The 288,358-nt window shown below is 31.3% G+C and overlaps 29 protein-coding genes, 1 long non-coding RNA gene, 1 other non-coding gene and 1 pseudogene across 41 annotated transcripts in view; 18 read left to right on the top strand and 14 right to left on the bottom strand.

The window, feature by feature from the left end:
* LOC137831911 (ethylene-responsive transcription factor ERF023) overlaps positions 1–162 on the top strand; it is a 741-nt gene extending 579 nt beyond the window's left edge. The window contains exon 1 of the mRNA XM_068639814.2: positions 1–162. This exon is cut by the window's left edge and continues 579 nt beyond it. Coding sequence (XP_068495915.1) covers positions 1–16 — 16 coding nt within the window. The 3' untranslated portion in view covers positions 17–162.
* Positions 163–12,474: 12,312 nt separating this feature from the next.
* On the top strand, positions 12,475–16,068 carry LOC137831912 (exportin-2). Its single transcript, XM_068639815.2, has one exon. It carries the CDS (start codon positions 12,576–12,578, stop codon positions 15,471–15,473), a length of 2,898 nt encoding a protein of 965 aa, XP_068495916.2. The 5' UTR covers positions 12,475–12,575; the 3' UTR covers positions 15,474–16,068.
* A 3,372-nt stretch (positions 16,069–19,440) lies between these two features.
* LOC137833523 (uncharacterized) lies at positions 19,441–22,128 on the bottom strand. Its single transcript, XM_068641866.1, has 4 exons — positions 22,096–22,128; positions 21,336–21,432; positions 20,253–21,108; positions 19,441–20,179 (listed from the first exon to the last, which is right to left on the bottom strand). The coding sequence occupies exons 1-4, from the start codon at positions 22,126–22,128 to the stop codon at positions 19,441–19,443; spliced, it is 1,725 nt and encodes a 574-aa protein (XP_068497967.1).
* A 4,942-nt stretch (positions 22,129–27,070) lies between these two features.
* Positions 27,071–32,282, top strand: LOC137831914 (cellular apoptosis susceptibility protein, putative / importin-alpha re-exporter). 2 transcript variants are annotated; one of them, XM_068639817.1, is made up of 2 exons: positions 27,071–30,045; positions 31,393–31,736. In XM_068639817.1, the coding sequence occupies exon 1, from the start codon at positions 27,154–27,156 to the stop codon at positions 30,043–30,045; it is 2,892 nt and encodes a 963-aa protein (XP_068495918.1). In that variant the 5' UTR covers positions 27,071–27,153; the 3' UTR covers positions 31,393–31,736. The 2 variants fall into 2 exon arrangements, with proteins under 2 accessions (XP_068495918.1, XP_068495919.1); XM_068639818.2 differs by lacking the exon at positions 31,393–31,736 and adding an exon at positions 31,974–32,282 and having other exon boundaries at positions 27,075–30,045.
* A 15,011-nt stretch (positions 32,283–47,293) lies between these two features.
* LOC137831920 (auxin response factor 18) lies at positions 47,294–52,253 on the top strand. Its single transcript, XM_068639826.2, has 15 exons — positions 47,294–47,781; positions 47,874–47,974; positions 48,307–48,422; positions 48,498–48,605; positions 48,686–48,742; positions 49,013–49,165; positions 49,259–49,343; positions 49,514–49,604; positions 49,700–49,864; positions 49,967–50,077; positions 50,183–50,255; positions 50,335–50,482; positions 50,743–51,377; positions 51,597–51,784; positions 51,876–52,253. Exons 2-15 carry the CDS (start codon positions 47,920–47,922, stop codon positions 52,042–52,044), a joined length of 2,154 nt encoding a protein of 717 aa, XP_068495927.1. The 5' UTR covers positions 47,294–47,781; positions 47,874–47,919; the 3' UTR covers positions 52,045–52,253.
* A 12,063-nt stretch (positions 52,254–64,316) lies between these two features.
* Positions 64,317–65,739, top strand: LOC137831915 (uncharacterized). Its single transcript, XM_068639819.2, has 2 exons — positions 64,317–64,981; positions 65,286–65,739. The coding sequence occupies exons 1-2, from the start codon at positions 64,472–64,474 to the stop codon at positions 65,373–65,375; spliced, it is 600 nt and encodes a 199-aa protein (XP_068495920.1). The 5' UTR covers positions 64,317–64,471; the 3' UTR covers positions 65,376–65,739.
* Positions 65,740–67,246: 1,507 nt separating this feature from the next.
* Positions 67,247–69,687, bottom strand: LOC137831916 (fiber). Its single transcript, XM_068639820.2, has 3 exons — positions 69,471–69,687; positions 68,416–68,498; positions 67,247–67,586 (listed from the first exon to the last, which is right to left on the bottom strand). Exons 1-3 carry the CDS (start codon positions 69,547–69,549, stop codon positions 67,557–67,559), a joined length of 192 nt encoding a protein of 63 aa, XP_068495921.1. The 5' UTR covers positions 69,550–69,687; the 3' UTR covers positions 67,247–67,556.
* A 1,485-nt stretch (positions 69,688–71,172) lies between these two features.
* LOC137831917 (uncharacterized) lies at positions 71,173–74,578 on the bottom strand. Its single transcript, XM_068639822.1, has 3 exons — positions 74,158–74,578; positions 72,046–72,805; positions 71,173–71,879 (listed from the first exon to the last, which is right to left on the bottom strand). The coding sequence occupies exons 2-3, from the start codon at positions 72,777–72,779 to the stop codon at positions 71,408–71,410; spliced, it is 1,206 nt and encodes a 401-aa protein (XP_068495923.1). The 5' UTR covers positions 72,780–72,805; positions 74,158–74,578; the 3' UTR covers positions 71,173–71,407.
* A 4,632-nt stretch (positions 74,579–79,210) lies between these two features.
* Positions 79,211–80,325, bottom strand: LOC137831918 (LOB domain-containing protein 1). 2 transcript variants are annotated; one of them, XM_090303472.1, is made up of 3 exons: positions 80,262–80,325; positions 79,955–80,142; positions 79,211–79,610 (listed from the first exon to the last, which is right to left on the bottom strand). In XM_090303472.1, exons 2-3 carry the CDS (start codon positions 80,138–80,140, stop codon positions 79,281–79,283), a joined length of 516 nt encoding a protein of 171 aa, XP_090159598.1. In that variant the 5' UTR covers positions 80,141–80,142; positions 80,262–80,325; the 3' UTR covers positions 79,211–79,280. The 2 variants fall into 2 exon arrangements, with proteins under 2 accessions (XP_090159598.1, XP_068495924.1); XM_068639823.2 differs by lacking the exon at positions 80,262–80,325 and having other exon boundaries at positions 79,955–80,234.
* A 9,330-nt stretch (positions 80,326–89,655) lies between these two features.
* LOC137831919 (transcription factor MYB123) lies at positions 89,656–91,280 on the bottom strand. Its single transcript, XM_068639824.2, has 2 exons — positions 91,022–91,280; positions 89,656–90,431 (listed from the first exon to the last, which is right to left on the bottom strand). The coding sequence occupies exons 1-2, from the start codon at positions 91,152–91,154 to the stop codon at positions 89,719–89,721; spliced, it is 846 nt and encodes a 281-aa protein (XP_068495925.1). The 5' UTR covers positions 91,155–91,280; the 3' UTR covers positions 89,656–89,718.
* A 16,393-nt stretch (positions 91,281–107,673) lies between these two features.
* LOC137831922 (dof zinc finger protein DOF3.7) lies at positions 107,674–109,683 on the top strand. Of its 4 annotated transcripts, XM_090303201.1 has the most exons (3): positions 107,821–107,868; positions 108,105–108,190; positions 108,446–109,683. In XM_090303201.1, exon 3 carries the CDS (start codon positions 108,468–108,470, stop codon positions 109,230–109,232), a length of 765 nt encoding a protein of 254 aa, XP_090159327.1. In that variant the 5' UTR covers positions 107,821–107,868; positions 108,105–108,190; positions 108,446–108,467; the 3' UTR covers positions 109,233–109,683. The 4 variants fall into 4 exon arrangements, with proteins under 4 accessions (XP_068495929.1, XP_090159327.1, XP_090159328.1 ...); XM_068639828.2 differs by lacking the exon at positions 108,105–108,190 and having other exon boundaries at positions 107,674–107,868; XM_090303202.1 differs by lacking the exon at positions 108,105–108,190 and having other exon boundaries at positions 107,835–107,868; positions 108,405–109,683.
* A 4,429-nt stretch (positions 109,684–114,112) lies between these two features.
* Positions 114,113–117,930, bottom strand: LOC137831921 (protein LEAD-SENSITIVE 1). The gene is made up of 3 exons (XM_068639827.1): positions 117,751–117,930; positions 117,392–117,616; positions 114,113–115,164 (listed from the first exon to the last, which is right to left on the bottom strand). Exons 2-3 carry the CDS (start codon positions 117,483–117,485, stop codon positions 114,482–114,484), a joined length of 777 nt encoding a protein of 258 aa, XP_068495928.1. The 5' UTR covers positions 117,486–117,616; positions 117,751–117,930; the 3' UTR covers positions 114,113–114,481.
* A 3,175-nt stretch (positions 117,931–121,105) lies between these two features.
* Positions 121,106–127,089, bottom strand: FKGP (L-fucokinase/GDP-L-fucose pyrophosphorylase). Its single transcript, XM_068639832.2, has 6 exons — positions 126,416–127,089; positions 125,799–126,163; positions 124,671–124,797; positions 123,586–124,584; positions 122,080–122,813; positions 121,106–121,705 (listed from the first exon to the last, which is right to left on the bottom strand). Exons 1-6 carry the CDS (start codon positions 126,975–126,977, stop codon positions 121,313–121,315), a joined length of 3,180 nt encoding a protein of 1,059 aa, XP_068495933.2. The 5' UTR covers positions 126,978–127,089; the 3' UTR covers positions 121,106–121,312.
* Positions 127,090–130,328: 3,239 nt separating this feature from the next.
* LOC137831924 (calcium-binding protein KIC) lies at positions 130,329–131,041 on the top strand. The gene has a single exon (XM_068639833.2). It carries the CDS (start codon positions 130,521–130,523, stop codon positions 130,896–130,898), a length of 378 nt encoding a protein of 125 aa, XP_068495934.1. The 5' UTR covers positions 130,329–130,520; the 3' UTR covers positions 130,899–131,041.
* Positions 131,042–135,241: 4,200 nt separating this feature from the next.
* TRNAE-CUC (transfer RNA glutamic acid (anticodon CUC)) lies at positions 135,242–135,314 on the top strand. The gene has a single exon. It is a non-coding gene; the product is annotated as a tRNA-Glu (tRNA).
* Positions 135,315–135,573: 259 nt separating this feature from the next.
* On the bottom strand, positions 135,574–136,460 carry LOC137831925 (ATPase, F1 complex, OSCP/delta subunit protein). The gene has a single exon (XM_068639834.2). It carries the CDS (start codon positions 136,321–136,323, stop codon positions 135,676–135,678), a length of 648 nt encoding a protein of 215 aa, XP_068495935.1. The 5' UTR covers positions 136,324–136,460; the 3' UTR covers positions 135,574–135,675.
* A 2,950-nt stretch (positions 136,461–139,410) lies between these two features.
* RABA3 (RAB GTPase homolog A3) lies at positions 139,411–141,715 on the top strand. Its single transcript, XM_068639835.2, has 2 exons — positions 139,411–140,164; positions 140,900–141,715. Exons 1-2 carry the CDS (start codon positions 139,911–139,913, stop codon positions 141,354–141,356), a joined length of 711 nt encoding a protein of 236 aa, XP_068495936.1. The 5' UTR covers positions 139,411–139,910; the 3' UTR covers positions 141,357–141,715.
* A 6,417-nt stretch (positions 141,716–148,132) lies between these two features.
* LOC137831927 (AAA-ATPase At2g46620) lies at positions 148,133–150,104 on the bottom strand. The gene has a single exon (XM_068639836.2). It carries the CDS (start codon positions 149,910–149,912, stop codon positions 148,476–148,478), a length of 1,437 nt encoding a protein of 478 aa, XP_068495937.1. The 5' UTR covers positions 149,913–150,104; the 3' UTR covers positions 148,133–148,475.
* A 9,720-nt stretch (positions 150,105–159,824) lies between these two features.
* LOC137831929 (uncharacterized) lies at positions 159,825–161,676 on the top strand. The gene is made up of 4 exons (XM_068639837.1): positions 159,825–160,232; positions 160,309–160,572; positions 160,857–161,016; positions 161,238–161,676. The coding sequence occupies exons 1-4, from the start codon at positions 160,005–160,007 to the stop codon at positions 161,414–161,416; spliced, it is 831 nt and encodes a 276-aa protein (XP_068495938.1). The 5' UTR covers positions 159,825–160,004; the 3' UTR covers positions 161,417–161,676.
* Positions 161,677–165,863: 4,187 nt separating this feature from the next.
* On the top strand, positions 165,864–167,531 carry LOC137833524 (uncharacterized). Its single transcript, XM_068641867.2, has one exon. The coding sequence runs from the start codon at positions 166,046–166,048 to the stop codon at positions 167,081–167,083; it is 1,038 nt and encodes a 345-aa protein (XP_068497968.2). The 5' UTR covers positions 165,864–166,045; the 3' UTR covers positions 167,084–167,531.
* Positions 167,532–170,069: 2,538 nt separating this feature from the next.
* On the top strand, positions 170,070–174,854 carry LOC137831930 (cytochrome b5). 2 transcript variants are annotated; one of them, XM_068639838.2, is made up of 4 exons: positions 170,070–170,221; positions 170,389–170,483; positions 174,098–174,164; positions 174,292–174,854. In XM_068639838.2, the coding sequence occupies exons 2-4, from the start codon at positions 170,397–170,399 to the stop codon at positions 174,567–174,569; spliced, it is 432 nt and encodes a 143-aa protein (XP_068495939.1). In that variant the 5' UTR covers positions 170,070–170,221; positions 170,389–170,396; the 3' UTR covers positions 174,570–174,854. The 2 variants fall into 2 exon arrangements, with proteins under 2 accessions (XP_068495939.1, XP_068495940.1); XM_068639839.2 differs by having other exon boundaries at positions 170,171–170,283.
* A 3,156-nt stretch (positions 174,855–178,010) lies between these two features.
* LOC137831931 (homeobox-leucine zipper protein ATHB-12) lies at positions 178,011–179,320 on the bottom strand. Its single transcript, XM_068639842.2, has 2 exons — positions 178,844–179,320; positions 178,011–178,533 (listed from the first exon to the last, which is right to left on the bottom strand). The coding sequence occupies exons 1-2, from the start codon at positions 179,171–179,173 to the stop codon at positions 178,159–178,161; spliced, it is 705 nt and encodes a 234-aa protein (XP_068495943.1). The 5' UTR covers positions 179,174–179,320; the 3' UTR covers positions 178,011–178,158.
* Positions 179,321–183,673: 4,353 nt separating this feature from the next.
* Positions 183,674–184,308, top strand: LOC150027330 (auxin-responsive protein SAUR32 pseudogene; annotated as a pseudogene). Its single transcript, XR_016521685.1, has one exon. The product of XR_016521685.1 is annotated as an auxin-responsive protein SAUR32 pseudogene (transcript).
* A 9,278-nt stretch (positions 184,309–193,586) lies between these two features.
* Positions 193,587–195,644, bottom strand: LOC150027331 (uncharacterized). Its single transcript, XM_090303935.1, has one exon. The coding sequence runs from the start codon at positions 195,642–195,644 to the stop codon at positions 193,587–193,589; it is 2,058 nt and encodes a 685-aa protein (XP_090160061.1).
* Positions 195,645–202,598: 6,954 nt separating this feature from the next.
* On the top strand, positions 202,599–203,428 carry LOC137833526 (auxin-responsive protein SAUR32). Its single transcript, XM_068641870.2, has one exon. It carries the CDS (start codon positions 202,821–202,823, stop codon positions 203,136–203,138), a length of 318 nt encoding a protein of 105 aa, XP_068497971.1. The 5' UTR covers positions 202,599–202,820; the 3' UTR covers positions 203,139–203,428.
* A 2,497-nt stretch (positions 203,429–205,925) lies between these two features.
* LOC137833527 (uncharacterized) lies at positions 205,926–206,432 on the top strand. The gene has a single exon (XM_068641871.2). The coding sequence runs from the start codon at positions 205,926–205,928 to the stop codon at positions 206,430–206,432; it is 507 nt and encodes a 168-aa protein (XP_068497972.2).
* Positions 206,433–222,880: 16,448 nt separating this feature from the next.
* Positions 222,881–227,457, top strand: LOC137833012 (rho GTPase-activating protein 3). 2 transcript variants are annotated; one of them, XM_068641409.1, is made up of 5 exons: positions 222,881–224,365; positions 225,273–225,393; positions 225,655–225,774; positions 226,256–226,486; positions 226,720–227,457. In XM_068641409.1, exons 1-5 carry the CDS (start codon positions 223,884–223,886, stop codon positions 227,272–227,274), a joined length of 1,509 nt encoding a protein of 502 aa, XP_068497510.1. In that variant the 5' UTR covers positions 222,881–223,883; the 3' UTR covers positions 227,275–227,457. The 2 variants fall into 2 exon arrangements, with proteins under 2 accessions (XP_068497510.1, XP_090159379.1); XM_090303253.1 differs by having other exon boundaries at positions 223,775–224,365; positions 224,722–225,393.
* A 3,276-nt stretch (positions 227,458–230,733) lies between these two features.
* Positions 230,734–234,591, top strand: LOC137833013 (DHHC-type zinc finger family protein). 3 transcript variants are annotated; one of them, XM_068641410.2, is made up of 6 exons: positions 230,734–231,400; positions 231,482–231,573; positions 231,958–232,084; positions 232,189–232,274; positions 232,832–232,897; positions 234,139–234,591. In XM_068641410.2, the coding sequence occupies exons 1-6, from the start codon at positions 231,007–231,009 to the stop codon at positions 234,253–234,255; spliced, it is 882 nt and encodes a 293-aa protein (XP_068497511.1). In that variant the 5' UTR covers positions 230,734–231,006; the 3' UTR covers positions 234,256–234,591. The 3 variants fall into 3 exon arrangements, 2 of the variants coding, with proteins under 2 accessions (XP_068497511.1, XP_090159380.1); XR_016521430.1 differs by having other exon boundaries at positions 230,775–231,400; positions 232,170–232,274; XM_090303254.1 differs by lacking the exons at positions 230,734–231,400; positions 231,482–231,573 and having other exon boundaries at positions 231,959–232,084; positions 232,170–232,274.
* A 12,012-nt stretch (positions 234,592–246,603) lies between these two features.
* LOC150027332 (uncharacterized) lies at positions 246,604–247,144 on the top strand. Its single transcript, XM_090303255.1, has one exon. The coding sequence runs from the start codon at positions 246,679–246,681 to the stop codon at positions 246,967–246,969; it is 291 nt and encodes a 96-aa protein (XP_090159381.1). The 5' UTR covers positions 246,604–246,678; the 3' UTR covers positions 246,970–247,144.
* A 7,552-nt stretch (positions 247,145–254,696) lies between these two features.
* LOC150027333 (uncharacterized) lies at positions 254,697–255,779 on the bottom strand. Its single transcript, XM_090303936.1, has one exon. The coding sequence runs from the start codon at positions 255,777–255,779 to the stop codon at positions 254,697–254,699; it is 1,083 nt and encodes a 360-aa protein (XP_090160062.1).
* A 446-nt stretch (positions 255,780–256,225) lies between these two features.
* Positions 256,226–256,659, bottom strand: LOC150027334 (uncharacterized). Its single transcript, XR_016521311.1, has 2 exons — positions 256,588–256,659; positions 256,226–256,492 (listed from the first exon to the last, which is right to left on the bottom strand). It is a non-coding gene; the product is annotated as an uncharacterized LOC150027334 (long non-coding RNA).
* A 15,402-nt stretch (positions 256,660–272,061) lies between these two features.
* LOC150027335 (uncharacterized) lies at positions 272,062–272,718 on the bottom strand. The gene has a single exon (XM_090303256.1). It carries the CDS (start codon positions 272,684–272,686, stop codon positions 272,246–272,248), a length of 441 nt encoding a protein of 146 aa, XP_090159382.1. The 5' UTR covers positions 272,687–272,718; the 3' UTR covers positions 272,062–272,245.
* Positions 272,719–288,358: the final 15,640 nt, after the last annotated feature.

The following is a 288,358-nucleotide window of genomic DNA, read 5'->3' on the forward strand; positions in this document are numbered from 1 at the left end:
CCTGGCGTGTCTATAATCTGTATCCGTATTAATGGTGTTCAGGGTTTGGTATGTTTCTAATATATAAATATATAAATATGTTACTATTAGTATTACTTATGCAACTGTTCCTGTCGTCAAATAATAATAATATTATTATCAGTAGTAATATTTTGATGGAAACTTGTGTTTTCTTACCGTTAACTCCTTCATTGCATATGGATTGGTACATAATTGGTAAAACAAGAGCTTTGGGTTTTTCTCGAATAAGTTTTAACGGGAAAGGTTGTTTTTCTTGAATAAGTTTTAACGGGAAAGTTTAAGTTGTTCAAGATTCTGGACTTTTTAATGAGTTGAGATTTCCAATAACAAAGCTCTAGGGAGAAAGAAAAAGAAAAACTCAACCAGCATTAACTAATCATGTGAATACATAAACTATGTGTTATAAAATCGGTATTAAAGCTTCTGAGTTGTTTTCAAATTTCCAATTTTTCATAGCAGAATTTCTAAGGGAAATGAGTTGTGACAAGATGGATCGGTTCATATTTGAAAATGTACTCACGAGAAGATATTAATAAATGATAACGTAACCCTGCATATAATACATTGCTCCCGACCGTACACAAGGTTGTACGTTTACGGGGTGTATTTCCTGTTATATTCTTTTACTAATTTTTAGTACACTACTTTTGATACTATTTGTTGATTATAACTATAATTATTTATCAAAACAATGTAAACTTTGGGAAATCGTGATTCTATCCAATGTCGACATCACGCGCAATGATTTATTTTAAAAGTACTCCCTAATTGTATATAATGCCAATGGTGGTTGTATATCGCAATAAACAAGTCCTGCTATAACTCACGTACTATATATATACACCTCACATCAAGCATTTATAAGAAAATTATCATTTTCTCAAATTCTTTTATGATACATTCTCTCTTTTTTTCTCTCCTTTGCATCTCTTTATTATAAATCCCATCTTATTTTATAGTTTTCTGTCTTGGTTATAAGACGCTATAAAGAAGGTGTACAAATATAATTCAATGCATACGCCAAACTAATTAATATAATTCAAGTTCTTGAGAATGTTGTTTCTATGCTGATATCAAGAACACTCTTAGGTGGTTCAGTTCGAAGTAATAATGAATATAACGCTATGGAGGAATAGAAATAAGCATTTATGATTTCAAGCTAACTAGTGGCGTTTTATAAGTTATACCAATCTGAAATGAAAATGAAATTTTAGGTCTAAATGAAATTCATACATCTCAAGGTTGTATTCACATCAACTAGTCCTTAACATTTATGATTGAAGTTCGAAACATCTCCCCTATTTTATCCATCTTTATTTTTGGGGCTATCCTTGCAGAAGATATGCATTTAGGATTTAAGCATTTGCAGAAAAAAAAATATGCAAGACAAAATGAGGACAACGACAAATATTCTGAAAATTGGAAATATATGATCCGTGCTTCTTCTTCTTTTTGATTTTTTTTGTCGGAGTAAGCATGCATGACAAAATAATATTTATGTACGTTAAAGATAGTCCAAAAGAAGCTAGAGGGAGGGTTGTGTACATCTCCCCGTAACCGATTGAACACTTTTTTACATGAATTTGAACAAATTGTTAGAACTTAGAAAACATAACATTTTAGACATGTTTGACTGCTAGATAGACATCTAGCTACGATTCAATGATGATTCTAGTATACTTGTCTTTTGATACACTTAAACATCTTACACTGCCTTATGAATATTTATAATTTTTTTTCTTTAACGACATTTTTTATAGATAAAATTATGACCAAATCACCAAATTTCAAAGAAAATAATGTATTGATAACAATATTAGAATAATAAATTGAAATATTGTCTGGGTTTGAAAAATGAAAAGTGATTATAAAAGTTAACCTATAAAAGTAATCAGGATAATGTTTAAAAAATAACATATAAAAGTGGTCAATGATTAAAAATACCCCCTATCATAAAAAATATTTATTATGTCAATGCAATTAATATTCACACAGTAAAATTTTGCATAATTACTACAACATCACAACTTTCATTAAATATAAAGAGAGTGAATTAAAGATATAATAAATTGTTATTAAATATTAATTTATCATCGGTAATAATTTTATATTTTTAAAAAAAAAATGTAAATCACTCTTAAAATTTGAATTGATTCTAATAATAGAGGTATTTCATGGTATTTCAACACTTATACCAACAAGTCATTCTCAAACTCCTTATATAAATCACGTATAAATAGACGAAGTTCTAAACCAGACTAAAGTAGTGTAAACATAGCAACCTAAGACTCCTTACACCCAAAAGTAAAAACAACAAAAAAACTAAACCAAACCAACTGCAAATATCTATCAACATATACCTTGCAACTCATCAAAACTTGCCCCACCACCTAATGCTTTTTGATAGGTTTCATGTATACCAGTGACTCAAGGCACCAGTCAAAATACGAAAAGCTTGCAAGTCTAACCTTGGAAGTCACCCATGACCAAACCTTCAATTTTGCCATTGTGAAAATCTTAATATGGTCTACCCTACCATTTTTAAATATTTTCTTATTCCTATACTTTCACAGTTTATCTACAACTGTTATCCATACACAAGCCCAAATTTGATTATCATGGTATACGTCGTCAACACTGTCTCTTATGTTTAGCAACTCTGTTTCTTGTATATCATTTTTTGTTTTGTATTTGTTTTTGAAAAAAGTGACAAAAATATATTTTTACTTGTTTTTCTTTCCATATAACTTTTTTAACAAGATAAGGACGAAAAAAATTTAAACTAATTTTTAAATCAAAGTGCATGAATTAATTTATCTATTTTTTTATTTATACGTAAGCTTATTTGAGTTTACGTAAGTTAAATTATTTTTAAAATGAGTTAAGCTCATCGAATATTCTTAATTATGATACCACGAAAACTCCATTTACCTATCTGGGTATGAAAGTAGGGGAAATCATAAGAGAATGTGTTTTTGGGAATGTGTGCTTGAAAAGATTGGGAAGAGATTAAGGCGATCGAAAGGAAAATTTATGTCAATGACAGGGAGAGTATGCCTAATTAAAGTTGTCCTTACTTCAATCCCCTTTTCTATATCCTGTGCTTTTATATGAAGAATTTCGAAGGAACTGGAAAAAAGGCAGAAAAAACTTCTTGTAGGGATTGGAATCGGAGGAGTGAAAAATAACTTAGGTGTCTTGGGATAGGATTTGTGCGTGCAGGGAGGATGGTGGCCTAGGGGTAAGAGATCTAAGATCATTTTATATTGCCTTACTAAGTAAATGGATATGGCGTCTCAAAACAAATAATAGTGGTATGTGGAAAGAAATACTGAAATCTAAATACCTTGGTTGAAATTGGTTAAAGAGTACAAATACAAACAATAAGGAATCTATCTGGTGGAGAGACTTGAAAAGGGTTTGGAAGTCAAAGGAACGTGGATGACTTTGAAGATAAGGTTATGTGAGCAATTGGGGACAGGAAGAAAATCACGTTTTGGGAACACAAGTGGGTAGAAAATATAACATTAATGCATAAATTCCATAGACTGTATTCAATTGCAATAAATTATGGTAATACTCTAACACATGCAGGCAAGTGGAATAATAGTAGGTGGGAGTGGGAGATAGGTGCAGGAGAAACTTGTTTGTGTGAGGACAAAATCAGGTTGCTCAATTGATGTTATTGTTGGAAAATAAAAAGATAGTTGAGGAAGGGGATAGTGTAGTGTTGCAAAATAGTATAGCAACAAAGGATAATCTGATGAGACGATGAGTAACCTTGGTAAGTAGCTTGTGTGGTGAGGAGAGGAGACTATAAGTTGCATATTTTTTAAGTGTAAGGTTGTGTGGAGAATATAATGTTTGTGTTTGTCTTGGTTGGGTTGTTTGTCGGTAAATCACTATGATGTTAAGGTACATTTCATGATGTTCTGTCCTTTAAATGTGAAAGGTCCGTTGTCCAAACTCTGGGGAGGTGTATGGATTGCAATTGTAGGTGAAATTTGGAAATATCGGAATAGGCGTGTTTTTAAGAATGGGAGAGTCGACTATATAGAAGTTTTTGCGGTGGCACAAAGAAAAGTATGAGCATGGATTACTAGTAAAGAAAAACATGCAGAGTTCACTTATTCTGAATGGTGCATGGAACCATTGGTTTGCATGAAATGTATTAAATATAAGTGTCTAATTTGTATTGGTTTTGTATAGTTAATTCCTTGTTTTAGGAAGAAATAAGTTGTGTTTTACAGGTTGGGAAGTAAGCAATTTGTCACTAGAGTAGAGACATGGGTTGTTTTGTACGAGGAGTAAATGTTACCTACATTAGAACAAAGAGGATTTGAGGAGGAGTAGGGTCTAAAGCTGTGGTGGTTATGATGTAGAGTCTGCAACTGGTAAGAATATTGTGATAAAGAGGTACTTGTATATTATTGAGTATATATGTGGTGTATTGATATTCATTTATGTAAAGGGGTCTTTTATAGATTTTTTGTGTGTGTGTTTTTTATGGTTCTTTAGGTTTTTTTGAATTTGATCTGTATTTTCTCTTTGGCTTATGTTAAGGATGAGTCAAATTGACAATTCTGTTTTTGGATTAAAGGGCTCTAAGTGTTTGGGTTGTTGGTCTTTTAGGGATATAACATGTTGCATTTGTTGCATATTTGTGTTAAATAGGAGTTATGAGGTCTACTTCTTTTTCTTTTTCTTAAGGGTTGAGTTATTCCTCAAGTGATTCATATTTATTTATTATTTTTTGTTAAAAAATATAAATAGTGAATAAATATAAGGTTTTGGAATTTATAACAATGAGGTGAAGTGTGGATTTGATTTTGTTTGGCAATAAAATAAATCCTTAGTGAAGAATGTTATATGTTTGGGTGGTAATTTCCAGAATTTTAGGTTTATATCGTAATGGAGAGGAATTTTTGTTTGAGGGAAGTGTAATATAATTGGTAAAAGATAAAAAGTGTGGCGAGTGTGCATGATAAGATTAAGTCAATGAAGTGCCAAGAAGCGTACAAAAGAAATAAAAGTTTTTTGTCCACTAACCCTACCATGTATGCATAGGTCAGGAATCCTTTCACTTTCTTTATTATTTCTTGCCCTTCTCATTAAATACGTCATTAAAATCGAGAATAATGTATATTACACAGAGAGAAAATCTGTAATTTATTTTATTTTTAAATTTTCAAATGCTATAAAACTTATAGTATAATTACTATTATTTAGTGAATATATTACTGTTTTTTCATACATTATGTTTTTTTTTTCAGGCATAACGTGCTAGTAATAATTATAATTACGTTATCTATTATAGTCTCACTAAATTTAATAATTTTTTATATCCATAAAGAATAAAAGAATTTGAAAGTAAATTATAGTAATTACTCCGAAAATTTTAGGACATTACATAAACACTATTGGTCAGTGAATAATTCTGAAAATTCGGGAAATTGTACTAAATATTTATTTTTTAATTGTTTAAAAAATTTAGTGACACCTGCCTTATTGCATTGACATCCTTTTAAGTTTTTGAAAAATATTGCAACATATACTAAGGAGATTTTTAAGTATTAAAAAAGCTAGGAATAATAATGTAATTTTACGGGATCTTGGAATAATTATTGTTTTTTAATTTAAATTTAAACATGTTTTTAATCCTTAACATGTTTGTTTATTATGTTATATTTTGATTATTGTAATTTTTACACTTATAGATAATTTTATGTCTAATCTTTCAACGCCCATTGTTTTCAAAAACATGTTTATTATGTTATATTTTGATTATTGTAATTTTTACACTTATAGTTAATTTTATGTGTAATCTTTCGACGCCCATTGTTTTGAAAAACATGATTTCAATACTTTTGAAGAAAGAATAAAAAATACATGTTTTATATTACTGAATAGGTTTTATACTATTATAAAATCATTAAGACTATTTTTTCTCACTTTTCCATATTTAATTTTTTTATTCGGATAAAATATTTCAATCATCATTAAATATAAATTTATTGTTGTATTCCTATATGCATCCATAGCATTTTATTACTATAGACTTGAATTAAAAAATTGTCAATTAATTTCTTTCAAATTTCTCTATCCAAACAACTCATAAAATATTTTGATTTTTTTTTATTAAAAATTGCCTTATGAAATTTTTTCGCCCAGTGTAGGTAATAATAATATTAACTTATTTTCATAAAAAAAAATTCATTTGGATTAAATATATATCTAGTTATGTAGTTTATTTTGTCCTTGTAACTTAAAAAAAATATTTTAATTATTATGGTCACTCACTGTTACATAAATAGTGACGACAATATAATCGAATATCATGTAAATAAATTTCTATTGTGTGTAGAATTATACAGCTGATGAGATAAGGATGATGACATATTATTTTTATAACAAAGAGTAGAAATAAATATTAAAAAGAAAGTTTTTAAAATTGCAAAAAGTAATGTAGAGAAACCAAAATTATATTTAACCTTTTAATTATTTTAAATGTTGTGTTAGTCAAAATATTTTCTAAACGTGTTACTATCACTTCTTTAGTTCTTAAAACAAAACAAACTTACACACAAAACTACCAAAAGAAACGTACATGACTTATTGTCTGAGTTTTGACCTGTCAGTTAGCATAAAACTGGGAGCTAACGATAAGAAGTAAGAACAGCAATGGATGATGACATGACAAAGACACAGTAACTATGGTGGCTCATTTCAGCACCACAAAATTCTAAACCAAAGTCAAACTTATAGTACATGGAAATGTAACTATGTAACCAACAAAGTGCTATCATTGTTTTTCACTGCCTTAAAAGCATGCACGTGATTGTGTTACTTGCACAAATACTACCTAGTTATTCTTTTGATGAGCTCTGGTTCTTTATATATGTCATCATTCACTCATCCTGATTTCAAAAACCTTGTATTCCTCCTTAAAAATAGTGTGAAAGATAAAACAAATCTTCTGAAAACTAATGGAGCTGACTCATAATTTTAGGAAACTCCTTCAATAATAAAGCCAACAAAATAGCAAGCAATACAGTGAAGAAAATGGCATCTGGTAAAGTGTTTTTGCTGTGGTAATTCTAATAGCCCATAGTAATCACGTTACGATGGTGATAACATGGTATGTAATTGTGATTGATAACTGTACGAAAGAGATTGACAATAATATACTTATAGTTGGTGGCTATTACAGACATATGCCATAGTGGTGTCTATAACAATCTCTTAATGATCATTATTGTAGACTTGTATAGTTATAGGATCATTATCTGAACTTATTTGATAACAAAATACTAAAATTTAGACTATTTGATACTAAAAAAGTTAAAGATATGTTGAAATTCAATTAAAATTAGTTTTTTTATTTAACAAAATTAATATTTGAAAACCAACCCAATACTGAAGTCTAAGCAATAATCTTGTGAATAAGTAGCAATACTGAAGTCTTAACAAAATTAAGTTGCTGCAAGGGGTGAAGATGGATGTGGGAGGGGTGGATAGCTGGATCTGGAAGGCTGAGGGGTCTCAAAGTTTTACTGTTAACTCAGCTTATAGCAAGGTAAGGAGGGTTAGTGATGGGGAGTCCTCTCCGACCTACTGTAGGTTGTGGAGGTGTAAAGCCTTGCCTTCTGCGGTATTCTTGGCCTGGAGAGTTTTGGAAAATAGGATTGCAACTAGGGTTAATTTGGTAAGGCGCGGGATGGTGGTTGAAAATCCTGTATGTTGCTTGTGTGGGAAGGTCGATGAGTCGTCGAGTCACTTGTTCGCCGTTTGTGACTTTGCTTGGAGGGTATGGTGCCTTTGCTTTGAGTGGCTTAGAGTGTCGTTCGTAATCCATTCGAATCCAATGCAAAATTTTATTCAATTCAGGTTGAGTCAGGCATCTGTTTCGGTTAATGATGTTTGGGGGGCAATTTGGGTTGGAATTGTGAGTGAAATTTGGAAGCATAGGAACTCGGTCGTCTTTAATGGAGGAGTGGCAGATGCATTAGAAGTTTTTGCCTCAGCACAAGTAAAGGTGTGGTCTTGGATTGCTGCAAAGTCCCGCGAAGTTTATTTTTCCTATCCCTGTTGGGTTCTGGATCCTTTGGCCTGTATACAGCTGATTCGGTAAAGCTAGTTAGCGCTTGGTTTGGTTGGTCTTTTGACCGACGGTTTTGGGTATCGAGTTAGGAGTTAAATTGTATGTGTGTTTGTAAAAGGGTTGAACCACCCCTAAAGTGGTTCTCATTTATTGATTTTTTATTGCTGATAAAAAAAAAGTAGCTAAATTTTATGAAAGAAGGAATAACTAATTTTCTCTGTCAAATTGTAGCATATAATTATAATGTGACGAGTACTTGCTTAAAAAGCAACATAATGAGTACTTTGGTAATGCCTTTAGGCATCATTGAAAGAAACATAACATAAAAAAAAATAGTCATATAAAACAAGTCAATATTACAATTTTGTTGTTCTAACTTAATTATTGATTTTGAGTTTAAGTTTATATATATATATATATATATATATATACGATTATCTTCCAAGAAATTAATATGCGAGTGATAAAATTCAAAATTACAATTGCGTTAATAATATTCTTAATTATCAATTTTTAAATTTTAATAATAATGTGTCCCAAATATTCGGGATGTTTCCAGTTTGATTTAGTTGAAATTTTATATAAAAATTGAACAACTAAAATAATACCACGTATATAAGTCGATGATAGAGTATCAAATTTAAACAAATCAATATATATAGCTTTTTGTTGTTTATTTGGGATCAAATTTATTTTTTAAAAATTAATAAAACAGATTGATATACTGAAAATTTTCACAACCGCTTAATTTTCATAGTTTTTGAAATGATACTTACTAAAGGTGTGTTGCTTAAGCTCTGGGAATAATAATGTTTTATGTATAGAGACTATATATAGCGGGAGATTTGATATAAATACATTAAAAACGTGGTTTATTTCAATTTAATTTTAACAAAATAATAGATAATAATCAAACCATTTCTTTTTGCTTTTTTAAACTAATACAATAATTTAAAATAATTTTGTTCAATTTTACACATTCTTTCAATTACAGTAATTGACATATTCATAATTATTATTATTTTTATTAACAATAATATAACATAATTCTAAACCCTAGTCAAAGTCCCAATAGTGGAAGTGTGAAGATGCACGTGATTGTCCCTCTACTTGCGAGGGGTTATTAATTGGGCAATGGTCCCTTATTATACGTCATGGTTCACTCATCATGACTTCAAAACTGCAGGGACTATATTCACTACACAAAACGTTGATTTTTGTTTCCTGTCGCTGTTTACAAAAATGTACGTGATTTGTATACCTTTCAAAAATTTAAGATTTAGATTTTCACTTTATATGATATTAGATTATTTAAAGTTTATTATAACAAAAATTTGATATATATAACTAGTATTTTGACAGTTTAGGGACTAGTTCTTGATTTTTTGAGCTTTTGTTGTAATCTGGTGATGAATATTATTTACTGGTGTTCTATATTTTTATATTTTTTGGTGACCAGATGGTCTTTAAGTTTGTTTACATCTAACTAATTATTTTGTATAAGTATTGGAGAATCTTTTAAATACTTTAAATCTATTTATTTATTTATTGTTGAAAAAAAATTATTGACAGTTAATCTAATAAGATTTTTTTTAAAACATACTCTTATTGTCCCAAGAGGCGAAAACATATGTGGAGCCAAAAGAAGCTTAGAGTGGATAGTTCTAGAAGTGAAGTGTTAGGATGCTGATTTTGGCCCCCACAAAATTTCAAACCTGAGTCAAACTTGTGAGAGTGCACATGATTGTTACTTCTACATTGCTACCCTCTAATTGCTCTTTTGTAGGACCCTTCTTCCTTCTATACGTCATTCTTCACTTATAATGACTTCAAAAATATTCTACTTTTTTTTTTAGTTTGGCAACTAAAAAATGTTGTAGTTAGTCCTTAAGATTGTGGAAATAGATCGTTGAAAATATCATGCGGATTGGATATTATTCTCTGAATATAAAAACATAGGAGCTGGTTTTTTCTATTATAAATATGATTTTTTGAGTAAATAAACAATAAAAAGTTTATGAATATGTCTATAACTAATTTATTACTTGTTTCATATAAACATCATTTCCATGTAAATATAATTTTTCTATATTTTTTTCAACAAATTTTGGTGGTTTATTCTTCTGTTTTAAAAATAAATATATTAATAAGGAAATCGTAATGGATAAAATAAGATAGGATAATCAAAATCGTCCATTTTTTTCTTTTCTTTAACATGGAGATGATTATAATGATATAGTTTGATCAAGAGGTGTTGGTGTTGTATGACCGAAGCTTTTGAAGTTTCATCAACTCATTTTTTGAAGTTGGTCTAACTCGGAGTTGTGTTGGAACGTATTATTAATTTGCATTTATGTTGAATTTATATTAAATTGATTTATATAAAGTACACTCTTTAAAAAATATACTATACTAATTAAGATTGCATCCACAAATTATGTGTTATTTTTTTTATAAAAAATGTTTTTTTTCTAGTACCCATAATTACAACAATGATAATATATATATATATATATATATATATATATATATATATATATATGACTCGAAATGCAATGTAATATAAGATACACTTAAATAACAAAATTTACATCATCAAATGATTTCAAATCTAAACTCTTTAAATTTACAATTAAAGTTACGTATATACAAATTATAACTTAAACTTTCATCTATAATTACTAAAATTAAAACAACCAATTTATATTTTTGTGTGTGCACTCCTACATTTTAAACTTTAATAAAAGGTATGTGAGTATAAAATTAACTTTCCTTACCTTTTAATTTAGTTTCTTGTATATCAAGAAAATTATAGTTTCAAGAGATACATTCAATAAGAGAGGTCTTCCCAAATTACCAAAGACACACCTCTTTTTCCTAAGTCCACCATTTAGTCTATTTATTTTCCTTTCAATACTTAACTACTCTTGTTCCAAACCATTTAACAGCTCAAAACCCAAACTCTCCTTACTAACTACACCACCTACTCAAATGCATACATTATACAAAACATATAATCACATAAGTTAAGATTCGCCATAATTAAAATGTAATTATAACTTTTTTTTACAGAACTATAGTAACACACAAAAATTTGTTACAAATTATACGTTCTATTTTGTTATATAATTTATTAATTTCTATTTATATACATTTTAACAAACGAATTAGAAAATAAAACCTTTTTCGATTGTCACATGAATTTGTTAACTATGCCACGCCCTGTAATTATGGTGATTGATTATGTTTCCATTTATACGTGTTATTATGTTGATTGAGATTTTCGTTTTGTGGACACATTCCGAACTGGACCTGGATCTACATGGGTATGACGGTTTCTTACTGTATCTTTATATGTTTTTTTCTTATTTTCATAAATTTTATATTTTAAAAAATGTTCTTATGTAATATTTCAGTTCAATAATTAGTTTCAAATTACATAATTTCTAAGTATTTTTTCAGATCCATTAGTTTTTAGATTATACAATCTATAAATCTTTCTAACTTCTGCATTATTTAATTTATAAACATATTTTTAAATACGTGTCCGGATTACATAACCCAGAAGGTATTATCAAATACAGATTTCTGGATTATATAATGAGACTATTTTGGATTATATAATCTGAAATATGGGAGTGGAGGAAGAAGGATAAAATATATTTTCATGTTTTGCAAGAAGTTTCAGAAAAGAAAAACATATAGAGGTGCAGGAAGAAATAGTCGTTGGGTATTCATTAGTCATACGGTCCATCACAAGGAAATGCCCAAAAGCCAGGTTTGGAGATTTCGTTTAATATTACTGTTTAGGATTGGGCTGGTTTTGATTTATAACTTTTGTTTTGGGTTTTTTACGTTCACACCGTCATTCATAAATACATTCTTTTATGACTGAAATTTCGTGCTTACAAACAAACAAAAACTTCAAATAAAAAAGATAAAAAAATTTATTTATTTTAGATTTTTATTTAAGTAGAAAATAAATTATTTTAGGATTTTAAGCAACTTAAATTTTAAATAAAATATTATATTTAAAAATTTTAATTATTTCAGATTTTTATTTAAATAGTAGTTTAAATACGGATTACCTGATCCGAACCTAACACTCAATTTAAAAATAAGTATCCCTCAAATACGTTACGATGTTGCTAAAGATCAACCTTACCTCCACCACCACGTTCAGCCAGCAAAAGCCAACACGCTGCCATGGACCTTCTACGTTTGAAATAAAACTCGTAAGAATAATTTTGGAATTCAAAAAACAATGGGTGTGGAGGTTCGAATTGATGCGGTGCAAGAAGAAAAAACCATGTATTGGTAACGTTTGGTTTTTGGACTTTTAGTAGTGCAGCAAATGAAAAATGAAAATTTTTAAGCGTGTTCAAAACTTGAAAAATCTCACTTTCCCTCTCCAAATAGAAACACTCAAAACCTCTCACAAAGTGTTGTGGCAATGGAGTGGAACCCTCAGACACTGCAATTTCTATCGGAATGCTTCCTCCAAACGCTTGCTCCGGCACCCGAGCCCCGCCGCCGCGCCGAAACGTCCCTCGCCGACGCCGCCGACCGCCCCAACTACGGCCTCGTGGTCCTCCGCCTGGTCGCAGAGCCCTCCGTGGACGACCAGATCAGGCAAGCTGCCGCCGTGAACTTCAAGAACCACCTCCGCACGCGATGGTCCTCCGAGGCTCCCATAGACCCATCGGAGAAGGAGCACATAAAGTCCCTGATCGTTCCACTCATGCTCTCCGCTACCGCTACCCGTAAGATTCAGAGTCAGCTCAGCGAAGCCCTCGCCGTTATCGGTAAGCACGATTTCCCCAAGGCGTGGCCTGCGCTTCTTCCCGAACTCGTTTCCAATCTAAAAAACGCGTCACAGGAGTCCGATTATGCTTCCGTTAACGGCATTCTCGGCACCGCCGATTCCATTTTTAACAAATTCCGTTTCGTTTATAAAACCAATGATCTTCTCCTCGATTTGAAGTATTGCCTCGATAATTTTGCTGCGCCTTTGCTTGAGGTTTTCCTCAAAACGGCGTCGTTGATCGACGCCAGTGTCAATTCCGGCGCGAACCTGCGCCCGCTCTTCGAGTCACAGAGTCTGTGCTGTAGCATTTTTTACTCGTTGAATTTTCAGGAGCTCCCTGAGTTCTTTGAGGATCACATGAAGGAGTGGATGGGTGAGTTTCGGAAATATCTCACCACCACTTATCCTGCTCTCGAGGGAAGTGGTGGCGATGGTCTTGCTGTTGTCGATGAGCTTAGGGCCAAGGTCTGTGAGAATATTAATCTGTACATGGAAAAGAATGAAGAGGAATTTCAGGGTTATTTGAATGATTTTGCTCTTGCTGTGTGGACTTTGCTGGGGAATGTGTCTCAGTCTTCTAACCGGGATCAGCTGGCCATTACCGCGATCAAGTTTTTGACCACGGTCAGTACTAGTGTTCACCATAACTTGTTTGCGAGTGAAGGGGTTGTGCCCCAGATATGTCAGGGAATTGTGATTCCCAATGTGAAGTTGAGGGAAGACGATGAGGAGCTTTTTGAGATGAATTATATAGAGTTTATTAGAAGGGATATGGAAGGTAGTGATCTTGATACTAGGAGGAGGATTGCCTGTGAGCTTCTCAAGGGAATTGCTGCGCATTATGGGGATGTTGTAAGGAACATTGTCTCTTCGCAGATACAGAGTTTGTTGAGTTCATTTGCTGCCAATCCTGTGATTAATTGGAAGGACAAGGATTGTGCCATACACTTGGTTGTTTCTCTCGCTATCAAGAAGGCTGGAACTAGTTACGTCTCCACTGAGCTTGTTGACGTTCAGAGCTTTTTTGAATCCGTCATTGTCCCTGAGCTGCAGAGTCCCGATGTGAATGGGCATCCCATGCTTAAGGCAGGTGCACTCAAGTTTTTTACTATGTTCCGGAGTCAAATATCGAAGTCCGTGGCATTGAAGTTTTTCCCAGATTTGGTTCGGTTCCTTGCTTCGGAATCAAATGTTGTACATTCTTACGCTGCAAGTTGTATTGAGAAATTGTTGTTGATAAAGGATGAGGTGAGTGGGCCACGCTATACTTCAGCAGACATCAATCCGATCTTCCCGGTGCTGATGAACAATCTTTTCAGCGCCTTAAAGCACCAAGAGTCTGAGGAGAATCAATATGTGATGAAATGCATTATGAGGGTTCTTGGGGTTGCTGATCTTTCTGCAGATGTTGCTCGAGTTTGCATTGAGGGGTTGACCTTTATTCTTGGCGAAGTTTGCCGAAATCCTAAAAATCCCGTTTTCAACCATTATCTCTTTGAGTCTGTCGCTATTCTTGTGAAGCGGGGCTGTGAGAAGGGTTTGTCTGTATCTGTTTTTGAGGCAAGCCTTTTCCCTAAGCTGGAAATAATTTTGACCAATGATGTAACCGAGTTTTTTCCATACACATTTCAGTTGCTTGCTCAGCTTGTTGAGCTAAACAAGTCACCCATTCCGCCCATTTATTTGCATATATTTGTGATTCTTTTGTCGCCTGATTCTTGGAAAAGAGCGGCAAATGTCCCTGCACTTGTGCGTCTACTCCAGGCCTTCCTTCAAAAGGCACCGAATGAGATCAACCAAGGGGATAGACTGACCAAGGTGCTTGGCATATTTGACACACTTATACAATCTTCTAGCACATCTGATCAAGGATTTTATGTACTCAACACCGTCATTGAGAGTCTTGACTACGGTGTTATTAAACCTTATATTTCTCATATCTGGGCTGCTCTTTTCAGGGAGCTCCAAAGAAGACGAACAGTAAAACTCATAAAGTCTCTTCTGATATTTATTTCACTTTTTCTGATTAAACACGGGTGTTCAAACCTTGTTGATACTATGAACGGTGTGCAGCCAGATATTTTTAATGTGATTTTGAATCAATTTTGGATACCTAATCTTAAGCTGATTACGGGAGCCATCGAGCTTAAGTTGGCTGCTGTTGCCTCAACCAGACTCATCTGTGAAACTCCAATTCTTTTGGATCCTGCTTCTGCTGAATCCTGGGGTAAGATGGTGGACAGCATTGTCACTCTTCTTTCACGGCCAGAACAGGAAAGGGCTGACGAGGAACCTGACGTGCCAGATATTTCAGAAAATGTTGGTTACACTGCTGCATTTGTTCTTCTTTACAATGCTGGGAGGAAAGAAGAAGATCCACTAAAAGATATAAGAGATCCGAAAGAATTTTTTGTTGCTTCGTTGTCTCGGCTGTCGACACTTTCTCCTGGAAGATACCCGAAGGTTATCAATGAAATGGTAGATCCGGAAAATCAAGCTGCATTACTCCAGCTCTGCAATAGCTTAAATCTCACAATTGTTTAAGTACTTGACACACCATCTTGCTTGCTTGGTTTGCTCTCGATGAGGTTTCCTTTCGGTTAGAATTTGAAATATTGAAAGCCAATGACATATTGAAGTTTGCAAATATTTGTGTGACTATGTATGAAAGTGGTATACTTTTGCTATGGTTTCTTTATTTTGGGTGGAGTTTTGGTAGTCAGCTACTGTTGTAAGAATGCATGTGTTTTTTGCTGAATGGTGCGGGGAGCAATTTTTTCCGTTGCAAATTGCCCTTTCATTGTTCTAACTTGCTAGGCGTTGAAATTTGTTTCAACGGGACATGTATTTTGGGTGGAGTTTTGGTAGTCAGCTACTGTTGTAAGAATGCATGTGTTTTTTGCTGACTGGTGCGGGGAGCAATTTTTTCCGTTGCAAATTGCCCTTTCATTGTTCTAACTGGCTAGGCGTTGAAATTTGTTTCAACGGGACATGTATATGCTTTGTGTGTGTTGTCAGAGGTGAAACATATTTTTAAGTTTTAATTTACTTTCATGCTACATGAATGGTGGCTGGTATTGTCTGTATCTTGTAAGCGAGCCGCACCATTCACTAAATTTTCAGTCCTATTCATTTTGGACGTCAAGTTTCGTATTTTTCTGGCGACGTTTATGGGTTATACCAAGTTATCAATGCATTCATTCGGCCCATGATGGTCAAAAAATGTGGCTTCCTTGTACAGTTCCAGCCTGAATTCATGAGTTCTAAAGAGTGTTTCTAAGTGCAATGCAATGTTGTTAAACTTGTAGCTCGAAAGAGGATAGGGTATGAAAACTTGTAATCTGAGGATCATAACTCAACTTGAAAGACTTGCTATTCGAATTTTTACAACATAATTAAAATAATTATAAATAGATTTATAATTCATAAAATGGTCCAATTACATAAAATAATTAAATATAGATTATAATTCATAAAATTGTCTAAATACATAGCATAATTAAAAAAAGTAAATTCAAGATAATGTTTAATACAGATAAACTATTTAGTTGTCATGAGAAATGGAGTAGTGGCGGAGGCAGTGCAAGCGTGATGGTGCGAGCAGTGGCGTGAGTGGCAGTGCAATCGGAGACATGAGTGGTGGTGAAAACAGAGTTGCGAGTTGCATAGGGGTGCTGAAATTTGGATGTTCAAATTAGGAAATTAGGGTTTCTGATTTTATTTAAATTGGCGACAGCTTCTTCCTGCACCTTCTCCCACCCTCATACTAAAAGTACATTTACTAATATACCCCTCAGTAAAAATATTAAAAAATTAAAAATAATAGTTTAATATACTTTTAACCTACCTAATCTTTACTTTCACTTGTGCGTTTTCTCTCTGCAGCGGCGCCGCTCCACACCTCCATTCTCAGATTTTTTCTCTTCATCTCTCCACACCTCCATTGGAAGATTTTTTCTCTTCATCTCTCTTCATCTCTCTAAACTCCACATTCTCTAGCACTCACACATCCAAAGTGTCCTCTTCACAGGTTAGTAAGTTGAATTTTCCAGATTTTTCATTGCTTTTGAACCTGTTGCTGCTGTGTAATCCGTTTGTAGTGTAATCCGGTACGCTAGGCACCGAATTATGTAATCCGGTACGCTAGGCACCGGATTATGTAATCCGGTATAGTTGTTTATGTAAAGTAATATCGGATTACATAATCCGGTATAGGTTATTTTAGTAATCCGGTACTGTGTGCATTTTTCATAATAGGCACCGGATTATGTAATAATCCGGTATAGTTGTGAATGGAAAGTAATACCGGATTACTTAATCCGGTTTAGTTTATTTTAGTAATTCCGAATTAGGTAATCCGGTTTAGGTGTTTTAGTAATTCTGGATTACCTAATCCGGTTTAGGTTTAATTGTGTGTGTTTCGGATTATGTAATTCGGTTTAGGTTTACATTGTGTGTGTTTCGGATTATGTAATCCGGTAATATTCTTACAAAGTTTGCATTTTTGTGTTTTTGTTATATATTTAGTTTACAACCCACTTGTTAAAAACTATTTTTAAATTTTATATTATGTACACAAATTCATGATTATATTATTTATTATTTGTAAATAATTGAAATTTAAATTGTGTTGTGGATAGATATGGCTAAAACTAGAGGTGGTGGATCTCAAGATCATGATCGCAGAAGACCGACGACATCCGTCCGTAGAAGAGACCGAGGTGGTGTCGAGGAAAGGATTGATGATGATGTTCATATTGATAATGACAATGAACAAGAATTACAGAATGATGACCAAGTAGAGCACGGAGAAGGGTTTCCTGGAGGACCTTCTGATATGTCTTTACTGGTCAATTTTGCTGACCATGTTGTTGTTAAGCTTTGGGAGGGTGAGGTAAGAACGAAAAAACCTTCAATTAAATTATCTTTATTAATTATTGTTTAAATTTATTTAATTATATTTAATATATACAACATTTATATTAGGATCGGGGAGAACTTAAATTGGTATCTCACGGTAGGAAATTACGTAAATTTGGGATGCCTCATGCTAATATTGAGCTACTTGTACAAAATTCCGGATTGTTTAGTTTGTGCAATATAAGTTATGAAGTGGGTGACAAGGGATTGATTTCAGCCTTTGTCGAAAGGTGGCATCGGGAGACAAACTCCTTCCACCTTCCCGTAGGTGAGATGACCATCACACTTGATGATGTGTCATCTCTTTTACACCTCCCCATTTTGGGTCAATTCCCAACATATGTGCCCTTAGAGTACAACGGAGCTGCAACAATTTTAGCTGAGTTACTAGGGGTGGATGAGACTCGGGGGAAGGCTGAGATGAGGCAGTGTCGAGGCGTCCACGTACGATTGAGTTGGCTTCGAGATATATATGAGGAATGTTGCGCTCAAGAGGCTTGGGAGTGTGCTGCCAGGGCTTACTTGTTGCATCTGCTTGGATGCACTATTTTTGCAGATAAAAGTGCCACCTCTGTATCTATATCGTACTTATTGTTATTCAACAATCTACATATGTGTCATGGATATGCATGGGGAGCAGCAACACTTACATATCTATATGAGCAGTTGGGGGATGCATCTTATTTTAACACAAAGCAGTTGGCCAGTTATGCGACACTGATTCAGGTATGAAACCATACAAATAATTAACAATCACATGTTACATTCCATAATGTTTTGTATTAAATATTTTATAATTAATATGATTGAATTACGTAGGCATGGATTTATGAGCACTTCTCGGGCATGGGAAGAAGGGATATTAATCCCTCATATGACGATGTACACCCGCGGGCAGCACGGTATATTGTTGCCCATCAGATTTGCGCAGTTGGTGATGTGCGGGCGCAGTTGGATGGGGTCACACACGATGACATCATCTGGACTCCGTATGAGGACCATAGATTGAGCAGACCATTTGAGACCATCTATTTATTCTCAGGTCACTTGCGATTGGGCAGCTTATCACATAAACATATGCCCGAGCGTGTTTTGCGCCAATTTGGGTACGAGCAGAGCATTCCATCATCACCGATGGCGGCTGAGGCTCCTAGTGCACATGTCATTGATCAAAGGTGGTTGCAGTTTGATCACCACGTGGTGACAGGTTTGAGAGTTGCTTCTAGTCCATCTGCATGTGTTCCTGAGTACATGTCTTGGTTTAGGACGGTATCACACCCATACATTCGCAGAGGTGAACTTGGAGATCGACCCAGTGTTGTACCACGTCGTCGCCTTCGTAGTCCAAATGTTGAGCATGCAGGTCATCCACTAGTAAGGACCTCTTGATATCTTCTACTCGTTGATGACCACCTAACAATGTTGCGTATTCTTCACGCCACTGAGATATTTCTTTGAATAAATCCATTCTGATGAGTGGCCATGACTCTTCACCCATCCCCAACAATGAGGCAATAGCACGAAACCCACAATGTCCATCAGCTTTAACATCTATTATATCCAAAATATAAGGGTGACATTTCGGATGAAATTAATCAAGCATGGGAATTGCATTGGTGTTGGTCATCACCTTAACCTTTCCCTTACAAGTCTTCAAAGATGATGAACTATCATTTACAAAATGGATGCGATCTACATGCTCAAAATATGAAGGGGTGCGTTTTGTAGACCTCTGAAATTTATTTCCTTGACTCTTTTGAGATCCTTTTGTCTTAACTACATTAAGTGGTGCGCATAATGTTGTCATGTCCGGATAGGCAATTTCACGCAACTTGTTTTTGATTGTCACTTTGCCACAAATATCAACCTCGTTGAACCGGGATAGAATCACATCCCATTCATGTTGAATTGACAACCGAGATGATGAATCACATTCAGATAAACCTGAAAAACTCAGTCTCGTCCACATAACATGAACTTCATTAAGAGGAATCACACCCATAGCATACCTGGCTAACTGACAAGCACATGGTAATCCGTGAGTCTGTCTGAGTACACATCCACATCGTTCACTATCAAACCCCACATCATTGACCCGATCAAACTCTTCAGCAATGAGAATTAAAGCATGTTTAGATATAGAGCCAACCAACATTTTATACAATTGCACATTGAATGTGTGTCCTATCACATGTAGACTCATTTGAAATGATGCCTTAATCTCGTTATGTTGAAGTATAATAACATGTTTGATAGCATCCCAACACGAGCACAGGTCTCCCATGCTATTTTGTAATATTCGTTTCAAAGACCAATGAGCTGATTCAACCCTGTATAGTATAAAACATAATAAAACAATTACACATTATACACGTTCTAAACAAAGTAAAAGTATTCATATACCTGTTTGATGTTGTATTTCCCAAATGCATTAACAAATTTGTCCAACACTTGACAAACTTTTCTTTGTGCGGAATAATCCAAGTGTTCTTCACATATTCAAAAAGTAATGGCCACGGTGAACAAATAGTTTCAAAATTTTTCACAAACTCATCAAATTTACCAATCTCTGTACAGTCAATGATAGTCTTCCATGAATCCATCACAACTTCCCAAGCCTCGACAGAATCTACCAACATTTTACACTTTGATTTAACATTCTTATTGATGTGAAACCGACAAAGAAGATTTCTTGTTTTAGGAAACACAATATTGATGGTATTCATCAAAGCAAGATCTCTATCACAAACAATGACTTCAGGCCCCACATGCGATGTCAAAAGTGACCCTCTAAATTTTTGTAATGCCCATATGAAGTTCTTTTCTTTCTCGCTAGATAAGAATGCAAAACCAGCAGAAAAGGACAAACTTGTACAAGTTACACCAACAATCTCAAGCAAAGGCAGTCGATATTTGTTTGTTTTGTAAGTTGTATCCATTAAGAATACAATGTTAAATGCATTCAAGAGTTTCACAGCATCAGGATGAGTCCAAAAAATATCACTAACAATATTTGAAGACTCATGACACGTACTCCAGTGAAGATAGTTGTCACGGTCTAACAACATCATTAACTGTTGTAATTCAGTTCTTGGTCCTCTAACTGATCTCTTGTACGAGTATCTTGCATTGTATATTTGCTTTATTGTTGTCATATTATCCTCATTATTCTCCTTCAAAGTACGTAGAATGTTACCTGGCTTAACCATGCTTTTAGTCATATCAACAAGCATTGAATGTTCATTCGTTTTTAATCTGCCTGCATATGGATGACCAACTAAGGTATCATACAAATCATGATTATGAGTACCACATATTACCTTAAGTACCCAACCTTGACCCTTTCCAACAGGTTTACCTCGCAATTTAAAGGGACATTCACATTTTCGAGTACCAGTTACACTAACCTCCAAACCATCTTTATACTTTTTGTAACTACCCCCCTTTCACAGCCTAACAAGACATATGTCTTTCTCCCTTGCTTACCATTTGCTATGTCAGACCTAATAATGACAATAACAAAACCAAGTCCATAACCAACCCTACGGACCCATTCAAGTAAGTCTTCTCGCGAAGGAAACACCTACACAAAGTTATTCTAACAATATTACAAAATCACTTCTTCAAATTATAATGCAATAAACATAAATGAAATGAAATTTTATTCACCTCATCTGTTGTAAAATGGATACCATAGTCCCCTTCAAACAATCCATGTTGATGCACACAATTCATTAATTCTTCCATACTTACACCTTCATTCATAAAACATAAATTTTAATTTTATTATAATTTGCATAAATTCCCATATGCAAAACAAAAATAGTAATTGACAACGTGACTTCCGGATTGTATAATCCATAAGTCAAATTTTAACAACATAATGAATTCCAGATTACGTAATCCATAAGTCATTTCAGGTGACTTCCGGATTGTGTAATCCATAAGTCAAAATTTTCACAGCAAAATGACTACCGGATTGTATAATTCGTAAGTCATGTTTGAGTACCGGACTACGTAAGTCATGTTCTAAAATCACTTCCAGATTGTGTAATCCATAGTTCATTTGGTACCGGATTACACAATCCGGAAATATGAATTTGGCAGGTTCTGGATCCGGTATGCACAAAAGTTATCTAATCCAGAACGCTTTACTTAAGCACCGGATTATGTGATCCGTGGATCCACCGGATTAACTAATGCGAAAATATTTATTTAAGGCAGAAGAATGAGAATGAGAATGTACCTCACCGGTGCCAATGCCAACACCACCTACCATCGCTGCTACCTACCACCGTGCACCACCTACCACCGCTGCTACCTATCACTGTGCACCACCTCAACCACCTTCTCAAGCACCACCTCCAACACCACTTCAAGCACCACCTCCAGATGCACCCCACCACACGAAGTAACTTCCTTTCTCATTTTTATCTTTTTACTGAAGGATAATTTTGGTATTTTTAAATTTTATGGAGGTGCCCGAAGAAATCATGGAGGTGCAGGAAGAAGCTGTCTAAATTGGGTTTTCAGCTTTTTTATTGGGTTGAGTCATGGATCGGAGAGGCCCAAAGATCCTCTGATCCGATCCATGAATTGCTGGATTGCTCTGATCTAGACAGATTCCGATCCACTCTATGATCCGACTTTTTTTTCTTCCCAAAAGATTGTGATCTTTACGACACTGGTGCAATGTGAGTTGTTGGTAGTTTAGTATATAATTATTTGGTTCTCTCTTTTATTATTTTGAACCGCAAGTAAATTGTAATGTTTTGACCAATTTTGTTTAAAGCTGCATTGTTCTGATTTGAATTCCGGAGGCATTGTTCACAAGAACTCAATTCTTAACCCTAGTCTCTCTTGCATTCATTGCAAAATAATGAAAACGAGAATTTTCATTCCAGGGATAACTATGTGAGTTCTTAATTTAAATTTTGTGGACTTGTCATTTCATTTCTAAGATTTTATTTTACAATTTTTACTTCAATGTATGTATTATAAAATTTCTACTCTAATTAATATTTTATTTAGTTGTTTGTAGAAATATATATTTTCAAGATATAAAAAGTAATTTTTATTTTTATCTCATCAACAAAATATATTTTTAAAAGTAAAATAAATAAAAGAATAGTTTTAACTTACATATAACATATAAATATATTAAAAAGTTGAGTTTCTTATTATGACTCAAGATCGTTACACTTTTTTTCCACCTAACAAGGATAGACCTATAGTTGAAATAATGATTTATTAATGAATGAATTTCTATTCCTCCACCTAACAAATCTTGAAAGTATTTTCTTACAAGTTTTTATTTCACTTTAAATAAGTTTCGGCATGCCATTTAAAAGTGTTTTATTATGTCATACCGGGACTAAATAACTCATGGTATATTTTTCCAAAAATTGCTTAAAATATAGATCTTACAAGTAATCTATGGCTATGTAATTTTTATTTGTGCTTCAGTATTTGATAACTTGAAATTTGAATTTAATTCTTATAATTAAATATTAATTTAATGTAGATAAATGTTTTTTTTCTTCTAAACATGATAAACATTATTTTAACATGGATACAAAATTAAAAATAAAACCCATACAATTATTTAGTGAGTACAAAATATTAAATATTAAAAATAAATATATTATATAATAATAACAAATATATAATGAAAAATTATTTAAAACAATTATAAAAATAATTTATGTTACTCTTATGTATAAATCATTTTCAAATATATTTCGTCAAGTCGTTTTCAAAGTGTTAGTGTAACAGTTTGTTATAGATATTTGTTCTCTTATATAAGTATATTGTACTAAAATTAAGATGATGATTATTAGATACATTGATAGTTGAGACGTGTTATTTTCATTATTATCATATTCACTATGAATGCATATAACTCTGTTCAACTAATGGTCTAGGTTTATCAATTATCTCCACAAAATTCAACAAGTTTTTCACTCTCTTAATGCATATAATCAGTGAAACTTAACGTTGTAAAATATGTACCCTCCATTTGGAATAGTAACTTAGGGTCTTAATTGTTAAGCCTATAGATATAAGCAAATTGTATATAACCACAAACTCCAATTCATTACCTAATTAATGTTAAAAGAATATTATGGATAAATAATTCATACCACCACGTATTTATTGAGTAAATATTTCATTTTATACATATTTAATTCTTTTGGATCACATTTATTGAATTGTGTTCGAAGTTTCACATCAATTATAAATAAATATAAACTTTTATTACTAGATCATTTATATTTATAATTTCACGTACGTTGGAGAATTTAGAAGAGTATGTTAAAAAATATCTTAATTTTTAATTTTTATTAAATGCATAATCTTCAACAATTACTTAACTTAATGAGTTATTTATAATTGAGTTGTTAAACAAAGACTCACTCACCCCTCAAGATTGGATAGATGATATTTCAAACTACAATTTTACTTTGTATTTTTTATTATTTTTTTTAAAAGTCCTACTTTGTAGCATGATTTTGTATTTTTTTATAAAAATTGTTTTATATCACCATTTTTTTCCTTTTAAAGTTATGCTCAGTAGCACGTTTGTAGTATCTTTGTGTTGTTTTTATTATTATTTAAGATTATTACAAGCTTTTAAAAAATATAGTGTAATGGTGTTTTTTAATAGATTAGATTTTTTAAGTTTGTATTTTTTTAGTTTAAAAGTATTTTACTTAGTTTTTTGTGTGAATTTTTGTTGTGGCTGGGTGTGGTCCAAACTTACAATGCCAGCATATTCCCAACTGATTTTCCTCATTACCAATCAACACCAAATTTTTTTCAAACTAATCAGTGGCAGTTTTGGAGATCAACCATACTCAACACTAACACAATGAAATATTATTAAAACTCACAAATTTAAAAACAAATTACAAACATTAAAAAAACGTAATTTACTAAAAACTTGCATCAAAGCATAAAAGAAAATCAGAACAAAGTGCTTTTAATTTCTCTTAAAAAATAAAACAAAAAATAACACAAAAAAGCGTGTTGTCAAAAAAAAAAAAAAATGCCACAAAGTATGATTTCTTACAAAATAAAAAGGTTTAAAAAACGTGTTAAAAGCATGGCTAGAATAAATGAGAAATAAATATTTATAAAAGCAAAATCATATGTAAAAAGTATGACTAAAATACGAATAAAAGATATATTTATAAAAGTAAAATATTGTTTTAAAGTATATATATATTTTTTAAATTGTTGTCAAACACAATTTATTTATATCAATAATCTTTTAAAATTTGGCCATTGGAGTAATGTACTATTTTTTAAAATCTGTCGAGTTGGAGCAATTTTTTATTGACCTTAGTTTTTTTAACTCTTTGCTTTAATTAAACCAATGTCACTTTTACTTGACCTTAAATTTTTTAAAGATTATTTCCACTCGAACTAGTAAGGCTTTTATATGACCTTAGTTTTTCTAAGGTTATTTTCTAACGGAATTGGAGTTAATTTTTTTAGTTGAGCTAGTGTTGATTTTTCTTTTAACTAAGTTAGGTTATAGGTTTTCTGACAATGTAGATTTCACCGATAGATGTTGGGTTTTAGATTTTTTCCAGTTGTATTGGATTGTAATTTCGTTCAGTTGTGCTAAGTTGTAGATATTGCTAAGACATGTTAGGTTGTAGATTTTTTTCCGAGTCAGATTGCAAGGTAGATTTTCATTCCAAACAAAATTAATCTCACTGTTCTTCCACTTTGTAGGCTTTACTCAACCCTATTATTAGCTTTTTTTAGAAGAGAAACAATTGAAACTTTGATCTTGCACTGCATCTTAAACAAAAAGAACTTCATCTCTCTTAAAAGCCATTCCAAAAGAGGTTCCCAAAAAGAGGTTCCCAAGAAAACAAAGGAAAAAGATCTGTCATTGTTTACTATGAGGTTAAAAAAGTAGCTATTCTCACTAATCACTTACACGATTAGATTAGGTTCTTTAATAAAAAGAAAGATCTTTCATTCCATTCTAGGGTGAATACCAATGTTTTAATTTTACGTTAAATATAGTCTCACAATGTTTAGGAATTGAGATCAATGACAATTTATATGTTCATTCCTTTTATAACTCGTTAAGGTGTCTTTAAGGACAAAATCGTGATAAAGCTTTTAACTCCAAAACGGATAATACATTTGATGCGATAATTGACTATAATAATATCATCTCAATAAACTTGAAGTTGAAACATTGACACAGAATAAAAATTTATAATAAAATATATATTTTATAAACTATAATTTATTTTTGTTTTAACCTTCTGATTTTAACTAATATTAAGTGAATTAAGTGATTTATCTTTAAAATTAAGTGAATTCAAATACCACAAGTATATATACATGTGACTTTTACTTAATATTTTGAATAATTTAATCAAATCTTATCTATTTAGTGATTAACACATCCTATAAATTACTTATAATAGAAAATCAAGCTAATTAATCATACACAATCCCCAATCTTTAGTGTAAATAGAAAAGCTTTCAAAGAAAAAGTATTATTTAAATTTATGTTCAATCATACATGAGACCTATATTCCTTAGAATAAAGTTTGTGTATCCTTTCCAAAATTCATGTTTATATCTATCAAATATAAAATTTATGTTCTATTAGTTAAATACTTATAAAATATTATATTATTAAAAATATAATATCAAAATAATACATTATTTTTTCTTTAAATAATAACCAATACAAATAAATTATAATAATATAAATTTAAAATAAAATATTTGAAATAAATTAAAATATTTAAGTAATTTAAAATGAGAGATATCGTCCACATATCTGATTCAAAAAATTGGATATGAACCATATCTATACTAATATCCAGTTAATATAAATGATTCAAAGAGTATTACACAAATTTATTTGTTATCTGTCTTAAAGAATCAATTAAACATTAAAATAATTTGTAATAATATTTATTATTAGAAACCCTGTCACAGTCATTAATATATATAGAAATATATATAATTTAAATAATTATTATTCTTCATTTTATTCTTAAACTTAAACTTACGTTTATTGTATAGCAGAAAATGTTTAATCCTTACTCAAACAAATTATTTAAAAAAAAAATGAATTTGTGTCAAACTGGATCATAGGTGTCGTAATTGGGCCTAAACTGGAGTATCTAGCCTATTATTACAAGTCTACACGTGTCTTCTTAGGTTATTTAAGTGCGCAGCGGGGCTCGCAACAAAATTTTGGTGTTCAAACTTCAAATTGAAATTCTTTTTCACTCAAAACCTCTCACAAAGTGTTGTGGTGATGGAGTGGAACCCTCAGACTCTTCAATTCCTATCGGAATGCTTCCTCCATACGCTGTCTCCGGCGCCCGAGCCCCGCCGCCGCGCCGAAACATCCCTCGCCGACGCTGCTGACCGTCCCAACTACGGCCTCGTGGTCCTCCGCCTGGTCGCAGAGCCCTCCGTGGACGACCAGATCAGGCAAGCCGCCGCCGTGAACTTCAAGAACCACCTCCGCACGCGGTGGTCCTCCGAGGCTCCCATACTGCCCCCGGAGAAGGAGCAGATAAAGTCCCTGATCGTTCCACTCATGCTCTCCGCTACCCGTAAGATTCAGAGTCAGCTCAGCGAAGCCCTCGCCGTTATCGGTAAGCACGATTTCCCCAAGGAGTGGCCGGCGCTTCTTCCCGAACTCGTTTCCAATCTGAAAAACGCGTCACAGGCGTCCGATTATGCCTCCGTTAACGGCATTCTCGGCACCGCCGATTCCATTTTTAACAAATTCCGTTTCGTTTTTAAAACCAATGATCTTCTTCTCGATTTGAAGTATTGCCTCGATAATTTTGCTGCGCCTTTGCTTGAGGTTTTCCTCAAAACGGCGTCGTTGATCGACGCCAGTGTCAATTCCGGCGCGAACCTGCGCCCGCTCTTCGAGTCACAGAGTCTGTGCTGTAGCATTTTTTACTCGTTGAATTTTCAGGAGCTCCCTGAGTTCTTTGAGGATCACATGAAGGAGTGGATGGGTGAGTTTCGGAAATATCTCACCACCACTTATCCTGCTCTCGAGGGAAGTGGTGGCGATGGTCTTGCTGTTGTCGATGAGCTTAGGGCCAAGGTCTGTGAGAATATTAATCTGTACATGGAAAAGAATGAAGAGGAATTTCAGGGTTATTTGAATGATTTTGCTCTTGCTGTGTGGACTTTGCTGGGGAATGTGTCTCAGTCTTCTAACCGGGATCAGCTGGCCATTACCGCGATCAAGTTTTTGACCACGGTCAGTACTAGTGTTCACCATAACTTGTTTGCGAGTGAAGGGGTTGTGCCCCAGATATGTCAGGGAATTGTGATTCCCAATGTGAAGTTGAGGGAAGACGATGAGGAGCTTTTTGAGATGAATTATATAGAGTTTATTAGAAGGGATATGGAAGGTAGTGATCTTGATACTAGGAGGAGGATTGCCTGTGAGCTTCTCAAGGGAATTGCTACGCATTATGGGGATGTTGTAAGGAACATTGTCTCTTCGCAGATACAGAGTTTGTTAAGTTCATTTGCTGCCAACCCTGTGGCTAATTGGAAGGACAAGGACTGTGCTATATACTTGGTTGTTTCTCTCGCTATCAAGAAGGCTGGAACTAGTTACGTCTCCACTGAGCTTGTTGACGTTCAGAGCTTTTTTGAATCCGTCATTGTCCCTGAGCTGCAGAGTCCCGATGTGAATGGGCATCCCATGCTTAAGGCAGGTGCACTCAAGTTTTTTACTATGTTCCGGAATCAAATATCGAAGGCCGTCGCATTGAAGTTTTTCCCAGATTTGGTTCGGTTCCTAGCTTCGGAATCAAATGTTGTACATTCTTACGCTGCAAGTTGTATTGAGAAACTGTTGTTGGTAAAGGATGAGGTGGGTGGGCCACGCTATACTTCAGCAGACATCACTCCGATCTTCCCCGTGCTGATGAACAATCTTTTCAGTGCCTTAAAACACCAAGAGTCTGAGGAGAATCAGTATGTCATGAAATGCATTATGAGGGTTCTTGGAGTGGCTGATCTTTCTGCAGATGTTGCTCGAGTTTGCATTGAGGGGTTGACCTTTATTCTTGGCGAAGTTTGCCGAAATCCTAAAAATCCCGTTTTCAATCATTATCTCTTTGAGTCTGTTGCTATTCTTGTGAAACGGGGCTGTGAGAAGGGCTTGTCTGTATCTGTTTTCGAGGCAAGCCTTTTCCCCAAGTTGGAAATAATTTTGACCAATGATGTAACCGAGTTTTTTCCATACACATTTCAGTTGCTTGCTCAGCTTGTTGAGCTAAACAGATCACCCATTCCCCCCATTTATATGCAGATATTTGTTATTCTTTTGTCGCCTGATTCTTGGAAGAGAGCCCCAAATGTCCCTGCACTTGTGCGTCTACTCCAGGCCTTCCTTCAAAAGGCACCGAATGAGATCAACCAAGGGGATAGACTGACTAAGGTGCTTGGCATATTTGACACACTTATACAATCTTCTAGCACATCTGATCAAGGATTTTATGTACTCAACACCGTCATTGAGAGTCTTGAGTACGGTGTTATTAAACCTTATATTTCTCATATCTGGGCTGCTCTTTTCAGGGAGCTCCAAAGAAGACGAACAGTAAAACTCATAAAGTCTCTTCTGATATTTATTTCACTTTTTCTGATTAAACACGGGTGTTCAAACCTTGTTGATACTATGAACGGTGTGCAGCCAGATATTTTTAATGTGATTTTGAATCAGTTTTGGATACCTAATCTTAAGCTGATTACGGGAGCCATCGAGCTTAAGTTGGCTGCTGTTGCCTCAACCAGACTCATCTGTGAATCTCCAATTCTTTTGGATCCTGCTGCTGCTGAATCCTGGGGTAAGATGGTGGACAGCATTGTCACTCTTCTTTCGCGGCCAGAACAGGAAAGGGCTGACGAGGAACTTGATGTGCCAGATATTTCAGAAAATGTTGGTTATACTGCTACTTTTGTTCGTCTTTACAATGCTGGGAAGAAAGAAGAAGATCCACTAAAAGATATAAGAGATCCCAAAGAATTTTTCGTTGCCTCATTGTCTCGGCTGTCAACACTTTCCCCTGGGAGATACCCGAAGGTCATCAATGAAGTGGTAGATCCGGCAAATCAAGCTGCATTACTTCAGCTTTGCAACAGCTATAATCTCACAATTGTTTGAGTAAGTACTTGAGACACGTTAATTTTTACCAATCTTGATTGGTAGGTTTGCTTTGTTGATGTTTCCTGCCGTTAGAATTTAAAATGTTGGACACAATTTTGAAGTTTGCAAATATTTCTGTGTATGAAACCAGCTTATGTGTTCTGTTGTGGACTCTTTAGTTTGTGTGTGATTTTTGTAGTCAACGACTGTTGTGATAATGCATCGGTTTTTTCTGGGCAGTGTGGAGGACTACTTTGTCTGTTACAAACTACTGTTTCGTTGCTCTAACTTGCTAGGTGTTGAAATTTGTTTCAATGGGACAGTTTGTGTAGGGTGTATATCCTACAAAATAAAAACAAAATGGTATACATATAGTTCACAAAGGTTATAATGGCAAGACAGTTGCTCATTTTGGTTTTCTCAACACCACTTTTTCTTCTATCAGTGGTTTAGTACCAACTGAGGTAACGTTTACAAGTCTAAAGTAGCCATATTTTAGTAGGTAATAAAGTTAGAATATGGAATCAGATTGATCATTAAAATCAAGTGTCTTGGCTGTTGGAGTTTAAAATATTGGACACCAATGACATTTTCAAGTTTGCAAATATGTGAGATTAGGTATGAAAGTTGCTTATATCTTCTATGGTGAACTGGAATGATTGGATTGGATTTTCGTAGTGAATGACTGTTACAGTGTATAAGTTTTTGCTGGCCAGTGGGATGCATTAGATTGAGTTACGAATTACAGTTCCATTATTGTTACCAGGTATTGATGTTTGTTTGAATGAGTTTGAGTTACAAAATCACCGGTCCCAATCTTGCCAATACACTTGTTCATTTAGGAATTCACATAGCCACTTTAACACCTACTAGTTGTTTCGTAGCATTTGAGGTAACATTTACAAATTGTAATACTATGTACAAAATTGTGGTACCTTGTTGAAGTAGGCATATTTTAGTAGGTAAAAAGTTGGAACATGGAAACCGGGTTGATTGTAACAATGTGTTGGATGCAACCTTTATAATTTTGTAGAGGTTGAAAAATCATTTTGACGCTTGAACTTACTTTCATGTTATACGAAGAGTGTCTGGGATTAGTGTGTATCCTGCTAGTCAATTGCATCATTCTCTCAACTTTCAGCTGTTCCATATTGTTTTTAACAAAACAGGAATTAATTTTCAATCCTGTTATTTTTACTGGCATCATCATTTATGTATCTGTTATACAAACATAATATTCTACTACTTGTTATCTTATACGTGCCTAAATATAATGTGGAATTACTATTAGTGAAAGCCTACTACTGCATTTAAGAAATAGCCATGGGGTTTCAATGAACAATCTATCGTTTATTTTTGCTGCAGTGAATGTGATGAATGTACTGTTGGGCTTTCGAAGTACGGTTCAGTCTGAATCCCTGAGCACTAAAGCATATTTTTCAAGTGCTATGTGATCTGTTGGTATTTTAGTGTATAATTATTTAATGCTCCCTTTTTTTTTTTTCATTTTACGCTGATATTGTTTTTCAGCCGCTCTGGAGCAAATTGTAATGAATATTTCCGTCAATTTTGTTTAAACTTGCATATGTTTAAGTACAAAATTTATGTAGGTTTTTCGCGATATCTGCGTCAGAACACATTGCATTTCTCTTTTCAGGGGGTGCAACTGATATTGAATCAAAGATGAGGATGAAATTGTAGCATTTGAATTAACTTTACAAAAATAATCCCAAAGTCGTTATTTGCAACACTGTTAGGACTAGGGAAATTAACCAAGCTTAAAATTCATCGCTTGTTGCTTTTGAGTACCATGCATTTTCTGGTAGTATAAACCCGAAGGTTGATTTTTGGTGACCTCCTGTTGCTTGGCTTTATTTGTGTCATTACTCATGTATTGTAAGTCAATTTAGTTGCATTCTGATGTTAGCGGCGGTCTGATGGTGTAGGTTTATGTTAGAGTTTATGTGCGATTGGAGCTGCTGATGGTATAGGTTTGAGGTGATATATTACGTGTTTGGTCCTTCATCAACGTGATTTCACATCCAGCTGGAAGCTTCCAGTTCTTGGTTTCACGTTTTTTCAGTCAATGGACGTAAGTTGTTTGCCTCTAAACATGTGAAAAAGTGATTCTGATATGTATGAACCTGTTGAGTAGTTAAGATTCAGTATTTTTACGAGTGGACCAAAAAGGCAAATCGACCACACCAAAATAATTAGAACTCAACAAATAAAAAAATAATTCATGATTTACTCCATATGTTCACTGGATTTTTTAGTAACCATTAGATATCATGATAAAAATGATATTCATCGTTGTTTTATTAAGCTTAATGAAGTTTTTCATCCCCGACGCGCAAGGGATTTTTGGTTTTGGTTTCTTATTTTTTCTTTGACTTTTGTCCTTGAAAAAAAGCTTGCTATTTATAGAATCGTAAACGTAGTGCTATTGATGTCATGATATTTTCAAATAGTACGTAAAAATTGTCAAAATACTATAATGAGTTTGTTTAATAATATAAGATAAGTTATATAAAAAGTGACTGATTTAATCAACTTTGAAAAGAGTGATTATAGATATAGTACGATTGTCTAATAATCAATCAATTTTGAAATAAATAAAGTAATAAAGATTTTTTAAACACGAACGTGATTGTAAACGAATATATAAACCATTTGGATTTACAGGCCAAATGAGCTAAATAAAAAAAATGCCTAGTTTAACTTAAACTACCCTTTTTTTTATCTATATGTTTATTAGTTTTTAGAGTTACCTATTAGATCAAATTCATTTTGAAACTTCGAATTATATTATTATTCTTAGTTATTTATTTTAAATGTAGTTAAATTAATCATTTTTAACACCAATGCAATTTTTTTTATTTCGTTGAACTATCATAATATTTATTATTCTTGGAAAATCATATCTTATAAAACTTATTTATTACTTTAGTATTTCTAAATGAATTACTTATGTGTACTGTCTTGACTGATATCTTTCTATCCCCATAAATAAATTATTTTTAATTTTAGTTCTTTTTATAAATTAGAAATAATTATTCACAGATTTTTTATTTAAAAGTTGACTATTCGTGTTTAGTAAAGTCCTTTTTTTCATTTATGAATTTTCCATTTACCGCTCAAACATAAAATTATTTTTAGAGACGCTTTTTCCACTACCACTAATGTATTAATAATTTGAAGTGTAGTGAATCAGAATCATTGATAGAAATTGTTATGGGTAGTCTCAGTAACATTCATTGCAACTTCATAAAAACCGGGCTCCCACCACTAAACAGGATCTTACTAAATGCAAAATGAGTACACAAAATGCCAACAAACAGATGAAGTTAGTATATAACAAAAGGATCTAGTCTATGGCCTAAGCACCTTTCTTAATCACTTGGCTCCACTAATTACATATTTAAGTGCTTCACTGCCTAACGAGCTTCCACTAAATCATTCTTTAATATTTTATTCTCACATTCATAATTTAATCATAGTAATATTCATGCTTCATCAATATATTATCTACTAATTGCTCGAAAAACAATCATGTTAGTTTTTATCATAGAATACGATTAAAAATAATAATAAATTTATGATATGATAAGTTCAACAAACTCTTGTTAGATATTTTTGATATTATTTTAATAAGTGAATTTTAAATCTAATGTTCTACGTAGGAATAACCTAGCCCTAGAACATCAATCAATAGGTTAGGGTAAGTGTATCCTATACCGGTGTGTAAAAGATAGATCCTCCTGCTGACGTTTCTTCTTACATATATTGACACATCACGTGTAATGTAAGTTGATTATGTTTTTACTGAGTCATTATGTGTGATTAAGTCTAATGAATAAAAGATGACGCACGTTTCATGTTAAAGATATGATTTCGATTCTCATATTATACGTCGGCCCAGACCCATTACTCTACAACTTCAAATAAGTTGAGGTATGCATCCACTTTCATAAGATGAGATATGCATATACTTATATATTTTGAAAAAAAAAATTATTAAACCATTTTTTTCTTAATTGAGAATGACAAGGTTAAATTAAAGAATAATAATTGTTAAAGGAATAATATGATAAATGAATTATTAGCCCTAGTTTTGCATAGGGCAATCTAATTTTAGATTAGTGGAGTGTTGTGGTAAAGACCCTTTTGACAGGACTGGGAAAGGGTGATGAGGATGACTATGGGGATCCAATAGGTTTGACTTATAAGGAATCTTCATTCTTCACAATTGGATCAAACAACTTCAAAGTTGACAAAGAAAGCATCATAACTCAAAAGTGTCCAATAGTGTTGTACGGAAAATGTTCAGTTTTGAATCGGTTTTTAACTTTGAAGGGTTGTTCCTCCCCTACAAGAGTTAGATAACTGTAGAATACATTATTCTAAAGTGCTTCCAAAACTTCTAACCCATCCATGGAACATGAAAATGCTCATGTTACTTCAATCCTTCTGGTTCTCTTCACATATTTTAACATTCATTTCAACATCAATTGTTTGAGCTTTCCCTAAATAAAGCCTTTAAGGCTATTATTTTTTATTTCTTTTTATAGGGTATGCACACATCGACTGCACTAAAACCCAGATGAATCCAACTTCAATTAGTACAAAATAATTAATAAATAAATCAAAAGTAAAGCAAAGGTTGTTAACAAAAAATAAAGTGAACAAACCTAACATAATCCTCACTCGCAAAGGTTTCTACACGGCGCGTGCATTCAACTCATTAAGTTCGTATGAAGTTATGTTTAAAAAGATTTTTTTTTTATTCTTGTTTACTAATCTGAACGAGTAAGACTTTTTTAAACTTATTTTTCTATTTTTATCCATGTAAACAGTTTTTTTTTCTTTTTTTTATTCCAATGTTTGCATTATTTTCCCATTTTACTTATAATCCAAACATATAATAAGTGATTTACCTTAAAAAGTACTCGAGTGTTTATATATCAAATTGGTCAGTCGCAAATATGGTCCATACAATTTTGTAGGTATGAATATGGTGCCATCAACTTTTCTTATGCCAGTATACTATATTTACCATGTTTTATAAGAATAATTTACTTTTATTATAATAGTTCTGTTTGGAAAAAAAATATATCTATAATGTCTTGTAAATAGGGATTGGTTTTTGCAATATACTCTTCAATCAGATTACATATTTAACTTTGAATGTTTAGGTGAAGAAGCACCGCATTTAAATTTTAGGTAAGTTACTTTTTAAATTAATAATTAATGTATATGGAACAATGTGAGTAATCATTTAGGGAAACACAAAGCAAACCCAACATTTGTATATGACAAAACCATCATTCATATACATGCCTTAACATAGAAACACAAAGCAAATAAAAAAGAGATTCATACATGTTGAAGATGTGAAGATAACAAAGGAAGACACCAAATAATACCAAGAAAAGGAAAAAGAAAAGAAGGAGAAATTAAAGTAATTTATTTTTTCTAAATCCTAGATAAAACTTATTATGTCAGTTGTTAATAAAACTAACATAACAAGCACTTGTTATATTACAAATGAAATGAGAATTCCTATAATAAATACATACTATATTTGTTATATCAAGAATTGATGTAATAAATATTATTTATTAAAACTAAAATTATACTACCGTCTGATTAACTATATTAGATGAATTATAACTATAATAATATGTTATTATTAAATGTAATTTTTGCACAAATAAATAATAATTTGGTAATATACTTATTAAAAGAATCGTTAACAAGTGTTATAAGAAACCAAATTTTAACTATTATTTTTTTTATAGAGATTAAAACAAAAATTTTGTCAATGTTAACAAGTTACACCCACTTTATATAGAAATTAAAACGCACTCAGATATAGCATTATGTAGATAATAAATAAAAGTTGTCTTAATATAAAAATCTGTAAATGTGATTGTTATTTTAAAAAACAATATAGTATAGGATGCAGTATTTTTTAGATAATAAAAAAAATACATTTACACAAACTTTTGTAAACGTGGTCATAAGAGATAATTCAATTAAAATTTATTCGCTCTTAAAAATGGTCATTATATATATAGTTATTTTTTTTAATAACATGCAAAAATACTTACCATCTGATCTTAGATTTGCAGATAATCTTTGGATTAGGTGTTAGTCTTTGGTAGAAGCATACTTAATGAGTATTTTGGAAGACGATGGATTCATATGTAGTCGGTAAGATTGAAATGAAATTCAATTATTGTAATTGAAAATAGATCCATGTATGGTCTATATGAACGATGAAATTGGTATTAAAATTTTATATGTCAACATTTAAAAGAATGTATATAAATGATTAGTTTGATTCATTTTTTTTTGCATGAATTAAATATGTTATAAAATTTATTTTTATTAGCTTATCCTTACTTTTTTTTTTTGTGTTGTGAATTGCGATGACATACGAACATATGATCATACAGGTGTCAGAGGGGGTTGGATTTGGATGGTTTTGGGATGTAGTTTTGAACGTTATATGTATTTCTATAAGTAATAATCTTGTTATATAAATATTTTGAAAAACTCAAAATCTGTATAAAAATCGGTAAAACTTGTATTATAATAGTTAGATGTATTTTTTAGGTATTTCATAATAAATAAATGAATACAATTTTTTTGTAAATGTGACTCTCAAATACAGATTTTGTGATAAATCAATTAAAATTTATTTATTATTCAAAATTACTGTTATATATATATATATATATAAAATATGAAAATACGAATAATGCAATTCTTTCTTTATCATTGTTTAATTTTAGCAAAATGTATCATAAATAATCAAAATTATCACTGTAACAAAATCATTATTAAATAAAAACTAATTTTAAAAATAAAAAATAATTAATTACTATATTAATTAAGTTAAATATTATTTTATAAATTAAAAAAATATTAATATTTAAAATAAATTTTGTTATCAAAATTAACTATTTACTATATTTTAATTCTAAACTATTTTTTTACAATAATTAGAATCTAAAATATTTTATAACTAAAACTTTAATAATTAATGTTAGATATTAATTTATAAATTATTATTAATAATATAAATTATTTTATATATTACTAATTTTTTACTTTGTAAAATATTTTTTAATTTAGTTAATATAATAATTAATTTTTTTTTTATCTTTTATTAGTTGCTGTATAGTGATTTTCAAATATAATTAGATGTAATTTGATGATTTAGGAAGGAAAATAATTTTGGAGGAAGTTATTGTGCTCCATCTTTCTCGTGTTGAATTTAAGTGCTTCCAAAAATAAGGAACTTGTAGATATTCTTAATTTTGAAAATAATAAATTTGAGCTTGATAATGATATTGATGTTTTGAGGGTATGTTAAAATGGTAGTGAAGGAATGTTGATGTATTATATTTGTTATGGTTCAAATAAAATATGACAATAATAGATTTGGGGTCAACGGAAAAGGAGAGGCGACGTAATTGACCACAATTAAAGAAGTTGTTTTCTTGCCTTAACTTAACCAAACATATCAGCATAAAAGTGCGTTTTGAGGCTTCAACATAGTTAAGAATATGATTTGGATCCCACTCAACCACTTCACTTTTATTAACTTATGTAAATATTAATCTACATTTATATTCTCATTCGTGTGCTTCTTTTATTTATTATTTATTTATATATATATAACAACAATTATAATTATAATTTTAATAATAATAGAATATTATTTTGTTCCAGATTCACGGGGTGGTCGTAAAGAACGGTCCTCTTTAAGCCTCGTAATATTTTAAGCAAAGTAGATGATCAAACATTGATATGGTAACGTAATGCTGTTCACTCATTTCTCCCTTTAGTCAAATAACAACAATTCATTTACCACAAATAATAACTCTATGGTTGAAATTTTCTTTAGAGATATAATTTTAAATAAACTTTTTATAAATAGATTATGAATGTTTATTTTTAATTTTATTCAATAAATTATTTTTTAAAATTGTTTTTAAATTCTATCTAAGATTTTGATTACTTCTTTTAGTGATTATATTAGGGAGGAGTAACTATTGACTGAAGACAATCTGGACAATTTTTTTATCAAAGTAAGTTTTTAAATTTTCTATTATTTTTTGGAAAAGTAAAAAATATAATAAGATTGGTAAAGTGACTTTAATCATTCATGTTTGAAAATGAGAGTTTAAAAATCTTAATATATGGAACTATCATTCAAGCATTAAATAGATACATTACTAGTATAATGAATCTCCATGCAATAGTGCATGAAATGAAAGTTATGACTTGAATTAGACATAATAATTCTTTTTCTACTGTACATTACTAGTATTATGAGTTTCCATGCAATAGTGCATCAAATGTCTTGAGTTAGGGATAATATTTTTTTTTTACTATCACAAGCTATGATTTGACTACAAGCTAAGAAATAATAAAATATTAAAAATGTTCGTGAAAATAATTGCAATTACCATGGTTACATGAATTTTGAATTAAATACGTCTATATCTATCTCGACAAAGAACAAATTTAGAGAATAAAATCTCAAAGTGATTAAGATTTATAACTTACCATGATCACCGATTAAGATTTAAAACTTACCATGCTCACATTAAAACGTGCTTGGTTAGGGATACGCATTTCAAGTTGTACATACAATACTTTTTTCTAAAATAGGTTTACATTCACTTTTAGTATCCATAGTTTTACGAATATACAACTTTGGTTTTTATGAAGTTTTAATTGTAGAATTAACTTTTTAATTTTACATAATTAAACAATTTTGATTTATCATTAATATGTCCTTCAATATTTGTTAAACTTTTATTTAAAATAATTGTTGGAATTTATAGTAATTATAATTACGTTTTAATAATGACTGCATTTTAAGACGATGATTGCACTTCAACTGTCTTAGAGGTGATTAAATGTAAAGTAATGCTCAGTCTTTAAGATAATTAATTTTGTACTTAAAATTTAATTTTTTATTTTTTAAATTAATAATCGGTTATGTTAAATGTATAATCAATTATTTCAAACACTACTAAATTATTATTATGATCATAGATGATTTTTATAAGTTTCACAAACAATCAGTTATTTTAAAAATTAATTAATTATATTATGTAATTGAAAAGGTATACTTTCATAAATACTTGATTATGTTTTTTAATAATTAATTATATTGATATAAAATATTTTTTATTATTTTCAAAATTAACCACTCTTTTCAAATACTTATCAAAGTTTAGTTACTTTTTTTAAACAAGAGTTTAGTTACTTATCAAAATTAACCACTCTTTTCAAATACTTTTTTTATAAATCAGTGAAACAATCCAGTTAAGTTAAGATTGTTTGGACTTGCAGAATCAAATTTGTATAAAAATACTTGTGTTTTATTTTAACTATATTATCTTGACTTTTTTATATTTAATCATAACTATTGTTATTACTTATTGTTATGATCTCCATCAATGTTTTAAGAAAAAAAAAATATTAAAAAAATCTTTTATTCCACCAATCACCTCCTCTTAATTATTTGCTTATTTTTCTGAACCTTGAGTCTTTGTCTTACTATAATTAAATGGCATATGAGGCATACATACAAATTACTTCATTTAAAAAAAAAATTAAACACTAAATTTGTAAGTACAATTACAAAGAGATAAAAATTATATAATCACATCTAAAAGATAAAAAAAATATCATTGGAAAATGAAAATTTATAATAAGAGAAAATTTATTTCGTTGGAATAAAATTGACCCATTACATCAATTAGTGAATAGTCACAGAATATCCTCCATAGAAAGTATTTGTCATAATTATTAACTTTTGACCTTTAGAGATGCTGATATTAACACCATTAATTTACCATTTAGGTTCTTTTTCAGTTTATCAATTTTGAAATATTTGGTTTTCTAGCCATATCTTATATGTACGTGTTACATAGCAGGTCATAGAAAATATAGGAAGATCTTTTATGTCTAATTACAGTGAGAGTACACAAATAAATGGAAGTGTATTAGATTATGTGTTAATTTTTAGGCTTTTATTTTTAGTCCCAAAAATTTTGTGAATAAGTAATTCTATTTTTTCATAAAAATTTAAAATTGCAGATGTAATCCATTAATTCTTTAAAATTAAACAATTGTAGTTGTTCTAGCCAACTCGAGGTCCGTCGACATCTGGATGAGCTTCTGGTGGTGGTCTCCCTTCAAGTGATTCAATCTTTGGGAAACGAGAGGAGTTCCTCCTGCGATGACACTTTGACGCTCAAGTCAGTAAGAGCATAAATATAATGAGTATAATATGAAATAGGAGTTGAGAGTACTCCCTGTGTTGTTTATTAGATGATGATTAGATCATATATTAGATGATCTTTACTGTAGAGCGTAATATGGCATATATAGATCGAATTGTAACATCTCCACCTTTAGTCATGATTATACATTTTTTTTTATCAGCAATCATGATTATACCTTAATTGAGTGATTAAAGTTAATTGATTGAGATCCCTTGAATTGTGCTCCCTCATAATGTTAGATACATAGATCGGAAAACGATCCATAAATGACCAAACATCGGGTCAGACCCTTTACCTAATAGTAATCCATCATTAATATATAATATAATTGTTAATATAAAATTAAACATATTTATTTCGATAGTATTGGTTAAACTTTGTTGTTAGATTTTATTATTAACATTAGTAATATTTGATATTGTTATCGTTGAAGAATATGTAGTGTTTTTTTTTTGTTAGTGATTAATTGAATATCAATGTATAGTAAATAAAAAATTGTTTAATTTTGAAAAAATTGATAATAAAATTTGCAATTACATTTTTATAAATGTCAAATTGACACATTAGGAAAACCATGGAGAACAAAGGTAGATTGAAGCTTAGGATTTAAAGAAGAAAAAACAAATGACTTTAGTATTTCAACTTCTTGTTATTCACAATTGATCTCTTCTTTAAATATGTGAAGTTAAAGAAGAAAATTGTTTACATTATTACTTGATCATATTTATAATTGAAAAGAGTCCCTTCCAGAAATAAAATGTTTTAAAACACTTACACTCTTTCATGAATAGCATCTTTTTTTTTTTTTTGTCTATCTTAATGATATAAATTAAACTCGGAGTCTAAATGAAGAGTTGTATATGTCAATAAATTTATTTTCACAAATCTACTTTAATAGAATCAAAATCTTACAGATAATATATACTATATGACTTACTATGCAAAATATCTAACAACTGTGAGTTGCCAGACTCTGTTTTTCAAGGGGAAGATACTAACTAGGAGCATATTAAAATAAACTTATTAATAATGAGTTTTTTGGTAAAAGAAGTGAAAAATGTACATGAGTTAATTTTAATTTCCAAATAAGTTTATGTCATTTTTTGTTTTTTAATTTTTTTATAAAGAGATTTTTGTTATGTAATTTGAAGTAATTAGTGGGAGATTTTGAAACAATAATAACCTTGTTGAAGAAGGGTAATATCGAGTAGTATCTCTTGCGTGGCATCTACTTTATGAGAAGATTGAATGAATAGTAATTAATTATAGTAAGAAATAAGATATTCCATGAGATAAAAAGGTTCTTACAAGTACCTTAAGAAGATAAGAGCAGCATTAGGAAAAAAATAATATATTTTGCCGCCCATAGCGACGAAGATCCTTTTGTTTTTACAGTTTCATTCTCTCCCTCTGATGGCAACGCCAATGTTTGAAGGAAAAGTGAAAGAAATAATGCATGATTGTGGTGTGTGGTCCATTGCAGAATTTAGATCTCTATTTTCATCCTTTAAATCAATTCCAAGATGTTAACTCTATTGCTTTTCAGCCTAAGAAAAGGGCCAGAAAATAGTTAGGTTAATGAAAAGAAGATCCTTTCTGTCCGATGCACTGGGAGTTTTATGATACCAACATTTTATCTTCTCCTTTTTTATACAAACAAAAATCAACCTCAAAGTGTCACCACCAATTTCTTTTTACACTCAATCAGATATCACCCCAACAATATATACTAACTTTCATTATTTTTATCTACTTTTGCTTCTTTATACCTTGACGTGTAATATATTCTGTTTTAAGTGGAAGACTAAAACACATGAGATTGGCTTTCGTGGACTTGTCGCACCGCAAATCTTACAATTTCACTGCATTATGTGTGAATAAGAGATTCATAAATAATTCTATCTATACTTAATATGTAAGAAAAAAAAAATATGAATTATATTAGAGATTAACCCGAAAGCTAAAAGAGTCACATGCAAAGTTTATTCATAGACAAATCTAACAAATTTAAAATTTGACTCTTAGACAAAAATAAAAATGAACTTATTTTATTAAAGATTTTGATCGGACAATCTTGTAGTATTCAGGGTCAAGGGTCTGATGGCGGACTGACTCCAATCGACAAACTTATGAGCGAGGATATCAGAATTTAAAAAAAAATATAAATAAAAATAAAAAATGAGTTGTTTCAGAGATGATGGTTCTTTCAAAATGAAACCTGAATTTCTATTTATATACTCTTTTAAATTTAATAATAAAATATTTATGTGTCATTTTAATTGTACTACTTTTACTCTATAACTATTTTTTTGGGATTTACAATTTTAGATACTAATAATTTTTCTACTATTTAAAATAATATTTAATTTAATTAATATAATAATTAATTACTTTTTATTTAAAAATAATTTATATTTAATAATTGTTTTTTATAATGAATCAACTTGTCCTAACTTAAAAGTCTGTATCGATTAATTTTTTAAAAATATTTGTACTTTATTATAAGTCACACACACAAAATGCAATGAAAACTCTCTGTATGTAAACAAGCCATTAAATTAAGCACCTAATTTTTTTACTATATATTATATTTGAGAAAATAAGTATAAAATTATTTATTTATGTAAAGATATCCTGCACAAGCAATAGATATCAACATCCTCATTTGAAATCCTAAACTTAAAACAAACACATTTATACCCGAAGAAATAAAATAATAAAATCAGATAAATACTCATCTTATATTTTTTAAACATAAATAGAAAAGCCCATCTAAAAAATTAGTTCTATTAACTTGTGCAACCTTTCATAACAAAAAACTTGTAAAGCCCTCTCAACTTAATCTTCCATTAACAAAAATGCATCAATAATTACCTTTTTTTATAAATAATAATATTATTAATCATCAAAAACTGCAGCATGCTGCATCCCACACAGATAATAAACCGAGTTCTGAACTTCACTAACAAATAATACATTGATTAGCTTACCAAATTCGACAATTGATGCCGTCATATCTTACCTTTTTTTATCATTTTTTTTAAATTTTCTATTAACTAAATGCTGAACCAAAATTTTGATTTTTTTTATTAAATTTTTTTTTATGTTAGTCATCGTTACGTAACTTGACATCTTACCTAGTCTGACACCTCAAGTAACAATCATAGTCATCTGTCATCACATGAAAATAATATTATTATTAAAAAAAATACAAAAAATATAAAAAGATTAGACCAAAACACATGTTAACAAAAAAGATACATATGTAGACTATATCTATTCATAAACAATTTTAAGAATAGACTAAATGGAAGACTATTGTACCAATAAAATGATTCTCTTTGAATAAATTCTAAATTAGTCAACTTATCATTCCTTTCACGAAAAATATAAATAACCCGAAACTTAATTTTTCCACAGTATTAAAACAATTATTCCATCGATTATAAAACATCTATGAAACATTAGTATTAACAGTAAACGCAACACAAATCAATACAGAATCACATTCAAGTTAGACATTAGTAAGTCTCATCTTTTATGTTTCCTCTTTAACATGTATAATTCCATAAACCTGCAGAAACCAGTTTTTTTATCTTTTAAAACACAACAATATGATTATTTACGCATAGAAGTTAAGTCCGTTTGATTTATATATTTTCAATGCGTGTGTGTTATAAATTGTTGAGTCTATCATTAACAAAAAGGATTAAAATAAATATAATAAATATATAATTAATAAAAAATTAGGTCTGTTTTTATGTAATATATGTATTTTTTTAATTAACAGTAGGAATTAATTTACGAATAAGCTTAAGTGTAATGACTGAAATGGAAATATTTTCTATAGAGACTAAAACAAAAACCCACAGAAGATATAACTTAGTGCAAAAGGATGTTATTTTACTTCATAATAACGACATTGGTTCGTTTTAACTTTTATTATATTTAAAATAAGTTGATTGTTAATTCGGCCGTGTACGACTAAATTATACTAATAATTTTTTAAGGGAAATTATAGTAATAGATTAGGTATTATTGGTTCACATCAAAGTGTAACAACTAACACCCACTAATGATAATAATAAATAAAATTCAATGCTCTTATAAAAGTTAGTAGGAGATTTAGCCCCTCTGCTTCTCACTATTCACGTCATTTGAAAATTACATTAATTTTTACCTGATTTTCTAAACTAATTTTTAGAGATATATAAATTTTAGTGGATAAATAATAAAAATTTATAAATGGATATAATGCTTTTATTTTTTATTTCATAAAAAATATCTCTTTTAAAACTTTTTTTTCTCTATATATTTTCTCTACAAAATTAAATTATCGAGTTATTTAATGCAACTTGTGTAAATCTCCTATCTATCGAATTTAGGAATAAATCATTTATACAGACCGTGAATTTAAATATTCTTAATTTTCTAAGAATATATAGATAAATAATATCTATAAAATAATAATACCTCAGTTATCTAATAAATAATACACCTCAAATAAAAATAAATAAAAAGGCACCATTTTATAGATATCCTCTTAATCTTAAAAAAACACATTTACCTCTCTCTCTCTCTCTCTCTCTCTCTCTCTATATATATATATATATATATATATATATATATATATATATATATTCAATTAGTATAATATGTTTTCCTGACGTCACGGAAAATATTTTATCTTGCTGCAATGTGGGTTTCCACCACAATTTTTGCTCCAAACAAACACACAATTAATTCGTGAGCCCATATAGCTTATTTCAAGTTGTGTAAGGAAGTAATAGAAAATCTGAAATAAATTTGGTACAAAAAATTTCATACTTACCTAATCGACCTTTTTTAATGTAATAAGCCATTACTAGATCAACACATTTTTATATTTTTTTTTAGCAAATATTGCAGGGTTATCTGATGATGCTAACATTCTGGATATCGTCTTAGTTTTAGACAGGTTATGATTGAAACATTCCCTTATCTTTACAATAGATGTCTCATTTTTTTAATCATATCATGGTTAAGAAGGAACAAAATATTTCTAATTGGATTCTAGATGAGTTTGGACATTTTACTCTTAAATGTGGGTAGGATTTTTTTTCTTGAAATCAGGAGTTCCATGTAGTTGGTATAAATTTATTTGATCTTTTTCTATTTCGCCTTTCAAAACTCTAGTACTTAAAGTTTTTTATGGGCGGCTTCCTACATATTAACATATTCAGAATAAAGGTTTGCATATATGTTCTATGTGTACACTCTGTGAAAAGCATGAACAATCTATTCAATATTTATTTTTTTAATGTTCTAATGCTTTGCATATTTGAAGTTGGGTTTGACAAATTTTTTTTACTTCTCATTTCTTTAATAAAGATGGTCTTCTTTATTGTATTAAGAGTGATGGTAGTCCTTTGGTTAAATTGAGTAAGTTTGTTGTGATAACTTTTTCTATTTGGATGATATGGCGTATGAGGAATTATGCTAGATTTCAGGATAAAATCAAGGTTATAAGGTTATTTCGGTAGTTAAAGACTTAATTTGTCTAGTGGGAAGTTTGTTTAAAGCTTTAATGAAGAATGATAAGTTGGATTTCAACGTTATTAAGTTGTTTGATATTAATACTCGTAATGGTAAATTTTTTTGTCATTTTCTTGTTAGATGAGAGTTTCCTTCACCAGGCTGGGTTAAAATTAACATCGATGGGGTTGTTAGGGGTATCCTGGTCTTGCTACTTGTGAATGTATTTTCCGTGGAAGTATGAGGGAGTTTATTGGTGTTTTCTTTCTCTGTGTTTCTTGAAGTTCAGACTACTATGGTTGCTGAGTTTTATGGAGTTATACATGCTATGGAGGAAGCTCAAAAGATTGGGGGGTTTACTAATGTCTAACTCGAATGTGATTTTGACTTGCTTTGTGTTGCACTTACTGCTAAAACTAATGTTCCGTGGATGCTTCGTAATCAATGAATACTTGTCTTAATTACGGTGGAAAAATCAAGTGTAGGAGTACTCATATTTTTCGTGAAGGAAATGCATGTGCTGATAAGTTGGCTAATTTAGAATTTATTCATAGATAATTATTTCATTAATATAATACGTTTCTATCTAGTCTAGTCTGTTTTATATATAATCTATCTATGTATCATTTTTGTTAGCATATACGTTTTGCTATATATAAATGTATCAATGTACCGACTCACTCTTTGGTGTAAATAGACTGAAGTACATTTTGTCATTCTAAAAAAAGTAAATCAATAACACAAACACACCTAACTTTTTAATCATAAAATATTCTGGTTAAAATTTATAGATGTAATAGTTAACTTGGAACTTTTATCATATAGGTTTGGAGTGATTCTCTACAAATCTCAACTATTTATATTTTAACTTTGGCACTCTAAATTCATGTTTAATTAATTTTTAACTTATTCGTTCTTTTAATAATTTAGATATTGTTATCATGTTTTAATGCTTAGCGTTATTTGACGAAAATACACAAAATGAAACTATTCGAGCTTACATTTATAATGCTTTTCTTTTCAATTAAACATATAATTTTACTTTAATAACTTGTAATTAAAGATTGGCACTAAAAGTTAAAGTAAATTAATAAAACGGAACATGGATTTTAATTTGAGGACAATTACATAAATGCATAAGAAAAGTAATAATTATGACTAGTGATCGTTTGGTTGAAACAAAATAATGAACATGTCTAGGTCTACCGTAGGGATAAAAGGAATTGGTGTTGACAGAGAAGAATTAAGATATGAATTTTTTTCTCTTAAAAAATATGCCCACATGTTCTAAAGTACAACCATACACACTCAAACAGCACTACGTAGGATATAAACATAAATACTAAATTCGCATGATAAAAAGTGGAGGAGAAATGTATTTTCATAAATAAACTTTGCAGCAGTTAAAAAAAAGAAAAGAACGATATGAGTATTTTGTAACATAATTGAAAATAGAAACAAAAACACGTTTGTTGTTTAATAATGAAGTGTGGTTTCCACCAAAATGATGGCCAATGAGTTTCATTTGAGGAGAACAAATTACAGTAGGCTAAGCTGACTCTGTAGACTAGAGGACCATTCTTTATAATCAATCTATAATAGATAGACAAAGAAGACAAGGGAGAGAGAAGAAGAAGAAGAAACAGAACCACACCAATTCTCTATAATTTGGTAACGACGATTCAGCTGTCTCCGGAGCAAAATAATCATCATCGGCGACACCAGAAGAAAAGCTTTCGTCATTCTAAAGGATTTTTGGAGCGAGAGGGAACAAAAGAAAGAGAAAGAAAAACCGGCCTTGTGTTCTGTAACTGAAGCAGTGAGAGGGAGTTAGCAGCACATGAGATAAATTCTGCGGCAGGATCGTTACGAGAAGCAAAAAGGAGGAAACTTGTTAACTCTTCATCATTACTCACTCACTCGCGTATAACTGTCTTGTCTCGCCATCTATTTCTCTCTCCTTTCTATTCATGGGGTAATCTCATCTGTTATTTCTCACTCTGCACCTGCTTTCAGCTTTTGCCTCTCTTTCTCTTCTTCTCTCTGTACGACGTCGTTTTGAATGGCACATCTGGAAGCTGCTGTCAGAAGTGTGCCCAGTTCTCAGCCAGAAACAGGTCAATGGCTTATGCTTCGTTGGGATTTTATGGACCTTGCTCTGCTTGGTTGCTTAGAAAGTTTAACAAATAAAACCAAGTGGTTGTCTTTTTTTTTTAATGTTTGAAGCAGTTTCTAAGGTTCTCAACGAGGTTTTTTTGTGGTTTTGAGGAACTTGGGTCTGCACGGTTTTGGTTCAATTGTTGATGTGCTGTGTCTTCCTTACCGGGGTTGTGTTGGAAGGAGAGTGAAGGGGAGAAGTTGTTTACTTTCTGAGAAACCACGCAGAGCATTGGCTTTCATTTGCGAAAACGAGGATCTTACTTAATTGTTTTGATTTGTGTTCGGTTAGGTGTGGAAGACGGTGATCTGTACACGCAGCTATGGAAGCTATGTGCGGGGCCTTTGGTGGATGTTCCTTGCGAAGGGGAGAGAGTTTTCTACTTTCCGCAGGGTCACATGGAACAAGTATGTTTTCTTTAGTAGCTTTCGGGATTTTATTTGCTTTGAAATTTACTTGAGTTTTGGTCTTTTTTTTGGCAGTTGCAAGCTTCGACTAATCAGGGACTGAACCAGGAGCTGAACCAGCAAATTCCTCATTTCAATCTCCCGTCCAAGATTCTCTGTCGTGTTGTTCACATTCAGTTGTTGGTAATGTTTCTTATACCTTTCATTGCATGTTTATTATTGTGATTCATGTACTTATCATAAGATTTTATGTTAATTTGTAGGCGGAACAAGAAACAGATGAAGTTTATGCTCGTATCACTTTGCTTCCGGAGTCAAATGTGAGATTATACGTGTTTCACATCCTTTTTTTTTTTGCTTCGGTCTTGCGGATCCGTTTAGTCATTCTGAGAGAATCCGAATGGGTTTTTGAACCCAATTCTCTCGTTATTACTCTACCTTGAATGTGTTTGCTTTGTATTTTGCTTGCTTTACGATTTCCTCTGCGACTGTGAAATACATAACGCTAAAGGAAAATAGTTTTTCAGGTTGGAAGTTGAGAGTATTTTTTCTGGGGAGTTATCTCTGTTTATTTTTGTGGTTTTATTCAGCAAGAAGAGCCAACGACTCCAGACCCAAGTGTACCCGAGACCCAGAAACAGAGTTTTCACTCTTTCAGTAAGATATTAACTGCTTCTGATACTAGTACTCATGGAGGATTTTCAGTTCTGCGGAGGCATGCTACCGAGTGTCTGCCTCAATTGGTATTTACCTCAGTTTCCTTTAGCCTCTATATATTTAATGAAAACCCAACTTTCCTTATTTTCACGCTTGCTACTTTTGTGTATATATTGTAGGACATGACCCAAACTATCCCCACTCAGGAATTGGCAGCAAAGGATCTTCATGGGTTTGAGTGGAAGTTTAAGCATATATTCAGAGGTAATTTTGCTTTAATATTCATAAGTCTTCTTTGGGGATTTACATCTACTATTTTTCTTGTGCTAACACCATAATTGGTATGAAATAAAATGAAGGCCACTGAGCGTAAATTTTACATCTACTATTTTTCTTGTGGCCAATTTGCTTCTCCATTCTGTAAACATGATCAGGTCAACCAAGGAGGCACTTGCTCACAACTGGCTGGAGTACATTTGTCACATCCAAGAGACTTGTTGCTGGAGATGCTTTTGTGTTTCTAAGGTTTTTAATTCAGGAGCCTTATTGTATTATTTGTTTCTGATGTTGTTTCATCTGTTGTGATGGTGTGCACTTTGGTCTTGACATGATTGTTGCAGGGGAGAGAATGGCGAACTGAGAGTTGGTGTTAGGCGTGTAGCACGACAGCAAAGTCCCATGCCTTCTTCTGTGATATCAAGCCAGAGTATGCATCTTGGAGTGCTTGCCACTGCCTCTCATGCATTTTTGACCAGTACCATGTTTGTGGTATATTACAAACCTAGGTGGGTAAACAAGTTGAAATTTGTTTTTGGTGCTATAAAGCTTATAATTAAAATGTAACAGAATGCCTAACCCTTGGTCCACATGCCTTTTGATACATTCAGGACTAGCCAGTTTATTATAGGACTAAACAAATATCTGGAGTCAGTCAACAAGTTTTCAGTTGGCATGCGTTTCAAGATGAGATTTGAGGTGGAGGACTCACCTGAGAGAAGGTATCTATTTTAGCACACACGAAATTTTCATAAGCACTTTGTGTTCCCTTCAGTTCTAGTTGGTCCTTTATTGTTATATCATATTACTTTAATTTTTTTGGTCAGGTTTTCTGGTACTATTGTTGGGGTTGGGGATGTATCTCCAGGATGGCGGAACTCTCAGTGGCGTTCATTGAAGGTTGAACTTAGACCTACATTTTTCCATCTAAATTCTTATTCAGTTTCGGTTTAGCATTTATAATCTTTTTGCCTTTCAGGCTCAATGGGATGAACCAGCAATAATTCCAAGGCCAGAGAGGGTTTCTTCGTGGGAGATAGAGCCTTTCGTTGCTTCCACTGCTTTGAATGTCACTCAACAAGTGGTCAAGAGCAAAAGGTCCAGGCCACCTGAGGTTTCGTCTTCTGGTACTAGTTGTTTTACCTAACTTTTCTTAATTAGACTAAACATATTGTAGGAGGATATAATAAGATATAGTAAGTTAAAATTAGTTTTTGGAAAAATTAGATGAGATACTTTCTATGAAAGTTGAAGTGTATAAAAAAGCTTCATTTATTTTATGTTATTAGGTTCTTGATTTTTTGAAAAAAAAGGGTATCTAAACATGTCCATGGTTGTTTATGGATTAAATGAGCATTGACTTAAATTATGTGATGGTTGGATGCAGAAATTGGCCCCAATTCCCCTGCTACGGCTTTGTGGTATCATGGACCATCCTTATCCCATGACCCTACTGCATTGGGTGGCACTTCAGAGGTCCAAAGCAATGAAAGCCCAGTTATATGGTCTACAAGGATGAAAGAAATTAATGTGAATCCTATGAATGGTAACAAGAGCAGCTCCAGCAGAGTCCGTGTGGAAGGAATGTGGCCTTCTTCCCCACATTTGAGTGTCTCTTCCAACCTTTTTCCGGACCCCAAAAACAGCAAAGCTGTCACAGCACAATCAAATGTCTCTGGGTATGCCCCTGTTTCATGTAGGCCGAATGATGATTTGGCACATGATCCCGTGGAATGTGGTAAAAGAAGTGAGAATCCCATGGACTGTTGGGTATTTGGAGTTAATTTGACTAACAATTTTACTAATGTTGCCCTCCCGGATAAAGAACTGGGATGTCCAGCTATAATAATTCCTAGTGGTCCCAAAGATTCTATTCCTGTTGCTGCATGTGAAACTCAGGCTGGTCAGAATCACAATTATTCACTGTCCAATAAGGTGCAGAAGCAAATTATTTCTGATGGATCACCCAGTGAGAGACACGCCAAGCAGGCCACAGTACCATCCACCAGGACTCGGACCAAGGTACCTATATCTTCCACCCTAAGACTACTGTTCTAAAGATTCCTTTTCCTATTTTCTATTGTGTCAAACAAATAAAATTAAAACCTATGCTTAGCGCTAGGAAATTGGTCTGCCTTTAAGTAGGTCAATGTTAGGGTAGGAATATATTGAACGTAACATTTTTTTTTAAAATTTTTATTCTTTTTGCATAATTTCTATCACATGTTGTTGTTTGAGAAGGTGCAAATGCAAGGTGTTGCTGTTGGTCGTGCAGTTGACCTCACTGTCATAAAAGATTATGAGGCTCTCATAGACGAGCTTGAGAAAATTTTTGATATTAAGGGGGAGCTTCGAATGCAAACCAAATGGGCTATTACTTTCACTGATGATGAAAATGACATGATGCTCGCTGGTGATGATCCATGGCCGTAAGTAATTATGAGTTTTACCTTCAACTTTATCTGATTCACAAAAACTGGACTTTAATTGTCTTCTTTTTCATCCTCCCCTTGATTGCAGTGAGTTCTGTTGTATGGCGAAGAGGATTTTCATTTGTTCAAGGGAAGATGTGAACAAGTTGAAAAACAAGCATTCGGCGTGTTCATCAGAGGCTGAGGAGACTTTGTTGAGCCAAGATTCACAGAATAGGGAAGAAACTCAGCAAGTCTCTTGTGATTTGACAGCTTAATATTTTTAGTTTTTTGGTTTGGGAGGGGTTTAGGGTGCTTGATGGTTTGAATTGCTTAATTTTATGCGACTTTAAATTGTAGAGTAGTGAACGTGTGTAAGTGGACTAATATAATATAACTAAATTTAGGTACTTTATATTTGTGAATACTTTTTTTGGGGTGGTACCATCTGCATAAACAAGCATGCCTCTTCTTTTTCTCCCTTTTAGTTATTTGCCTTTAATGGGTTAGGCATGTCCTGATTGATTGATTGAATAAATATTGTTGGGAAATGACATTACCAACGACAATGTCACGAATTGATACGAAATTTACGTGGTTAGAACTAATTTGTCTACATTTTCGAATCACCACTGATATTATTTGGTACCAGGTAACATTATTAGATTGGCGCTTTTCGTTACTGATGTTACAATTCATACCGAAACAAATAACAATGCCCATTCTTGTGTTATCAAAATATTTGGCATAACATTTAAATGTTTCCGTGTTGGGTAACGACCCAACACTTAACTTTGTTTGGAATTTTTTTGGTATATACATAATTTTACCGTTATAATCATTATACTGTATATTCACGCTTTGCTTGATAGCAGTATGAAAGTATGGTTGTTCTGTTCACATAATTGTTTTATTTTTTAAATATTTTTCAGATATTATAGCATTTCACAATAAAGTTTTAAGTGTTGGTGGAAAATTTCTTCAGTTGTATTCAACGTTGGTTAAAGTGATCATGCTTCCACTTCAAAATTTAATATGGAGGTTTGTTTTATTGTAATAAGATTGTGTTTTTGATGGGTAACTCTAATCTAAATAAAAAGTACCGACGATAAATAAAAGAAAAGTGATTATGATAGAGTTTTTTCATTATGAGTTGTTATTGTCTTTCATTTAACGTCTTTTCTAAAGCTGTTAAATAAAATTAAAGCATATTCAATGATGATACGTAACGAGAAATTTATTCCATGTGCGCCGGAGAATGTCACTTTTCCAGATGTTACACATTTATAGACAGGCGATACAAATGTTTGTGCGAATATAGAATTGTGTTTCTTGCATTGTCTACCTGGTAAGTTGCCTAAATATTAGAGGCTAAGATTGTTTCCAACAATATCCTCAATTTTTTTTCATAAAAATAGGGAAGAATGCTTTTGAAATTGGCATAGTCAAAGGAAGTGTTCTCATAAGAGGTCAAAAGGAAGTGTGTTGTTTTAAGTGCAATAATCAGACAGCCACTGTCTCTTCCGCTAGATGCATCTGCTTTGGGTTTCACCTTCTTTTTCCCTTTCAAAATTGGGTCTCACAGGAGCACTACAACACTTTGCCCTTTGCCTTTTCTTTTTCTATCTATTATCTTTATGTTAATATGTCTTAAAATCCTCTAATTATATTTTTTGTTCTCATTCTACACTCTTTTTTATTGGTTTAGTCAAATTTAGTAAGGTTGTTTAGTCAAAATTTTGTAAATTTATATCCCTGTTGATGGTTTAAATGTCTTATTCTCTTAACAAAACCGTCACATCTATTATGGTATACTTTTTTTGGTCCTTTATTACCGTGTGGTGTTAGATCACCGTTTGTCCATATTAGTTTTTATACTACATATGATTAAATATTATTCATTACTTTATTTTAAATTTAAAAATTTAAATGCGCAGTACTCAAATTTTTAGAATCACATACTAATTTCTTCTACTTGAAATAAGTCCGCGTGCAATTTAACGTATACTTGGATAACTTTCTTTTATAAATATTCATTTTTCAATGTTAAGGGAAATGAATTAATTTGTTGCTTTTGTAAAACAGAAAGAAGTATAACTACCACTACATGTGTGGAATCTTAAATCATGTCTTTTCTAGGGTTGATGACAGTTACGCTTAACATTTCCTTTGGAATAATTATACCACTCAAGTTTAAATTCATGAATATATGTGGGTAGATATCCCAAAATTTAATTTTAGGATTAAACCTAACTTTGTCCTCATAAAATGAATATGCTTTGATTTTAGCTTTTACAAAAATGATTTTTTTTTATTCTTTAAATTATAAATTATTATTTTTAGTCCTCTTAATATAAGTGAAATTTATTTTTAGACGTTGCAAACAAATATTTGATTTTAATCTTTTCATAACTTGAAATTTTTAAGGAGATAGAAAAAAACAAATAAAAGTGGTATAATTAAAATGATATATGAATATTTTATATTAAGATGAAAAAAATTATATATTTAGAAAAAAAATAGTTATTACGTTTTTATTTTTAATAAACACTATCTTTTTAGGAAAAATTTGTTTTTTTCTTCTCTATCTTCTTTTTAAATTTATAATCACATTTTTCATCAGACTAGGATTAAATGTCACTTTTAAACTCCTGATAATGAATAATGAATAGGGTAGAGTTGTTTGATCAAAATTTTGTTTAGAGTAAGTTTTTTTTTGCTTATTTTTTCTTTGAATTAATTTTGAATTTTCTATTCATGTGGATAGACATGTTTTGCCTGTAGTGACTTTGACTTTAGGATTAGTCTTTGTTAGTTCAAAATCCTAGTATTGTGTTCATATCATTGATCAAGACTTTGTGGTGCAGGCTAGGCTACTCCTACTTTCTATAGGAGTTGGATTGTGAGTGTTCATCACTCTAATCAGGTAAGAGAAGCTAGTGTTATATTTTGATATAACTCTATATTATAAGATCTAGATATGAAGGTGAAGTGGTCACAAGTTTCAAATTTTTTTTGCAAGATTTGGTTTGTTGATTGAAATATATGTTATTTGGTGAAAAGAGTTGGACGTTTAAACAATTGGATAAATGGTTGATGATTTATATTGATTGTGATGTATATTTTGAAGTTAAGTCTTTGTTTTTACATGTAAATTGTGATTTTAAAAGAGTTATACTTTTTTTTTTATCTCAAATCCACTCACTACAATTCTCTTTCTAAAACAAATTGAATTACACTTTTTGAGGTGCTCTCGATTTCAAATTCGCTTAGCACAATTTCCTTGCACTCAAGCGAATTGAACTGCAGGTTTTGGGATATTGTCTGCCTCAAATCTACTTAGTGCCAACACTCTGCACTTAGCATCAACACCCTGTACTCAGCGTCAACATCCTGCGCTTAATGCAAGCAATGTAAGCTCAAGCCCCAACTTCGTGGACTCAAGCTATTTTCACAACATTTTTCATTTTCGTTTAGCTATCTTTTTTTTTTCTATATAGGTCATGAAATTGAAAGGGACAATCCTCACTCTACTAGTATATTAGAATCATATAGATGAAGATTCTTAGGTGGTGAGAGACAATCATATGAGCGAGTTTGAGATTTGAAAAATAATTGATCAAAACATATCATATGGATTAACTTTGTTATATTGGATGGATGGATTCATATGTACATGTGGTTATGTGGAGAGATTCCCCAACAGAAATAGTATGATAGGTCTATGAGTCTAATTTCAATACATGAGTCTTCAAAAAATAGAGTCAAATGTTTATGTGTGGATATGAGTGAATTTTTTGCATGAGTGATGTTGAACATGAGATATTTGTAGACACTTAGATGTTTAGTACATGGGAATGAATGAAATGTTATGATTCATATATTCATGATTGTATTCATTGAATTAGATGAATTATGAAAAATCATAAGTTTGTGATTATTTATTGAAATCTAAAGTTATATTAAAAGCCTAAAAAATACTAGTTTACCCTGTGTTTTTGTCAATGTTGTAATTATAAAAATTTGTTATGATCATATTTTATACGGAGTATATATTATAGGTGATGAATCTCAACATAAGAAAACGAGGTGTTAGCATAGAAATCTGGATAAATCTTTTTATCTTATATATTTGACAATTCTTATAAAAAGGATAATATTTTGTAATATAATATTATGAATATATAAATTATATATATATATTAAATTGTATAATAATTATTAAGTAAAGTAAATGAGAATATTAAGTTATTATTTTTAATATCTATTTAAAATATGATTATTTTTAAAACTTATTTAAATAATACTTGTCATACTAATGCTATTTTTTTTAAAATATCACATGTTGAACCTTTTATTTAACCCGTGATTACATAACATGTATGGCAATACTATGGATAAAAAATAGTTATTTTCAATTTGTGAGGGAAAAACAACTTTTATTTTATAGAAATCAAAAAAGTTTTTTTTTTTACTTTATAAAAAATTAAAAAAAATATCGAAACAATAGAAAAAATAGGATTTGATATTAAAAGTGGAGGCAATGGCCAACATGTTTTGATGAAGATGGTGAAAATTGAATCCATATTAAATTAGTGAAAACAACACAATCTAAGTGGGACCTTTGTATGATTTCCCAATAAATGTAGAGCTAAATATAGGTGATATATAACATAAGATGAATCAAAAGGTAAACACAAGTAATCGATGTGGAATCATCTTCAGTTTTTCTTGCGTCACAACACCATGACCTTTTCTTTGCATGCTTAAAAGGTGTTACTTCTATAATCTTTTTCAAACATAATGCCTTTATTCATTTTTCTAATGAATTTATCTTTGCGTTGACTATTTTATTCCTAAAATTTTCAAATAAATATAATTTTTTTCTCAAATTCTTAAAAGTATATTTCACTCTATTAAATTTTAAAAAATGCAATTTCATTTTTACAAACTCAACAGAAACTAAAAATCGACTTTTAAAAAACATTTTTAACCTTTCAAATTCATGACTTAAGTACTACAAAAAAATTATTTATTTTAGGATTGATTTTAAAAGAAAATCAAGACACCAAAATATATTTATTTCAAATTTCAGAAACTGAAAATATAATCAACTCTAAAATTTTCACCACTTTCTTTTAAAGTTACATAAAAGAAATAGAATCTTTACTTAAAAAAAGTTAATACAAGTATACAACTAAACAAAGAAAAAACCCGGGTAGCGTCGGGTACTCTCTAAAAATTATTATGGTTTAAACGTACATTAATATGCTTCTCATGTATTGTTTTGATATTTTAATTTGAAAATTGTAAAAATAAAAATAAGAGGTTAAAATTAAAATATATAAATTTTATTGATATAATACGTCAAATTTAAAATTAAAAAATTCAAATGAACATATAATGTTAAAGTTTACCTTATTTTTAAAATAATGCAAAAAAAATGTTTATCATTGTGTTTCTAAATAATGGAAAATATGTTACATTTAGTAACATCCTTCGTGCTACAATAAATAATAAATTAAAATTTAATCCTAACTTAAAATAGCATCACTGGTTAATTAACAAAGAAATTTTACGAGTATTGAAAAATATTGTAAAAAATATAATATCATGTTAGTTATATTACAATTCCCATTTAGATGCTGTCGTAGCAATAATAGTAATAATAATAATATATCATGTTAGGTATGGGAGATTATTTCAAAATAAACGAAATTCTCATAAATAAAAATGTTATTATATAAAAAATGTAAATTAATTTATGGTACCACCTATGAATTGTGTTTTGCCTAGGCTCAGCCTCCACTTGAACCCACTGGACAAGAAGGAGTTTTTTTTTCTTTTCAAAATTCACATTTTAACGGGCCTTTTTAAGAACTTTTATAGTCAATTAATTACTCGATTTAGGTGAAATGACAAAAATATTTTTAAATAAAAAAGGATGTAAATAAAAAATATTTTTAATTATTTTTTAGAATATATTTTTGAATTAGAATTTTTGGAATACTTTTCTAAATTTTTAAAATATATTTTCAGATTTTCTTTTTTAAAATATATTTTTTTCATTCTGAAAATTTTCAGGAATAAAATTTTAATTTTTGAATTCTATTCCAAAATTTTATTTCTACAACACAATCATATTTCAAATTTACTTTTTCTGAATTTATCTTTTGAATTTTAAATTCCAAAATTAGAATAATTTTAGAAATTTGAAAAGAGAATTAGGTGATGTATTTTTAATTTATCAGGGTTTCATTGAAGCCATGTAAAATAATCAGTAAATCATTTCAAGAATAAAAAACGAGTTCATAGGGTCTCTATTTTTTTTTTCTTTTACAAAGCATTATATAAACCACTCATAAAATCAAAAGTAATATATTTTAAAATTAAATATACTAATAAATGATACACAAATAATGTAGAGATACTAGAACCGTATAATTTAAATTTTTAGAAAATAAAAAGTAATATATTTTAGAAGAAATTTTTTATTTTTTTTATATTTTATATACCTCCAATTTGGATCATTTTGTAACTTGGCCCAAACTCTTATCCTACTTAAACCCAATTTCAGTTTCAATTTCATTAGGTGTTTTCTTCGTGCCCCTTCATAGTTTCTTCCTAAACCTCCATAAGGCAAATGCTCCCTGCATCCAACACTTTTGAACCTGCACTCAATATAATTTCAAAAATTCCAAAAATACCCTTTATTCCGGAAATAAAAATCCAGAATTGAAAATAATGCATTCCCCAAAAAAAAAATCCGGAAGAGGTTTTTGTATTTTGGATATAAAAATCCGGAAAAAAAAATCAAAATTACATTCCGGATAAAAAAAATTCAGAACTAAAAATAATACATTCCGGAAAAAATTATCCGAAAGAGATTATTGTGTTCTGGAAAAGGGGGTCCAGAATGTAATTTTATATACACCCCATTTTCTTAAGGGTATTTTCGGTATTTCCCCTGTGATTGGGTGCAATGATATGGTGCATGAAGCAATTGCCCCTCCATAATTCTTTTAATTTTAAAACTATCCTTCGGGAAAAATTGTTTATTTTTATATTATATAATCCATATATCATTTAAATTAGACAATTTAAAAATAATTTATATTTTAAATTTTACAATTCAGAAAGAATTTTCTAAATTATCAAATACGTTTTGAATGGTAAAGTTTGAAATATACATTTGTATTTTGAATAATAAAATTATAAAATATTTGAGAATAAAAAATATATTTTAAATTATAAAATTTTAAATATAATTTTATATTTTAAACGGTAGAATTTTGACAAATTTTTTTAAAATTTTAAATATCTTTTGAATTTTACAATTTAAAATATAAAATTATATTTTAAATTGTATAATTTAAAAATATTAAAAATTATTAAAAATATCAAATTAATAAAATTTTACTAAAGATAAACTGGACATTTCATAAAAAAAAATATGGAGGTGTATAAAGAGAACACCCATTGACTAACCTTTTAGGGACCAATATATTTAGACTAAAGGCGACCAAATGGACCGACCCAATGTGCAAAAACAACCCGTTAAAGGGACCAAATTGACTTTTGAATTTTGACTGCTTCTTTATGCACCTCCATATCTCCTTCTCTCATCTCCATAAATTTTCATATTTTCAAAAATATTCCTTTGTAATATTCTGGATCACTCATAAGTTTTTTTTCAAAATCGTAATTAGTTTCTGGATTATGTAATCCGGAAATCTTTTTTCAAATGCGTATTTGAATTATATAATTCAGAAGCTACTATAGGAAGGTGACACAAAAAAGATAAAAATGTATTTTCATGTTTTGTATGGGATATCAGAAAAATATATAGAGATACGGGAAGAACAATCTAGAATTTTAGGTAAAACAAAAACAAAAAATGTTCAATCAAATTTACCCTAACTAAAAAAGTTATCATATTTTAAATCATTATAGGTGGTAAATAAGTCCAAATTGGGGAGTATAAAAAATCTGGCGGAAATTTTGGTTTACGAAATTGGTGGAAACATTGTGAATACAAATCAGAACGATTATTTTAAATTTGTTTGGTCGCAGATTCTGTTGATTTGAATTGTTATAGATATAGAAGTGTGAAATCAGTTAATTTACTTAAGATGAAGCATATTATCAACATTGGGAGTATTAAGAAATCTGATGGTTACAACTAATTTCAGTTTGTATTTGATGGTAACATGATGCTTTTAATATAAAGAGAAAAGACTGAAAACAATTTTTTTGGTATTATTTTGACGAAGAAAGTATTGAAGTTTCTTATTTTATTATTGCTTAAAATCGGAGTAAACAACAGAAAACATGAGAAAGTTTTTCTTTCAATAATGTAAACATTTATTGCTTAACCGAGTTAATATTGAAAGGTATAAGAGAATTGTACACAGGACAATAACCTACAATCTTAAGATAGCCACCTCTTGACAAAAAAATACCTTGTTCAAACCTTTATACGTTATTCATAAAATAATATTTGTATTCTTTCCAAATCTTAGGGATGAGCTATCTTAACTAACAATTATCATCAAGAGATATAAAATTTGTCAAATAATCTACAAAAATTTGAGTAAAAAATTTACCACATAAAAAATTAAAAAGAATTGGACTATTTTTTTTTCTTTGACTCCGGACAGTTGCACTTTTGGATTAAACCTTGGGCCGGCCTTCCGTATAACTAAGTCTCACACTATAAATTATATAAAAATATTATTATATGGACATATAAATATTCATTATTTAAGAATTATTACATATTATTTTTTATGTACTTTTATTTGAAAGACATATTCTAACTTATTGTTAAGTGAGTTTTTCAAGAAGTCTACTTCGTTGATAATTAATCTGATGTTTTACCATTTTATAATTTATTTTGTATTTTGCAATGGCTTTGTGGTGTTGTTTATTTGTTTATTTTAAATTTGATAATATTTTTAAACAACATGGCATTCATTGCGTTATAGAAGATCTTTTCTAATATTTATATAACAATATCTAAATACTTTAAATAAAAAGGTATTTATCAAATACCTGCTTAAAATTTGATTTTCTCTGGTGCAAAATGAGAGAAAACTTCTCCAGGGTGTGTTTTTCTTCCTCTCTTATTTATTCCCTTTATTTCTTTTGGCCCAAGGAAAGTGGTTTTAATTAAGGTTTTGATACATATTTGCACTGTTATTATAACTTGTTATGAGAAAAAAGAAGTTATTATTCTGCATTATTACTCAAGGACTGTCTGCAAGTGTCGGTGGTGTCTGTCCATAAGTTGATGACTGACTTTGTTTTGTCTTCTATAGACAAAAATCTAAGTGTAGCTGCAGCTAATGAAGAAAGGTGGATCACATTTCTGTATAAAATATTCAAAAATGTTATATATCAATCATTCATAAAGCAATATATTATTTGCATATTTTGTATTGTTTAGTATATGTTATAATAAAAAACAACAACACATAGAGTCATAGTATGTAGATTGTATGAACATTTTAAAAAAATTGACACCAGCTTTTACGTTTTAAAAGAATAAAATAGACAAGTCATGTTTTACCCTACACATAACTTCTCAATTAAAGAACAAATTTCTTCTTATATTGTAAATTTTGAGCTTATAACAAATCATTTAATTAAATTAATAAACTGTCAGTTTTGTTACCTACCTTTTTCTCTGTGAGAATGGCATTTTGTAAACGTTAAGTCACCTTATAATTATACTATATTGATGTAATTTTGGTTTTTATATCAACAGCCAAAAAAACTATCACCGAACCATATGTCTTTATTTTATCATATGGCCATATTTTATTTCTGTCTCTAATTTTTTTTTTCTTTACTTTTAATTACAGTTATTTTAACTTTTGATTTTTGTTATTTTATTTTAGTCCCTCTAAAATATTTTTTATTCCTGTAATATGTAATAATAGCTTTTTTAGTCCATATCAACTATTTTTAAAAGAACTAATTCAAAATATAAAAACCATTATAAGAACTAAAATAATAATAAATAAATATTTTACAGAAATGAAAACAAAATAACAAATAATTTTATTGTCTAATTCCTTAACTTAAATTTCTTTATGAATTTGGGCATATTTGAGCTATTTACAGAGATAAAAACTTCCTTCTGACTATTAAGTTTAGACTGTTTAATAGATTTTTTACAGTTTCCCATTAAAATGTCTATTCTTACTAAAAATAGCAGAAATAACAATTAAGACCAACGTAAAATTAATTAGACAAATTCCAATTAAAATATTGAATTTATTTATATTTATAGTAAAAAAATTAATAATTAAAACTTTTAAGTATGAATAAAAATATATTTAAAATTAAAATTGAAAGAATATTAAAGGTAATTAAAAAAACTATATGAAAAAATGGTTAAATCACGTGAGTGTGTTATTTATATTCTGTTTTACTTTATATAGTTGTTGACTTTGAAGTTGTGAGGACGGTGGGCATAATGATGAATTTTGGCTTGGCTTATTTGACGAAAAAAGAGACTAAAGAGTGATTCTTTTGCTTGTCTTTTCAGTGTACAATTTCTAAGCTATATTTTCCTTTTCTTCTTCCCTCACTCCACTCGATCGAGTGTGAAAAAAACTCTTCTTGAAAATTACTGTTTCAGTCATTAGTTAATTTTAATATTTGATAAATTAAATGCATAAAGCATAAAACAAATGCATGATCAATTAGATTAGTAAGTTAAAACAAACTTGTATTTTTAACAAGATTTAAAATGATTTAAACATACAATGATCTTGCAAAATCAAATTGGTTAAATTAATTTTGTTGTGAAGTGATTTATATTTTCTAAATGAAGGTATCTATAAAATTTATTATAATTTTTTTATTGAATATAAAATTTATTTAAAATTATTTTTAAAATATGGATTAGGTAAAGAAAATTTAATCTACCTTAAATTAATAAAAAAAACTAAATAGTTAATTTTATTTAAAATAAAAAATTATATTTTCTTTAAAAAAAATCCTCATTTTATACTTTTTTTTAAATCCAGTAAATTTAAGGAAAGGAATTCATGTTGGACAGACAAGTATATCATGGAGTCAACGCTAAACATGTTACACGATCTCCAAATTACTAAATAATTGGATAAATTTGATGAAGCTGAAGTTCGATATGGAAAATGCATATGTCAGGATATCTAACAAACAGTTAGAGCTCAAAATGCTGATAAGAAGAAAAGATATAAATAATTGATACGATCAAATAATGTGATGGGAAAAGAAAAGTAAAGGTGTTTATAGTTTTGGTTGTCTAAAAAAATGAAGAGTCTTTGAATCTTGTTCGCACATTATTAACCTTGATTCATAAGATTTATGTTTGACACATATAAAATGGACATGTTTGAATCGACAATGTCACGTTACCAATCTCACTCCAACCTGTACATGCTCTGTTCATGTAATGTATCCCAATTTGGTATTCGAAGCGTGTGATAAACCATATTCACTATGGACAAACACTAGCAAAATAATCTCTATGCATAAAGAGGAACACAAACAACACAGTCTTTTCTTAAAGACAAATTAGCGTAAGGGGTTCTCGTGACGGTGTAATGATAATAAGGGCTTTCATGAACGTGTATCCATGGGAGACATATTCACAAAATTTGTGCTACTCAAATAATGGTTAAACTATACTACTGCAAGAGAGAACACAGCAATAGGGTTAAGCGAGTATTAACTGCAACATTAATCTTGTTTAGTTTATCCAAGAGGTTAGTAACAAATTACATTAACTCCTTTGCTACAAGATAAATAAACAGTGTGGAGAGAAGATAAACTGATAGAAAATAAAAACATTGATATATAAAAAAATGAAATACTTGTGTTAATTACTATGAAAAAATCAGATTTAAGGTTACTCATATTTTTCGTGAAGGGAATGCGTGTGCTGATAAGTTGGCTAATTTAGGATTTATTCATAGAGAATCATTTCATTGGTATAATAGACTTCCATCTAGTCTGTTCTTAAATTTTTTTATTAATAGGTATAGTCTATCTATGTATCGTTTTTATCAACATATGAGTTTTGGTTTAATCTCCCATGTTTTTGTATTTTTTTAATAATATTTTTTTTATCTGATGGTAAATGATTGTTGTTATTTGAGGTGTTAGTTTAGCTTAGATCAAGTAACATAATGATTAGCTTAGATCAAGTAAGATAGTGATGTCCGAAAGTTTTTTATAAAAAAAAAAGAAAAATAATTTAAAGTCATAGGATTTCATTTACTTTATTATTATTATTTTTGTTTGGGTGGTGATATGTCGAGAGTATTTATAATAATAAATATACACTTGATAAATAAATAAATAAATATTTTTTTAATTAAAAATATTATTATATTATTATAATGGTTTATCAAGTATATGTATATTATTTTTGGTGTCGACAAAAGCTTTTCCTTTTAGGCTCAAGTGTCATTCCAAAGTAATACCCTGTATATTTGGACAAACTCTATACAAATATATTTTTAAAAATTAAAATTAAGATATAAGTCATGCAAAAGGTTTACTACTTTTCTAAAACTAATGTCATTGCGTTTGATAGCGTTTTTTAAGGAGATATTCTCCCTTTGAGTTTTGTATATAAGATCTGACATAGAAAGGTTTGGTATGAGGATGAAATATTAGAAGGAGAGAGAAGAATAGTTGTGAAGAATGGGTTTTGAGGAGCAGAAGAAGATAGGAAAGTTAGCCTTGTTCACTATCCCACGAATGGAGTCCCCAGAGAGATCAGGAATGGCGACTCCGCCACTTCACACCTCTGCAGCTGTCCCTTTTCGTTGGGAAGAAGAGCCAGGAAAGCCAAGGCCATGCAGTGCCCTCATCCCTTTCTCCAACCCCATCGATTTCGTACCCAAGTGCTTGGAACTCCCTCCGAGGTTGCTCATACCCTCTCCCTATGTCTCCACCGTCAACACCTTTCGCTCTCCATCCTTCACAACCACTTCCAACTGCTATGGTTCTGATACCAAGGTGCTTGGAGCCATGGTTCTCGCCAAAGCCGGGGGCTTCAAGGACTCTCTCTGGTTTGCTTCTTGGAAAAAAAAGCCCTTCAAACTCAAAAAAAGAGAGGTCACTGGGGCCAGTCATGTCTTTCCTTCTTCTTCTTCCACTGATATTAAGGACACTGACACCATCCCAAGCATCAAACGTTCTGGCGTCTGGGTAAGCTTTTACTCTTCCTACTTTCATCCAATGTTCTTTCCCACTTCTGTTTGGAAAATACTGCTACATGCACATCCTACTTGTACAGTGCTTCACTTGGGACTTCGATTCTTAGCTTGTACTATTAGGGGTTTCACTTGAAAAAAATTTACTTTTTACCCAAAAACAAAATTGCTACTTTGAATGGAGTAAAAGTTGAAGGGTTATGTGCGTGACGAAAGTCATTTTGTGTTAGTGTTTATGTCAGATCTGTGATTAAAAAGGGAAGGGTTTCTAATTTTGCAATGTCTAAAATTGTTTGCAGACAAGTATTTGTGAACGGTTGAAGCTGGCTGTTGGAGGGAGGAGTAAGAAAGTGAAGAAAGATGGGAGTGGCGGTGGCCTTAACCCATAGGGTCATATTATTTTACTTTATGAGATGAGTGTGACATGTAGAAGGGTTGCTGACAGAAAAGGTGTTTGGTTTGCTGCTATGCTAGAAAACTTGATGCTTGTAACATGGAAAGTTGTACAGTGTTTAGTTCACATGTTTAGTTGATAAGAATTGTTGTTAACTGAAGGAGGCATTGTGTTAAAGTCTCCATCTTATCTTATGGCCATGGCCCAGGAGAAAATGATATGGACACCCATCACACTTCACCAAGTTCTTCATCTTTTGTCGGTACAATATCACCCATCTTAAGTCAGGTCATTTGGCCATAATTAACAAGTTAAATATTTTACACCATTATGCAATTTCTTTTAATATTTTTCTTTCACGTCTTAGTCTTTCTCTTTCTTCGCTCACTAAACTTCAAAACCATGCTATCAACTTTCTCTATTGCTTTCTTACGAATATTTCTTATACGTGTTATATTTCTAAAGGAAAAAATGTTCTTTCACTATCATCTAATTTTGTAAATCGCCATAATCCAACTTTTGTTATTTTTAATACTCTTCACACAAATGTACTTTTTTGCTTTATAATTATATTTAATTTCATTTTTTTAATATACTTATTTTAAATGTATTTTAGTTCATATATCATTTGAAACTGTAAAACATATTTCGTCGTCAAAAAAAAAAAAACTGTTCACCTAATGTTATTGAACTTTTTTATGTGCAAAATGTAGCAGTCACGTTTAATTTTCTATATCTTTTTTTATTTGGTGGGTTCTTCACCTATTCGGAAGAATATAGGAAAGAAATTTTTTTTACAAATAATGATATTTTCTTTTATTTGGTAGAAGAGAAAAAAAAGGGAAAAATATTTGGAAATAAAACAATAAATAAATAAATTTAAATTTAAGATTAAGATTAAAGGGAAAAATGTATTGATATAAGATTTATCTCTCTCTCTCTCTATATATATATATCCTTTATTTTTAATTTAATAAAAACATCATTTATATTTTTTTTCTGGATTAAGTAGATAATTTATTTATTTATTTTATCCATTTATATTTTATTTCCTTTTTGCTATGAAGAAAATAAAAGCTCAAAATTTTTATTTTTTAATTATACAAATTTCAAAACATGCAAATAGAACATAATAATAATAATGGTAATTAATTGTAATTATATGGTAATTTTTTTCAAGTAATATTTTTTTAAATTATACAAATAATTTCTCCCAAGTTTTATTTACACAAATAAAGAGTTTATTTGAGAAGAAAAAAATCCATTAACACAAATTCTCAAAGTGTGAGCGAAAAAAGTTTTTCCTTTTCTGAGAATCACGGGGCTTTATCCCAATAAAAAAAATTAAATTCACACAAGGCCTAATTGGTTTTGGTTTTCTTGTCTGTAGCCTGTATGTAGCCTGTAGGTAACATAAATATCATTTTAATAAAAATTATAAACGTGTCTTCTACAATCTAACTAATTACTTTCCTTTTATAACAAACAATTAAAAAATTGTATATATCATTACAAAAAAAAACATCAAGTACCCTTCCAATTATCAGCATATCAGTTCGAATTTCAAATAAAATTAGATTATAATTTTATGATTTGAGATATTGCGAATGAAAAGCAAATTGTAATTAAAAAAAATCTTTTACATCAATACATGATAAATATAATTCTATTGGATGAGTTAAAATATGCTTATTCATGTGTAATTTTTGTTAGCAAGCACGTTGCTAGAATGTTTTCACTTGCTTAGGGTGCTAGGTGATACTTAAATTCTCAGTATTCAAGAGAACTGCCTAGACCTCGTGAAGATGTTGTAATGTTTCAGCATTTAAATATCAACCAGCTAAAATACTAAATAACATCCATGAGTTTACGTATCAAAAAAATCCTTCACAAAATAATCCTGCACATCGATCCATGGAAACAGTTTAAAGAAATCATATTTTCTTGTACAGCAGAATTAATCAAACTCGGCAGAAAAAAACTGATATTTTAACCCAACTCATAACTAAAATTAATATGAAATGAAACCACTGACTGATTCCGGAACACATAAGATCGTCAGACAGGGAAGCTAATCCAATATTCCGTACTCTTATTTCTCTCACGTGGAGAATTAAAATAAGTTCAAACAAGGAAGTCAGCAAATTTTCCCTCACATCTCTCAAGTAAATCACATTTACTTTTTACCAGTCATACCTGCAACCACCTGCAATGAACAAGACACCTCAATATCAGGAAACCATTAATGTGGAATTGTGGGTGACAGAAAGCACATAGAGCATCTCATTTGGGTTCGCTCTTTTATGTCACGGGATCTTAGTACTTATGTTAAAGCTCATTGCTTAAAAAGTTAACACGAAAGAAATTATCTTATACATAAATTAATTTTAATGTATAATGAAACTTATTTATTTATTTTAGCAGTGTTCATAGAAAAATTGTCTAAAAATTACTCTGTATAAGGTGCGATTTTAAATCAGAATTGTCACATCAATTGTTTCAAAGGTAATAATAATAATACATAGGAACTGGTTCTTAAGTTTAAGAGCTACCCCTTATGCAACTCCCATTAGCAACCTTTACAAATGTTCTAATACCCTTCAAAACGAGCAATTCTTGCTAATAACGGCATGTTAAGATCCAATAAGGAGGGCACTAAAAAATCATGAAGGTTTGTCTAATGTTGAATGAGAGTTGATGAAACGAAAGTGAGGGATGGTTTTCAAAACCCAGACCATACATTCTGATGCTAAAACTCGTTTGTTTCAAAACAACCTTTTATTAATTATACGTTATTCAAAAGAGGGGGACGGAGTATTCTCTCCACCGACATTGGAAGCAACTGAAGCTTATCCTGGGGTCAGGAAATTTAAATTTTAGGAGATAGCACAACCAAAAATAATTTTAGTATGAATAATATTACTCTTTTTTTTATCAGCATTACCAGCGATGAAACAAAAAATATTATCTATATTTATACAACTGCTTGGATTTGAAAACAGTCTTACAAAGTTAGTTTCAAAAGCAACACTCACATCACTTAAAGCAGGTTGAGGAGGTTGCTTGGTTGCCTGATATGAATCCAACATGGGCCTGACGAAAGCTGGAAGAAATAGACCTGAGGGGGATAACGCAGCGTGATAAGTAATTGGCCTGTGAGTAGAACATAACTACAACCACGATATGTAGAATTTAAACTAAATCTAATTTTGAGTAGACTCGTAACAGAGCATAGACTGGTTATAGATAAAATTAAGTAATCAAAAGAACTCTCACTGGCATTCTGCCCTTCCAGACACACCAAAAGGAGAGCTAAGAGAAAGGAACTAAGAACCACAAAAATAGAACTCGGTGCTTTTATTTTCGGCCCTAATTTTTTAAAAGGATATTTAAAGAGCAATTTGAATTCATCCCTATTAGTCAAGCAGTTTTATCAAATAAAAGCAGAAAAGATTCACGCAATTGGGCGCACAAACTTCAGGCTAGAACAATTTCCTCAATGTGATTCAAATTATGCATGCCAAGCTTCAGGTAGTCTCATCAAATAAAAGCATAACATATTCAAGCAAATTAGAGGCTAGAACGACAAGAATTATTTGAATGATTGTGATCCAAATGGTATGTGCCAATTTGAATTAGCATGATTAAAGGAGGACTATGACCCACGATTACAATTTTCTGAATAGCAAAAGTAGCAAAGTCAAAACCTAACATCACAGGCACCCAATGCTCACTGAAGCCACCCGAAAACAAACAAAAAACAAGTAAAAAAATATTGATAAAATGAAAAATTTCACGAGCGCATGAAATAATCTGCTAGGCGTAGAAGATACTCATCTATTTAACAATGGACAAGCAAATGTCCAGGGTATTCTGACAAATACCAAATCTACATCATAACCGTTGAAATACTAGCATTAAAAATTTCTATAATTCTCCAAAAATCAAGTGCAGCATTTATAAATATCACAAGAATGAATCCCAATAAGTACTTGTAGATGGAAGGCTAAATCAATGACCACCAAAGGAGTTTTTGACATGAAATTATTGGCGAAAGGGAGAGAGTTAAGATTAGGGTTTTTGAGAATACCGAAGCCAGCGATGAGACAGGAAGCGGTGACAACAGGCTCTTGAACGACGAACATCTTCAACTTCTCCATCACTGCCATTTTCGATTTCGTTTTTCCTTTCTCGCTTCCAATTTCTTTGCTTCAATTTTGTATCTTCTACTTTCTTCTCGTGTGTTTTTATTCTTATTTTTGTTCCTTCTCAATTTTACATTGTTGGATCTACAACTCCGACCCATCTATGCTTCTAATGGAGCATTGGACCGCTAGTGGGCTGCTAATGGTGCCAATACAATGAGCCCGCAATGCCCGACCCAAACTGACAGACGAAGCCCACTTTCTGGAGTTGTATTGTATTTTGTATGCGTAGGTAGGACGATTTGGAAGGAAATACAGTATTGGTGAGGAGAAGAAAACTGTTTACCATTTTTTAGTTTACCTCTGCATGTGACGTCTAGGACGTCTTTGATTATAATCTTTGGACAAATTAAATATAATTAACAAATATTATGTCAAATAGGTTATGCTTAAGAATCCAAATGATAAAGACTTTATCATAATTTCAGTTCTTTTAATCAGGGATGTACCTTTTTAAAAAACAATATTAGTAGCACTCTCTTTAACATATTTCTAACACACTCTATTATTTTGTTAACATTTAATAAGAATTGTAAACTAATAAAATGCTCATAAAATAATTAGTAAAACTCAATTTTTGTAAATTCCAATAAATTTTAACAAGTAATAGATAGTATCTATTAAAGATTGTATTGCTAGTATATCTGTCCTTTTAAATTAGATCGTTTCAGATTTTGATCCTCAAATCATTTGGACCAATTATGTTAATCTATTTTTAAAATTATGCAAGTGTAGCGTTGCTATTCCTCTTTTTTTTCAACAATCCTCAAATTATTACTTCCTATTCAAATATTTGAGTGCTTACAATGTATCTGTGGTAAGAAAATAATTTAGAACTTTGACAATCATAAAGTTTGCGAAGATGTAAATACAAGAAAGTTTGAGATTTTTTTTTCATATTAGATAAAATTTGATGTTTAGCTTAGTAAACTTTGAATAGAGAGTTATTAAAATAATTTAATCGATTTAATTCATATAAATTGAGTAGAAAATAAATACTTGAGTTCTGAGTAGAACATAATCAACTACAGAACCAAAATCACTATTTAAAAAAAATGCTGAAGTAGCTAAAAAAACTTTAAAAGATTGAAATTAAACAATACTTTTTTTTTTCTCTTCTGATTCAAACAGCTTGTATTTTTCACTAGAAACAATCTAAGTCAAATATAATGAATCCATAAGGTCAAAAATGAATTATAAATAATGCAAACTAAAAAAACTAAACTAGTATTGATAGAAAATTTATAGTGACAATTATTTGTTAATCTAAAGTAATAAAATTTTTGGAGCCGTCCATTATTGACTAGACTTGGTCAGAATAAGTTAATTTAATACAGGTAGGATCCGTGAAAATAAGAATACTTGCATAAAACCAAGATATCGTCTTATAAATTAAGAGATTGGATACAGGATACAACAAACTAAACTACTACAACAGTGTCCTTCAAGATGTTTAACCTTTCTCCTCAACAAAGAGTCATCCCCAACATTTGTATTGGAGTAGTTAGTCACCAAATAAAGATTTTGGCAGTTAGTGGCTACAAAATAGCTCAAATAAAGAATCTACTTCCCGTGGAGGGAGGTATCTAAAGAAAAATAGCTGTTTCACATTATCTACATAAAGATTTATGTACATCATCTCATTAACACAACAGAATCAATACAAAAGCACAACTTAGAATTTACAATAGAAGAAGCCATAACAAATCTACAAAATTACATGCAAATCCGATAAAATAATTGTAACCACCTTCCCTGTTAACCCATTCCCTTTGTTCATCAATCTATATGACAAGCAGGACTACGATCAAATCTCACAGAACTATGAACGAGGCAACATCCAACCCATCGTCCATCCCAAAAGCAAGCCAGCTCCCACAAGACTCAATCCTAAAGCAAAGGCAACAGCATATGTTGTAATATCACATTTTGCATTGGCTTGCCTTTCTTGTTTGGCATTGGATATTTTTTGTTTCCTCTTCCGTGAGATTCTACCATCATAGGACATCCATGGAAGAGTCACTGGAAAGAGAGTAGAGATTGGCTGATCCTTGTTGTTAAGTGTTTCCAGCTGCAGCAGTTGTAACCATTGCTTATAGGCAAAAAGTTGTGAGGCCTGTTTAAAAATGAGAGTAACAATATGCTCTTTCTCTGCGTAGGCCTTTTTTGCTGCTTCCTCTGCTTCCCTTGCACGTGTTTGAGAGTGACACAATGCTTCCATTAGTTGAGCTTTGCTGGGGTTTTCATCGAAAATTTGTTGACTCCTTTTGACATCCTCATGCTTGGGGGTATCACTGCAACAATGTTGCAGGGCCAAACAAATATTATGCAAATAAAAAGCACAAAATGAGCATGAATTGTCTTGAATAGAACAAAAATAAAATACCAGCAGAATAAAATCTATAGTAGAATATATCATTGCGTTATTAAGGCAGTAAAATGAAATTAACAGCAAAATACCTTGAACATTTGTCAGAAGCAAAATATAAAAGCCCTTCACAGGCAGAAGGTCCCTGGTTCTTATGCATCAATCCTGAATCTAAACTTCCCGTCTTTGTTTTGTAATTATTCATGCGAGCACATGGGTATCCTCTAAGATGCTTCTTCTGTGGTGGGGGAAGATCACAGTTTTCAATGTGGTTGAGTGATTTCTGTGAAACAAATGAAGCTAATTCATCTCTATCTGAAGTTCGCCACCATGGTTCGGCCTTATCACTTTCAATCCAAGAATAATCTGATTCCAATGAAAAATCATTACTTTTCTTGGAGGATTCTGAGCAGCCAACACACTCAATGTCCACTGTCTCATGTTTAGCCATCACATTCATTAATTCCTGAAATTCTTGAGAATTCTTACTTACATCACTTGCCGTCAAAGTTTCTACCTCTTCCTCTAATATATTTAGTTGTTCATATGTTGAACCCTTTTGATACCCATAATTAGGCTGCAAATGCAACCACCACCTACAGTCCGGTGATAGATTAGAAACTGATGATTTCCTGTTAAAATGGATGACATTAACTGCGGTATGATCAGATTCATCTGATGGACTTGCAGGCTCAGTATCAACCAATTTTGATGTTGCACATGAAGATTGGCAACAAGCCAACTTGGGAGCTCTTTTTGCATCTTCTTGGACAAAGCAACGATTAGCAGTTCTCTGCCACAGAGCCCTTGCTTCTGCTCCTGCCATCACTTTCTACTCTTTCTTCATACTTACTGAACAAAATAGAATTATAAGTACCTTTTTTTTTTTATAAAGTTTTCGTGTTAGGAATTATAAGTACTTAAAAAGCCTACTTATACCACATTTACACAAAAGAAAAAGATATTAAGTTTTAGTACAAAGCATTCAAGAAGGAATTCATATAATGGTAGATTAGAAGTCCAAACATACTCTAGTGTGTTTTAGCAACATGCTGAAAGCTTATGAGTTCCAAGGTGAGGCAAGGGCCCACTCAATTTTGTTTTTATAGCATTGAATATGTACACTCTAATTATAAAAAAAAATCTAAATATTTACAAATATAATTATATATGCTAAAGTTTGTTCATTATTAACTCCTTCCCTACCTTGTTTCTGCCTATGTCCCTGATCTCGTAACCAAGGCTATATTGGAATATACCTTCATCTTTCAAATACCGTCTTTGTCATAAACAAATACATTTCCATTTCCCACCTATTCAACCATCCAAAACCTACAACAAATCCACAGTATATTGATATTGTTTAAGCCAAGTAAGGAGCAAGGCTTTTCTCGCAAGAACAAATCTGACTCTTCTTTCTTCATGGAAAGATAACCTAACATTTAGAATTTTGTTATTGTTAGGAAACACACCTAGTGGGAAAACTCATAAGACTCGTTTGTTGTGGCTGTTATCGTGCTTTCAGGGCACATGCTATTTAATGAATAAGGTTTATTAGTTTCCATCAAATAGTTCCTGTGTTTGATTTCTTTTAATCTATACCCTAAGGGATTACAATAACAAAACCCAAATACTTATGCCACAGTAGCCAGAAATTATTGATAGAACATGCTTCAAGTGTATGTGTATGTAAATCACCAAACCTGTGATGCAAATGACTAAAAAACCTGGAAAACGATGGAGACCACAATTTGAAATGGCAATGTAAACGTGCGCTGTATAAAAGAGGGAGGCCTCAACCTCAATTTCCGCAGAACCCGTTACAGAGTTTTGGGTTTCCCACACACACTCACCAAATCATATAAATAGTTCAAAAGGGCAGGGAAGAGATAATACAGAAACTGAAAACCCTCTTGCACGGTAGTGCTTCTCCGAGGCTTCAAGCTAAAAACTTACCAAAACATACCAAAATGGTCAAACCCAACCATATTCATAACAAGCATATATAAATCAGTCAACACCAAAATGAAATCTGAAGCAATTGCAGGAAATAAACACAAATTTGAGCCACCAAAAACACGACAATTGCTAAAATAAGTACAGACATACATATTACAAAACAACACTAATCACACAATACATGCAAACATATGAACAAATTGAGATTTAAACGGAGAAAAGAGAAAAGGATTGAGTGAACAAACCAAGAAAGAAACCGGCAGATCACGGATGAAGGTGAAGGAAGGGAAGGATGGATCGAACTGAATGAGAGAGTGAAAAAGAAGACGGAGATGACACTCTTTGTTTTATCGTTTTCGTTATCATTCTACTGCTCTATGCTGTCGGTTTTCTCGCACCCTTTTTCTGCTCCGTTATGGAGAAGACAACAACCCAAGTTTAGGACCACAGCGACGCCGTTTTAGGCGTTATCTCTTATTACTTACGCAGTCTTTGTCAAATGGTTGGTGTGTGCTTGGCAATGGTGGCCCCACGGGAAATCAATCTAAAGAGGTTTTTATGTACGCTGTTGATAGTGACACGTGGCAGTGAGCGCCAAAATCAAAGCCATGATACGATAAGAATTAAGTAAACACTCTTATCTTTCTTAGATTACAAAGGGTGAGCTTTCACTTTCCTTCTTCTTTTCTTATTTATAATGAAAGTGCACAACCGCATAGCAAAATCCCAAACCTCTACGTATGCCAAACAACATTTCGTATACAAGTCATAAATGCTAATTTTTGTGGTCTAGTTATAAAATTTGTTGAACTGCAACTTTTTATCCAACTCCTTTAGTTGGTTTTTATAATTTTGGTACTTAATATTTCTATGGAGTAATAATTAATTATTGTTGATGGAGGTGACGGGACATTATGACAAGAATTGCATTAATTAGATGGGTTTACAAAACAATGTGCTTGCGTGGGCTTAGTTTTATTTTATTTTATGGTGGACAAATAATAGTAGTAAATAGCAATGACGGAAAGAGTGGGGAACAAATGGAAACTATATTCAATGAATAATGAGCACAATACGATCCATGTTATATTTTTCTTTCTTTTTACTTTTTCTTAGAGGGAAAGATGGCAAGATTCGTACACTACACATGACAGTAGGTGAACGAGAATCTCCACAGTCACCTTCAAATGTATTTTGTTTCATACTAAGAAATACATTCTAATCTAAAAATAACTTTCAGTTCTACTACTTTTACACGGCTTCTGCCTTCAATACAAAATTACATACCAATTTCCTTCAAATTTATCTTTTTAAACATATGATAAATTTAATTCATTTTAAGTTTATTAAGATAACTTCTTTACAGGATAATTTAATATTTCTCAAAAATGGTGTAATAAACCAATTTCAACATAGAAGTTACAATATATATATATATATATATATATATATATATCAAATTACTTTACAAATAACTATTAGTAAACAACTAGATAAAGTAATTTTATATATTAAATGAATATTATTATAGAAAAAACTAATTCTACAATTTTAATAAAGTTCTAAACAAAATTTATAGTTCATCAAATGAATTTAGCATAAAATGTAATTTATGAGCATGAGTAAATACGGATTATTAGATTATGTCACTACAAAAGTTTTACTGATATAAAATTTTCCGTACATAGTTATTAAGATAACATCTAATTTAGTTGTCAAATTAAAACTAACAAAATTATTAAATATAGTAATTTTATCTTTACTCTTAAAATAAGCCATGTGAGTTTGATTAAAATGGCCGGAATTTATGAATTTGTTAACAATTGGTTTGTAAAATGAAATTTGAATCCATTTTATATATCATGTATGTGGAGAGTGTTGGAAAATAAACTAGCTACTAAGGTTAACTTGGAAAAGCGTGAGATTGTGGTTGAAAGCCCTTTATGTAGTCTTTGTAGGGTGGAGGTGGAATCAAATAACCATTTGTTTTTCAAGTGCAGATTTGTTTGACTAGTGTGGGGTCGTTGTTTTGCATGGCTTGGAGTGCAATTTGTGTCCCATAATGATCCATTGCTAAATTTTTCTCAGTTTAGATTGTGTAATGTGTTTGCTTTAGCAAATGAGATGTGGGGAGTGATTTGGATTGCAGTGGTAAGTGAATTGTGAAAGCATAGAAACAATGTAATTTTTAATGGGGGAGTTGTCTAGTTGTCGATTGTTTAGAAGTGGTTGCCTTGGTTCAAGTGAAGACTTGGTCTTGGATTATGTCCAAGCTTTTCTCTGGTTTGTTCTCCTTTTTCGAGTGGTGTCTCGAACATTTGGTTTGTATGATGATGGTTTCTTGAATTATCTTTTAGCTCAGATTTTATGGATTGAGTTATGATTGTTTTGTAATTCTAGGCATCTGGCAGTGTGAGTGTTGAGATGAAGTGTCTTAGATATTTTATGTTTATATAAGGATTGAACGACCCTATTCACATTTATTTATTTTTTATTGCTGACAAAAATAAATAAATAAATTTTTAACTATTTTACCTCTAGTGAGTGAATGTGATCTCTTTAACCTTTTATACTGCACTTTTACCACACAAAAATTTAAACCGACTTATATACTATGAGATTAGTTTTTAACTATCTTCAACATCTTTAGGAGGTGATGCAAGTTGTTTTCCTCCTTGCATTTATTAGATAATTAACGTGCCTCCTTTGCGTCAACCATTACTATTTGTCATATATTAGAATTTCAGAACCCTGTCTCTGTTCTCACAACTGTGTCGGTATAGCAAACAAAATGTTAGGCGTTCATGAATCCCAATATTATTCTCTTCAGCTTGGGTGGGTTAAGGTTATGGGTTCCGTTTTCTAATTTTTTAAACTTTTTTATTTATTCCAAACTCAAAGTGGCTTATCTTTTAATAGTTATTAAAGTCAAAAGTTCAGATTTTAATTAAATAATAATGTAAAAAACTAATACAAAAGGTTTAAAAAATTAATTCATAATTTGACTAAATAATAGTGAAACTTGATGTCATTAAAGAAAAAATAGTTTTAACGGGAATTTATTTTTACATTATTTAGGGTTATTATTAAGTCATTTACGCATGATTTTTTCGTAATTTTAGTAAAAAATCACAATTCAACCACACTATCTTTATTATATATAAAGAGAAGAAACACTAAATAAGACACTATTTTCTTACTCCAACTTGGGTCACAAACCATTAATACCTAACTTGACAACAACTGATGTTTATCACTACTTTATATATCCTAAATAATTGTATTATCTATCAGATGTGGGCTTCAAAATCATGTGTTCTTTGCTAAAGATTGCAAGGACATATTGTGAGGAGAAATTAACTTTATTACTTTTCACTTTCACAATGAATTCATTATTAGATACATTTTAAAATAAAGGTCTTAATTTACAATATTTCAAAATTATGAGAATTAAATATTAACGATTATAACTAAAACTAAAATTGCACATAAAATATACTTATATCAAATAAAACAAAATAAGTCACGTTTTTTGAAGTATGAATTCTTAATAAGAAAAATTAGAAGTTATATAAACCAAATACCATAAATCATAAAAAATATGTAAATATTGTTAAAATATTTATTATCCAATGTTATTTTGTTAAGTTTTTAAAATAAATTTTTTAAACTTTAGAAAACTTATTTGTAATGAACACTTTCAAAATTTTAGAGAATTTAATTATAAAATATATTAAAAAAATTTAGTTTTTAAATTTATAAATGAATTTAATTATATTTATTTAATGAAGTTTGAAAAACTAGAATGTTTTATTGAGGTTCTACAATAAATTTTTGAAATTTAACTAAAGTTAAATTTTTTTCTGTTATTTTGTTAAGATTTTAGAATAAATCTTTAAAATTTAACAAAGGTTAAAAAAAACTCCGTTATTTTACCAAGATTTTAGAATAAACCTTTCAGATTTAACTATGGTTAAACAAACTTTGTTATTTTACTGAAATTTTAAAATAAATATTTAAAATTTAATAAAAATTAAAATAACCTTCATTATTTTGCTGAAGTTTTAAAATAAACCTTTAAAATATAAGGAAGGTTAAAAACCCTTAATTATTTTACCTAGATTTTAAAATAAACTTTTTAAAATTTAAAAAAAGTTAAAAAATCTTTCGTTATTTTGCTGAGATTTTATAATAATTTTTTTAAATTAATAAAAGTAAGAAAAATCTCTATTAATTAAATTAATTTTTAAGATTATATTAAACTTCGTTAATTTTTTTTCTTGTAATGAGAAAAATATAAGTTAACATAATCTTATATTTAAAAGTTAAGACATAAAAATAAAGAGCAACGAAGTGGGAATGGTAGATTTAAGTAATATTTTTCACGTAAGAAAAAACGATGTACGAGATAATCCATTGATTTAAATGTTGTAAATAAAAAATTAAAGATTTATCTATCTATTTGTTTAAGTTAATTACATTTATATAATATTTTATAGTTAAAATTAATATGAAAAAATATTTACTGTTTTGTTTTATACATAACAAATTTTGAGTTTAATAATGTAGATTATTGGTATAACTTTTTACATTATTAAAAATATATAGTATAACTTTCTACATACTATTTCAGCTAAGAAGTAGCATAGGTACCTATTTTGTATAGCTAAACACTGTCATCACTAATAATAGCTTGAAGAAGTAGCATAGGTAGCTATTTAGAGATGAATAACATACCCCAATTTATTCTTTTTTTATTTATTTTTTATGTAAAAATTTAGTTTGACTTATAAGAGTGGAGACATCTATAAAATACTTTGTTTTAATTTATTTTATTTATAAAAAAATAGAAACTTGAGTGTTAATTATTATTATTTGTTGAATATGTTTTTTTATGCATACATCATAATATTTATAGAGTAAGAGGATTGGAATATTCTTAAAATATTTTATATTTATTTTATTTTTTCTGATAAATAATTTTTTATTTACTGAAGTAATCGTAAATAATATGATTTGTTTATTCCACATTATCGAGTGGACGCTGCCAATCCTGTTACAATCTATTTTATCTGAGTAATTCCCATTCGGATAAATTTGAAGAGAGAAAAAAATGGAAAGAATTCTTTTATTTATATATGCAAACAAACTTGTATAATTTTTATTATATAACTCTTTTAGATGTTTATTGTTTTAAATATGTGTATAAAGTAGAGAAATTTATTCATTTGCCATAGGTACACAGAAAAGTTTTTTAAAACATGTCTTTTGCTAATATTCATTAATTAGTGATCATAGTTTAGAAAAGAAAGTAAAATTGTTAAAATATAAGCACAGACGTGTACAATATACTGAAGCATCCAGTGTTCTAGCAGGAGGGTGCTGGGATATTGGTGTATACCCAACCACCTTCCAAAGGAAATTCAAATGGATCTGAGGCCATAGGAGAATCAAACATAGGGTCATTGACGCCAAATAAAGGATTGTAATTGCCACTAATACTCAACAACTGCTCCTTTTGTTCTTGCATCTCTGACACCCGCGTTTTTATCGAATCCAGCTGTGCCTTCACTTCCTCAATCATCTTTTGTAACTCGTAAATAGATCCAGCACTCCCATAAACTGGATCTCTAAGCCTTGCTGTGGCCTCATACACCATGGATTTAACTGCATCCTCTCTCTTTGTTTCCTCAACCATCTACAACAACAAGCATTACACATATTTAAGAAAGTTCAACGTTTTCTGTCTCTTTCATCTTGGTTCATGTCAGTAAGAAGAAACGAGACACAAAAGTTCATATATTTATCAGTTGATTGGTGTAAGTTAGTTAAAAAAATTATTTCCTAAAGAAGAGATGGGATTTGATTCTACAACATAGACGGTGCCATCATGCCACAACAGATTTTACTAGTATATATCAATTGGTATAGATTTATCAGTTCTCAATCACGGCAAATAGTAAACATTGGACAAAAAAAGCCGTCTAATAAGATAAATCTTTTGTTACGACCAAAATGGATGTATCATTATATATATCCCACCTGAATCATTCTGACAACGTTGCTAGCACCGAACACTCTATGCACTACAGCAAAATTCTCAACCTCGTTGGTTGGGAAATATGGAGCAAGTACGCACTTACTGTCACATCTGCGGCGTAACATCCTGCAAGCTGCGCAAGGTTGATGTTGCATACTCGGCTTTGCCTCATCAGCACGGAAACCCATATCTTCAGATACGCAAAAAAATGTTATTAGTGTCTTAACTCGGTATGATCAAGGTTATATATAAAGAAGATGAAGTTGTTATAATAGGAAAGGCAGAAAAGTTCTTGGTTGTGTATGCAACCTTTTCAAAGGTTAAGTGCAAGTAAGATGCAGAGGCGGCCACAAAAGACAGATTTTGGATGACGGTAATCTTAAAAAGTATAATAAAAACAAAAACTTGGAAACATTCTGTGACTTTTGTATGTCTCACTGTTGGGACAGTGTACCTAACACACGGTATAATCCATTTAGGGTTTCCCTAGTTGTTTTTTTTTTATTTATTTATTTTTATAAAAAGTTTTTTTATTAGGTATCACTATGCAACTTGACATCTTAGCAAGACTGACACTTCAAGTAACAACAATCATCTGTCATCACATGAAAAAAATATTATTAAAACAAAAAAAAAGAAAGAAAATACAAAAATGTGGGGGACTATACCTATTTATAAAGAATTATAAGAACAGATTAGATGAAAATCTATTATACTAATGAAATGATTCTCTATGAATAAATCCTAAATTAGCCAACTTATCAACACATGCATTCCCTTCACGAAAAATATGAGTAATCCTAAACCTGATTTCCCACAGAAATTAAGACAAGTATTTCATCGATTACGAAGCATCCAAGGAACATTAGTCCTAGCAGTAAATGCACCACAAACCAAGGCAGAATCACATTCAAGCCAAACACTAGCAAGCCCCATTTTTTGTGCTTCCTCCATAGCATGTATAACTCCATAAAACTCACCAACCAAAGCAGTCTGAACTTCAAGAAACGCTGAAAAAAGCACCAATAAATTCTCTCATACTCCCATGAAAAATACCTCCACAAGTAGCAAGACCAGGATACCCCTAGCAGCCCCATCAGTATTAATTGTATTAATTTTAACCCAACCTAGTGAAGGAAATTTCTATCTAACAGAAAAAGGACGAAGAACTTTACCACTACGAGTCTTAATACCAAAAAACTTAATCACGTTGAAATCTAACATATCATTTTTCATTGAAACTTTAGACGAATTTTCCACTATAGAGATGAAAAATAAGACCAAACACTGATTCAGCAAATTAATACAATCTCCCATGTGGCTAGACCCAAATCCAACTACGTTGGAAGGAGCTAGTTCTTTTTTAAAATCATTACATAAAAATCAGAAGAAACACATTAGGATCCACCGTGAAAAGTTGAAATGTTGTATAAAAGTCTAAGTATAAACATCATTGTTATACCCTAAAATAATATGGAAATTTTATACATACTATCTTTTGAATTTTGGACACGCATAGGGGTGGATTCAAAGTGGGAAGTGTAAAATGTCTTACCATGCATATTGCGATATTAATTAATTTCTTTAGTGTTCCTTTCAGTGGCTTCTTTCCTTGAAAATTGAAAAGAAAAAACAAAACGTTAGCTAGCTTTGGTTGACAGATAGCATTTAATTATACATATCTTACGTGTTTATGAAATTGACGATCGTATCATATGAAATCAGAGGCAGACTTTGACTGCAATGGACCGCAACTGCAAAATATATACGAAATCTTCAAAATAAAGTGGAATTAATTAAACCTTTGTTGTCGGTGCTCGCGAGCTAGGTGCCACTCTTGCTAGATCAACTTATCTAAGAAGTTACGTGCATACACTACAAGAAACATACATTAATGTTGGCAAAAAAAAAACATGCAGATTGCGAAAAGCTGACCCTAAATAAAAAATAGTGTTGAATGTGCCCCGAAGAAAGTGGGAAGTGGGTTTAGGGATGCATTGCTCATGGGGGATGTGAGAGTGCACTCCTTATTTGCATCAAGAGATATATATGAGGAAGAAGGAGTGTGGAAAGAAAAAAAAATAAAAATTTATGCTTTGCATTATTGAAGAGAAACATTAGTGAAAGAAAAAAAAAAACACATAAGCACTTATAAATTTACGTTTTTATCCTTAATATTAATAAAAAAATAGTTTAGATTACTTAATTTTATTTAATTTCATTCCAAATAAACTGTACATATCCAAAAATATTTAATATATTCATAATAAAAATAAAAAAAATATTAAAAAAGTATTTGTAATAAAATAAAAATACCTATATACCTAAAAATATAAATATATTTATAATAAAAAAGTATTAATATTAATAATATAAATATTAAAATAATAATATTTCATATTAATTTATAAAATAATAATAAAAATACAAATAATAATTTTAAGATTTTTCACTGTGATTATATCTTAAAAAATAGTTGTTAATTGATTAAGCATATAACATAATTGATTCACCTCTATTTTTTTTTTAGGATAATCGATTGTGTGGTGTGTGTTGAAATAAACATATTCGATTATGCTATTAAGATATTCAACATAATCGATCAAGCTCCTAAAAATCGTGGGTAATCAATTAGACTCTTAAACATAATCGGTTATACTATTTTTTTTCCAAATTTTCCAAATTTTGTTTTTTATGATTTTTCCTTTGATTTTTTAGGTGTTTTTTTTCATTTTTTTTCTAATTTAATATTATGTTGTATTTATTTTTAGAAATATTTAAAAAATATTTTCTTATTAACCAGAATTAGTAAAATACATTATTTGAAATTATAGGTTATTATTTTAATAACTTTATTTATATTATATTATTCAGAATTTAATTATCACTACAATCATGAAATATAAACTAATTTTAGAGAAAAAAATAATTAGTTACTATAATGACTAAATTAGAGAACATTTTAGAGAATAATTAGTTTCTATTAGTGTTAAATAGTTTTTTATTCTATATTTTCTTTTGTTCATAATTTTTATTTTATTTTTTATACGTGTTGTGTTACTATCAGCACAATAAATTTAAATCAACAACCAAAAAAAAAAAAAAATCAGTTTGTGAATTATAATTACTATAAATTCAGGTTTTCAAACTATAAAGCAAGATTATCTATACAACATTTGAAAATACAATCTCTGTCCAACAAAATACAATGACTACAAATTATAATTTCATGCTCCAAACAAAGAATTACCAGTAGGACATTTTAAGCTATAATCTTTCGAGTTTTACTCGGTACAAGATAGAAACAAAAATTCTTATAAGCAAACTATATTATATTTATTAACTATAAATAACTTAAAAAAAATATTAAACAACAGTTAATTTTATTAAAAAAATAATAATTTAATTAAGTTAGATATTATTTTATAAACTAAATAATTATAATAAGTAAAGAATTTTTATTATTAATAAAAAAATTATAGAATAATTTGAAACAATTTCTAACATTAGTTATTAAGATTTTAGCTATTAATTATTTTATATTTTAAATTAATTAAAGCATTAATTTATAATTAAAAATAATTGTTAGACACTATGAGATTATGATAGTGACCCTTATAATAATTTTCTTCACACATTAGAGATTGTCTTAAAGAGGTTTGTAGAAGAAGATGAATGTATACAGGTATAACAAGTAATGATAGTTGCAAAGTGCAGTGGGAGTAAACAGATATTAAATAATTTAGATTAGATGGGAAGGGGCACTTATTTGTGTGAAAGGAATATTAGATACCCTGAATCCAATATCAAAGAACACTTATTTTCCAGTTTAAAATACACAGTTTATTGGCCTGTAACTCTTTCTCTTTGATTGTTTCTTTTGTATGTTATGAAATGTTCTTCCCAAAAACAGAAATTTAATCAATCAATATCATTCCCCCCAACGAATAACTTCATCAAGTTAATGAATATTCAACCCGTCAAACAAAAATGGTCTTTATATGAATGTCTAGCAACAATTTTTTTTGAAAGAAGACAACAACAACAAAATTTAATGCAAACAAAAACGGAAACCAATTGAAAATCGATTGATCTACGCATTGAGGATTCTAGGTTATCACAACACAAAAACTTCTCTTCCCCACAAAATCTCCACTAATTGTCTCGAGAATTGTCCCTCTTGAGAAGCCAAACATTGGTGGATGGTGACAGGAGTGGCAGAGAAGAGTAGAAGAATCAGGAAGAACATAGAATTGTAGAAGAACATAGGTATACCATAACCACTGAAAGCGCATTTCCTTCTCCTTATTGGTGTTTAATGACAAGTTGACAGTCCAGCCAGCCAATATTATTTAAAATCGCTAAATGGTTAGGTTCTGAGAAATTGAAAGGTTCTCAAGAACTTTCATATTTATCGAACCATTAGATTTTTGACAAATGGCTACCAGATTACAAGTAAATTTAGTTAGAAGAACGTAGATCTAAAATCTCGCAAACAGAGTTAAAATAATTTGACAAGATCCAGTATACAAATCACACCAAAATAAAGTAAGATATGAGATATAAACTTAGTAAATAAAAGTATAAATAGCAAAAGTTCAATTAGCCTAATGAAGCTCAATATTTCTTATATAAATAGGTAATTCGATCAGGTAAGTATATATTTTTTAGAGATAAAATTACTTAATTAAATTTGTTCTGACTTTATTATTGTAACATCTTATAAGTACACATCATATGTGCGATACACCGAGAAGTTGAGAAAGAAGAAGGAAGAAGATCACAAATAACATACTTTCAATTGGTTTTTGATGAGAGAGGAAGATCCATCTACAAAACCGAACTTTCAACTACGAGAAAAAGGGATGTCTACCTTCAAAAGACTCTCCGATGCTTAATTTAGTAAGAATACAAAGATGATGATAAATTCTTAACAAAAAATTAAGAATAAAAGTATAGATTAAAGTTTAATGTGTCATCGAGTCAACATCTATTTATAAGTCTTGTTGAACTCAGACCATTAACAAAAACATTGAATGATTATCATGAGTAATAAATGGATTTTATAACAGTAACCTATAATCGCTAATAATTTATAATCGATTTATAATCTGATTTATATGTCTTAAATATAATATTAAACAGATAGTTATTGTCTTATTTATATGTTTTAAATATTATATTAAATGAGTGGTAATTAGTCTGAATGTACTAATAGTAATTGGGGTATTAAAAAAAAAAGTATGAATATAGATGAAACACAAAAATCCCAATGTTCAATTTCATACTTAGACTGCAGAATTTAAGTACATAAGATCGATTTCTTTGTATCCAGAAAATCACAACTAGGTACAAGGGGATCAGAAGCAGGGAAAGGTTGAATCAGACTGAGGGGGGTACTATAAGCGCATTGCAATTTAAAGGTGGAGTGGTTGATCACACTGAAATTTTCTCTCTAACACAGATTAAGGTTTGGTCATGGATCTCATCAAAGATACCGTCAGCTAATTTCTCATTCTCTGATTGGTGTCTTGAACCCTTGGTATGTATGTATTCTGTTTAGTTTTTATGTAAAAGGTTGTTTCTTGGGTTTCTTTTATTATTGATTGAGATGGGAAAGAGAGTAGGAGGTCTTTTGGTTGATATGTAGATGGAAAGGCTCTTTGAGAAAATCTGTTTTGTTGTATAAGGGTTGGACCACCCCTGAAGTGGTCTTATTTAATTTCATTGCTATTTGCTGATAAAAAAAAAAAACTATAAGCGCATTGCAAGAGACATATAACCATAGAACTGAACCCAAGTTAAAATGTATGAAAAATGAACTAACTAAATGGGGGCAGAGTGGAACAAAACTGATAGCAGAAAATATAGTCAACTAAATTGCTGAGGACTAGCTTAGTTTGCAGTAAGTACAGTCTAAGCAAATCGGGTATTGATAAGACAATATTTTCTGTGAACTAAAACTCAAATTTGCATGGAATTAGTTGGTCTAATTAATACTGTTATGAAATTGATTGACATTGGTAGGAGTATTGGTATTGAGGTACATTCTTATTTTCTTAGTCACAGTACTTATATCCTGATCATGGTGTTTTATTAGGATGAATATTAGGAGTGGAGTGAGTGTAGGAGTAAGCTGTATGGGAGTGGAAACAGTGAGTGTATACTGTTGTTTGGTGCACAGCACTGAACTTATGTTAGATGTATGAAAAATGAGGTACAAGGGAGCAGAGTTAAACAAAACTGTTTATAACCTTGTACCTATCAGAAGTTTTAGGGTGCCAAAATTGACATCGTAGCTATCAGTTTATAACCTTAAACAAACATTTTTTTTATTACTAAAGCGATGTCAGAAAATATAGGAGAGCCTTGAACTTGGTCTTGGGTAGGGCGATTGTTGCCACAGAACAATTCTCAAGTTTGCTCAGTCTACTAAAATTATAAATCCAAAATTGAAATTAGAAAATTAAAATTTAATTACAAATTGAGCTAAAAGTAATATAAATATTAATTTGAATGGCCTGCCTTATCGTACTTTTTTTTGTCAATTTGCTTGAGACAACTGACCTATTTCAGTAACCTTATATATGGTAACTTGTCTATCTATTTATAATTCATATTTGATTGCGTTCTCTTTTCAAAATCTTAATAAATAGTATCTGGTTGGAGGAAGAGGGCTTCATCCATTAAATTAACATAAGTTTATTACCTAATTAATTATAGGTATGTTTGGACAGCTTAGTTCACAAAACATAATACTATATACGTTTTAAATTAAAAGTAATATTAGTTCTCATATGCATTTACAATAAATGATACATGTTCAAACGTGTTGTTTATCTTCATTTTATTAATTTCGTACTACCAAATTCACTTCAATATTAATATTATGTTAATGTAATTATTTAATTTTACGAAGTTTATAATTAACTTATATATATTTGAAGTATTTTTTTCTCCATTTTTTACAATATAAAAAATTTTAAGCAATAGTTGCCTATACAAATAACTATGTTTTCACATCATGTACTTCAATTATAAATTTTATTAAACAATATTGTTTAAATTATCATAAATATTCTTCTTGAAATTGTTCCAAAGAAAAATTAACTCTCACAAACTTATGTCTTTATATAAATTATACTAAACCAATTATTTGAAGAACAATTCTTTCAATACTTTCAAAATGAATTATACTAAAGTTAGAGAATAAAATGTAAGAAAGTCATAAGAACCTGAGTTAGTAGTTCGTGCCAAACCTTGCTTTGGTTGGTATGAAACTATAATGACAACTTGGTCAGATAAAGTAAAGCCAGTAGTTTGATTTGAACCTAAATAAAAATAAGATCCTCTTTTTGGAGGTAGGTGCCATGATATGATTTATTAAAAATATTTTTTTTTTATCGTATAATGATTAGTTATTACATCAATTCATTTCTTTCTAAATTTGTCCTTTTTTAACAAAATAATTTTGTTACAGAGGCGATAACTAAATCCAATAAGAAAATGTGTATAAAATAGTTAGGATGTATTATTGATGCTCGTATGCCATTTTAATATTCGCAGATCTTAATTTTCATACATACATATACATACATACTTATACATGACACACACCTGAAATTGTCACTTAAAAAAACAACTACTAATTCACTCAACTTATCTCACACGCATCTATTAAACACATCACTTCCTCTTGCATAAATTTCGGCGACTTTAGGGCAAACGTGTTGTCAGTAAGTTGAAAATAGAAGAAATAATATACGCAGATATCATTAGAATAAATATATTTTTTATATTCTGTATTTTTTATTCTACTACTTTACTATTTAAATTACCAAAAAAACTTAAATATTATAGTAAGATTGTTAAATAGTTTATATAAAATAAGGATATTTATCTTGGTTTGTATTAGAACAGAAACTCCATGCTTCTCACTGAGGACTGGATTCTTCCATGGGTTTTAAAATAACAAATCTCAACAATTGATAATCATTATTCAAAATTGGGAGTTGCTTTAATTTATAATATATAAATATACCATTTTTACTTCATACACAAACTAGTTGCACCTTTTTTATTACATGCGTTGAAATTCGTATGAACTTTAAAACATAGTATTTTCTATTAATATTATAAATTTATATATATATATATATATATATTCTGAGTCTTGTAATATTATTTTTTCAAGAGATTAGTATTATTTTAGTATTATGCTATATCTCCATATTTTTTCAATGAGACAATTCTCATTAATTATTACGTATGATTATTAGTTTAATAAATATTTTTTAAATTATGTTTTCATTTTCTTATATTTAAATGTTACTCTGTATTTTATAAAAATTATGAAAATACAACAAAAATTGTGAAAATAAAAAATATATTTAAAACTAAATAAGTCTGTCATTATTTTTGTCGGGAACTCAAAATATCAAAGAAATCTCTATCAATTGTTAAAGCTAATCCTATTATTTTAAGTATTTTCGAATTCCTAAATGTTTGCTAATATTAATTTTTTTACGTGCAGACTCGTAAGATTAACTAAGAGTTGAATATGAGTGTTGATGTATCTCTAACGATGACGGGCTAGAAGGTAAGCACGTGAGAAGCTAAGTTTCAAACATCTCACTTCGCTGGAAGGAGGTTTATCTCACTTTCTAACACAGTAAGATATCTTAGTTCACATTTTTAACTTGAACCTAATTCGCTCCTAGCTTATAGCCAAAATAGCCATCTCCACTTGTGTTTCTGTTACTCCTCACAAACAATAAGCTATTAGTTAAATGGGCAATTTTGTTTGGGATGGTCATTCATTAGAAATAAAGTTAAATGATTTTTGTTTGGGATTGTTATTCATTAGAAATAATGTTAATTTATAATATGAAATGTATGTAAATCTTATTTTATAAATTAGTTTTGTAAAATTGAGACACATTTAAAGTTCAATTCAATTATTGTTGAACCTATTATATTTTTTTTAGTTTGATATATTGTTTGCAGTAACGATTTTTTATTTTTATAAAGATTGAAACACATCTAAATTGCTTCTTCTAATTTTATTATTTTTTGTTGAATTTTTTTTAACCTATTATGTTATTTACTATTAAAGATCATGTATAAATATCTGAAAAAAATATATATTAGAGTACTCGTATCAACTAAAATAACAAAGAAAAAAAAAACATCTAACAAAACATGATCTATAAGAGAAAATAAAGATTAATGAGAAAATTGTGTGTTGTATATTTAAGATGAGTGATACATTCTATTTAAAAATCACACACTTTATGTAAAAAGATAAAATTCACACTTTATGTAAAATAAGATTGAATTCACACTTTATGTAAAGCAAAAAAAATTGGTTGATCGTATGTTCTCCATTTTCCTGAACTAGATCATGTACTAAATAAATATTACAATTATAATACCTATATGTTAACTTCACAAAAATTTATGGAAAACAATTTTATAGTTATTATTAAATGAATGAAAACCTCTCCACTAACATAACATTATGGAGAGTGACCAAACTAATGTTCACGGGTCATTAAAAAAGGCTCTAATTATTAATTCCATCAATAACTAAAAACTACTCTTTATAATTAAAATAATAATTTTCCTAATTGTTAATTAATAACTTAGAAGGTTATTCTAATTACTTAATCAACAGTGATGAAGGAATAATACAATGGTCACATGCTAGCTAGAGCAAACTTTATTTTATTAGTTCCAACCATATATTTTACCATTATTTCTACATCTACACCAATAAAGATTGAGCAAAAGAATCTAATTCATCTGCAGGTTTCTCTTCATCCTTCAAGAGCTGCAGGTACTCTTCATAGAGCTTTTCAAGCGTACCATGATCAGTGTGAACATTATCAGAATGAGATTCCACGTAAGAGGAGCTGTAGACCAGGTCATGGTCTTCACCAAAGAATATTCCAACCTCGCCATTGTCTCCATCGCTGCCTACCCCCCAAACCATGTTTACCTCTCTTGCTTCTTCTTCGGGGCTCTGAACTTTCTCCTGGCTCGTTGATGCACTACCTGAATTCGAATCCAGGGTGAAGGTGCTCTCCGTTCGAGGCACACATGACAGAGCCTTAACCCTTACGGCTTTTGGTAGATAAACTAAGGTTTTCTCTGAGCTCCCTTTCTTAGTCTCATTCTTTTGCTTGTTCTTCTTTTTGCCCTTCTTCTTCTCTGGCGGTACAGTTAACTTGTGGTGTGTCTTAGGATCTGTTCCTTGATTTCTCAGCTTCTTACTAAGATGGGTATTCCAGTAATTCTTTATCTCATTATCTGTTCGTCCTGGTAATCTTCCTGCAATGAGGGACCATCGATTTCCTAAAAGTGAATGCATTCTAATTATGAGATCATCTTCTTCTGGACTTATGTTTCCTCTCTTTATATCAGGTCTCAGATAGTTCATCCATCTCAGTCTGCAACTTTTTCCGCATCTAAGAAGACCTGCATCAACCACCAACCATCATTATCTAACTCAAAACAAAACTAAAAGACAGTGTGGCTACAGTAAACTTACCATGTTCATATGTGTTGTGGTACAATAAACCTCACTTAATTAACTCAGGTGATTGAAGGTGGGGGACAACTTGAATTAAGATGTTACCAAGAAAATATAATTTTTGACAGCTATCACCGCACACCTTGTCCCCACCAATATTTCAAAAAAAGAAAAATATATGACATAAATTTTATTTAACCTTCATTTATAATTACTCTAAATATAACTTTCTAAGAGTTATTCTAAAAATTAATTATTTTATTATTTATGACAGTACGATTAGATGATGCGTTGAAATAATGGAAGAGAAGCGTAAAATTAATCCGACTAAAAAATGAAAGTTAATAGAATAAAGACAATCAGAGATGTACAATGGTATAAGAAAGAAAGAACGAAAGATGCCATTTACACATAGTGGTAACAAACATATTATACAGCGAAAGTTTGACGATGATAACAGGATCAAGAAAAGCAATTGTAAAGAAAGGAGATGATGATTACGAAGGGAGAAGCAAATGAAGAAGATTGAGATTACCAGCTCTTTTTGGCAGTGATCTCCACTGGCCTTCTCCATGAGCTTGAATATACTTAGTGAGCAATGCATCTTCTCGTGGAGTCCATGGACCTCTGTGCAACCCTACTTTGGAGCAACAAGGAGCTCTTCCCATCTTCACCAAACCAAACTAAAATCACCTTCAAGTGGTGAATGGAGAGAGATCCAGAAGGTTCTCTACCTAGTAATAAGGAAGCATATCAGCTTCTCAGGTTCCCAACACCTTACCCTCCTTTTAAATACCACGTTTCTTCTCTTTTATAATAATATATATATTTGTTTTATTCCATGGACCACGACAAATCTGATTCATGGTTGTTGAATTTTAAATTGATTAATTAATTGAAACTTGAAAGCCAGCCAGCATTACCTCAGATTTGTTCATAATTCTCTATCACAAGTTACATGTTTTTAAAATATTAAATTTTATATCTATGCTTTTAATAAAACCATTTCTTAATTAAATACTTTTGCCACAAAATGGCTATGCGTTTTATTTGGAAGGTTGTGATATTATTATATATGTATAAATAGAGTAATGTTATTCTAATTTATTTATTTGTAAATATAGATCCGTGCACGAAACTCAACGACCTTTCTTCTATCTGTCTTTCTACCGCATGCTTTCTCTTAATGCTTTTACATGCATTCGTATTCTTATTCTTGGGACTTGACGTCAGCCTATTGAACATGTCCATCCAAGATATTGCAACTGAAAAATATGTCTCGTAAACTTCTTTTATTAAGAGATTGTGCTCGTCAAATGCCTTCAACTATTTTGCCCTAACCATATTTTTTTTAAAATATTCCAAGATGCTAGAAAAATAATTCATTATTTTTAAAATAAATTAAACCAAACACTTTATGATCCTGACCATCTATTTCTGTCCTACTTTTTATATGTTAGGATAAATTTTAAGTCTAATTCAATATTGATAAGTTCAAGAAACATTTAAGATAAGTTCAAAAGTGACTTTGATATTGTATTAAAAGATGAACTTTAAGTCTAACTCAATCTAATAAAATCAATTTATAAAATGAGGTTTACGCTCATTTATAAATTATGAAATGTTCTAATATCTAGTCGATGTGAATCTTCAATAGCTCTTACATTAAAATTCATCACTTTTTTATATAAAAATTAAAAATAATCATTAAATAAAAATTAAGAAACAAAAAATAATTAATTACTATATGAAATAAATTATATATTATTTTATAAACTAAAAAATTATTTATATATAAAATAATGTTTATTATTAATAAAAAATTATAAACTAATTTTTAAATTGATATATGATTAACTATCGAGATTTTGACTAGTGAATAATTACATACCAAGTTAAAAACTAGTTTATATATTTTCATTAAAAAATTTAAACTACTTTAAATATTAATAAATGTAAAATAGTATTTAATTTAGTGAATTAATATAGTAATTAATTTTCTTTTGTTTCTAAAATTTATTTTTATTTAATATAAAATCTAATTGCATTTAATTTCAAAACAATAGTTTTCACACTTGCATTTCCGTTAAAGAAATATGTCGAAATGTATGGTTATTAATATTTAATAAATAAGTAGTGTAAAAATAATATACTATTGCCGTATTAATATTGTACAACTTAATTTATGCGGAGAGTAGTCCATTTGTTTGTTTATTTGAAGTTCTTTTTTATATTTATAAAAACTTTCATGATATTATTATGTAATTTGACATCTCAGTTAGGTTGATATCTCAAATAACAACAATTATCTATCATCACATGAAAAAAATATTATTAAAAAAGAAAAAAGAAAGAAAATATAAAAATATAGGGGAAGTATATCAAAATTCATATGCTAACAAAAACGATACATAGGTAAACTATACATTTTTATAAAGAATTCTCAATTAAATGGTTCTCTATAAATAAATTCTAAATTGATCTTATCCGCACATGCATTTTCTTCACGAAAAAATATGAGTAACCTCAAACCTGATTTTCCCACATAATTAAAACAAGTATTTTATCGATTACGAAGCATCCACGAAACATTAGTTCTAACAATAAAGTTAGTACAAACCAAGACAAAATCATTTTCAAGTCAGACATTAGTAAGTCTCATTTTTTGAGTTTCTTGCATAACATGTATAATTCTATAAAACTCAATAAACATAACAGTCTGAACGTCAAGAAATACTTCTATTTTATTCTATTTTTTCCTCCTCATGGTGTCTTTACATTTTTTTTAGATAAGATTATTTTTTTCGCAACTAGTGATATATTCAAAATCAATTCTAGTAAGTACATAAAATTTGTTTTTTTGTTTCGGGAAAGAAATTTTTATGGAAAAAGCACTTGGATGTTTCAACCTTATACAAAATTATACTTGTGAAATAAAATTTGTAAGGTCACCTTATATGCTGTTGTTAGTATTTATAACAATTGAAAATCAAATTAAATAAATATACAAACACAAAAAGTTATAGTTATAGTCCCCTGTTTGACTCAGTTGTATATAATATTTAACATTATTGGAAGGAGTCTATTTGTTAGCTGACTAGTGAATTAACGAATAATATTTTAAAAACATAGTTGGAAAAAATCCATTTTGTTATTTTCTTTTACTGAGTACTATAGCAGAGTAGAATGGAATCAGTCATTGATCGAATAAAGAAATAAAATCTGAATTATTTGTTATCGATTATACAACTAAGATAAGTAGTAACAGCTGCAAACATATGAAAGAATCCAATAATGAACTTAAATATATTCGTTTTATTTGCTAGCTATGTTGAACTGGATCGTGTCTTCTTTCCCCTTATAACAGGTTATTAATATATTAGTTGCTATAAGAATCAGTGTAAGGATTCCATCTCAAACCAACTATAAAGCCTAAAGTCCATCACCAATAACAAAAAGAACAATGAATCAAATTCTAGCATTAAAAACAATTAATCAAATTATAGAATTAAAATAAATTGGGTCACTCTTCTTGTAAATTATTCATAATTTTCAAAACTAAACATTTGTTAATTTTTAAAGAAACTATTACCAATTTTTCTTTATCTCTTTTATTTCTTATAGAAGTTCTTATAAAAACTTGTCCAATGTTTAATCATTTAACTCATCTAAATCAACTAAGGCTGAAATTTTGGCATCAAAAAGCGCCTCAAATCCAAACTAATAAGTACAATGATGCCGTTCAACAAAAAAAAAGTACAACAATAATTCAAAATAGAAAATAAATACTTTGAAGTATTCCTATAAGTACTTGAGACATACTATTTTACAATGATATACATTTTTTTGAAGTTTAATCATCTTTATTTACTTTTAAGCTTTAGCTCTAATAAAATGGCAACCTTGATATTTCTCTCTCTATTATGTTATATTATATTTATTTAGCATCATGTTTTAAAATTTTCTTTGGTTTTTGTCTGAAAAATATTTTAACAAGAGATTTAAAATCAAACTTGGTTTTAAATGAATTTTAATTATTATCCTTTAAAAAAAGATAAATATAAATTACTTGAAATAGAATTTGAGCTATCTTCTTATGTTTTGGTAACGTTTTTTAAATGTTCGATTAAGTGTCAGATAATGAAAATTATTTAAGACTAAGAAACTTAAAGTTTAATAGTCATTGATGTGTATATATAGTTTCTATGTGAATTTATGATTTTTAAGACTTTTGAAGTGTATGATCTAAAGATTTATAAGGTAATATTTTCTAAACATAATTTATTATATAATAAAAAATATTAAATAATAAATAATTTTAGAAATAAATAAATAAATAGTTTCTATATCAATTATTAATTAAGTTAGATACTATTTCTAAATTATAAAAATATTAATTTTTATAAAAAAACTACAAAATAATTTTTAAATTAGTATATAACATTAATTATTAAGATTTTACTAACTATTATATATTCTAAATTTATAATAATTAATTTAGAATTTAGAGTAGTTAGTAACTAAAATTTTAGTAGTTAATGTTAAATATCAATTTAAAAATTAATTTAATTTTTTTTATCAATATTAGAATAACTAGTTATTTTTTATTTTTAAAATTAGTTATTGTTTTATTAGTTATTGTGTAGAAAAAATAATTATGCAAGTTTTTACTACCAAATTAGAATCTAAATAATCGGTAGTTAAAACTTTAATAACTAATTATATATCAATTTAAAATTTATTTATAGAAATCATAATTTATTTATTTAATTCTAAAATAGTTAAAATTTAGTCAATATAACAATTAATTATTTTTTTCTCTAAAATTAATTTTTTTTAATGAATAGCATATTTGAAAAAAAAAATATATATATATATAATTAAAGAAATTGAAAACACGACTAAGTATTAGTATTTAACACAAACCGTTCAAATATGAAAACTAAGTTTTCTGTTTGTTGAAAATAAACAACACCTGAGGTGGTAAAAAAATAAACGAAAAGAGAAGCAATAGATAATGTTATGCTTACGTTGCTGATTGAAACAAAATAAAAGTTTGATGTAACTTACTGAAACAAAAATGTTATATTCTTTAGTTACTTGTGAAATAATAAAATTAATTAGATACAAGATTTTAAGCATTTTTCCACTGAAACCTTCAAAGGAGTTAAAAATGAGGAATTCTACGTGAGGGGATCTGTGTATGTGGAACACTTGTCGGTATACAACCGTGGAAACGTGGAACGTTAAATTTCAAAATTAGATAACCAAGAAGTGTGTTTCAAACAAGTAATATTCAACTCATTCATTCCCGTAGACGAAGTAAGGCACCGTGGTGAGTTGTGATTAGGTTTCACATAGGTGCATCAAAGACAAGGTTAAAAACAGCTTCACACGAAATACTGTCGTGTGATGAAAATGAAGCCACTAATTCGATCAGAAAGTGTTGAGTGACACAATAGTTGTTCATGTCAGAGTTGACAAAACTAGTTTCGAGTACACACCTGTTACGAAGTCAAGAGGTGCTTCGATGACCACGTAGTTTTGTTTAAGGTTATACATATCAATGCATGCTTGTACACATGGCTATTTTGAAAACGTTTCCCATTGATTGAAAAAATGAAAGAAATAAGTCATTGAATTAATGCAGATGTTGTTGACAATATAGACCAAATCCAAAGATGAAGTGAATTTGCTGATATGAACTCGCTTCTTACTTTGAGAAATGTAGCCGCAACCAGGGTTAAACGGATCTTAATTTCCTCATTTTGAATCTTACCAATTAATTAGTGTACTTTTTTGCCATGTATATCAATGTGTTTTAGTTTCAATAATCAAGACTTAATTTCCATATTAATGCTTGCTTTATAAGATTTATGTACTTTCCATATTTAGCTACCTGCTTTGCGTAAACGGTGTTGATTAGCAGTATAGTGTCTTAAACATTAACGCATTAACAAGTACTATTTATTTTTATTTCCTAAGTTTAACCATAAATTTCACGCATTATAATTAAATTAAGTATCCAAAATCCTGGCTGGAAAGTATTTTGTTTTTTTAAGTGTTATTTTTTAATTTATTTTATTCTTTTATCGATAAAAAAAATAAAAAGTGTTATGCACATGTGATCGTAATAAGTATCATGGTAATTATATTATTTATTAATTATGTCATTACGTGCTGTGAAGGCAGCTGAAGAATTCATGCTCGTTCAACTTATTTAAGCAGCATCGATTCATTCTATATGCTGTAAAATGTTTTGAGCAAGCTTAAACAGTTTTATATAAAGGATGAGATATTCCTAAAGTGTTTTACTTAATTTTATTTATTAATTAAAAAAATAATTATGTCATTTTAGGTTAGAGGAGTTGAATCCTAAAAGTTATTAATTTTGAGAAAAAAATGTGTTTTTTTATAGATAACTTTAGAGAAACTCGTGTTTAAAGATACTTAAACACTAACATGAGTACTTCTTCCCACAAATATTCATATAATTTTTTTGTTAATCATGGTGTACAAAAATATAGTTTCTTTTGCTAGGCCTAATTTATGGCGAAAATAGTCATGTTTGGTTTTTAATTTGAGCGATTCAAACTTGACTTGGGAAATAAATTTAATTTTATATCATGTTTAATTATTTTTTAAAGTATGTTTTTGTATTAATTTTTTTTTATAGGAGTCACGTAACTTATTATATTTTCGTCAAACTCATAATATAAATTTAAGTTTTTATGTAAGATATTGCTTAAATGAGAAATTAAATTTCATAACAAAAATAATATAGTCCTTAATTTATCAATGGAATTTAAAGTTTTTCATAAAATTTACTTATCCATCATGTCATATTTTTTTTCTCAACAACTGAAATTAGAAAATGACTTCTAAATTAGAAAATTACTCCTGAATTGTAAAATTCAAAATACAAATTTGGAAAAGTATTTTTAATTACAATAATTATGGAGGTGCATAAAGAAATTATGGAGATGCATAAAGAAATTCTAAAGTTTGGTTGCTATATTTCATGGACTAGAGAAGACCAAAAAAGTTCAAATAACCAAAACCAGCGTCAAGAAAAGCCCAAGCTTTCTCTGACCACGAATAATAAATCAACACCAAAATTTTCTCAATGGAAGTTCAATACGCAATATTATTTCCTTACTTAGTTAATCCCATTGACATCAAAACTTTACGAGAGAATAGAATTTGGAATTGATAGATGGAAAATGTTGAAGAACCTATGCGTGGTTAGTGAAACTAAATACCAAAAACATGATTAAAAGGACAAAAAACTGCATATTTTGGACACAATTTGCAGGGCTAGTTTACAATATATATTTGTAAAAGAGACTAAGGACTTTAATTTATTAATTAATTCAATCATCAATCAAAAAATAATTCTCTCTAACATCATTAAAAAAATAATCATATAAATTTCAATTGATACATTCACAAAAAATATTTTCATCAATATTAATTTAAAAATCTTAACAAACATCAACTAAAAAATAACGAATAAACTACTACAATAATTTTATAAATTAAAAGATAATCTGTTAATTTAAAGATAATCTCTAACAACGTCAACTAAATAACCCAAGCTTATGTCAAACAATAATTAATATTATTGGTATTGATAAAAAAAAAAACACTATGACTATTACTAACATGGATAGAAAATAGTTCTGATAAAGCTTTATAAATCTTTAATTAATGCTGATCGAAAGCTAATTCTAACATACCTTTTCATTGATGTTAGCAGAAAATCACCATAATTAGCATCAACTTAGAATATTCTCACTTGATGTTAAAAAATGTTATGTTTAACATCAATTAACAAACACTGTTGATATTACAAAAAAAAAATTAACTAACGGTAGTTGGAAAATAATATTGACACATGTTAATGATTTTTTTTTAATAATAACAAAATTTAATACTTTAAACTTTGCCGACATCAGAAAAAAATAAACTGACATTCAACATAGAGAATTTTAAATTGTTACTTTTAAAGTAAAATTTAAAAAATTCAAATTTTAATTATTTTAATAATTTTCATTTAAAACTATTTTGTTATAAAATATTTTAAATTCTTTATAAATAAATTATCTTCTAAAATATTTCATCTTAACAAGTTATAAATTTAGAATGAAATAGTGTTAAAAACGCAACTGTAGAAAAAGTGTTAAAAATAATGAAAATGAAAATGTTTATTAAAAGTTTACAAACATTTATTTCTTTTTATCATGCCTATATTTTTTAGAAATTATTTATGCCATTTTAGGTTATTTTTAATAGAGTTGTGTAGAAAGATAAATTCAAATTTTAAAAAAATCTTAGTAAATTTTATGATTGAAATAAATAAGATAACAATGGATTATATGAATTAACAATGTTTCCATTTCAAATTCCTAATATTATTAAGATCAATCATTATATAATTATTATATATGAAGTTTTATTTAATTTGAAGCTGAAAACTCTCTTACAATTTTATTTTTAGAAAGAATTTTAAAGGATTAAGAGGGAAAATTATATTTAAATTATTATTGACTTAAATTTTAAGTAATATAAACTGCCAAAACAAAACCTCCAAGAACTAAAGAAAAGAAGATTTATTTTAAAATATTTTTCCATATGTATATATAATATTAATGTTCCTATCACAAATTCAAATTAATTGAGATAATAATTGAAACTTAGTAACAATTTTATTTTTAAAATACGTAAAAAAAAATAAGGAGAAAAATATACTTAAATTATCATAAACCTCAACAACTTTTAAAAGAATTACATATGATAAATTAATACAAAAATATTATAAATATTAATATTTTAATCAATTATAAAAAGCACTCATTAATATCTATTTGAACCGATTATTTAATATCGAGTATTTAACTATTTACGACAATATAGGATTTATATATAAGTAGATCATATAGGTAGCATGAATTATGAATGGTATTAACTATAACTTTTTTATTTATTTTTATAAACAAAAAAAATCACTTCATTCTCTTTTTTCTTGTTTTCTTCTGTTTTCTTTTCTTTCACGTTTGTCTCGAAATCACACAAAACTAAAGCAGCTTTATAGAATTGTCAACATTTACATTTTTTTCCCTTTTTTGTCGTTTGCTGTGCCAAATTATTAACAAAAAACTTATAAGCTGTTATTAAAAACTAAATTTGTTTTGAAAAACTTATTTTATAAGCTGGTTACTAGAACAACAAAATTAAAATAAACGAAATGAAATTTTATAAATTAAAAATATACATAAATGTTTTCATATTAAAATTTCAGTGAATTTGCATAAATGATTTTTTTGAAGGAGTTACAAATAAGGTGTGGAAGTATAATAGTTTGAGCGAGAAAGCACTAAAGTAATTGAAATGTGAATAGTGAGTGAGATTCGGTGATCACATGAAAAAGAAAAAGAAAGTAGTGAAGAAAGTGACAGTGAAGTGACACACACCTTCCACCCATCATAACTCACATATTATTACATTTATAACTTTAGACTAATAATACATATTTTATCAACATTTTATTACATAAACTTATTATTATCTATTAAATATTAAATAAATCCATCATCTCTGAGGACCCACTCTTGCTTCTTTTTGTCCCCTCTTGTCGGCTGTTGGAAACTTCTCTCATCTTTCTCTCTTTTCTTTTGGACTTAATCATTTCTCATAAACCAATTTTAGGATGTATAATTATAACTATTACTTTTCTTCACCAACATCCACTAACACTTCACATATATTACTAACCTATTTCTATCTTAATTATTAATTATTTTTTTTCCATGAAAAAAAATATTATTAAAAAAAACAAAAAATAAAAAAAAAACAAAAATATGGGGGACTAGACCAAAACTCATATGTTAACACAAACGATAAATATATAGATTATACCTATTCATAAAGAATTCTAAGAACAGACTAGCTGAGAGTCTATTATACCAATTAAATGATTCTCTATGAATAAATCCTAAATTAGCCAACTTATCAGCACACGCATTCCCTTCACGAAAAATATGAGTTACCCTAAACCTGATTGTCCCACAAAAATTAAGACAAGTATTCCATCGATTCTGAAGCATTCACGGAACATTAGTCCTAGCAGTAAACGCAGCACAAACCAAGGCAGAATCACATTCAAGCCAGACATTAGTAAGTCCCATTTTTTGAGCTTCCTCCATAGCATGTATAACTCCATAAAACTTAGCAACCAAAGCAGTTTGAACTTCAAAAAACGCTGAAAAAGCACCAATAAATTCTCCCATACTCCCACGAAAAATACCTCCACAAGTAGCAAGACCAGGATACCCCTTAGCAGCCCCATCAATATTAATTTTGACCCAGCCTAGTGAAGGAAATTCCCATCTAATAGGAAGAGGACGAAGAACTTTACCACTACGAATCTTAATACCGAAAAACTTAATCACGTTGAAGTCCAACATATCATTCTTCATTGAAGCTTTAGAGGAATTTCCCACTAGACAAGTTAAATATTTAATTATCGAAATAGCCTTAGAAACCTCAATCTTATCCTGAAATCTAGCATAATTCCTCATACGCCATATCATCCATATAGAAAAGGTTATCACCGCAAGCTTAATCAATTTAACCAAAGGACTACCAGCACTCTTAATAAAAGAAAGTAGATCATCCTTATTAGAGAAATGAGAAATAAGAAAAATTTGTCATACCCAACTCCAAATATGCAATGCGGTAGGACATTCAAAAAATAGATGTTGAATAGATTCCTCTTGCTTTTCACAAAGCGAACACATAGAACATATATGCAAACCCTTATTCTGAATATGTTGATCTGTAGGAAGTCGCCCATGAAAATTTTTCCAGAGTACTAGAGTTTTGGAAGGCGGAATAGATGAAGACCAAATAAATTTACCCCAACCACCTGGAACTCCTGGTTCCAAGAAAAAAGTGATTTAAGAGTGATTTAAGAGTGAAACGACCAGAATCATTTAGAATCCAATTAGGAATATCCTGTTTCTCTCTAATCATGATATGATTAAAAAAAAGAGGCATATGCTGTAAAGAGAAGGGAATATTCCAATCACAACCTGTCCAAAATTGAGAGACTGTATCCGGAATGCTAACACCATCAGATAACCCTGTAATATTTGCTAAAGAAGTAGTAGAGCACCATTTATCATTCTAGAAATTAATAAAAGAACTTGTACCAACAGTCCAAGAAGTATAGTCAAGTATGGTAGAATAAAATTGCTTAATTCCAGGCCAGAGAGAGGAAGATCTATAAACGGTTCTAAATTCATACTTTGATTTAAGAACCCTGGCTTTCAAGAGTAAAGACCAAGGTTTGTCGCTATAAGCAAAGTTCCAAGCAAGCTTAAGAAGATATGCATTATTTTCATGATGAAGATTAATAATATTCAAGCCTCCATCCTCAAGAGGTGAACAAATTTTCCCCCAATTAATGGTAGCAATACCTTTTTTCAGAATATTACCAGTCCAAATAAAATTCTGACACCACTGCTCAACTTGCTTAATAAGTGAAACAGGCCACTTATACATATTAAAACTATAAGCTAGAGATCCAGTAATCACTGTATTGACCAACTGAATTCGACCCATCATGCTAAGAGAATTACCTTTCCAAGATGCTAGCTTCAATTTAACTTTATCAGCCAAAGATTGAAGAAACCGACACTTTGGAGCACCAACTAAGATAGGCACTCCTAAATAATTGAAAGGCAAACAACCATGACTACAGGAAAGAATATTTTGAATTTTGGTGACAAATCTTGGAGAATTATCCATGGTGAAGAAACTACTTTTAGAGTTATTAATATATTGACCAGAAAAATCACTATATGTTTTAAGAAAAGAACTCAAATTTCTAAGAGACTTAATATCCCCTACAAAAAATAAATATGTCATCAGCATACAAAATATGAGAGGGAGTGAGATACCCTTGCCGACTGGCCATATTTAAAATCTTCTTATCATTCACAAGCTTAGAGAGACCTCTACTAAGAACTTTCTCTGCTAGACAGAAAAGTAAAGGAGACAATGGATCACCTTGTCTTACCGCATTTTTAATATACCTTTTATTCTTTATTTCTCAATTAATTTCAAAATTTATCTATTATTCAAAATTTCTTCTGTCATGGTTCCGATTCCTATTATTTCAATAGTTCAACGTTAAATATTAAATTTAAAAAAAAAATCAAATATCACCATTTATAAACATGATGCTTGTATTTTGTAATGGTTAACTTTTGTAGACACATACATAAATGATGCTTTTTTGGATTGTTTACATTTTGTTTCAGAAACTAACATTTCCTTCATCATAATAAAAATCACGATCAATATGTTGGAATTAACTAAGAATGCGCATAATTGTGTTTGACTCTATGAAGAAGAATAGTAAAATAATTATGTTAATTATATTGATTTATTAATTTATGTTTAAATTTGTGTACCACTGATTGAACTTTGTTTTTACATACTGTACTTTATAATTATGATAATCGTGCATTCATAGTTAAACAGAAAGGACTGTTTTATGAATCAACATGCATAATTTAACTTTATATGTATACCTTAATGGCAAAGAGTTTCTTTATGATTTCTTTTGAAAAAATATTATTTAAAATATATTTTTATTTATAGATCCATTTGTTTTGAGATATTATATATACTATATTGTGTTATATATAAATACTTATACATGATATATTTTATATTATGAGATTATATTGAGAATATATACTTATGAGCTCGTATAATATGATTAAGTTATATAATGATGATTGAGGTAATTTTCTCTCGAAATTCAAGAATAATTTTAGGTGTTTTGATATCTAACAAATGAAGAAGATGTTTTGATAAATTTTTCCTCTCCTCTAGTTAACAATATGCATTTGTTTGACATAATTTGCCGATAAAAACAAATCTGTTATTTAAGTGAAAAACTAAAGTAGAATGTCGTCATTTGTACAGTAATCTAACAAAAAGCAAAAAGGAGTCACGTCAATAAAAGAGAATATGTACTCTTTTTTTTTTCCAGCGAAGAGTATAAAGAGAATATAGTTGAAATAAAATAAAATAATCCCAGAAAATAAGAAGTAAGAAATTAATTAAATATTTAATCAGTTAGTATAACAGAGGTTAATAATCATATTAATTAGAGATAATGATCTCTGCCAAAATTTTAGAAAATACAAACTTTTGTTATAATATGTTAAGAAATAACTGTGAATTTAAAGATGGTGAAATTTATCTTTATTTATAAATTGTGTTTATATTTCATTAAGATGGAATCTCCCTAAAAAAAAGAGAGAAATTATTTTAAAAATTATGTAATTTAATTGATTTAAAGTGAAAAGGACACAGATAAGAATTAGTACAACAGGTTTTATCCATTTCTTAAAGTTATTTTTCATTTTTCTTAAAAAATAGTTATATGATCTTTTTTCCTCTAGTCTTCTTCCATCTACCAAGTAATGGTGATAGAAGAAATATAATGAGAAAAAAAATATTTAAAATAAAAATATCGTTAAAAAAACCATTTTTTACCATTAAAAATTGTTAGAAAATGTTAAAACTAGCTTTATCAGGAAGTTTCAATGATTTAAATTATCACATCAAACAGTTTATTTTCACTCGTTTCAACATACAAATAAAAATGGTGAAAATATATATTTTTTCTTTTTCAATCTTTCAAATTATTATTATTTTTATAATAAAAAAATTAATAAAAGTTTTTTTTCAATCTTCTATTTTTTTTTATCCACAATAAAAAATTAAATTAATGGAATTAATAAAGGTACTCCCACCTATATAAAAATGCCAGGACACACATGTGTCACGTGACCCATCTTAACAAAAGTGAAGATAAGATAATATATATTGCTTTCACTTTTGTTACATTTTTTCTCTTTCTCTTATTTCTTCTATCTTAAACAATCCATAAGTGACTGAGAAGGCAAAATAAATGTTAGCTCCGAGAGCATCTTATAGCATTAAAGTGTATCAACTTATTTTTATTTAGGTAGGCTATTAATTATTGTTGTTTAGATTGAATAATGATGAAACGTTCAAGAATGAGTTAATTTAACTTAAATTAATTTTTGAAGATTAAAAAAGTTAATTGGATTCAACTAATAATTGTTAGAGTTGATTAAATGGGTTATTTCGCTTAAATGTAAACCATTTATTGGTTTTTTTAGAAAAATATTATAAAAATTTAACATTTAAATTTTCACAGCGTTATATTTTTACAATGATAGAAAATAATTATTAATTTTAAAATATTTTTTTTATGCGAACTGGTCTACAGACTCGCAGATTATCTCTTATGTAGGACGGTCAACGAAATGAGCTCACATTTTTTACGAAACGAGTCAACCCGATCCACATTTTGCTGGCCAAACACGAGACAGACCAAACACGGAACGGACCTATGTGGCGCGGACCAACCCACAATACCCTTCTAAAATTTTGAAAATTGAGATGTTTGTTAAAGTGTAGTTACAAAATATATAATTGTGATTTATTATTTTGATTAAAAGTCGAATACTGACGAACAAAAAGTTATAAACTTAGATTAGCCGTTAAAGGTGTTGTTTAGATATAATAATAATAATAATAATAAATATTTTATATAAATTATAAAATAAATTTAATATATAAAAATTAAACTTTTACTCTATCTTATTTTAGTTTTTTAATGTATTAAAAAGTATATCTCCCCACCCCCTTTTTATGTCAATTCACGGGAAAAGTTCTTATATGAAAAAGAGAAAATCCTACTATTTTCCTATGTCTTCTTTCCGGTATAAATACAAAAACGTAGTAATTTTTTTTAGTGTAACTAGAGTGTATGTATTTCTAATGTAAATTATTGAAAAATAAATTTTAAATTTAATTTAATATGGAGAACGTCCAACTGTGACGTGATATAAGTGATTGATAGTAATAAATGTAATAAATTATTGTTAGGATAAATTTTAAATAACTCTTTATATTAAAAATTAAATTTTAATTTAATTTAATTTTACAAAATTAATTTAATAAAAATTAATTTATAAGATAAGATTTACACTTAATTAGTTAAATAATATAAAATATTTTATATTTATTTTGCATAACTTTTATGCTCCTCCTTATTATAAATACTAAATTCATTGATTAAATAACTTTTCAAAAGTCATTTTTTATTCTAGCATATTACATGTAAATTAAACTCTCTCTTTTTAATCTTGTAGCAGTTATCTTCCTTTCTATTTCCTATATATTTACTTTGAAATAAATAAAGGGTTCTAAATATACTTTTCCCTTTTCTTTGAAGGGGAGGGAGGGTTGTTTACAAAGGTATCTAAGAGACTAAAGACACTTGATGTGGGGAACTGGAGTTGATAAATTATAGAATGTAGACAAAAAGAATTGATTTCTCCAAAAGATACTTCGAAACACTTTGGGTATATATGTTCGGCTTAATTTATTTAAGGAAATATGTGTATTTTTTAAAATGAGCATACCAAAATAAGATAAATGAAATACGTATTTTGAGTCAACATTCTGAGCATTTCTAAATTTGTTTTATTCATTTCCATCGTGTTAGTCCACCATCGTGCCAAATGATACGAAAGCTTTAATTTATGCATAGTAATTATTACATTGAATGCTGATAATTTCTTACTTTAAAAAGTTTATTCGGTATTCAGAAGAAGAAGAGAAATTAAAAAGATAACAAGTGAGTACAAAAATAAAATATAAATAATTAAGAAGATATATTTGTAAATTAAAACATGAATAAACGTACAATTGAACACCTACAATACAATAATGTTCACATATAATATGATTCTCACACACTCTCATCCAATCAATTAAGAAGGAATATACACTTACATTGATTCATGAGTGATACTACTTGAGCAATTACTTTATCTCTTTTATTTCAATCTATCTCTTAACAATTATGTTCTTGTCACATACTTTCGAGGTGACTAACAGTGAGATAACTATTATTTACAATTCCCAATCTCCATCAGATGTAGATTTTTCATTAGGTATCATCACATATTTATTCTCATGTTTAACCAACAGATCCTTTAATTATACTATAGTTTAACAACTATAGTTGATAAACTATAAAATATATCGCTTTTTCTGGCTATGTTGTCATGGACTTATGACCATCCTATGTTGCTTAGTGGTTAATTAAGTTTGCAACTTTTGTTTCAGCACATTTTTTAGTTGTTAATTGATCAGGTCAGAAAAGTTGTCGAGTTAAATGAACACTGAAGCATTTGAAAATAGCATAGACAAGATAAAAGAAAAAAAATGAAGTTGAGAAATGACCTTAGAAGAGATTCGATTGATTGCATTCTATTAAGAAAATGAAATTTTAAACTTAAAAACTTATAAAATTAATTAATTTAATGTGATGTCAGTAATCATTTATATATTTTATTCTTAATTGGTATGTAAAATTTAATATATTTATAGTATTTTTATCTTTAATATTTATATTTATGTCGAGATATGTAAAATTATATATTTATAAATAATTCAATATTAAGAATGAGTGATGTAAAATTAAATTTTTTTTGTTAGAATATTTAACTTTATAAAAGTTTTGAACCTACTTATATATATTATTATATATATTATGTCAAAATTTATAATGTATAAAACTATATATTTATATATAATTTGTGACTAAAAATTAATAAATTTATTATTAGAATATTCAAACTTTATAAATTTGATTTATAAAATAAGATTTAAACTTACTTATATATATTTTATCTTTAATCATTTGAGATTTTCAATAAAATCCCAGTATGTACATACGAAAACATGAAGAAAGTTTATTAATTTCAGCAAAAACTTCTCTGATAATTAAAGAAAGACCTGAATAAAAACATTCAAATACATTAATCTCTTTGATGAACCTGAAAATCACATCTGTTGAAAGGTGGTCCTAGATTAGAGAAAAAGAAGGTTTGACAATTGAAGCATTAGTGAAGATCTATATCTTTAAAAAAGGAAAAAATCCACCGATGACCACACTACATACTCATTATTCCACCACATAAAATTAAACAAAAGCAGACAAAAAGAGATAAACTTGGAATTAATAGGAAAGGAAAAGGAAATTGTAGACATTCAAAAATTAGAGGGAGTCCTAAAGGCTAAAACATCATTAAAGAAGAGGAATTGCAAGTATAGTCAAAACTGACACATTTCTTCTCAAACTTTATTTTGTTTTTCGATTTTCATCGTCCATAAAGTAATAAGCCAGCAGATAAAGCCATCCCACAACCAAACTAAAACATTCTTTCTTGCACTAAAGCGCAGCTGCAGACAAACAAGGTGAACTCTTTCTCTCTCTCATATCATCTTCGTTGCTTTTCTTTGTCTTTTCTCTCTGAACTATTCATGGCTACCGTTCACTCGGCAACCAGGATGGTTGGTTTTTTCTCATGTCTTTTGCTTAATGCACCAAGTTTGAGCTGTTCATTCCGAGCTTTAGTTTGCCTTAAAGCTCACACGAGCATGAGGTTCTATTAGATTTAAGATTTGTTTGAATCTTTGTTTTAAATTTCTAGCTATATCAAGGAGAAGGTATTCATGGCATGAGGTGCAAAGTCCACCGTATATTGGTCTCCTATCTTCTCCTTTTCTACCAAAAAAGGTTACGATCAGATCCTAAACACAAAAAGCGCTGCAACTGCTTTAACTTTTGCCCTTCTTTACCTTCTTCCTCGTGTGATAATTATTGTCAAATATATATAGCAGGGTTAAAAAGGATTTCTAATTTGTTATCATTATTGATTCGTTAAGTTTACTCATTCCTGTTTTTGTGTAATGAAATTACGATGTCGTGCTCTAGAAATTCTTTTTGTCAGGCAAGAACATACGTACTTATAGCCTCTTTTGCGTTTGTTAGGAGGTTGAGCCAGTGAGGAGACATGGAAGAAATAGGTCCCAATTCATGCGCACAGGCATCGTTAGAGAAGAAAGCAAGACCACAAGAGCAGTTGAATTGTCCAAGGTGCAGTTCAACCAACACAAAGTTCTGTTATTACAACAATTACAGCCTCACACAACCAAGATACTTCTGCAAGACTTGTAGAAGGTATTGGACAGAAGGTGGTTCTCTCAGAAACGTTCCCGTTGGAGGTGGCTCCAGGAAGAACAAGAAGGCCACCTCATCAAAGGTTCCTGACTTGAATCCACCAAGCCTCTCATCAGTCTCGGCTATTTCTTCCCAAAACCCTAAAATGCAAGGAGTCCATGACCTTAATTTGGCTTTTCCTGCAGCTATGGACAAGTATCATGGCATGTCTCCATATGGTGAGATGCCAAAACTTGAAATTGGTGGTGAGAATAATACTGGTCACCACCATAGCCCTTCTTCTCTTTCACCACCTTATGGCATGGTGTCCAGGGGTTTGAATCCTTATGCTCCTAATCCCTTCATGACAAGCTCAGATTCACTTTACACACCCAACTATCCCATGCAAGAAATTAAACCAAACCTTAGCTTTTCAGTTGATGGGTTTGGAAATAGATCACATGGGGTTCAAGAGAACGGTGGTGGCGGGAGGCTTTTGTTCCCTTTCGGAGACATCAAGCACCTTTCTGCAGGTGTTGAAGTGGAACACAATAAAGAACAAGGAAATAATCCAACTGGATACTGGACTGGAATCATCGGTGAAGGGTCATCATGGTAATTAAGGAACGGACATGGATAAAACCAGCATTGTTTTCTTTATCTTCACTCTTTTCTTTCTATCCTTTCTCACGTGAATCACTATGATCTATTTGTTTGAGTTGTTCAGAACGCTAACAATAGGATACATCTGGTTACTCTGTTTTGTATACATTACTACTACGTTTCTATCGGAACAATGTGAGGATTTTATAGCTCATCTTGGTTGTTTTTCCATTTAGAGAGGTAGATAGAAGAAGAGGTGAATATAGGGTCTAATTTAGTCCAGGTCATGCAATAGCCTGTATTCATGAATTCTTCTGTCAGGAGTAGAGATATATGATATGACCTTTATTGATGTATGCATGCTTTCAAAGATTTGGTCGAAATGACTTTTGATGATTAAGGAAAGACTCAGATACTCAAGTTTGTAACCATAATTATACATGTATTGGATTGGTTGTGTTGTGATAGTGGTTTGTGTGATCTTTCCTATTTCTATTACTATTTCTATCAGTGTCTGCAAAAACTAGTGGGTGTCAGCTTTGATATCTAAATTATCACATCCGAGATTCTTCCAACTATGAAAGCACTTGGTGGAATTATTCGGAAGAATAAATATAAAATGAAAACTGAAAAAGAGAAACAAAAGGAGTATTTTAGCTGATTTGTAATGCAAGCTTGATCTGTAATTATGTATTTATTAGTTAAGCGCATGCATTTGAACAGCACGGGTCAACATATATTTAATAAATTAAGTTGTTCAAATGAAGCTTGAAAACTTGATTACCTGCCCCAACCAAACACTAATTAACCTAATAATACCATCAATGGACAACCATTTGCTGGTTATTTTAGTTGGAAGAGGCAGAACATATTATATGGTTTATTCCATGAGTCATGAGTAATGATGTCCTGTGTGATCCATTACCTGAATTTAATCATAGTATGTGCAATGCAAAGAATGAAGAAAATTCTGAGGAGCCCACATTGTTTGGGTGTTTCCAAGATGGGACCCACAAACATTCCCTGGGTCAAGTGGAAATCATTTCATTCACTAAGGTCAATGCTTTCACATGTCGACGACTAATTAACTATTATTTTTTCGCCATCATCGTTCATCATTTTCACTTCCAGTAACTTCAATTGGCAGACAAAGCAACTTTTGTAAACATCTATGTCTCTCTTTCTCTTCTTCTGCCATAGTCTCCTTACCGATTTCTCCTTTTGGGGTGTACCAATATATTTTCAAAATGTTCTTTCAACACGTTCCCATTTTTTCCCCCAAGTTCGAGCACTCATAATACACCTGATAAGAGAGAAGGAAAAAAAAAATAACAAAGAATATTTGTGGAGATCAGATCCTCAAAACGACTTATTAAACCCTAAACCTAAACTTATTAACGTATTTTAAATAGATATAATTCTTTACTATTATTCCCTAAAATCAACCAAAAATGTTCTTTCTACACTCATCTCATTTTTTCTACCCTGGATATCGACACGTTATAATAGACTTTATTATAAGAGAGAAGGAAAAAAAATAAAGAACAAAAATGCATTGGAGAAATAAAATCCTCGCTCTAATTTAAATTAATATAATTTGTTACAAGTATCGTTCCCCAATTGATTTATTTTTGGTGGGTATAAAGTTTTTAGGGTGGTGTCATGAGTTTTCTTATTTCTCCTAGATGATTTTATGCAGTTTCGATTCCCTAAATATAACTAGGTAAAGAGGTTGGGTTTGGACCTTTTTTGGAGTGTAGATTGATCGTCGATAGTTTATGTATAATTGAGATATTTTAAAGTATTTCATTTTAATTTAATTTATTCATTTGTTAATAACAAATAATTAAAATTTAATATACTTATACTCTTGAGTAATTTTTTGTAATAGAAAAAAAAAATATTCAGTAGAAAAGACAAATCTTCATACTATTAAAAAATGTTAATTAAGTGTTGAAAATATTAAAATTTTATATTTATCGATCTATTTAAAAATGAAAAATCCTTTGATTTATTTAGAAATACACACTGCAGTAGATATTTTTTAATATTTATGAAAAGAAAATATGAAATTAGATTTAATTTTACACAAGTTCATGAAATTGAGCAAAAAAGGAATTTGTAGAAGTGTTTGTGTGAAGAACAGTAAACATAATAATACAAAAAAAAAGAGTAATTATTAGTGATAAAGAACATTGAAAACCGGGAATATGGATTAAGCTTATATTAGAAAAAAGTTTTAGCTCCAAGGGACATGCAAGTACATAGAAAGGTACTGCAGATAATGTAGGTATCTTATGATAGTGTATACATAGAACTTGTTTCTCTGTTAGGGTTACAATGTACGTATAGGTTTATGCTGAAAACAGATAAATTTTAGGAATGTGACATCCTGAATGTCTCTATTCATTTATGTTTTTGGTATATATCTTTATACATGGACTGGAACATCATAATGTTCCATTTAAATATTATTATTTATCCATAAAAAAATGACTCAAAAAAGTATAAATAAATCAATGAACCTAACCTAACTGTCAAAAGAAAGTTTCCAAAGAGACAAAAGTGTTTCTAATTCATTTTATTGCTAGATTTTATAAGCTGACCCTAACTAAAAGGCTGTTTTTAAAGGCCAAAATACAAATATAATTTTATAATCCCAATTAAAATAGAAAATTGAAATATTCTGATTAATCTCTTAATTTCTCATTAAATATTACAAAGTTACAAGAAAATTATTAAATAAAAATTAATTTAAAAAATAAAAAATTATTAATTATTATATATTAATTAAATTATATATTATTTTATAAATCAAAAAAATTATTGATGTCTAAAATTAATAAACTCTTTTTATATTTTATCAAGGTTAAATTAGTCTTTATAATGATTGATTTATAATCTAATTAATATTAAGTATTAATTTAAAAATTAATTTCATTTATTATTAATAATATAAATTATTTTAAATACTATTATTTTTATTTTTATTAAATAATATATTTTTATTTAAGGATTTTCTAATAGGACGTCTTACTTAGGAAAAAGAAAGTAAAAAATAGTAATAGCATAATCAAGGAGATAAAAGTATATAATTTTCTAAGAAAAAAATTATATATGTAAAAAATATATATAATGCACAAATATAGTTAACACATGGAATGGGCTATTTTTCTAAGATTAGCTTTCACTTTTAGAAGTCACACAGTTTTAATATTATTTGAAAATGGTGACAGTGTAATGAGTTGGTACTCTCATAAGAAAGGTTAAGTGGTGGCATTCAAAGACGAAGGCAATGAAGAACAATGTGTACATAAAAAAGGAAAAAAAATCTAAAATTATATTATATCCTTTTTAAAGCATTTTTGTTTACTTTATTTCCATCTTTTGTCTTTGATTTTCCAATACTTTTTTTTTCCTCTTAAGAAGACTATAATATCATTTGGCCCAAACCCTAGAAATAATGCGTTCGGAATCACACTGATACAAAAGTGATGTTCTATTTCGATACTTAACCTATGTTTATATATTCTTTCAAGTATTTTAAAAAATTGAAGAAAAGTAAATTTTTAACTTTTAAAAAAAATCATATTAAATTCTTCAAAAGTGATTTTAACTTGCCCATAAACTATTTTTTTTTAAAATTATTCTATTTGTTTTCTTATTTACTTCCACCATAAGTGTTTCTAAAGAAATCTATTGAAAATACTTCCTAGGTACTTAATATAAGACAAATTTTGAAAGAAATCATTGATACTTTTAATAGGATATTCTATAATTTCTACATAACTTTATATTTATTTTTCTGGTCTAGTCTATTATAAGTATTGTGTTTTTATATTAATAGGTAGTGAGAATATAATTTAAAAGTCATTAAGAATGAAAGTTAATTTGGTATATATATTGATAAAATATTTTTAAAAGTCAACTACATTAATCATTTTCAGTGGTGTAATTATATTAAAAGTGTCTTATATTAAAGATCAAGAAGTAGACATTAAAATTGTAAATTTTGTAAAGAGGTGTATATGTAAATAAAAAAGATCAATTTATACAATACTTTTTATTAAAATAATTTTTTTATTTCTCTTTTATATAAGTTACCACGTCTCATAATTTTCTTTCCTTTTCTGTTTCTTTTTAATTACCATATATATAGTTTATTATACAAATCATATTTCTCAATTTAAATAGTTTAGAATTAGTTTCAATAAATTTGGACTAACGTCTTAGCAATTAAAAGGGATGTCAACACTAAAAATAATGCACAATCAACATTGGTATATTATTGAAAAGAACATTCATATAACCGAGCAGATGAACTTATGTAAAGTTATTTCAGATAGCATCTCTTGATTCTTATTCAGGTGTTTGAATAGAATATTAGTGGGTTGAAGTAACTTTTCATTAGAGAAATTTGAGCTCACATTAAAAGTTGTTTAGAATTGCTTCATTAAGAAAATATTGTTCATTAAGCAAGTTCTTAATTATCCTGCTGATAGCTATTTTCTTCTTCAAAGGTTAGTGCATTTTATTTTCCATCACTGTCAATTTCAGCTTTGTTTGACTTCACATCACAGTGACAGTCTTGTGAGGGGTGTCGGTGGTGCCATAGACTAAGTGGAGACTGAGATGTTTTGGAAATATTTTAATATAAAGTTTTTAGATATCCCTAATTATAACTGTTACCAATTTTATTACCTACCAACAATTTTTTACTATTATATCATGAACCCATTTGGAACAGAGATGCGGTGCATATTAAAAGCCGCCTCCTACCAAACACATAAAAGTAGTCCTGGATAAATTAAACATTATCAACTTTCAACACAAAACTGTGTTACCATATCATTAAAAATAATGAATATCTTCATAGTAGAGAAACACTTAATAATGTGTGAAAAACATGATTAACAATATAGCATAAATATAATCAAATGTGATTTTCATGTCGCACAAGATTGTTCAATGACTATTGTAGGCAATGTTGCATTATGGGCAAATAAAAGAAAAATTGTCTCAAAGGAATACATCAGATTATAGTTACTACTACTGTAAGTAATATTATTGCAAATTCATCTCATGCACAACTTGAATAACTAGACAAACACCAATTATGGCAAGGAATAAGATAGAAACCATTCAGTCTTGTCTTACAGAAGGTGTAACATGCATGAAGACACATCTGCTATGAACTGGTGTATCAAGAAACAGTGAGGCACGAAGTAGCTTCGTGTGCGTATAAGAACGAAGTGCAATGCTAAATCATGTGGTAGTAATCTGTCTGTCTGAAGTTTCATTTTCAGCGACCTCCTCCTGAGGACCATTCCATCCAAGGTTTACAGCCAAATCTTCGACTGGAACCTTAATCACATCACTTCTGACACCAATGTCAGTTGCATATCTGCTCATGCAGTACATTCCTGCTGTTACAGTAGCAACACCAACAGGACTTGGCATTAACAACTTGAGGGGAGAAGAAATCATTGCAGCCAATGGGGCACCAATGATAGAAGAAGCTTGGCCACTTCTTCCAACCCCTTGACTGTCTTGTATCAAAAGACCTGTTTTGCAGTACAGGGCAAAATCCTCACAATTGTTCTGAAAAACATCATAATTACCAAAGCCGTTTTGAAGAAGATACATTGCTCGATGGATAACAGTCTCTGATGGGTCGGATGATGCAGTAGTGCATGTGCCACCCCTTATTCTGGTGAGGAAAACAGATGATGAAACTTCATATTCAAAACAGTAAAGAGATCCATTTCGAAGGAAGCAATCCAAGCAAGAAAGAACTACGCCACTGTTTAGCTGTCTGAATCCACAGTCAGGAAAGGTTGGACATGGGTTGGATGTTGGATCATCCAAGTTTGATGATGTCTCAGCAATTGACTTTAAGTTTCTTTCAGGTCTGAAATGTACAACCTTGCTTCCCCCAACAAAAATGCCTGCATGGTATTTAGATTTAATCAAAGTTAAATTTAAGCTTGATCTTTTTTTTTTATCAGCAAAGAATGAATAAAATTAAAGGGAGCATTTGGGTGATGTTTCAACACTTGTACAAAACAGTTTATACGGCACACAGCTACCATGGTATTCCCATTACACAAGAAGAAACAATCCCCCCGCCCCCCAAAACCTGCCTCTAAGAGCTCCAAAAAGTCTAAACCAAAAGTGCCCTGGTACAAAATGCCAAAACTCATACCCATACAGTTCTGTTTTCATAGGCAAAAATAAAATTTAAGCTTGATTCAATATACAAGATTTTCTAAATCCATTCTGAATTTAGTTAGATGCCATATATCTTGATCAAATTAACTTGAATAAGCGGTAAACTGCAGGAAGGGTTGATACTACAAAGCAATATCATCTCACATCGGGTTCTTACAAACTGGAAAGCAAACAGTAGGGATTTGCCTTCAAACTAACAAAATCAAACAATGACAGATATTCTTCATCATGGATTTCGTAAGGATTAGAAATAAGCAAGGAGGTCTTAGCAACTAAAGCTGAAAAGCTAAAGTATAATTGACCCGCAGCATACACTGAGACAGTGTAAAAGAAATGTGTTATACATGATGTAATGCAAAAACAGAATGATGACTAGTTGTTTATTAGTAAGAAAGCACAGCTCAGCTTCCCTTTCCAGTGAATCGTTCACTCATTGCTGATATAATTCGCATTGGTCATAAAATAGAGATTGTTCCTTGCATAGTAAAAAAATAGTATTGATCTTCATGGAAAGATAAATTCCCTAGCTATTTAGCTGCATCATCTACCTTGAAAACTTAGAATGAGAGGTATAACTCTACAAAAAGAGTAACAAAATACGGAGGCATATAAAGAAACATTTAAATAGACAAACACGTGATATTTCAAAAAATAATCCAAGCATTTGGCAGAGAAAGAAAAAGATCAAACTGATGGCAGGGTTAACCCACCTACAATGTTAAGAAAATAAGGAAAAATAAAGACTAAGTAACATAAAATTCTAATTCCGTGATGCCACAATCAACAGTCTTCTACGCAGAGAGTAATGACCCCTGAAACAGAACTTCCATTGTCCAAAACCACTATAAGGTTTTCATTGAACTACAAACTTATTTCTAGAAACTGTAAAGATGATTTGTATAGTAGCACAGTTACTATCATGACATAGGCACAGTATTTGTTCCATGACAAAAGTTCTCTCCCAAAGGTACTAAATTAGATTAATTTAAGTGGAATCTGAATGATACTTGCTTCATACTCGTCAATCAGTCCATATGAACATCTGCAAATGATAATTTCATTCATAGTTACAGGTAATTATGCTGAATTTCAAACAAATAAAGTCCGATTTACATCGAGTGGCAAGAAACCTTAGTTTAATTGAGAGCTTTGCTTCCTCGCTTTAACAAAGAAAAAGAACAAAAATCTTCTACCTACATACCTCTGCTTACAACTGTGTGCAGAGAATACTTAATCTTTATCAATTCAACCGTAGATAACTCCTAATCCAGGAAAATAAATTCATAATAAATTTGCTCAGATTTCATATGACCAATCCCATACACATTCTGCTTTAAAATGCCAATTTGACACGGTGTTGAATGTTTCCAAATTATTGCAATGCCTCCTAAACATAAAGCTTAACAAAATATGTTCATTGTGCCAATGCTAGCAGCATATGCACAAATAAAATGAGTCCGAATCCACACACCAGCGGGTAAAGGAACCAAAATCAAACGACATGGACATCAAGAAGAGTAGGAGAAACAAAAGGGTCACGGGACCCAGCAAACATCACACGAAAACTTAAACATTGAAAGAAGAAAAAATAAATCCTCTCCAACACCCATCAATTGAAAGTCAAAAAAGAACAATTTTTTCTTACAAATCACGAAACCCAAATTGAATTGACAAAGCAAAAACAAACGCTTTCCCCGTGGCGTTGGACGGGGGTCCTTCAACAACATCACTATCGACCCACTTGCAATTCTGCAAACACATCATGCATATTTTTTCTAAAACAGAAAAAGGGCAAACAAAAAAAAATACAGAGTGCAGGAGGCGATGCAGAAAACCCAATTGCTGAAAGTTAGATCACAGAAGCCACATTTCAAATAAAAAAAATCCAAAATTAACAAAAAACGGAATTTAATTTTGCGAAGAAAAAGAGAGATTGAGAAAGACCATGATGAGAATAAGTGAAAACAGCTCTGTAGGTGTAGATGTGGTCGCCAGGCTTGATCTCATATCTCTCCACCTTGTTAGAAATCAGACCCATTTCTCACTTTCACTCTAAAACTTGCCACTGTCACCGTAACACCGCTCCAAGCTTCAGTGGTTGTAGCATAGCAGAGCAGAAAGAAAGAGTGCCACTTTTGTTATTATATTGGACTTGGCCCCACACTAATCCTAATTATTCAACAACAAGAATATTATTTTATTGTTCTTCTGAAAATTAACTGAAAACCAAACGTAGTAGTGTGTGGATATGGCAATCATGGTAACCTTCTCCATCAACTACTCTCACCAATCCAAATGCTAACCTTTGTTAAATGTTTGTTTCTGTGGCACCTATCGATAGCGACGATGGTGATGATCATCATCACCATCATGGACTATGAATGGATGGATGGTATGATGGTGATTAATAATGATGGACCTTTGGCTAGTTTTTGTTTTTGGACTCTTCTCCTAACTGTTGACCCGGTGTGGACAACGGTGTCGAGTTACTAAACTATTAACGTAATACATGAATAATCCTTGAGGGCAGATAGATAACGTAAACATATTTGAAGTGGCAATTTTGCTACTCATAAATCTTATTTAATTGTTTCTTTTATAAGATACAAGTAGTTTTGCTTTTGCACTTGTGAAATTTCTTTCTTGATTTACGGATTTAAATAGAAATGCACATGTCACGATTATAATTTTTTTCAGTGGAGTCTCCATATATTTCATGAGTTTAATTTTGTTATGTGAAGTTTACGTGCATGCAGACTTCACTTTTTTTCTGTTTCCATATTAAATGAGTTTATATATATGATTTTTAATTTTAATTTAAGAATTTAATTTTATAATCATTAAATTTATAAATATTATCAAAAAGAGCAAAAGCTTGTGGGGATCTGGATGGTATAAAAGTTCGTAGAGGACCCTATCATAACACACTTGTTTGTTGACGACAGTTTTATGTATTTGAAAGATAAAGAGATGAAGAGTAGTAGCCTTAATATGAAAAGGCTGCACATTAAGCCATTAACATGGCAAACACGAAGATTTTATATGATGCTAAAATGAGCTTGTAAGTTAAATAAGTCATTAACATTGTTTTGGGAGTCTAAAAATGTTTGGGCACGAAAAAGTACTTGGACTTGCCATCTATTATTGGGAGGAAGAAGGCTGTGTTCAACTTCCTTGAAGACAGGGTGTGGAAGAAAGGTTAATAATTGGGGAAAACATTTATCAAAAGTAGGAAGAGAGATTCTTGTGAAGTTTGTGGTCCAAACAATCCTAACTTGCTATATGAACACTTTTCTATTGCTTGAATCCTTAGCCGAAGACTTTACAGAGGATGATGAACTCTTTTTGGTGGGGTTGAAACCAAAGCAATGGTGGATGAATAAATTGGATCAGTGGAAACAACTTATTGTGAGGAAAGAATGCAAAAAAATGGGTTTCTGACATCTCCATGTTTGGGAAGCAAGGTTGGAAATTATCTTTCGACCATGATGATGTAATATCAAGAGTTCTAAAAGATAAATGTCACCCAAAAGGGGTTCTTCTTGGAGGTAGTTTTGGGCCATACTCCAAGTTCTGTTTGTCATAACATCCATACTTCTAAGGTATTTAGTGGTTAGATGAGGTTTGAGTGCGCTTAGGTACAAAACTTCTGGATAGAAGCAGGTCTAGGTCAGTAGAATAGCAGAAAGATTTGTTGATGTCCTCTTTAGGGTTTTGGAGGTTACACCACTAGCTACTATAAGGAAGGTGGCCATGCTCTTATGGTCCCTGTGGCGGAGAAGGAATTGCAAAATCTGGGAGGATAAAGCATGCTCACCTAGGGCTGTTATTCAGAACGCAATGGAGAAGTTGACCCAGCGAAAAAAAATGCATCCAAAACAAGTGTCTGCTACTTGCAGAATGGTCATTGACTCTTAGTAGCCACCTATGGAGGGCTCCTTAAAATGCAATGCTGATGCAACTTTGTTCCCTTCCCTTGTAAGATATGGAGCGGGTTTGTGTCTACGAGTCCAGTATTTTATCCAAGCAAAATCTCTACACTCTGAAGGCAGTGGCTTGCATGGAAAGCCATCACTTGGCTAGCAAGTCTGAACTATAACATAGTCATTATTGAGCTTGTTTGTAAAGTTGCTGTAGATGAAATTCAAGGTGGGTTAACACTTTTTTTTTATTAGGTCTGTTCATAAACATGCGTATACAGAAACCTAGTTATTTCCAAACTTTGAGACGAGTTTTGTTAGGAGACAAGCAAATCATGCAGCCCACCAACTTGCTAGTGGCACCATTTTGTTAGTTGCCAAGTTTTTTATCACATGCCACACTGAATCTACCTAAGTTATCCAAAAAGAAATAATATGAGCTTCTTGAGTCAAAAAGAGATATCAATCAATACAATGTATTCTTAAAAATAGACTGAGAAGTATTGCGTGAATTTCATAAAAATTATAAGAAGTTTCATAAACAAAAAGTACTATGTTAATACTTAATATGTGTTTAAATGTATATTTTAACCAGACTTATAATCCTTTAATATAAATTCTATGCACAAATAATTAATATTAATCATTAAAAATATATCTATCTAACTACCATTTTAGAATGTATTATTGATTATATTTTATGGAGTTTGATTGATGTATCAGTATTGCAATAAAGTATCGAATTTTACATGTTGGATCCCAAAAAGCAACATGGCTGGGAAGAAAAAGTGAAGAAGTTTCTGCAGCAAAGGAACCCATGGGACTTTGGATTCTTTGCCACATGAACAAGTGATACCCCTCCCTCCCTTTTAACCCTTTTTATCACTCTTCTTTTTCACGTCACTGCTTTTGTAAAGAAATAATGAATAAATGGCAAAGATGGAAAATGATTAACACGTTCTCTGTCACTCTTTAGTGTGCAACAAAATTATTAAGGAGGCTCAACTGGTATGTCTATTACTGGTTATTTATGTCAAGTATGATTTTCCGTGGATTTTCTAACTGTTATTTTAACATATATCTGAAATCACAGCTCTTACTTTTACGATTCCTTAATAATTTAAGATAAGCTTGCAGTTTGAAGTGAGAGAGAGACCATATCCATAGGCTTGCAGTGTGACCATATCCAAAGGCACCTCACTTCTCAATGACCATTCGTCTCACTAGAGACCAAGCAAGAAAAAAATTATTCTCAATTTCGTGTTTAGTTTGCATCCTTCATGTTTGTCATTGCTATATGTAAAAATTAATGGATATTGGATATCTGCTTTGCTACGTATTTGATGACAGGCAATTAAACAATCACAGGATACATTTCAATTTTTTATTATGAGAAAATTCAGTACAGAACATGTCCTTGGAACTATCAATCACTCCGTTTTTATTCCAGATTTGGCTCAAGATTTGGCAAGGTGAAATATGAAGTAAATTGTACATTTGTACATCCATTTCTATAGGCATCTCCTCACTTGAAATAACAAATTCCTATTTCTGTGTTATTCCATTTCTCGTTCTGTTGCTTCGCTATAAATTCATAATCTGATGGTGTTCAACATGAACCATACATTAATGATATTCTAAGAATTTCTTTAAATTTTAACTAGCAAATATTTAGTGTGTTTGCAGATTTTTTTTTTATTCAGGTAAAATACAAAAATCACAAGTTAAACATTTAATATTATAAATAAAATATACTAATTAATTCCTTAAAAATAACATGTTTTGTTCAGTAAGAGGGAATACATTAAGAGATATAATCATCCTCAAGATAATGGACCCCGATCCAATATACAGAATAGAATATACAAAGAATGGAAAAATAAATTTGATAAAAAAAAAATACAACTGTCTAACACTAACAAAATATCGGTATTCATACCACGTATTATAGGAATATCTGCCAATCATATATTTTCACGTCAAAATGTTTTTCATGTTCTAGTCTGTGTCTCAGTTCCTTGGCACACTGTATATCCTTGGCAAGCAACAGAGCAAAGCCCCCACCACCAGCTCCAACCAGCTTGTAGCCACAGCAGTACGGAGAGGCAAAAGAAAACAGACTATCAACATACTCGTTGCTGCAGTAAGGGTCAAGTTCCTGATGCAATCTCCAAGCTTCTAGCATGATATCACCAAGTTCATCTAAGTCACAGTTCATCAAAGCTTCTCTCCCAATCTTTGCTAGTTCAACAAGGCGTTTGATACTTGATACAAGAAGATTGTCACGGCGAAGATATCTAATAACCACCTTCTGCAATACCTTATGTGCAAGTCGAACCTACCAAAAACAGTTTAACATACAATAGAAATCAAAGTTAATTATAGTTGTTATTGAATTAAATGAAGAGAAGCGGTAGCTACAAAATTACAAAACTGACTAAAATTTGAACGTTTTGTGATAAGACTTAGCTGTTGTTTGTATAAAGAAAGGAAACAAAGCAAAATAAATAACACATCCCACATACAAATGATTTCCTGTATGCCATCAACAGAAAACACAGTTACCCAAAGATCATTAGTTGCAAGATCAACTTACTACAAGCTTATAGGTAATATCAGATGGCAAATAACACTGAAAAGAGTCTCTTTGATGCAGAGCTCTCTGTGTAGGAATACCAGATGTATATTTCTATAAACAAACTGTTTACTTACTTGACCAGTAAATACCACAAGAAGTCTTTGCTGCAGCTCGGAAATTAACTGAGGGGAAGCCAACAGGGGAAAAACTTGAAGCCTCAAGGGAATTCCTGGAAAGCTTGAAGTACATTTAATCCCAGGGTACAAACCTCCTATCTGGTCCTGCCAACCACCTCCTGTACCCATAAGTTGCTCCAACACCAAAACAAGTCTAGCAACATTCTCAGTGCTGTCATCCCCATCAATTATCTGGAGAAGGCATTTCACCACTGTAGCAGCTAAGATACTAGAGGTACCCAATCCACTGCCACGGGGGACATTGGCCCATGTTTTGATGTGCATGCCCATATCTACAAGAATGTTATCATGAATAATTCCAGTCACAAGTAATGCAGATTTGACCAGCCGAAATGGATCGTCTCCATCAAATGGTGCACAAATAGATGTATAATCTTCAACAAACAACTGGTTATCTGCATCATCGGTAATTAATATTCCTTCTGTTTTAGTTGTCTCTATGATGGTGCCAATTGGTGACGAACCCTCCAAGCTTATTGCCATATTCAAAACACATCCAGCACGCTCAATGCTCCATGGAGGAGTATCACTCCAACCCCCAACAAAATCTACACGAACTGGTAATTCTACTTTAACCTTTCTAGGATGGAAAGACCGATGAATGCAGCTATTGTGATTGTTATTCTGGAATTCCTGACCGGAATGGCTACCAGGAGACTCTGATAAATGTTCTGCAGAAAAGACAGGTGAAAACTTCATATTTCTAATTTTGTTGCATGAGTTAAGAAGTAACGGTCTTGTTATTCATAATTTCATACACATATAAATTAGTGGAGAGTGTATATTACAAATAGTGAAAAGACTAACTTAAAAGAAGTTGTTACCAATCTTTTGGCGTCAAATGATCCAGAATAGAATTAATTATTCTTTTAGATACTCTATTCCAGTATTTTGAGAGGTAACAATAATATACAGAGAGAAAACACTTTGAGAAATTAATATTACTCACCATGAATTGCACATAGAAGCTAAATTCCTAACACTACATTAATTGATCTTTGTATTAAAATTGCGCATTCTTCTTAAAAATAATCACCATACTTTACATTTCCATTGATTATTGTGAAACCAGCAGGTAGTTTATAGTTTATAGTTATACTAAGTGTGCTAATAAACAATATTGTGGAAAAGAAATTTTGCAATATACTGTGCCTTTAAAGTTAAGTAGCCTGTGGAAAGCAGCAAATGATCCTTACTTTTTTTAATATAATTTAATATTGCATTCTCATAATCATTTCTCTAGATAACTTATCCTATGTTTAAAAATCATTAAATGAATCGTGTGTATTTTCTCTGTTAAGTTGAACAAAAGTCAAGTCATCAAGTTGTTCCAAGATTCCTCCCTGTTCTCCCACCAAAAAAATTGAATGCAAGATAGATGCCGTAAACTGTTTGCAAATTTGTTTTGAGAATGGCATCCTGGGACATGATTAAAACATGTACCTTTGAATCCATATCGTACTGCTGAAGCAGTTTCATCAGCCACAGCAGCCCAAACTTTGGGCTCCAACTCACATGCTGTCTCTTCTTCATTGCAAGCACGAAGAAGATCAACTTGCACCTGGTATGCCCGACTTTTGGGAAGTATATTAGAGTTTTGCTCCCGAACAATGGGGCACATAGCTAGGAAATCCTTACATGTTTCAATTCCAGAACCCTCTTTTTGAAGAATTTCTTTACATAATTGTGACAAATTGCGCCCCAGCATGCCATAGCTGATGCAAGCATTTGCAATTCCTGCTGCAAGATCAGCTTGGTGATTACTAGAATCTATGCATATTGTTGAAAAATCAATAGATCTATGCAATTCTTCCAAACTGATGCGCCGAGAATATCTCCACAAAGTAAGCATGGATTCACATTTTTCATTGGCTAAGCCCATCAACCACATTGCAACCTTCATCATTTGAACATACGGAAGTATGGGGAATATTTTTGAATTCCATAAATATTTTTCATCAGGGCCTGCAGAACCCCATAAGTCACTTTCTTCAATACCCAAATCATGTAAAATTTTCTTCCAAGGTTTCCCACAAAACGTACCATCTTTAGAGAGTGAACTTTTGGGGTTATCATGAAGGCCACAATATACTAGAACTCGCTCCCTATTTCCAATCAATGGAACCTCCCAAAGACAATGACGATCTGGAAGCATGAACTTGATTGAATTGTTGTCAAGAGGTATATTGACACCAACCGCTATACATAAGGAGCCAATATGGATTTCACCAGAAATGGATGAATCATATATGAGAGAATCTTCTCCGATTGAGACGCCGGGTGCAATTTTACTAGAAAGAATAATAGCAGATGCCGTAATGTCAGATGCAGTGGTTGCTGGAATAGAACACAGATGCCTTCTACCAACCAGTTCTGAGCCAAAACCACTGAGGTGATCTAAAACTTCATTTGAGGTTCCAAAATGCAAGAACAACAAATCATCTGAAATGGAAAAATATGAGTTTTAGTACAGATAGATAAGAGGAGAAACACAGATAAAGATAACATTGCAATTAGGCTTGACATACAGGCACAGTAGCTGAACATCTTCCTGTTTCCCAATTTATTGACTAGTTCTTCACCCAAAGGACGCTTTCTTAGCCACTCATGCTTTGCTGGTACCCAGGCAGCAACCAGATCTTCATATAAACTCATCTACACAACAAATAGTCTGTTCTTAGATAAAATACCTCCATTGTTCTACAAATGAATTAGACCACCAAGTGCTTCAGTAGGAACAATTGCGCAGATTTCATGCTATTCAAATAACACTATAAATTAGTTCTGTCAATTGTAATGTACTGCTCATTTGAAGAAACATAAACAAATGAATAGCAATCTATCCAGAAAGATCCAAACGTTAGATAACCAAACTATCCAAATGGGAAAAATAAATAAATAATCGTTAAGTAAAAAATTTTAAATTGGAAAGAAAACCTAGCATTATAGCATGGTGCCGAACCAAAGTAACTGCAGTAGGACCTAAGAACCTGGGTCAGAATTTCCAAGCAATATTGTTACATAAAAGGATTAATAGAGATCTCTCGACAACAATGCATTCGTATAATTTACCTTCACATTTTACCAAACAAGTTTTGAGATCCTTGCGTCACAACTCTAGAGAAAATTTTATCTAACCAAACTACGCAAAGATATGATTGACACTGGAATGAATAGTAAAGAGTCCCTGGTGTATTTATAACATTTACAAATTTATAATTTGTTTGCCAAAATGGAAATTAGTGTATGAAACGGAGTAGCCAATAGAACAGCATCATGCTCAGTTATTGGATCATGTTGCAGAATGTAAGAAAAAAAAAACAAATATGAGGAGGATACCACTTCCGATCATGTTAGTCCATATATATACAGATTTGGAAAGAAGTCTTTGCAACAGATATTAAGTCCCGCGTAATTATATCTCTTCTTACATTAAATGGCATTCTCGACCTTAACAAATAGAACAAAATGATTCAATTACAAATATCCATAACATAATTATTTTTGTAGTCAAATAAACTTATCTCTCAAATTGTTTTGTATCATATCCCTGTGTACACATGCAAAACAAAGAATTTATTAATCGTTACTTTCTTCTCTTTTCTTTTCCATCTCTAAAACTACAAAATATGTTCATAGTAAACAACTTAGTATACCTCATGTTTGCTCTTTAGGAGCTCTGAAATCATTTGCTGACAGGAAGATGCGAGTGTAACAAGCTCCAACCACGCCTTACCTCTAACTGTTATTATTCCAGTATCAAGAAGTGTTCTACCATCAGCTAGAATTGCCTTACTTTTAACTAGCTCATCTACAGAAGGTTTCTGCAGGAGATTATCAACTAAACTGACAGAATAATTTTGAGTTGAATGTTCAGTTTCAGCCGCAACTATGACTCCATGGTTTGCAGCAACATCAAGGGTGATTGGAACAGTGATGATACAGGAAGTGTCCATAGGAAGAGACACGAGGGATGCATCAAAACATGGGAGAACATCACCAGTCATGGTTAACATTCCACCTGTGAGGATTGAAAGAATTCTGTGAGTTAACAGTTTGAACATCTTAAAACACTTTTTGGTCATGTTTAATCACGTCACATGCAAAAACTATTTAACTTTTTGAATTACAATGCATAAAATGAAGACAAGAGCTGTTTTCGAAGTAAAAGTACCTACGATAACTGAAATTCAAGCATGTACATAAAACTATTCCAAATAAGCCCCGATAAGAGCTGTTTCAAATGTGTACAGTATATGAAGTGATGAATAACCTTCATTTCCAAAAGCTTGTCTTGCACAAGAAGCAATAGCAAGAATATGGTCGAAGAGGAGGGGAACGGGGCCATCAGGGTCATCGGCAGCCAAATAAGGAAGTGGCAGGAACACCTTCCCCATTGGGTTTGCCCACGGCACCCGTTTTGAATCACCTCCAGCATGGAGCAAAAGTATGTGCTTCTTCTCCAAAACAGAAACTGCATCGTCACTTCCATTTCCATTTGTCGGTGAGATTGAGTGACGGTAGTGGAGGGCGAGGGCGTGGATGGCATTGAGAGTGGCGGCGCCGGATCCGATCCGGCAGCCGAGAGGGTCGGGTACGGCGAGGGTGACGGTGGTCGAGGAGATCCGACCCATGCGTTTGGCCCGCTCCAGTTGCCAATTGTACAATTGAGCTTGTTCGGGGCTAGCGGCAGTGAGGACAATGGCATCCCAGGTTGGAACCCGAGAGGGGTGTCGGATCGACAACCTCAAATGGTACCATGATTTCCGCAGAAGGGAAACCAAGTCCTCCTTCTGTTTCACCCTCCACCACCTCTTTCCCCTTTCCCTCTCCATTCTCACTACCTCCAAGTTCCAACACTTCCACTCACAGTGAATTTGAACAAGAAGAAAACACAAGACCAACAAATGAATTACATGCCTGCTTTTTTCTCTCTTCTCCTGAGAAAATGACAGTTTCCTCAGAAAATAACACCCAGTGATAAAAAAAAAAAAATAATGGTAAAAAGGTAATTCTTTTAGTAAAAATAGTTAATCAAATTTTCTAAAAAATAATATATTATTAATGAAACTCATACAAATTCTTCATTTATTATACAGAATATATTTTTCAAATATAATACATAATTTCTAATTAAACTTTTTTTAAATTACCCTTATATTAATTTGCTCTTAGAAAAGATACTTCTTATCCTTCTACAACTGCCCTCTTCATTTTTTATTTTTCCATATCTCATATAAATAGAAAAGGATAAAAATATATTTCAAAAAGATCATTTTTATTTTTACAATATTTTAATTATAATATTTAATAATTATCTTAATTATTTTAAAAGTACGAATACACATGACTTATATTTCCACTAGTATAAATAATATAATTATATAAAATTCATCTCAAAATAATTTTTTTGGTAGAAAATAAAACATCACTAAACATATTTGTTAACAAATATATTTAGTGATATTTTCCTTATTAAAAAAATCTTTAATCGAAAATAAAAGATAATTTTACTCTCATACCATTTGTTTATCTTTTAAAATTAAGCATGAAAAAAAAACACTCTGAAGATGTTTGGCCATATATTTTTTTACTTTTATCATGCCTTGTAACTAATTTTTATGGAATGATTTAGAAAATTTACACAAATCATAAACATCTCTCTAAATTTATCGTAATTCTTCTTTTAAACAAGACATTCTATCAGAAAGTAATTACTTTTTTATAAACCAAATTTAACTTATGTATTCATATAAACATATTCACTTTTTAATTTATCCATATAATTTCTTAATATATTGAAAAAGATAAAGATTAACAATTTAAAAACAACTCTTTAAATCTAATAATCATGATATAGACATTATTGATTTATAAATTCCATTGATCAGATTAAAATAATTTAACATTTAAACTAAAGAATCTGTCACGTTCATAGTTAAAGAGTCGTTATTTATAATGCAAGACTATCTTTTAATAAAATTTTTTGGCACATCTATATATTATTCGAAAGTTATTTGTATATTTCCCCAATTTCTCACTTAATTGATCGCTTCTTTATTTTATTTAATGATTTTAATTTAATTTGAGTTGTTTAACATGCACTCACGAGCTTTATTTGAAATCATCCGTCTCAGTTGCAGGTGACCAACAACACATTTAACCTCCGAGTTATTTTTAATAACACCAAAAAGTTAAACCTAAACAGAAAAAAGAGAAATAATAAAGGTACAAATAATCCATGCGCAAAATTTAATCGTGTAAACAATCCTTCGTATGAATGATTCCTTTTGGAGAAGCAAAGGTACAAATAGTTAAAATGAAATATTGGGTAATCGTACTTTCAAAATTGTGTAAAACTCCAATACTTAACTTTCTCTCTTCTCTTGAAATTTTCTTCATCATAACTTGTATATAATCATATAGTTTTATTTAGAACTTTTCTCTCTTTTTAAGAATAATAATGTATAATTAATAATATTAAAGCTTCAATATATTTGTTTAGGTGAATTTAGATAGTACCTCAAACTGGTAGTACAATTGTTGATATATCGATTGTCTCATTGCTCCTTACTTATAATCTTCTCCTTTAATTGTTGGTGTTCGGTCATGATTGACTTGAAAAAGGTACTCTGACGATTAAGCAAGTAGTTTGTGTCAAGAGTGTATAGTGAAAACATATTGAAGCTGACCTTACACCTCCGTAGATAGTTTATTTATAGTGTTTAGTCCTGGACAATTATTGTAATGGACCGAATCAATGTTAGATTCCCGATTTATAGGGAGGTATATTGGTAAATTTGGAGAATATAAAAATATATCTAATAAGTAAATATTTTCCACTAAATCAGTGTTAGATGATTTATTGGGAGTGTTACCCTCAATTGGTGAGTCATAATCATGATTTGTATGTAATCACTGCTACCATTTATTGAGTGGTTTAAATGTATCTTAATGTGGTCAGTTGGTCACTAAGATCGAGTGACTAGCTCGTTTGGTACCGACTGATACAATAAATAATAAACCAACTTAGTAATATTTTTTTACTTAAATGTCACTATTTTATTTAAACAAAAAAGACATAAATTAAAACAATAGTTTTAATCTATATGTATTATCGGTATCTATAACCGAATACTCCACTACTGACATTTCTAAAATCAATCATTGAAAAATAAAGAACATTCCTTAATACGACATGATTAACTTAATACTACTCTAATACTGATATTAGCCTAATAGCTCATGTTAATCTTGATCCAACATCAAAGATCAAAACAAAGGTATACACATTCAACCTTATTTATTACTTAGAACTACTATATTTTAAATACTAACTTACACTTAGACATCGAAATACTTTTTTTCAGATTGCACTATTCTCCACCCGAAATCAAAAACCAAGAGAGCAATCTCAACGAGGACAATTGAAAAGACTCATCTCGGTCTCATACAAAAGCACTATCTATAAATAAACATAAAACAATATAAAAATAGTAAACAATAATATATTTAAAAATGATCTTTTTTTTCAGAGTCTATGCTGTCACAACTTCAAAGAAAGTTTAAGAGTCATCCTGATTTTCAATTGGCGAGTTTGTTAAGAGAACATTAAAAGTGTTATGACATTTAACATGTGATAAAAGAAATATGTGGTGATTTAGGAGGCACCGTGGCAAAAGACAAAAGGAAGGCAAGTTTGTGTGGTTTGGCAGCAAATAAATCAAGATGATGGCCCATTGGCAGATAAGCCAGATATACAATAGAAGCATACCAAAATTGTGCTATTGCCTCTGAAGCACAAGGACTAGAGGAAGCTTCGTGGAAGCCAAACTCTTGCATACTTCACGCACTCAAACATATGTTAAGTTCTATAGCATCACCAATATCCCATCTTTCATTCAAAGCGAATGGGTTAATTAGTGTTTAGTTACTTTATTTTAATTACTCATTTTAAGGTATTTGTTCATTTTTAAAATATTTTTTACTTTTGCTTTTAAAAAATAAATTGTATTTAGTATTTTAAAATTTCATTCACGTGCCTTGAATATTTTCTAACAAAATGAGAATGAGATTAAACTCCAAAAAACATAGTTAACTCGTGTTGCTTTTTTATAATATTTTTTCTATTTTTATCTCTTTGCAAGACAATTAATATATATTTGACGTCATACTCGGACTGTTCTCACATTTGGTATAGAATATTCTACGAATAAATTTTTCTAGGTTGAACAAGTCAGGTCTTGAAACTCTAGTTGAAGGGGAAAATATTAACATCTCTACAAAAACCAAGTCCTCCAAAGTCACTTTCTTCCTCCACCCTCGTTTCCACGTTTCACGATTAAAAGAAACAAAGAATCCATTCTCCTCCCAAAATCATGGAAATCAACCAATCCGCGAAAGAGACCGTGATGGAAGAAGAGTTCGAGGACTTGCTGCCAGTGATGGCAGAGAAGCTGGATGTGGAGACCTTTGTGTCTGAGTTGTGTGGAGGTTTCAAGCTTCTGGCCGATCCAGAAACGGGTTTGATCAGTGGTGAGAGTTTGATGAGAAATTCAGCTCTATTGGGTATCGATGAGATGAGCAAAGAGGAAGCAGAGGCCATGGTTAGACAAGGTGATCTTGATGGGGATGGGAAGCTCAATGAGACTGAGTTTTGCATTCTTATGCTCAGGCTTAGCCCTGGGATCATGGAAGAAGCCGAGGCCTGGCTTCACAAGGCACTTCAACAAGAACTCACCAAATCCTCAACTTAAACTCCACCCTTCTGCAATCAATTGTAAGTTATTTGTGTGTCATGGGTGTATCATGCAAGTTAAATAAACTCACTTCACACTCTATGAATGTTTTCTAAAGGTAATTTAACTATAATGAAATGAATGCGACAGAAGTTAAATTACATACACTTCTTGCACTTCTAGCTCACTCACTAATACTATTAAAAGCATTCGATAGTTTCATCTTATATCAGAAATAATTGAATTTCGTCCCAAACCGACAGTCAATATGCACATCTGAAATATAAAGAAAGAAGTCTTAATATATAATCGATCAGATATTGTTTTAGAGATTATGTAAATTCCAAAATTAGATCTGGATATATATGTTTAAAAACTTTAGTACTCTCTCTATAAGACACATTTTAAAAGTTGTTGCCACTTTTTATAAGATTTATGATTTTTATACAACTTTAGATTTGTTTTTCTTATTTATCCTTGTTAAATATTATGAGTATTTGTGTTTATATTAATGAATAGTGAGAAAAATAATTAAAAGTCATTAATAATAAAGGTTAATTTAGTACATTGACCAAATTAATTAAAAAATTCAACTCGATTAGTTATTTTTATTAGTAGTTGTGATTATGATAAAAATATCTGATATTAAAAAAACTAGAGAGTAGTTCTTAATTTTGTAAAATGTTATTATTTTACTCATTTTTCACTTATACTTTACATCAAAAGAGTAGAGAATAATGAATATTTTGTAAAGTAAGGAATTAAAAAAATATTAAAATACCAAAAACTATTTTATTTTATAAAGTGAGTTTAGAACTAATTTAATTCTATAAAACTGGTTTACAAAGTAAGATTTACTTTAGTTACATACTCTATTGTAATCATATACCTAATCGTACTCTATTGTAGTTATATACTCTACTGTAATCATATATCTAATCATACTCTATTGTAGTTATATACTCTACTGTAATCATATATCTAATCATACTCTATTGTAGTTATATACTCTACTGTAATCATATATCTAATCATACTCTATTGTAGTTATATACTCTATTGTAGTTATATACTCTACTGTAATCATATATCTAATCATACTCTATTGTAGTTATATACTCTACTGTAATCATATATCTAATTATACTCTATTGTAGTTATATACTCTACTGTAATAATATATCTAACCGTTATAAAATCTTGAATACATCCATTAACGTATAAGATCAGACAACAATAGGGCTACAGGCTACTAAACCTTAATAGGAAAACTCTGTTTTTACCATAGTTCTAATCAATATAGAATCTTCAACACACCTTTTTACATTGAGAATAGATGATCTTATAGCAACCTCATTGCAGGTGGTGCAATAGACTCAAGAAACTCCACTAAGAAAGACTTTGACACCATATTATAAAATTGTTTTAGATCTAATAACAACTTTACAAAATTGGCTTATAAGACCATATTTACACCTACTCATATACTCTATTTTAATCATATATCTACACAATGTGAATCTCCAACAAACTAAGATGTCAATTTCATATATAATTTAAAAACTACTCTAATGATGATAGCAGCGACAAAGAGCATGGGGTGCATTTTTACCTATCAAACACAGGGCTACGTTGACAACCATTGTTAAGACTTGGCTCTATAATAACCTGGGCAGGGGGATCTCCCATAAAGCCCTCTTCTAGGATGATCACCCTTTTCATCATCATCCCTCATATACTCAACAGAGATCACTCAGTCCAGGATCTTCTTACTGCACGTAGAATGAAACTAGGTGTATTATATATGTACAGAGTAGCATAAACCTCAGAATTTATCAAAAGATATTAAAATCACATCGCTGACCTCATATCTGTGCACTAAAGAGCTCTAGTGACATCTAGTGTGTACAACTAAATGCAAAGTTTCAACGAATTATAACATTAAGATCCTTCCCTGATGTTCAAAGAGTATTTCTACATCACGGACCCTGGTACTAATTGGCAGAATTAATCTCGTCTAGGGTTTCTTGTGGCCCTTTGCTTTACCCTGGAGCCATCTTGATAGCAGCATGTTCTCCCTGTCAATATACAACAAATGGAACCTTCTTATTAAACTCAGATAGTGCATTGCTAACACTTATAACCCCGATAATAATAAAGGTAAATACACCCAAAATATTATAAGGAAAACAATATCCTAGCCCACTCCACAGAAGTATTCGTTTTTAATATTCAAACCGAAAATTTTCAAGTGCACGAATTGCAACAACAGAACTAGCATTAGAGACTCTAAAATGATGACGGAAGTCAACAAGTTGTCCCCAGCCAACAGACATCACCTAAATCAGGAAATAATTTTTTACCTCTTGGGAACATAAGAATTGAACACCTGCATTATATGTGAGGGCAGATGGACATGGACGTGTAAAGCTGTAGAGATTTAAATGAGGAAGAAAATTATGATTGCAATTGAAGGGTTTAAATCCAAATTTGAGATTAGAGATTTTGAATGTCATTCTCAAGCATATTTATCCATTCAGACAGAAGGATCATTGAATTCAGTAGTAACACAAGGCAAGTGAAACAGTGATAAAGTATAATTGGTATTAAATGAACAAATCCAGTATCAGATTTCTAAGTACAAGAACATAATTACTCTATAATTGAATCAAACAGATAAAGACCAAGAGCTTCATGATCCTTCAATAGCAACCACACCCCTGTTTCCTCATTGTCCATAATCCTTCAATTTGATGTTTCTCTTGCAAGCTCTCGTGCTTCTTCTCTTGACCATCTTCTCAGGATCATCCACCATGTGGACAACCTGCATAATCAACTTTCGAACATTTTGATTTAATTCTTCTCCCTCTCAGGTTCCTTCTTGATACTTAACTAATACTTAACTGATATCTCTAAGTCAAAAGAATGACACAAACGCCAATGACATGACCCAAAAGAAAAATAATAAGAAGGATATTAGTTTACCAGATTTCATGTTGACGACACAATTGGCGAACAAGCATTCGAGGTCTGATTGACGATTGTTGTACTCGAGGTTGCCAACGAAAACCGGTCTCGTCTTCAAAGGAAAAAATTAGAGCAACGATGAATCAATGCCCTAACCCTAACAACTCAAGATTCTTGCTCTATAAAGCAAACAATAACAAATTCTTGCTTGCTTCAAAAGAAAAGCTTAGATTCTAAGTCAATGGCTCTGTATAGTAGAATCGGAAACTACTTGTTTTTAAAACTTGAAATGTGGTATCACTCGTTCGAGAAGAAATGAAACTTGAAAGAAAAAGGCTTAATTAAAGAAAAAGATAAATTGAGGAATAAGATATTTAATTAAAATATAAAGCAGATTATTTTGGAAAAGCTAATTGTATAAATAAATAAATAGGATTATCAAAGTTTTTTTTTATCAACAATAAAAAATAAATAGATGGAAATCACTTCAAAGTGGTCTAACCCTTATACATAAAGAACTAACGTCTTACCAATTTCTTATTAAGGAACATCTTCCAACTTAAATAAGGAACAACAAAAACCACTTCAAAGTGATCTAACCTTATAGAATTGTCAATGTATAGCAACTCTTCAATTAATTTTGAAATGTAAACAAGAAAATACGTTTCATTGTTTAATTTCAAATCAGGCTTCCACATTAGTTAGATTAGAATTTAATTATTTTAGCATGTGAATTAACTATTAACTGCATAAGTATAATGTCTAAATTATCTTATATTAAAATCGATAGTAAATAAACATATGTTTTACATTTATAATAAATAATCCATATTATGATATTAAATTAAAACTAGTCCGAGATTAAGAAAAATAATTCTTAAGTATATAAACTATAAAAGATAATTTAAGCTAAGCAGACTTTCTTTTATTAATTACAGAAATAATGTGTAAAAAGTATATTCAAAGAAGAAAAGTACAACTAAGAGAGTGAGTTTTAAATGAATGCATCACAAAACTTCAATGGTTTAAAACTCATTTTAATTCTTATATATATTAAGAGAACTTTTAGTATTTGTTGGTGTGAAATGTAACATTGAAGAATGTTCTAAGAAATTCCACCTATTATTACTAGTATTTCAAAAAGAAATTTATAATTTTAGAAATCATTTTTCATTCTATTTATTTCAAAATCCAATTTAACAATTCATTATATTTTTTAAAATTTATTAATTGAACTATTTTATAGTTTAATTAATTTTAAAATTTAATTTGAATATTTATTACAATTTCAAAAACTAAATAGATTATTATTATTTATTTAGAATCAACAAAAGGCTCATTTCATATGGAAGTATATAGAATTTCATTTATTAGATTCATGCATATATCAGAAATCCGTTGTAATCTAGTTGGTCAGGATACTCGGCTCTCACCCGGGAGACCCGGGTTCAAGTCCCGGCAACGGAATTTTTATTACATTTTTTATGACTGAATTTTTTGTAATTCATAGCTAATGCTGCAAATTAACATTTTGTAAACAATCCTTTGAAAATTTGCAAATAAATTCATTCCTCATTTGATTGTTCCTCCAATGAATGAAATAAAATACTGCAAGAGCTACGATGATGTAAATCATTGAAGTGGCATTTAGCTTAAACATTTAGACTGAGCAATTTTCCGACTGTTGCTTTTGGCAAGTAATGAGGAAAAAGAAATTATAGTTAAATTTCTCAACAAAATAAAGTGTTCTTATTCGATTGATGATGAATGCTTAAATGAAACCAATTGCAACTCTGATTGATCAAATGAACAATTTGAGAATTTCACTTCATACAGCAAAAGAGGGCACACTCTCTTGAATCAAGTTTCTGACCTTCACTCTCACCGCTCCACTCAACTGGTGCACGCTTTTGGCAATCCCCAAAAGTTCATCTTCCCCCATCTTATTCTTCGAGGAAACCAGTACCATTTGAGTTCCACAAAGCTCGTCGTAGATCCTCTCGAACTCCTGCAGCACCTCCTTCACAATCCCCACCTTGTTCCTCTTCAGTAGCATCTTCAGCAACGCCGCCACGTGCCTGTGAAAGTTTCCCTCCTCAACCGCGGGTGACCTCACACTTTGCAGCAGTTTCAAAAGCCTCGCAACATCCCTGTGAACAGAGTGAAGGGAATTGCTACTTTGGGCTACCTCCACGAGAGCTGCTGCATACCCAGTAGCGGGATTTGAGTTGCATATAGAAGAAGACGGTTTGGGTTTGAGGTGTGAGAGGGAGAATGGAAGCGAAGGGGAAGATTTGTGGGAGAAAGATTTGGTTTTGGGGAGAAAAGTGGGTGTGGAAGTGGAGAAAACATGATGGGGTTGTTGTGGTCGTTTGGGGGTTGCTCTGAAGGGATAGAAATCGCGATTTGTTAAGGTTGGTGAAGATGGGAAAGGGGAAACTTTAAGGGTTGAAACAGAGGTTGAGAGAGTATCCATGGAAAGTGGGTTTGAGATGGACAAGTTCTTAGGTTTGATTGGTTTTTGTTTTTGTTTTGTTTAGGAAAAGAGAAGAAAGTAAGCAGAGGATAAGTTTTGGCCACCTAGTCTCACAGAGGAACACATATGAATGCTGTTGAGGCTAACCTAAGTCAGTGTTTCTATACTTCACAATTGTATTTAGTAAAAGCAGTCATCTTTTGTTCAATTAATGGATATGATGCAATACAACATTCCATGAGTGGTTTATCTCTTTTAAAAATTAAATTTAGTTGACCCAAAAACCCTCAACTTTCACATATATAGAAGCTATATTACTTTTACATGAAAATATATTTAATATATTTTTATTATACGAATTTTGATTTTTTTTATCAGATGGATTTTGACTTTCTTATTTGATAATCATTGCTATAATTAAATTAAATTATTAATTTTTCATGACATTTTAAGATAATTATATATCATTTTTAACTACTTTAATTTTTCGTCATTATTGTCATAAAAACTTTTATATTCAGAATTTATTTTATATAACATATCTTCTCATATCAATTAAAATTTATTAAAAATATAAAATCAAAAGAAGAACATTATTAAATAAATTTGACATTTCACAAAATTTTATAACTTTTAATAAACTTGAATAAACTGGGAATACCATCTTTTTTTTGCATATACAGTGAGCATGGGTAGAAAAAGAAAGAGACTATGATGAATTAAATTTGACTACATTAATTATTACTTTATGAATCATTTTATATATAATATATTTTTAATTATTACATTAAGTATTCAACAACACCACAAATGGTACAAGATTTTTTTTCTATTGACAAAAAATACTTAACTATATTTTTGTTAATTTTGATAGACTCATCACAAATTTGTTAAAATTGGACTGAAAACAGAGTAGCCCACCCATTAATAATAGATTGAAAATGCTAGTCAGTTCTGCTTCGGATTAGATTGCTGAACTAACTTAAATTGAGAAATTTAGGTTAAAAGACTCGAGATAGATTAATAACTTAATCTCAATTTAATTTAACTATAATTATTTTATTAGTATTAGACGAATTGAGTTTGTAAACAGCAGTATAAGTTGCATTCTTACTTTTTAAAAACACCAAAAATTTAATAAAAATACATAATAAAAATCTTAAATCTAAATATTTCAATAAAAAAATAATAGGGCAATAAGCTAGAGTTAATGGATTAAGACGGACCAACCATTTTGTTTTGTAAATTAAGTAACTCATTGAAATTAACTTTTATTCGCAATGAAAATTGTTTAACTACATTATAGGGTTATATATATTGTATATAATTTTATGGCTTACAATTACAGATAATTGCTTATAGAAATAATTACTTTTAAGTTTAAGCTTTGTATTACTCCTAAGAGGGAAGATATGAAATTTTGAAAAGAGAAAAAACAATATTGAATAATCAAAGAAAATTATTTTTTGTAAGAACAAACTTTGATTTTTCTTTTAAATTTACTTAACTTCATGACTTCTACTACTACTACAATAAAATTATTAAGTATTAAATAAAAACTAATTTTAAAAAATATTATATTAATTAAATTAGATATTATTTTAGAAACTAAAATAATTATTATTATTTAAAATAATTATTATTATTAATAAAATTTATAAACTAGTTTATAGATTGGTATCTAATTATTATAGATTTTAAAATTAATAGTTAAAATTTGGTAGAAATTTAAAAATTAATTTAATTTTTTTATTAACAATTAAAATTATTTAAAATATTAATAATTTTTTAATCTTTAAAATAATATATAATTTAATTAATATAGTAATTAATTTTTATTTAATAATTTTTTCAGTTGGACTATCGAATATGATAAGATATTCTTTAACTTATCTAAAGTCTCCTTTGCATAGTGAAAGAGTTTTTTATACCATTTTTTAAATTGTTTTGAAATTCTTTCATAGGAACTAATTCAATAAAAGGTTTTTTGAAATAAGCCTTTTGGTTCTATCTTTGCTGCATTGGATAATTACCCTCAAACAACTTAGAGGAATATACGTGCGTGGATCATATTATTAGATTAGATGCTGCTGCAATAAATGACCATTGTTGAAGGACTGTTCTGCTGACATTCATCTTTTCCTTCTTCTTTTTGTAATATCAAACAATTTGTTTTTTCTTTCTCCACTGGTAACAAAAATTGTGATTTTAATTCAACAATCACTCTTACTGCAGCATGGATCATGCAACTTCACTATTACAGTTTACAAGGAAGAAATTATGATTCTCTGTACTATACCAGTTCTGTCGGTGCATAAAATCTCAACCTGGATGCTATTGTAGCCCCTACAATGGATTTTTAGAATGTTATTTCTTTCATTACGATTATGTGGTCCCTGCCATGGCCTTTAAGAACCACTGGTAGGCCATGCTCATTTTACAAATTTACACTGTGCTCCTGTGTATATCACTTTTTTAATACCTATTTTGTAAAAGAAGAAAATAAAGTTATGAAATAAATTAAGTTTCCATTTTTTTAATATTAATTTGTAGAAACTTCAATACATAAGTTAATTTTAATTTTTTAGATGAGTTTCATTTTAAATTTTTGTATTAAGAGCATGCATGTCTAGTCAAAATGGAAATAAGCAAGTAGAAAGCATCATTTCAGCTCCTGTTCTTCCTGACTATTCTTGTTAATTGAAGAACATGATCCAATCTAAGCTTTCGTATTCTAATTTAAGGAAATTACATTTTCAATTAAGTAACTATAAAAAATTAATATGGTTTGCTTTCTTATGTTAGACTTTGATTTATGATAGTTTTCTTTTTTCTTTTTTTTAAACAGCTGTTCTTCTGTATCTCACCACTTGAGGATTCATCATGGTACCAGAACAACAGCTAAGGAAATTCAGATAATGTTATATCCGAGTTAGAAACTATTTAATTATTAGCACTTGTGCATTCGTTTCAAGGATGCAAACAAAAGATCATTTTTACTCAGTAGATAATTAAAATTTGGACTCATTTGATAGATATAAATCAGCAAAAACATCGTTAAAAAAAGGCATGTGCATGCTTGCATCAGAAATTAAGATCAACTAAATATGAACTTGACATTTCATCATCCACTCAATAAATCACCTGTGATTCTCAATCCCTTTCCCAAGCATCACAATTTCTAAATTTTCTTGATCAATTGTCTGTATCTTATTTTCAATTTATTGCCTAACTTCTGCAACAGTGTGGCATCTCAGTTGCAGAAGGTAATAATGCCCCACAATTTGTCATGTAAATATTATTATATTTGGTGTAGAGCATTCAATTTGGTAAAGCATTAAAGGGAGACAAAGACCGGGCCATTACTTTGCTCATTTCCTTCTTTTGCTCCCATTGATTGAACACTGGTGTCGTTCATTTGATCTTTCTTTTTCCCAAGCTTTTCCATATTCTTTGCTTTCTCCTACTTACCTCCACGACCAATGGGAAAGATTGAACCCATGATTTATAGCCTAGTTTGAGCAAGGTCAAGAAGAAAGTGCCTTACTTAAATCTGTTTTCGAGCTCTTGGTGATCTTGGGAAGAAAATGAATCAGGAAATGAATGGGTTTGAGACTGAGAGGGTGAAAGAGACTATGCATGACAAAATAGATTATGTGTTTAAAGTGGTGGTGATAGGGGACTCAGCAGTGGGAAAGACTCAAATACTTTCAAGGTTTGCAAAGAATGAATTCTGCTTTGACTCCAAGTCCACCATTGGAGTTGAGTTCCAGACTAGAACTGTCACAATCAATAGCAAAGTTATCAAAGCCCAGATCTGGGATACTGCTGGCCAAGAAAGGTTCACTTTCTCTCTATCTCTCTCATGCCTCATATTTTGTTTGATTTTGTTCATCCCTTAAAAGTAAGAGCAGGGGGGCATAAGTTTCCATTATAATACCAATTGAATATTAATGTATGTATCTAACAATGTCATCTCAATTTCACTTACAAACCCTATATTACCAAGCACACATCACATGCTGTTGACATTCTCATTTTCATTATCATTTTCCTGAACTGGTTCAAAAACAGAAAAATAAAACTACATCAATATTTTACCAGATGACTCTTAACAGTAGTGGAAGAATGTGATACTTGTTGCATGTGATGTTAGCTCATCGAATTTGGCAGATTCGAGATTCTGACTACACCCAGCCCTTAAATAAGTAAGCAAGATAAAGGTAATGAAATTAAAAATGCCAAACCGGGCTTCCTCTTTATGCATCTACAATTAGATGCAAGTATATAAATGAGGTAGTTGAAGGAGTCGCTTAATTGATAAGAATTTAAAACCCCCTTTAATAAGACTTGAATGTAACAAACAAGTACAAATTAGGCTATATACAAATAAAAACTTGGTGAAGTTGGATAATTTTTCAGAATTTAGTGTCGGCTTTCTTTACCCAGGAGAAGTAAAAACATTATGTTCAAAAGGGTTTATATTTGAGATGTTTTTTAAAGACAACAAATGTTATTTGAATTTATATTTGAGAAGGGATTGCTTTAACTGAACTAAGTGTATGGAGTGGTGTAGGTACAGGGCAGTGACAAGTGCATATTACAGAGGTGCATTAGGGGCAATGCTGGTGTACGACATAACTAAAAGACAGTCGTTTGATCATGTAGCTAGGTGGGTTGACGAACTGCGAGCACACGCAGACAGCTCCGTTGTGATAATGCTCATTGGGAACAAAGGAGACCTTGTAGACCAAAGAGTGGTGCATGCAGAAGATGCAGTGGAGTTTGCAGAGGATCAGGGCCTCTTCTTTTCTGAGACTTCAGCTCTCAGTGGTGAGAATGTGGAGACTGCCTTTTTCAAGTTGCTGGAACAGATTCATAGGGTCGTCTCAAAAAGGTCACTGGAAAGTGGAAAAGGGAAGGCCACTCGTCACAACAATGTTGCCACTCTTCAAGGATCAAAACTGGATGTGATCTCAGGTGCTGAATTGGAAATTAGTGAGATGAAGAACTTATCTTCATGTTCTTGTTAAGATATAAGTAAAAAGAGAGAAAGAGAGTAAAAAATACATGCAGTAAATCCTTTTTTATATGTATAAAAAAAATATGCTGAACTATCCATGTAATGCGTTTGATGAGATGAGGATGATCGAGTTCATCTGTTCCTTGCTATTTTTCAGTTTGATTCTGACATATTACAGTGACAGAAATTTGTATGTATTGTTTTTACCATCTAGGAGAAGAAGAAAGAGTTAAGAGCTTATTTTACTACCTCCTTTTTTTCAAACTTGTATTATGTTTAAAAGGGTAAAAGGGTGGGGATGTGTTTTACTTTGTTTATATGACTTTTAAAGTTACTCCTTTAATTAATAAAAGGAATAGTTATGCAAGACTTGATATTTGCTATAGGTTACCTTTTTGCTGATTTGATGTTGTACTAGCCAGTATTAGATATAGTTTTTTAGAAAGAGATATAATTTACTTGAGTATTGTTGTGTCATGAGTTTGGTACGTTCTTATTATGTTAGTATTTTTTTTTTCAACATATTAATATTAATATGTGTTATACATTAACTAATTAAATTAAAACATTTCATCATATATATTTTATACTCATCTTATAAATATGTACATAAAAAAAAAGTATGACATGCATTATTTTATCAAAAAAAATTAATGCTAGATAGTAATATTTTCTACAAAATACGGGTATAGTCTCGTACTTTTATTTACATGAATGAATTTATTGCGTAGATTTAATTTTCTTGATTTTTTTAAATGATAAACTTCTAAATAGGAAGAAAAAAATAAAATATTTTAAAAACAATTAATAATCAGATTCATGAATATAAAAATATGAAAATTAATAACGTTTTTGACAGAAAATATGGAGACTAACAAAAAAAATTATAATTTTATAAGCATCTTGAAATCAGTAGGCTGGTTCAGCCCACGCAAGTCCGACCCAAATTATGTGACAACTAACATGGGCTTTTGTAAGAATAGGCAGCACTTAGAGTTTTGCATTCTTCACCCTCATAAAATCAACTACACCCAGAGTTCCTTGTGAAAAGACGAAACTCCTCCTCCTTGTATTTATATTTAATCTACTTCTCTTTTTTTCTTCTCCATCTCTTCTTCTGCTCTTCGTGCTGCACCTCATACCTACATCCCCTTGAGAATTTTCTTCCTCCATACGTGAGTGGAAGAGACTACGGGAAGTTCATTGAGCACGACAATTGCATTATCATTAAAGAGGAAAGTATTTAATGTATATTTTTGTTCTTTGTGGTTCTGTGTGCAATTTATGAATTTGGAAATACATTTTGGATTACACAATTTATAATGTATATATTAATTTTTTTTTAAATATTGATTAATTATTTGTTATTATTACTAAAGATATGGTAAAGATCAAAGATGAATTATCATCTCAAGCACAAGTTAGATAGAGACAAATAGTGTCAATCTGTAAAAAAGAATAGAGAACAAATTGTCGTAACTGTCACTATATGTTAGAGGAGACATCGAAAAAATTGAGTAAGATTTCTTACGGAATCTTATGACACTTCATTGTTGTAGAGTTACACCGACCATGTGGTGTGTAGACTATCCAAGGGTGAGGATTGATGGTCTCCCATGGAGCAAGTTTAGTAAGTTTGGGATCCTTCATTCACAAATTGAGGTCATGGTGCTTAATATTGGGTTGTTGCCACTATGCAACCTTAGTTATGAGACCGTTGATAAAAGTTTCATATCAGTCTATTCTGTTCCACCTATGGTGATGGATTGACGAGTTCAAAATGTTAACTCATTCTACCTAAATAAAGATAGGTTGGTGGACCAACCCAGTGAGTCCAACCCACTTTGCCACCTCTACCAACAATTTCCACCTCCTTGTTGGTTAAATGACCACCACTCTCGATGATGTGTCTGTATTACTCCATCTCCCCCACCTTTCAAAGAAGATTTGTTCTCATTGATGACCGATGATTGCACTTTGTCGACCATCTTGTTACCTGTGAAACACATAGTCCAGATGATGGTAAGACATGACTGTTGCCATATCATGAACATGTTTGTTAAGTGAGTTCTTTCCATTATTATATTTTCATGGTTTTTTGTTTTTATTTTTTCAAATGTTTAATGCCCTAGTTCAATGAATGCATGGTATACTCAAGAGGATCACCAACATTATGTAGTGTGTGTGATCAATTGTGAATATGTGACAGAAAGTACTCCATCATAGAACGAAGCTCACAGTGCATTATGGTAAGTTCAGTACGTCACAAATATGGATACCAAATATCCACAAAATGTATTGGACAGACAATAAAGAATGTCGTCTAGTACTTAAATTTTATATTTTTAAATTTATCAATAATATCATGCAAAAATTTAATTATTAATATATGAGATATTATATGAAATATTTACTTTTGGTGAATTCCTATTAAAAAATATAATTTATTAAATAAATTATCTGTTTTAAAATTTAAAAACATAATTTTTAAAAGTAAATTAATTATTTTTAAAAGTAAATTAATTATTTTTAAAATTAATTTAATTAAAATATAAATATATTTTAAAAAAACTGAAAATAACGTATTTCAAAATTTACAAATTAAAACACATATTGTGTATTATGGATTTTGACAATACGTCTAAATAATTTGGCACTTTTCATATGTTTTAATACAAACATTCTGTCATATTACTTGTTTTATCCTCGTCATTTAAAAATAACTTGATACAATTTTAAAAAAAAATTGAATTTTTAAATTATATAGTAGTGCACTTCAATTTTATGGGTTGTATAACGCAAAAGCCCAACACTTGTATGCTTCGAAGTGCCTTGCAACGTAAAAATAAAAATATTAGAAGTTGAGTAGGTTATCGATTCCAGAAATTCCGTGAAGGTAACCATCTACCATGAATCATGTACTTACGTTTGAATATAAAATTTGTTCATAACATATATATATATATATATATATATATATATATATATATATATATATATATATATATATATCCCATAACTTGATACCAACCTTGATGATGGAATGGGACTATTTCTTTTCAACATCCATCTCTTTCACAAACTCAAATTTTAACCTTTGTAATATTTTATTGAGTTATGACGTGTCCTATTATGCATTCATACTATTTTACAAAACTTAAAACACTAATCTACCAACAACAGCAAAATAAAATGATTCTTCATTAAGCATATTCTCAGAAGTTGAAATTCCTATTGGCGAATAAAGTGGGTTTAGTTGACAAGGAGAAGATATCGATTACACTACAACTTTGGGCAAATAAAGTAAATCTTTTATAACTTTTTTTAATACATTGATTCTAAATAATTTGGCACTTTTCATATGTTTTAATACAAACATTCTGTCATATTACTTGTTTTATCCTCGTCATTTAAAAATAACTTGATAAAAAAATTCGTTCTTTACATGATTTTTTTGTTTAAAAAATACCATAATTTAAAAACTTAAAACACCTAAGCGTGTGTAGAATTTGACAAAAGAAAAGAAAACTTATGTGAACGTCGCAGTCAATGATCTCTGTTATGAATATGACTCTGAGTTAGCTTAGGGCGATTTTTCTGACTTTTCTTATTTGTTGGTGACCTAATAAGAGTTTGTGATATTTAATTCATTATTAACTTGAACAACCTTAAGGTAACTGGATAGAGTGATATTCGTTTTAAAATTAGCATTGAGTTTATGACTGCAAATTATTCTCGTTGAGAAGTACATAAATTGATAATGTCAAGAAATTTGTTAATTTATAATTAATATAAATAAAAAACTATACAAATTACAAAATTTGTTAATGATGAAAAAACAAACAGCAATTAGTTTAATGTGACAACTTTTTTTTAGTCGTAAATTTTACTTTAGAGTCAGCTTTGTCACTTTAAACGTCTTTCTTCTACCAAATCAGTGTGGCCAAGTGTCAAACCTTTAATTGACATTACAATTAAATGTAGCGTAAAATTTTATAAGGTAAAGCTAATTTTTTACATACAAAAATGGTGGGTTGTCTTATGATGAACAAACTAAAAAACATTAAAATTTTATAAATATATTTCCACTATTTTTTTATACATTAAGATGCTATACTATTTAAAATTATTAAAAAAACTCAATAGTTTCGGTAAAAGAAATTCTTAAAAACATTGTATCCACCAACAAACGCTTATTATTGGGACAAATGAACCATTACAGCTCATAATGTTAATGGTACCTGTCGGTCACAGATCTTAAATTCAATACTGCCCATTAATTTCACTTCACAAATCTACAGAGACTCACTGGGGTTGTACAACAACATTTTGAATTAAATATAATTTCACAAATTTTTTCTCCGTTAATTACAATTCAAATATTTAGGGCATTAATTACAATTCAAATATTTAGGGTTTAACTGTAATTTTAGTTCTACATTCTATAATAATTTCACAATTTTTGTCCCAAAATTTGTTTACTACAACTTTACTTTCTTGATTTTAAATATCTTTAATTTATTTCAATTTTCAATTTAAATAAGTTACTATCATGGAGCTATTACCATCTTCAATCATGTAAGAAAACCCCAAATATTAGATATATTTTTCTAACATCAATATCTCATCTCCAAAATAAGAAAAAGTTAGGAATAATTAAAGAAAGTTACTAATAATTAAAATTAATGGATTAGTATTATATAAAAATATATTAAAATACTAAAATTAGAGATATTAAAAATTCAGATGACTAAAATTATGGGGAAAAATGTAGGGACCAAATTTAAAAAATTGTGAAATACAGATATCAGAATTACAATTAAGTTAATATTTAATAATGCAATGTTCAATTCTTTTATTTTAAAACCCGGTTTTAGTTAAAATTTAATTTTGGTTATAAAAACTAGTTTAAAATTGAAATTGGTTTGGTTTCATACAAAAATAAACCATGATTACAATGCACCTCTAAGGTTGATGATCTTTTAATTTACAGCAACTCCAGCTGCCCTAATAATGCTGAAAATTGCTTCCATTATAGGCTTTGGAGATTGAAATAAATACTGTTGACTTCATCACTGCAGAGAGGGCAAAATGATTGTGCCATGCCATTGTCATGATCAAAATTAAAGAGCAGAAAGGTTCTTCCATTTACCCATGCCTACAGTCCAGAGGATACAGAGAATCTAAGCTCAAAAGTGATTTTGTTTTTCTTTCCCTTTCATTTTAAGTGAGTTATTGTCCTATTAAGTGGGGAGCAAATGAAACTTTTTGTCTTAACTCCACTAATAAAATATCAATTATATAAAAAATGTTGAACATATTAGGATAAATTATTTCACTTGATATTAAAATTGAATTAAATAATGGTATACAATATTTCACATGTATATAATATTTAAAGACAAAACCGTTTCCAAATATTATATTATATTTATATACATAATTAATTATCCTATTATTGCGCATGATAAATTATATATATCTTTTATATTTTTCGTAATTTTAAAACAGAAAGTAATATAATTTTTTATTTTGATTTTCATATTTATTCCTTTTATTTTTCGCCTAATCACATTTTATCTTCTTTCATGGTGCTTCTGCATTTTGTGTCCCTTGAAATAGTGAGTATTTTATGCGGGCGCACACTATCTCTTATTCCGTCACAAAACTACAATCATTGAGTTTGGCGGGGAATAAAGAAAGGTATACGCAACCAAATGAAATAAATAATAAAGAGTCGAAATTATATACTATATACTTGGCTAGTAGTTAATCTGCTTCATTCATCAAAGATGCTTGGTAGTGGGATCAATTGTTAGAGGGATGGAATATAAAATGGGAACATGGAACAAAGAATCATATATATTATATATGTGTGACTCTTCATAATAAGGACTGCTTGACATCAAACAGTTTAACACTGTATAACTTTTTATGACTGATAGGCTCGGGAAAGAACAACTACTGAGATTTTCTCATGGTTTTTGTCAGCTATTTAAGACGCCCTTGTCAAAAAAGTAAGAGCCTAGCTCACTAATTTAGTTGTGTAAAATTAGTGTGCCAAATGACACTTCCTGTGGTTAGTTGTCTCGTTTTGTAACCAAAGACAACAACGATGGGGTCATCAGAAAAAGCCCAAAAAGTAGATAAGTTTGATCACACTGACATAAAACAAGTTGTTGCACCAAACTATTGGCCAACATCGTTTATCCCAACTTAAAATTAAAATAAGAGTGCAACAATTTGTGGCATAGTTTCGACTCTCACAACTTGCTTGCACCTACAGCATATATATAAGGAGGAATGTTACTGTTACAGGTGACTTCCCATTTTTATTTACCAAATTTTAATAAAATGTACACTAAAAAGCTGTGAACACTTTTCGTACTTACATATTTCTGCATAGTTGAAGGTTCACGTGGAGGAAATAAGGCGATTAGAAATGTGGCGAGGTATTATTATGAAAACTGTGATCAATCGCTTTAATATCTGTTCATCGCTATCGATTGTGTAAATGAAACCAGAGACCAGTGCTTTCAAAATAAGTGCTAGTTTAGAAATGAGTTAATTCAAGAAATAATCAATTTCTTTTTCAAAGTTTTCACGTGAAAGTTAATGCAAAGAAATGTAACTATTTCGTAATCTGTAGCTAGAGAAAAACACTTTTAAGTACTCCATATTTCGTAACATATCATTCTTATCACGGGAAAGAATTTGAGAGACAGAAAAACAAAACTCTTCGGGTCGAGGGCAGAGGGCAGAGGGCAGAGGGAGAAACATTTGAACTGTGCATGAAGGATTTACTTTTCCTAAAAAAATAAATCTATACATTAAATTGGATTCACAATTCACCAAAATGAGGAAACAAACTCTAAGGGATAACTTTTCTTGTGCCTATGCAAATTATTTTCCTATATGAATCTAATTGTAAAGATATACAGTTACATGCAGAGGGGTAAAAAATGGAGAATAAGCAAGACCTTGTAGGAGTTCCAATGTTTGCATCCCATGAACAAATGTTGTGTCTAATTCGGGTATGAACAAAAGAGCTTGGAATGATCTGTTTCCCCGGAAGGAAGCGCAATTGGGAAGATTGCACATATCTTCCAATAAAGTGATTAGTGACTAACTATCGCAATGGACTAGCGGGCAAGGAAGAATTCGAGGACGAAGATTTTCTTGTAACCCTGAATCTGAAAAAACTGTACAGTCTCCGCAAATCCTTAACCGTATTGACACCCTCACCGCAGACAACCCCATCAGGTTCATCCATTTCATCCTCCTCCTTCTGCTTTCCCATCAAGCCGCACCCCCTGCCATCACCGTCCGTTTGCAATGCGGTGATGACTGATCTAATGGCCCGACTGGGCGAGTTCCGGTTCGCGATCATCAACTCACCGATTTCAGCGGGACTCAAACTCGCACCGTTTTGGAAAATCTCCTGCACCTGAGGGAACAGCTTATGCTCCTTCACCCCAAGGTAACTATTCGCCAGCGTCTTAAACGCCGAAAAATCACACAACGGAAAATGGATATGCACATCGATCCGACCCGGACGAAGCAGGTTCGGGTCAACATGCTCCTTCGTGTTCATCGTGAACACCATCACCCTCTCTTCCGCGCAACACGAGGTTATAAGACCGTCCATGAAGTTCAGTATCCCCGAAACGCTTATTCTCGCGGTTTTCTCCGCCACAAACCGGTCCAGGTCCTCGATCACCACCACCGATTTCGGCGTCGTATGCAGGAGGAGCAATTTCAGCTCCGAATCACTAGGGATTTTATTCAGGTCGATGTCGAACACGTCGTAGGAGAGGAAATTGGCCATGGCGGCGACGAAGCTCGACTTTCCGGTGCCGGATGGACCGTAGAGGAGGAAGCTCCGTTTCCAGACGCGGCCGTTGCGGTGGTAGTACTGTTTCGCTCTAAGGAAGGATTCAAGATCGGATTTGACCTTGTTTTTGAGATCCGGTTCCATGGCGATGGTGTCGAACGTAGAAGGATGCGTAAACGGAACGGATCTCCAGTGACCAAACTCATCGGCGCTGTTGGTGAAGAGGCACAAGTCGCGCTTCCCTTGCTGCTCGATTTCGTGGGCTACGGCGTGAATGTGCTGAAGATAAGGACGGAGGATTCGGCGCTTGTCCACCTTCCTGATCTTGAGAACGTAGGTTCCGGTTCCTTTTGGGTTGGTATGAGTGGGTTGGTTGAACCAGTAGATTGTGGCTCCGAGAAAATTGTCCTGGATGATTTGGTTGGGGGCGAGGCAGAGGACGATGTCGTTTTGGTTCTTCCCAGTTACGAGGTTGGCGAAGTGGGAGTCTTGGATGGAAGGTAGTGAATGTAAGTATAGGGAGAGGTTTGTGTAGAGCTGGTTTTGGTGTTTGGTTTGGTTGAGTTCAGGTACTGTGAGGAACTGATACACGTGAAACCAATCTTCCATTCTTCTCCATACCCTCTTGACGCACCCCGTCTGGAACACCTTCGCCCCAATCACCGCTATAAGCGCGGCGGCGAGGGTTAACAGAAATATGGGAGTGAGAAGAACCATGGCAACCACGCTCATCCACCTCAAAACACCATGTTTGGATTGTGGGAAATCCAATTAACTGATTTTGATGGTGTTGAGAGAGAGAGAGAGAGAGAGAGAGAGAGAGAGAAAGAAAAGAAGGCCTCTTTTATTCCACAGCTTTTCAATTTATTTCTTTACCGCTCTTCTCTTCTCTAAACCCTCTCATTCACACTTTAGATTATAATTCATGTCAGTTTCTAAACATCTTTTTAATTTCTATAAATACATCTTGTTTTATATATAAATATTTCCTACTTTTAAATCCTGCACTATTTTAATAGTTCCTCTTTTTATCATAATCAATAACTATAGTTATCTTATTTATAAAAATTATGTTAGAAGATACATTTTTAATTTGTTCCCATAATCAAGATTTAAATCGAATAATCTTAATTAACTATAAGAATTAAAAGCACTAATAAAATTTCAGATATTTAAAACTAACAAAATATTTTTACAAGAATTGGAAAATAGTTATAGCAGTATACCTTACTCAATGAATCTCGAATTAATATTTTGCATCACTATGAGACACGTTCTTATTTGTTTCCAAAATAAGTTTCTCTCAAGTAACTATAGTTACCGATAAGTACTAGAAACACTAATAAAATGTCAGATATTTGAAATTAATAAAATATTTTCAAGAATTAAGGAAAAAGATATATTTTTTAACAGCAAAGAAAAACATATATAATAAACAAATTGATCGGAAATCTCGTATTTATTAGATATACAATCTAACTATAAGATGTAAATTTTATTTTATACATTTGAATTCAGTTTAAATTTATTTTCTATAATGATACGAAATATACCTTACCGAGATTTGTTAAGATTTTCAGTTTCTCAATAAATTTTAGATAAATACGTACTTAAAAAAGATATATGTATATAATGAATTTCAGATAAATATGTACTTAAAAAAGATATACGTATATAATAAATTTCAGATAAATATGTACTTAAAAAAGATATATGTATATAATAAATTTCAGATAAATATGTACTTAAAAAGAGATATGTACATACATCAAAAGAGAAAATGTTTTTTTTTCATACATAATAAACTTAAAAGACTTTGAATATGTGATTTTGAGTCTTAAGATATTGAAACACCTTCATAGTCCACTCTCTTCCATTTTATCTCGCAAAATCACCATAACCAAATAAAGTTTAAGTGTCTCTATATTTTTCTACCTACTTATAATTCTAAATTTTAAATTTAAGTGAGTGATACTATAAGTTGACTATCCTACATTAAATTATAATTAAAAAAGATAAATTTTATTGAAATGTAAATCTCACATTAAAATATTGTTGTAGAATTGTCTAACATATTACTGAAACTAAAAAAAATTAGCCACATTTTAAAAAGTGATTCTCCATATCCCTATTAAGAAATATACATGTGTTACATCAGGGTTTTAAAAGAATATTAATATATCACTGTGGTCAATTTTTAGACTGAATTTTAAGGGTCTTGATGAATTATATAACACAATCTTTAAACTGCATATATTAGTAGGACTCCGGCAACTTAATTTTGCTTAATTAAGTTTAATAAAAGTTGAATTTATGCTTACTAATAATTAATTAACTGGCATGCACAATGGAAATGCTCCACTATTCCTTCTTTATAGATAGCGTCATGCATGGACTTTTCTTTTCAAGTTGCAATTCAATTTGTACTCATGGTTGAACGAGAAACCAAAACATTTTCAAATTTTTATAAGGGTTTATGGATTTTTTTAATCTTTTTAAGGGATACTGGTTAAAGAATTGACACTTATTTTTTTAAAATCACATCACAAAACTGTCAATAATTATAAGAGGTATATTAATCATGTTTGTATTTAATTAATTGTTAAAAATTTGTTCAAATCACATTAAAATTTGTGGTTAAGATGGCCTGTTGTTGGATAGTTAACTTTCCATCTATCATCTTCTTTCCGCGTGCTCTTTTTCTTAATCTACTTTGCTTCTCCTTTTTCATTTTACTTTCTCAGTCATTATTTTACAATTTTTAGAAAGCATGAATGAACTCGATGAAAAGAAAAATAGTTAATAGTATAATGCTTATTCTTTTGTTATCTTAAAAAGTTAACTGCAACATTTGAAAATCACATAGTAAATTACTTGTACCATTGCGTTCGGGATTTTAATTTTTTAAATTTTATTAAGTGATAATATTGTTCCCTCAATAATCAAATCACTATGATTAAATTTTATTTCATTGAGAGTAACTTACGTAGTTTCCCATGCTTAACAAACATATATATGATTCGTCTAACTAACAGAGTTTGCATAATTTTAAAACTAATCCAAGTGATTCAAAAAAATTTCATATCATTTATTTATTTATTTATTTTTAAACTATCATTTTCAACTTGAGTCACTTTGTTATATTAAGAGTTCTGCCCTACACAATCTAGACAAGTTAAACCAACCAAAATTCACATTAAATAGTCAACAATTGTAATAAAACCATACACAAATCAATAAGAGTACAATTGTTTATTAATCTATCTAATTCATTTTCAATAGACTCAGTAATTAAGCTAAACATACTTCATTCACATCAAACATTCAACCATTTCATATCAATTATCAATTTAAAACATATTTATTTCACTCTAAGGTTCAATTCCTGCAAGAAATTACAGCAAAAATCACTTTTACAATCATATCTTATAACCTAAGTATTAGTGACTCAAGTTTAACTTCTCTTACCCGTTTAGCCTACTAAACACCAAATCAAAACTCCAACATCTAAAATTGGTATAAAGAAGCTTATGAATGATTTAAACACACTTTATGCCCATGGAATCTCTCTCCCAAACTTTTAGAGAAACTCATATTAACCAAAGAAAAATGGTGGAAAATAGAAAAAGTAGAAAAAGAAAGAAAAAAAGATTTTATAAAAAACAATAATTATTTTAAAATAAGCCTGAATATTTTTTTTATTTAAATTACTTTTTAACAATAAAATATTTAAATATCATTTTAGTTATTCTACTTTTATATATTCTGAGACTATTTTCTAGGTATTTACGTAATAAATGAAATATACTAAATTATGAGATAAAAAAGTATATAAGATTATAATAAATTAAATATATCGAATAAAAGACTTTTTAATTAGTGTTAATTATGACAAAGCAATCCATGTAATTATAAATATACTTAATTACAAGATAAAAAATAATAATATATATATATAAAGTAAATAAAACTCTCATATATAAAACTTAAATCATTAAAAAAATTCTCCAAAGTCTACTAAACTATATATACGAGGGAGAGATTAGTCTTTTGTAAAACTTGATGATAAAAAAAGGTAAATAAATATGAGTTATTCATATATTAATGACAGAGTTGTAGGAGATCATTCTCTACAATGTTTATTATCTCATTATCAGTAGCAATATATGACATAGATATTTTTATTATTTTATAAAAAAATATTTAATAGAAAAAATGATTTTCTTCTGCATTAAACAATAAAATGTTATTCCCTTTTATGCATGCATATTTTATCAAATAATTTTAACACATAAAACTATGCTATTAACGTATGTCTTCTTTTCTATTATCTTGTATGTTCTTTTTCACGAGTTTACTTTATCAAAATAAATATACGTACCCTAATGAGTTTTGATTAATAATTTTTGAAATAGAAAAAAGATGTTATTGAAATAATAATTTTTTTATGCTATTAATATTAAGAAGAAGTTTCTGGGCTGTGCTTTTGTCTTAAGCAAGCATATTGAGAAAAGAAGAAAAATAGAACTTGGATTGGACCTGTAAAAGGGTATGTTGCTGAGTTTCTGTCCATATAACAGTTGAACCAAAAAATATATTATTTTGTTCACGGGGTATGGCGTGGAATCTTCAAATTCAATATTATTTTTATGAGTGTTTATAAGTTGAAAACTTTGTAAGATTATAATCTGAGAAAAGAAACCATTCTCATAGAGAGTCTCAAATAGATAATTGGATTTCAGCTCTTCAAACAACCATAAATTTTCTGTTTTTGTCTATAGATTATTTTTCTCCACCAGTCTTTGTTTAGCATTCAAACTATCATCCCAAAATATGCAAACTATTAATTTTACTTTCTTTTAACAACAAAATTGTTCGAAATTTATATTTCATTTTCAGAGTTATATTTTATTTAGTTATCCAAAATCATTGCTAAAGTATTGTTGAAGAAGGGTCCATTCAAAATATAGTAAGATATTTGATATAGTGATGAAATGTTATTTTCTTATTCTATTTTTATGCTCTATTATATCTTATTACTGTAACATGTCTCTTATTATAAGGGATTTGGGTTAAAAAATAAGATAGATAACCATTTTTTTACTGTACTCTAACATTATTATCATTTTCGTTATATCTTATTATTATAGTTATTTTTGTTATTTGCATTTTTTTTTTATCATAGTTATAACTTTTTCATTTGGTTAAGATTAAAATATGGATTGTGTAAGGATCTAGAAAATAACCTTAGATTAGAATTGGTACATTTTAAATGATACTGAATATTTTATTATTAAAATGAAAAGAGCATATAAATAGAAAATTTAGTTATTCAGTTTCATTTTAAAAAAATCACTATCTCTCTAAAAGTTTTCTTTTCCCTTTTTTCTAATATATTCTAACATTCTCCCTCATCAGTTTATCGGAGTACGCTATTCGACTTCGGACTTCTGATAGCAAAGACTACAAGACTACCTGATCAAAATATCTGATAGAGTAAGTTCATTTTTGTCCCTTTTTCCTTTTTTCCCTTCTTTCTAAGATTCTGAACTCCTTGATTATCAGTTTGACGAAGTCTGCCATTGGACTCATGGCAATGAACACTACAAGATTGCTCGATCAAAATCTCAAATAGAATAAGTTCATTTTTTTGCTATTTTCTTTGAGTTATGTTTTGCATGTAAATTTTTTAGCTTCAAGGTAAATCTCTGTTACCATAGGGTCTTAATGATATAGTTATATTTTTTATCAAGACTTTGTGGTGCAGGTTAATTATCTTTAAACTTTTGGTAGATTTGGAGCTCTTAGTGAGCATTTGCTCAAGTAAAGGTAAGGGAAACTAGTCTTATTCTTTTAAATAGAATCATAGGTTAGAAGATCTGAATGTGAGGGTGAAGTGGTCACCAGTTTCAAATTTTTGCTTGCAGGATTGTCTCTTTCAAATATTAACTGAAATGGTTGATTCTGAATATTTTATATTGATTTTAAGGTGAATAAGTTGTTGAAATTGTTTGAATGAATACAAGTGAGTTGAACTGTTTTTGAATATTTTGTTGAATTACTTAAATGAGATATTTGATGAAAAATGGTTGTTTGATTTTAGATGATGATTGATTTAGAGAGCATATATTTGGAACTTATTATGTGATTAAGTGAATTTTGAGATATATTTGAATTGTTTAGAAAAGTTTAAAATATGATATGATTGAATGATGCATTGATGTGTTACATGAGATATGGAATGATGTGAAAGTGAGATCAAACATAGTATTTTCAGGAAAGGAAACACCGTGTTGAGATTGTTGTTAGGGTATATTGATATGTTAGGCCTGTAATTAGACATCCTGACTCTACTGATATAATGAAATCACATAGATGAAGTTATTTAGTTGGCGAGAGTCGATGGAGGTTCATATGACTTTGTTTATGGTTTGAAATATAATTTGGTCTTTCAGGTCATATGAATTTACCCTGTCATACTAGATGATGAGATATTGAGATGTTTATGCGCATGACTGTGTGGATTCACAACGAGTAATATGACAGGTGTAGGTATTAGGATTCTGTTCCTGCTAGGGAGATGGGATCTAGGGAACTGTTGAAGTCTTCTTCTCCTTCCTTCGGTCGGGCAGGTGGCTGAGTGATGAACTGGGATCCTTCTCTTCCTTCTGCTTATCTTTCGGCACTCGGGACTCGGTCGTCGGGTGAACACCGGATGGTAGGGGTACCTGCGAAGGCACTCCGACGCTCAAGTCAGTAAAGCGGGTGGTTAGCTCTCAGGTAGGTGAACAGTAATAATGACATACCTTACTCCTTGAAATGCGTGCTATTTATATTATTCTAGTGGGCCTACCTTGTTGGGCCCGTTTATCGAGGTGGATACCGCTTAGGGTTGCATTACCTAATTCTTGATGATGGATTAGCTTCACTGATCTCGGTCTGAGCGTTAATTGTAACAGGGTTCGGCTATCGGCCAAGTTCCCGTGGTGTGGGTCGGCCATCGGCCAAATCCTTGTGGTCTCGGTCGTCTTAGTTAAGTCTTCTAAGGTCTCGACCTTTCGGACAGTCGGCCAAGTCTTCCAAGGTCTCGGCCTTTCGGACAGTCGGACAAGTCTTCCAAGGTCTCGGCCTGTCGGCCAAGTCTTCCAAGGTCTCGGCCTGTCGGCCAAGTCTTCTACGGCCTCAGCCAGGTTCCCCTGGTCTCGGTCAGGTTGACTGGGCATCGGGCAGCCAGGTGGGTCCCGGCCTCGCCCCGTACCGGTACACTTGCCCCCCAGACTCAAGGGCAGATGCGTAAGTTATGCCCGATGAGTCTTTAACGATGGGGGTCGGTCGGTCTCCCTTGGTCGTGCGGCTATTTCATTTCTCGAGGTGTGATGTGACCTGGGCGGCGTGACGTGACCCTTGGTGACGTGACATGATTGGCATTAATGAGGGGTTTTTTGAGTGGGAAGTATTGTGAACCGTTGGATCTAAGAGATCTAACGGTTGAGATTGACTCGTCGCTTCGAATTCCGAGGCCCATGGGCCCTATAAATAGGGGTCTTCAACAGTGTTGAAACCTTGCATTTTCTGAGTTAGTTTATCTGATAGCCGAGCCTTCCATCGCCCACTGCTCTAAGAACCGAGTGACCGTTCGGCCTTCTTGCTAAGCTTTGCCTTCGCCTTTCTTTTCTTTTCACAGGTTAGTGATGTCATCCGTGTCTCGGCCAACATCCCCCTCGTCCGGTCATTCTTCCCTCGCTCTCGGTCGTCCTTCTCCTGCCCTTGGGCTTTCTTCCTCTTTGTCAACCTCTTCATCATCCTCTTCGTCTGCCACTGATTCCTTATCAGCTGGGGTGGCCGAGGTGCCACCCATGGTAGAGGTGGTTAGGGGGGACGACCCGGTTAACGCTGTTGACCGGTCGGACTCTCCCCCCGCTAGCGTTGGCGACCGGCCAGGATCACCCCCGACGGCCGTTCCACTCGCGGATTTTAGTTTGGTGGATCCTAGTGTTGTTGAGTTCTCGTCGTCTTATGATACCGAGAAGTCTGTGGCCAAATTTTTGGCTAAGTACCTGGTGTTGAAAGCGGGCGAGGACTCCGACGATTCTAGGGATCCAGATTACTTTAGAATCCTGCCTTGTGGTCCGACCGAGAGGGTGTGTATGGGTCGGGCTGATGCCGGTCCTCCTTTTTTTTATATGTATACTTGCTTTTTTTCAGATCTTCACGTCTGCCCTTGAGCCTGGGGGGCAAGTGTACCGGTATGGCCGAGAGGCCGAGACCTTAGAAGACTTGGCCGAGAGGCCGAGACCTTGGAAGGCTTGGCCGAGACGACCGAGAGGTCGAGACCTTGGAAGACTTGGCCGAGAGGCCGAGACCTTGGAAGACTTGGCCGAGAGGCCGAGACCTTGGAAGGCTTGGCCGAGACCTTAGAAGACTTGCCCAAGGGGCCGAGACCTTAGAAGACTTGGCCGAGACGACCGAGATCACTGGAACATGGCCGATGGCCGACCCATGCCATGATGATTTGGCCGATGGCCGACCCCTATTACAGTTAACGCTCAAACCAAGATCAGTGAAGTTAATCTATCATTAAGAATTAGGTAATGCAAACCTAAGAGGTGTCCACCTCGATAAATGGGCCCAACAAGGTAGGCCCACTAGAATAATATAAATAGTACGCATCCCAAGGAGTAAGGTATGTCATTTATCACTCTGAGAGCTGACCACCCGCTTTACTGACTTGAGCGTCGGAGTGCCTTCGCAGGTACCCCCACCATTCGGTGTTCAGCCGAGGCCGAGGGCCGAAGGAGAAGCAGGAGGACGAAGAGAACCCCAGTTCACTACCCAGTCACCTGACCGACTGAAGAAAGGAGAAGAAGACTTCAATAGTTCTCTAGGTCCCATCTCCCTAGCAGGAACAGATTCTAATTTCAATATAAAGTCTTCCAGAAGTAGAGTCAAGTGTCTGAGTATGTGAGTCAATAAATATCTGACATGAATAATGTGAATGATAGTTGTGATAGACATTTGATGAATTTGTGTAAATTATGAGAATTTGATGGATTATGTTTGTTCTTAAAAGTTAAATTTATATTAGAATTCTTAAAAATCACTAGCTTACCCTGTGCTTTGTTTTGTGTTTGTTTTTCTTTAATTTATGATGATCGTGTTAATTTATATGGAAGCATATGAAGTTGCAGGTAATAAAGCTCTTCAGTGAGCAGCTAGAGGAACATATGTTTTCATGTTGAATGTTTTGTTTGTGTATATATTAAATCCCTATGAAAAATGATATCTTTTTGAGATATAAATATGAGAAAGTAGTATATGTTTATTTGTTAATTAGATATTGCTTGTTTCACTGTTATTTATTATATATGGGTAAATTTAAGGATGTTACATATTGAATTATTATAATTTTATATTTTATTTGGATTAAAAAAGAAAAAAAAGGAAATGGAAGATAAAAATTGTTTTAAATTAAGAAGAAGAAAGTAAAAATTAGAAGGAACTAATTGAAAACTTTGCTGTTGATTCGATTTATGTAATAGAAAAGAATGATATACATTCAAAAGAAATTTGTAAATAAAATTTTAAAACTAGTTTTATATAAAAAAAAATATTTTTAAATTACATGTTAAAGTTAAAATAAATAAATAAATAAATAATTATTATAAATTTTAGTAAATAAAAAAGTTACATTTCAAAATAAAAATATATTAAAAAATTAATTAAAAAATATAATAATTTAAATTAATAAATTTTATTTAATTCATTTTCGTTTTATTTAAATTATTTATTTTATTATAATAAAAATCGTAATTTTATTATATTAAAGAAATAATCTATTATAATTATAATTATAATCTATCTTTTATATATAATCAATTGTATTTTATATATAATCTATTATCAGTACCTTGTTTAAAAACGAAAAATAGTTTATTACCCATAATGATTTTCATTTTTTGTGTTTTTAATATTTTTAAAGGTGATTCTTACATACAAAACGAAGAGGAATGAACTCAAGACACCACAGAAGCATGAATTTTTTTTCCTCCATTCAAATAGAATTTTCAGATCTAACCTCTCGTTTACTTTTAAAAATACTGATTTAAATGACAATATTACGGGTAGTTTAAGCTTAACTCAACCTCTTAAAATCGGTTTATAAAGTTGAGGTTTCCGCCCACTTAAATATAATGAAAATCTCTAATCTCTAGTTGATGTGGGATCTCCAACACACTCCCTCAGGCCGAGACTACCAACTCGTGCGTGAAACTATATATTATGGGTGGTCCGATAGCGACCCAATAGCGGATGACCTGATAAGACCAACAAATACTCGCTAGGATAGACTCAAAATGACTCTGATACCATATAATAGAGTGAACTTTAAGCTTAACTTAATCCATAAAATCAGCTCATGAGGTTGAGGTTTGCACCTACTTATTACAATGAAAAGTTCTAATCTCTAATCTCTGGTTACAATGAAAAGTTCTAATCTCTAATCTCTAATCTCTAATCTTTAATCTCTAATCTCTAATCTTTAATCTCTAATCTCTAATCTCTAATCTCTAATCTCTAATCTCTGGTCGAATGTGAATCTCAAACCAATTTGAAACATAAATGCTTTAAAAGGTTGAACCTTTTCTTGTGTTGGACAAAATGGCAGCGAGAAGAAAGTGACACTAATGGTTAACATCTTAGGCTCAAGTTCCTTATCTTTTACTTTACTGGGTCGGATCTACATCCAACCTCAACCCTCTCTGTTTTCAACTACTCAATTTCTTCTCCTTCACTCTGCTCACTGCTGCTGTCTCCCTCATAATTCGTATGGCTGCCACACTCACACTTCTAAAGCTTCCAATTCTTCCTAACAAGCCACAACTGCCACGCCCCTCAACCACAAAACTTGTTCCTTTTCCTTCCATCCGTTCAAACTCAAACTTATCTTCTCCTAACACACACAATTCTTCCTTCTTAGATCACAACATCGACCCTCTCAAGCCTGTTTTTCTTTCCCTCACAGCCATCACATTTCCACTCTTCCTAGATTCCAAGGCAAGTATGCATTTTGTTGGTTTTTATTTTGAGCTGGTGTTGTTGTTTGGTTCTCATAAAGCTGTTATTGGCACAGGATGCACTTGCTGCGGGAGGAGAGTTTGGGATATTCGAAGGAAGATCATTTGCTCTCGTACACCCCATTGTGATGGGTGCGTTTTTCTTCTATACATTGTGGGCAGGGTATTTGGGGTGGCAATGGCGGCGAGTAAGGACTATCCAGAACGATATCAATGAACTCAAGACTCAAGTCAAACCTACCCCAGTCACCCCAGATGGAAAACCTGTGGAAGAAGCATCACCATCACCAGTTGAACTCCAAATACAGCAACTCACTGAGGTAGCTACTGAAACCATGCATCTCTCTTACATACCACCCTTTCTCTGGATTGAAAGAATGTGATGTAATGAAATAGAATTTTCCAATTGTGATACTGATCCTGAAGAAGTTTATTTAAATAAACTCAATGTATTGTTGCATGATGTGATGGTGTGTGGTTGTTTGATTAATTTCTGGATGGTGGATCATGATGGTAATAAGATAGTAAAATGCATGGAGCTCTACTCATGGAATGCTGAATTCTGAATCTGATGAGCATCTAATTTATGGATACTCATATTCAGGAAAGGAAAGAGCTGATCAAAGGTTCCTATAAAGACAGACACTTTAATGCAGGATCCCTACTTCTAGGATTTGGGGTGCTTGAGTCAATTGGTGGAGGAGTGAACACATGGCTCAGGACAGGAAAGTTGTTTCCCGGCCCACATTTATTTGCAGGAGCAGGTAAAGATTGAATTTGCATGCATTTGATGAAGCAAAAACAAAGAGGGTAAAGTTAACTCAATACAGTCTAATCTCAAAGTTGCAATAAATGATCCTAAATATATATATTTCTTTTACTAAAAGTCGACAAATTTAGAATAACGATGACTTAAAATCACTGTTTATTCTTATTATATATGTTGATGGTAAAAAATGAAAATTGTTGTGTAATTTTTGGTCAGGTATTACCGTTTTATGGGCACTGGCAGCAGCCCTAGTACCATCAATGCAAAAAGGAAATGAAACAGCCAGAAATCTTCACATCGCGCTAAATGCGTTAAACGTTCTGCTCTTTGTTTGGCAGATTCCCACTGGAATTGACATTGTGTTCAAGGTCTTTGAGTTCACAACATGGCCTTGAATGTAAGATTCTAAGGTCTAACTTCTCTGCTATTTTACTTTCAATTTTGCTTTCTGGCATCATCAAAGAAAGCAAATTTTGACATTTTCCACTTTCCTTTAGCCATGTACCATGATTAAATGCCATACAAGCATTGTATACTTTCTTAAATTACACCATTCTTTAGTGTAAATTGACACATAATAACTTCTTACATCGCATTATTACGTAATTTAATGAATAGTGCTTGCAGTGCTGCACCTTGCTTTTTCGGTAGGAAATGTTCATGTTGGAAGTGATGAACAAAACTTGTAAATTTTAAATTTTCTGAGGTGCACGATTTTTTTTCTTTGCTTTTGTTTAGCTAAGTTTACATGTTACATCTCTGTTGCAACATTTTACCTAGTTTCTTTTAGGCGGATTTCGGCCTTTATGTAGTGTGTTTGAAAGTTTGTTTCACTCTTTAGTTTTCCACGTATAGACTATTTGTATAAAAATATGGAGGTCATGTACTTTTCAATGGCTAAAATATGGTTCTCACAATTGAACTAGAAATCAGAACTAGAAGCAAACAGAGAAGTAAAACATCATAACAAAATCATAAAACAACACTCACCTTAGTAACAAGTCTTCATAACCACGATGATCAAACCTAATGGATGAAAACTTCAATTCAACAGCTAATAATTTATTCCACTGTTTGAAAGAAGTGTTTTCTTCCACAACCAAACAAGATTATTTGGCATGAGCCTCAATTATTTGGTTACATAAACAAAGGAGGCTAGTTTTCTATTGTTTTTATTTTTTTTTTGCTGAAAACTATGTCACTCTTATTCCAGACGAAATGCTCAGGTAAAGGTTCCAAAACTTCCTATAGTGAAAAGTTTAATTTACACTTTCTTCAGTGAGTACACCAAAAATTAATATGTGAAAAATAGGAATAGAATGTTCTGAATATGATAACATAGCGCGAGTTTAGAGTGTATATTTTTAAGTAATAGAAATTTAGAATGTGTATTTTTAATTAAAAGCACCATCATGTACATTTTTACTTTAAAAAACACATAGTAGTTACCTTTGTTTCCATACACTATTTCTTATTTACTAAGGCCATTTGTTGAAAGCTATTTTTATTAGTTATTAACTTTTCATTTTATTAGTTTAAGAACTTGTGCTAATATTAATTAGTATTTTTTTTTTGCTAAGCAAAGTTTGTTTCTTAAATAACTTGTAATGCTTTCTGGAAATCTACCAAATTTTATTTTTTTTAAACGCTATACCTATTAGTTTCTAGCTTTTAAAAATTTACATTTACTCCTTTTTAAAGAAATGCTTATTAAGTATTGTTTTACCCTATTTTTTTATAATAAAACATAATCTTGTTATTTTATTTTTCTCCATCCACTTGTAACCGTAACTTTGTTATATTTTTCATATAAGGTAAACATTTCTTCTTTCGTATTTTTTACTAAAGAAATAAGTTCTTACTATTATTATAATTTTGTCACTTTATATCATATAATTGATTTTACATTTTTATTATTTAAAATATTTATTTTATTATATTATAATTATATTCAATGTATTAATATTGATATGTGGTAATTTATTTATTTATTTTGAAATAGTTATCGCACCAGATTCTGCATTTTAACTATATTTGTACTTATTTTATGTCTATTTAAAAATACGATACGTTTATTTTATTTTAAATTTAAATATAAGTCTAGTGAATATAGCATAAGATTAATAATAAATACACAATATAAAAAGTAATATAACAATACAAGTAAAATGAATACAATTAAAATGTTTTATTTATAAAAAATATTTTAAGAGTTTAAATTTTCTTAAAAATAAAAATACCCTTAAAATATATTTTATCAATAAAAAAATTAAAATTTACATTTTTTTTATCGACAATAAAATTTAAATAAATATGAATCACTTCATGGGTGATTCAACCCTTATACAAGAACTCAACCCTAACCTACATCACAATAACTTCCCAAATAACTCCCCAAACCTCATTCACCAAGCAGACGCGTTGCTCATCCTAAATTGGAAGAAATTAAACAATGAGACATTGTGAAACACGCTCAGCACGCCCAACCACCACAACAATGGTTCCATAATAACCAAGCAAATCTGCACTCAAAGAACAAATGGGTCTTAGTCTCCTCCTCGACCCCACAAAGACCACATGTGGAGCTTGCAACTGTGATCCGCGCCTTTCCAAGTTAGTCTTAGTGGCTAACTTGTTTTCCAACACCCCCAAACCGTAACTAAAGCAGTAGATACAACTTTACTCTTCTAAAACTTTTTAATTAATTAATTAATTTGTAAAATGTAATTGTAATTTCCACTTCTAATTGAAAAATGTGTGACCAATTTTATTTTTTTATATATTAAATTAAGATAATTATTTTCCAGTTTATTAACATGGCATTAAATTAAAGTTTTTCTTTTTTTTCTTTTTTAATTTATTGAATTATTTATGAAGTATAAGTAGGTCTATTCATTATAATAACATAACTGAATCTATGAAAATAATTTGTTCCAGTGATTAAGTTGATACTTTCTACCTGGTCCGGGATACAAATCCTAAATCCAAAGAAAATAATAATAATAATAATATTGAGCAAAGTGATTTGAAAATATATAAAACAAAATTTAGAAATCTGGAAAATTATCCTTGTGAATAAAGATAATTTTTGTAATGTGTTTTTTACTTTTATAACGTTGAGTAAGATTTCTTTTATAAAAAAAGAGTGCATAATTATTATACTATTGTTTTGTATTTAAGATTTTAGTTTAAGTTAATTTTCAATTAATTTTTTCGTAGATGGACGTATGTTCTAAATTCTGAAGATTTGTTTGAAACAGAAAAGATGTCTTCCTACCAATTGAAATGTTGTCTCCTTTTCTTTTTTTAGGATACTTGTTTTACCATATGTGGGTATGGTCGTGCATGTGAACACTTGCTAATAGTAGATTCCATGAATATGGGAGAGGAAGGGAATGTTACTGTTTTCTGTCTTGGATGAAGATACATATATAATATGGTAAGGGAGTACTAGAAGAGTTTGATGGAATTGATAATGGTTTGGGACATAGGAAGGCTTCCACATAGAGCAATACAGATCTAAAGGAGAATTCCGATTTCACGATATATTTTTATTACATGTACCATTTTAAGATAGGAGGTCCAAAAGCTTCTATATCTATTGGCTTAAAGCGATGCCATTATCTATATTTACAAAAACATTTATTTGAATGAGCTATAAAAGGCATCAAAACTAACCATGTCTAGAAGTATATATGCAAGCATAATATATGAACAAATTCTTGGTCCTCCACTCCTAATTTAACAAACTTAAACCTACACCGCTCATCGCTCATTATCGTATTTCCCAACTTTCATTTCTTCAACAAATATAAATTCTGCTTTTCATTCCAACGTTTTCTGTTAAGGCACGAATAAAAGAACACGAGCTTGATATTCGCCGTACACTCAAAACAATTCTCCTCTCTTTTTGTTTTGCATTTCTCCACCGCTTATTATAACCATAGTTTTTTTTTCCAGTTTAGTCTCTCTCATTCCTTAACTTTCTAAATCCAAGAATGGAATGATGATAAGAAAGGTGCTTAAATTAACATTCTTTAAAATAAAAACATACACTTCACATCTTTTAAATATATGTTTTTTTACTCTTTTTTAGATCTGAAGTCGAAAAAATAGTATCGTTAGTGTCAATTATCGTATATTGTTCGTTTTAGAAGTCGGTGATCTATCATAGTTTTGTTTTTAAAAGTTGTCTCGGTGAATTTAAAGAAGAGAAAATATATAAACTGTTATTGATTCGATTCCTAAGCAATATGAGACTATATTAGTGTACGAAAACCTTAGTCGGAATAAAACTTTTCTCCATTACAAAATAAGCACGGCTAACAGAAAGGAATGAAGGAGCAATGTATGTAGATATGTAAATGTAAACACATAGGTTATTTTGTTGTGGATGGTTGAAATAAGGTAGTTAGTTTGCAGACGTAGGGGAAAGGAAGGCGTGTGAAGCATCTTGAAAAGAAGGAAAAGGCAGAAGGTAGAGAAGGGAGCATCGCTCCCTCACTCTCTTTCCAAGCAAAGTCACCTGCAAGACAGCAGTGGTATAGTAAATGCAGGTGTATCACATCAACGGATATACCAATATTAACACTTCCACCTTCCTCCACACATTCATCTGTAACATCATTCTACTCATGTATTTTATTGTAATTGTTGCATTACAACTGTATAGAGCCACATGATTTATGACAAAACTCAACTAAATTCTAAATAACTCCAGCGGATACCAACCTCACTTTGCGAGCTTTGTGTCAGCTGGAAGTGCCGATTGAATCAGATGCTTGCTTTTCTCTCTTTCTTTTTTATGTTCTTTGCTGCTGCTACCAGTAATGTCTCTTTTTGTTTCTTTCTACATGAGACTTGGGACAACTTCAACTGTTCATTTTTCACATTTCCCTTTCTCTCTATCTACACACCAACACCACAATATGGTTCTATAAATAACATCGCCTCCATCACATACTACTTACTTGTGTTCATAATTATAATATTTTTCTTCACGGTTTTACCACTTCCTAAACGTCATGGCTAACCCTCCCCCAGTTCGTCCCTGGTTCCGCTTAGCCTCCATTCGCTCCACCCCTGCTGCCCCTGCCCCTGCCCCTGCCCCTGCCCCTGCCCCTCTCCAAGAGCCTCGCCCTACGTTGGGCCTGCCCGCATTTAGAACTGCTTCAGCACCTTCATCACCACAATCTCACCCTACTCAACCTCAATCTCAACCTCAACCTCATCCTCATCCTGCTCCAGAATCTTTATCTCAGCCTAACAGATTTTCTTCTTCTTCACTCCCAAATTCTCCAGTCCACAAGACCACACTTACAACATCTTCCCCTGAGAAGAATGCGCGTGTGCATGTGTCAAGTCCCACTCACTCTCCTAAAACAATTAAACAATCTGATCGTAGCCCAATGCACTCACCAAACAATAGCAAAACCACCACTCCTCCACCCTCTCCTCTCACCCTCCCACCTTCCCAGTTCAAGACCGAGCCCAAGATACCTGAACAACCCGAGCCCAAAACCGTTCTGATCCAGAAAACTATCGACAGGATCAAGCCCTGGCACAATGGCGCCACTGAAACGCCCAAAAACAATGGCAATGCCCATCACGGAAAACACGTCACTGGCAAGGAAAGTGAGTCCAAGGAGAAGGGTATTCACAAAAAGCATTCGGATTCCGAGGACTCTGGCATGAGGGTCATAACTATTGCTGGAGAAAACAGAGGGGCTTTCATGGAACTGATCCAGTCCCCGAAGAAACCCGAAGCGAAGTACCTTCACAAGAAGGGGAATTCGAGCATCAACGTAGATGGGGTGGAGTCGCAGGGCTCGAGTGCTGAGGAAGGGAGTGTGAACAAGAAGGATAAGAATCAGAAAGGTAAAACAACGTCTTCGTTCCCCATGGCTGCGTACATGAACAGCAATGTGCAGTGTGTGAACAACTCGCTCCTGTACAACACTCCTTGCACCCACCACGACCCCGGAGTGCGCCTTTCTCTTTCAAAGAAACCATTCGGTGAAGGTTTCCATCTGAAGGAACAAGCTGATGGTCACCACGCTTGATTCCAGAGAATAGTGTTGTTTGAATTGGAGTTACTTGTTTTGTGCTTTTGGCTTACGTTATGTTATGGTATATGGCATATATTGGAGAAAATGAAAGAAAAAAAAAAGATTGAGTGGCCAACTTGGGGCACGAGTTCTAATTCTTCTACTTCGCCCTTCTCTTTTGGAGCAAAGTTGAAGATTCTCCACTGCCCTTGCTGGAAAATAAACATGTATAACGTATGTATGGGTCATGCTTACGGCTTATTCAATCACTTGATTGTTTTTGTATGAAAGAGATTCTGAAGCAGTCTATTACATGGTGCAGGGGGTTGTGTATCGTTCATTCTCCTTTGTTAATTCTTTATTTACACTATGTGCTTTTTGCAATAAATTTGTATCACCAGTATAATTAATCTATGTTGTGTCAAAACTTGTAAAACTTCAATTATATATGTCATTTTGTTTTTATCTTTTCTAACCTCTGCAACTTTCCTTGTGGAAAACCGATTAGATTATAAATTGACGAAAAAGATTGTGAACTCAATCAAATTGTTAAATAATAATTACTAGTTTAATCCTTTGCAAAAATTATTTTAAGTTGGTGAGATAATTCACTCTAGGAAGATTATCACATAGATGGTGAATGAGATCATCTAATAATATTGTAAATTAGATCCTTTGAGTTTGATTATTTCTTATATTAATCTATATCATAATAATTTTCTAACATTTGTTTTCTTATTCTTTCAAGATCAACAATTGATTATTAGTAATTTAAGTATGACTGTACAATTTTTATATTGGGTGAAGATGAAAAAAATAATCGATATATCTGAAAATAGTGTCTTAATTTTTATATGTTTTGGATCGCAACACATTGAAAAAAAGTATTCCTTCAGTTAGTAAAAAATAACGTCCCATAATATTTTGACAAAATTCCAACAATATTCAGTTTTGAAATGAAACTCTCTAAGGAATATTTTTCTCTCATTCCTTAAGTTCCATTTGGATATTTAGACTTATTTATTTTATAGTTGATCAGGTGAGACACGATAAATTTTTATTTTGAACATTTCTTCCTACCCTTAAAAAAATTTCATCCAAGAGTTTATTCATAGTAAAGTGTTTATATTTTTCAGTGGGATAATGATACTTTGACACTTTAATTTGTATTCTCACTTTAGTTAATGTTATTATTTTATTTTAAAATTTTCTTTATTTTTTATTTTTGTTAATTAAATATAATATTTTATTATTAAAATGAGTTATAAAATAGAAGTGATAGAAAAAGAAAAGTGTCTAAAAATATTATTCTTTTCTTTAATAAAAATAACTTTGTATTATCTGACAATTTTTCATTTCCACAATTTAGATTTTCAAGCCACAATTTTTTTTTAAATTTAATCAAATAGGTTGAATTGGACTTTCTTCAATTAATACTTAATTTATATATGTTAGGTCATGGATTTCGCCCGATGTTTGGTTATTTATGGGTCGTTTCCCGACCTATGTATCTAACATTAAGAGGGAACACAATTCAAGAAATCGCAATCAATCAGCTTTAATAACTCAATTAAGGTATAATCACGACTAAAGGTGGAGAGGTTACAATTCGATCTATATATACCATATTACGCTCTACAGAAAAGATAATTTAATATCTGATCTAATCATCGTCTAATAAACAACATAGGGAGTACTCTTAACTCTTATTTCATATTATACTTATTATATTTATACTCTTACTGACTTGAGCGTCAGAGTGTCATCGCAAGAGAAACCCCTCTCGTTTCCCGAAGGTTGAATCACTAGGTGCTTGAAGGAAGACCACCAGAAGTTCATCCAGATGTCGACCAACCTCGAGTTGGCCAGAACAACAAAATAATGAAAATGATTATATTTACAAAGATAAATGAAACATTAAAAATAACTATATAAGTGATATATGCATAACAAATTTCAACTCTCATGACTCTTTTTTCCTCAATGTAAAAGTTTAATTAAGATTTGTTTCGAACTATTCGAATTTGAATTAAATACATTAATTCAGTTAGCTCTTGTAATAATTTAAATACTGAAATAAACTACTTTTTTCATAGTTGAATGTAAAATTTTAACTAAAAACTTAATTTCGATTTGTATTTTGTTCTTACCGAAAATAAATTCGGGAAAATTTTGTGGTGAGAACATGGTATTTTCTGTGGATAAATTTTTAACTGATCACCAGATAGATAAAGAGATATATCTCAACAATACTTTTTGATGTTTAAGGCAATACAAACATTAAAAATGATAGTATGTGTGCGTTAAATATAAGTATATTAAATAAGATGATTTGAAATTTATGAAGGATTCCATTTATAGATTTTTGGGACAGTAATCATTAGGTTAAACTTAAGATAGTCCATTAAGTATGAGTCATTATGGCTCATTAAATTGACTATTAACTCTTGTAATAAATATTTATGATATTAAGAAGTTTGTTATAGAATATTGATAGTGAATCGAGCTACATATTTCATTTTTTATATTTTTGTTCAGTTTAATTAGTTATTATTATTATTATTTTATTTAATTTGTTTAGCACTTCTACATTTATCTATTTATTAACACGTCATCCAATATTATTATATTACTAGAAACCCCGTGCGTGGAGCGCATGGCTTATATTAAAGTAAAATGAGAACACAATGTTTTTCTTATTAAAAATGAAAGGCATATTTAAATATCAACTTAATTTAAAACTTAATTGTTAAAAATAATTATTCTTATTCTTATTAATACTACTCTACTTAAATATAACTATTTTCATTATTATTGATATTATAATAAAATTATAGAATAAAGTTTACTGACAATCTTAATATTTTCTTGAAATACATTGACATTCTAATCTCATAAAAATTTACCCAAATTTTCTATTTATTTTAAAAATATTAAATTGTTTTTATATAATGTACTTTCTTAAATTTTAAATCTGGTAGAAAAGACCGTTGTAGTAATAAAAAAAGTAGGGTACAAAATTGTAATTTGAGAAGATCTGTGCAGTATCAATGTAATTTGTTATATATAGATTCTGGAGCAAGTAGTTGGGATCCAATGTCTAATAATTTGTGAAGTTGAAGGGCAAAAGGTTGTGCCTTACTCCTATTCCATGTAAGAAACTTTCTCGTGCTCTTTTTCTTTGAAGTTTTTAATTTCCTAGCTTAGCTTCAGATGTGAGTATTCCTGTTCTGGATTCAACTTTTTTTCTCTCTTAATATCCTTACTTCTTCACTGAAGAATAATGTGGGAGTTGGCGTGTGCTTGATTTTGTGTGGCAGAGTCAGCAATGGCTTCAAATCCTAAAACCTTGTCTTTTGGGGAGGTGTCTAAGCACAACCACAAAAAGGATTGCTGGATCATTGTCAATGAAAAGGTCTGTTTCTTTTGTCTTTCTTCTTTATCTTTTTTGTAGTTTATTATCTGTTTCAGTTTTTGGGTTCACCATTATGCTTGTTGAGGAGGGCTGAGGAATTAATTATAAAGGGTGTGAAGGGGTTCAAGCCCCTCTTGTTAATCTCCGATAAAGTATACTAATTGTATCAAGTTTTACTCAGACTAACAATTCATCAATCCAATGCTGTTTTGAATTTAACATTTTTTTAATATCAAGGAGCGTAGTAAACCATCTAAATTAGCGTCAGCAAGTAATTCAGTGAATTGCTTTTTTATATTAAGAATAATAATCAAAGTGCACCAGATACTTTGTATCCGACAAACCAGGTTGGAATGCCTATTCTGAAATTGACGTGATAATAAAATTTATGAATTGAATGTTATATTACTATTTTAGCCTATTTTGTACAGGTGTATGCTCATTTATATAATTAAAGCTCATAATGTATAAATAGTTTTTTAATTTATAATTTATAGCATGATTGTTACTGTTTCCTTTTGCACATTAGGCCTTATGCTAGGTGTGCTACTGATACTGTGTTGTTGCAGTTTTTGGTTGAGTTCTTTTTGCTACGGGGTTTTTTTTTGCTGGATTATAAATCCTACATTGGTGGGTTAGAAGACAGTGAGTGAGACCTGTAATATGAGTACTTTAGTAAGCTGGAATAACACTTGTATTCTAAGAAGTAGTTTATAACATTGTAGTTTTCAACCTGGTATCATTTCTCGAAATGTTATAAGATCTAGACGTCGAAAAATCTCATTTATGAGACTCAGCATCCTCACAAGCAGCTCTTGATCGGTTAATTATGTTCTGTCCAGTATCTTTAATATACATGCTACCCTCATTGTCTTCATTTATAAATAAAAATCTTCCTTACAGCTTACACCCTTTTTATCATCCTCATCAGTACCTGGGTTAAACAACTTTTTGTTCAAACTGCATGTGGATGATAGAGTATACCCTTTATATACAAAGAGATGGGAGTTGGAATCTGATTAATATTCTCATTATTCATCTGAAAAGCTTCGAATAATGTCATATTATATGATGAGTACTGTATACAATGAGTAATGAATGAACATATTTTCCTGTAAATTCTACATCTTTATTTCTAGAAAGAAATATGAATGGGGATTGTCTACCAATTTTAGGGGCTGCTAATGCTATTGGGCATTTACAGTTGGGTTGGTAGATGCATTCACAAGGCTCAGTGGAGAAAGAGTTCTGATTGTTAATTGACTAGCCTATACTATTCTTCCTTGTTAAATGCTCCTAAACAATAGGTTGAATCAATTGAAAATTTCTAAGTAGACTATGATATATTAGTCAATACAGTGTGCAAAACTGGCATGTACTAGTGTTTTGCACTGTACAAGAGGGATACAAAAACTTATAACCTTAAGAATCCGGTATTCTTGATTAGTGAATTGTAACCATATATATATATATATATATATATATATATATATATATATATATATATATACACACACACACACACACACACTAAATAATATAATTAATTGAAAAAATAATTTATATTTTATAAGTAAACAATAAGTTGAAATTTAATTTAATATGTTCCTTTTTTAAAATTTAAAACAAGAGGAAGTTAATTTAAAACTGAATTACTCTCTGTTTTGATCCTTCTCTCTCTTAAGTTTATGTATATTTTGCAAGACATTTTAAAGATTGGAAAACAATGACTCTTAGAATGTTATAACAATAACAATGCTATAATAGTTACGAATGTAAAGTTACTAAGTACTCTTAAAAGACTTTCGATATGTATTGAATCTCCACTAAGCACTTTTGACAACTTATAAATCCATATTCTTCCTCTTTATTTGTTGTTCTTGAACTCATAACACTTCTCTTATTTTCTGAAACTTTTCTTTAGGAAAAGCCCAATCTTGATCTTCAGACATGCAAAACTCTAATTTCACATTTTTTTTCTTTAGTTGTTTCTCGATGTTTGATGGTTATTTGCTATGTTTTTCCATGATAGATTGGATCGTTGCCCATAAAACTGATTGATTTATTATCACAATGAATAATTACAACATCTTGTTTTTCACCAAAATTTTCAACCAACTTGCTTATTCGGTTGCTAAGCCATTTTGAATTATATTCAACTTCTATAGAAGATTGAGACACAGTTTGTTGCGTCTTTGCATACCATAAGATTACACCTAAGTTGAAAAAACGTGTTTTTGTATCATTTATGCATTTTGCTCAATCTTAACAACCTTCCTTCTACATCAATCAGACTTTTATAATTGGTAGCTTTAACATTCCTTCCTCTATCTTCTTTATTCATCTTTTTCATTCACAACTTCTGATGTATCAATTGGAGTACATCCAAACATCCCAAAACTTGGCCTTCAATACCAAATCCTTGAGGTCAATTCACCATTAAAAAATGATGACTTCACATCCAATTGAAATAATTTCCATCCTTTTTTAGTTGCATGGGAATTAATGCTCTAATGATATCTAAACGTGTCACACAGGAGCGAAAGTTTATTCAAAATCATCACTGAACTGTTAAGAATAGTCCTTTGCAACAAGTCTTAGCTTTATTCTTTTGTATTGAGTTGTTTGGGTGATGCTTTACTTTGTATCCCCTTTTACTCCAGTAGCTATTTTGTCATTTGAATTCCCATGTAATCATTCATGTAAGTGTCAAGTACGGCCACTTCTCAAAAAGATATCTAGAGCACCTATGAATTTAAAGTAGGGCCACTTCTTGAAAAGATATCTAGATCACCTATGAATATCGGGCACCTGCATGGTCTATTGGCAATGATAACAAGGATTGTGGGGGTGTAGCGTGATTGGTAGATCTTTAACATACATTAAGTGTCATTAGTTCATATATAGCTTGTTAGACCATTATATGTTAAGGCTTATTAATGTAGGTTTGGTTTATATAGTTTGTTGCACCAGGTTGAAGCATTACATTGAAAGAAAGAGAATTCAGAATTTTTTTATGTACTTTATTTAACCTTTTGAAAGAGGTGGGGAATTATTATATTTCAAAAGATTAAATCTTTTATGTTATTAGCTAAGGAATCTGAGTAGTTATTAAAAATATATATTTTATTTTCATGGTTGTCAAAACAAAAATTTGGTCTGACTCAATCATTTAGAATTGGTCTATCTTTATCACCCAGGTAGATTTAAGAAACTGTTTTTATCATTATAAATAGTGGTATTAGAGAACAATGGTATCAGAGAATAGTTTATTTCTCATAGCTCTCCTCAATTTCTCATAACTTCCATTATTATTGGGAAAGATTATTGTTGGGAAGAACCTGTTTTTATAGGGAAAGATTATTGTTGGGAAGAACCTGTTATATCCCGAGAAACTTGCGCGTCACGTTTATAAGTTATTGAGAACAGTGTAATTTTACACGTTTCGAGTTAATTTTGCTTTGGGATATATTGAAGTGTGTATAACACTAAATGCCAAATATTCAGATTCAATTACTCTATATTACCTTTCACAATTGGTATTTAGAACTTTTACTTTAATGACCAGTATTTCCATCAAATTTGCTATACTTTAATGCATTCCACTGTGGTAGGTGTATGATATCACCCCATTTTTAGATGACCATCCAGGAGGTGACGAAGTTTTGCTGACTGCAACAGGTAATTAATTTTTCTTTGTTTGTTGGCTGGTTCATATGAATAAACTATTACATTATCAATGGGCTGGCCAGCGGAGGAGGAACTGATAAGGAGTGGACTAAGAATCCCAACTTTGTCATTTTTACAGCGAAGGATGCTACCATTGATTTTGAAGATGTGGGTCACAGTGATTCTGCCATAGAAATGATGGACAAGTACTTCATTGGGAAGTTTGAAACTTCCACCCTTCCTGCCAAAGTTAACCATAGACAGCCATCACCTACACAGGCTCACGGCGGTGGCAATGAATCTTCTGAATTTGTTCTAAAGATCTTACAATTCCTGTTGCCCTTGTTGATATTGGGCCTTGTGTTTGCTCTGCAGTCCTATGGCAAAAATAAGGATGCAGCACCTCATGAAAGCTGAACTTAAGCTAGAGCGGAAGTTTCAGTAGGTTTGCTAATTCATTGTCCATATCAAGGAGTATCCAAGTAATTATACTTTGATCAATGTTGTGTCTCTGTATCATTTAAATTCGTCACCCCACCCAACACCATCCGGGCCCTGATGCACTGTGGTGTGGTGTGCTGTCTTTGCTCAGTCATGCTAGTTCTCCATTTAAACAATTGTTTAAATTCTCTCAAGATTTTGAATATTTTTAAAGGGATTTTATTAAAAATCAATTGATTGATCCCTATGTTTGTTGGTCAACGATGAAGCGGTTTTTGGTTTTCATTGAAGTCATGAATGGTTCGGATTTGTAGGATTTCTAGGATAGCATGGTCGAAAGGAAGCCTTCTCATGAAGCTTACTATTCTGTAAGCTCTTTCTCACCCTCAGCTAACTGGGCCTGCTCGTGATATATAGAGACTGGATTTCTAGGATAGCATGGTCGAAAGGAAGCCTTCTCATGAAGCTTACTATTCTGTAAGCTCTTTCTCACCCTCAGCTAACTGGGCCTGCTCGTGATATATAGAGACTGTTTCTTCCTGCACCTCCATACCTTCTTCTCTCACCTCCATATATTTTTGAATTTCCAAAAATGCCCCTTTTTTCAGATGCATTATTATTTTCTGGATTACATAATCCAGAAGCTAATAAGACTTCTGGATTATGTAATCCGGAAGTTTTTTTTAAATGTGTTTTGGATTACATAATCTGGAAACTAGTTTATGGGGTGACAAAAAAGGATAAAAATGTATTTTCATATTGGATATGGAGGTGACAAAAAATGATAAAAATGTATTTTCATATTGGATATAAAGGTGGCAGAAAAATATTGTGTATGGAGGTGGCAGAAGAAGATATGGAGGTGCAGGAAAAACTAGTCATAGATAGATTATGCTAAAGGAGTGGGCCTTGATTTGCTCATACCACATTGGTGGTAAAAAGCAAATTACCAAATAACCACAACAAAAACTACTTACACAATGCATAAAGAGTATCCAAAAGGAGGAGCCATGCACGTTTTGCAAGGTGCCTGCTACATCATCAATCAGTCAGGTGATATTATAACGTGGTGCCAAATTAAATGGTGGCTCGTTTTTCAGCCTGACCGACACTGGTGTAGGGATGGATTTAAATGCAAATTGAATGCGTTTTGAAATCACAACTTAGTTGAATTCATAACCCTGAGTTGTCAACGTAAACAGGTGAATCCTTTATTACTTTGTGTGGGCATGAGTTAAGTAAGTATAATGTCCATCTTTGTGTGATTGCTATGATCAAGGGGTTAGATTCACCATATTTCGAGAAATATGTCTAATATTTCTATTTCTATATCATGAATCGAGACGTAATAAAGTTGTGGTGAAATTATAATGATGTCATCTTAATCTTAATAAATTTGAAATTTGAAGTTGAAACATTGTTACTGTTTATGGGAATATTCAGATTCTAAACTTAATATATTCTTTATTTTGTATTTTAAGAATACATTTTTTAAAATACAAAATATTACATTTAATGTCTTAGAATGAAAGTTCACTAGATTGCGTAATTCAAAATTAAACTGTAAAAAATAAGAGCTGCTGATAATTTATTTTCAAAAGGTAGATTTGAAATTTCAAATTTTACAGAGTGCAGCTAAAAGTATAGGGATGCACAATGCAATATCCTTTTAACCACGCTCAAATTCCTTTTGGCTCAAATAGACGAATTGATAAACAGTTCCAACTCTACCAACGAATGAATTCATTCCCTTTCTTTATTCAATTAATCAAGTAAAGTTTGGGGTCACGTTATTGTCTCCACTTTATACACTTGAAAATTTAGCAGAAACACAAACAGAATAATAATTTTAATAGGGCCATAATAATAATAAAAATATAATTTTATAGACACTGTAAAATGATTTAGGATTTAGTTTTTATATCATTAATACATTTTTAGGATGTAATTAATTGTTAATAAATTCATGATGCTAGCTAAGGTACTCTTTTTTAACTGTTAATCTAGTTCTTGCAATAACCTAGTGAATGTGTAAATGAAATATCATATGACAGACCATTAGTTATAAGCAAATTTATGTTTTTGTCAAGTGTCTACTTCTTACTAGAACAATATTTGTGTAGTAAACTTTATTGATAGCAGAATTTTGTTCAAACAATTCCTCGAATATATGGTTATTCCTACTTCGTGTAGTGGGTACTAATAATTCGTGAACTTTTTCTGTACTACTGGCTTAATATGGAAAAGAACTACTTTGTTATTTTAATCTTTTCCATTCTAACTTGGACATGAAAGGATTTAACATAATCGTTGCTGAGTAAAGGGTACTGCATTCTTACCACTACGATATAGATGAGGGTTGATTCTCACGTTATTTTAATGGTTGAGTGAGAGGTGAATATAGAGGAGATGAGAAGTGGTGAATTGTCATGAACCCGAAATGAAAAAATGAATCAAACAGTCATAGATATCTCCATGCTCTTTTTCTTCTGAAATATTCTTACTTCTAAAATATTTTAATGTTTTGAGGAATTGGTAATGTCACATCCTCATTGATACTAAGCTTTCATAAAGTTAGGAAACACAATGTTCTTATAGGACCTTAAAAACAATTAACTCTTTCTCCTCTTCTTAGTTAACTTTTCGATCTCTTGTTGTTGACTTCGGCTTTCGATTACTGGACCAGCTAGTTTGAACTTTTTATTATATGAACTTAGACTTGTTCTTGGCTACTAGATGTGGATCATCACTTGGCTATTGGATCTGATTCAGCTCTCGATTTCTAGGTTCAGGATCACTCTCGAGTGGATGTGTGTACCTGTAAGGGATTCCAATAATAAAGTCAAAATAAGTTTGTTTGATTATCAGGTCAAAAGCACCATACCTACCTGTTACACATATCACCTATTTATAGTGATTATTGTTAGGCTTTAACTTGATTGAGCTTTTACTTTTCACACCTTGCCGTTACTAAGTATATTTTTAATGTTTTGAATTTATTTATTGAAATTTGATAGAATGTTATTTTATTCTATTATTTATTTATATTATTTTATTTTTCAATATTTTAACAGTCTTTCAATCACTGGACCTAGTGAGTACACATAAAATATAACATTTAAAAGTGTTTATAGAAGATTTGTAAAAAATGTTACTTAGAGTTAATTATCATATATGTTTATTAAACGGATGAAAGGAACAACTTATGCTGATTATTAGCAAGTTGTTTGGGGCAAGTGGTTTCAATGTTTAAATACTTAGCCAAGATTAATGCGATAACAATTTGGTTTTAAGCAACTTATTTCTATATTATTTATTTCTCTTTATGTACGATGATTACACTGAGATTATAACCTATTATCTTATTCATAACAGGACAAGAGCATTGAATGAAATGTGAAGGAAGGAGACCAAGTCTTCTCTTGAATCATATTTGAAGTCTCTACTATATATAATGTGATTTGCTGATTCGGTATTTATCATAAGGCAAACCAGCTACACTTTGTTTCACTTCAGATGAGTCATGCACATGCATTCAATGATTTATTTGGTTGTTCTGTTTCATTCAGGACCAGAAGTCCCACCATTGATAATCACAGCTGCTTAATTGGCCTAATATATCCTCTGATTCTAACAAACCCCAATGTTCTGATGTTGTCAAAGAACCATCAGTGTTCTCAACAAAGTTCAGAAGGGAAGGTTCATCTTCCACACCAAAGTTTTGTTTTGCCTTTATGCTGCTGTCACATTCCGAGATACCACCACAAACAATGTCTTCTGATCTTCCTGTTGTCGAGCTTGGCTGCTTTATCTCCTGTTCTCTTTTGATGGCCTCTCCATTTCCCGCTTCACTCTCCATGCTGTTTGCTGCTTTGTATCCTGTGCTACAACTCTCAGTTTGTTCTAGGGGCTTTTGTAATCGATTTTTCATATTCTGCAACTGTTGAAAACATAATTCGTTAGAGCGGATCCTATACGAACTGTTCATGCAGCTTTAAACTAATTCTAACGTAGTTCTATTTTTGGATGTAACATAGAATCATATTGCATATTATAATTGGACAGAGACCCTAGAGTGGCACATCACCCACTCAACTGCAATGGATGTCACTACCACAGCACAATATTTTTAAAAATTAAGAAATAATTACGTGACCCATTTAAAAAAAAAGTTAAAAGTTAAATTTTTGATGTATGAAATGTTTGTGTATGTAGAGAATCAATAGTGTATCGCAAGTATTATTTGTCACCTGTATTAACATTGATTGATAGTCTTTGTTGAGAGCATGAAACTGTGAATCCAAAGTCTTATAATTGGCTCGAAGTATGGTGTAGTCTCGCTGAATCTGCTTTAACTTCCATCGAGCTCTCTTGTTCTGAAACCATATGGCAACTTGTCTGGGTTGCAAGCCAAGCTCTCTTGCCACCTCCAATTTCTTTGCTGGTTCCAGTCTCGAGTCTGTCTCAAACATGGATTCCAATGACTTCACTTGTCCATCGCTGAACCTTTTTTTGTTCTTGCTCCTCTTCTTCCTCGTGCCTGCATTCGATGAATGAGAATATTCCATAAGATCTGACATATTTGGGGAGTTAATTTGTACCTGATGTGCGTGTAATTTTTTGGCTATTCAAGTTATGGGATTTGGTATTTATATGATATGGTATGATATGATGAGTTCGTGTGTGAAATTCCCAAACGAACATTGAAATTCTGCATTGATCATCATTTTGTGGAAAAAAGTTGGGTAGTTTAAATAAGAAATGATTTTGATCTGTGGCAATGGGATAAGTTCAGGAGGGACACCGAATGACATGTAGCCACAAAACATGGTGTACTCGGTTACGTCCTTCTTTTGTCCTCCACTGAAAGGAACCAAGTAGTTATATGTTCAAAGCACTATACAAAATTGGGCGACGCGTGGCCTTGTTTAAATCTAATGTCCTACTTTATTCAGAGTCTAATGTTTCTGGGACAACCATTTCGGTACAACTGTCCATCCCTTTTCCATTTTAGACTCAATTCGTTACACTTAATTTCTTGTCGCCTAAGAAACTTATTTTATTATTTTTTTAATATATTTTATGAAATAGTTTTAGCACTGTGGCTTATTTTTAAAATTAACTTTATATGAAGTTAGTTACAATTTTGTAATATCGATTTTATAAATTAAATTTCTATTCTTTATTTACTGTTTATTCGTATTTTTATAATTTTTGTTTGAGATAATTACTTTACCTGGGCGAAACAACGACCGAAATAATTTTAGAAAATGGACAACGCTGCTGGTTGGATCCATCATAATACCATATGAGATAAATTTATTTATTATTTATTATTTTATTTTTAATTATGTATTATTTAATATTATTTTCTTAGTTATATGTTATTTTCTTAATTCTTTATTATTTAAACGTTTACGTGTTTTCATACGTAATGTAAATATTAATAAAATAAACTTATTTTTTATGACATAATTTATGTTTTCTTTCGTTTCACGGGTATGGACATCATTCTTTTTTGATAGCTTGAATTTCCACGCATATAATGAAATGCAAAGACACTTGTTCTTCACTTTTCTCATCCTCTAGTTTTCACTTTCTTTCTTAATGATAAAAAAAACATTAGAGTTGGATAGTTGTATTTCTGATCTAATTGGTCAAACAAGGTCCTTATTTGTTATGGATAGAACTTATCATTCAACTCATATGAAGTAAGGTTGGCCTAAACAAAAGATCCTTAACAAGTAAAATATATTTGTATTAGGATTAAAATCATTTTTTTATCAAAAAAAAGAATAAAAAAATATTTTAAGAACGTCTCAATCCTGTTATAATTACAATTAAAAAACTTGAAGAAACTTTTGAATCATGTGTAATTCAAATTTGACACTTTTATACATATATAAGACACAGATTAAGACTAGAGAGAGATACAAACACAAAAAACAGCAATATGAAAATTAAGAAAGAAAGATAGAAAAAGAGATACGATGAGAATGTCTTGCTATTTGATTAAAGAAATCAGCACAATATGTAGGGAGAGGGAAGCACTATCTTTATGCACTTTCTAACCACATATACCTAAATGTATATTTTGACTAATTACACGTTTATAGTAAAATATTCTTCATCACATTAGAAAATATGATAGAATATTACATTAAAATATTTGCCAACATAACTTTAGAAATATTAGCCTTATATTACAGTCGAACATTTGTCAACTATGATTTGTAAGATATTTAGCTAGTATCTATTCAAGTTGGAGCATAATTATTTAATACCTAATTTCAAATTGTTTCTTGCTCAACGTATTAGGGAAAATATTTGCTAGTTGAACATGAGTGGACACATATTTAATAATAATATCGTCTAAAAAAAATCATTTCCTATGAAATGATCAACATAAGTAACCAAAGACTTCACTAACGAAGGAAAAAACAAAAACAAGAACCAAGAGGTGCCATGGCAGCAAAGTTCCCTAGTTGATCAATCCATTTCTCTTCTGTTTTAACCCAAAGAAGAGCACAATAAACAGCGTTTTGCTTTTATGGCTATAGCTGTTGACAAGTCTTTTGCATTGATTTGCCTATTTCAGTTCACCATCTTCACTGTATTTTTGTTCTCAAACTTCTGCCTATAATATTTTCTCACACTTTATAACTCTTTTTCCTTTTTTGGTTATATTACTCATCTCACGTTTTTTGTCTTCTCCTTCTATTGAACTATATATATACTAATGACATAGAGACACTATATATATATATATATAATTTTATTTTTCATTTATAGTATTACTTTCCCGTATCAAGTTCGAGTTTAATTTTTCTTTTTGGATCTTTTGTGTTATTCCCGTGCCTTTAAAATACACTGATTTTGATATATTAAAAAATTGTAATATATTTTAAAATGTCAAATTCAGTAAAGTATTTTGAAAGTACATATGAAGAACAACCTAAAATTTCAGCAGAATATCCAAATTCACCAGTCACCTTATGTGTACTGTGCTAATTTTGCGACACAGTAGTTATCGAGTTTAAAAATCCAACAACAAAGATATATTTGTTGGAGATCCCACATCGACTAGAGATTAGAGCATTTTATTGTATATAAGTGAATGCAAAACTCAACCTTATGAGCCAGTTTTATGGGGTTGAGTTAGGCTTAAAGTCCACTTTGTAATATGGTATTAGAGTCATTTCGAACCTATCGGACCATGCACGAGTTGGCAGTCTCAACGTGTTGGGGTGTGTTGGGATTGTGTTGGAGATCCCATCTCTACTAGTTCACTCCCACTTTAACTTGAAGTGAAGAAGTTGATTTATAGAGTTTGAGCTCTAAAAACCATTACACTAAAATACTCCAACTAAAAGTTTTGTTGACTATAATGGTTCAACCTAGTTCAAAAAAAAATGTAATATTTTTTCAAATTTAATGGTTGAATATAATTTATTTATCTCAAAAAAAAATTAAGGTATACTTTTATTTTAAAGACCTATATCTAAAATATTTTATTTTATAATAGGTCTACAATTATATGATGAACTTAAATTTACATGTATTTATAATAAAAAATAATAAATACAGTTTAAAGTGAATCATTATATAATGTATTTCTTTAAAGTATATTTGTTTACTTATTTACAAAATAAATTTGATCAAAATGTAGAATAGTAATACCGGAGGTACGGATATCAAACTTTTTTTGGATCGTTCATCGTAAAACAGACAATACAAAGCCACTAAGAGAATTCTTCCTTCACCTCCATTATTATTCTAATTCTAAAAATACTTTTTTAAATTTGTATTTCGAATTATAAAATTTAAAATACAAAATTAACTTACAAATTTTATAATTCAACAATCATTTATAAATCCAAAAAATTATTTCCAAATTGATATTCTAAATTTTAAAATTTGAAAGTTATTATAATTTTTTATATAACATTTAAATATTAAGTTAACTTTCAAATTTTACAATTCAGAAATATATTTTAAATTTTACAATTCAAAATATAAATATTTCATATATTCAAGCTCAGTTAGAAAGTTTTATTTATCGATACATAGACAATGAATCATTAATACAATATCATGAATCTTACTAGAAAATACATATATCTTTTAACTTTCAAATGTTTATATTGTATTTAGATGGAGAATTTTAAAACTCTTAAAGGATTTAAATATATTAAATTTAAATTTCTTTCATTTCAAATTGTTTATTTTTTCAAATGTTTTTTTAACAGATGGTTAACATAAAAATAATTTCCCTCAAAATCTTTACTTGTAACAACGAAAAATAGTTTCATTGACATCTATAGAAACTTTCTAAATAACATCAACCAAATTATCTTACCAATATTGATAAAAAAAAACATTATTAACCTTAGTCTAAAAATAACATTAACTTATGCGTTGTTTAATGTGATAGAAAATAGCCCAACTGAGTTTAATTTTAAAAATAATTTAAATTGACCCATGAACTAAAAAAATATTTAATATAAAATAATAACGATATAAAAAAAAATAACTCTTAGTAACACCGAGTTATATCGGGAGAAAAATTAGATCATTAAATTATCATAGTCAACTTCAATTTGAAATAAATTACAACTCAATTTGTAAAGATGATTTTGATTTAATAATTTTCAAATCTCAATGGAGCTAAAGATGTCTCAACTAAAATTAAGTCAATGATATTTCAATATAAACTTAGTCAAGAAGAGAGAATTGGATAAGAATTGATGAATGAGTAAGATATGAAAATTTAAAAAAAAAAACTTTTTAAATGAAATTTAAATTTCTTTATTCTTTAAAATATATTTAAAGAATATATTATACCGTAAAAAATGTAATTTTTGAATAAAAATAAATAGAGTTTAAAATATGTGATCCAATCGTATTATTTAGAGGGAAGGGAAGGATAGGTTAGAAGATGAAGCGTTGTAGATAGGTCGGTAGTTTGAAAGTAGTTGGATGGCATGTTTGGGAGGAAGAGTACATAGAATTAAAAGGGTGGACCAAATTTGAAGTTATGAAGGGATTATTCGCATGTGACCAAGTCCTAAGTCCTTACTACCCTTTCTTCATTACTACCTTCCTCCATGCTTCTATCCATTTACCTCAATAAATATCCATTCATTCCTCACTTCCTTCTTCACCTACTTAACCTTTCTCTCTACCTTTTCCAATCTACAAAGCCTCTTTGCTTCCGATATGTTGGGCATAAGCTTTAAACAGCTTCCGCAGACGAAGTGTGAGGGTGAGCAGGAGGTGAAGGATGTGGTGATGCTGAGAAAGGAGATACCAAAAGGATGCATGAAAATAAAGGTGGGTGGTGAAGGCGAAGAGCAGCAGAAAATAACGGTGCCGGTCAATTACCTCAAACACCCACTCTTTGTTCAGCTTCTGAAGGAGGCGGAGGAAGAATATGGGTTTGCACACAAGGGAACCATAACTATCCCTTGTCAACTCGCCCAGTTCAAGCACGTTCAGCACTTGATCGATGCCGACACCTCCCTCCTCCATCACCACCATCTTCACCTCGTTCCCTGCTTCAGGGCTTAATTCATCTCACCAACCAACCCTTTTATAACCATTTCTATGGCAACTTAGGTTGTGTAAATTCCTATATATACATACATATCCCGATTTTGGCTGTTGTACAATTCCTGTATATGAGTTTTTGATTAATCAAGTTTTTCGCCTGCAATTGTCTCCCAATCATTTATGTGTTAATTTGCAGCTGTAATGGATTTAGGGTGTGGTTGTTTTTTATTATTCAAGAATTTTTTTTGTTTAGAAAAGTGAAATAAGGTTGTTGTTAATGGTAACCGGTGAAAAATCATACAGTACACATAATTGAATGTAAAATTGAAGCAGAAGACAATAAAAGATGATAATGAAACTATACCAGTCAGTTCATTGTATCTTTTTTTGTTTGGTTTTGTTTTTAGAATAATTGTCAAAATATCTAATGGACTTTGGATTCTTTTACAATGAACAAGGTGAAATTGTCTTAGTTCATTTTCCTTTTTGTATTTTTATTTTTGTATCCGCTTTTTTTTTTTTCTTTTTCCTATCCCTTGATAAGGTTGCATGTCATTGTTTGTTGTGGGGAGACGAATGTATACACAGTATCAACTTGTCCCAATAAGACAAGTGATTATTTGCAAGTTGATACATAATTAAATATATTATTATTATTTACAGTTATTATATGGATGTTAAATGAAAACAGGTTTTAAATGAAAATATATATCACTGACCCACCAATGCAAATATCTGTTGCTTCGTGTAAACCCAAGTACACATTGATGCATACCACTCCTATTATATTGGTGAAAAAAAAGGCATTTATCATATTTAGATTATTTTTGAAAATAAATATTTCAATTTAAAAGATGCTAATTAAGATAATTCTTAGATGATTATTAAATTTTTTTTCTCAAAAGAAAAAAAAAAATACACGGTTTAAGCTTTAATTCCCAATTATGAATCATGTAACCAACCCAGTTAAAAAGAGCTAGACGGATGCAAATTGAAACGAGAACTGGAATAGCGGTATCTTTTTTACAAACAAGAAAAAAAAAAGTAAAAAACATAGAATTTTTTTTATCAACAATAAAAAATAAATAAATAGGAACCACTTCAAAGATGGTTCAACCCTTGTACATAAAGAGCTAGTACCTTACTAACCTCCAACTAAAGAACACATTCCAACTTAAATAAAGAACGTTCAAACCAAACTCAAAAAAACATTAAACAATCAGTTTCATACAATCCACTGAGTTCAAAATCCAGTTGAGAAAAAAAACATAATGAATAATATAGCAGGAACCATTATAAGATTTTTTTTTTTAATTGTATTTTGAGTTTCTTTTTCATTTTGATATGCATTTTTTATTGCCATATTTAAAAAATATAAAAACTATATTTATTTTTTATGAATCTAGAAACACTATTTAGTTGACCGAATATAATACATAATCACAAACTACACGGCATCTATCAATCCCCCACCCCGAAATTTAAATTCCCCACCATCAATTTGATGTTCGAAATGAAAATGATTTTGTATGGATGCCAGTATTCTTTATTTTGATCACAAACAAATACATACATTGTTCGCTTTTTTATTATGGTATTTTTTTTTAACGAATCAAAGTTTAATGTTATATTAATCTAATTATATTTTTAAAAATAAATGACTTGTCTATAATTAGGATTCTCGTAACCGTATATTGATGCACATAATTTTTTCCAATTTTATCCCTAAAAAAATAAGAATTAATTTAATAAAAATAAATAATTTAATTTTTAAAAATATAACACTGATGAACTTAATAACCTCTCTTATCTTATTAATAACTTCCCTTTTCTCTAAAAGAATCAATTACATCATTTATTAAATAACTTATTTCAAATCTCCATTTCTTTTTCTCTCTTTCTTTTTTCTTTTATGTAGACAGTGACTCTTATCTTTATTTTTTATTTATTTCTCTCTTCTTTGTGTTTAGGCACTATTATTTTTTTTATTTTTTTTAATGTTTTGATTAATCTTTATAAAAATTCTTTTTTTACTGAATTTAAATTTGTACCTATATGGATATTGGGGACTGAGTAATGTTGGTCCACGTCGATGCAAGGTGTCTGCTTCAGTCTTAGTTGTCTTGTCCTTCGAGTTTCCTTCTTCCTCGCGTGCATCGGTCGGCCGGTGGGGGTACCTGCGATTGTGCTCCGACGCTCAAGTCAGTAATCTCTCTCAGTGAGAATCCTTGATAATCTGAAAAACATACCTCTCTCTCTTTCTTTCTCTTCTTTTGTATGTCCCTTTGGGCTTGGGCCCTCTGGGTCATTAGTGGTCGCGACGTGTTTTGTGGTCCTTGGGTCGTGTTAGATGGTTTCCTGGGATCTAGGGGGTGTTCCCGAAAATCCAGGGAGTGCTCACGTGTGTTTGTTACTCAGTGGGAATTGTAACCGTTTGTCCCACGTGTAACCATGTTCCTTGCTTAATTAGATAATTTAATTCGGACAACGCGGTCGTCCGGTACCGACCGGTACACTTGCCCCCCAGGCTCGAGGTCATGTAAGGACGAAGAGTCGTATAAGGCTCAGGGGGTTATGGAAACAATGCGTGATAGCTGGCATCATTAATGTGTGGCAGAGATGTGACGCATGGCAGAGTTGCCATTTGGGGATGCTGTCACATCTGGATCGATTGAATGGTAGGGATTACGTGCCGTTTCGTATGCCGAGCGTATATGATCGTTGGATTAGATTTGATCTAATGGTGTTAGACGAACGCAGGGGTTTTGCTTCCCATCTCTTTGCCTATAAATAGTATTTCATTTGTAGAGTTGAGGGTTTTTCGTTCCTTTTGCTCTGAGTTTTGGGTTGCTTGCTCTGTTTTGCTAGGTGCCGATTTTGCTGCCAGTGTCTTCTTCTTCATTTCAAGGTTAGTCATGCCTTCTTCTGAGGAGTCTTCGAGTGTCGCGGGTTCGTCTTTGACTCGCGGTGCGAGTCAGGCATCGGACGGCCCAAGTTATGATTGGGTTGATCCTACCGTTCTTCGAATCCCCAGTAAAATAAAGTCTTCGGATAAATTAGATCAGTTTCTAGCAACCCATAAAAATTTTCTAACCCCGGATTGCCCGGCCGATGCGTTATATGTCGATATATGCGATATGACCGACCGTGTGTGTCATGGCCGGGAGAATGCTCCACACAACTTTTTCTTTGTGTATAGTACCTTGTTTTCCCATTTACACGTAAGTTTACCTTTTGATGATTTTACCATGAGTATCCTTCAGATTCTCAATGTCGCACCGACACAATTGCACTCTAACTCGTGGGCCATTTTACAAGCCTTTCGAGTTATTTGTCAGATATTTGGGCTCCTGCCGACCGCCGAATCATTTTTATATTATTATAACACGTACCCGAGTACCCCAGTAGGTTGGTTGTCGTTATCCAGTCGTCCGGGGAACGTACGCTTTGCTGCTTTTACTACCTCGTATAAGAATTTTAAGGATTACTTTTTTAAAGTGTTTGTCGAGCCGGACGGCCGGGATCTATTCTATAATGCCGATGGAAGCACAAAATTTCCATTCCATTGGACGGAGAATCCCACCTCCCTTGACCATCGGCTTTGGGAATCTTTGTCTCCCATCGACCAAGAGATTTTGATGGTCGTGAATCAACTACCGTGTAGGCTCCCTACGCGGGAACTGATAGCCCTTTACGGGTCGTCCAAGCAGTGGGCGGACCTAAATGGTGAGCACCTTCTTCTTGCGGTCGTTCGGCTGATAGCATATTTGTATCTTACCTTCGTGTTTGTGGTGCAGAAATTGTTGTGAGCATGGATCCGAGTTTGAAGAAATATATGAATAGTCTGAAGAGGCAGGCTAAGAAGAGTAAAATAGCCACCATCGCTGGGATTGTCCCGCGGACGACTGAGCAGGAGGTCGTTCCGGTGGAGGTCGTCCCTGTTCCCGCTCAAGGAAAGAAGAGGGGACGTCCTGTTAAGGTGCCTCGGACAGACGCTCCGTCTTCGTCGGGCAGTCCCATTAGCTTATTGGTGTCATCCGTCAGGGTGGCACCTACAATGCAATTTGACTTGCGTCCGGAGGACGAGGAAATTTTTGCTACCATTCCCACCTTAGATATGGTCGAGGAGACGGTTGAGCTGCAGTGTCGTGCGGCTGTGGCGACCAGGGCTCTTGGGGACGAGCTAAGGAGAGTGAAGACAGTCTCGATTCCAAAATTGAAATCGCAGCTCAATGACTCGGCCGTCTCGTTGAAGGATGCCCTGAAGGCAGTGGATGAAGCCCGGACTGACGCTCAGTTGGTCAGGAAGGAGCATGAGGCTTTAAAGATTACTTTAGAAGAAGTAGCAGCAGGACGGGTAGATGCCATCAAGGAGCGGGAAAAACTGGCCGCGGAGAAAGAGTTGTTGAGTGCTTAAGTTGAACAGCTTCAAGGGTTCATGTTGAGCATCAACGAAGAGTCATTCAGGCAGGGAGTTCGGCAGGTCGCCTTTTTCCATGGGGTGCCGGACGACGATGAGCGATACGACTCGAACATGGATGTTGTGGGCGGCCGTCTGATGCCTCTGGGGGACGAGGAGGCCGAAGAGAATGATCAAACCATCTGTCCTATAGCTGAGATGCCACGTGCAGATGATACCGTACCGCCGGAGGAGTCGATGCAACCGGATGACACCCTTGATATTGTTTAATATTTTCATTACCTGGGCCCGGGGTGTGGGCTAAAGACAATTTTATTGCTTTGTGACGTGTTTTGAACTATTTTACTTTTTGCTATCGAATTTATTTTCATGTTGCTATTACCACACAGTTTAATACCGGACGACGGTGCTTTGATGAAGAATTTGATGTCGCGCGTAACTTGGACATTTATATATAATTTAATTGAATTTCTGACTAAGGTAATTTAATTGAATTTCCGACCGAGTGAACGGTTAATTAATTTAATTGAATTTCTGACCAAGATTGGTGAATAACGTTTAAGTTATAATTCGGATAACTTTCGTTATATCTTCCGACCGAATGATCGGTTAATTAATTTAATTGAATTTCTGACCAAGGTTTGGTGAATAACGTTTAAGTTATAATTCAGATAACTTTAGTTATATATTCCGACCGAATGAACAGTGAATTAATTTAATTGAATTTCTGACCAAGGTTTGGTGAATAACGTTTAAGTTATAATTCAGATAACTTTAGTTATATATTCCGACCGAATGAACGGTGAATTAATTGAATTTCTGACCAAGATTGGTGAATAACGTTAGTTATAATTCGGATAACTTTAGTTATATATTCCGACCGAATGAACGGTGAATTAATTGAATTTCTGACCAAGATTGGTGAATAACGTTTAAGTTATAATTCGGATAACTTTAGTTATATATTCCGACCGAATGAACGGTGAATTAATTGAATTTCTGACCAAGATTGGTGAATAACGTTTGTTATAATTCGGATAACTTTAGTTATGTATTCCGACCGAATGAACGGTGAATTAATTGAATTTCTGACCAAGATTGGTGAATAACGTTTAAGTTATAATTCGGATAAATTTAGTTATATATTCCGACCGAATGAACGGTGAATTAATTGAATTTCTGACCAAGATTGGTGAATAACGTTTGTTATAATTCGGATAACTTTAGTTATGTATTCCGACCGAATGAACGGTGAATTAATTGAATTTCTGACCAAGATTAGTGAATAACGTTTAAGTTATAATTCGGATAACTTTAGTTATATATTCCGACCGAATGAACGGTGAATTAATTGAATTTCTGACCAAGATTGGTGAATAACGTTTGTTATAATTCGGATAACTTTAGTTATGTATTCCGACCGAATGAACGGTGAATTAATTGAATTTCTGACCAAGATTGGTGAATAACGTTTAAGTTATAATTCGGATAACTTTAGTTATATATTCCGACCGAATGAACGGTTAATTAATTGAGTTTCTGACCAAGATTGGTGATTTAAAGTGCCTCGTTAAAACCTTCTCGGTAGAAAACCCTCCTTAGGGATAAAACTACCGAGCGAGGAAAGAGTGCACTAAGTTTATTCATCAACTGTAATAGAATTTGAGATGCGTGGCATTCCACGTTCTCGGTATAGATTTTCCTGACAAATATTCTAAGTAATAAGCTCCTCCTGTTGCTGTGTCGGAGATGCGGAACGGACCTTCCCAATTGCTTGAAAACTTTCCTCCGTCCTTCCGGGCGTCGCTGCGCATGCGCCAAACTAGATCTCCTTTCTGATAGCTTCGTGGCTTCACTTTGGAGTTGTACCTTCGTGCTGCTCGTATCTTGCATGCTTCTTCCCTTATCTTGCATTTGTCCCTTAATTCATTGATGAGGTCGAGGCCGACTAGTAGACTTTCCTTGTTTAAGTCTAGGTCTAATGTCTGTCGGCGTAGTGAAGGCTCGCCGATTTCGACCGGAATCATGGCTTCTGTGCCGTACGTCAGGCTATAAGGTGTTTCTTGAGTTGTTGACTGGGGAGTACAACGATAAGCCCACAGAACCTCTAACAATTCTTCAGTCCAATTTCCCTTGGACGGGCCAAGTCTCTTCTTTAACTCATTGAGAATAACTTTGTTGGCGGCTTCCGCCTGACCGTTGGTTTGAGGGTGTTCGACCAAACTCGTTATATGTTTGATGTGAAGTTTCTCATAGAATTCAGCTAGCCCACGGTCGGTGAACTGTCGACCATTGTCTGTGATAATGATCTGAGGTAGGCCGAACCTGCAGACAATGTTTTTCCACACAAAGCTTTGTACGTTCCGGGCGGTGATGGCTGTTAGTGGTTCAGCCTCAATCCATTTGGTAAAGTAATCTATACCCACCAGTAGGAACTTGCATTGCCCTTTTCCGGGTGTGAAAGGTCCGATAATATCCATTCCCCATTTCACGAACGGCCAAGGGGATAGGATGTAGTGCAAGTGTTCTGGTTTTTGGTGCAATAAGGTGCCGAACTCTTGACATTTCACGCACTTTTGAACGTATTCAGTGCAGTCTCCCTGTAAGGTCGGCCAGTAGTATCCAGCTCTTAGAATTTTGGCGGACATAGTCCGCGCTCCTGAATGGGTTCCGCATATCCCTTCGTGTAACTCGGTCATTACATAAGTGACTTGTTCTGGACCAAGGCATTTTAGGAGGGGACGGGAATACCCTCTCCTGTAAAGATCTTGGCCAATCAGTATGTATCGGGCGGCTTGTAATTTCATCGTTTTCTCCAAATGTGGATCGCATACACCATCGGTCAGATATTGTTTTATGGGAGTCATCCAGTTAGGTTGGGTGTCAGTCGCCATGCATTCTTCGGTACCAACACTTGGTTTAGCCAGGGTCACGTGTATGGCCGACCGGTGGACGCCTTTCTTTTTTAGGGTAGCCAATCTCGATAGAGCGTCCGCCCTAGTATTATTTTCCCTCCGTACGTGTTGGAAGGAGATTTCTTTGAACCTGTTTAGAAGATTTTTTATGAAATGAAAATACTGTTGGAGTAATGTTTCTCTTACCTCATACTCCCCTGTAAGTTGTCCGACGACTAGACGGGAGTCGCTCTTACAAATTATATTTGTTATCTCCAATTCAATCGCCAGATGCAAACCTGCGATTATAGCTTCGTATTCGGCTTGATTATTGGAAGTTTTAAATTCAAATTTCATGGCTTGTTCGACAACAATCTCCCCTGGTCCTTCAAGTACAACTCCTGCTCCGGACGAACGACTGTTTGATGACCCATCTACATATAGTGTCCATCGGGGAGTTTGTTCGGTCGGATAGGGAGTGAGTTCTGCTGTGAAGTCGGCGAGGGCTTGGGACTTGATGGCTCCCCTGGGTTGGTATTCGATGTGGAATTCTGACAGTTCGACTGCCCAACCTATCATTCGTCCGGCGAGGTCAGGTTTGGTGAGAATCTTCATAATGGGATAGTTAGTCCTAACAATGACCTTGTGATTTTGGAAATACATCCGCATCCGTCGTGCGGTAATGACCAAAGCGAAGGCAACTTTTTCGACCATTTGGTACCGGGTTTCTGCGTCATGTAAGACTCGACTTACAAAATATACCGGTCGTTCTTCCGCTTCAATTTCTTGTACCAGAGCGGAACTCACCGCTTCATTGGAGACGGCGAGGTAGACCACAATGGGTTCCCGTGCGTTCGGTTTCTGGATGACCGGTGGAGACGCCAGAAATGCTTTTAACTGTTGGAAATTTTGTTCACATTCATCTGTCCATTCAAATTTACTTGTCTTCTTCAGAAGTTTTATGATGGGTCTCGTTCGTTCGGCAAGCTTAGGTACGAATCGAGACAACGAAGTGAGACGGCCGACTAGTCTCTGGATCTCTTTGAGTCCGTTGGGACTTCGCATTTCGGTGATTGCCTTGCATTTTTCTGGATTAGCCTCTATACCCCGATGTGTGAGCATGAAGCCTAAGAACTTCCCCCATTCTACGCCGAACGCGCACTTCTCCGGGTTTAAACGCATGCGGTATTGACGCAAGGCTTGAAAAACCTCTTTTAAGTCAGAAACATGTTGTTCGCAAGAGTCTGATTTGACGACGATGTCGTCAACGTATACTTCTACATTCCGACCGATCATGTCATGGAATACGTGATCCATGAGTCGCTGGTCTGTGGCTCCTGCATTCTTGAGGCCGAACGGCATGACTTCATAGAAGAAATTCTCAGAATCTGTTCTAAACGCGGTTTTTTCTCGATCACGGTGGTACATTTGTATTTGATTGTAACCTGAATAAGCATCAAGGAAACTTAGGATTTGATGACCGGCTGCACCGTCGACCAGCCGGTCGATAGTAGGTAGGGGATACGAGTCCTTTGGGCACGCCTTGTTAAGGTCTGTGTAGTCTACGCACATTCTCCATTTTCCATTCGTCTTTTTTACCATCACTACATTGGCTAGCCATGTCGTATAGTGGGCCTTTTGAATAAAACCAGCTTGAATTAGCTTGTCTGTTTCTTCTCGTGCGGCTTTGCGCCGTTCTTCACCTAGTTTCCTTTTCTTTTGAGCGATCGGCCTGGCCTCTGTATAAACAGACAATCGATGGGTAATCACATCTGATTTTACCCCTGGCATGTCTGCAGCCGTCCAGGCGAAAAGATCAGCGTTCTTTGTTAATGTTTTACCGATCGTCTCTCGGTCATCTGGTTTGAGAGATGTTCCCATGTATGTTTTCCGGTCTTTGTCCCGAAGGAATATGGGTTGAAGATCTTCCCTTGCTTCCATTCGGGGATCATCCAGTCGAGGATCTAGATCGACTAAAGCGACCAAGTGTCTTCTAGATTCTCTTCCTCTAGAGCGTCTTTCTGTTGACCGACCTCTTCGCTCTGTGGTCCGTTCGACTGACGTGGTATAAAGCCTTCGGGTCGGTTCCACCTTCAGGCTAGCTACATAACACTCTCGTGCTGTCTTCTAGTCTACATGCACGGTTGCTATATCTCCATTGACCGAGGGGAACTTCATAGCTAAATGAGGAGTTGAGACAATGGCTTTCAATCTGTTGATAGATGGTCGACCGAGCAAAATATTGTACGATGTATTGGCATTAACGAGTAGATATCGTATGTTGATGGTCTTGCTGAGGTAATCATCTCCGAACGTGGTGTATAGATCGATAAATCCTTTCGTATCCACTCTTTCCCCTGAGAAACCAACTATCTGCTCGTTGTAGGGTTGTATCTCTGCTTCTGGAATCTTCATCTTCTTAAACGTTTCCCAATACAGGATGTCGACCGAGCTACCCTGATCTACCAAAACTTTTGCAATTGCAAATTTATCTATCTCCACAGTTATTACCATGGGGTCATCTTGAGATGGATCGATTGCTGTGAAGTCTTCGTCAGTGAAAGTGATTGGTGGTATATGCGGTCGGCGTTGTGTGGAAGTCGAATGAACGGATTGAATTGCTCTCAAATGTTTTTTCCTTGCTGAATTAGAGCATCCTCCACCCGCAAAGCCACCTGCAATGTAATTAATTTCTTGAGGGAGCTGACCGAGCGACACCGGTCCAGCGATTGTATTGATGACTGTGCGAACTTTTTGTTTAGTTCGACTTCTACGTTCAGGGCTTTCGCTTTTAGGCCTCGTTCGTCTGATCAGACTTTCGCTTCTTTTTCTTCTGTTTGAACGATAGTGGTTGTCACGGGTCCGGTCATCTCTTCGTCCCGAACGTTCGCGGGGATCATGATCACGCTGGGGTGACCTGGGTGCAGTGATGGTGGTTTTCACGAACTTGCGGAGATGACCGGCCTGGACGAGCTCTTCAATTTTATCTTTCAGTGCTTGGCATCCTTCGGTCGTGTGGCCATAGTTACGATGGTATTGGCAACGTTTACTGGTGTCGGCATTGGGAGGGGTTTGTGATTGCCTCAATGCCGGAATCAATTCAATCTGCAGTGCTTCGTCGAGAACCTTACCCCTTGGTACAATCAAGGGAGTGTAGTTGTGGAAACGGGGACCCCTATTGGGGCGATGTCGTTCTCGATCGGTCGGTACTGTGGGGGGACGAATCCCTTTGCTCTTGTCCGTGTTCTCAGCATAAGTTTTTCGATGATAGTCAATATGTTCTTCTATCTGCATGAACTTTGTTGCTCTTGTTCTTAATTCATCCATATTGCACGGAGGTCGTTTGATAAGGCTTTCAGTGAACCTTCCCGGTAGTATGGCCGAGACCAAATGATGCATGGCTATTTCTGGATTAAGATTACGAATGTTCATACACACTTTGCTAAATCTGTTCATGAATGTTCTCAATGATTCTCCCCTTTCTTGTTTGACATTTAGAAGAGACATGGAGGATGTCCGATGAGGTCTACTTGTGGCGTATTGCGTGGTGAACTTCAATTCCAAAGCGTCGAAGCTTGTAATGGAATTGTGTGGAAGGTCCGAAAACCATCCAAGGGGGCCTTCCCTGAGAGAGGTGGGGAAGACTTTACACCATACCGTTCGGTCGGTTGTGTAAAGGGTCATTTGAGTTCTAAATATATTCAGATGTTCGTCTGGGTCTGTGGAACCGTCATAAAGGTTTATCGTTAGGCCCCTCCACTTGTCAGGGAGAGGAGTGGCTATGATGTCATCAGTGAACGGATGGCCTTTCGGGTTTGTTACCTTGTTTGGGGTTACTGGCTTTACACTCTGATGGGTGTGTTGAACGAGTGACGTGTGAGGTATAGCCTGGGCTATTGTTCTCGTTCCTGATTGGAACGGTGATGGAGAAGGTGCACGTGAATGCCCTTCGCGTTCAGATTGCTCAAGTCTATCCAACAATCTCTTGTTCTGTTCTTTCAATTGTGCTATCTCTTTTGCGTGTTGTTGACGCTCTTCTTCTCGTCTTTTCCTTTCTTCATCCTGGCAAAGTTGATCGATGACCCCTTTTTGGAGTAACTCCTGCATCTGAATCTGGAGGGTTTGTAGTATGGTCCTATGCTCTTCAGAGATATCATTGTTGTTGTTGTTTGCCGTTGAGCCCATCTTCAAGCGTTGGGATCTTTGGGTCTGGGAATAATGATTACTCGGCCCCACGGTGGGCGCCAATTGTACTTGTATGGATATTGGGGACTGAGTAATGTTGGTCCACGTCGATGCAAGGTGTCTGCTTCAGTCTTAGTTGTCTTGTCCTTCGAGTTTCCTTCTTCCTCGCGTGCCTCGGTCGGCCGGTGGGGGTACCTGCGATTGTGCTCCGACGCTCAAGTCAGTAATCTCTCTCAGTGAGAATCCTTGATAATCTGAAAAACATACCTCTCTCTCTTTCTTTCTCTTCTTTTGTATGTCCCTTTGGGCTTGGGCCCTCTGGGTCATTAGTGGTCGCGACGTGTTTTGTGGTCCTTGGGTCGTGTTAGATGGTTTCCTGGGATCTAGGGGGTGTTCCCGAAAATCCAGGGAGTGCTCACGTGTGTTTGTTACTCAGTGGGAATTGTAACCGTTTGTCCCACGTGTAACCATGTTCCTTGCTTAATTAGATAATTTAATTCGAACAACGCGGTCGTCCGGTACCGACCGGTACAAAATTCATTTTTTTCTAATTTTATTCTAATTCTTCTATTTTCTTTACATAATTGTGTTTTTTACATAACTTAAAATATTACGATAGAAGTTGGTAATAATATTTAAAAATTATAGATACACGTGTTTATAAAATAATTAAAAATTTGCGAATATAAATGCGCGGTGTTTATGGTAGTTATAAGTAAAGCAAGTTGGTAGAAGTTGTTGATTTTGGCTTAATCCCAAGTCCCACATCGGTGGGTTCATTGTTTGGGAAGGAGGTTTGAGGGTTATATATTAACATCCCCTCCTTCACTGTTATATATCCCAATTTGTAATATCTTCTCTCATAGTAATAAAAGGGAGCTGTTTTTGCTGTGCTCGGAGATTAGGCTAAACAGGCCGAACTCCGTTAACAATTTTCGGGTGTGTTTTTTCCTCTTTATCTCTTTTATTATTCCGCTTTATTTATTCAATATTATTTGTCGGGTAGCTCTGTTAGGGTTTTGTTTTAGTGGGAAAATTACCCGTTTTTCCCAACAAGTGGTATCAGAGCCGAAGGTTCGCCTTGGGTTGTTTGAAATTATTTGTAATATTGAATATTATATTGTGAGTCTGTAATGGCAAATTCGGATCAAGAAGGGAAGGCTCTGCAAGATGCAAATGTTGCAGAAAGCAAAAGTGATGTGTTGATTGTCTCGCTTTCAGCATCATTGCATCCAGATGAGTGGATATTGGATTCAGGTTGTACCTATCATATGTGTCCCATTCGGGAATGGTTCTTTGATTTTCAAGAACTCGATGGCGGGGTTGTTTACATGGGTAATGATAATCCATGTAAGACAGTCGGGATAGGTTCAATCAAGTTGCGGAATCACGATGGATCCACCAGAATTTTGCGGGATGTACGGTACGTGCCAAAGTTGAAGAAGAATCTCATCTCATTGGGGGCTTTAGAATCTAAAGGCCTAGTTGTGACGATGCGAGATGGAATTCTTAAAGCAACTTCAGGAGCACTGGTGATGTTGAAAGGCGTGAGGAAGAACAATTTGTATTACTACCAAGGTAGTACAGTGGTGGGGACAGTAGCGGCAACAACTTCTAGCACTAAGAAGGATGCTGAGGCAACGAAGTTGTGGCATATGAGGTTGGGACATGCTGGAGAGAAATCCTTGCAAATTCTTACCAAGCAAGGATTGTTGAAAGGTACGAAGGCTTGCAAACTTGAATTTTGTGAGCATTGTGTTCTGGGAAAACAACGAAGAGTGAAGTTTGGCACTGCAATTCACAATACCAAGGGTATTATGGATTATGTGCATTCAGATGTGTGGGGACCTGCCAAGACTCCGTCAATCGGAGGTAGGCATTATTTTGTCACTTTTGTTGATGATTTTTCCAGGAGAGTTTGGGTGTTTACTATGAAGAACAAAAATGATGTGCTTGGAATTTTCCTTAAGTGGAAAGCTCAAGTTGAAAACCAGACAGGAAGGAAGATTAAGGTTCTCCGAACAGATAATGGAGGAGAATACAAGAGTGATCCGTTCCTGAAGGTATGCCAAGATTGTGGCATAGTTCGGCACTTCACTGTTAGAAAAACACCACAGCAGAATGGGGTTTCGGAGCGTATGAACAAGACACTTGTGGAGAAAGTTCGTTGTATGTTGTCTAATGCTGAGTTAGGCAGAGAGTTTTGGGCTGAGGCTGTGACATACGCTCAACATCTCGTCAATCGTTTGCCATCATCTGCTATAGATGGCAAAACCCCGTTAGAGGTATGGTCTGGAAAACCTGCAACTGATTATGATTCTTTGCATGTTTTTGGTTCTATTGCATATTATCATGTGATTGAATCAAAGTTGGATCCACGGGCAAAGAAGGCTCTTTTCATGGGCTTTAGTCCTGGAGTGAAGGGATACCGTTTGTGGTGTCTAGAGGCAAAGAAGACGATTATCAGCAGGGATGTTACCTTTGATGAATCTGCCATGTTAAAGAAGGTAAATCCAGAAGGAGCTGATAGTACTCCACAACAGGTGGAGTGTGTTCGGAAGCAGGTGGAGTTTGAGCCGACAGTGGTGATCCCAACACGAAATACCACAAGTGACTCTCCTATGGCAGAAGAAGAGTCAGATGAGGAAGAGGTTCCTACCCAAGAATCTCAACAACAATCAGCGCCAATTGCAGTTAGAAGACAAAGACGAGATATTCAGAAGCCTGCTCGTTTCATGGATATGGTTGCCTATGCACTTCCAGTTGTTGATGACATTCCATCCACTTACCCAAAAGCCATTCTGAGTTCAGAAAGTGGTAATTGGGCGGGTGCGATGGAAGAGGAGATGCAGTCTTTGAAGAAGAACAAGACGTGGAAGTTGGCACAATTACCAAAAGGTAAGAAGGCAATTGGGTGCAAATGGGTATTTGCAAAGAAAGAAGAATTTTCTAATAAAGAAGATGTTTGCTACAAACCAAGGTGGTTACAAGGACCAAGTTTGAACACTGTTTAGACTTGGTTAATATCTTGCACATTTGAAGTTGGCGTCCGGAGGCGCAAATTTGAAGCACTGTAAAGTTTGTTTTTGTTATGTTTTGAGAAGATTTGTTTTAGGTGAGACTTGAAATTAAGCCAAGGTGGAGATTTGTTGATTTTGGCTTAATCCCAAGTCCCACATCGGTGGGTTCATTGTTTGGGAAGGAGGTTTGAGGGTTATATATTAACATCCCCTCCTTCACTGTTATATATCCCAATTTGTAATATCTTCTCTCATAGTAATAAAAGGGAGCTGTTTTTGCTGTGCTCGGAGATTAGGCTAAACAGGCCGAACTCCGTTAACAATTTTCGGGTGTGTTTTTTCCTCTTTATCTCTTTTATTATTCCGCTTTATTTATTCAATATTATTTGTCGGGTAGCTCTGTTAGGGTTTTGTTTTAGTGGGAAAATTACCCGTTTTTCCCAACAGAAGTTGGGTTTTGTTTAGTATGGTTTCCCTCCCCTCCAGTTTGGAAGGTATTTCACTTTTCCAAACCCACTTTCTTCACTTTGAATCTGTCCTCATTCCTCCCATTTTCTTCTGTCTGCTATTGCCATTGCCAAACGCAACGCAAACACATACATTAATCAATCATCATTCCAATCAATCATGTACTACCAACTACTATAATCAACTAATCTTTTTTCTGCCTCTGCACGCAAAATATAATACTGATTCAAGAAAATAAACTGCAATTCGCAAATAATGGGAATCAGATTCATCCTCCAGTTTTATCATTATTTAATTAACTCAACACTAAAAACATACCACCTGTGTACGATTGAGATACAAAATAATTTGGAATTCAAAATGAGAGTGGTAAAGATATCCTCGGAGCTATTCTACATGGTTTTCTTCAAGGGTTAGGCTCAATTACGAATATTTCTTTTATAAAAAGATGGGTAGAGGGAGGTGGAATCCTTGTTCCTTTGACCAATCTCTATGACTTATAATTAGATAGATTCTTGATGAACTAATGTTAATCATTCATTATGTTTTATTCCAAAAAATGTTACAATCTTCTACTGGATTATATCTATCCACGATTTCCTTTCCGATTTCACATATATCATTTGGGACAACACAAAAGGAATTCAGTATGGATATATGTCCATAAATCACTACTTCAATTTTAATTTATAGTAATTAGTCATTTAACTAACCATTGTCATTTAATTACACGCTTACACATATTTCAAATAATTCAACTTTTTCAACTAATTCATTGTATATCGTAAAAAACAACTATTTCACTTTATCATTAAAGTCATATTTATTAATGTTGCAACTTACTTATAGGACCGTGTTCTTTTAATCCTTCCAAAATAAATTAGTTATTTTTATCTCATTTATGAAAATAGCCCGTTAAGACTAAAAATTGAATGCTATTGTATTTACAATATGATAAAAAATATTTAATTTAATATTAAAAATAGACTTTAAATATAACTCAATTTTATAAAATTAATTTATAAGTAAGATGAGGTTTCGCACATACTCCTATACTATGAGTATTATATATACAATATGATAAAAAAAATATTTAATTTAATATTAAAATAGACTTTAAATATAACTCAATTTTATAAAATTACTTATAAGTAATATGAGATTTTGCGCATACTTATATACTATGAAATATTTTTATCTTTAGTTGATTTGGGATCTCCAACTCATTCTCCTCACGTCGAGATGATCAACTCGTGCGTGAGACTATATATTTATGTTATATGTTTATGAGTGGTTATAAAGTTGAGTTAAGTTTAAAGTAATTCTTAATATGATATCAAATTCATTTATAGTCTATCCTAGTGAGAGTTTGTTGGACTTATTAAATCACCCATTGTCGAATCTACACACCTTCCTCACGTCGAGACGGTCAACTTGTACATGAAATTACTACCTTAGAGACGTTGGTTTTATGCTCAAAGCCCAAGTTATAACTCCATATCATGGAGTTCAATACCATTTAAAAGAGTATTATCGAAAAGGTCCACAAAATGCACACGAGTTGTTTAATCATCGTCATTCCTCACTTAGAAATGTTATCGAAAGAACATTTAGTGTCCTAAAAAAACGATTCCCAATTATCGCTAGCATAGTCTCATTACTCTATAGACACTATGACCGATATTGTTTTAGCATGTTGTATTCTTCATAACTTTCTTTGCGGGGTGGATAATTATAAGTCTTTGTTGGAAGATGTTGAACATGACTTGATGCAAGGAGATATATGTGTCACACTCACAAACTTGTGAAGATGTGAACACAAAAAATGGACTATCGACATGGATTTCCGACTGCTGAATGTCATGATCGATGAGACATCTATGGGTAATCGCATTAACGGTAGTGGGACGAAACAAAGATACAAAAACATCGTTAAATCCCTACATGAAAGTGGATTGGTAGGGATTACTGATAGTTGTCGTTTTGTTATCAAATTAATATGATTATAACGTAGACTTATCTAACACTAGAGAAATGATAGTATAATTGTGGTCAGATGACCCAAGAGTCGTCTCCCAACGAATCCAATAACAAATTCAGTAAATCAGTGTTTAGAATCTATCGACAAGTAAGAAAAGTTAGCAATAACAATAATGATAAAAAGAGGTTGAGATAGTTGTGCAGAAAATATAATTTTTTTTTATTAAGACAACAAATAAAAGGCGATTGATCCCATGTGATGTTTTCTTTTTTTTTCTATAAAATTTGATGAGAAATAAATTTGTCATACAACCTAAAACTCTAGTTAGAAAAAAAAATGATATAAAGACCATTATACTTGTCTAGATTGGTCATCACCGAATTTTTCGAAAAACATTTACTTGAGCGATTCGCCACAAATGAGCTATAAATTTATAAGTCTTCATAATCTTTATATATTTTTAGACTTTCTTATTTTTATTCAGTGTAACATTAAAATACGTATTTAAATTCCCAACAAAGCAAAGAAGAGAAGGAAAGGTTATCAATGTTTTTAACCTAGCCTTATTATTTAAATAATTTATAATCACTTCAACAAAATCATTAAATCAAAATCAATTTTAAAGATGAAAAATAATTAGTTGTTATAATAATTAAATTAGAGACAATTTTATAGACTAAAAAAAGTATTACTTTCTATTATTGATAAATAATTTTTAAATTAGTATCTAATTAGCTACCAAGATTTTTGCTACCAATTGCTATCAAATTTAAAAACTAAATAATTGGTAGTTAAAATCTTGATAGTTACTTAGATACCAATTTACAAACTATTTATCAATAATAAAAACTAATTTAGAAATCAATAATTTTTTTAGATACTAATTTTTTAAAATTTGATAGCAAAAACCTTGGTAGCTAATTAGATACTAATTTAAAAATTATTTATCAATAATAGAAAGTAATAATTTTTTTAGTATCTAAAATGATCTCTAATTTAGTCAATATAGCAACTAAATATTTTTGATCTCTAAAATTGATTTCTATTTAATGATTTATTTTTATTAAATATAAAACACATGCTTTTTTTACATTTAATAAAGTAAATAACTACTAATTTTTATTGATGATTAATTTTTGAAAAAAAAACTGTAAACTCATCTTCCCTCTCGAAGTAAAGTTTAACCTTTATTTTGTATCACCTAGCAAAATATTGTTTTGTAAGTCCGGGGCAAATCCGAGATAAGCACAACTGTCCTTGATCGTACGTACGTAAAGCGATATGGAAAGGTTAGCGTTGCATCCTATTCTTAGCCTTCTTTTCTACTCTGTGTAGGTCCACAAAAGATCCGTTGATCACAGTAGTGACCAAGATCGGACGGTGCTGAGTCCAAGTGAGTGGAGAAGCACGTGACACACTCACACACACACACTTCTCTCACGCTGGCATGTATATATGAATAAAGTCTTTCTTGTTGTTTGGGGATGCGTTTCTCTACCATTTGTTGTGTTGTGTGTACGAGCCATGACTAACGTACCAACCTCTCTCATATATTCGTCTCTTAGCTGCTTCCACAAAGAAGCAATCATACTCTCACAACTTTGCTGCTTTTTCCTTGTTTTCTTTTGAGGTTTTTCGAGAAACCAACACAGAAACACTCAGATAATATAAGCAGAGCAGCCTCCTTTCTGTCTTCTTTTTGCAGTGATGGGTCGCAGTGGGGAGAAGAGAGTGAAGGGTTTTGAGGGGAAGAAGGAAGGGTTCCGAGGAGGAGTGCCGAAAGGGTGTTTGGCTATAAAGGTGGGTCAAGGAGAAGAGCAACAACGGTTCGTGGTGCCAGTGATGTACTTCACTCACCCCCTCTTCATGCAGCTTCTGAAGGAGGCAGAGGAAGAGTACGGGTTCGACCAAAAAGGAACCATAGCCATCCCTTGTCACATCGAGGAGTTTAGGAGCGTTCGAGGCATCATCGACAGCGAAAAGTCTCTCCTTCACCACAATCACGTTCGCTGCTTTGGCTTCTGACCAACCAACACAACCTTTTTCACCCTCAATTATGATTTCGCCTTGTAAATTCTCAGCTTTTATTTTACTTTTGTCAGTTCAGGGGTGATGACAGTGTGATAGAGATGAGATGACGGCAACAGAATGTTACACCTTGTTATAGTTTTGCTACCAATCTCAATGGAAAAGAGATACTTTTTTCTTTTTCTTAATTTTTAGAAGGATTTGCGGCCATCTAATGACAGTGGAAAGAGTTGAAAATAACGCATGTGGGGCCCAATTTAAAGACCTATACATCTTTCTTTTCGATCCTCACAATGTTTTCAACACTATATACATCCATGTAACTGAATAAATTAATATTTGGTGTCACTAAACGATAAAGCACCTTCAATTGATAATTCAAAATAGTAATATTTTAATTGTATTTGTTTTAGTTTTTAATTTAAAATCTTAATATATATTATCATATTATTAGAGTTGATTGTTAAGTGGGTTTAATTTTTTGAGTTTTGAAAGTATTATTTCTGTTTATTTACCGTACTGGTGGAATTTTATTGGAGAAAACTAATTACAGTGCCAATGGTACAAGTTTATCTGTTGTTAGCCTGAATTCTTTCCTCCTTTTTGCCTTAGTTTTTGAATGGTAATTATTAGCTTTGTGTGGGAACAGCATTTTGAACAGATACGTTTTATCGACACTAATAGTCTGCGAAATAATATGTGGAGGTATAATCTGGAAAATACCGTATGGAGGTTTGTGTCTTGGAGAATTTGAAATCATAAGAATAATAGAATAATTTTAAAAAATATAATGTAGAAATTTTGAGTGTAACTTAAATCAAGGTATAAATATGGGTAAATTTTAAATTTTCTAAAAAAAAATTATTATTCTGATTGGTGAATTAATTTATGTGTATGTTTAAATTTAAATGACTTATAATTTTTTTTATCACTTATTTACATATATTCACCTATTTACATATATTTGAATTACTGATCATGTGAGAATATGCAAAAGAACTAGTTACGTAAACTGTATGTAAACATATAAACTTTAAAAAAATATATAATTAGTTTACATAATATTTTGTTTTAGCAAGAGATTGATAAAAGCAGGTTAATTTATTTTTTTTATATCAATATTCTCATACTTAAATAAAGGTTGTTGTAAATGAATTGAAGTACCTAAGCATCTATTTATATTTTTTTTTATTAAAAAAAATTATTCCGAATGTAACTGCTAAATTTTATTTTACTTATGAAAGAATACCAAAATTGTACCGATACAGTCAGGAATTGGGCCGATGAGGCCTGGTAGGTGTTGGGACGATGAGGTTTGCTAGGATTTGGGTCGAAGAGATCGAACGTGTAAACCCAAAGGAAGGAAAGGTGGGCCAAAGCCCACTCTCTCAATCTCTACGAAATAACATCATTAAACAACCTCGTCAAGGCATAAATACTCTAATTTATGTGCACAATATCCCCTGAATATATTGCATAAATACTCTGATTTATGTGCATAATATTTTTTATTATATTGCATAAATACTCTGATTTACTTGCACAATATCTCTGATTATATTGTATATATGTCCTGATATATGGCGAAAACATTTCTTTCTAAATAGAGGATGTTCAGATTGTATGACGGAAGAGGATAAGATGTCACACTAAAACCTGGAGAAACCGGGAAAAAAGATCCAAACCCACAAATGCTTATTGTACTGTCTAGGCCGAAAGGTCAACCGAAAGGTTGTACCAAAAATCTCGACCGAAAGGTTGTACCGAAAGTCTCAACCGAAAGGTTAAATATAAAAAGTAAATAAGTAAAATTAAATTAGTGATTATAGCAAAGCCCATAAGATGGGCCCAAATATACAGGTGTGTGTTTTCAAAATGTTAGGTGCAAAAAGAAAAGACCCAAGTAACTCTTAAGCCCAATAAGAGAGCCTTATAAATAGAGGTTCAACTCAAGAGGTAAGTAAGATTCAATTGATCTGATGAACATAAAACTATATCTGACTTTGGCATCGGAGCGCCTTGCAGGTACACACACCCACCTGTGAGGAGAAGAAGCCGAGAGCCCAACCCGAGAAGAAGCCGAGAGCCAAACTCGAGTAGGAGTCGCGAGAGCCCAACCCGAGAAGAAGCCGAGAGCCAAACTCGAGTAGAAGCCGCGAGAGCCCAACCCAAGAAGAAGCCGAAAGCCCGACTCGAGAAGAAGTCGCGAGAGCCCAACCCGAGAAGAAGCCGAGAGCCCAACTCGAGGAGAAGCCGAGAGAGTCCAGCCCAAGTTCGGAAGATTTGTAAAGGAGTTGATCTTATCAACCTTATTCTAGTGTTCTTGGTCCTTGTTGTAAGAACATTTTGGCGCCCACCGTGGGGCCGAGAAGTAACTGAAAAAGGTTGAACACAAGATGAATCACAAAGAGAAGAACAAGGTGGAGAGCAATCTGGGGAGTAGAGAGATAATCAAAATTCCATGTCAATGGCTATGCTCATGCAGTTACAAAAAGAGTTCGAAACACTAAAGAAAAGCAATGAAGAGGAGTTAAGTATGTTAAGGGCGGAGAATGCGTATATGAAAAGGAAGTTGAATGAAGAGACGATTTTAAACACATCATTTGAAACTGTTCAACCAAGAACACATATCCACCAAATGGTACATAATGAGGAAAGATTTGAAACTACAAGGAAGAGAATACCAGAGACTTCTGTTATCTTTGTCGGAATATCTGTTAGGAGACATCCATTTTCCGAAGCCATTATAGAAACCCCACTGCCCAAAATTGGAAGAATTTTACCATGGAGAAATATGATAGAGGTACAGATCCTGATGAACACATTGCAGTATACACAACGCAGATAACTTTGTATACGTGGAATGATGCCATTTTGTGCCGAGTATTCCCAACAACTTTGAAGGCAGGGACTCTGAGTTGGTTTACTCGGTTGCCACCGTTATCCATTGATTGTTTCAACACTTTAGTAAAAAAGTTTGGAGCTCATTTTGCTACAAGCCGACCACATCATCTGACATCAATTGCCTTAGTGAATATAAGGCAAGAAAAGGGAGAATCCCTAAGAGCATTTATGGAGCGCTTTGGAAAGGTAGCACTAAGTATCCGCAATCTCAGTCCGAAAATCACAATGCATCATATGATTACAGCACTGAAACCGGGACCATTTGCCGACAGTCTTTGCAAAAAACTGGCAACCAATCTTGATGAGTTAAGACAACGTGCATCAAAGTTTATGCAGATGGAAGAGTTGAGAGAATTTCGAGGGCGGATGGAAATGATTAGAAGATAAGTGAAAAGGAAGGAGGACATTCGTTTAGAAAAGGAAGAGAATAATTTCGTAGCCGAAAGTTTCAACAATATACACCGTTGAGTAGTAATTGAGCAAGAATCTTACAATAAGCAATGGCAGTAAAGATAATCCCACCACCAAAGAAGGAAAGAACTTCAAAAAGAGCATATCAGAGTAAACATTGCCAATACCACAAGAATCATGGTCGTCATACAGAAGAATGTGTAGCTTTGAAAGATAGAATTGAAGAATTGATTCAAGTTGGGCAGTTGAAACGCTTTGTTAGAGATGGAGGGATAAGGAGCAGACAAAGTCCAAGGCAGTTAAACACTCATCGTTGTATGTAAAACCTTTCGGTCAAGGATGATTTTTCATGTATAAAGAAAGTCGTATTCAAGATTGAAACACTTAATGAAGAAGTTATTCATATGAAGAGTCAAACTGTTAAATTCATCAATGTTTCGCATACTTCAAACCTCTCGGTCCTGGATGCTTTCACTTCAAGTGAAATCCCTCCCGAGAGTGTATCTCGTACTTCAAACCTCTCGGTCCAGGATGTTTTCACTCCAGGTGAAATCCCTCCCGAGAGTGTATCTCGTTCTTCAAACCTCTCGGTCCTGGATGCTTTTACTTCAAGTGAAATCCCTCCCGAGAGTGTATCTCGTTCTTCAAACCTCTCGGTCCTGGATGCTTTCACTTCAAGTGAAATCCCTCCCGAGAGTGTATCTCGTACTTCAAACCTCTCGGTCCAGGATGTTTTCACTCCAGGTGAAATCCCTCCCGAGAGTGTATCTCGTTCTTCAAACCTCTCGGTCCTGGATGCTTTTACTTCAAGTGAAATCCCTCCCGAGAGTGTATCTCGTTCTTCAAGCTTCTCGGATCAAGATGTTTTCACTCCAAGTGAAATCCCTCCCGAGAGTGTATCTCGTTCTTCAAACCTCTCGGTCCTGGATGCTTTCACTTCAAGTGAAATCCCTCCCGAGAGTGTATCTCGTACTTCAAACCTCTCGGTCCAGGATGTTTTCACTCCAGGTGAAATCCCTCCCGAGTGTATCTCGTTCTTCAAACCTCTCGGTCCTGGATGCTTTTACTTCAAGTGAAATCCCTCCCGAGAGTGTATCTCGTTCTTCAAGCTTCTCGGATCAAGATGTTTTCACTCCAGGTGAAATCCCTCCCGAGAGTGTATATCGTTCTTCAAACCTCTCGATCCTGGATACTTCAGGTGAAATCCCTCCCGAGAGTGTATCTCGTTCTTCAAACCTCTCGGTCTTGGATGCTTTCACTTCAGGTGAAATCCCTCCCGAGAGTGTATCTCGTACTTCAAACCTCTCGGTCTAGGATGTTTTCACTTCAGGTGAAATCCCTCCCGAGAGTGTATCTCGTACTTCAAGCCTCTCGGATCAAGATGTTTTCACTCCAGGTGAAATCCCTTCCGAGAGTGTATCTCGTACTTCAAGCCTCTCGGATCAAGATGTTTTCACTCCAGGTGAAATCCCTTCCGAGAGTGTATCTCGTACTTCAAGCCTCTCGGATCAAGATGCTTTCACTCCAGGTGAAATCCCTCTCTCGAGTGTGTTTCATTCAAATCAAATCTCAATCAACGGAGTTCTTATTTAAGAAGTCGAAAAGTTATAGTCCGAAAGGTTGGCAGAATACAAAAACCGAGAGGTCTTATAAAAAACCGAAAGGTTCTATTACAAAAACCGAGAGGTCTTATAAAAAAACCGAAAGGTTCCAATACAAAACCGAGAGGTCTTATTAAAAAATCGAAAGGTTCTAATACAAAAACCGAGAGGTCTTATGAAAAAACCGAAAGGTTCCAATACAAAACCGAGAGGTCTCATTTTTTGCATGACAGAAAACAAAAACCGAGAGGTCTTATAAAAAACCGAAAGGTTCTAATACAAAAACCGAGAGGTCTTATGAAAAAACCGAAAGGTTCCAATACAAAACCGAGAGGTCTTATAAAAAACCGAAAGGTTATAATACAAAACCGAAATGTCTCATTTTTTGCATGGCACAAAACAAAAACCGAGAGGTCTTATCGAAAAAACCGAAAGGTTCTAATGCAAAACCGAGAGGTCTTAAGACAATCGAGAAGTCTAAATAAACATTGGCGTATCAGTATCAAGTCCAAAAGTTCAAACCTATAAAAATAGTCAAAATTGGTCTCTAACTAGAAAAATCGAGAACTTTAATTAGGAAGTTCATAAACAATTATTTTCAGTTCAAACTCAAAAATCGAAAGGTCCAGGTTGCAATGTATTTAAATAATTTTATACTTGAAAACCGAAAGGATAAGATGAATTTATCTTAGGTTGGAAAAATAAATAAGTTAAAATCGAATACTAAAATCTAAAAGGTGGAACCGGATAAATTGGTTATATTAGATCATCTAATTTTATCTTTTCTACATATGTTAAATAAGATTATTCACTAGCAAGCGATTAAGTTACGTGCTAAGTAAAATATTATATATGGTTTGATGCTATACATCCAAAATAACTTCTTCAGGATTTCATGTCAATAATAAGTAAATAATAGCTTATGATCGAAAGATAACATTTAAATCATTTAAGTCAGATGACCGAAAGGTTAGGTTGGCACCGAGAAGTTAAGACCGAGAAGTCTATGATAGCATTTGCTCGTAACCGAAAAACAAAATTAATCAATCAAATCACATAACCGGAAGAACAAGATTGAGAATTCTATGATAGCATTTGCTCGTAACCGAAAAACAAAATTAATCAATCGGATCACATAACCGAAAGAACAAGATTAAGAATTCTGATAATATTTATGGGTAACCGAAAAATAACATTAAATATTTCAAACAAATAACAAGTTGGTTAGGCCGAGAGGTCTAAAGTGATATTTAATTGGTAACAAAAAATGGCTCGAATTAAAAGAAAACAATAAACAATTATATTAAGTTCAAAAGGTGGTTTCACGACGAACCTAAAACTTTCCAAAAGGAACTATTTCATGTAAATCTTTCGGCATAAACTACTTTCACTTAAACTTTTTTCCAAAGAATATTATATGTAGTTCTCGTGGTCAAAGATGTTTTTTTTAGTTGGGCAAAGTGCATAGAAAATTATTGAAAACTAATGTCGAATATTGATGATGCCAAAAGATGAGGTCGAACATGTTTGTTATATTAGATGAGTTAAACTAAGATATATCTTTTAAGCATAGTTAGCCAAATACTAAGCCGGATACTGAAACCGAAAAGGTGAGATGTATTTATTTTAGGTTGGAAAAATACTAAAACCGAAAGCTAGGATCCGACACGTTGGTTATATTAGGTGATATATGGTGCGGTGAACGTGAACAATCACATCTTCACTTTATCTTTCATGCACATTTGTGATAAATAAAGATTATTCACTAGCAAATAATTGGGATACGTGCAAAGTAAATAGAATATTATATATAACTTGATGTTATACATCCAAAATAACCATCAAGTGGCTGGGACAAAACATGTTAAAGAACCCTGGAACTTTACTTGGGAGTTCTTACAAAACAACAAACTAAAACAAGCTATTCGGCGTCGGCATGCTTATCATCATCAGCACCACCATCTTCATCTTCATCTTCATCATAAGGAATTTCACTGATGGGCATCAGTTCGTCATTATAAAAATCTTTGCCCATGTCGAAATTTCCAGCATCCAATGGAATCTTGTAAAAATACTCGGCTTGCTGGAGAGGTTTTTCAAAACCCAACTTGTGTTGCTGAACAAAATAACCCTCAGCTCGAGTAACCCTTGAATTCAACTGGTTTATCACAGATTCTAAACGAAGATTATTATCAGCTTCAACTTTCTTCGCAGCAGAAAGATCAGCGAAGTTTCCTTTCAAACGTTGAATCTCCTCGTCAAGGGATAACTTATGAGCCGTTAACTCAGTAATCTCATCCTTCAGACTCTTTCTCGGCTTCATAACAATCCTTAGCCTTAGACAACTCTTCAACTTGGGAAGTTAAGGATCTGATCTTCTCATTTGATTCAGTTGCTTCCTTTTTCAATTTTTCAAGTTCAAAAGAAGAAACAACATCCTTAGTCTCTTGTCTTATTGCTTTGCCAATTAGTAAAGTCCGACTAGCAAGCTCAATCACCGAATTTGTAAGAGAAGGAATAGTAGCCTACGAGAACATGTCACGAGAAGAAGCATTGGGACTAGTATGCACAAAATCCGAAAGTTATAGGCCGAAAAGTTGGCCGAAAGGAAATCCGAAAGGTAAACGCCTTCAAACAATTGTTATCAATTTTCAACAAGTTATAGGCCGAAAGGAAATCCGAAAGGTAAACGCCTTCAAACAATTGTTATCAATTTTCAACAAGTTATAGGCCGAAAGGAAATCCGAAAGGTAAACACGACTTCAAATATTATGTTATCAATTTTCAACAAGTTATAGGCCGAAAGGAAATCCGAAAGGTAAACGGCTTCAAACAATTATCAATTTTCAATAAGTTATAGGCCGAAAGGTTGACCGAAAGGAAATCCGAAAGGTAAACATCTTCAAAAAAAGAAAAAATTATGTTATTCAAGACTCTTACTAGATTCAACCAACTCTTTATTCAGCTTCAAGATCTATAGCTTCTTCACTTGAACTCATATCACTACTAGCTTTATTCTTCACAACAGAAATGATGGCAGATGAAATAATTGAATGAATATCCTCATTCATCTCAATTACTTTCCTGATAGCCTCGTTACTCATGTCCAAAAATTCTGTAAATTCATCAAAAATAGAAACAGAGCTTGAAGAAGACATTATACCTTTTGAGAGTATTCAGTTCAATCTTTCTGAATCAATAAAAACAAAAAACCCTTCCAAACGAAGCGTTACGATATCACAATTATAACTCATCATGTCAATCGGCATAATCAAGAAAAGTATACGAAACAAGGCAATACTTTGATACGAAAGGTATTAAATACAAAATTTGTCCTTTTCATTAGGCATAACGTCTTTTTCAAATCCTCATACCTGGGGGGCTAGTGTACTGTCTAGGCCGAAAGGTCAACCGAAAGGTTGTACCAAAAGTCTCGACCGAAAGGTTGTACCGAAAGTCTCAACCGAAAGGTTAAATATAAAAAGTAAATAAGTAAAATTAAATTAGTGATTATAGCAAAGCCCATAAGATGGGCCCAAATATACAGGTGTGTGTTTTCAAAATGTTAGGTGCAAAAAGAAAAGACCCAAGTAACTCTTAAGCCCAATAAGAGAGCCTTATAAATAGAGGTTCAACTCAAGAGGTAAGTAAGATTCAATTGATCTGATGAACATAAAACTATATCTGACTTTGGCATCGGAGCGCCTTGCAGGTACACACACCCACCTGTGAGGAGAAGAAGCCGAGAGCCCAACCCGAGAAGAAGCCGAGAGCCAAACTCGAGTAGAAGCCGCGAGAGCCCAACCCGAGAAGAAGCCGAAAGCCCGACTCGAGAAGAAGCCGCGAGAGCCCAACCCGAGAAGAAGCCAAGAGCCCAACTCGAGAAGAAGCCGAGAGCCCAACTCGAGGAGAAGCCGAGAGAGTCCAGCCCAAGTTCGGAAGATTTGTAAAGGAGTTGATCTTATCAACCTTATTCTAGTGTTCTTGGTCCTTGTTGTAAGAACACTTATAAATAGACGACCACTCATAGGAAGTATTTCAACTTGCATTTTTAGCACTAAATTCACGACATATATACACAGAATTTTATGCTCTTACTGACTTGACCGTCAAAGTATCATCACAGGAGAAACCCCTAATTTTCTAAAGGTTGGTTCACTAAGCTTGAAGGGAAACCACCAGGAACTTATCCAGATTCCAACCAACCTCAAGCCGGTGAGAAAAAAATATTACTCCAAAATATCAATAATAATTACTTTGGAAGTGCTTTATCCCATAAACTCTGGCACATGCCTGTGAGCAGTTGAAACTTGAACACGAATACGAAGCATAAAAGTGAAATTAAAATGGGGGTATGCAGGAAGGAGAAAGATTATAGGTATAGGGCGTGGACCATTTTTGAATGCAGCTGAACCCTATTCTTTTTCTTCGGAATGAATGGTAGGAGTAGGAAACAAAGTTTAATATCTTGCCTCCTTTGGGTACTACCCTACTACAACCATTTCATAATTTATTATAAAACATTGTTAATCTACTAATTCACTTATTTTTCGTGGGATCTTTACTTTCCATCCTCACGTTCATACATTCATTTCAATTATGATAACATTTTAAACCCCAACAAAATTCTTATCACAATTTACAAACTCAACATTATAACAATACATTACACGGGTCAAATACAAGTATAAGTACTTTAGTTTACTTGCCCCAAATACAAATCCAAATTCCTAAACTATCTAACCCAATTAAAAGCCTTCTTATACTTAATTTATATATTTTTATTACACACTAGGTGTAACCCATAATGAGAAAATTTTGAACCTAATGAATTCACTATAAATTGAATATTCTTATATACTCGTAACTATAACCTCAATAGTTGGTCTCTTCATTTAGAATCTTCCATCATGGATCATATCTATGAAAAGAATGAAAATTATAAATTTTTTTCTTCTTCTTTATGTCATAATAACAACAAACATCAACTCATAAGTGAAATTTTTAATTAAGCACTATTTTGATTAATTTGATATATTTTCCTTAGTTTATTCATCCTCAATTCTTATAAGTTAAGTTATATTTAAAAAAAAAAAAATTATTTTCACTGTATTAACTTAATGACATGTGTGGTGCTGTGAATATACATTCAAGACGGATAAATATAAAAAAACATCACAACTAATTTGGCAAAAAAAGGAGAGGAGGTAAACTATCTTGTAGCCTACGAGGTCCACAAAAACAAAGTATAGTAGCCTACTAGCCCAAACTTAATCTATATCTCTGTGTCTTTACCTGTTCTCATTGTATCATTACCTCCAGTTTTAGCAAAATTCGCATTAATTTCCTATAATGAGATAATTTGGTTAGTAACTTTACTTATTTTAATCAAAACATACGGATCGGAATTTGATAATGTGGATCGTATTTTTCGATTTAATAGATTGCGTTCAATACAACTAAACATTGTAAAATAATAAGTATTTAGCGTAATATAATTACGATTAAGAAAGTTGTTATAAATTTTTAATAAAAAATTATAAAATATTATATAAAAATCATGAGAAAAAAAAAATGGAAATATTATTTTATGCCATACATATTACATATAATTTTTTTTTATGACTCAAAAATCATAAAAATAAAATTATATATATATATATATATATATATATATATTTTAAGGTGGAGCTGATCTTGCCGATAAAAAAAATAAGGTGCAGTTGAACTAAGTAACTACCACAAGTCACAGTTGACAGGATTGTCCCCTTAAATCAATACATCACGTGAAAGTGTTTGAATGTTTTCATCAGACACTATGACAAATCATTTAATGCCCATGTCTGCTCTTCAAATTTTGGTCCAATTACAATTCTTTAAACTACTCTAACCTAAAATAAAAATACACCATTTTGTTACACTAAAAATATTTTTTAAATTTCGTTCAAATAATATTCATTAAAAGTTACTATTAAAAACACATCCATATCCGTATGTGTTCATTTCTTTCTTTAGAACAAAATATAAAAAATAATTTTATTTTATAGTTATTAAAATAAAAAATATTATAAATTTATAGAAAATATGTTCATAAAATATAATTATAAATAAACAAATTTTCATAATTTTTTTTATTATAACAGTTAATTAAATTTAAAAAATAATATAAAATAATAAAAATATTACATCAATAAAAATATTTTTTATTGATATGTATATATTTAGATCTAAAGATGAGAATATTTTAAAATAACAGTATTATATAGAATCTACAAAACTAAAAATGATTTATATTTGAAATTATTAAATAATTATTCCTTTATTTATATTTGAGTTCAACAGAATTAATTTCACAGTGCTGACTAAAAAAATAATCGTGAACTAAAAAGAGGAGGACACATGCTTCAATTGAGTAAAATTAAAAATTATATCACAAATCAAGCATTTTAAAGATGAAATTAATTTTTAAGGATGTTGAAATTAACTTATAAACTTGAAGTTTTATAGAATTTTTGTATCTAATACTTTTAACAGTGATGTCCTTGAATTGATTTTACTTTATCCAGTAAAATGATTCTGATTTTTTTTATTTTTTCTAAAAAAATGTATTAAAAATTATTTAAATTCACTTTTTTTGTCATAATCACCAACAAAAAAAAGTTATGGAGACTAGATGAAAAATGCTAAAAATGTGTCAATTAAAACGGGTAGAAAAGATATGTAATTCCTAACATCTCTAAGAAGTTACATAGGATGAATTAGAAGAGAAACTACTTATTGTCACATCATGTTTTACAACTACCAAATTTACACAAATGTTGACTTATAGAAAATGGTTCTACAGATGATCAAGAACTTTTTCAAATAAATGAACAAATTAAACATTTCTAAAGTAAGAATTGGAAATAAAGAACAAATTATTAAAGTATAATAACAATTGCAACTAAAATTCATTTAGGTATCAAATTAATTTTTGATGTCTTATATGTTTCCAAGATTAGTTAAAATTTGTTTAAGTGTTGCTTAACTTAGAAGTTGTCTTTTGAAAACAAAACTTTGTGTGATTAAAGGTGTAAATAACTTATAAATATTAAAAGTTCATATGAAAGATAAAATATTTGCTTAAGATTTGATGAAAGAAGAGTTAGCTACAAAATAAAAATATAAAAGAATTATCAAAATCAAAAGATGTTGAAGAAAAGTTTGATGTTCAAGGGAAAAAATAGATGAAGAATCATATTCTAATTTTTGTTGTTCATACCCCATTACGACTGGGTACGTTCAGACAATAATGACTTGTTTAGTATTATATTTAAGACATATAAATTAGACTATAAATCGATTATAGGTTATTAGTAGTTAAACTCTATTATGTACTTTTAACTCTTATACGGTTAAGAACTTATCATCATCTTTGTTGACTTAAATATCAGAGTGTTTGTAGGTGGACATCTCCCTCTCGAAGACCAACTAAAAGCTTGTTACGCAGTCTTCAACGAGGTATCTTTACATTTTTGGTAGGAACATCTATCAAAAAGTTTGATATCACTACTATGAATCCACAATATACAAAGACGAGGTTGATAAGAGAAAAAATATAATGATAAATGTCAAATTGAATTAAGATGTGATCTCATGGTAAAAAAAAAATAATTACAAGAAAAAAAGAGAAGAAATCAAGCATTAAAGAAAAATATTTCATATATCTTTTATTAAATTATTTTTTAAAAAATATTTAATTTTCTTAAAATATCTTTTGGATAAAGATAAAAATATATTTATTTATTATTTAGATTTAGGAAATTAAGATTGAAATATTTTTAATATTTGATATTCTATGGTTTATTGTACATATACAAAAATAAATTACAAATATTTTCATGTAATAAATCTCTTATATTTTCAAGATTCAAAATCCTAGCAAAGAAGAGAGTGAGAAAAAGACTTGTGAAGTTTCATAAATACTATTTTTCACTGTGTAATAAATAAAAAAATTATTAAATAAAAAATAAATTAAATAAAATTTTATAAATAAAAAATTTATTGATATATAAAATAGTTTCTGTTATTAATAAAAATTTATAAACTTTTTTCTAAATATCTAATAATTATCAATATTTTAGTCATTAAATAATGTTAAATATAAATTTATAAATTTTTATTATATTAAAATTTATTTTAAATATTGCTAATTTTATAATTTATAAAATAATATATAACTTAGTTAATATAATAATTATTTTTTTATTTATAAAATTACTTTATATTTAGTATTTTTTTGTATAGTGGATATTATTCTATTAGCAAGTTTCACGGACCTTAAACTTAGATTGCTCATGAAACATGTTGGATTTTTTTTTGTCTCTACCTAATTTTAAATTTGTTACAAGACATCCATTTCAACTTCAACCCTGCCTTATTCAATTCGTGTAACAAGATCCAATTAACTTTGCTGTTATCTTATGTCACTCTTAATTTAATGAAATTGTAACAATAAAGATTATATATATATATATATATATAACTTTATGTCAAAATAACATATTATTTATTAAATTAATAAGTTGTTTATTAATACATAATTATTTCAACATATAGTTTAAATGACATTGAAGACCTAAAATACAACTATTTGTCTTCAAAATACATTGGACTACTTCCAAATTCAAATTTGTTGTGGACTTTGGGATCTGGTTAGTGAGATAAGATGGGTCATGAACACCTACGCTTGGAACTTGACCAAACTAGTATGCTCTTCAAACACAAAGTTGTGTCATGCAATTACTTTTTGAACCTGCAAATTAATACGAGTTTCTGAATTTGAATTTTCATAACACTTTTGTTTTTTTTACTTTTTTTTAAGACATATTTTTTCATTTCTGATTTATTGTTTGAGAATAAAATTTTGATTTTCAAATTCTATTCCAGTATTTTATTTCTAAAACACAATAATTAATTTCAGATTTACTTTTCTTAAAAAGTATTTTTTTTAATTTGAGATTTTCAAATTCAGAATAAAAGGTAATTGTAAATTTTTTTAGAAAGGATCAGGGTCACAATTGGTAAGGTTCAGGAATAATTTGCCCGGTGTCATTCATACCATGTAAACTAGAGTTAACTGCCACTAATTATTGGAAACTAAACTTGTGGTCTTTGTGTTAGACATTTATTTAATTAGCAAGCTTACATATGTTATTAATTATGTATTGTGAGATACTAAAAATTATTGATTTTGAAATTCTTGTCTTGTAAGATCTATATTTTTTAGATGAATTATGTCTTATTTGGTATGAACTGTGGTGATATAAAAAAATAAAATTCACATTGGTCTAAGTAAAAATAAGAAATTTGAATGACTCTTTTATTCAGACAAATAGAGATTTCACATCGATTAGAGATTAAAGTATTTTATTATATATAAGTGGATGCAAACCTCACCTCCATGAGCCGGTTTTATGGGGTTGAGTTAGGCTTAAAATTCACTTTCTAATATGGTATCAGAGCTATTTCGAGACTATCCTAACGAGTGTTTGTTGAAATTATCAGGTCACCCGCTATCGGGTCGTTATCGGACCACCCATAATAAACATCACCCATAAACTAATTTTATGGAGTTGACTTAGATTTAAAGTGCACTTTATAATAAAAAAGACATTACAAAGACATGGTAAGTATTGTATTAAAGATTACGAGACTTGTAATATGTGTTTAGCTTCCTTTTTCTAACCATTTAGTTGATATTTTTTTTTTATAAAAGTTGGATATTTTTTAAACTGGAAAACGAGTTTACTAATTTAAAACGCAATTCAATCTTACTAAATAGTATATATATATATATATATATATATATATATATATATATATTAAAAACTAAAACAAATATTTCTCATGGTTAGTAGTTATTCTATTTCTAAACTTTTTATAAGAAGCATAGAAACAATAGAGATTTAATTTTCTAGGAGGCAATACATTTCTCAGCTCAATCAAGGAGTTGTGTTGCTAAAGTTCAATCCAACTTAATTATATTTAATTACATTGCATAGAAATTACGACTTTAAAATTATATAATTATCCACCATTCAAAACAAGATAAAGCTTAACAACAGAGTTTATGTCGCAAATGAAGACGATGATGAAGTGGACCATCGAGTACAAATTTTGGCTTTCAACCTTTCATAGGTCGTTAAAGGAAATTATTGCATTTCTATACATGCATGTAATGATGATACATTAATACTCATCATTAATTTGAATATCGAGGTACTAATTTTTTGAGTGAAGTTGAAGAAAATATCCAATATGTAAATGAATTTACTTTTCACAGAAGTTTCTAACAAACTTGCACAGTAAACATGTGATTGCATAGTATGGATTATTAAAGAAAAAGTATTTTTACAAATTGTTTTTGTAGACCAAGTACCAACGAATGGTTTCCTCAAATCTCAATTTTATATATTTTTGTAATTATTCTTATTTTAAAAAACTAACCTCGTGCTATATTAAATAATAATAATAAATATTTTTCATCAGGATTTTATGTAGTGACAGAAATGCGTGTAGAAAACCCACATCTATTATTGTGAGTGTTTAGTACATTTGGCATTCGTACAAAAAAATATAGCGTCGCTCAATCTTAATATATCAAGATTATGTGATCTTGTATCCAACGAGAAACAAAAGAAGCTTAATGCAAGTAAATTAATTGTGGTAGGTTAAGTCAACTTCCATACATTATTTGTTTAAGTTGTGTTTGGATATGCGTCATAGAGAGTACATATAAACGTGACATTTCCCAAAAAAAAGAAGAAAATAAGGTATCTTTACTTAAATATGGCGAGCAATCCATATACTGAATTAGTGTGTGAACATTGAATACCTTAAAACTCACTTATTTTTGTTGGTAAGAAGTTTTATTCTAGTTGGTGGGGTTTAGTTAAACTGTTACACATACATACACGCACACCTTCACCTAATTTCTTCACTCTCACCCCTCAAAGAAAACGCGCTTTAAATTTGTGATGGCTTTGAACATCCGAAGCTCGTTATGGAGTAGCTTAAAAGTAACTCCTAACCAAATCCAAATTGAGACTAGTATAGAATATATGCATTTGAATGTTCTTGAATGCTTCAAAGGCAACAATATGATAATGACTCCAAAGTTTTAAATAATTGTGGGCGTTTTAGGAAGGGGTGACACAATTCATCATGCATGGTTGAGATGTGTTAATTCAATCACCAATCATTCCAAGGAATGTCTGCCGAAAGCAACTTCCCCCAAAGTGATTTTCTCATTATGTAACTTATAATAGAAAGGAGAGCTTAGTGTAATTTATTTTTCAAATTAATAAAACAGGTCAGATTTTACAAAATTACATAAATAAATAACTCGTATTTTGAAAGATGGTCTCATTTTACATCATTCTCATTAGGAAGATTAAAAAAAAAGTTAAACTAAAATCTTATTAGAAATACAATTCAGTAAAATGGATGGAGTGCAACAATTTCAATTTAATTACAATTTAGTTTTTTATATTATTATAATATTAATTATCATGAAATGGACTGGACTAGGTTTAAGTACACTCATCACTGAATTCCATAATAAAAATTATCTTAGTTTGAAATACGGTTATATTTATTTATTTACTCAATCTAATTCAACCTAATTTTTATGTATCTAACTGAACTGGATAAATAATCATAAGATTTGTACCGTTTTAAATTTGATTGGAAATATAGCGATTGATCAAATGTATTTTATTTTAGGCTAAATCAATCACAAAGTAAAATTAATCATAATTTTTTAATTTATTATTATAAATCTCCACATTAATTTATTATTATAAATCTCCACATTATGTTGATGTAATAATATTAATTTAGATAAATATATTAATTTAAATAAATATATTAATTTAGATAAATATATTATGGGAGTCAATTTTATTAATACATAATTAACATTATTTTAATGTATAATATTTCGACCTTTATAAATGTTTCAATTATATTACAGAATACTTCGATTTATATACATGATACTTAAATTTTATTAAAAGATACTATAATATATCACATTAAAAATTGGAGAAACCAGGATAAAAAATCCAAAACCATAAGTTATAAAAAGGTGACTTTTAAGAGGAGTACTTTCAACTTTTAACACTATATATTCACATTATACACAAAAAAAAATTTATGTTCTTACTAACTCGAGTTTAGAGTATTTTCTGCAGGTGAAACTCTTTCATTCCTTAAAAGCTTAATTACTAAAGTTTGAGGAAAAACTCACCCAAATTCTGTCAACTAGAACAAAATTAAAATAAATTGTAGTTGAATTTATAATTTTTTAAATACTTTTGATTAGACATTTTAGAATACTTTTCCTAAAAATAAATAAGTAAAACTAAATATAAGGTTATAGCTATAAATTAAATAAATTATTAAATTATTAAGTAGTAAATAATTTTTATAATAATTTCGATAAAATTGAATCTCAAGTTAGTATACATATATAATCCGTCACATATTTTACAAGAGATTGAATTAATTTTAATTAACTCAAGTATAAAGAAAAGTTGATTTAATATGTTTGGATTAAATTGAGTAATCGAATTATCAATTTAGTAAATAATCTTACATTTTAGGTCTTGAATCATATATGAAAATATTTAAAAAGTAATTTTTGCGTCGATTAAGTGTAAAATTCATAAATATTTTTATATTTTAAAAAAAAAAGAAAAATTTATTTTGACACCCAAAAGTAAATCATACATTTGACAGTCAATTATAATAATATTTCAAATTAAAAAATAAAATAAATATAATTAAAATAATAATTTATTAATATATAGAGTATATGTTATTGGAGTCTTAAAAGTATCGCCACCCTTTAAAAAATATAAATAACAGATAAGACAGATTATACCACCTAATTCGCTGAGCTTTTTTGGGGGTTTGACTCACCGGTCATCACAAACTGTCACTATGCGTGACCCGTACATGCACTGTCAGGCAAAATTTAAAACCATCAACACCAATCAACACATTACACAGACATAATAATAATCATTTAATTAAATTATTATATGGCAAAATTGTTACATTTCGCCATCATAATCAAGCTTAACATATCAGAATTATTTTTGTGTGCATTTTATTAAATTATACATTTTTAAATCCACTTCATTTTAATTCCGTCTATTTTTATCCAACATATTTATCTCTCCTTTTTTGCTTTCAGCCAATCTATTTCTTTTTCTGCTGGGAAACACGTGCAAAAGTTAGATATTGAAAGGCTGAACACATCATAATCTAGACAAATAGTTTTACTTGAATAACAATCCTCTAAAAGTGCCGGTAACCACTTTGGGTGTAGTGTGAGTAAAATGTACATTACAGGACTTTTTACTACAGAGAACAATTTTGACCCAAGTCACGTGCAACAAACTAAATTTAACACTTCACTGCACTACATGCAATGCAAGTTCCACGAATTAAGTAAATGGTTGTGGAATTCATTTTTCTAGGTAAGTGAGGTTGCTACATTACATAATACTACTGACAACAGCTGACTCATTTAGTATGCCAACTTGTGCACCCTTCTCATTCTTCACTTATTGGTTTCTGCGCTTCTAAGTTGAAACCTCCGTTTTCTCGTCCCTTTCCTCCCTCCCTACTCTTCATAAACTATGCTCATACTACATTACTCTAATTACTTCAACCTTCACACATCTTCTTTAGAACAAATAACGTAGAAATTTCAACCCAAATTGTTGCATTTTTATATCTTTAACGTATAACAGAAACCTAGATGCTCTCTTAAAAACCTAAAAACTCTGACATCGCAATGGTAATCATTGCAAGGTCTACAAGGGACTATTATTAATTATGATATACACAACAAATAAAAACTATTACAACACGAGTTACTCCAATGTCAACACGGCAGTAACAGTCTCTCTTAAAAAAAGTGAATCACAAGCACAACACACTCACATACACACATATACTTTTGAAGTGTATCTAGAATTTTTTAGTAAGTTTCTTAATTAGAGTAAAAACTGACTAGATTATTTAAAGTAAGAAATATGATTTGTCATATGGAAGTATGATATGTCATTAAAAAGGTAGATTTTTTTTTCCAGTGAGTTTGAGGGTAGAAGTTGCTCATTACCTTCTTTTTCCAAAAAGAAGAAGACACTCTGTGTCAGATATTAGAACATTGATCAAATAAATACTCCATATTCGTGTCTCTATTCCAAATAAAGACAAAGTTCATAACTCTTAGGTGAATGAAAGTTCCAACTTTGTTTCTACATAATATTGCGATTAGAAGGTGTTAAAACCGAACTGGTTGGGTAAATCGGTTGAATCAAGAATCAGTGTATGTGGTTTAAATATTTTGAGAAGTAAAATTTTAATTGAATCGAAATAGAACCGATCTAATTGAAAAAAAAAAGATATTTTTTTGACTAAGAAAAGGAAAACTGAAATGTAAGAGTGGATTTGAGTTGCATGAGAAAAGGAAAATGATAGAAGAAAATGTTGGAATTGTAAGTTGTAATATGATACAGGCTAGCAAACAATACACGTGATGCATGGGTTGGGGACCAAAGAAAACCCCACGGGTAGATAACATCATGCGAAGGTGGCATAGTAATGACAGGACAGGTAGGTGCAATTGCATGATGTGTGCATGCCCATGTTCTCATGTCCCCACCATTTTTCTACCATCGCATATTTATGGACTCATTGCGTCCTCCCATTCCCTATAGGTTGGGCCACCCCTATAAATCACACCATACACTTTCCATTTCACCTATCTCTCATTTCATTTTTTAATCTCTGCCACGAAACTCTTGCTGCACCTTCCAACTGGGGGGAACCAACATCTACCCATGTGACTTTGGTGTGGGAATTCGGAAGCAAAATCCATAACCAGCCAAATCCCGACCAGTACCTTCTACCTCCATATAATATAACCTTTTAAATCTCTCTTAACCTCAATTATGTAACCAATTACTTTAAGCACTCAAAAACGCCGTAATTAGTTCCTCTTAATTTCCGAACTTCCTGCTCTGCTAAACTTTTTACTCACACCCTCTGTTTCCCCTGTTTCAAGCTTCACTATCTTTCCAGATGCACTGTGGGGTAAATGAAAAATGCTTTTTTTCGACATAAATCCATACCCCGTCTAAATGTTTGAATAATTTAAGGATTGACAAATCAAATCTTATCTAAAAAAGAAAGATATATGTACATCTTAAACAAATTATAAAATTTGACAGAACTTTACTTATTTAAAATTTCTTTGCTAATTTACTACAAATTTCCAAACTGTATTAACTACCGTCAAATCTTCCATTTCTCTCTCTCACGTCAACTTGATCATTTGTTTCACTTTCACGCTCATAATCATTTTCATGACATTTTTCTTACTAACCCACCTTTTCTCTTCCTTCTGTTACTCTCAACCAAGTACCACCAACATAATAGTCCCAAATTTTTTTTTTTTGCAAAAACGGACCACACCAACATAATACTAACAAACAAAAAGAAAAGCAAGTTGTCTCCGTCAACCTTACCAGCATACCATCCCAATCCGACTGTGGATTCATCCTTCTTGGCTACCAAGTTTGCTTCCTCTCTCCTTTTCACCACTTAACCAAACCCATCTCATTTCTTCTGAAATTGCCTTTAAAAGTATTCGCTTTTAGTAATAGTTTTACCGCCCCCACTTTAATACTCTCTCTCTCTCTCTTCCTCACTCACGTTCGGATCCTTTTAACACCGCCCCATTATTGCCTGCTCGTTAATTACGGCAATGACTCGGCTATTTCGATCCAAATCTTGCGGACTGGTCGAGTTCAACGCTGCTCCGCCCAGTCCAATTTTCCATGATGTAAAAAATGAGGACGAAGAGAATGAGGAAGACGAAGAGGAAGAAGAAGAACTGGACAGCGACGACGACGACGATGATGATGGGGATGAAGATGTTTCAAGCAACCCGGTTTCAACGCCTTTCATCAATCCAGGGTCAAAAGTAGGTGGTGGTGTGGATAACAAAGGTTGGCGTGGTCATGGGTGCCAATCAAACCAGTTTACGATATTGGATATTTTGGTGGCTGCGTTGAAGAAGTCGCTGGTGACTTGCAGTGTGGAGAGAGAGGATGTTTCTTCCTTGGATATTAGCTGGCCAACAGAGGTGCGCCATGTCTCTCATGTTACCTTTGATAGGTTCAATGGCTTTCTCGGTTTGCCCTCTGAGCTCGAGCCAGAGGTTCCCAAGAGGGTCCCCAGTGCTAGGTGAGCCCTCAATTCTCTCTTCTCTTCGTCCCTTCTTCTTAGCCTTTATATTTTAGTCATCAGTTAAACTGTCACGGAACATGAAGTTGGGTGATTGAAGTAATGCTGAAAGTTCCAATCAGAGGGCGTTGATTTACAATTTGCTTTGGATTAGATGATTTTGTTAATTCTGTACTTGAATAAGTTTGTAAATTTATGATAATGTTATATTCTTTTGAGTTAAAATAAAATTTTATGAAAGTAAAGTACATAAATTAGTATTTTCAGACAAGATAATTCAAACGGAATCTTTCAAATGATCAAGGCAACCTAATGGCCTCTATTTGGACCGCGTTTCTGTGTGCTGGTTGATGCAGGAATTTTTGTAATTTTGGTTTCCACTGGAGTGTTCTGAAATGGAGAAGATATTGGGTTTCATGTTAAAGTTGGAAATTTTGGTTTCTAAAGTTGAGAGATGCCCTGGATATTGTCTGAGCCTTCTCAACATGAAGGATTTTGGCTTTGTCCCTTGGTTGATGTCTGCTCAAAGTTTTATTATTGCATGCATTTTCTATTGATATAAGTTGCTCGATAACTAAGAGTCCACCACTGTTTCCTTCGGTGTTGATCACCATTTTCAAATTCCATTGTTGATTTGGTTGAATGCGAGGAAAATAGTCACATTTATGTTGTATAAATGAAAGATTTTTTATCACTTACAAATGGGTTTGGTCTTGTTACTGTTGGTTATATTTTTATAGCCGCTTCTCTGCTCAGTGAGGAGGGAATTCAATTACTGTGAAAGAAAAGAGAAAAAAAAACCTAACTGTTGTGGGAGTTGAGTGGTTTACCTTTCACTTTCATATATGTAATTCCCCCTCTATTTTCTTTTAAATCCACCTTTGACTGAGTTCATATGTTCATGCAGTGCAAAGGTATTTGGAGTTTCGGCAAAGTCAATGCAGTGCTCTTATGATGAAAGGGGAAACAGTGTCCCAACGATTCTGCTAATGATGCAAAAGCGACTGTATTCAGAGGGAGGCCTTAAAGTATGTTCTGTTTGGGTAGAATAAGATTTTAAAAGCATTTAATTGATTTTAATTTTAATTGTTCTTTAGTCACTGGATATTGGCTGAATTACCAAACCTCTATTTGTTGTTTGGTGTAGCAATAAATGTTCAATAATTGATTATATACAATATACCATTAATAAATTTGTTGGACAACCTAACTCAAGAAGTATCACATAAGTCCCCTTTACTTTGACATAAATTCTGAAGCCTAATTTCTTGGTTTTGCTTTGGCTGAAGGCGGAAGGAATATTCCGCATTAATGCAGACAACAGCCAAGAAGAATTTGTGCGTGATCAGCTAAACAGAGGTCTGGTACCACTTGGAATTGACGTTCATTGTTTATCTGGTTTAATGAAGGTACACACACAAAATTCTTAATTAATTTTTTTATTATTCCAAAATTAATATATATTGGGGTTAACTGAAACCTACTTTGATTTTAGCTAGAAGTTATTATACCTAAATTCGGATTGAACTGTAAGACGGAGAAAATCCGCACAGTGACCAATAAAAAAGGTTAATAGGGGATTTATTATTGTTCCTTCAAACATTTGGAAAACCTTTGAAATTTACAACTTTTTTTTGCGTTTAGTTTGTATAATATTTGGAAAGGAAGCTCGCCCATAGCCATTGATTTGCAAATTTGATTATTTTCCATGGCGCATTATATTCATTAGTGTAGTGGGTGTTATGAAAGGATTCTTTTTTATAAGAAACAAAGTGATACCGTCGATAAACTGTTTATTAGTATTGCTGATGCTGACAAATTTCCTAACCTCTTGACAAGGTCTTTTGCCCATTTACTACTATTATTTTTAATTTAATTTACGACTTGTAGGCTTGGTTTAGAGAGCTTCCAACCGGGGTACTTGATTCCCTCACGCCTGAGCAGGTGATGCATTGCAACACAGAAGAGGATTGCACCAATCTTATGAAGTTGCTTCCTTCAACTGAAGCTGCATTGCTTGACTGGGCAATCAATTTGATGGCAGATGTTGTTGAACAAGAGCAGTTCAACAAAATGAATGCTCGCAATATTGCTATGGTTTTTGCCCCCAACATGACACAGGTTAGCTTAGATTATTTTATAAGCAGACACTTGTGGTTCTGTTCCTTTTGTTGTTTCTGGGTTTTTCTCAAACACAGTTTAATGAGGTTCATTCTTTAGTTGAGCAAACCTAAATTCATATTTTCAATATTATCGATGACAAATCAATATAATTAGCAAATGCAATATACAGTTGTTAGTGTGAACGTGCTATTATTTATGCATTTAAATGCTTGTTTTATTGTGATATGCAGATGGCAGACCCTTTGACTGCATTGATTCATGCAGTTCAAGTCATGAACTTCCTTAAGACATTGATTCTGAAGACCCTTCGGGAAAGAGAGGAGTCAATTGCCAAGGTGAGACAGCTTTCATCGCTCTTAGATTCTCCCTCATGCAAAGGTGATTCCCATCCTTTGGAATTTAAGAACGGGGGGGAGGAATCTTGTGAGCAAACCGAGGAAACTTGTACCACAAAGTCACCTGTGAAAAGCAAGTTCTCAAGGACTTCTACCTTGGGAAGAATAGAATGGTGCATTGAAGAGAAACTATGGAGATCTGAGGAAAAGGGAAATGGAGGCGGGGAATCTGAATCTGTTTCGGCTGGTAGCTCACCTTCTAGATATGAGAATGGGTCCTTAGAGAGTGGATATAGAGGTATATATGACAGTGAACATTGGGTGAGATTGAGAAAAGGAGTGCGCAGGCTATGCAGACACCCTGTGTTTAAACTGAGCAAGCCAACTAAGAAACGTTCAAGTCTTGGTATTGTAAATACTAGGGAAGAAGGTGGAGAGGCTTGGGCCTAAAACAACTACTGCATGCATGCTTTGGTTTTACAGCTTGTGTGATTGAGATGTATAGATGTTCGCTTGAGATTGAATGTAGCCTAGCTTTAGTTGTAATTGCTGCTTGGTTTCTTGGTAGAATACAATGTTTCTCACTAATCATTACTCCAATCATTACTCCTATAAAGAATTTTGTTGGATCAAGTACCGGTATGTTAGTACTATTATACATCACAAATAGATAAACTTATCTGTAGGAGTACACCTTTATTTTCTTCTTGTCACAATCAGTACCCTACATTTATAGGATTTGATACTTTCCCACAGTTAGAGTGTTTCCCAAAATCTACCCAATGCCTTGCATTATTTCATGTATCCTTCCATTCCACCCGCTAGCCTATGCCTTCCACCAATTTAACTGCAATTGTTAAAAGTTCAGAGGTTTGGAAAATGAAAATCTGAAATTGATCGTGATAACGCATTGGCTTCAAATTGTTAAGTTCCAGGAGAAGAGAAAAATTAAAATCCCAAACAGAATTTGGATCTCGGTTGCAGTTTCTGAATCAAAATTGATGCTCAGTATGAGATACACTTCTCCAAAATGCAAACAATATTTATATCAATGACATGAAGCAGAATTGTCGAAAACCAATATGCAATTAAGGCCACGACCCTACGAAACAGTTTCATATCTTCCCTGTATCATTTCATTTTGTCGTGGCTCCAGCACTTTAAGTTAATACAAAACTGGCTGTATGCCAAGACCCTATCAATCAAATTTCTTATACTTATCTGCACAAAAAATGAGAAGCTCTCTCTTCTTTGCTTGATTTATATCAATGGGCATCGGATCACACTACTTCTACATACAAAAGAAGCCTACTATCAGTAGTTTCATGTATCGTATCATAAGAAAGCTACAAGAAAGGATGTCACTTGGTTAAAATTTTGATAACATCAAGCATACCTGCTGACCTGCCCTTGCCATATCCACCTTCAGAAGCACCTTGCATGCCTCCACCAAGTTTATCATTCATACCTGCAGGTAAAGGCAGGCCACCACTACTGACACCTCCAAGAGCAGCCTCACTATGCATATGATACAACATGCCATTATTTTTCCACTCAGGGAACAATGTCATTTGCCCTTGGATAGCCTGCTGGTGTAGCTTCTGCTGCTGGTATATTTGAGGATCTTGCATATAGTGTTCTGGTTGCATACCAAGAGATGGGGTCATCTGCAAGTGTCCAAAAATGAGGCAATCAAGCCAAGGATAGGGCCAGCTGATACACTGCAAGGGACCAGAGATGCTCAACTTTTACCGTCCAAACATGGCTGACGTTTGTGCCTCCTGTTGATCAGCAATTACAGTTAGAAACATTAAACTCTATTGAAGCTGCTCTGGGCACCCAAGACAAAGAAAAAACTAACAGGCAGCCATTACATAAAACTCGTGGAAGGTACTTCATAAAACACAGACAAGACTGTTATTACCACAAGTCTTGCAGACAGATTTTAGGACAAGCTTGGTAGAGAACAAAAAAACATAGTCAAATGCTATTTTTGGTGAACTACTTAATAAGATTAAAATTTCAACCAAAAGAGACTCAAATTAACACACAAAAAATGTTAAACAAAAGAATGAAAAATAACTATACCTTGAACTTACAAAATATATTTTTTATTTACACAAAGCTACAAACTCTACAAATGAAAAAGAAAATGATAGACGCTGAAGTTGAACTCGCATTAGACTACACTTGTAGTATGTGACTGTACAGATATGTTTTTGTCATGGCTGTTGGGGAGAATAATATAATCTGCCTGCTGCTCTCATACCACTAATATAATATGTGATATTATCTTTCTAAAATGTTGTTTTGTATATTTTAATTATTATTATCATGATCATTATTATTGTTACTCTGATTATGACTAACCATTAAACTCGAGTGAAACTCACCAAGAATATTTGTTTAACACGCATGTTTTAACTTTATGTATGTGTCCAGATGTTTATTGAAAAAATTAAAGCTTAAATATAATTTTTAATCTCCTAAATTTGATTTATATTTGTTTAGGATACTTCAAATAAAATTATTTTTCTACTGTAATTTGAAGAAAAAAAACGTATTTTAGTTCCTCCATCCAAATACCTTACTTAATTCTTGTTAAAATGAATTTTAAAAAGAAAAAAAAAGAAGTTTAGATATTTAATGATAAAAACATATAAAATCATGTAAATTGATGCAAACGATATTAATTATTATTTACATAAGCAAAACCTTTAATAGGATTCAGAAGGGTTTAAAACAAACACTTTTACTATTACTATAATTAAAAGAAGAATTTTAAATTTAAGAAACTAAATAATTTGTTTTAATTTTTATTTAAAATTGAATTTAAGTCTAACTCAATTAATAAAATTTGTTCATAATGTCGACTGCGACCTTGATCGAATAAAAAATCATACATGAGTATTTACTCTACATAGTACCAATCTATATAGAAAAAGTTATGTATATACATTCACTTTACATGGTGTTAAACATAACTTTGATCCAATACAAAAACCATGTATCTACATATTGCAAGTATGATTTTCGTCCAATCAAAAAAATCATATATGAGTATTCATTCTATATGGTGCCAATACAATCTCAAACTCACTATACATTATGAAATTGTTTTGATTATAGTGAATTAAAAAAAATATTCATTGTCGATGTGGTGCTTCAATGTAGCGCACGTAATCACAATGGAGTAAAATATGTTATGATGAATCCTAATTACAAATGAAAAGAGACAATGATTCAAATGTAAAAGACAAAAAAGAAAATACAAAGGAAATTCTTATTCACTTGTGTATTAGAGAGTAAAATATAGGGTGTATATATAAGAAAAATACTAAGACCTAGTTGAAACAAAAATTGAAAGTTGGGTTAAACAAACAAAGTCCAATAACTTAAAACAGAAAAATTAAATACTGCAACCGTTTTAGGTTTTATAAACACATTAATCTCATAATTGATATTTTAAAATAACATGACTTAAGTTCAGATATTTTTTAGTAAAAAAAGTTTACTTGTATAGTAGACAAAGTGGACTTAAATAGTATCTGATTTATAGAGAGATATATTAGTATATTGAAATATTTGTAAAAATATCTTTAATAAATCAATATCTTCCATAAATGTTAGCTGATTTCTCGGAAATATCACCGTATATAATCATGATTTGTACGAAATTTTCATAATTGTCACAAGAGTGAATGAAATCACTTGTCCAGTAAAAAAAAGTTTAAATGTTTTAATTATAACTATAAAATGAAATTAATAAGATAAAATGACTATAATTTTTGTTAAAAAATTAACTAGCAAGAGTTATTTTAAATGAAAATAATCTGTAGATGTAGAATACGTTGTTCAACGTAAAATATATGTAAAAAAAATAAGAGAGACGTGAATTAGATATTTGGAAAGGGAATATATATATTTGGTGGTTGGATCCGGAGCGACCCGCATTTCAGCATGGAACGGAAATGAGAAGGTTGGGTTGTTTCTGAAGTGTGAAGTGTTTGGTAGGTGTTCTTTGGAAGAAAACCCCAATATTCCGATTCCAATTCCAATTGCAGTTCAGTTAATCCAACCCTGGCTTCGGATATCTGGAAGCGCTTATTCCCACCACGAAGAAGCAGGTGGTTGCCGTTGTCGGGTTCAGTTTGGGTTCCAATTCCAAACACAGGCATCAGAATGGGAAGCAACATAAACCTCTTTAAGCTATGCTCTGCCCTCAGAGTTCTGGGCTACTTCATGATCCTCTTGTTCGCCGCCATTGTCGCCCTCAGTTACTACGCCGTCGTTTTAATCACGTGGGGCCCTCTCCTCTTCCGTTCCCCTCTCCGACTCCCCTCCTTCTTCTCCGCCTTCTTCGTTCTCCTCCTCTTTCACATTCTCCTCATACTCTTAACCTGGTCCTATCTCATGGTCGTACTCAACGATCCCGGTTCGGTCCCTCACAATTGGAGGCACCACCAACAACTTCGCTCCGATATCGATTTGGAGACAGCACCGCCAACGCCCTCTCCCGCCTATTGCTCTCGATGCCAGAATGGCAAGCCACCGCGCTGCCACCACTGTTCTATTTGTAAGCAACTCTCTCTCACTTTCAAGTTCTCTTCTTCTTTCTATTGTTCACCATCGCCACACCATTTTCTCCTCTCTGTAGGCCAAAGGTGTGTTCTGAAGATGGATCATCATTGCATTTGGGTCGTCAATTGTGTTGGGGCACGTAACTACAAGTACTTTCTACTATTTTTGGTAAATCCATTTCTCTTCTTCCTTTGATTTGATGTGTTAGTTCAAGTGAGTAACGCAGTTCAATTAATTTTTGAAATATATGGTGAAACGTTTATTGATTCCTTGTGACAGTAGATGGGAGGGAACTGGGAAGTGCATTTCAAAAGTGAGAGATTTGGGGATTTGCATATATTAAGAATAACTAGGTCCTATCTCAGTATTAGCAGGAAATACATGGTGGAACTTTTATTTTAGAGAAAAACGAAATTGGAAACAGTGTGAGAACTGTTGGAAGAGAATAGGGAGTTCGGGTGGAGTTTGGAAAGGGTTAAGTCAGAAGCTACTTCTAGACTTCTAGCGTTTGTTTTGCCTGACTTACATTTTTCTCCCGACCACCATGCACAGCTGTATACATTGCTCGAGACAACACTGGATTGCTTAGCTCTGGTTCCAAGTTTTATCAGATTCTTTGGTGGAAACAAGAATCATTCATTGTCTCCCGGGGGCTTTGCCGTCATCTTTTTGGCTTCTAGTAAGTATATGTATTCTGCTTCTAGAAGATTAAGTTTTATGTCTAGATTTTATAGTATTCTCATAACTGTTAATGCTTCTTACAGATTGTGTGCCTTGATGCAGTTCTTAATTTAGCCTTTGCGCTCAGTCTTCTCTGTTTCGTTGTTATGCATATATCTCTTCTGTTAAGCAACACAACTTCAGTAGAGGTAATAAATACACTGTTATTTCCCCTTTTCTCTATTTGAACTGGTTTATGGTAATGATATTGTCATTCATGCATGAGGTTGTTGTTACCTTGTCTCTGAGACCGGGCATATTCCTGTTCTCTTGGCATAGGAATTATGCCAGGCTATTTATTAGAATGACAACCCAGGCATTCACATGCGTGTAGCTTAAAAATCCAAATGAGAACTTATTTTTTAGAAAAATTACAGAAATTTTTTTAGCATGACAACTTGACATGTGACAGTGCTCTGGTGGACGGTTTTATTTTATCTATAGAAAACAGAATCATGAGGTTCATTTCGTCAATAGTTGATTCTGATAAGATTGTTATCTACTTGGGAGATGTTTTTGTTCCAATGACTTATTGATTCAGTTATCTGCTCCTCCTCGTCTCATTGACCCTTAAACTAGATGTATACCTGCTCCATTAACACTTCCGAACACATTTGAAAATAACTTGGCATCGTTTATTCTTGAATTGTCATGCAACACTGTGCCTTCTTTTATCTAAAAGATTATTTGGCAAATGGTGATTTAGGTTCATGAAAAGAAAAAGGGAGTTAGGTGGATGTACGACCTGGGCTGGAAGAGGAATTTTGAGCAGGTAAGATGTTTTCAAGTAGCATATATTAGAAAATGATAGTAAAACAGCAAAACAAACATGTTCTTAAGCTCGAAAATTTCGGAAGCAAACGTTAGTACGTTACACGTATGATTTATTAGTTAATATATTTTTTTAAAAAAAAGAGAGGAAGAAGAGTGTGTGTTTGAGAGAGAATATACAATTATTTGTTTTTTTTTTCCTTATACCTTTCTGTCTCCCTCTCCCGTAACATTTTTTTTTTCCATCCCCATGGCATAAGATAATCTTATTGTAGAAGGGTTCTCTGAACATTTTAAAAGATTACAAATAGATGAGAAGTTGAGTAAAAAGGATAGTGGAGATCCTTCCTGGTTTAGGAGTGGGGAAATTTCTAATCCAGGATGGTGTAAGGACTTTTCATAACCCGCCTTCCTCCAAAGGGACCAAAGCTTAATTTAAATGAAATTTAACATAAAATAAAGTTTTTGGCTGAGGAGTTGCCTGTCTCATGATCTTTTGTCATTAAACTAACAAGTTATAACTTCTCTTGATGGCCAAAATAAAATATGACAAGTGATGGTTTTTACACTTTAATTTAACCAGAAAAGAAGTCTTCTACTAACGAGTAAACCATGTAATAGTTTTTTTTATCCAAAAAAGAACTTGTGTACTTTTGGTCTCCCTCCTTTCTCAATTTTATGATTTTATCCATCATCCTCCGTAAATTTCTATATTGAACTAATAACTTCTGAATAACATTTATTTTCACTTCAAGTCTGTTAAGATAACACTGTGATAGTCAATTACTGTATCTAAAGTATTGTCTGCCTTTTGAATTTGGTGACTGTTACTGTTTTGTTCTTAAAACACATCTTTTAAGGACAAAACTGTGATTGAGACACTGAGCTATAAAACGGACAATACCTCAGATGTGGTGGAAACTTGAGGTTGGTACGTTGACACCTTTTGTGGGAATGGAAAAGAAGTTCCAAAAAGGAATTCTTGTTTTCCTTAGCCTTTGATTAGAGGTTTGTTTTGGTATGTCTAATAGTTTCACATCACTTATGATTAGAAACCAGAGACAATTTATATACATTTTTATCCCACAAATTGTCTTTTAAAGACACAATTGTGACGGAATTATTAAGCTCCAAAGTGAACAATTCTTCTAATTTGGTGATTGACCTTCACAATGTTAACTTAATGGACCCGAGGTTATAACAATATTCACTCTTATTTGATATTTTTCCATACTTTTGAAGGTTTTTGGCACTAAGAAGGCCCTGTGGTTGTTTCCAATGTTTTCAAAAGAGGATTTAGACAACATACCTGCACTAAGGGGCATTGATTTCCCGACGCGTTCTGATGTTGATGTATGAAGCCTGGGTAGCTTTTAGGTTTGAACATTCTTTTCAGTAAATTTATACTTATTTCACGACAGTGCAGCTAGGGAATGAAATTATGAAAATATTACTCTGCTTGATTGCAGATGTTTGAAATTAAGAATTGTCCAGTAGGTGTATATATGATCTTCGATACCGTTTGTACTGATTATTCATATAATTTCTGTTATCTGAAGCTGACAAAATGTAGAGTTGCTTTCGAAGGACGAAATTCATTCCCTGTTGATTATTGCACTGTTTTGAGAAAATGTTATGGTAGACTTGTTTGTGGAATTGATTGATCGGAGTGGAACTTGCACTTTTATCTGTTAATGCATTATTAATCTGATGTCTTCGTTGTACTCGTTGATATTCCTTGTAAAAAGACTTGAAATCCCTATCCAAATATTAGAGTCGTGAAGGTATTACGATTCCAAAATTGGGACAGATGCAACTGTCCAAAATGGGGGTGGGAATAATAAACTGGCCTGAAGGAGTCAAGAAACTCTTAGTCTCTCTATTGTTTAATTCTAAATGTTGGTCAAGGCAAAATACAAAATAATCAGGCAACAAAATACAAGATATTTAGAAGCATTTTTTCTGTCTAATTTGTAAAGATTTCACGAATGTAACTGTCATTTGGTTTGCAAGGTGAATGCCAGTATTTTTAGTTTGTTTAAATATGTTTTTTTTTCATAATCACTTGTAAAAGAAAAAAAAATATGAAAAAAATAGAAATTAGTTTTTTTATAGACTGAAATTAATTAATAGAAGTTAACTAGTATAATTTGTTAAATATTTTATCTTTAATTTGTATATAAGTAATTTATTTTATGATTTTTTCCCTTTTATGTTTTTTCTAAATATGTATGCCCTCTTTTAATATGACATGGCTTATTCGTCTTGTTCATGCGTCTAATATTTTTGAACTTGTATCAAATGGTTTATGCGAAATGATGAAAATGTTATTTTTCGTTTTTAATTAAGAGTATGAGAAAATGAATTCTGAATTTGGATATTTGGATTCAATTTTTGAATTTGATTTTTCAGAACAGTTTTCTAGATTTTTGTTTTCAGATTGTTTTCTGAAATTTTATTTCTGGAATGCAAAAAATTATTTTGAAATGTATTTTTTAGTCCAGGACATTTCTGAAATAAAGGTTAATTTTGAAATTTCGAAAATTGAGTAGATTGTCTCTTCTCGGCTGCTTATTTTTCAGCACAGCATAGAAATCCATTAGGTACAAGATTATAAACATCCATTTTTCGTTTCTTTCCTTAAAATAAAGCAATGAATTGACCTTCCCCCTTTTAACCACCCGAATCTAGCAGAGGAACATTTTCCAGAGAAACCAAATCTCTCACATGGATATCATTAAACATCTAACATCCCTATTCTTCGTGCATGCCCAACAACAATGTTCCAATGACATATCTAACTATCCTTCTATGCACTTTCCTGACCGTAACCAAGTCAACAATGAGTAATAAGGCCTTCATAAAAACAACTTAAATTTAGAAAAAAAAATTGTACTAATTTTCAGTCCGTGTCCCTATTATTATGTTCACTTTTATAAAAAAATGTTGAAATTAGGGAAAGACAGTTTTGTCAAACATGCCATAAACTTTATTTTTATTTAATACTTATAGTCTAGGCAATTTATAATGTTCTTCTAGTAGAACTTGGAAAAATATAACATTTCTCTTGAGTCAAATATAACTAGCAAAGCAAATTGCTCTTGGCTGCGACTAAACTAAAGGTAAAATAGGTCTACAGTCACTATTTTGGTGGTTTAAAAAGTAATGGTTACCTTTATGGAAAAATCCAATCTTAGAAATAAGATCCATTTAATATTTGGTTTGAATTTAAGACAATTTTACATGACCATGCAATAAAATGCTATTAAAATGATGTTTTAAAATAATTAAAGTGGCTGTAAAAGAATAATTATTATTGAAATAAAAGTTACTTTTAAAAACAACATTCTTTTCAAGTATGAAGCATGTTAATTATGGCAGGTGTCCCTCTGTAGTTTGGCTCTGTAGCACCATGTGTTGAGCACAGGACAACAGAGACGAAGAACTGTCTTTTGAGGATAGAATAGAAAATGACTTTTCAACAAACTCTTTTTATGAAATTACTTAAGAAGAAATATCTGTGTCATGAAATGCATAAAATCTGAAGTATCAAATAACCTTATTGTACTGAAAACAAAATCTCACAGGATTTCTCAGAATTTGTATTGAAATAGCGTGTGTATAGAAAATTCTTTGAGTTGTGGTGGCTCTTGGTTACTTGGAAGTCCAAGCTAAATGGAAAATGATGTTTTGAGAATTTTTCGAGTTATAAATATATAATAAAAAGTAAGTTTAGAATTAAATAATATAAAAAATATTAAAATAATAATATTAAAGGATGTAATGTGAATATATAAAAAAAATATGAATTACATATATATGACGAAGCTAAATTATTGTGTTTTTTTTCAATGGTTGGATTATTGGAAAGCAATATCTCTTGGAAACTAAAGGAATGGTGTTGGAAAAATTGGTTTTTCTTGAAAGCTACCGTTAGCTTACAAGTTACAAGACTCACTCACTCATATCAATTGGATTGTAAAATCTGGGGAAGGGAGCATCTGTGACTACCTTACTCCTGCACATTGCTTTCCATGACGCTTCCAAATCTCATAACTCACCTAAGATTCTCATAGATATCCCCTACACCTACCCTTTTCTACAATCATAAAATATGTCACACTAGTAATAACACTAATAATAATAATAATAATGGAATTTTTTTGTCCCAGATATCTACTACCCCTGTCATGTTCTAAGATATCTGATGTAACACCTCAGTTGTAAACCAGAAATGGAATAGAATAATAAAATACTGGAAAACGAAGGCATGGCAATGCCCTTCAAAAGATTACTGAAACTAGTTTACGAATAAGTGAAGAGAGCTTTAGTGCATAACTGAATAGTACCATTATGAAGTATACTTTTGAACTGTTTCTATACCAACTTGTTTTGAATATTACACAGGTGAAAAGCAGGAAACATGGAAGTACACTCCTCTTAAAATGCAGGAGAATAAAGGAAATATAAAGAAAACAAGGTTACCACGGCATGCAAAGAGAAGACCATCATCGGTTTGGTCGAGAAAATGAGTGATCCTGTGTCGTAGAAGGTTGTTCTTGGTCGATTCTGGCTGTGGCAACGCAGAGGTCAGGAAGGACTAGGGCGAGGCAAATAATGAGAGGGGTAAGAAAGAGGAGGAAGCCAAAGGGTACCATCCATAGTTGGGTATTTGATGGATGGTATTTGTGTAGCCACCATCCAAGCACCAAACCTCCTGCTATGCTTACCAACAAGGACATGAATAAAACACACCAACATGATGGCTTTGTTAGCCACCTACTTTTATTGCTGCCTCCGTTTTCATCTCCCTCGTTTGATCCCATCCAGTTGCAGCCCTGAAAGTTGAAGACCGTTACCAAAGGTGGTTTGAGATATGGTGATAAAAGGGAGGGAAGACAAGAAAAGTTGAATGGTGAGGAATTATTTATAGGATTAAGCAGTTTGGTGGGAGTGTGAAGAAGAGAGGGGACAGGGGCGCCAAATAACAACTTCAATGCTGGGATGCTACGAGACACAATGCTGGATTTTGCCTCTGTGTGGGTTAAGCATAACATAACACAACACAACACAAATCTAAGTTCCTAATTAAGTTATCAGCTACCTCAAAAGAAGGGGTAGATTTGGTGGGATTAGAGTTGTTTTGTTGACATTTATTAGAATTGGTTCTGTCTCTCTCTTTCTCTCTCTCAGGTAAATAAATGGTTTTCTTTGGGGAAGCTATCTGGGTCAGATTGTTACACACCCGTCTCTATTATATGATTTCAACATTTCTATTGTTCAAGGGGAAATGAAATGTGTGTGTGATGTCGAATATACAAAGTTTGAAAAGTTTTTATACAAAGTTTGAAAAGTTTTTATATCAATTTTATTATATATTTTCAATTTTCAACGCATAATTTTAAATATAATGTATTGTCATCTTTTTGAATTTAAACTATTTAAATAAAGTGAAATAATTTAGATTTATTTTTATTATTTCCATAATTATGTTCTGATTATCTAACTCGTACTTTTTCTTGTATATAATATTCGTCTATTTTTTGTATTTGTTAACTTAGTCTGATTTTTTTTTAATTACTTGAGGTACTACTTAAAGTTTAAAGGAAGAATTAGAGGACGAAATTTATAAAATGAAGAAGTTGAAAACAATGGTAATGTCGATGTCTTAAAAAAAGTATTGTAATGACAAAATATCTGTTTTATAGGAATTTATTTATTTAGTATTAACACGTAATTTGCTTTCATTTTATTTATTTATAACGGATTAAAAAAAAACATAAAATAAAAACTAATTTAGAAATAAAAAATAATTAGTTACTATAGTAACTAAATTAATTAAAGATCATTTTAGAAACTAAAAAAAATTGGTTTATAAATTTGGTAGAAAAAACTTTATTATCAATTTAAAAATTATTTAACAATAATAGAAACTAATTTAGAAAAAAAAAATTTAGTCTATAAAATAATCTTTAATTTAATCAATATAACAATTAATTATTTTTTATTATTAATTTTTTTTTTATTATTAAATTTTTTTATTTTATGATTTTTTTTAATGGATGTTATTTTGTGTGATGTGATTATATAAAGTGGCTGTGGGCAAATTATTCTGCACCGTCACAGCATCCATCTATTTTGAAAATTTCAAAATTATCCTTTATTTTGGAATTAAAAATCTAAAAATAAAAAAATATTTTAAATAATAAATTTAGAAAAAAAATGTTTTGGAAGTGGAATTTCTAAATAAGATTTGGAAAATCAAAATTTTATTTTAGAAAAATAATTTTGAAATAAAAAATATATTTTGGAAAAAAGTTCTGAAAAATAAAATTAAAAAATATATTCTGAAAATCTAGATTCGAAAATGTTCTGAAAAGACAAATTAGAATGTATTTTGATTCTTATCTTTTCTTCAATTTAAGGTTATTTTTACTATTTTACATAAAAATTAGGGCGTTGGTTCAAATTTCATCAGGTGCAGAAAGTAATTGTCATGCGTTTCAGTAGAATTAGAAACAAAATTTATTGGGCTCATAAATGGGAGGTAACTGCTTCCTGCACCCATAAATTTCCAAAATTGTCCTTTATTCCAAAATTGAAATTCTAAATTAAAAAATATATTTAAAAAAAATAGAATATAATTTTGTGTTTTGAAAATGAAATTTTAGAATAGAATTGAAAATCAACATTTTATTATTGAAAAAAAAACAGAATATGGGTTATTGGGTCTAAATAACAAGACATACCCTTCCCCTTAGGATCCTTTCTTTGGACTAAAAAAAAAAATGAAACATGTACATATATGTGTGATGACAAAACTAATTTTTGTTTTAGTTTTATTTTTAAAACAATTATCTAAAAACTAAATTGCTTCACTATGTAATACGTCAAAGAACATTCAAATTTTGTAAATTCTAATATCTAAATCATTATCGTGGAACAATCCTATCTTTATTTTCCTCTTTTCCAACTCAATCATAGTCAGCTCAATAATTCACAATCAGTCTTTCATTACAAGGAAATGGTATTTCTGAGTTTGAGAATGGAATATATACAATATTGACGAAAGAGGCGAACCTGCACACTGAACAGGAAATGAATAATTTATCCTATATAATAGTGATAAAAAATAATAAGAAAAATAACATTCTTATATTTGTTTTAAGTATAATTCTTTGCAAATTTAATTACGAGATGAATAATATTTTAATTATAAAAATAAATTAAATAGATATTTTAAAATAATAAAACTATTTTTAAAATTATAAACTAGTAATCTACTCCATTTTTTAAAATATAATTTTGATTCTCCTTGTTATGATTGATCTACAATTTCTCAATTTGTATGTTAGAGATAATGGAAGTAAGATCAGTAAACACAAATCAATAATTACTAAACCAAATAACTTTTGTTGTCATATATTAATAATAATAATAATTACGATTATTATTATTATTATTATAATATTATGATTATGATTTATGATTAATGATTATTAGTATTATTATTATTATAATATTATGATTATGATTTATGATTAATGATTATTAGTATTATTATTAATAATAAAATAAAACTATTATGATTAATAATAATAGTATTGTTATTAATAGTAATATTAACTATACCTGTACCGGTATGGGCGAGGCCGACACGTGGACTTCCTGACCAAGATTCACTTGTCTGCCCGAGACCTGTTCTACTTGACCGAGACCACAGGAATCTGGTCGAGTCCCAAGAGTTTTGGCCGTGTCCTGGGAGTCTCAGCCGAGGCGGCCGAGACCTAAGAGACTTAGCTGAAGTCAGGTAAGCTTGGCCGAGACGAGTAGAATCACCACGGCCGACCAACCGACCCATACTACGGTTAACGCTCAAACCAAGGTCAGTGAAGTTAATTCGTTATTAAGAATTAGGTAATACAACCCTAAGCAAGATCCACTCCAATAAACGGGCCCAACAAGGTAGGCCCATTAGAATAATATAAATAACACACATTTGAGGGAGAAAGATACGTCATTTATTACTGGTCACCTACCAGAGTATTGATCACCCGCTTTACTGACTTGAGCATCGAAGTGCCTTCGTAGGTACCCCCACCATCCGGTATTCACCCGAGACCGAGTGCCGAAGGAGAAGCAGGAGGACGAGAAGAACCCGAGTTCATCACCCAGCAACCTGACCGGCCGAAGGAAGGAGAAGAAGACTTCAATAGTTCTCTAGGTCCCATCTCCCTAGTAGGAACAATTGGCACCCACCGTGGGATCGAGAGAAACTAGCTGAAGGAAAAAAGTAGATGATCTCAACCAGAAGCATGGAGAGAATGACCGAAGCCGACCAAACGATGTTGCTGCTGTCCCTCCAAAGAGAAATGGCCGAGATGAGGAGAAGAAGACTTCAATAGTTCTCTAAGTTCCATATCCCTAGTAGGAACATTAACATTAATAATTTTCTGTTTTGAATTTCGATTCGTATATAATGGAAGCTCTTTACATTTGAGAACATGTTGAAAAATGAAAAATAAAATAATACATATTATATATTTAAAATACAAAAACATAGTTATTTTAATTTTAAAATTAATAACTAATTAAAAACTAATTTAAAAGTTAATTTATAAAATTTTATTAATAATAAAAACTATTTTAAATATAAATATTTTTTAGTATATAAAATAATATCTAATTTAGTTAACATATTATTTAATATTTTTTTAAATTTATTTAATAATTTCTAGTAGTGTTTATCCATTCTCACGTATTCAAAACAAATTTACCCATTTTTATCGATTTACCTCACCTTCGGTTAAAGTGTGAAACTAAAGTTGCAAATGCTTGTCTACATATTATCTTATAAGAGGAGGATGAAGATGGCTTTTTTTTTTAAACACTGACACTAGGACCATATATAATAATAATAAATAAATGAATAAATAAATTTAAGCAGAATAATGTAGCATGAATGAGTGCAGTTTGTGTGGAAGAACAATGCCATTTGCAACCTTTGCTAATGGATATATTCTCCACATCCAAGATTTCTAGTTGTATTTATCTAAATTAAATACTTTTCCATCCAATATTCTCGCATTGTTGCCTGCATGACGTTATGCGGTACTACGTAACGGGCTCTATAACAAACGCCCTCAACACAAATTTGAGACAAGTAAATACAACTTGTGTGGAAAGAAAATGCTCCTCATAAAAACTTGATAATGGATATATTCTCCACATATTAAATTCTTGTGGTGGAAGCAAAAGGAAACTGGGATCCAACCAAATGAGTCCAAGTTTTTAAATATCATATCACCTTAACTTTGGATACACTATAAGAATTGGATTCCTTTGGTTTAGTTGGTAGGTAACGTTAAGGGAATTCGATAAGAAAATAAGTTGAGAGAGGTGAGTTGCAAGGAGAAGATCGCATCAGGATCACTATTTTAGTTTTTGGGCTCAAAAACCCAAGGTTGGAGGCTATCTCAAAATACATTTATTAGGTAAATCCTGGAATATCATTAAAGCATTTAAACCACTACCACATGATATGAAAAGAATCATATATGCTAATGAATGTAATGAGAGATTGCAAAAGGTATCATTCAAATAATTAAGAAGAGAGAAAAAGATAAATGAACAAAGCATTATGCTAAACAAGAATGGTCACACAAAAATAGAGGCCAACATACACTGAGTGTCTCTACACTCCTTGATTAGTGTAGGAACTAATTAAAGAAAATAAGAAAAGACAAAAGGTTATAGCAATTGATTGAACGTAATTGCACAAAATTGCAAAACTGATCACTCAATCATATTTATAATAATTACAATTTAGTGGAAGCTATAAACTAGGCATACTAACAAATATTTAACCATTAATGCAATATAACGGTAAAATAGTTTAAGGGTAATAAAATATGAATTAATAATAATAAAATCTGAATTAATAACCAACATCCTCCCTTAATTCTGATTTGGAACAACCTTCCCAATTTGAGTCATGATATTGTTTTTCTCAATCGCCATCAATTCTTTCATTCATAATCTTCTTTTGCCATTTGGGGTGTTGAATGACATCAGCAAGTCTCAGGTTCTGATTCTGCAAGAAAAGCAAAGTGAATCAAATCTCCATTGTCATCAACTTCATCATCAAGATTTACTTCGCAATCTTGAAGATGTACAGGTTGTCGTTGTTGCCTTCTTGGTCGCTCCATCATAGTTGCAATTGGAGTTTCAACTTTAGGTTGAACTGCAGGTGCTTCAGGTTGAATTGCAGGTGCTTCAACAGTGACTCCATCTTCCACATCATCGTTCAAAACATAAATATATCGTTTTTTTGAATCCATTTCAGTTGCTGCATTCCATTGTCATTCCTCATCTTCGGGCAAATGTAACATCACGACTGATAATCACTTTCTTTGTCATTGGATTGTACAGTTTGTATCCCCCATGCTTATATCCAATGAAAATGGTCTTCACTGCCTTATCATCCAACTTCGATCTTGCTGCATTGGGAACATGAGCATAAGTAATTGACCCAAATACCTTCAAGTGCTGCACGTTGGGTTTGAATCCACTCCATGCCTCAATCGGAGTTGTGTTAGGAACACTCCGAGTGGGTGATCTGTTTATCAAATATACCGCACATGTTACGGCCTCAGCCCAAAAATAATTTGGCATACCTTTCGCTTTAAGCATGCTCCTCGCCATGTCCATGATTGTTCTATTCTTTCTCTCAGCAACTCCGTTGTGTTGAGGTGTGTATGGGCAAATTATGTTATGTTGCAACCCAAGTTCTTCACAGTGCCTATTGAATTCATTAGACTTGTACTCACCTTCTCCATCACTACGCACCATCTTGATTTGTCTGCCACTCTTTCTTTCAACAAATGCTTTAAATATTTTAAAGCAGTGGAATACCTCATCATTGCTTTTCAATACATAAATCCAAGTTTTCCTTGAAAAATCATCAATAAAGGTTAAAAAATACTTATTACCTCCAACTGATGATATGTTCATCAGGCCACAAACATCTGTATGAACAAGCTCCAAAGGAAATTTTGCACGCCAAGGCTCCACAAATGGTATCCTGTTATTCTTTCCAAAAATGCAAGCCTCACACAATTGATCAGGATGATGAATATGAGGTAAACCATTCACTAAATTTCTTTTGGAAAGATTTTCCAAACTCTGAAAATTTAAGTGCCCGAAGCGTAAATGCCATAACCACGATTCATTATTCACTATTGCATTCAAGCACTTGAAATCACCCATATGAATATCTACTGGAAACATGCGGTTTTTTTGATAAAAATGATTTAAGAATCAAACTACCTTTTTTTTATCAAAAATTGATAATTTATTTTCAACTATGTGCATCACATAACCCTTCTCGGCCAGCTGCCCCATACTCAACAAATTACTTTTCATATAAGGTACATAGAAAACATCACAGATGTACCTGTGATCATCATTCTTCAATGTGATAAGAATTCGCCCTTTTCCAGTCACCGAAACGAACCTGCCATCACCGAATTTCACTTTTCTATGAAATGAGTCATCCAAATCTGCAAACAACTCCTTCTTACCACACATGTGATTTGTGCAACCTGTATCCAAATACCAAGTCTGATTGTTTGGAGTTTCATTTGATGTGGCTGCCATTAGTACTTCATGATCCTCTTCATCTTGTTCGTGATTACTTTCTTCTTTAGCACAATTGGCAGCATGGTTATCACCTTTTGATCTGCACTCATTTGCATAATGGCCACGTTTATGGCAATTATAACACTCAACATTTGATTTATTATAAATACCTCCTCGTCCTCCGCGACCACGTTCCCCGCGCCAAGCGCCTCCATGATTCTGGCCACCACGACCTTTGTTGAAATAGCTACCATGTTTATGATAGGAGCTACCAATTGAGGCTTGTGCTTGTAAAGCCTGTTCAATTGGTTTTTCAATCTTATTATCATTCATCCGCTACTCATGCGCTCGTAGAGAACCAGACAATAACCTTACTGTCATTTTTGAAATGTCATTGGCCTATTCAATTGCGGCAACAACATGTTCAAATCTGGGAGTTAAAGATCTCAAAATCTTTTCCACCTTTGCCTGCTCCGAATGTGTTTCACCATTGGTCTTCATCTGATTTGTTAAGGCAAGAACTTTATTTATATAGACATCAATAGTTTCTGTGTTTCCATCTGCAGCAGTTCATATTGGCGTCTTAGGGTTTGAAGACGCACCCTCTTGATCTTGTCATCACCTTATTGACAAAATTGTGCAAGCCTCACTTGCAGTTGTTGCTCCTTCTATATGCTCAAACGTCTCATCATTCATCCCTTGATGGATGAGATACAAAGTCTTATTGTCCTTCTTCTTCTGATCACGATGCGCTACTCGTTGCGCCTCAGTTGCATTATCACCTAATGCAGACACTCCACTCCCAACGACATCCCATAACTCATGATAATCAAACAAAACTTTCATTTGCACACACCACCGATTGTAATTTTTTCCATCAAGGATAAGGACTGATAATTGGGTAGAGTTCATGATAACAGACTAACTATTGATACCAGTTGTAGGAACTAATGGAAGAAAATAAGAAAAGACAAAAGGTCTTATTGTAATTGCACAAAATTACAAAACTGATCTTATTCATTTTGATTCACTCAATCATATTTATAATAATTACAATTTACTGGAAGCTATAAACTAGAAATACTAACAGGCCTGTAAATTGACCATTAATGCAATATAACGGTATAGTTTAAGAGTAATAAAATATGAATTAATAATAATAAAATCTGAATTAATAACCAACAATTAGAACAAAATATAATTATTATTATTATTGAAGACTCTTATCTTTTATCATAAATTCTTTTTTTTGTCTAACGTACACATGTTCCTCGTACATAGATACCTTTAATCGAACAAGTTGTGAATTTTCAGGATCTTAATTTAGGCGTCCAAATATTGAAAACAAAATCTAAGAGTCAAGAAATCTATCAAAGGAGGGTGAATAAAATATAGTATGATTTTGGTTCCATAAAAAATATGTACCCATCTATCAGTAAATCGAATCACTCACATTAACTGGAGAAAAAAACAATAGAATTGGATATTTCTAATCGAATTCTTTCGAATCTATCCAATTTAAAACTAGATAGCCTTCCTTAATTTTACCATAGATATAAGAAGTCCAAAATAAGTATCATGTTAAAAAGCATAGAGTGTGGGGACATGAATAACTTATCCACCACCACTAAAATTGGAGAATCAAAGTACTCCAAGAAGTCTGTTAATATGTAATTAATGACACGCTAACTTTGCATGAATTATTTCTTGGTGACCACATATTAAAGAAGTAAATTTAAATGTAATTTTGAGTGAGACTATATTATATTATGGTCCGATAATGATTTGATTAACAAATTCTCGATTTTAAATTACTTTGATATTTTACTAAAATATACTTTCTTATTTCTATGATCTCGAACAATATATGATAATTAGAGTCTGTAGTCCAGGCACAATTTGGGGGGACAGGAATAACTTTTGGAATTGCATCAAACAAGTTGGTATGGAGATAGGGTTTTGTGAGCCTCTTCCCCAACCGAATGTTGTTTGCGAAAATGTCATATCACCATAACTTTGCATAAAGAATTGGATTCTTTGGTAGCATCTATAAATTTGGCTTAGGTAGTAGCTAACATTAAGGCAATTGAATAAGAAAATAAGTTGAGAGAGTTGAGTTGCAAGGAGAAGGAGAAGATCATAATGGCAGACTTGATGCAGAGAATCATGGATATGATTCGGGCTGAGCAAGCAGCCAAAGGTGGGTCCAACAATGGTACTTCAAATGCATTCAACAACCATGGCTCCGGTGGCCAGGATTTCGGCGGTGCAACCATCAACAGTGGCCAAGGGGCTGGAAACCGTAACAGGTTTAATCACTCAGAGCACTACGGTGGAAAGGTTATGAATAACACTGGTACTTTCAATGGTAATGGGAACGGGGGAACCATCGAGGGTGGCTTTGACTCCTCTACAAATAACTACTACCGTTGACCTTTTCATGCTTAATTATGTGTAGTTTATATAAAATGGTCATCATGATATACTGTGTGATCTTATGGTGTACTATATTCCCATAAATAACATAGAGCTACAGCTCTAATGTCCTTTCTTTTCTACATAATAAAAGTAATGGTTATGGTTATGGGGTGTTATCTAATCCCCGATATGCTTTTCGTCCTCTTCTTTCTTTTCATTACATACTCACCTCATCACTCTTTACGCCACTTTCACCCAATACTTCATTTTCTCACTCAGATTAGACTTAATCAACTATATACTTATGCTATTCATTTTAAGAGCTAAAGGCTTGGACTCATAAGGAAATAATGAAGTTACAACTTAGGACTTGTTTGATTCACACGTTTTATACCGGATAAATCCTACAGGGACATATCCGCCTTTTGAATACAGGGACATAATTTAGTTCATAATTTTAATTTATTTTCTAAAACATGGTACACATAATTACAAAATTATGCATACATGGATTAGAATGGGGAATATTTACTTGGCAAATTAATTTTTTTTGCATAAACTTTTACAGGATTTGCAAGGGAAAATATCTCCTAAATTTACAAAGATGTTGCAAATGAAAATTTTGTAACCACAACTTGCACAACATCATCTGCATATTGGAGGTGGTTTCATTGTAAGGTGTAAAGGGGTCACTTCTGGTATTACTTGTAGTCAGTTTTTAATTGGACAATTACTTCCTGCACCATATCACTGCACCTAATTTTAGTCTAAAACAACGAAAATGTCTTTAAAGAAACTGGGGTATAAAAATATATTCGGAACTCCCTTTTCCAGATTTTTTTTCCATAACGAATTTTTGTATTATGAATTTTTTTATCCGGAATGGGATTTGGATTTTTTTTTTTGATATTTATTTTTGGAATACAATAATCTCTTATGATCTATTTTTTCAGAATATATTATTTTTAATTTCAGATTTTCATTTCCAGAATAAAGGATATTTTTAAAAATTTAAAACTATATAAGGTGCAAGTTCAAAAAGATTGGATGTTGGCCGAATTTGCCGTTGAAGAAATAAACTATATTTCAGGTTTTTTTTTTTTTTGCGCGTGGTTAATCTAGTTGGATTACTTATTTGTTTTAGGATTTTTTTTCTAACACCCCTAAAATTATTTGTATTCCATCATGTTCCATCTTGTAGAAACGTTTGTGGAGATGGGAAACCTCTTGTGAGTTGGAACTAGACATTCAAGAATCCACCTTCTCCATTTTGAACAGACTCCAATTTTCTCCATCATCTCATCCAAATAGCTCTGCTCAACCAAGTCAAATTATTTCTCCAAATCTAATTTGAAAATGAAGAAATGCTTGTGCTTAGTGCAAGCATGAGAGCTAGTTTTTGAAATTGAGTTAAACTTAAAATTCACTTCTTAATATGGTATCAGAGTCATTTTAAAACCTATTATAATGAGAGTTTGTTAGTTTATCAGGTCACCCGCTATCAAGTCGCTATCGAACCACTCATGAATATGTAGTTTCACGAGCTGTCATTCTCGATGTGAGGAGGGTGTGACTTCACCTTATGAACCGATTTTACAAATTTAAGTTACGCTTAAAATTCATTTATTAATAAAAGATATAAAAATAATGGAAGTCAGTAGGTTGATAACCAACTTTTTTTTTTCTACATTCACTTTACACAGTAATACTATTATTTAAATTTTTTTTTTTATCATTTAATTACAAATTTACTTTTTATTATATATTTTTTTTATAAAACCATTACATCCTATACAACTCTAACAAAAATAATTTTCCAAACATAATATATACAATTATATAATTTAAAAAAAAATGGACCCATTTTACGGTGGGCCTGGGCTGCCAGACCTCTTAAAAGGGGCCAGGGCTGCCCTGCCTTCCATCCAATCATGTAGCCAGAAAAACACTTGCAATTCTTAACATTTTACTGCAGTCTTTTGCATTATGCACTCCCATCAAATACAACTCCATCTCTAAAATTTCATTTTATCCTATTAAAATTGTATTTTGAGTTGTACATTTCTTAATACATCTTTTTGTATTCTAAATTCTAAATTTCGAAATACATTATCTTTCGATTTTTTTAAATATATTTATATTATTTGAATTAATTTTAAATATAATTTATTTATTTTAAAGAACACTTTTGAATTTTAAAACAAATAATTTATTTAATGGAAATGTATTTTTTAAAAGAACAATATTCACTAAAGTAAACATGATCATAATAACTTATATTGTTAAATTTAAAAATTAAAAACCTACTACTAAACATTCGTCGTTGTTACCTATCATGTATAACCCATGGATTAGGGATTACAAAGTGGGTTGAGCGTGACGGGTCAGTCCAACAACATATCATCATTTAGGCGGGATGAGTCAACCTTTTGAACCCGTCAATTCATATTGTCTCAATTCATCTAACCGTCCATTAGGTTAAAGGCGTGACAAGACGACTAGCCCGTCAACCTCCCTGGTTTTATTTATGGTGCTTTTGAACATAGATGTCCTGCTTTTAGAATCAAAATTGGTAGTTGTCAATACTTTATATGAAATTCTATTTACATTAATTTTTATATATCATTTCATTGGAGTATTATTTATATTTACTTTGTTTTCTTATGCATTAAACATTGTTTGATTAAAATATTAAAGTTTGATTCAATTTTATTGTTGTTTCTCGCATTTTTATTGTCCAAAAAGTGATATCAATGACTACAACCAAATAAATAGGTTTAAAAAAAACAAAAAACTACAAAAGGAGAGATTTAAAAAAAAATAAAAAGTGACATACCAACCCGTCAACCCCATCCTATGACAGGGTAGATTACCAATTTCATCCTGTATAACTTAAATGTTTCCGCCCTGTTTGCTTTGCTTTTAATGGGCTAATAGTGGGTCGAGCCAAAACAAATCGAGCTGACTCATTTTGCCACCGGTATTGTGTATGGTATAAACAACCACCTCATTTGTGATGTCCCTGGCTAATTGCAATGCACTATGGGTTTTGTCCCACACTGAAGTACCTTTTGCCACATGTCCACAATTGACCATGTATTGCAGAATATTCAACGATCCTCTTGAATATACCTTGCATTTATTGAACTAGTGTATTAGGATATTGAAAAATAAAAACAATAAAATATGGTAACATAATAATGAAAATAATTCATCGAAACGACGTTCACTAAGTGAGTAAGCATAAAACTTATACATTAAATAAACTTTGTGATCATATTATTAATATCATTAAATTTAATAATAATATTTTTATTTATAATAAAAATATTTTTGACATATTTTATTTGTGGATAAATATCTATGAAGATTATCAACGGATGACCACAAAAATTTTAAAATTCACAACTTGTCCTATCCATTAAAATTTCATCGATAGTTATATTTTATTGACGAATACAAATCCATGGATAACAATCCATACTGATTTTACGTAGAGATCTTATCTATATGTAATAATTTTGGTAGGTAAATTAGAAAATTCTTGTAGTATAAACGTCTTCAATCCTATCTAACTTGTGTATGATGTACTGATGTATTTATGGTAATAACCATATATCTAACAATAATAATAATAAATAATCAATATTTAAAAAAAATATTATATACATTTAAAATTAATCCAAACTGTATTTTTTAATCCAAAAATTAGATTACACACAAAACCATCAAGAACAAAAATACATCATAATTGCTTACCTCTTTAACCACGGTACACGACAATGATGAATGTACATTCAGCAACCTCTACCACTCACGAATGGTAAGGAAGAAAATTTGGAAAGGGTGGACGCAGCGGGTGCTGGAGATTGGAAGAAGAGGTGGGGAAAAGGAAATGAGAGGTAAGTTAAATATAAATATATTTTTCTCCTTCGTGTGTCACCCCCATAGAGTAGTTTCCGGATTATATAATCCAGAAACTCATTTGAAAAAAGACTTCCGGATTACATAATCTGGAAGCTAAATAAGACTTCCGAATTATCTAATCCGAAAAGTAATCATGTATCTGAAAAAAAGCTACTAGATTATGTAATTTGGAAGGTATTACAGTAAATGAAGATGAATATTCCTTGTCTGATGTGATGCTTTAATGTAGCGTAAGTAATCGCACGTAATCGCAATGAAGAAAGAGATGTTTTGATGAACCCTAATTGTAGAGAAAAATAAATATAAAAGAAACTTTTATTCACTTGTATATTAAAGAGTAAAATACATGGTGTATATAAGAGAAAGATTAAGACCTAACTAAAATAGAAAAGGAAAGTTGGGCCAAAGAACACTACACCATTTTTTACCTTAGACAACACCTAAAAAGCGTTGCCTAAAGTAGGAAAAGCGTTGTCTTAACTTTAGGCAACGCTTTGACAACGCTTTTCCAATCGTGGAATATGCAGCCGTGGGCTTAGGTTTAGGCAACACTTTTTTGCAGCCGTTGCCTTATATTGGTAGAATAGGCAACGTTTTTTGGGATAACTTTTAGGCAACGTTTTTTCTCCTAATGTTTAGGCAACACATTTTCAATGTTGTCTATTGTTTAGGCAACGTTTTGTAAAATGTTGTCATTCGTAAAGACAACACTTATTTAAATGTACTATATGTTTTTTGGAGAGAATATTTAGGCAACGTTTTTCTTGATAATGTTTAGACAACACTTTTTTAAATGTTGCAATTTTGTTTAAACAATATTTATTTGAATGAATATTTATTTGAATGGAACAATTGCGTTTAAATAATTATGGTAAAATTATTTAAAATATTTCTGAATAAACTGTGAATGCATTAAGTCACTAATGTATTTATTATTTTAAAGTAAAAATATAATAAGTCAAACTATTTATTTAATTTTTACAAAATAAATTAATTAATCTATTGAAGACAATTGATAACAAATAAAATTTATAATATTTAGAAATATAATTAAATATGCAACTAACATATAATGTATATCTGAAAACATAATTAGATAGATGAAAACATTAAAAAATATGATTTAACGTCGTCTAGTACACTTTTAAAATTAAAAGAAATTACAACTTATATCAAACAAAAGTGTTTGATTTATTTCTACATTTTGTGAATTCTCTTCTCCGTATGATCTTCAACTTCATCCTGAATAAAGAAACAAGAAAAAAATATCAAGTAGACAAAAAAACAAAATAATCACTACATTAAACTTATTAAACTACTGACCAAAGGCCTTTTTCTAAAATATGCCCAAGAAATTACAAGAAGCATTTGCTTCAAATTAAAAATAACTCAGTGGTCAAAGGAAGTGAAACAATGAAGAAGGGAATAAAAAAATGTAAAAAAAAATAGTACAAGTGGAAATCCACTATTGAATTGGTGTGACTACTGCTTATGCTCCATCTTTGCTTTAATTAAGAAAAAATAATCATCTTATATCTCCAATGTACACAATCATACTAAAATAAAAGTTAAAATAAAAAATGGTTTTCCATGCCAAAGATACGAATCAAAAGAAAAAAATGAAAAGAAAAAAAAGAGTAGAACACAGAAAAAGGTAACCCAAATATATATTCTAACTTTAATTATGATCAGCAGTTTCTTGTTTTCTACAAACAATATTATATTTGTCTACAAATGCCTATTATTAATTATAAATATGGTTCAGAAAACTATCCTCCAATTTAGTGGATGTAATAATTAGTTAAAAACCCCAGTTAAGTTTCAAGTTTATTGAGTTTGTTTACAGACAGTAACACGTTATTGGCTTCAGTGTGTTTTCTATATTTGAAAGTTGACGTTTTTCAATTTAGTCCCTAGTTAAATTTAATTAATGATTAGTCCTAAATTTAACAAAAAAGAGTGTGTCTTTAATTCCTCACTTGAGACAAAAAGGCATGTGGTTTTATAATTTTCAACGACTAAAAATGAATAAAAATCAAAAGGTATTAATTTAAAATATTGTCATGTTTACAGATAAAAATATATTAGGGGACACGAACAAATTAAGGGAAACTTACAAGACTAGGTAGGGTTATAAATTTTAACTGAAACACAACTAAAACAAGTGTTCCAGGTTGCTAAATGTTTCACTTTGTTGTATCCATTACCTTGCCCTCTGTAATAACTCCCAATGTAATGGTCCAGTTATCATGTTAAATGCCTTGGGATAGCAGAGTAAGTGAGCACCTGAAGTCAAAAGCTAACTGATACTGTAAGTTTGCCAAATCTTAGAACAAGAAAATAATAACAATAGTTTTGTTCATCTGTTATCAAATCAACACAACTTGACAATTAATCTCAATTGATCCTTGAAAGTGTATAAAAAAAAAGGAAAAATTGACAGATAACATAATAAAGGGAATGAAATTCCATACCAAGAACTATGGATTTGAAATTTCTTTTAGTATATCCTTGAAATAAGAAATACACCTGTAGTGTTGCCTAATGCATGTGAACCAATCTCTCCTATCCATCCCCAAAAATATCAAAATTGGTACTATATGATGCTAATAGCATGACACTTAGGAGGCATGGATAAAAACAATTTGGAGAAATCAAATCATAGGCAACCAATCAAAACTAGAGAGAGATTAATTGTTTCCAAATATATTAAATACGGAAAAGACAAACCTCTAGCAGCATATACCATTGCTAGTTCTGGAAACCGAATGTCATAACAGATGCCTATGCCAATGCGTCCAACCTCTACATGAATAAACTCACATAAATTTGTTTACTCAAACACAGAACTTTTTACTGCAAGAAAAAATATTAAATCACTCCTTGACATGATAGTCAAAATACGCGTTCTGTTCTATAAATAAGGATTGGATGGGAAGACTTTATAGGGTGCTTTCTTCTATCTTCAGTATCATTAGGCTAAAACTACACCACAAACATAACTAGTTAAAAGCACACCTACACATTATCCTCTCCTTCTGAAATAACCTCCAGAATTCTATATAACTGTTTCGTCTTTCACATCTACACATATACTCACATTCGAGAAACCAGAAATACGTAAAAACATTTAGTCTGAACAAGTGATATAATTCACAAAAATTCCTCCATAGAGACATACAATGGTTGATTGTGCATAAGATATGGTAGAGTAGCATGTAATTTATAAAATGACGCAATATGAAACATTTTCAAACTACTTTAAAATGTAATTTCATTGTATACCAAAATATTTCAAATGTGCAAGTTGCATTTTCCATGGTATACCAAAATAGAAGTTGTAATCATTACAACTAATTAGAGTTAGGAAATCTCTCAAAATTTCTACATTTCTTCAATCATCAAAAATCTTTCTCATGTCCAGTATTAGTATTATCTTGACGTTCATCCTGAAACAATTAAACAAAATGTACAAACTTTTTAAAATATTATCAAGTTTATAAATAAAAAAAGATAAATACAAATTGAATGCAAATTATATGTCTATACCTGGTCCAAATATCTTTCAATGGGGTACATCCTTCGAAATTGAACGGGGCCACCTAATCTCACTTCATTCGGCAAATGAATAGGTAAGTGAAGCATTATGTCAAAAAAACTAGGTGGAAAAATCATCTCTAATTGACAAAGTATTTGTACTACTTCTGCTTCCAAGTAATCCATATCTTGCACTTGTATAACCTTTTGACATATAGAGTGAAAGAATGACCCAAATCGAATTAGAGGATCAGCCACGGTATCAGGCATAATGCTTCTTATTGCCACTGGTAGTAAGTAATGCACAACCAAGGTGGAAAGTTGTACACCACCATCATCACAGGCCACGTGCTATGTGATATGCTCATGGTCCTAAATGGATTAAAGCCATCACTAGCCAGACCAAGTCTTACATTGCGCGAATCAGTAGAAAAATCTTCATGAAGACTATCAAATTTCTTCCAAGCTTCACCATCAGCGGGGTGTCTCATTTTCCCATCCTTCGATCGTTCTTCTTCATGCCATCTCATGGACTCAGCAGTCTTTGAACACATAAATAGTCTTTGAAGTCTAGGAATCAATGGAAAGTGTCGCAATACTTTGGCAGGAACTTTATGCTCATATTTTGGTTGTTCAACCTCAGAATTGGCATTTGGAAATTCCTTCCATCGTGAAGATTTACATATACTACAAACATCTAGACCCTCATTCTCTTGCCAAAATAACATACAATCTTTCGGACACGCATGAATCTTTTTATAATCAAGGCCTAGATCACCAATCATAGTCTTTGTTTTGTTAAAAGAATCAGGAATATTCAAACTAGGCATAACCTCTTTTAGTAATTGTAGGAGATCAGTGAATGAAGAATTGCTCCAACCATGAAGACATTTCAATAAATACAGTCGAATGATGAAAGATAAAGTGGAGAAGTTTTTACTCCCAGGGTAGAGTTCTTGATTTGCATCATTAATCAAATGGTAGAACTTTCTAGCTTCATCATTAGGACCCTCTTTGCCTCCTTTTGCTTCTACCACATTTCTATGTGTGTTATACAATAAGCCATAAATATCATCTTGTGAATCTTCATTATCTATCATGTCATCATCACTTTTTGTAGTCGAAGATATTTCTTCTCCATGGTGAATCCAAACCTTATATCCTTTTAGAAAGCCTGTGGCTATTAAATGATCATAAACCACATGTCTTCTTGCCCAAACACAGTTTCTACAATCAGCGCATGGACATAAAATCTCACGTCCTTGAGGTCTTCCTCTAGTGTAAGCAAAATCTAAAAATGACTCAAGACCATCTATATATTCTCTGCTAAACCTTGGAAATTTTGCCCACTCTTTCTCCATCACCTTTAATGTAAAATATAAACAAATTATATGCAAGAAATTCTTCTTCTAATTAGTTGCCTAAGAATTAACTATTAATTATGTACACAAATTATATGCAAGAAATATTGTATAAATTGGGATTGTAATTACAAAATATGCAGCTGACACATAGGACACATAGGAGATAAATCTGCAATTTAAAATTATAATTCTTAATTCTCTTATATAAAAACTATTTTAATACTTTATATATATATATATATATATATATATGTCTATTTCGTAACGTAAAAGTGATTTCCAATCATCTCACATTTTGAATCCTAATTAAAATGATACTAACTAAAAAATATTAAAATACAATAACTTAAACTTAAATATTGTTAAGTCCAACCAGACACTTTGAGCTAGAATATTGATAACAATAGACTATTCAACTATTTAAATGAGCCAAAGACAAAATATATACAAGTCAATCACATTTTCTTACTGAAACTTCCAACTTCAAGAATATGGACAAAGGACCTGTTGTGCAAATTGTCACAACTATTTGCTATCAATAAAGTCCTATTAAAAAAGGAAACAAGGAAATAGTAACAATCAAGTAATTTACCTTGTAAGTGTCACTTTTTTCCAGAAATTCTTATATCATTCACCTATGAAATAAGGTTTGAAACTTCGGTGCTATCAAATAAATCTTCATACAACTTCAGTTCATCAGCCAAATTCACCTAAAAGGGAAGAAATAAAAAGGGATATTAAATATAGAAAATAAAATCCATCAGAATAAAAAGGGCATATTAAATATAGAAAATAAAAGATAAACCTGGAGGGTATTCTTCTTCCCTCTATCTTCCTTTTATAAAGGGAAGTGGTTCTGCCTTTCAAACGTGTAAACTATAAATAAAATTTATTTTTATTAAAATAACATTAAAATAAATTTTATCCTTTTAGGAGTAGTACAATATTTTAGTACGTAGTTTATGGGATTAAAAATATACATATATATAATTATTGAAGTAAAAATTAAAAGTAATCTTACTAGACTTAAAAATTATAATCTATTGAAGTAAAAATAAAATAACAATAGCTACGATTGTTGAAGATAAGAGTAGACTTACTAAACTTAAAAATTATAATCTATAAAAAATAAAATGGGATGAATAGGAATTTATTAGACAGAATATATGGAACAACAATCACATTATAAACAATAAATTATTAATGGGATGGGAGAGATTATAGAAGAGTATAAGATATTATATGCAAAATGAAAGGCTGAAATTAGCATAGTAGAATGTGAATTGAGCTAGTTACATTAGTCTTTGATTTGGAGATTATGATGGGTGTTCAAAAATTTGATTCCAAATTAATGCCTTCCTAATGCTCATCAATCAATATAAAAAACTATTATTAGACTAATATATGCAAGAATCTGTCATTTATGTTGGAACTAATATATGTGTTGTCATTTACGTTGATAATTTCAATAATTAGATACAATAAATTTTCCTAATCAAAATTATAAAAAAAAACTATCATAATACTTAATTATGGTTCTTAATTCTCTTATAAAAAACTATTATAATACTTAATATATATGTCTACTTGTTAAGGAATTCAAAATTCAAAATTATTGGGTATCTGAGTTTTCACATTACAATATGATAACATTCAACAGACAAAAGTGCTAGGAATAGATGGATTTTTCATAAGCTGCAAAATGACTACTACCTTATTTATGGGCATGCTCATACAGTGCTCTTGTTTTTTCATTCTCTCTCATTTTTAATAACAAGAAAGTTGATACAGTTTCTCTGCTACTAAGAAATTACAACTTAGCTACAACACTGTATGATTATCAATTTTAGTGATCTTATTGTCTCTTTGCCTTTAAAAAACACAATACTTGATGCACATCATCCATAATTGTTTTGGTATGAAAAGCAGATACAATAGTAAGTATAGATTAATCTTTAAACAATTGATTGGGAAAAAAGGAAATTTCTACTAAGTCCACAGAATATAATGGGCATGTAAATTTTCCTCTTATGCATTTCTACTAAGTTTATACCTTTGCAGCACCAATTGCAAAATAACAAATACCAACCAACTGATTAAATTCTGATAAATTTGAATATTCACAATTGATTAGCTTATACTATTCACCTTGATTGAATGTGTTCAATTGAGGTCCAATTAACAAGTCCAAGCTACAATTATAATTAAAAAGAAATACACTCGAAAAAGTAAATAAATCCTAAAATCTGAGTCCATGAAATACTAAAGAAAGAAAACAAAGAATTATTTTGAGTGCAGAGGTTATTGTTTCTCATCATGTTTCTTGTAATTTTCCTAAAATCCATCTTGTTCCTTTTCTTGTTGATTTATGCACTAATCAAGTTGACTAGTCTCCATTTTAAAAACAGAGAAGCTGAGCTACTAGTTGGACTTTAACCAAACTGAATGATGTTACTGGGAAACTATTCTGCAATATTATAAGCCACTTAGGTTGTCTGTGTCCTTTTAGTTTGATACAAATGCTTTAGTAAGTTATAAACTAAAAGTTCTTTTCCTTAACTATAGTCCAAGAATCCTTCACTTAACTGTAACAATATAGGAATTTATGGAATTTTGAAACAAGGATTTTATTAGTCAAATTGTGAAATTGCCAAACTAAAGATTCAAGAAATGGTAAAAGAAGAAAGCAATGTGCTGAACCTAAAATTAAAACTAGGAAATCCAACAGAGAACCTAAAATGCAGAAAATTCAACAGAGAACCTAAATGCAGGAAATCCACCAGAGAACCTAAAAGCCAGGAAATCCAACAGAGAACAAACAATACAGAAAATATCCAACAGATAACCTAAAATGCAGGAAATCCAACAGAGAACCTAAAATGCAAGAAATTCAACAGAGAAGCAAAACAGAGCACAATGAAGAACGAACAGATGCGAAAATGGAAGGAAGAAAACTTAAACCTCTCTCTTCACATCATTTTGCCTCCGACAACGTCATTGTCGTTGAATTTGAAGAACGAACAGCTTACATTACTACTCGCACAATGCCACTCCTGCTTCGTAGCGAACAGCTTAGGGTTTCTGTTGGCACAAGGTTTCGGCTTCGACTTAGAGTCTTCGTTCGTGATGGCACAAGGTTCACTCACTCAATGCCAGCTCAATGACGACCACTCAATGCCAACTCAATAACAAGGTAAGTTCGTGACGAAGCTGAATCTTAATTATCACAATTTAAAAACTTAATTATCACAATTTAAAAACTTAATTAATCACAATTTAATCATCACAATTTAAAAACTTAATTATCACAATTTAAAAACTAAGCCTATATGTTATTTAATCACTTTAAAAATGTTATCTAAAATATTAGTTAAACACCACATTTTAAAAAATGTTGCCTAAAATACTATTTAACATGTCTACAATTTTAAAAGCATTCTTTGAAGTACTCACAATCTGGTCCACATTTTATAAAATGTTGCTTAAAATAAATAGGCAACACTTTTTCTAAATACTTTGAGATAAAGGTAAATAAATCTTACTAAGTGGGCAACAATAAAAAAGTGTTGCTTATACTCACTTTAGGCAACACTTTTCTACCCGTTGATATGTCAGCGTTGCCTAAAGTAAAAAATGGTGTAGTGGAAACAAAGCCCAATAATTTACAATAGAAAATTAAATATTGTAACACCCCCTCAAGCTGGGGAGTAGATATTTGTCAGACCCAGCTTGGATTTGAGAGTAGAGAACTGTGCGGAAGCAAGGGGTTTGGTGAATATGTCAGCAATTTGCATTGCAGAGGTAATGGGCAGCAGTTTGAGGAGACCAGAGTTAAGTTTTTCACGAACTAGGTGGCAATCAATTTCGATGTGCTTGGTTCGTTCATGAAAAACTTGATTGGAAGCTATTTGAAGGGCAGATTTGTTGTCACAATACAGGGTTGCAGGCTGGGAGAGAGGAAGATGTAAATCCTGAAGGAGGTAAGACAACCATTGTAGCTCACATGTGGTGGTGGCAAGTGCTCTATACTCGGCTTCAAAGGAGCTGCGAGAGATAGTTGGCTGCTTTTTTGATTTCCATGATATTAGGGAGTCTCCTAAGTAGATGGAATATCCAGTGACAGATTTGCGTGTTGTAGGACATGTTGCCCAGTCAGAGTCACTAAAACCACAAAGGTGAAGTGAACTAGTGTGAGAAAAATATAGTCCTTCACCAGGGGTGCCTTTGAGGTAACGCAAAAGACGGGAGACAGCTTGCTGATGATGAGTTGTGGGTGCAGATATGAATTGGCTTAAGAAATGCATTATTGACATCAAGTTGTTTTAAAATCCAATTTTTGGTAGTGGCAATAGCAAGCAGAAGGCGGAGGGTAGTGAGTTTAGCAACAGGTGCAAAAGTGTCTAAGAAATCAAGTCCTTCAAGTTGGGTAAACCCTTTGGCAACAACTCTAGCTTTGTGGCGCTCAACAGTGCCATCAGAATGGTATTTGATTTTATATACCCATTTACAACCAATAGTTTTCTTTCCTGGAGGGAGAGGGGTAAGTTGCCAAGTATTGTTAGCAACAAGAGCTTGAAGCTCATCTTGCATGGCAGATTGCCAAGAAACATGTTTGGAGGCTTCGTTATATGTCCGAGGTTCAGGATGAGAATTGATAGAGGAAATAACATTTCTAAAATTGGAAGATAAGGAATTGTAAGACAAGTAATTATGAATAGGATATCTACTACTTACAGTGTTGGTTGCAGTGTGGAAATCTGCAAGATAGGCAGGTTGTCGGTGAGGACGAACTGATCTTCTTGGAAATTGGGGTGAGATGCTTCCTGGAGATGCAGGCGGTGATAATTCTGATGGAGGTGCAATGTTGGATGCAGGAGCAGAGGCACTATTTGTTGGAAGATCATAGGATAATGAGGCTGGTGGAGGAACAATATTGTGTGCAGGAGTAGAGGCACATGGCTCGACAGGAGGTGCAGTATCAGAAAAAAAATCAAAAGCAGAATTATATGCATTAGAAATAGGGAGAGATAAAGTGTTAGGGTCCTTAGGCAAGCCACTGTCCAATTTATATGGAAAGTGGTTTTCATGAAAGATTACATGTCTTGATATTTCTATGCTATGAAACTTTAAATTTAAGATAATATAACCTTTTGTATTTTGCGGGAAGCCAAGAAAAATACCTTTGATAGATCTATCATCTAATTTTTTCCTATTTGCAGTAATGGTACTAGCATAACAGAGACAACCAAACACTTTTAGAAAGGAAATGTCATATGGTTTTCCAAACAACTTTTCATGAGGAGTGATGTTATCAAGTAATGGAGTAGGAATAGCATTTATTAAGAAAACAGCATGATTTACAGCAAATTCCCAAAAAATAGGAGGAAGATTTGCTTGAAAAAGTAAAGCCCGGGTTACATTTAGTATGTGTTGATGTTTACGTTCTACAATGTCATTTTGTTGTGGTGTTTCAACACAAGATTTTTGATGTATAATTCCCTTTGAAGCATAAAAACTTGACATAGCAAACTCAACACCATTGTCAGTACGAATCGTTTTGATATTAGTTTTGAAATGATTTTGAACGAAAACAGTGAAGTTAATGATGTGCTGACGCACTTCAGATTTGTTATGCAGCAGAATAACCCAAGTATAACGCGAGTAATCATCAACAATAGTCAAGAAATAACGAAAACCTTGCATAGAAATTATGGAACATGGTCCCCAAATATCAAAGTGTACAAGATCAAAAATAGCAGAGTTAACAGTATTACTTAAAGTGAAAGGAAGTTTTCTCTGTTTTGCACGACTACAAGTGTCACATACATGATGAGTATCAACAGTAATAAAAGAGTATTGTTTGCTTAAGACATGTAATCTTTCATGTGAAGGGTGTCCTAGTCTATAATGCCATAGTGTTTTGTCTGTGATATTACAATTAATAAAAGGAGCAAAACAATGCGGTTTAGATTGACTAGAAGCAGGCAAGGTAGTGACAAGGTACAAGCCAGCGGTGGCTTTAACTGTATCAATCCTCTCTTGAGTGAGATTGTCTTGTATAATGCAGTGGGTTGAAGTGAAAGTTAAAGTGCATTTAAGTTGGTGTGTGAGTTTAGAAACAGATATTAAGTTTAATTGAAAATGAGGCACGTATAACACATCAGACAAATAAAACTGATCAGAAAAACGTACTAAACCAGAATATGTGGCATAAACAGTTTGGCCATTTGGAAGACTAATTAAGACAGGTTTAATTTTAGTATAAGTAGTAAAAACGTTCAAATTGTGACAAACATGATCAGTGGCACCAGAATCAATAATCCAAGATTCTTTTATAGAAGATAGTGAAGAGAGAAACTTACCTGTTGAAGAATGCTCAGTATTGGGGATTTCATCCGTAGAGATGTTGCCGACTTGATTAATTTGAGTGTGAGAGACAGGATCCTCAAGGTTTTGCTGACGCAAAATGTTGGTAAGGAATTGGCACTGTTGTGATGTAAGTTGAATCCCCTTTACATCCTGTTCTTTAGGAAAAAGCTCAGAAAAAGTGTCAGTAGTAATCATATTATTGGCTTGGGATGTCCAGTTGGTGAATTTGTAGCCAGGAGGGAACCCATGCTTTTTATAACAGGTGTCAACAGTGTGGCCAAGACGATTACAAAAAGTGCAGACTTTTCTAGTAAAAGAAAACTTTGAGGTTTTAACATTACCAGAAGGAAAACCCACTTTGTGAAAACAAACAGCCTCAGTGTGACCATATTTACCACAAAAATTGCATGTAATAGTGTGACTACTATTAAGACTATGAAGACTAGGGTTTTCATTAAACATTGCCTAAAAGATTTTTAAAACCAATCAAGATTTTGAAAGAGAACAGAAAAAAAAAATAACCAAGAACAGCAAAGAGGGAAATAAAAATCAACCCCATAAAACCGACTCAATGGGGTGATGTTTGCACCCACTTATATACTATGAAAGGCTCTCATCTCTAGTCGATGTGGGATCTCCAACAAAAGGTAATTACAAATTTAAAAAATGACTTTCAGATTACGTAATCCAAAATATTATAGAGGAGCATTTTTGGAAATTTAAAAATTTATGGAGATGAGAAAAGAAGGTATGGAGGAGGGATTTTCCTTTTTCTTAACGATTTGCCCGATAAAATCAAGTTATAAGCTCCCGACCCTTCCCCTTTCTCTTTGAACAAATTTTCCCAAATAAAATTGAAGTTATGACAATGAACCAACATGATTTTAAATTCGAGTCATTTTAAATTTTTGCACAAATATTCAAATTTTAGTAAATTTTAAGTTTTTTTGAGAATAATTCTGGATAAGCTTTCAGCAAAGAATAAAGATTCTTTGACACCACAAACAATAAAAAAACATCCACCAAAAAGCTCCTTATAATAATGATAATAAAATTTTAAATTAAAAAATAAAATAAAAATAATTAAAACATTAACAGATTGAATTGTGGAGTGTATATTTTCACCGTGTACGATCTCGATCTATCAACACCTTTCCGCAAATTCCCTATTCAAGAACGGTAAATTTGCATGGATGGTTTTGGCCCATCCTTGTCACTTGATCTTCTTATCACAAATTTGACACCAGAAGAGTTATATATAACTCTTAATTTAACTTTTTAATGATAAAAAAAATATAATAAAGGATATGTTAGTAATAAAATGTTATAATTTTTTTATTAAATTAATAGTAAGAAGAATAGTGAAGTGAATGTATAGAAAAGAAGGGTTTTTCAAAGTATCAGGTCATTTTCTAGTAATATTTAGGGTGAATCGTTTTTGGAAAAGAACTATTTTGACAACTTCTAATCTCCATTAATACCATATAAGGATTCTAAATAATGATAGAATATTATATTAAAATATAAATTAAATTATTGAATAAAAATTAATAAAAGTGACGCGTCTCAATATTTTTCTTTAGCTTGGTTTTTTCCGTTTTTCCTTATCTTTAGAGGGAATTGTTTACTCAATTTGGCCCGTAGTTATCGGGTAAAAGATAAGTTAACAAAACTTCGTTTTAATTTTAATTCCGGGTACTGTGAATTTGGCTCAAAATACTGATCTATCTCTAATTCGCATCACTCACGATAATTGAAAAGAAAGATTCTAATGGAATTGGATGCCAAGCTGGCTAGGTTTGGTTTGGTCCATCCGTTTTGGCATGAGTGGGTATCACATTTTTCATGACGTCACTGATATCACATATACAAATACATTATAATTTTTAATATTATTATTTTAATATTTTTTTACATCATTTAATTTCAAATTTATTTTTTATTATATATATTTATTTTTAAACTTATTCTAATTCTAAATCAAAAGTTGTATACAATTCCATAAATTTGTCAAAGTATGTTTTAGTATCACTTAACGCAAAGAAGCATAACACAAATTGCAATGGACAACAGGCAAAACAATGCCCTTGCTTGCAACATGTGATAACGGATATATCAAGTCAAAGACTTCAGGTTGAAGCTGAAGTTGTAGGACACTAATATATATATATGGAAAATGTTGGTGATTTCATGCATGAAACGCACTTGTTTTGTGAAATTCTTACCTTGACTAAAGTTGTTAGTTAAATAATCATATAATTGTAGCTTTGCATATAAACGATTAGAATTGGATTCCTTTACTTGTAGCTATAAATTAAGCTATGTTAGTAAGTACATTAAGGCAATTAAAAGAAAACAAGTTGAGAGGAGTGAGGTGCAAAGAGGAAGATCATAATGTCAGATTTGTTTCAGAGGATAATGGATATGATTCAGGCTGAGCAAGCAGCCAAAGGGGCAAACTCATTTAACAATGGGCTCAACCATCAAAATGGTTCTTCAAACTCATTCAACAACCATGGCAGTGGTCCACAGAGTTTCAAGGGTGCAACCATCAACAGTGGGCAATATGCAGGCAACCGTAACAAGGTTCGCACCTCAAATCACCACGGTGGACGTGTTATTAATAACGGTGGTACTTTCAATGGTAATGGCAACGGAGGATACATCGAGGGTGGCTTTAACTCCCCTACAAATAACTACTACAGGCGTTATTAATTATCTTGTATCTGCTCTATATATATATATGCTAGCCAACATATGCATGATGATTACTGTGCAGTGTGGGAGTACTAGCAATAAATAATGTTGGGAGCTAAAGCTCTGATCGTGTACAATAAACGTAATCGATTTCCTGCGTCACCTAAACCCTTCAATGTCGTAATGATGTTCGTTTTCGCTCACTGTTTTTCTGTTATGAAGCGCTTTAATTGGCTTAATGCATTCTGCACGGATATTTCAGCTGAACACTTCAGTTCGTGATGCGCATTCAGATAATATATACGTGTAAAAAGTGCAAAAGCACGTACCGGTATTAGAAACATTTTTTACCATACGAGTAAGTTTAAATTCAAGGGTTTTTGTACGAAAATGGGAGAATCTTTGTTCCTTTTTACTAAAATGGAGTGGTGAGACTAAGAAATATTGAAATCTTATTAAGGTCACACGAATTTTCTCTAATCACTTTCATATCATTTTGTTTTGATACGTTAAAAATCATATTATTTTTATATGTCTTTTTCACCAAAAAATTGTAACGATTTGTCATGACACGACATTCTCAATTTTAATATTTAAAAAAAATATCACATTTCGAAAATAAAGGATAGAATTATCTCAGTTTATTTTAAAGGAGCTACTAATAACTATTTTTGTTATTTTAAAATATCTTAAATGAAGTTTTATGTTAGGAAGGCATAAAAAGTATCATCTTTTGGTATATTTTTTTCTTCAGCACTAATTTCACTTCTATTTCTCAATCCAACATCATTCTGTTTTTATTTTCCATAGTTTCATTTTGTATTTTCCAAAAAAAACACTCTAGAATTTGGTTTCTGCTAATGGTGTTTTTAGAATTATTTATTTATTTGTCTAGAGTGAATGAAAAGAAAAAAAATATAAAATAGAATAAAAATAAATTTAAGAACCAATAAAATAAAATAGTTTTTTAAAAAAAAATTAAGTGAAAAAAAGTTTTTTTTTTCAAAATTTTAATTAAAAATAGGGAGAATAAATTTTAAATATTTATAAAATTATAGTGAATTTAAATATTTATAAAATTAAAATAGAAGAAAATTTGAAATTTGAAAATTAAAAATTAAATATATAAAAATTTATGAATAAATATCAACACAAAGAGAATGAAAAAAAAAATATTTTATAGGTATTTTGATGTAAGTAAATATTATGGATAAAATTTTTGTATTTTTTTTTTTTTTTAAAAAAAAAAAATAAAAAATATTATGGATAAAATAAATATAAAATTGTACCATTATTTCGCTTTTTTGTATTTTTATATTAAATTTGAATTGTGGAGAATAAATTGTAATACATTTGTAAATATATTTTTATAATAAAATTATGATGAAAAGATTATAATAAATTATAATGTTGGTACCAAATTAAATGTTGGTATTTTTCACTTTTATTTTCCCATCTAGCATTTTTTATTTTTTCTAGTACCTTTTATTTTTATTTCCCTATCACCGTTTCTTCCTAAGGTTTCATTTAGTATTTTTGAAAAAAAAAAAAATTAGAATTTGGTTTTTGGAACGGTGTTTTTAGAATTTTTATTTCTTTGTGAATGAAAAGGAAAAAAGAAATATAAAATAGAATAAAAATAAATTTAAGAACCAATAAAATAAAATAAAAAGTAAAAAAGAAATAATAAATTAAAAATAATTGATAACTTTAATTTTAAATGCATTAAAAAAATAAATGTATTGGTTGTAAAAAAAATTAAATATTTTTAATGTTTAAAATAGTTAGAAATATAATTATTGACACAAGAAATGAGTTTTTAGAAAATAAAAATAAAAAGTAATAAATTAAAAATATTTAGTTTAATTATTATTTTTTGTAAGAATGAAAAATATAAAAAATTAAACCTTGCAATAACATAAAAGTTGAGTCTATAAACATAAATTAGTATTTATTTTTATTTTTTGATGATGTAATTATGTTAATTTCAAGTAAAAAATACAGGATATAATTATAAAAAAACCAAAGTCAATTAATATTAATTAGTAATGGACACATATTGAAATGAGAAATTGAAGTTGTTTATTAATAACAAATGTCGGTAAGGTTCTTGTTGTGGCTGATAATAATCTGTTGCAGCTTATAAGGGTTGGAACACCCCTGAAGTGTTTTATTATTTAATTAATTATTTACTGATAAAAAAAAAATCTGTTGCAACTGCAAATGAATGTCGATAAGGATCATGTTGTTCATTTTTGTAATTAGTTGCAACTGGGAACGTGACTCCGATGGTGGCTTTTGTTGTGTGCGTGGATCATTTAGTAAGTGTGTCACTAACAATAAATATATTGAATTGACTATGTACCATTCTATGTAAACTCCCAGGTAAGAGAGGTGAATGGTCACATCACGACTCAATTCCTCATATAACACTATTTACACTTTTATTTTCTCATTTAGCATCCTTTTATTTTTTATATTCCTATCTAGCATCGTTTTAAAAGTAAAAAAAAAATAAATTAATTTTTTTGATAATTTTAATTTTGAATACTAAAAAAATAAATGTATTGGTTGTAAAAATAATATTTTTAATGTTTAAAATAGTTAGAAATATAATTAATGAATAAAAAATGAGTTTTTACAAAATAAAAATAAAAAAGTAATAAATTAAAAATGTTTAATTTAAAATTCAATTTTTTTTGTAAGAATGAGAAGAATAAAAAATTAAACCCTGCAACAACATAAAAGTTGAATCTATAAACATAAATTAGTATTTATTTTTATTATTATTAATGATGTAATCATGTTAATTTCAAGTAAAAAATACAACACATAATTATAAAAAACCAAAGTCAATTAGTATTAATTAGTAGTGCACAAAGATAATATTAAAGTGTATATCCTAAATGCAAAATCCTAAAAAAAAGAACTAATGCAAATGTTACACTTTATGCTTAAAAATGAGAAGAAAAAAATGCAAAAATAAATAAATATAGAAAATAAAAACAACAAGAATAAAAATAAAAACAAAAATAAATAAATAATGGCATAAAAAAAATAATAACTAAAAATATAAAAAAGTATTAAATAAAGGCAAAACAAAAATAAGATAAAGAAAAAAGATATAAAAAAATAAAAATAAGATAAAGATAAGAGATAAAAGCGATACTATATAAGTATATGTTGATCATAAAAAGGAAAACAAATGAGAGATGATTATTCATTTAATATTTTCTTCCGTGGTACATTATATAGTTTGTGGGAAATGAAACATAATTAATGACGAGAAGTGAACGATCCAGTAATGTTGAGACACGTTCTTTTATAATTATGTCCTATATTTTTTACTTGAAATTAACATGATTACATCATTAATAATAATAATAAAAATATTAATTTATATTTATAGATTCAAATTTCATGTTGTTGTGGAGTTTAATTTTTTATTTTCTTCATTCTTAAAAAAAAATAAACTAAACATTTTTAATTTATTATTTTTTTCTTTTATTTGTAAAACCTCATTTTTTATCATTAATTATATTTTTAACTATTTTAAACATTAAAAATATTTACTTTTATAATGCATTCAAAATTAAAATTATAAAAAAAAAATTAAGTTTTTTTACTTTTGAAATTCTGTTAGATAAGAAAATAAAAACAAAATGGTGCTAGATGGGGTCTCAACAAGAGACAATTTTTTATTATTTTTAATTAAAGTTGATACTTAGTGACGACTTTATTTTTTTTTAAAGAAATAGTGAGTTAAGAAACAACTTTTTTAGAATCAATATTCGGTATTATCTTCTACCTTTGATTTCAATAATGATTCATAAGTAAAAAGAGCGTCTCTATTAATTTTATGCAGAATAGTAGATTCGTAACAGGGATGAAAGTATTACAAATAAGAATAGAAGAAAAGGGAAATTTGTGAAGGAAACTCCAAAGTAAATATTCCGAATTAATCACTAGAGCTGCAATTACTGTTTAATACACACAGTTGATCACATAAATGACGTGCAGAAGTAGGGTTTTTATATTTCACCCTAGATAAAGTATACATGTTTACGGAAGAAAAATGTTACTCTCATAAGTGCATAGTAAAAAAAATAATTATTTCGATAGTTTATCCTTGAATTTGTTGATTGAGAATTTGAATGTATTTGGAAAAATAAAAAAGAGGAGACATAGGTGAAGGAGAAACTTTGGGAAGAAATGGGAGAATACGATTTTCATTTATTCTATTTTGTAAGTAATTTGTATATTTTAAGATGTTACATATAACAGTGAAAAAATGAAGCTTCTTGGCCCCAATTAGATTATTACTCCACCATTAAACTCAAAGTTAGGGATACCTGCACTCCAAGGAACGGAATAAATACTACTACGACTTATATCAGGACCCTTATACGTATCATTATCCGTATCAAAAGACATATTACTCTTTTGATATGCATTTTGGTCCAAGTCTCCGAAGTAGATAATAGGACTATTACTATGACTTATATCAGGACCCTTATTCTTATCATTATCCGTATGAAAAGACATATTACTCTTTTGATATATATTTTCGTCCAAGGCTCCGAAGTTTATAATAGGACTATTAGTTAAGTGAGGAGTCTTATTTGTATCAAAAGACTTGTTTTTAGAAGTGTTATTTCTAGGTGGGGTTTTCTTTTTAGCAGGGCGAGCAGCATAGTTGTTGGTGATATTATAAGTGGTACGATCACCTGATTTTTGGCCACTGTTGCTCTTTCGACCGGTGATGTTCTGAGACCCATCCCCACGGTTCGTGTAAGACTTTACAGAGCCTTTGGAGTTTTGGGCTGCTTCCTTAGCCTCCACATCTGCAAGCATGCCTCTCAATTTACTAGCCAAATCCATATGATTTGCTGATTTTGATCGCACCCAAAATTCTTATCTATCTTCTAAACTACTACTCTCAATTGCTTCTTCTTAATTATCACTTAACTCACCCACCAATTTATAGATTCAACCTACCCACTCACTACCTAGGGAATCCGGTGCTCTGCTTCTTTCCCACGCTGTAATATAATTAATGACGTGGGTTATAGCGTTAACGTAAGCTATAATTGGAAGACGGCATATAAAGTATTCAATTTTCTAACCTAATTCATGTATATTTAGTTTAAAAGAATTTGTTTAATTATAATAACTTGTTTTTTTTTATTTACTAATTTTTTTTATGTACATTTAATTTTGTTTATCATGTAATTTATCTAATGAATTAAATCACTAAGTTTTCATATTATAAAACTGATTTTTATTTCATAATTTTTGTGTAATGAATATAAAATAAATTTGTTATTTTTTTAATAAGAAAATTTAAAAGAAAATTGAAATACTAGAGGTTCAATAAAAGAATTCAATTATTTAAAATTAGAAAATTTTAAATTCACTTAAAATAATAAAGGTTTAAAATTATTTTTATTTTAAAATTTACATATTTTTTATGTTTTTATTTTAACTCGATTTCGGTTTGTACCTCGTTAGTCTAACTAAAATTGAAACATTTTTTATTCATACTTTCCTTGTTAACTTGGTGAGGATGTTTTCCTTGCCTTAATTTAGTTTTAGGCTATCTAATTGAGCCTCAATTACGTATGTCTTCAATGTTTCATATCCTTATAGATGTCTTTTTGGAAATATATTTGTACTTGAAAAAAATTATCTATGCTTTTACTATTTTTTTTTAATGAACAAAAAAAATATAAATATATAAATACTTTTACAAAAACTTTAAATGAGTTTCAGATATTCTTAGTATAATTTGATGTTGTTGTAAATTTATTTCCTTATTACAGATATTACACTCAAATTGGATTTGGATTCATTGAAAATTAAATCAATTTTAATTTGGTATTAATCTAGAAAAATAGGTTCAAATCTTGTTATCTTTATGTGCACACATTACATTCTATAATGGTGAATATCAGCTGTTATGCAAGTTTCAAATAGGATTTCTTATTCATATTAGAATGTCTGCTTTGTAATTGTTATTAAAAAAATTAAATTTTCATTTTAGTTTGTTTTGGATTTCAATTACAGGACTACATGCTTTGGATTTTAATTACAGCACATTCATGTTATAATCCAAATTCAATTCTGATTCACGTTATAATTAAATTTTAATATTATTTTCAATTGAAAATTCGGACTAAAATTTTAAATCAGTTGCAGATATTCATAGCATAATTTGGTGTTGTAAATTTATTTCTTTAATACAATGAGTTACAAGCATTATATGATTAGGATTAATTAGAAATTGATTTAATTTTAATTTGTTATTAATTTCGAAAAACAAGTTCAAAATTTATTTCTAAATACAATCTAAACAAGTATTATTTTATTTTTTTAACCTATATATTATTATTATTTTAATAATATGTGTATGCTAAAATGATCCTAAAATGATGCTTGGATTAAATAAATTTTTAATCAATACTGCCTAATTCACACTCTTATTAATTTTATTTAAACATTTTGTCCCTATAGCGTGGGCTCAGTTTTGGGATTCAATTTATTTTAATTTGTGTGTAAGTAACGTAGGTTAGAACATCGCTATTTTGAAATAATAAAATAATTTTTTTTTTTAATTTTATGATGGTTTAGACCATGTAAAATATCTAGCTTATGCATATTTTATGTAGGTTTAGCCCACTAAATTTGCGTTAATTTTTAGGTCTATGTTAAAATTTAGCATCAAGTGTATTTGGTACAGTAGGTAGTGTTGTACGATGTTGAACCGACAATAATATTGCTTGTGTTAATTTTTAATTATTTGAGTCCTTCTATTTGTCAAATATTTTTTAGTGCTTGTAATTACACAGTATTAAATATTTGAACTTACCATAATCATTTATCTTAGATTCATATATAAATTTAAGTCTTTGGTATGATATTAGATGTTAGTATTTAGTATTACTTATACTTAATAAGAGTCTTTTGGAAGATGATGGTTGATGAATGAATCCATGTGCATAATAGATGTAATGTTGATGATGGTATTGAAATGAAGTTATGTTGTGAGAATTGGTATTAAGGATTATATGATCAAGATTGATGGAAAAATGAAATAGAATTATATATATAATTTATATTAATATAATTAATTATTTTTACTTATATTCTACATATGTTAAAATTTGTATTCGGTAACTTATCATTGAATATTATGTTTGTGTGCAAGAGAGACTTTGGAAAAGGAGTTAATAGCATATATCAATTTTCATTCATTTCCTTTTTTAAATAATTTGTATATTTTAGGGACTTACATGGATAAAGTGAAAAAATAAACTCTTTGGCTGAATTAGAATACTTCTCCAACCATAAGTTAGGGACATGTTCACTCCAAGAAACGGAATAAATACCACTATGACTTACATGTTTTTTACATCAAAAGAGATACTCTTCCTAGTGGGATTACAAGTCTTATTTTGAGGTGGGGGACCCCTATTATTTTTGAGGAAGATAAGATTTTGATGTATATTTCCATTGGAGTCTCCGTGGAAAGTAGGGGTATCTTCGTAGAAAATAAGACTATTATTTAGATGAGGACTCTTATTTGTATCAAAAGGCATATTAGAAGTCTTATTTCGAGGTGGAGTTTTCTTTTTAGCAGGGCTAGAGTAGTTGTAGGTGATAAATTTATAATATGTACGATCACCTGCTTTTTCGCCACTGTTGTTCTTGCTACCAGTGATGTTCTGAGACCCATCCCCACGGTTCGTGTAAGACTTTACATCGCCTTTGGAGTTTTGGGCTGCTTCCTCAGCCTCCACATATGCAAGCATGCCTCTCAATATACTAGCCAAATCCATATGATTTGCTGATCTTGATCACACCCAAAATTCCTATACTTTTACTCTCAATTGCTTCCTCTTCACTATCACTTATCTTAGCATCCAATTTATAGATTCAACCTACGGAATTCGGTGCTCTGCTTCGGCAAGACGCTATAATATATAATTAAAAGGTGGATACAGTGTTAGCATGAGTTATAATGCAATGGGAAGGGAGTTAGCTAGACATCAAGTTTTAGATTGTTAAAATTTCAGCAGCTAACTAGCCATCAAGTTTTTTATTTACTGAGATAGGAATTGTTTAAATAGTTTAAAATTCTTAAGTTAAATGATGTGTCACTTAATTTTGTTTTGAAGATTGGTTAAACTAGAAGTAATTTATAAGAGTTGAAATAATTAAAATGTTTTATTCTATTCATTTATTGCTGATAAAAAAACATAATTTATAATTAAAGACAAAAACAATATTATAAGATAATCCATTCAATTATTAAAAAAAATATGTGTATTACTTTTTTTATTTTTTTATAAAAACTCTCGTCTTAAACATCATTATATATCAATCATGTGTATTACTTTTTAACTAACAATACAAGTTTATTTATGTTTGGTTGAATTTAAAAGAAAATAATACAATAAAAAAAATTGTTGAGTTAAATGTTGACTAGCTTATGCAAGGTTTTGAGATGTAAGGGTGAGAATGAGAATTCAAAATGAAGATTTAATTATTTATTTTTAGTTTCAAAAATTTGGAATAAATCAGTTTTTAGTTTTTACACTACAAGAAAAATGCGAATTATATACGGATTATTACATACGGATCAAAATCCATATGTAAAATCAACATTAGATACGAATATTTATATACGGATTCAATTCCGTATGTAAATAGATATTACATACGGATATATAATCCGTATGTAATTTTGGTTGCATGAAACGGAAATTAAATTTCATATGTAAACAGATATTGTGTACGAATTTTTTCCCTATGTGAGAGTGAGAATGAGAATTCAAAATGAAGATTTAATTATTTATTTTTAGTTTCAAAAATTTGGAATAAATCAGTTTTTAGTTTTTAAATTCAAAGATGAAAATTTATTTCACTTTATCAAATTTAGTAAAATATGGTTTTCGTCTAGATTTGTGCATAAGGCAAGGTAAGTTTATCTAGGTTATGAAGGTTTAGGGATGATTTAGTATATGAACAGGTTTCGATGCATATAATTCAGTTTTTTATGAAAATATAAGGATTGGGATTATTATTTTATTCTTTGTTAAAAAAAATGATTTTCGTTTAAACAAAATTTGGGAAATCTAAAAGAGTTTAAAAAATCCAATTGTAATATTTAAAATTTAGTATTATACAAATCATATTTTTCCCGTTAGAGATATTAAAACAATTTTTATAATATTTAAAAAAAATTAGAATTACGCAAAAAAATTTATGCACTAAGATATATTTTGTAAGATTTAAAAAATCAAAATGAAAATTATATACTAAATTCCAGATGCTAAAAACATAATTAAACAAATGAGATACCATGTGCTTCTAAAGTGTGTGGATAAAAATGATCACAATTACTGGTTATTAAAAAATTAATTATAGCCATAATTAGCTGGTTTTATAAATAACTATTATACAGTTCTTATAAATGTTTAAAAATTAATAATAAGTGATAAGTGATTATAATATTGGAGATGCATTTAAAATGCTTAACGAATTTAATTTAATTACATTGTAATGTAAAAAATTACCTAAAGAAAAAAACATGATTATGTAAGTAAGTTAAAGATCAACATAATGGTGGAATGAAAAGATAAATTAACAACAAGTAAATAAAAGATAAAAGATGAAAAATACTTATAATATATTTCAATAGAAAATTCTAAATTCGCTTAAAATAATAAAGGTTTAAAATTATTTATATTTTTAAATTTACAAATTTTTTATATTTTTATTTTAACTCGATTTTGCTTTATACCTCGTCAGTCTAACTAAAATTGAAACATTTTTTATTCATACTTTCCTTGTCAACTTGGTGGGGATGTTTTCCTTGCCTTAATCTAGTTTTAGGCTATCTAATTGAGCTTCAATTAACGTATGTCTTCTATGTTTCATATCCTTATAGATGTCTTTTTGGAAATATATTTGTACTTGAAAAAAATTATCTATGCTTTTACTATTTTTTTTAATCAACAAAAAAATATATAAATATATAAATACTTTTACAAAATTAAACTATACAAAACTAATTAAATTATGTGATACTGGTTCTGTAGTGAATCTTAACTCTCTTACAGAAGATTTCAGAATAAACATTGCGGTGACTGCACAATAGAGATACCTACATATTTTCTAAATATAATTATCATATCTAATTATATTTACTGATTTTTCTTGAAATTGCCACTGATTTTGTTATTCTTTGTTATTTACTCGTCTGGATGTGTGTTCCCTCAATTTGGGAGAATGAAAAGAAAACTTTTACAGTTTGTGGTGGATTATGAACAACACAAGCAAAACTACACAGCTGGTAGTTTAATCACAAATCTCTTCAACACAATGGCAGATAAAGAAAAAGAGAGAGAGAAAAAAGTAAATGGAGAAATTTACTGCAATATCAGAGGTCTTTATTATTAACCATCACCATTACAAGATAGTAAGGCTTAGGCATCACTAGGAAACCTTTACATTTATTGGTAATACAGCATATATAACATAGTAGACCATATTGCACAGCATATACTAAATGCAGAAAAACCTTAGTAGTAGTTATTAGTGGAGGAGTTGAAGCCACCCTCGATGTAGCCTCCGTTGCCATTACCATTGAACGTGCCACTGTTATTAATAACACGTTCACCGTAGTGGTTTGAAGAGTTATACCTGTTCCGATCGCCTGAATTTGCTCCACTGTTGATTTTTGCATTGGAGAAATTCTGGTTTCCATTGCCATGGTTGTTAAATGAGTCAAAGGTACCATCGTTGGAGAAGGGTTTCCTCATACGGTATGCCATTCTGATCTCTTACTACTAAATTCCTCTCTAACTTGTTTTGCTTTTGACTGCCTTATCGTACCAACAATAAGCCACCAATTTATAGATGCTAGAAAGCGAATCCAATGCTTTTGCTAGCCCACACAAATCTATACCAATAAATTTCTAACATTTAATTTATAACTGTACACATAAGATTGGATAAGAGTTTCGAAGTGAGTATATATCCATTTTTGATGCGACACCATAGTCTAAAAGTTATTCGATGATATCAAATGTGTGGATATTATATGAAGTATAGAATTCAAAGTTTATTCTTTTCTAATTAAATGTTTACTTTTTTCAATTTTTTTATCATTTAAGAAATGTTCTGACTCTAATACAAAAAATAGTAAATTCTTGTAGATTCCAACTTTTTTTTTCAGTTAATCTTTAAGTAATTTATTATTTATGTATTTATTAAAATATTTATTGATTTTTTTAAAACCGATTAGAGTGTCTCTCTAGTATTTTTAATTTATTTCTTATTTTTATTGATTAAAAAAATTATTTATGTATTTTTTATTTTGGAGTATATATCTTCATTTTTTATGGAATAACACAATAATCTAAAAGTTATTGCATGGTATCAAATATATGGAAGATAAGAAGTACAGAATTTAAAGTTTTATTATTTTAAAATAATATATTTACTTTAAATCTAACATTTAATTAGTTTACATTTATATATATATATATATATATATATATATATTATAAATATATATTTCAAAACGAATAAATTGAAGCATTTCATAGTTATCTTTATTAAGATCGATATATAAAAGGAAAGTCTTCGAGAATATATTCATTATGTAGTGCTGCAATAACGAATAATTCACACATGTTGTGCTTTGTGCTATGTTTGCCTCAGTCACACCACTTACGTAAACCACTTAACGCCATGCAACCAACAAATAATTACACATTATTTTTTGTACCCTTTATTTTTAAATGATCCATTTCATTAAAAAAAAAAAAAATAGTTTCACTAATTAAAATATTTTTTTATAAAAATTTTCATGTTACTATGTAACTTGACATTTTAGCTAAACTGACACCTCAAACAACAACAATTGTTATCACATGAAAAAAATATTACTAAAAAAAATTAAAAAAATATAAAACTATGAAAAACTAGACTAAAACTCATATGTTAACAAAAACAATACATAGTTAGACTATTATTTATAAAGAAATATAATAATAGATTAAATAAAATATTTTAATGGTACAAATTTGTTTATTTCTACTTGTTTTTATTATTTTTATTTTATTATTAATTATTTTCACGTAAAAATATCTAATTCTTAATTTCAATCACATAAATATTTAAAACAATAAAAACGCATGTAGTGGGTAAGCACATGCATATGTCTTACTCTAGGATAAAAACGAGACAAAAGGAGTATCACAACCCTTTACACAAATCAATCCAAGTTTTGGGACCTCCAAGAGAGAAGAAAACACCCCAAAGCTAAAAAGAAAAAAAATAAAAATTCTAGTGAACTAAACACCCTACACCATCACTTACTTTACTTATAGGGATAAAAATTCATGAAAAAGAAACTAATTTAAAGACAAAAAATAATTAGTTGTTATATAATTATATTAGATACCATTTTAGAAACTAAAAAAACTTTTGGTTTCTAAATTAGTTTAAATTATTGTTAAATGGTTTTTAAATTGGTAACTAATTAGCTACTAAGGTTTTTTATACCAAATTTAGAATATAAATAATTTTTTGTCATTAAAATTAGTTTCTAATTCATGATTTTCTTGTAGTGATAATAATAAATATACTTGTAGAATGATTGTCTGGACTTGTCGTATGGTATATAAATCATGATCCGGTCTTTAATGACAGGGGACATTCATACATTAAGTATCCTGTGTTAATTACACTTAATCGCCCTTAATGGCTCAATAAAGATAGAATCGGACTACGTAGGATATGACCAATATGTACCAGAAGAGACATCAACAACATGATCTATCTTTTACACACTGTCACAGAGTACACTTATCCTAGACCACTTGGAGAAGTTTTAGGACTAGGTTACAACTCGGTCTATATATACCAGATTACGCTCTACCTAAAGGATGATCTAATCCACAACACAGAGAGTACTTTCAACTCGTATTTTATCACTTGAACGTTGGAGTGTCTTCGCATGAAGAATTCCTCGTTTTTTGAAGATTGAATCACTAGAGCTTGAAAAGATATCACTAAGAGCTCATCAAAATTCCCACCGACCTCGAGTTGGCAAGAAAAATACTCAATCATACTCTTAGTAGATTTGATTTTATCATAATTCTGTTTTAAGAATAAATCTTGTTTTTGTTGATATTTTTCCCTCTTAGGAATTTGACAGAATAAAGCCTCCTCATTTAATTAAACTTTCTTATCCATAAAACCTTGAATAAAAAGTCTAAGTACAATATCACCTGAATCAATAACTTGCGGGGTGATTATAGAGTTATAAGATAAATATTGTATGAATGAAGCAGTAATAGATAATAATTTATATCATTAAGAAATATTGCAGACATTTATTAGGGTCATGAAGTTACTATCTTACACGCAATTGAGGCCTTGCAGTCTTTAGAAGTACTCATTCTTAAACATGATCAAAGCAACTGCCCCAGTTATTTTGTCTGAGTGTGAGATATTATAAACTATAAAGAAGATATGCATACATATATACATATAATCAGTAGTAATTCTTTGTGGAGGAGTCAAAACCACCAGAGATGATGGATCCGTTGCCATTGCCCTCAACATAGCCAGTGTTGTTGATGAGACCCGTCATGTTCTGTGTGCCACTGTTGTTGAATTGGGGAGGTGATGAGTGGTGAGCTGGTGGGGCGTTGGTGTTGCGAGGAGCACGATACCTAGTGTTACGGTTGCGTCGGGGTTGTGGTGGCGCTTCATCATCCTCCGTCTGATCCAAGAGCCGCCTCAACCACGTTAGTGAATCTGCCATGGTTGGTTAAGAAGTGAATGTCCCTGTGCCCTTTCACTCAACTTGCCTGTGTTTTATGCTCTTCTGTGAAAAGATGTAGTTCACTTTTATAGATAATATGCTTAGCTAGGGTTGCTGTTTGCTTCAGCAATAAGCTAATATTACTCTTTTTTTTCTTTTATGTTTTCTTTGAATTAGAGATATGATGTGTAAAAATTCACTAAGGTATGCCGTTGGTGCAAAAATATATTATAACATTATCTTGAATGAATAAAATATGCACCGTAGAAGTATTTTCTGAGCTTGTGTGAGAATAGAACTTCTTCTCCTGGAGAACATATTCTCCCTGAGCTGCATTAATAAATTTTTAAGTGAGACTGAATTGTCCATAAAGAACTAATCTCATGATTCATTTAAAGAATATGTTTGTGAAAATATTCAAGAAATATTAACTTAAGGGTTAATCTTGTGATTGATTCAAAGAATATATTTGTGAAAATAATTTAGCCTTTTTAACTTTTCTAATTACGGTCGTTAAATAATTTTTTACGTTGCTAATTACTCAATTTTTTATGATTAGTAAATTTATGAAACTTTATTTATGTTTGTAATTTAGTAGAATTTTATTGATGTATTTATGATTGTTGTGTTGCGTGAATATGATGACGAACCCTATAATAAAACGACTTAATAAGGATGCCTCCTTGGCAAAGAAAATGGATGTTCTTATAAAGAAAAACAATATGTTTTAAAGGAAAATGATATGTTGTGAGAATTGACTAATAGTGTATCCTCAATCGTTTCAATTCATCAGAGTCTTATTGACTAATAAAACTTTTAAGTACAATGTTTCTCAATATGTTTTGTCATAACCTTGATTGACAAACTACGAAAAGAAATGTCAACCAAAAGTTTCACTTATTTCGTATTTCAAAAGGCATGCCAATAAGTTCTTGGATTTTTTTTATAAAAAAAAGTCATAAAAGGGATTAGAAATGAATGAATTATTAGCAAAATTATATAAGAAATTATATATTATTTCTAACTTAAAATCTTAAAGTAATATAATTTTGTGTTTTTTATATATTTTTTCTTGGTTATTTTATTTTAAGTGAAACTTCTAGTTCACGTTTAAATTCTTAATATTAATAAATTAAAAAAAATTAAGTTGTTTATAAATTTCACTATGTTTAATTGAGTTCGATTAAGTGTCCAATTTTTTTTTATGTATTTCCAATTAAAGTTTTATTAAAAAAATTGATTCTATTTTGTATAAAAAATTATATTTTTTTATTGAGAAGCCTCATGCAAAACATGGTGAATTTGGATATAAAAAAATATAAGCTCTTGATAATATACTTGTTTGGATTTTCTATTTCTGTTTTGTTTAGGGACTTTTTTTCTCTTTGCACCGTTTTTCATTTCTGGGCCCTGTTCTGTTTTCAGGGTCATGTTTCTTTAGGTTGTAATCCTTTTTTCTTTGGCTGCTTCCTACGCCTCCATTTCTTCTTGTGTCACCCCATAAGTTTTTTGTATTCCAAAAATATTATTTTTTAATATTTTGGATTATATAATCCAAAAGTCTTTTTCTAGATTCAGAATTAGTTTTCAGATTATATAATCCAGAAGTTTTTTGTTATTAGCTTCTGAATTACATAATCCGAAAGTCTTTTCTATAAATAAGATTAGTTTCCAAATTATGTAATCCATAAGCATTTTTTTTTTCAAATGTGTGATTAGCTTTCGAATTATATAATCCAGAAGTCTTTCTAAATATGAGATTGATTTTTGGATTACATAATCCATAGACTTATTTTAAAATCCAAAAAAGAGTTCTGAATTTTATAAATCTAAACAACACTTCCGGATCCAAAAACATCTTTCGAATTATGTATAAGAGTGGTAAAAAAAGGATAAAACGGTATGTTCACATTTAGTATGGTTTGGTGGAGGTGAAGAATCTTTTCTTTTTATACTGATCCAGAATCTTCAATGCAATAATACACGTTTTTCAGTTTTTTTCTTTGATGTTCTTCTTGGTTCTAGAGTCTCTTTACCCAGAAAGTTGGGTTGTTTCTTCATCTGTCTAATCTCTCTTTTGCCGAACTGTTCTTCTCTGTTTTCAGCATTCAACCCCTTGCTTGATCGTCTTTCGTATTAGCTCTAAAATTTTAATTATCTTTACTAAAAATATTGTTTTGTACCTACCTTATTGTTTTGACTTTTATTTTAATATTTAATTTAAAACATAAAATAATGTTATTTTTAACAAAGATAATTAAATTATAGAGATTTTTTCTATGTACAAGTTCGTGATATTGTATCCGAGAGTGTAAAATCAAAAGATTATGTCACTTTAGTTAAGGATCAGATATAAAATTTTATAAAAAATAAACATAAACATATTAAAATAAATAAATAATAAAATCTCAAACGATATTAACTAAAATAACATATTTATTGTAATATATATTCTAAAAAATAAATTGAGCATTGTGAACATCAATTATCTTAAAATTAAACTCTTATAATTATAAAAATTTATAATTACTAAATATATATATATATATTCATATTTTTTTAATGATCATATAAGTTACATTTATAATTAAAAATAAATATTATAAAAATATTGCACCAGACAGAAAAAAAAGTATATACATTAATCATATAAACTTGTAGACATCAAACAGAAAATTGTAGTTTCGTTCAACAAAAACAAATATGATTTTGTTTTACATTTCTAAAGTGGATTTTTTAATAAACTTATATAAACAAGTAAATTTGAAGAAAAAAAATTCAAAGATAAATAAATTATATTTTAAAAATAGTTTTATTATATATATATTTACTGAAATCTTATTTTAATGTTATATTATGTAAAACTCAGTTTATCTCGAACCTAAAACTTATTTTAATTGAGTTTTTGAAAACTTTAACTTTTTGAACTCATTTATTAGGAAAATCAGTAAAAAGAGAATTATCAAGAGGTTGATACATATCTAATATTTATTATTGCCTTTTGGTATATAAAGAAGTTGATAATTAAGATTGGTTGAAGTTTTTCATATTGGGTAATTTATTTATTTTTTTTGGTTTCAGTATGAAAAATCTAAATATGTGTTCATAATGAGAAAACTCCAATTAGATTTTATCTTTATCTAGTACGAGATATGTAAAATGACTATTTTAAGATTCTCATTTTTCTACTTTGGTTACATTAATTTTTCTAATGCCGTTGATCTTTACTGGTTCTAGTTTGATCTTGTGAGTTAGGCATCCTTATTCGAATACAGTAATGAAATCTATATTTTCACTCTTAGATTTATTTTGTAGAATAGAATTTCCTTTTTGGTGAATCTGTAGGTTAGAATTTGTTCTTGGATAGGACTTGTCTTTTGAAGGAATCTTAAGACTATTGGTTGTACTGATAAAACAAGGACTTTGCTTGTATTCTAGCGATATAAATTATTAAATTCTCTTAACTTGTTGCAAAAGTAAATTACTATAATTTTAGGTACAATTGAAAGTATTATATATATATATATATATATATTAAATTAAAATCTTTTATTGATACTAGCGGAAGCTTGCGTCTTTGTCTGTGTATCCTTCTTCTTAATCTACTCAATTTTTACGATGACAGAAATATAACATACAAGCATAATTTTGGATAAGTTGAAATTAAAAAACAAAAAATAACATGTAAAAAAAATGAATTGATTAATCAACCTTTTCTTTTCTTTTCTTCTGGTTTGAGTTTCTCTTCTTCTTCAAACTTTTCTTTTCTTCCATTGGAGGTTTTGGGATCTGAGAATGAGAATGTGATGATATTCACGTTAAGGTTGGAATTCACCTGATGGTAGATACACAAAGAATGATTATTTTACCAAATAATAGAGTCGTTTGAAATTGAGTGGAAAAAGTGATTGGAAACTAATGCTATTTTATTTGATATGTGAATTGAATGACGGTGAGAGTATGCTCTCTCTTTTAGGGGGTGACAATGTGGGCTGATTCGCCCCACATAAGTTTGTCCTGCGTTTGGCCCGTAAAATGCGGGTCGGGTTGGCTTGTCCACGCAAGGAGCGTGCTCATTTCACTAATTCATCCTGCATAAGAGGTAACACGCAAGCCTATGGGCCAGCCAGCATAAAAAAAATCAAAAAATAAAATTTCATTAATTATAAAAAAAATTATTTATACTATTGAAAAATTAAAATTTTATCCCTGTTTCAATTCATTCAATTAAGATAAAATATAAATTCAAGTATAAGGGTTGTTAGAAGACTTGATTGAAAATAATTAAAGTTTTGATTTGAATCTATCTTTTCTATATATGTATGTAAATGTATAAGAATATCTTATCAAAGTTTTTTTACAAAATATTTTAATGAATATGACTAATTTTTTAACTATCCTATTGAAATCTCTTCTTTATATTATTTTTTTTATTAACAAAATTTAAACATAAGACTTTACTTAAAACTAATTTCACTGTTACTTTTAATATTAACTTCATGGCTTAAAGGTCTGCTCCTAGATAACCTTTAAAGTCCCTTATGCTAGTTTTTTCTTTTCTGACTGGTGTCTCCATCCATTGGTTTGTATGTATTCGATTAAACACAAGTGTTTTATATATATGTTGGAAAGACTATATTTGTTCTAGTAGTGGCAAACTTCTGGAAGGAGGACTTATTTGTTTTTGTGTGATTTTGTACATGGTTGGATTACGCTTAAAGTGGTTCATATTTATTTATTTTTTATTGCTGATAAAAAAAACCAACTCCTTTAAATGATTACAATAAAACATTATTCTTCTAGTAAATTAAATTCAATTTTTTTAAAATAAAATAAAATAAATGTCATAATGTAATAATAGGTCAATGAGGTATGATTTTTTTTTTACAAAAAAAAAATGAAATAAATTTTTTTATTTATGTGGGTGAGCGGACCAATCTGTCCCGTTGTTGGCTCGCACAGACTGCGGGTTATGCGGGGCTAGCCTAAGCGAGTCAACGAACTAAATTAGTGAGTCTGCCCCGCATGTCCAGTCTCGCATTGTCATTCATACTCTCTTTCTTTCTTTATTTCTTTCTTTCCTTTACTAATTTAAAAAATTAAAAATAATTTTATTTTTTAAATAATTCATATGAAATGACAAAACATTTATTGTATTAATAAAATGATATATATTAAATAAGGGTAGAATAAAAAAAATTAAAATACCAAAAAACAGTTATAAAAAGAAATCCTCTTTAAATATATTTTTGGTTATAAAAAGAAATCCTCTTTTAAATATAAGTATAGATGAATTTTAATACTTTTAATTACAATTAATAAAAAAATTAATAATTTAGTAACATCTAAAAATGTTCTTTTACGTTGTAGTGCCATGGCCTTAACTTTGATCTGTCTGGTTTGTTTGAAATGGTATTAGGTTCTCCAATCTAAGTAGGACCTTATTTATAGCAAGATTAATACCGTGTCTTGTATATATACAGATGTGGGTGAATATTATTTATAAAAAGCAACAACATTATTCAATCATGATTTTAATAATGCATGTAGAATCTTGGAATATGGTGACCTTACATGATATTTGTGGTTTAGGTGCCCCCATTGATATAGCTAGTAATGAATGGGTTTGTTACGTAATGTTATCAAAGTTCTGTGACGTGATTTGGTTATTCGTTTTATAGAAGATATTAATGAATCTTGGAATGGTTTTGCTTCTATAATAGACAAACTTGTCCAAGAATTAATGCAAAGTTTATCCAAAATGAATATTATTCTTCATATTATTCATGCCACTTTTTATTGATGCACTTCGAAAATTTTCAAACTGAGTTTGAAAGATCATAGTTTAATTAACCTTTTGCACAAACATTATTTCATTTAATTAATTATAACGTCCCACACACAGCCTTTAAAAAAATATATTTTAAAAATCTCTTTTACAACGCAAAGTAATTTCTTTTTATATAAAAACTATTAGGCTAAGCATTACTATAGGATAAAGGCATCTTTATAACGTTGGCATTTTAAAGCTTATTCATCATTTAAACTATGTTATAAATATTATTAAATATATAAGAGTATAACAAAATACAGTCGAAGAATTATTAGATCAAAATTCATAATAACTAATTAAGAGAATATAAAACAAGGAAAACAAACATCATTTTTATAGTAAAATCATCGGTAATAAACATCTAAGAATGGAGTTCCACCAAATAAATTTAATCGAGGAATGATATAATTACTTAATTTAGTCTAAGTATATTACCTTCCTAGTATATATAAGAAAAAATAATTACATGTCCGATAAGAGCTTCTAACAATCTCTTCATCTATATTTTAAAGTTCAGCTCACAATATCAATGTTAGTTAGATTAGTTTCTTTTATGCTAATCCTCGGTAACAAAATATTATTTTGTTAATGTGACACATTATGGAACATGTTGATTATTATCTTATCCAAAATTACAGAAAAACTAATGCAATTTAATTAATAAACTAACTATAATAATCAAATTTTACTTTAAAATACTAATTTTTAATTTTACCACCTTTAGAATATTAAAAATAAGTATTTAACCTTCATTTATATCAATTAATCTCTTTAACGACTCATATTTTAAAAGGATGAATTAGATCTAGAAACGATTTGGACACATAAATTTTTGACTAAAATTGTGAGGTATGAATTGTCATTATTAATGAAATGATTGTTGATGATGATATTGGAATATAATTTGGGACTGTGGTGACTTGTATTGAGAAAAATATGATTATGATTGATGTAAAAAAGATGAAATTATCTATAAAAAGATTAATCTAATTGATTATTTTTACTTATATTTTTTATGTTAGACTTTTATTTTCATTAGTTTATCCTTACATGTCTTGTTTGTGTATAAACAATGATGATTGTATTTTGTACACAAACAAATATATATGCCCGTGCATGAATGACTTTAAAAAAAGAGTGAAAAATATTATTTTATTTTATTTCCTTTTTGTAAAATGTTTGTATATTTTAGGGTGTTACAGAAATTGTGTGAAATTATTACTTAGTTTCAAATATGTTTAATATTTGACAAACAAATTAGAAAATTTAATATTTGGAGATAGTTATTGTACCATATAGCCTAGATGATCCAAGCAATGCATATATATGGTCAAAGACACCTTATGCATGTAGGTTGAGTAGTATCTCAATTACCAAGGTTGAGATCATCTCAACAACCTAAAGTGAAGGTCTCTTAAACATTTATTTTGTAAAGAATTTGTACTTTATGACACACTAATATATGGACTAATTGTGATTTTCATGCTAGGCCCATATGCACAAGGACCCAAAACATTCTCATAAATAAGTTGACCAAAATCAAGTCAAAATACACATTTAATAACATTTATTATCCTAACTACCGAATATCAAATACTTATTTGAGGGTGAAAGACCAATAGTCAAGACCAGTTACAAATAACTTTGAAAATGTGACCTTCCTAATCATAAAACAATTTTCATAAAAACTTTGTATCTAATATTTTTGAATAAATGTGACTAAGTTGAGTTTTCTCAACATCCATTACTCACCGTAAAAGAGAGGTATTAGGATTACCCAGTTTATACTTCTCAAATAAAATTTATTTTTATTGTTTTAGTCTTTTACAAACAAGGCAGTTTTATTAGGATAATTTGTTAATTTTTTTGTTAAGATTCAATCAATTAAACAAATCCAATTAGATCGTTAGTTTTTAATTACCATTACATATAACATATGAAATTTCCAAACTGATTCTTTCTTGCGAAAACTCTTCTATTTTATAATTCACGTGATAAGCCCATGCCATGAATATTTATTTTAGTTAAAAAGGAGTATTTAAGGATGCTCAAATTCTTATAAAAAAGCTACTTATCGTAGCCCATTATAAGAGGGGTATTATATAGTTCATGCTTCTCAAACAAACTAGTTTTATTATGTCAGTTCAACTTTATGTTACATTTGGATCAGTACACACTTAATTAGATAGTTAATTTTCAGTTCCAAGTATTATACATAGCCATGAAAAAAAAATCTGAAAGTGAGTTTGTTCATCTCTACTAAAACTCTTACGTTTTGTATATAATATTTCTGGTTAAAGGAAAAATATGTTACAGAAGTATAATTAATTTATTTGATTTAATAGAAAAGAAAATGGAAAATAACTGATGATAGGAATATATCATAAGATTAATCTTTTTATTGTTTGATACTTAGAAGTTGGAACGAAATAGAAGAATAATGCAAAATACATAACACACTGGTCATTATTTATTTACCATCACATCTATTTTTTAATTATAAATATTGATGTTATTTAGATTAATATATTTTTCTTATCTTTTTACCAAACAACTTAAGAAATAATACTATTCCCCTATATGTTTTTGTTTATCTCTCTTTGATTTTCTTTTCTTCATATTTTTTTTCTTTGACCAAACACACCATGAGAAATGTAGACACTGAGAAAGAGAAAATAAAAGCGTATAATCCAAAAACTGAGAACACAAACACAGTAACACTTCCAACACACATATATGACTCATCTAAATAGAACTACATAAGACATTCCATAATTCTCAAAGCATGTACAGCTATGAAGGTAAACGATAAAAGAGGTAAACGATTAAATTATTCATACGTTACACATCTCATACATTTATAGTATTACTCCATGCATGATTGACTCAGACCTTCAAAGTTGCTTTCTCAGTTGCCTCATTAGCGTTGCCCACTGTGTGCCCTTTCATTGCCCTTTGCGCCCAATGGTACCCATATCTTGGAAACTTACGATTCCTTCCTGGCAAAGGAATTGGAAATGAACTAGATGGCATTTTTGGATGACTTTTTTGAGCCTCACCACCAACAAAACCCATCGATTCTTCCATTGTTGGAGCTACCAAAGATATGTTATGTATATATATATATATATATGAGTGGTTAATTTCTCTGTATCGTTCTCTCTCTGGTAGTTTATGCCATTTACAGAGCTTGTCAAAGATCCGCTTTTATAGATGCAGTGGAAGAAGAATAATATCATCCTTCTGCATTATTTGAGCTTCACAACGAAGTTTTCAAACATTTGCAAATATCCATCGAATAAAGTCGTACGTGTATTATTCCTCATCATCCTTTTCTGATATTTTTCCATTCCCAAATGCATGCGAATTATAATTAGTTCCACGTTTTAAGTACCAAATGACCCATTAATACACGAGTTAACGTTTTGTTTAATAAAAAAAATAAAAGAATGTCATCAAATGAAAGATATTTCATAGAAATTAAGCATTATTTATGTAAAAATGTCCGTCAATATACTTATACAAGATTTGTTCAAACATCCTACCTTTTTTTTTCAATTTACACCTACGTCGTTTTTTTGGCATGTCAATCATTATATTTATCATTAGCTAGTAGTTTCTTTCCCGGATTCTCTTTATGCTGCAGAACGACAAAAGAAAGAAAATTTTAATATAAAATGACATCTTTTATGAGGCTCAATTCCCTATCTAGCACAATTTACATTTTTATTTCCCTATCTAGCACCCTTTTGTTTTTATTTCCCTATCTAGCACTCTTTTATTTTTTATTTCCCTATCTAGCACCATTTTAAAAATAAATAAATAATAAATTAT

This window comes from Phaseolus vulgaris, chromosome 6 (genome assembly GCF_051622355.1).
Source record: "Phaseolus vulgaris cultivar YP4 chromosome 6, ASM5162235v1, whole genome shotgun sequence".
NCBI classification, from domain to species: domain Eukaryota; kingdom Viridiplantae; phylum Streptophyta; class Magnoliopsida; order Fabales; family Fabaceae; genus Phaseolus; species Phaseolus vulgaris.

Excerpts from the sequence above, each read along its gene's own strand:
- LOC137831929 (XM_068639837.1), top strand. The coding sequence starts at position 160,005 with ATGGCTGCCACACTCACACTTCTAAAGCTTCCAATTCTTCCTAACAAG. Across the intron at positions 160,233-160,308 it reads CACTCTTCCTAGATTCCAAG|GATGCACTTGCTGCGGGAGG; the intron begins GCAAGTATGCAT and ends TTATTGGCACAG. Across the intron at positions 160,573-160,856 it reads AAATACAGCAACTCACTGAG|GAAAGGAAAGAGCTGATCAA; the intron begins GTAGCTACTGAA and ends ACTCATATTCAG.
- LOC137833012 (XM_068641409.1), top strand. The coding sequence starts at position 223,884 with ATGACTCGGCTATTTCGATCCAAATCTTGCGGACTGGTCGAGTTCAAC. Across the intron at positions 225,775-226,255 it reads GTTTATCTGGTTTAATGAAG|GCTTGGTTTAGAGAGCTTCC; the intron begins GTACACACACAA and ends TACGACTTGTAG. Across the intron at positions 226,487-226,719 it reads TTGCCCCCAACATGACACAG|ATGGCAGACCCTTTGACTGC; the intron begins GTTAGCTTAGAT and ends TGTGATATGCAG.
- LOC137833526 (XM_068641870.2), top strand. The coding sequence starts at position 202,821 with ATGGGTCGCAGTGGGGAGAAGAGAGTGAAGGGTTTTGAGGGGAAGAAG.
- LOC137833013 (XM_068641410.2), top strand. The coding sequence starts at position 231,007 with ATGGGAAGCAACATAAACCTCTTTAAGCTATGCTCTGCCCTCAGAGTT. Across the intron at positions 231,401-231,481 it reads CTGCCACCACTGTTCTATTT|GCCAAAGGTGTGTTCTGAAG; the intron begins GTAAGCAACTCT and ends TCCTCTCTGTAG. Across the intron at positions 232,898-234,138 it reads GGAAGAGGAATTTTGAGCAG|GTTTTTGGCACTAAGAAGGC; the intron begins GTAAGATGTTTT and ends ATACTTTTGAAG.
- LOC137831924 (XM_068639833.2), top strand. The coding sequence starts at position 130,521 with ATGGAAATCAACCAATCCGCGAAAGAGACCGTGATGGAAGAAGAGTTC.
- LOC137831930 (XM_068639838.2), top strand. The coding sequence starts at position 170,397 with ATGGCTTCAAATCCTAAAACCTTGTCTTTTGGGGAGGTGTCTAAGCAC. Across the intron at positions 170,484-174,097 it reads GGATCATTGTCAATGAAAAG|GTGTATGATATCACCCCATT; the intron begins GTCTGTTTCTTT and ends CCACTGTGGTAG. Across the intron at positions 174,165-174,291 it reads AGTTTTGCTGACTGCAACAG|CGAAGGATGCTACCATTGAT; the intron begins GTAATTAATTTT and ends TCATTTTTACAG.
- LOC137831916 (XM_068639820.2), bottom strand. The coding sequence starts at position 69,549 with ATGGCAGTGATGGAGAAGTTGAAGATGTTCGTCGTTCAAGAGCCTGTT. Across the intron at positions 68,499-69,470 it reads CTGTCTCATCGCTGGCTTCG|GTCTATTTCTTCCAGCTTTC; the intron begins GTATTCTCAAAA and ends TATCCCCCTCAG. Across the intron at positions 67,587-68,415 it reads CTCAACCTGCTTTAAGTGAT|GTGGTTGCAGGTATGACTGG; the intron begins GTGAGTGTTGCT and ends TGTTCATTGCAG.
- LOC137831918 (XM_090303472.1), bottom strand. The coding sequence starts at position 80,140 with ATGGGTTTCCGTGCTGATGAGGCAAAGCCGAGTATGCAACATCAACCT. Across the intron at positions 79,611-79,954 it reads ACGTTGTCAGAATGATTCAG|ATGGTTGAGGAAACAAAGAG; the intron begins GTGGGATATATA and ends TTGTTGTTGTAG.
- LOC137831922 (XM_068639828.2), top strand. The coding sequence starts at position 108,468 with ATGGAAGAAATAGGTCCCAATTCATGCGCACAGGCATCGTTAGAGAAG.
- FKGP (XM_068639832.2), bottom strand. The coding sequence starts at position 126,977 with ATGGAGAGGGAAAGGGGAAAGAGGTGGTGGAGGGTGAAACAGAAGGAG. Across the intron at positions 122,814-123,585 it reads AGTACGATATGGATTCAAAG|AACATTTATCAGAGTCTCCT; the intron begins GTACATGTTTTA and ends TCTTTTCTGCAG. Across the intron at positions 121,706-122,079 it reads TTGTGGTATTTACTGGTCAA|GTTCGACTTGCACATAAGGT; the intron begins GTAAGTAAACAG and ends TGTTTTTGGTAG.
- RABA3 (XM_068639835.2), top strand. The coding sequence starts at position 139,911 with ATGAATCAGGAAATGAATGGGTTTGAGACTGAGAGGGTGAAAGAGACT. Across the intron at positions 140,165-140,899 it reads GATACTGCTGGCCAAGAAAG|GTACAGGGCAGTGACAAGTG; the intron begins GTTCACTTTCTC and ends GGAGTGGTGTAG.
- LOC150027331 (XM_090303935.1), bottom strand. The coding sequence starts at position 195,644 with ATGGGCTCAACGGCAAACAACAACAACAATGATATCTCTGAAGAGCAT.
- LOC137831921 (XM_068639827.1), bottom strand. The coding sequence starts at position 117,485 with ATGGGTCTGATTTCTAACAAGGTGGAGAGATATGAGATCAAGCCTGGC. Across the intron at positions 115,165-117,391 it reads TTTCACTTATTCTCATCATG|GCATTTTTGTTGGGGGAAGC; the intron begins GTCTTTCTCAAT and ends AATACCATGCAG.
- LOC137831912 (XM_068639815.2), top strand. The coding sequence starts at position 12,576 with ATGGAGTGGAACCCTCAGACACTGCAATTTCTATCGGAATGCTTCCTC.
- LOC137831919 (XM_068639824.2), bottom strand. The coding sequence starts at position 91,154 with ATGGGAAGAGCTCCTTGTTGCTCCAAAGTAGGGTTGCACAGAGGTCCA. Across the intron at positions 90,432-91,021 it reads ATCACTGCCAAAAAGAGCTG|GTCTTCTTAGATGCGGAAAA; the intron begins GTAATCTCAATC and ends TGGTTGATGCAG.
- LOC137831931 (XM_068639842.2), bottom strand. The coding sequence starts at position 179,173 with ATGTCAGATCTTATGGAATATTCTCATTCATCGAATGCAGGCACGAGG. Across the intron at positions 178,534-178,843 it reads ATCAATCAATGTTAATACAG|TTGCAGAATATGAAAAATCG; the intron begins GTGACAAATAAT and ends TGTTTTCAACAG.
- LOC137833527 (XM_068641871.2), top strand. The coding sequence starts at position 205,926 with ATGGAGAAATATGATAGAGGTACAGATCCTGATGAACACATTGCAGTA.
- LOC137831915 (XM_068639819.2), top strand. The coding sequence starts at position 64,472 with ATGGGTTTTGAGGAGCAGAAGAAGATAGGAAAGTTAGCCTTGTTCACT. Across the intron at positions 64,982-65,285 it reads TCAAACGTTCTGGCGTCTGG|ACAAGTATTTGTGAACGGTT; the intron begins GTAAGCTTTTAC and ends AATTGTTTGCAG.
- LOC150027335 (XM_090303256.1), bottom strand. The coding sequence starts at position 272,686 with ATGGATTTGGCTAGTATATTGAGAGGCATGCTTGCATATGTGGAGGCT.
- LOC150027332 (XM_090303255.1), top strand. The coding sequence starts at position 246,679 with ATGGCAGACTTGATGCAGAGAATCATGGATATGATTCGGGCTGAGCAA.
- LOC137831920 (XM_068639826.2), top strand. The coding sequence starts at position 47,920 with ATGGCACATCTGGAAGCTGCTGTCAGAAGTGTGCCCAGTTCTCAGCCA. Across the intron at positions 48,743-49,012 it reads CTTTGCTTCCGGAGTCAAAT|CAAGAAGAGCCAACGACTCC; the intron begins GTGAGATTATAC and ends GGTTTTATTCAG. Across the intron at positions 49,166-49,258 it reads CCGAGTGTCTGCCTCAATTG|GACATGACCCAAACTATCCC; the intron begins GTATTTACCTCA and ends TATATATTGTAG.
- LOC137833524 (XM_068641867.2), top strand. The coding sequence starts at position 166,046 with ATGGCTAACCCTCCCCCAGTTCGTCCCTGGTTCCGCTTAGCCTCCATT.
- LOC150027333 (XM_090303936.1), bottom strand. The coding sequence starts at position 255,779 with ATGGAGAAAGAGTGGGCAAAATTTCCAAGGTTTAGCAGAGAATATATA.
- LOC137831917 (XM_068639822.1), bottom strand. The coding sequence starts at position 72,779 with ATGGCAGGAGCAGAAGCAAGGGCTCTGTGGCAGAGAACTGCTAATCGT. Across the intron at positions 71,880-72,045 it reads GCTTCTGACAAATGTTCAAG|TGATACCCCCAAGCATGAGG; the intron begins GTATTTTGCTGT and ends ACATTGTTGCAG.
- LOC137831914 (XM_068639817.1), top strand. The coding sequence starts at position 27,154 with ATGGAGTGGAACCCTCAGACTCTTCAATTCCTATCGGAATGCTTCCTC.
- LOC137833523 (XM_068641866.1), bottom strand. The coding sequence starts at position 22,128 with ATGGTAGGTGGTGTTGGCATTGGCACCGGTGAG. Across the intron at positions 21,109-21,335 it reads TAGGTCTGACATAGCAAATG|GCAGATTAAAAACGAATGAA; the intron begins GTAAGCAAGGGA and ends ATCCATATGCAG. Across the intron at positions 20,180-20,252 it reads GGAAATACAACATCAAACAG|GGTTGAATCAGCTCATTGGT; the intron begins GTATATGAATAC and ends TATACTATACAG.
- LOC137831925 (XM_068639834.2), bottom strand. The coding sequence starts at position 136,323 with ATGGATACTCTCTCAACCTCTGTTTCAACCCTTAAAGTTTCCCCTTTC.
- LOC137831927 (XM_068639836.2), bottom strand. The coding sequence starts at position 149,912 with ATGAGCGTGGTTGCCATGGTTCTTCTCACTCCCATATTTCTGTTAACC.